Source organism: Xiphias gladius, chromosome 21, assembly GCF_016859285.1.
Source record: "Xiphias gladius isolate SHS-SW01 ecotype Sanya breed wild chromosome 21, ASM1685928v1, whole genome shotgun sequence".
NCBI classification, from domain to species: Eukaryota; Metazoa; Chordata; class Actinopteri; order Istiophoriformes; family Xiphiidae; genus Xiphias; species Xiphias gladius.
In genome coordinates, this window is record NC_053420.1 from 15,057,641 (window position 1) to 15,279,216 (window position 221,576).

The 221,576-nt window shown below is 39.0% G+C and overlaps 13 protein-coding genes across 26 annotated transcripts; 6 read left to right on the forward strand and 7 right to left on the reverse strand.

Annotated features, from left to right (window-relative positions):
* Positions 1–294: 294 nt before the first annotated feature.
* LOC120807263 (guanine nucleotide-binding protein G(i) subunit alpha-2) lies at positions 295–44,394 on the reverse strand. 3 transcript variants are annotated; one of them, XM_040159046.1, is made up of 10 exons: positions 44,242–44,312; positions 36,553–36,704; positions 15,554–15,596; positions 13,495–13,636; positions 9,187–9,347; positions 4,888–5,016; positions 3,298–3,427; positions 2,740–2,893; positions 2,344–2,536; positions 295–1,539 (listed from the first exon to the last, which is right to left on the reverse strand). In XM_040159046.1, exons 3-9 carry the CDS (start codon positions 15,556–15,558, stop codon positions 2,346–2,348), a joined length of 912 nt encoding a protein of 303 aa, XP_040014980.1. In that variant the 5' UTR covers positions 15,559–15,596; positions 36,553–36,704; positions 44,242–44,312; the 3' UTR covers positions 295–1,539; positions 2,344–2,345. The 3 variants fall into 3 exon arrangements, with proteins under 3 accessions (XP_040014980.1, XP_040014979.1, XP_040014981.1); XM_040159045.1 differs by lacking the exon at positions 36,553–36,704 and having other exon boundaries at positions 44,242–44,394; XM_040159047.1 differs by lacking the exons at positions 15,554–15,596; positions 36,553–36,704; positions 44,242–44,312 and adding an exon at positions 13,849–13,960.
* Positions 44,395–46,358: 1,964 nt separating this feature from the next.
* Positions 46,359–77,039, reverse strand: LOC120807325 (sodium-coupled neutral amino acid transporter 3-like). Of its 6 annotated transcripts, none has more exons than XM_040159136.1 (17): positions 76,934–77,039; positions 64,601–64,786; positions 64,191–64,211; positions 63,933–64,014; positions 63,703–63,818; positions 60,779–60,852; positions 60,212–60,304; positions 59,115–59,196; positions 55,595–55,677; positions 53,641–53,699; positions 53,089–53,265; positions 52,850–52,929; positions 52,661–52,761; positions 51,597–51,721; positions 51,356–51,500; positions 49,501–49,604; positions 46,359–49,352 (listed from the first exon to the last, which is right to left on the reverse strand). In XM_040159136.1, exons 2-17 carry the CDS (start codon positions 64,702–64,704, stop codon positions 49,248–49,250), a joined length of 1,551 nt encoding a protein of 516 aa, XP_040015070.1. In that variant the 5' UTR covers positions 64,705–64,786; positions 76,934–77,039; the 3' UTR covers positions 46,359–49,247. The 6 variants fall into 6 exon arrangements, with proteins under 6 accessions (XP_040015070.1, XP_040015066.1, XP_040015068.1 ...); XM_040159132.1 differs by lacking the exon at positions 76,934–77,039 and adding an exon at positions 75,483–75,676; XM_040159134.1 differs by lacking the exon at positions 76,934–77,039 and adding an exon at positions 74,980–75,440.
* Positions 77,040–80,213: 3,174 nt separating this feature from the next.
* LOC120807323 (RNA-binding protein 5-like) lies at positions 80,214–91,361 on the reverse strand. 2 transcript variants are annotated; one of them, XM_040159131.1, is made up of 25 exons: positions 91,163–91,361; positions 90,858–90,905; positions 89,535–89,715; positions 89,271–89,429; positions 89,042–89,111; positions 88,542–88,615; positions 87,692–87,775; positions 87,337–87,397; positions 86,867–86,932; positions 86,611–86,771; positions 86,294–86,391; positions 85,988–86,075; positions 85,832–85,891; positions 85,497–85,563; positions 85,036–85,136; positions 84,782–84,938; positions 82,629–82,720; positions 82,329–82,520; positions 82,042–82,182; positions 81,855–81,938; positions 81,496–81,681; positions 81,307–81,381; positions 81,103–81,203; positions 80,844–80,973; positions 80,214–80,737 (listed from the first exon to the last, which is right to left on the reverse strand). In XM_040159131.1, exons 2-25 carry the CDS (start codon positions 90,872–90,874, stop codon positions 80,612–80,614), a joined length of 2,571 nt encoding a protein of 856 aa, XP_040015065.1. In that variant the 5' UTR covers positions 90,875–90,905; positions 91,163–91,361; the 3' UTR covers positions 80,214–80,611. The 2 variants fall into 2 exon arrangements, with proteins under 2 accessions (XP_040015065.1, XP_040015063.1); XM_040159129.1 differs by having other exon boundaries at positions 81,855–81,941; positions 91,163–91,360.
* A 1,127-nt stretch (positions 91,362–92,488) lies between these two features.
* brk1 (BRICK1 subunit of SCAR/WAVE actin nucleating complex) lies at positions 92,489–94,023 on the reverse strand. Its single transcript, XM_040116008.1, has 3 exons — positions 93,689–94,023; positions 93,083–93,165; positions 92,489–92,982 (listed from the first exon to the last, which is right to left on the reverse strand). Exons 1-3 carry the CDS (start codon positions 93,804–93,806, stop codon positions 92,956–92,958), a joined length of 228 nt encoding a protein of 75 aa, XP_039971942.1. The 5' UTR covers positions 93,807–94,023; the 3' UTR covers positions 92,489–92,955.
* A 443-nt stretch (positions 94,024–94,466) lies between these two features.
* gpx1a (glutathione peroxidase 1a) lies at positions 94,467–96,244 on the reverse strand. Its single transcript, XM_040116007.1, has 2 exons — positions 95,939–96,244; positions 94,467–95,135 (listed from the first exon to the last, which is right to left on the reverse strand). The coding sequence occupies exons 1-2, from the start codon at positions 96,161–96,163 to the stop codon at positions 94,785–94,787; spliced, it is 576 nt and encodes a 191-aa protein (XP_039971941.1). The 5' UTR covers positions 96,164–96,244; the 3' UTR covers positions 94,467–94,784.
* Positions 96,245–96,746: 502 nt separating this feature from the next.
* LOC120783465 (testis-expressed protein 264 homolog) lies at positions 96,747–127,894 on the forward strand. The gene is made up of 4 exons (XM_040116512.1): positions 96,747–97,250; positions 102,487–102,708; positions 120,687–120,852; positions 126,391–127,894. Exons 1-4 carry the CDS (start codon positions 96,996–96,998, stop codon positions 126,666–126,668), a joined length of 921 nt encoding a protein of 306 aa, XP_039972446.1. The 5' UTR covers positions 96,747–96,995; the 3' UTR covers positions 126,669–127,894.
* A 10,412-nt stretch (positions 127,895–138,306) lies between these two features.
* grm2b (glutamate receptor, metabotropic 2b) lies at positions 138,307–157,989 on the forward strand. Of its 2 annotated transcripts, none has more exons than XM_040116286.1 (5): positions 138,307–138,816; positions 149,704–150,541; positions 151,131–152,194; positions 155,716–155,908; positions 157,278–157,989. In XM_040116286.1, exons 1-5 carry the CDS (start codon positions 138,307–138,309, stop codon positions 157,349–157,351), a joined length of 2,679 nt encoding a protein of 892 aa, XP_039972220.1. In that variant the 3' UTR covers positions 157,352–157,989. The 2 variants fall into 2 exon arrangements, with proteins under 2 accessions (XP_039972220.1, XP_039972221.1); XM_040116287.1 differs by lacking the exon at positions 138,307–138,816 and adding an exon at positions 147,223–147,362 and having other exon boundaries at positions 157,278–157,986.
* A 1,436-nt stretch (positions 157,990–159,425) lies between these two features.
* rrp9 (ribosomal RNA processing 9, U3 small nucleolar RNA binding protein) lies at positions 159,426–165,353 on the reverse strand. Of its 4 annotated transcripts, none has more exons than XM_040116369.1 (15): positions 165,138–165,353; positions 164,889–164,986; positions 164,691–164,803; positions 164,535–164,602; positions 164,199–164,240; positions 163,971–164,097; positions 163,730–163,854; positions 163,536–163,628; positions 163,280–163,380; positions 163,051–163,185; positions 161,621–161,683; positions 161,359–161,516; positions 161,034–161,113; positions 160,771–160,844; positions 159,426–159,577 (listed from the first exon to the last, which is right to left on the reverse strand). In XM_040116369.1, exons 1-15 carry the CDS (start codon positions 165,216–165,218, stop codon positions 159,475–159,477), a joined length of 1,461 nt encoding a protein of 486 aa, XP_039972303.1. In that variant the 5' UTR covers positions 165,219–165,353; the 3' UTR covers positions 159,426–159,474. The 4 variants fall into 4 exon arrangements, with proteins under 4 accessions (XP_039972303.1, XP_039972305.1, XP_039972304.1 ...); XM_040116371.1 differs by having other exon boundaries at positions 161,371–161,516; positions 165,138–165,352; XM_040116370.1 differs by having other exon boundaries at positions 164,889–164,977; positions 165,138–165,351.
* Positions 165,354–165,403: 50 nt separating this feature from the next.
* LOC120783398 lies at positions 165,404–168,354 on the forward strand. 2 transcript variants are annotated; one of them, XM_040116374.1, is made up of 6 exons: positions 165,404–165,782; positions 166,087–166,267; positions 166,365–166,521; positions 166,798–166,973; positions 167,114–167,342; positions 167,460–168,354. In XM_040116374.1, the coding sequence occupies exons 2-6, from the start codon at positions 166,115–166,117 to the stop codon at positions 167,660–167,662; spliced, it is 918 nt and encodes a 305-aa protein (XP_039972308.1). In that variant the 5' UTR covers positions 165,404–165,782; positions 166,087–166,114; the 3' UTR covers positions 167,663–168,354. The 2 variants fall into 2 exon arrangements, with proteins under 2 accessions (XP_039972308.1, XP_039972309.1); XM_040116375.1 differs by lacking the exon at positions 165,404–165,782 and adding an exon at positions 165,810–165,888.
* Positions 168,355–172,449: 4,095 nt separating this feature from the next.
* On the forward strand, positions 172,450–173,730 carry si:ch211-213o11.11 (probable G-protein coupled receptor). The gene has a single exon (XM_040116133.1). The coding sequence runs from the start codon at positions 172,450–172,452 to the stop codon at positions 173,728–173,730; it is 1,281 nt and encodes a 426-aa protein (XP_039972067.1).
* A 6,103-nt stretch (positions 173,731–179,833) lies between these two features.
* zgc:172270 (uncharacterized protein LOC100136849 homolog) lies at positions 179,834–182,871 on the forward strand. Its single transcript, XM_040115913.1, has 3 exons — positions 179,834–180,112; positions 180,370–180,557; positions 181,728–182,871. Exons 1-3 carry the CDS (start codon positions 179,894–179,896, stop codon positions 181,876–181,878), a joined length of 558 nt encoding a protein of 185 aa, XP_039971847.1. The 5' UTR covers positions 179,834–179,893; the 3' UTR covers positions 181,879–182,871.
* Positions 182,872–183,420: 549 nt separating this feature from the next.
* On the forward strand, positions 183,421–185,098 carry LOC120783430 (caveolin-3-like). Its single transcript, XM_040116437.1, has 2 exons — positions 183,421–183,677; positions 184,599–185,098. The coding sequence occupies exons 1-2, from the start codon at positions 183,567–183,569 to the stop codon at positions 184,938–184,940; spliced, it is 453 nt and encodes a 150-aa protein (XP_039972371.1). The 5' UTR covers positions 183,421–183,566; the 3' UTR covers positions 184,941–185,098.
* A 475-nt stretch (positions 185,099–185,573) lies between these two features.
* oxtrl (oxytocin receptor like) lies at positions 185,574–190,736 on the reverse strand. The gene is given in 4 exon segments (XM_040116436.1): positions 185,574–186,439; positions 186,441–186,685; positions 189,411–190,525; positions 190,664–190,736. Coding segments are annotated over 3 exon segments (1,221 nt in total). The 5' UTR covers positions 190,336–190,525; positions 190,664–190,736; the 3' UTR covers positions 185,574–186,388.
* Between the last annotated feature and the right edge of the window lie 30,840 nt (positions 190,737–221,576).

A 221,576-nucleotide genomic window follows, 5' to 3' on the forward strand; every position in this document is an offset into this window, starting at 1 on the left:
CTTTAAACCATATCTGTCAAATAAAAGCTCTAGAGTATAAAAGTATAAAGTAGCAGAAAATGGAAATATTCGAGTAAAGAAGTACCATGTGGGTTTTCTTTGTTAGCTGTGAGGAATTCAAAACCACTACTGGTACACTGTCATACACTTATTCAGTGCCAGTGCGTTTCTATTTCTATTCTGTAGTTCTCTTTCTGTATTCTTTTTAGTTTAATCTTTAGTACTGCTTTGGTCCAAATGTGAAGAAACAAAATAAAATGCTATGTATGCATTTTCTTTTGACACATCACACTGCAGAATAAAAGATCATGTGACCAAACCTTTATTTACATTTTACAAGTGAATGACTTCTACCTTAATATTAATGAACGACTATCATCCATTGGTTGTGGTGCATCTTAATCATGGGTTATGTGAACGGAAGTGGAGTAGAAATAGCCCTAATTCACACTATGAAGATAGCATGTCTCTAAAGAACAAGTGTAAACAGATATCAAGGCACAAACATATGGAAAAAGACTTGGAATGAAATGAATAGTACAGAACAAACCATGTTAGGAACAGACATAACCACTTAAAAATCTTGCAGATATCCTAAAAGTGACACATAACCATTTCTGTTTTGCTTCTTTAAAGAAGTTACTTAAGGAATGTTATTCAGTTTGTGGGAGTACAGGCTAATCTACGGACAGTCATGCAGAACAATGCACTTTAGTACAACTGTGAATATTGATTCTGTGTAAACATTGTACAAAAAACATTTTCCCTTCATCGATTTCCAATCTCCATGCTTGTTTGTTTTCTTCTAAAAATAAGCTCTGTGCAGTCAAAAGGTTCATAAAATGCCAAGGTTAGTAAACATAAGTTAATGTGGTTTTTATAAAAAATCTGTTTTTGTACTGTAACCTCTTATTAAACTTCAAAAGCAAAAGGGAAAATAGAATGAAAACCTAAAAAAAACCCTCAAATCAAGCAGAAATCTAAATACAAAAAATAGGCTGAAATTAGATAACTACCATTTAATGCAGTGGTTCTCAAACTGGCCCGTAAAGGCTTATTGAGGAAGAAAAATACTTTAATTTAACTGTATTTTCATGTGCCATGTGGCATGATGAGATAAGGTTATTATTATAAGTTTTACTTCCAACAGTTATTTTCCACTTAAGTCAGTCAGCTCATATAATTTATGTTGTAAATCTAATGAAAAAACAGCAATTCTCACATGAGTGCCTTGACTGTTTGTGGTTCTTTTCCAATTAGGGGGTTCTTGGTCAAATATCTACTGTATGTACTCAGTATTTACTCAGTTCTAAGTATGAATAGTATGAGAACTCCTGATCAAGAGCGGTAAGATATATATATAAAAATAATAATGAGGCATTGGACAGAGAATGTGATGGTTGCAAATCAGTGATTGTTGAAGTTCTTTCAGCCCCCCTTCCCAGGAATCGAGTCTTTTATGGTTTTCATTATGAAAAGCAGTAATCAATCAATGGCTGTTGCAGTCTCTCATGCAGTCTGTGTGCATCGGGCATCGTCCTGCGTGAAAAGAAAGATGGCAAACACAGCAGCTTTATAGAAATACAATGTGAATGTAGACAAAAGAGCTGTTGTTTCACTGTTTTAATGTACAAGAACTTTAATTTGTTTACTTATTTATCCTCAATCTGTTCCTCAGCAATTATAACAACACACACTTGAATGAGTTTACATCATTTTTTCAATTTTTGTCTGTTTACCAGTCATAAATAAACCTGCCAGAATTTGTGGCATGTAATTAAATTAACCAACCATCCAAAATAAAGCTGCTAGAACCTCTGATTTTCTCACTTTTAGGATGCCAGTCATCTAAGATTAAATAAAGGCTGCAACTGTTACATTATCGATAATCCTAAAATTATTCTCTTGATTAATTGATTATTGATTTAGTCTTTAAAATGTCAGAAAATAGTAAAAGGGTCCCTTAGCATTTCCCAGAGCTAAATTTCCCAAGCTCAAATGGCTTTTTTCCCTGATGAACAGTTTAAAGCCCAAAGAGTTTTAGTTAACCATTGTATGATACAATAAAAACCAGCAAATATTCACATTGGAAAAGGTGGAACAGAAGGATTTTTGGCATTTTTTTTAAATGACTTGAACAATAAAGCAGTTATTAAATTGGTGCCAGTCAATTTTCTGTCAGTCAACTAACTGATTAATTGTTTTGGCTCTAGACTGAATGCTGAGTATATAGACTATAATCTATCAACATTTACTAATGAACTGCTGAGTTATACCATCATTGGGTATGAGATTAGGCTTCACAGTAACATTCTCACCCACCCTGTCATCCCTCTATCCTACCTTTAGAAAAGACCACAGTCTTTCAGGTTGTTCTTAATAATGACGTCAGTGATGGCGTCAAAGACAAATTGCACGTTCTTGGTGTCAGTGGCACAGGTGAAGTGGGTGTAGATCTCCTTGGTGTCCTTTTTCTTGTTCAGGTCCTCGAACTTGGTCTGAATGTAACTGGCTGCTTCGTCAAACTTGTTGGCTCCTGTTAAGCAACAGTTTGGAGAGATGAGGAGGTAATTTGTTTTTAAAGATAACAGATTACATTTTCTTATGTTGTGATGTTTCTGCTAGTCATTACAATGCTGACTGCAACCACAGCAGCCTGTCTGTGGTTTTACTGCAGATGTTTAACTACTGATGCACTGCTCTCAGGTACAGCATGAGCCCCGATATTCCACTCCATACCTGTGTACTCTGGGAAGCAGATGTTAAGGGGGCTGTGAGTAATCTTCTCCTCAAAGAGATCCTTCTTGTTGAGGAAGAGGATGATGGAGGTCTCAGTGAACCACTTGTTGTTGCAGATAGAGTCAAACAGCTTCATGCTCTCATGCATTCGATTCTAAAGAGAAGCAAAATCAGTCATACCTTATGGCCTCCACTACAGAGTGTTGTTTGGCCACGTCTCTCCTGAGTACTCGTGTTATATTCATAAGCAGTTCAAGAAATTAGGGCCAAATGGTTCAAGTCAATTGAAAAATTAGCTATTATGACTTTTATTACATAATTGCACTCCATTGGTTTGACTGTAAATGTACCGTTAAAGTCCAATGAGCCAATTTTACCACCTGGAGCTCACTATTATTAAGCCATAATAAGGAGCGATGGGCAATGTTAAATGTCCTCTAATACCGTGAAATCTAAACTACCTCATACTGAAAATGAGCAAAGGGTAAATTTATGTAAATTGTAAAGTTCATCCGTGCAGATGAAGACGCACACATTAGAAGATGAATTTTTCCTTACCATCTCCTCATCCTCAGCCAGCACCAGGTCATAAGCACTCAGTGCAACACAAAAGATAATGGCTGTGACTCCTTCAAAACAGTGAATCCACTTCTTTCTCTCTGAGCGTTGGCCTCCCACATCAAACATTCTGCAAGGGAGATGAAGCAAAGGAGACATATTGTGTGTGTGTGTGTGTGTGTGTGTGTGTGTGTGTGGGTATGGGTGTGCGCACTGGTAGGGGAAGGAGGTCACAATGAAAGACAGTAAGGTGAATGTGAAAGAGAACAGGTCATTGAAGAGGACATTTCAGGTAGAAGGACAGTGCAGAAGGGAGGAAGGAGGAACTTAGAGTGACAATCTATCCCTGGATGTACATTAACTTTCACGAGGCTGCTTTGACAACAAAAGTGGTGAGGAGGTGGAGGGGTGTCCGTCAGATATCTGACAAAATATTGCAGGTTCAATCTAGGCTACAAGAGGCAGGCCTCTATATTCAGAGCAAAGCACTGGCTACTGTAGAAGCTGAGCACTGTCACTGAAGCTGTTAGAGGTGTGAGTAAAACCCTAAAGACAGCTCAAGTGATACGAGTCTAGCACGTCCAGGACAGCTGCCATGCTTTGATGATACAGATGACAAATATAAGGTTTCGGTGAACCCACAATCTGTTTAGGTTAGCAGATGTCCAGGAAGCACTATCTAGAGGAATCTAAATGAAACCACTGTCAAAAGATGGCATTTCTCTGTATCTATAAGTATTTTCTTTTTGTACTTATTATGGCAAGCAGGACTGAATTATAAAAATGTGACTTTCTACTTATTGATTGCCTCCATGTATTATTCAGACCAAATACTGAGGCTGCAACAGAAGGTAAATATCAGAGAGTTTATCGGGAAACAGGTCACACCAGAGCCATGTGGCTGGCGGTGCCTTTTTTATTAGCCAGATCTGTTTAGCTACTTTACAAAGGGTTGGGCATTTTATACACTGCTCGAAAAATAAAAACAAAAAGACAAACCAAACAACTGAGATGTGTTAAAATAATCTTTCTATATCGCTTCTTATAATTTCAGACGCATCCTCTTCGTATCCTAACTTTTTGCACATTTATATAAGATATTTTATATATTCACCCATACTTTCTACAGGAATTGGATCTGCTTTAATATAGGTCCTGATATCAAACGTTATAACACTTACTTCTATTAAGAGATATATCTATATATCCATTACTATCCCAAACGAGTGCTTAGGCTGGGCCAGAGCATATTTTATGTAAGCTCTACAGTGCTGTGCAATGGAGGACATACTCAAATGTTAGCACTAAATAAAGCTGCGGTTTTATTGAGCGAGAGCGCAGTTGGCAGGTGTAATTTATTTATCGAGTGTAATCGTGATACTTAGCATTTTATTCCCCCCTGTACGTTATTAAGAGAGTTCCCTGGACTCTCACACTGGATGCAAATGGCTGAAGAGCATGTTGTGATAAGAGGAGGCAGGGTGAGGTTAGAGATGGCAGTCTTTTTTTCCTTTATTTTATTTATTTATTTTTTCCAAAATACCTGAAGTCTATTAACTTTGATACCAAATCAGTGCTAGTTGACCTTACTTGAAGTGCAGTTCCTTGAAAGTGAAGTGAGTCTCCACAATGCCAGTGGTCTTGACCCTAGTTCGCAGGACATCCTGCTGGGTGGGGATATAATCTGCTTTAGCTATCCTCTCCAAGTCATTCAGGTAACTGAGAGAGAGAGAGAGAGAGAGAGAGAGAGAGAGAGAGAGAGAGAGAGAGAGAGAGAGTGCAACATGAATTGCAAACTAAAAGAGAGACAGGTAAACACAAACAGTCCAACACAACACATAAACACTGATGCCCTTGTGGTGCATTAACATCCAAATCAGTCTGCATTTTACTGAACTACTTTGAACTGTAATGAACTCTGGCAATTTTGTGAACTTCCCGTGGAAGCAGTCATATTCTGCTGCATTAAATGACAGACTGCTACACTTCCATGGTAGCATTTCATTAAACTGTTTAAGTGCCTTTTAAGGAATTGTGCTCAGTATGGTCTTCTAATAATTAAGTTATAACCAAATACATTACACAGGTTAAACTCCAATACATTGGTTGTTAGCCTCCCGGAACCGCAGCTCTGAACTGTGGTTACAAGAAATCGGGTTTCATCAACATGGACGTGCACATGAACACAGTGGCAGCAATCACAAACACAGGCCATTCGATTGTTCCTGAGCTATAAGCTGAGTTCCTCTAGACAGTTTAGGGCTGGTTAACAGGAACAAACCTGCAATAACTGATTTTTTGGCCACTTGGGTGCATTGGAAACAAGTTATGAACACAAAATTGACATATCATCACCACCATGCTTTCACGCTGTTGATTTACACAGTGGTGAAATACTCATCTTAAAGTATCATGAGTATGCACTGAATTGGTTTTGCAGAATATTTCCCCTTGGTTGTTGCTGTTGTTGTAAGGCTTTCATACTAAAGAGGCTCACTGCAGACTCAGGCCTCAAGTGGAGAGTGACATTGTATACTGGCTCTGGTAATGTAAACATGATTGTTGTCTTACATGCAGCCCATTCACATTATTGTTTGCCTGTACTAGTCTCCTCACTGAAAACTGTGGCTATTGACACGCATGCAAGCTACTGTAGGTAGTCATCCACACATATTTCTAATATTTAGTTTATACATGTATGTACTGCTGCGTATCTTCTGCCTCCCAAAGCACAACAACATTTCTTAAAAAATGAATTTTTCTGCTTGATAGAAGCCATACATTTTCAATCCATCCATCTATGCATTTTCTGTTGCTTATTCGAACTTGGGTCGTGGTGATAGCAGGTTAAGCAAGGCAGCCCTGACGTCCCTCTCCCCAACAACATTTTCCAGCTCCTCCTGGGGGATGCTGAGGTGTTCCCAGGTCAGATTAAATATATAATCACTCCATTGTGTTCTGGGTCTACCCTTGGGTCTCCTACCAGTTGGACGTGCCTGGAAGACCTCAAAAGGAAGGCACCCAGGAGGCATCCTAATTAGATGCCCGAACCATCTCAACTGGCTCCTTTCGACGCAAAGGAACAGCGGCTTTACTCCGATCTCACCACGGATGTGAGAGCTCCTTACTCCATTTCTAAACCTCAGCCCAGTCCCCCCGCGGAGGAAACTCATTTCAGACGCTTGTATCCGCGCTCATTAATGCCGCCTGTATCTGCGGTCATTATCCAAAGCTCATGACGATAGGTAAGGGTCAGAACCGCAGATTGATCGGTAACTCTCAGCTCCCTCTACACCACAACAGTCTGATACGATGCCCACTTTACTACTGATGCCACACTGATCCATCTGTCATGCTCCCTTTCCATCCTGCCCTCACTTGTGAACAGTACCCCGAGATATTTAAGCTCCCTCACTTGGGGCAGACACTCCGTCCCAACCAGTAGGGAGCAATCCACCGTCTTCTTGCAGAGAACCATGGTCTCAGACTTGGAGGTGCTGCCCCTCATCCCAGCCACTTCACACTCAACTGCAACTGCCCCAATGCATGCTGAAGGTCAAGGTCTAATGAAGCCAAAAGAACCACGTCATCTCCAAATAGCAGATACGGAATTCTGAGGCCCTCAACTTGACAGTCTCCTCCCCCTGGCTGCATCTTGAAATCCTGTCCATTGAAATCACAAACAAAATTGGTCACAAGGGACAACCCTGGCGAAGGCTAACACCCACCAAAAGTGTGTTTGTCTTCCTGGCAAGAATACAGACACAACTCTCACTCCGATTATATATGCACTGGTCCTCCTAGAATTGCCAACTCCTTTGACAATCTCCAGAGAATCGTGGTGGAGGGGTTTGTTGGTCTCAGTGATCCTGGGAGCTGTGTTGTCTGGCACTTCAGCCTCTAGTAGGGTCTCCTAAGGCAAATAATTCCTGGTGCAAGGCTCTGTATCTAATGCAATTTTTGAGGGGGGACACATTTTTCATAGTCACTCCAGTCTCAGCTTGGTGTATGTTTGTGGGAAGTGAGATGAGGTCAGAGCGTGGATGTGAAATATCATCTCTGCACTTACTCTGTATTCAGATGGTAGATCCCCATGTGAAATTGCTGACTGAAATGTCTATGCGAGACCCATAAGGGATTACCACTAGACCCACTGGTACTATGCACTATCCTTGGAGGGAGGATTTCTATGGCAACATGCATATTCTTTACTGATTTGCTCTTTAGTGAACTTGATATATGGTTTTGGTGAAAAACATTATTATTTGTTGTTTACTCTCTAATCTATTTAAATATAATATTCCGAGGTGGTCAACAGGGCTGTGAAATCAATTTGTAAAGATAATTTTCCTCTTAAATGCAAGATTCTAGGCAGCCTTTGTTACTTGTAAGAGCAGTGTTGAGAGTATGCAAAAATGCTAAAGAGAACGTAACACAGGGTCATCTCAAACAGAGATGCACGTTACAATTCACAAAAAGCAAAAAGACTGGAAAAATTCATTTCTTTCATTTTCATTTGTAGTTCTTCATTCACAACTCCCCTTTCCCACGTTTTGTCTATCCCGTTTTGTCTTTTCTCTGTTTTCTGACAGACTGTTGGTCAGTAGGGGAGCGTGGAAGCATCTTCACCATGCTTGACACAGCACTGCATCATCATCCAAGGCCAGCTGGGAGTTTCAGTGGTCCAGCCAATCTATGCTTCACAGACAGAGAGATATACAGTATACCCAGCATTTCAGTGAATGTGACATTCATGCATGTCACATCCACAGAAAAGTAATAATTAATGAGCCGACAAAACATGGCAGACTTATTGAAGTGAATAAAAACATAATCAATTATTAAACAAAGATTTTTTCATCTCATCATAGCAGCGATTACAAAACAATGTATTTCCAAATGGGATGTCAGAGTTATTATGAAAATATCCTACACAGCAACATTTCTGATTTTTGTATAGCACTGCTATAAAATTATTCAACTTCTTCAAAAAAAACAAAAAAAAAAACAAACAAAAAAACAAAGGGGTCACTCTGGGGTTTTATTATCATGGGTATCACTTCACATAGTTTACTTGGATGAAGTTTACTTGAAGTAAACACAATTTTCTGAGTCTCATTTTTTCATCCCTCAAGACAAACCGTGCTCTGCTTATCAGGTTATAATACTAAATAATCAAATCCAGAGAGGGCGAATCATCACTAAATGAAAGTTATTGGACTATCTTTCCAGTCTCTATAGCCCCCTAGAGAAGTCAAAGGCAGGTTTCTCAATGCAGCGCATATGAAAGAGGCTGACAAGAGTACACCATTAGATCCATCACAACACCAACAGCATCCCGTAATGGTAGGAGTATTAAACAGGCTTTAATATGACACCAACATAAAAGTAATTTGCACAGCCATCAAGCAAATGCAAACAAACACCCAAAAATCTCTTGACTGTCACTCTCTCATGCTGTTTTATATTATTTTAATATTCTTATTAAAAGAACATTATAGAAGAACATTATAGTGTTTCAGCTTCAGTTTATGCTAAATTATTTTCAAGTATGGATTACAAGCAGGTATGCAGGATGGGAAAAAGAGTACATTTATCGAGTGGCTATGAGGTTTCCCACTTGGCCACATTCACATTTATACTGGGTTAACACAGAGTATATGCAGGAAACGCATTTCAATTGATTGATTGAAGTAGAGGAGGATATGTAGAGTCAGCGTTGATAAAGGCAGCCTGAATATTACAAAAGTGAGCAGAATATTGAATATCATAGATTTCATCAAGCTTGCAAACAGATGGAAGGTATCACTTTGTTGAAGTGATAGTAAATGTATATTAGATTCCTAAGGGGGATCACAGAACAAAACACACAGACAAATTCACACTCACTATGCTGCAGAGTCGTTCAGTTGGTATTCTCGCGACCTTGCAAAGCAACTCTGTATGCCGCTGTCACCCCACAGTCGCCTGATCACATTGGCCAGGTCATCGGGAAGTACACCCTGCTCTTCAGCGGCTGCAGACAGGGCAAAGAGCTGCTGGGCATCGTCCTGCAGGGGGTGATAAAGACTCATGACTGGGTTTTTGCTATGAGAGCATCACTGCCAAAACATACAGTACACGCAAACTGTTAACTGTAAAAAACCTCAAACAATAGAAATATAAAACAGAATTCATAGAAAAAAATGAATAATTTTTCAAATTTACAGTAGAGCAAACATTAGCTGGCTTGTGCATCATCTGTTATACTGAGTGAAAAATAACACAGCAAATACAGCCCCCCAAGAATAATCAAGAGACAATGAAGCCTTCTCAGCCATTAGTTCAGTTTTTGGATACATAATGAAAAGTAAATAATATTTAGTCATGGTTGATGTGTCTCAGAAATACTGCCAAGGAAGCAAGGGTTTATGATAGTAGCAATAATAATGATGATGATGTCAGTGAAACCTATGATAAGCCAAAAGTCCGCCAATCTGGGCTGAGCACTTGTAAGATAGGTGAGACGTTGGTGTGACTCGTACCATTTTGCTATAACAGACTGTGGCAGAAAGTCAGCCATATTCTAGGATCTTTTTTCACAGTGATAAAAATACAAAAAGTAGTAATTAATCCCTAGTCTTCCCTTGTGCAGTGTAACAGTGTTTCTGCAGTATCTGGCTGCAGGAGGGGCTGTTTCTCTGTCTACAAGGATTCTGAACGAGTGTAGTCATCATTAAAACAAAGAAATGATTCACAATGACAAATATATTTCACAGTTTGGTCTGGAAACACTATCTTACCGTGTGTGTTTGTCAGATTTGAGATTTGACATTTTTGTCTCAACATGCTTCCCTGACATGCAGCCACTACATCTACGCTACTTTTGTGGGTAGTCATGTACGCATAATTTTAATGGATGGATGTTTATTTACCTTGTTCTTGGTGATATTGATTACCAATTAATATTCTTTAGTCTGCATTCCAATATTTGAAATAGACAAATTCTTTTATTGTTGTTTAATAATGTGTCTTATTCTAGCAGTATTTTGTTTCAGGGACTATGACTACTGAGTTCACACACCAATAATGAACCAGATGCTTTTTTTCGAGATCAGCTGTTGCATTATAAGTGATTTATACTGCAGTAAATCTCTGGAAATGTGATACATTTGCTGGAACTCAGCCTGCTCCCTCAACCAAACTAAACAGCAAGTAGCCTGGATAATGTGCAACTGTGCACGTTTTGGTTTCATGAACGTTTTTTTGTTTGTGCATGTGTGCAGGCACACATGCGTTTCTAAAGGGCTGCCGTGTGCAAGTATGGGCAGGCTAGCACACTAGTTGCCATGTGTGGGATCTGTGAGAGTATTGTCACGTACACACAGCCATTTGACAGTGAGAAAAAAAAAAAAAACCATCTATCTATCCTGCTCTAATGACCACAGCAGAGTCCTCAATCCTTCTATTATAGCTTCAGTTACAGTATAAACAGGATGGCTTGACTGTAAAATCACACTGACACACACTCCTCCACAGGAATGAGTTCACACACTGTTAGACCTCAGTGACAGCTTGTTCATAGGCTGATAAGTGTTCACTGGGGGCAGCAGACCCGATCTGTGCCTGAAGCTGTGACTTGTTCTTGTTGTTGATGGTGGTGCATGTCATCATGCGTTTGTGTGTGCACGGTGGGCCTGTTTCTGCTTCTGTGTGAGAGTTTAATGAATACTCTGATGAGCTTTGTGCGCGTGTGTTAATTTGGGCTGCTAGAGCTGCTAATGATTTATTATTTTTTAAACAAACTGTTGTAATTAACTGACTAAGAATTTAATTTGTAAAATGTCAAAATAATCTCAAAAGCTCGTCCGAAGTTCAGCCCAAAGTCAGAATCTGACAAACTGTCCAAAATCCCAGATTTATGATTATATTAAACAGAGACAGGCTGCAAATCCTCATATAGAAAAAGCTGAAAAAATGTTTTTTTACTGATGCATTGCTTTTACTGCAGTTTGTTAAGCCATCAGTAACTGTTGCTGCGCCTGTCAAGATTTCCATTCTTGTACGGCACATATGCAGTTTAACAGCGGCAGATTTACCGCCCGAAATCCTTGGTAACTTTTGAAGCAGTGGGTCCTTGAAGGCAAAAGCAGGCTTCTCTTTTCTAGCCAGGAGCTGTCAGTTTTGCCGGCTGAAATCACACCTTGTGCTGACAGATTTTATCAGATGTAGCCTAACTAATGAAGCTACCATTAGCTCCTTGAGGTGGCTGAAAATGCTGTCTCTGGCTGACTTCTTAATCTTTCCAGCTCACTCGTTGTATAAAAAAAACCCTGTAAAAGGGTCTTAAATATGTATTTAATGGCTACATACCTGATACATTCTTTGATAAGGAAAACTGTACGATCAAATTGTTGTTTCTTTCTAACATAACCCTGTTTGGGTGTTTACAGTGTATATACACTTAGTCATAAAGTTATGTGGGGTAATGCTGTCAGACAGCAGATGTGCTAGTTGTAAATGAGATTTTTGTTTTTCGTTTTTTTACATAGACTGTAACACCACAAACTAATGTAATTAGCTGATGATATGCTCCTTTGCCTTGGAAATAATGCTTGGTGGAGCAAATTAAAAAAAAAGTTTAACCATTCCTTATACTTTTAATCTTGTAATTTTGGATTTGGAAAAGGCTCAAGAAAAGACACCACCCTCCATACTCTTTTAAATGCAGAGTCGCACTGAACACAGCTATAACGTGGAGAAATCCAAAGCTTGACATGCCTGCTGTGCCAAGTTACAGTTGCTAAGCTATGATTGGACAATCATTGGTCAGGGGAGGGATTTAGTGAATAATCCCTTGAAGTTGGGGGGTTTATTAATAGTCTAGACAAAAAGAAGGAACAAACATGTGAAGTAGACATAAAATGATAAATCACAGTTGTTAAGAAACATAAACCAGACAATTCAGGGCCACCTGTAAGGTCCTCCTTTCATAGGTGGCAACCTTCAAAACAAGGAATTCATTTGTCATTCCTGATCCAGCAGAAAGCCACTGGCCAAATAAATGTGCTGTTAAAATGTATCCTGCCAGCAGTTTTGAATAAATCCGGTCCCTAAAACAGCCCTTGGTTGCCTGCCTGTTTTTGCTGCTGCTGCTGCTGCTGCTGCTGCTGCTGTTGGGATTAGGCACACTTTCAGCCTCTTCTCTGTCTATTACAACTTTGAGGGGAGAGCAGATCAAAGATGGGGGAGGTGAAGTCTATAAGACAAGGACTGTTTCCCTGCAGGTTACAAAGATGGATCAGAGAAGCGTTACAATATGTTCCCCTTTCTACTACCAACCACATTTTTAGCACTGATAAAAAGGCTTCTGTGAACAGGTGAATGTTGCAATCACATGATTCCATATTTGTTTAAAACACTAGCTCAACTCACCAGTGTTACTGACTGAACATGAATTGCTGAGAGGAAGCATGATATGAGAAACAGACCTTGTGTCCCAGAGGCATCACAACCTTGAAATAATCTTTGTTCACTGGGTTGTACTACAATGTGTATAGGTGAAGGAATAAAATGTTTGTGATAAGAAATAATGGGCAGTGCACACAACTGAGTTTTTTCTTTCCTATTATTTTGAAACAGAAGGAAAAGTGAAAGGAACACTGAGTTTTGGAGAAACAAAGGTAAACTACTCTGTGCAGTCTTACAGACTACCCCAGATACACAACAGCAAGATGCTGTTGAGAAAACAGGCTTTGTTTTGTTGTGGCCTGAGGGAGATTCTGATCTGTCCACGGTTAGTACCGCCAGCTGAATTCTGCACTTTCACACAACGATGGCGGCTTTTAGGCTGGTCAGCTTTCTGCTCTCACTCTTATAAAACCACTCATTTTCAATGATTTTCTTTTCATATTTGCAGGAGTATGACATTTGCAAGTATGTATGCCATCGTGCATGTTAAGAGTTTGTATCTTGCACATAAGCCGAGGCTCCTTTCACTACAGTTTGTCTGGTAAAGGGAGTAACTGGTTTTAAGCATGAAATAAGTCTTTCTTGCTTGTGGTCAATCCATGCTTATGCCATCTGATGGAGGGTCAGAGGATGAAAATAACACGCATTGATGTAATGATACATACAGAAATGTCATGCTATAACACATACATAGTGTTCTTATGTGTTTTGTGAGTGTGTGTGTGTGTGTGTGTGTGTGCATCTTACCACTTTGGCAGGGTTGCTGTAGTCTATCTTGAGACTGGCCATTGCTTTAACTATGGCCATAATAGACTGGATGGTATTACTGTAAACCACTGCTCGGTACTGCTTACACTCATCTTCCGAGTAGCCATCTTCATGGATGATCCTGATAATATCAACAAACATGCAAAATGTATTATTATTCATTTAAGTGTATACATTAAACTTGCATTAACAAATGTGTTGGCCACTTGAGGGCTAAATGCTTCACAATTTTCACCAGCTAGTGATATTCATCAATACATCAATCATTAAACTGAACAAAAAATAACGTTATACTGTTGTAAATTAAGTAATATACGAACAGTACTAACTTACCTGGTATGTTTATGAGTAACACATTCAGTTGTCGAAGCTGAAAGGCAACTTTTTTGTCTGTGTGCAATCCCTAAATTGTCTACTAAGAAGCATATCGTTCTGTATCCTCTGCATCACATTAATCGTGCCAGCATGCTGTGTAGGATGATGCAGTGGGGTTAACACACACTGGAACTGCCTCAGCTCTGCAGCATCCATTTGATGCAGTATCCTGAGTCTCTTGCAACATTATCACTCTGGACCTGAGAGTGAGGGAACTAAGTCTCTGTGCATGTACAAGTGTGCATCCTATCATGAGATGCAATCATCCAGACTTCATGAGGCTGTAGAGGGGAGCAAACTGAGACAATGCCACATTAATTGTTTAGTAAAACTCCTTTCTGCCTTTAACAGTCTGTTGATGCAAATGATAAAAAATAGTAGTAATTTAGCAAAAACACAGCTGCGTAATTTTTTAAGATGTTTTAAGAATACAGTTAACTTTTCCTAACATTCTCTGCTATAACGTCCTTTTTACACAGGATGCTTCGCTGTGTGTGACGTAATAATAGGCCAGTGCTGTGTTTCTGTCTTGCAGGCTGATTTATCTGTATGCCTGTATGTGTTAATAACCTGGCTTCTAAAAGCGACAGACTGTTCCTGCTCCGAGCTCATAAAAAATGGATTCAATGCCTGGCTAGCCCAGAGGAATGTGAATAATTAAGCCATTTAGGGTCCTCTGTGTGTGTGCATGTGTGAGTGTGTGTGTGTCTGTGTGTAACTGTCCTTCTATCTTTGTGAGGACCCATTTGAGTTATAGACTTTATGGAGTGAGGACATTTTGGGATAGTGAGGACATTTTGGTCGGTCCTCAAAACTTTAAAGGGCTGTTTGAGGGGTTAAGACTTGGTTTTAGGGATCAGGCTAGAATCAGGTTTAGTTTAGGGTTAGGGTTAGGCATTTAGTAGTTATGGTTGAGGTTAGGGAAGGGGCTATGGAACGCATTATGTCAATGAGCGTCCACACAACTAATGTAAGACAAGGGTGTGTGCGTGTGTGTGCGTGTTCCGATTGGTACACGGGCATTACAACATCCTCTGAAATCAGAAACTCTCTCCTCTCACAGGAGAGGCCATGACGTTCCCATAGAAACCACATGGAAGTTAGTCAAATTTACCTAATCTAACAATGTCATGGCTACAATAGCAAAAGTACTGAGCTAAAACTTCTGATCTAATCTGTCTCGTGGTCGGTGCTGAATGTCTGAGTCCAACAAAGAAGACAAGATCAGTGAAGTATGGAAAAATGAACAGGGAGTACAGAATCATCAGGTGTAGGCGTGGTAGTTTATGTTCTTGCTTTCAATTCTGCTGATTCACTGGCTTTTCAAAATACATCAGGATTTAAAAATTAGCAAATCATCTACAGCTATAGAAAAAAAAAACAGCAAAACAACAAAAAACACAACTTGACAGATGTATCATTCTGTTATCAGAATAACAGATATCACCATGATTCTATTAAAGAAACATGTTGTAATCTGTATTTTCCACTATGTAAGCCTATAGCCAGATTTATCAAGTTCAGCTAGTTTATAGTAAAGTGTATAATGGCTCACCCAACACACTAACCAAGTTTCAGTGATTCGGAGAATCCATCTTTGGGTTTAACAGAATAGACAAAGTATTAAAAATAAAGTGAGATGAAGACTGCTTTTGTAACTTACTTCATCTGCTTTACAATGGTGCTCTTCCCCGACTCCCCCGCACCTGTTGGAACATTCAAAGTTTGCACGTTAAAAAGGAACTTCTACTGTATGTTGCTGTTTGTCTTTGTGTCTGTCTGTGTGAGTGGAATAACGTTGAACAGCGTTAGCAGCAGCTGTTTCTGCTTTGAAAACATGAGTGACCCAATGATGACCTGACACTAACATCACATTTTGTCCTCTGGGTTGCCTTGTTTCAATGTTTATTTTTCAATCTGGTAGAAGAAGGGAGCAGGGAAGAGAGATTATAACATGGCTATTGATTATGTAATGCTTCATGGTAGCAAAATTTTCCCAACTCATGGTAAGTATATACGAAAAAAGATAATATAAATGTGGCTTTGAATATTTTAATCTATTAAATATAAATTGCATGCATTTTTCTAAGCATACCATAGATTTATAGATTTATTTTTCACTCCCTAAGCTGTCTCAAGGCTTGGTTTCTATTCACTTCAGTACACTCTGCAAATCACCTTGCTTCAACCAACTACTGAGTAAAGGGTCTGAATACTTATGTCAATGTGATATTACAGTTTTTCCTTTTGAATAAATTTGAAAAAAATTCTAAAATTCTGTTTCCACTGTGTCATTATGGGGTATTGAGCGCAGACTGAAGAGGGAAAAAAATGAATTTAAACAATTTCAGCAAAAGGCTGCAACATAACAAAATGTGAGAAAAGTGGTAGTCTGAATGCACCGTAACTGCTTTAAAAGTCCCGGCTCACAATTATGGTACCACAGCACAAAAAGATGATGAGAAAAACAAGACAATAAAATGTTCATTGTGATGGATTACCAAGTTTCTAGTTTCTGCAATTTAAAGGTTCTCTCTGGAGTTTTCTAATGTTTATATGAGTGGATCCCCATATTGTTTGTATAGTGTGTGTGCACCAGGATGCACAACACACATTCCTGCCACCGGTTTTTATGCTATTCTGCTGACCGACAGTCGGCGACGTTAATGCTGAAAGAAAAAGGAAAACAGATGTAAACAATACAGGATTTCAATTAGGTTTAAGAGTTAGCTTTTTAATTGTTTTATGTGGGAGAAAATGCATTCAACACATTTGTTCGACCTCAAGGGTACACACAATGTGTTTCGGTCAGTAAGCTGAATGTAAACATAACTTTGTGTAGAAGAAAACTCTTTAATCAATTGTGTCTGGATGTGAACCGCAATCAACAGAAACCTGACATGAACAGTGAATTTTGAAACATCAAGAAATGCATGATATGATCTGAAAAATGGCAGGAAACAATATCTACAGTCAATGAGCTGAAACAACCAGTATAGTTTCTTAACTGTAAACGCAAGACACACTTAAAACCCATGGGTAAGAAAAGACCTAGTTTTGTAGATTTAAAATAAAGAATTAAAGATCCATTAAGGATTAAAATCTAAGAGCATTAGTGCTGAGACAGCCAAACAAAAAAATGATGTCCCGCAGAGTAGCAAAGTCATCATACACACAATTCATGTCAGCAGAACTGTTTCATAGCAAATAAACATACTGTTCTGTTCTGAATTCGGCAAAGTATGCTTTAAGACAATTGCTATCTTATTTAAATGAATAAGCTTGAGTCTTTGGCACATCCATTTTGTTGTCAGGACCATGCCACCATGCACTGTCCCATCGGGCCACCTGACCCATCCCTGCCAAAATACATTAGCCTTGCCCGGGAGTTACGCAGCAAGTGGGACCAGCAGTTTTCCCCCCTCATCCTGTCAACATTCATCATATTCACACACATCAAGCACTTTTCTGAGAGCAAGGGAGGAACCCAGGGCAAAGGGAGGGGTGTAAAAAGCAATGTCTGGGACTACGTTTGCCGTCATACAAGCTGTCACTCGCGTCTTCCTGCTAGACTGGCACAAAGGCAGAGGGGTAGCTGGATGGATCTCCAGGTGTTTTGTGTCTCTATGAAAAAAAATATACAACAACCCGGTATTTACAAAAAATTAGATGTATTTTTCATTTAATACAATTGACATAATATTACACGCTTATTTTTTTTGTTACTAAAATTTTCAGGTTGATTCTCAGCTTTTCTTTTTCATCATTTTTTGTTCCTAACTTATACCTGAATAAATCGTGAAGTAGCAACTTTTTAATCTGACTTAAGGCTGATCAAGAAGAAATTATGTAACTTCTATTAATTTCCCACCCTATCTCTAGTAACATAATGTTACATGTCAGGGCTTGTTAAATCTCTCCTTTTAAACTACCATCCACTTCCATCTGGAACATCAAAGTTTGCTTTCAGTGAGATAAAGATGAACAAATTATATAAATACAATATCAGATTTATAGGCGCTTGTACAAATATGTCCTGGTGAAGAATAAAAGGTAGGGGGTGGAAAGTGGATTATCAGTCTCTCTGCAGACTCACACATGCATGAAGGTCACCTTCCTCTATCAAGAATAAAAGTCATCTATAAATATTTCAAGCCCGAAGGGAGGTCAACACTTGTGAACAGCAGTGAAAAAGAAGAGAGCATCCTCAAAACTTTTGAATTGGATTTTGAATTTTGATCACGACATTTTATAATCGCAGCAAACTAAACAGTGCTATATAAACATCATTGTTTTGAGTTCATCTTGGGGGTGGAACTGATCATGATCAACAGCATGAATTATCTCTCTTACTCTGTGTTATCATGAAAAAATACAGAAAATAGACTAGAGCCCACCTGACTGGATTTTTGAGGCAGAACCCAATATCAATATTAGTTCAGGAGTCCAGGTAAAGCCACATTGGCCAATATTAATCTTTTAACAGAAAAACAAAAAAATTTTGATAAGGTTTCCTTAAAAGAGTTGTTAGGTTAAGATACTGTATGTATTGAGTGGGACAATTTATAGCTGAAAAATAAACTTGACAAAAACTGGCGGCCATTTTGCGATATACATTTAGATGATAAGGTCGATACCACTCTCATATCTGTCCGTCAAATATGAAGTTGGAGCCAGCAGCTTAGCTTAACATAAAGACTGGAAATACTGGGAAACAGCTGGCTCTTCCAGTTTTTATGCTAAGGTAATCAGCTGCTAGCTGGATCTTCATATTTACTATACAGACATCAGCCATACCGATCCTCTCATCTAATCTCAGCAAGAAAGTAAATAAGCGTATTTCCCAAAATGTCTAACTATTGATTTAAATTAGTATCAATAACAACAATCAAACATCAGAATTGGGAAAAAATGTGATCTCAGTGACTTTGACCGTGGTGCGATTGTTGGTGCCGGATATGCTGGTTTTAGCATTTCTGTAACTGCTGATCTCCTGGGATTTTCATGCAAACAGTCTCTAGAATTTACCCGGGCTGGTGTGAAAAACAAAAAACAGCCAGTGAGCAGCAGGTCTGCGGATGGAAACACCTTGTTGATGTATAGCCCTACTGACGTGAAGCTTGGTGAAACTCCAAGCCACCTGCAAAGGTGTTTGTTCGCCTTGCCCCTCGACTCCTTCCACTGATGTCATAGGCACTTCATAAATTCGTATTACTGTTCTTATTACAATGTATCTGTAAAATGAAATCTGCCCATGATAACAGCTCACTTATGTATCAGTCAGGCTCTAAAGTATACAAGTTGCTTCATGACCATGTGATAGGAGCTGAACCATAAATTCAAGAGGATTTTAGGTGATTTAGAGATACTACAGACTACACACACTACTGTAAATAACTATCTGAGTGATAATAAGAAACTGATGCACCTAGTCGAGAGAACAATAGTCTTAAAGCTGGTAAACAGTGTTACTAATCAAATTATTCAAAATAACAAACAGGCAGAATGTTAATTATCCCAATGAAACACCACCAAACTACTGTCTCTTCATTAATTCAGGTACAGACATTGCTGACTGTCAAAACAATGCTTAATCATCAGGGGACAAAGAGCTTCGGCACAGGATTAATCAATTGCCACTGAGCAGGATATTCAAAATGTGTTATGTGCTGATAAAATGACTGAATGCATAATTGATTTCAACAACTGTCTCACATGGTGCCTAGATATTTACTGTACTAGTACTAGTATGTCTAATCAGCAGAGAAGATCAACATTTTAGCTAAAAACATTTAGTCCTGCTATTACAGATTAATCTGCAGTTTATTCTAACTGAGCAGATGTATCCATCGTCCAAGAAGCCCTGTGCTTCTGCAGAGTTGGAGCAGTAATGAGGACTGATCAGAATTACAAAGACCCCTGTGTGTGATGTGCTGGCAGAGTGGACAAGCTCTTTCTTTTTAGTGCCATTACAAGAGAACCACAATCACTTTCTGGCAATGAGAAGATGATGCCACCCCCTCTTTTCGCTTCTCCAACCCCAACTATTCATAACTGTTCCAGAGTTGGTTTTCAGAGAGCGCCAGAACACACAACAAAGATAATGACATGATTTGTAGCATGAGGATCACAAGTGGCCAGGCTACAGAAAACAGAACCGTTTCTCTCAACACATCCAATATACTCACAGGCCCGCTCACATTGACGACAACTTGGCTGCAGTCTCAGCCATCCACTGCTGATCCCACAACGTATCCATTCATGGACTGATGGGATATCCCAATCTTGGCAAAGACACAATCACCAACACATAATCTCACAGCAGATCAATTTAATCACCTGTCAACTAGCTCCACCCTCATCAACACCTGAGCTATAGTGAATCGGTTAGTGGTTTCTAAATTATAGCACCAAAAAAATTAGCTGATCACTTGCTAAGTATAATTTTGATAATTTATTAATTGTTTAAGGTTTTTTTTTTAAATCAGGAAAAATGTCAAATATTTATTGTTTTCAGCTTCTCAGACATGAGGATTTGCTGCGTTTTGCTGCTAAATTGAATATTTGGTTTGGTCTTTTGGTCACTCAAAACAAGTAATTTGAAGATGTAGCCTTGTGCTCTGGGAATTTGTGACGGATATGTTTTAGGTTTTATTTTTATGTAACTTTCAAATCCATAGTCTGTAAAAAACTTAGTGAGGGAAAAATACAAAATGTATAATCACTCAATCCCCGGCAGCGATGTTTCTGACTTTGTTGGTTTCCTCCTTCAATATAATTGGTATTGTCTATGAGTGGGAAGCCAGTACAGGATCATGTGTCTGTCACTGCACTACTGACTGCAACACATTATTTAGATACATGGGAAGGAGTGTCAGATCTGTGGGGTAAAGCGTGAGCCTCTGAATGCATTACGCCCACCCAGTGAAGCTACTTGTCTTCAGGTAAAAATAAGTGAATGGTGTAACACCATGTCTATCAGAGGAGACAAATGGTTTTCTACAACGTCCCCAGTCCAGCACTTGGACAAGGGCTGCGGTGATGGGTGAGCTGCTCCTCGAAAGTGGGTTTAGAAGGCAATAAATATAGAAATATTCATAGTAATAACTCATAATCCATCAGTGACACCTGAATTCCTGCAGTCTTTATGTGATTCACACGCTTTAATTATGAGCTGAAGGCCAAGATAAGTCACATTATAACCTTGCTGAGAATACTCCGTACAACAGGGAGAAGGCAAAACCTGCTGAGGTGTAGCTCACAGGGGACAGATTCCCTTTGGAAAAGCTGACACAGTACCACCTTAACCCTGTACGGTTTGGAGATACTGAATAGAGACAAATCAACATTTATCCAGAAAACTTGAAAAAGCCGAAATAACAAAAGGATTTCATCACAATTTAAAATAGAATGAGACCTAGGACTATATGGGGGAAAGCTTGAGAAGAGGAAGCACTGTAATTAAAAGGCAGTAAAAGAAGACAACAGATACGAAACTTTGGGAACAGAGGAGGACGACATGGACAAGAGTGACAAATGAGCGGCAGATGGAGGAGGACGATGACGATGGAGGGAAACTGGGATTGTGTGAGGAGAAGACCATGGAGGTCACTGGTTAAGAGAAAATGTAGTGGGATGAGGACTCAAGTGAGTACCTTATAAGTTCATGAATCTTAATAACAGGTTATCTGCCAATTTGCAGATAAGTACAGAGTTCAGCAACTACACGCAAATTGAAAAGCAAAATCTGTAACGAAAGGCATTTAAGTGGAAGCTACAGAGCATTCAGTGAACATCAGCAGGCAGCGACTTGTTTTGTTCTTGCTATCTGCGTCACTTCACTGCCAGAAGATTAGTGGTTTGCTAAACTACATGCAACTGCAAATATGAGTAAGCCACAGGACGGGAGACTGTCTTATAAAGAACTATAAAACACCCACTTTAGTACAGACCAACCTCCCCACTAAATGACCCAGTTAATATAATTACTTCCCAAGAACCTTCTCTAATTATGGCACTAAAAAAAAATTAGTGCATCACGTTTATAGGCTGTTAATTTGAATGTAAAGGCTTTCTGATATACAGTAGTTAGCATGAATTTTTTGTCTGGAAAGAAGAAAGAAGAAATTATTCTACAGAAAGGTTATTATGACAAGCTCTCGTGTACCGTTTACATAATGTACATAATTAATGTACATTTGTTAGTTCAGCACAGACGTTTACCACAGGTGCAATTTATTCATTTATGGTTACACTGAGATCCTCTGATTATTTATAAATGTTACAATTTGCTTGTCCTGATGGTGATGCCTTATCAACAATACTGAAGAGCACTGCACAGATGAGTGGTTGACAAATTTGGGAGACATGATACATCATGTAATTTACAGTTTTGCATGCCTGTGTGCACGCACACGTGCAAAGCGGTTGTTGAGGATTTTTTTATTTTCTTAGACATTTCAGTCTGGACCGAAGTGTTAGACTTACCAAGCTTTGACAGGCTGACACTGCTGTCCCTAGAGCCATGCCGCTAGCATAGCTAAAAACTATTGAATATTGCAGCAACAACTGACTGGTTAATCCATTGCTCGATTAAAAGAAAAGTAATTTATATCAAGATGAAATACCAAACATTCCCTAGTTAGAACTTTTCAAATGTGAGAATCTGCACTACAATACACTGTAATTGAATGGGTTGGTTAAATAATAAGACGTCACTTTTTTGTGCTCTAGTAACTTGTGTATCTGTCACATTATTCTTGGCACGGGAAAGTATAAATTGTTAAATGATTTGATTATTGATTAAAGAAAAATAAAATGAATTATTAGGTGCAGCAAAACACTTAACCGCTTCCGCAGTTCCCTGAACCACTTTGTTATTCATGCAAGCACAGATAAGAATGTATTTAAAGTGATTTAACTTGAAGTGTCTTTTTTTACATCTGCCTACACTTTGTGGCTTACATTACATTCTACCTATGTAACCCACAATGGATATAAATAAATTGTTCAAAACGTAAATGCAAAACATTTGATACACAATTCAAGATTGCTTTTGATTTTGAATTTTATAGATTGAATTACATCCAACACAAAACCATTTCCTGCATTGACAGCAGGGGCTGGTCTTACAAGTTCATCCCTAGTGCTACCCCACAACAATTGGGTGAGGAGACCCAGGTAAACTAGACGGTGTGGACAAAGACTCAGGCTTCTCTCAGGGCTCCAAGATGTGTGAATGTGACAGTTTTCATTTTGCATTCAGTAGAGAGAAGAACGTCCACTCATCTTCCACAAGCCTAGAGGGAACTACCCAGGAAAGGCCTATTTAAAAAAGGCAGCCGTCTCATAAAAATTAAGCCCTGTCCGGGCACAATTGACATATAGGAGGAGTGAGTGAGGTTCTGCTCTGGCTGCGGGCAAAACACACTCAGCACACACTATGGAACTAAACTCTTGCTAATTAACAGTAAACACATACTATAGCTCAGGCTGATACGAATATCCTTAGATTTGCAAACATTTAAGAATAAACCAAAATATTGGACAAACTGAAATTTTGACCTTATTATGGCACAAGACATATCATTCCAAACCCCAAATGTCTCCCTTATGGTGGTGCAAGGTGAAAGCTGAGGGGATCAGTGTCATTAGGGTTCATTCTGTGGGAATCATGAATTTCTTCAAAATTCTGTTCCCATCTATCACATAGCTACTAGAGAGACATTTCACTGGATAAAACTTTGAATTTCTGGTGGTGCTAGATGAAAAGTCAGGAGATCACAACAGATCATTAGGATTTATCCTCTTGCCACCATGGATGTCTGTACCACATCATATGGCAATTCATCTGATAGTTGAAATATTTCACAAACAACATAATTGTCAACATTGTGGTGGCGCTAGAGGAAAAGTCAGTCAATCCGATTCATCCTCTGGAGACCATGAATGTTTGTATAAAATTTTGTGGCAATCAATCCTGTAATTGTTAAGATATTTCAATCTGGACCAGTGTAGTGGACTCAGCGATGACATCGCTAGCGCCATACCGCTAGCATGGGTAAAAATCTGCAGAAACTTACTGCTGCCGAAGCGGAGAAATATCTCAGCAGAGGATTTCTGAAATGACAAACACGTTTTCTAGAAACAGGCAACGTCAAAAATCCATGCTACCATTTCAACAAAATATCACAGCATCCTTGGGAAGCCTACAATAACAAACACTGTGTTTCACGTCTCTTTGCGACACAGCCCACTGCCATGACATTTCTTCTGTAGAGACAGGTAACACATCTCAGCATATGCCAGCGTCATAGGCCATGTATTGTCTAAGCAACTGCCATGGGAAAAATGACTCACTTGTCTGGCTGTAAAAAGATTCCTCCTTCGCTCTCATCCTGGCCCCCTCTCCCCACCCGTTGGTATCACGACTGCTCACATCCAACTATCTTTTACAGCCATTTAAAGGTTAACCTCCTCTGGGTGTTAATGACACTGAGTAGAATATACAACAATGATGCTGTTGCTATTTAAAGCCATGTTGCAGTGTAATGGTGGGAGTGGACTGACACAAGCATACGTGTGGTTGGGTTTCAATCGCATTTTATCAAATCAGGTATTGAATCTGATTACTTATTAACAGAAGTGTTACATAATCTAATATTTAAAAATTAAGATTGACATTTAAGAGTTTTTCTAGATAAATCACTTATTCTCCAGTTACCTAAATGACCTTAGTATTTTTACATTGCTCTTTGCCAATGAAAAATTAGACAGGAAATGTAACTTTCGATAAGCAATGCATTAGATTAAAATCTAGGTATTTTACCAACTTGAAACCAAACCAAAATGGAACAGGCCATTGTAACCTGACTTTAAAGTGTTCACATTTCCTAAAAAATGTGATACAGTAGGTCAGAGAAATTATGTGCAGAGATTATGCCTGTTCATTGCCGTCAGGTCAATCATAGAAAAAAAAAAAGTAACAAAATAGTGTGTGTGTGTGTCTGTACATTGTTCTAGCCCTTGCTCTGCATTTTACAAAGTCCTTTGTCTGGCATAGTTGAGCAGTATGCACTGCTCCTTCCTGATCACCAATCAATATTTTTATATGAACAATGGATCAAATGACTATGTGTCATGTAAAAGGTGCTGCTCCAACTGATAAACCCACAGAGAATTATCACCCAACTCCTCAGTTTCAACAACTTGTTACTTTGCCCCCCAGGTGCCTGAAGGTGGCATGAGTGAAAAAGCCCATTGTAACCTCTATTATTTAGGGAACAATTTTAAGATATCACAAACACAGTTGTTCAGGCTCAGCCTCTGTGCATGCTGTTGTTTGTGTATTTGAATCGATACAGGTTATGAGTATTTATGTGTGTGTGAGATAGAGCAAGACTCAGTTAACACTTATTTATGAGTGGAGCTGTCTTTTTTTTTTCTCTCTATCTCTCTCTCTAACAACACACTTGGTTCTAGTACATTGCCCTCTGTGAGCAGGCTATTATTAACAACCTCCTCTTTTTTCACCCAGCATGAAATCAAGCCTTTCTCTATCTTCCTTTTATTGACCTGCAGACAGCGGCAGTCTCTGAATTATTTCATGCAGCCACTCCAGCACTTTGCTGGGGAAACAAATAACAAAGACCTACATTAGCTTACTGAATCACTACATGCAGATTCTAGTGGGTGCCCGTTTACAAACCAGCATCAGTAGCACAGGTGTTTCATCCAGTCAGGAGGCCCCCCCCCCCCAACCACTACCAACACCTAAGCCCATTTCACATGCAGAGAAAAGAGCGATGACGGAATTTTACATGGCTGGACACAGTACAGTATGTTATCGCCTGGAGTGGAAAAGTAGGTCATCAGCCTCGCAGGGAGAACTGCGGCTTCACTGCTTCACTCTGCAGAGTAGGATGCTTACTGCACTCTCACTGAACAGCCAATGTTGAATCCCTTTTTTTGTGCATTCACCAGCAGCATCAACACATTTATGTGAGCTGGATGTTTAATATATATTCCATAATTCTGAATTTGATATTGCTCTTGAATGTCATAAAACCATGACAGTATTCTTTAAAAAATAAACATGCATATCTTGTCAAGATTAATTTCAAATACAATCTGGGGAGAAAAGGATCAGGGTGAAACAACAGAAGGACAAGTGGAAGCTCATTTTGATGCGCACAAATCAACAACTGAGAGCACACTTAGAGCACCAGATAAACATAAGAGTGGCTGTGAAAGGGACATGCAGATACTGTATGTATGCAACGCAATCAATCACTGAGGCCTGAGGAAGAGCACTGAACTCATAAGAGGAAGATAGCAGAGACACACTTCATTACTGTCTTCTAATAACAGAAGCAAGCACGTCTTCACTTTTGATCCTTTTAGGCCTCAGTGCATCCTTCAGCACCATTGACCATCCTGTTTTAAATGAATGCCTATAAGCAGTGGGTAGTTGTCACCACCACTGCTCTTGATTGGTTCATACCTTTCCACTACAACCTTCTTAGTCACCACTGGCAACTCATCCTCTTCCTTAGAAAGCACAAGGCGCCTTTGTTGGTCTAACCCATTTCTTTCTGAATGCTCCCCCACGGCCGTGCAATACACAAGCGAAATGCATCATTTCATTGCCGCGCCAGAGATGCCTGACTGTGTGTCCTCCTAAAAGCCAATGATCCAAACACCCCTGACATTTTATGAAAATGTCTTCATGGTGCCAAGTGCTGGATCTTACAAAACATATTATTTCCCAGAGATATGAAGCCTGAAGTAATACGTTGCCATTTCCAGCAAAGAAGTCTATCTGCCAACATTAGATCATTTGTGGTTGGTTTTTCACAGTGATCTAACTTTTTAGGAAGAGGTTTTGAATGTAACATTGACCTGCTTCTTACATTTGGTAATATATCTAAAATTACTTTGTTTCTCAGCCAACTTTGGAACATGAATTCTTTTATATTTCACTACTACCAGTGCTGCACAAAAAGACCTAATCACTCAAATTTTTTTTTAGAACTGCCAATAAGATTGTATTATATTTTAAGCTTAAGGAAATTTGGCACCTGGCTAGATAACTAACTTATATCTACTAATATTCTCTAGCACTTGTGGCAGTTTCAGAGTGACATGGAGCGAGATTGTTGAGCTCAAAGCTCAACGCTATTTGAGCTTTAAAATTCTTACGAGTGACAAGTAATCTAATGCTCGCACATGCTACAGTGACTCCCCTTAGGGTCCTCTTTCTGCAGGTCCAGTAAGACCCTGTTTGGGCACTCAACCCAAAGAAAAATATCTGGCTAGATTTTTGGCTAGAGGTAGAGATATATACATTTTTTCCCTGAAAAATCCTTTTCCATTTAAAAACATAGGTCAAACATCTGCAATGAAAAATGTCTGAATGCAAGCAGTCATATAGAGGAAAATATGGTCTAAAATTGGCAACACTATGACTTAAATTAGAAGCAACCTGATCAAAGAATAAATTAACAAGACTGTGAATCACAGCAGGTATTTGATGAATGTTCAATACTTGACAGTTCGGTTCTCTGTGACACATTTTGCTGCTACCAAAAAATTAGATTCAGTACATTTTTTCTCATTTCTGTAGATTGACATTTGACACACTAAAATTTATTTTAACAAGTGATGGCTCATTTCATTTGCATTTTCAATTGGTGTGTGGTATTGGTCAGTTTTAAAATATCTTCATTCATTAAGTATAATTACGTTTCTTTCAAAAACCTTAAGAACAGTCACCTCTCATCCCTCATGATGAGCCACAGATATCAACCCTCTAATCCCTCAGGTATCCCTGCATATGCTGGAGAATAAAAAAAGGAGTGAGCTACGAAGATAATTTGATATGGAAATAGTTGCAGGGATATCTACTTGGATAGCTTTCTGACACTGATCTAGTCATTGTCTAAATCCTTGGCTCAGCCTCAATGGCAGGGAGCGTAAAGGTTGGGCTGATATTACTTTCAAGAGAAGCTTGTGCTTATTTACACCCTGCATCACAAGTCAGGTCAAATTGGCGCCACACAATTGATCTCACAATAAAAAACACGTTCAGCTCCAAAACAAGTTATCTATTCCGTTAAAACAAGTGTTAGAAAATTGATTGTTTTCATGTTGATATTTCTTTCAACTAGGCTCTCACTTAAAAATTATATAAGTTGCTTTTTATTGCTTTAAAGGGAAAGAATGAGGAATTTATAGGCTTAAAATTAACAAAAGAACCTTAAATTAGGGATTAATTAGTTAAATTGGCAGATGCATACATTGCCAAACTGAGAACGCACAAAGTTATATATACCTTTTGTTGTTTCCTCGATAAAGATAATTTAAAACCTTTTTCTTTCAGGAATGTAGAACAACAGTGAATCAATATAATTTCACATGGGTCTATGTAAGCATCATCTCAAAAAATCATTTTTTTTGACGCTGAAATTTTAAGACTTCTTGTCTGTTACTGAAGGTTTTACCAGTTATCTGATGGCTGCAAATCAAAACAGGGGCGATGACTGATGGCATCGCATCCAAAAAGGGAGATTTCAGGCCTAAATATCAATTTAGGATTTTGTCCACAGAATGGATGTATCTTAACTATTCAATAGCATTAATGTAATGCAAGTTGATAACTAAGCACACAAAACATATGTCAGGTCAGCTGATTGCACACTTTCTGCTGTACGTGACAGGTTGACATAAAGCAGAACATACACCAATCAGCTGGGTCATTTAGAATAAAAATCAATATGTCCTCAGCCTTGCTAGAGTCCGTATTAATTACGACGATCAAGTGAATGCATATTGATCCCCAATAACAACACCTGACATGTGGAATTGAGATGAAAATGAAATTGAAAAACTGATATTCCGACATTGTTCAACATTAAGGAGTAAACAGGCAATCGAAGAGAAAGATGTTGCTGTTGGGTTTGTAGCAAGATGGAACGTCAAGTAATTTTAGCATCAGAGCCGCTGTCCAGTGTTTCTCAGACAAAGATTCACGATATCTTTCTTCAGTGCAAAGTCTTTTTAATTGTTCTTGAGCTTTCGATCAAATCATACAATCTTCATCAGCAGGTGGAGTTTGTCGTGGCGGCTGTTCAATTTCTTTTTTTTCTGAGGCCTTTAAAGAACTTATAAAATATTTAATGTTTAATAGATATTTAGTGTTTTCTGAGAAACACTTGGAACGCGTAGCACCGAGAGGATTGATTAGACCACAGAGAAAGCAGATCAAAGTCAGTCTAGATATAACTTCCAGTCCACGTATTCAGAGGGAGACTTTTATCCATCACTCCGGGTATATATGGCCAGATACAGCATGCATCACTACCTCTATCCAATCACAGGACAATATTAAAATTTTAATGTACTTAATACTGAGTACGCAACACATGTACTACCAACAGACTATCAAGCCAAGACACCTATCAAATAAAACTACAACAAAAGATTAAATCTGTTCAATTATATAAGCATCATCAAAAAGATCTACTGTCTAAGCAATAGACACTACAGGAGCCCATCCTTATTTTTCTTTTCAAACACTACATTTCTGGCTACCAGATTGTCTCCTTCTGCTCATATTCAAAGCAAAATCCTGATGACAACCACAGCGGTATTTTTTCTTGTTCTGCCAGTATCACAAGTAAATTCTCTCTTAAAACAGTCCATCTTGTGAGATGTGTCTCCCTTTGGTGCATAAACATAATCTGCATGTGAAGATGCATACTTGTGCACACTGCACGCACTTCATCTCATCTTTCTAATATACTGTAAATCCATAAGGGCTGGTTGTCATCACTGATCAAAACTGTGCTAACCAAAAGTAATTAATCTCTTAATTCAGTCTGGCAGGTCCACTACTCTGAAAACTGAAACAGGTTATTTACTGTGTGGAAACAGGAGCAGCACACATGCTGGTCCTCCAAACCTGAACACCGCTGGGGGAAATTTGGTAAATTAAAAAAAAAAAAAAAAACTCACAAATTTAGGACACAAAATACAGTGGTAAAAAGAATGAGAAACATGACTTTACTACCTTCTCCTTTGTTCTTTGTTAATCAATCTACAGCGCCTGGGAAATGATTCCTCATGTATCAGAATCAGACAATCCCAGCTGGTGTTTGCCTGGCAGTCGCTCTGCTTACTCTCCCACCTCCCTATGTTTCTGCATACCGGCATGTCAGCTTATACTCCATGCACTGACACACGCGTCAGCAAATAGATGAGACATCAGGGGTGTTGGGCAGTTGCTTCCGCTTTTGAGGGTATCCATTAAACCATCCAGCCTTCTGCTGGCACACCAGACTGTCAGGGTGACTAAAGACCATTTAGAGGCACATGGCACAGAGTAGAGTTGGGCGTTTGTCAGACTACCTCCTTTTGGAAATTTTTATAGTCTTAGTTAGCTAGATAAATTATCTTTAAAATAATCTGTTTAAAAACCAGGAGGCCATTTCAGACTGAAAGATGCAATACAGGTGAAGATAGGAGTGCAGTAAAATAATGAAAACTTTGAGAGTATGGCCAGCATAATGTATTGACCTCACCATTGCATGTTCTATGCATTTGTGCATAGAAGTGGGGGGAAACCTGACTATACACGCGTGCCAGCTAATCTGTTAATTTAAAACAACATCGTTTCTCATCACATTCCCATGTGGCAGTGGGGTGCTTGTTGTGAATTATAGCAGCTTTTTCATCACTGCTGACCTGATGGCTGATATTCTGGGAGAGAAATGGGATATTGTGCCGCTTCCACCTGGAAGACATGTCTAAATGTTGGTATTTAAAGCTTGGAACTGGCAGAGCTGGTAGTGAAATTAGTTCTGACCCTGTGTGTGCATGCACTGGATTAGTTGCCATGGTTACAGCACCACATTGCCTCACCAAAACTAAATTACGAACATCAACACATTCACACGTTTGCGTGAGCCAACAGTAGAAAAACTATAATACTCTTAAAGCAAAGTCTCATTCAGTAACGGCTTTTATTCTGTGCTGCGTTTTCAACCTCAGTTTGTTGTGTTTTGATGGAACTTGAATTAAACAGTGAAGGGATAAAGATTTATACTCTGAAGAGCATTAATATTATTTATTTACCTGTCAGTTTTTGTCAGTTTTATCTGAAACAGTAATTTATGTCAATTGCAAGAGATAAACAAGTTTACAGAGACAGAATTTTGTCATCTGTATGTACATGTATGGCATTGAAATGACTCTTATATTCACTGTCACATTCACAAATACTGTACCTCTAATGATCTTTTCAAGCTGTACTTTACAATTTGTACTATTTGTCCACTTTCAAAGCTACCAGGCATGATTCCGAGTCAAATGTAACAGACTCTACAGGGCTGAAAAAGTGTCCAATAAAAGCAAGGAATAATGGATTATAAAAAACACTGCAAGGTCACAGGCAGTACAAAATAACATCACGATCAACAGGACCGCAATGATTATCTCCATTACTGATTCATCCTGTGATGTTTTGTCATTAATGGATTGATCTCTGGCAAATGCCACTGTTTTTTGTAAGATTATGTGGCATATTTGGCTTTTTTTTAAAAAGTGAAAGTAGCAATATTGAACCACGGCTGTCACGTTTATATGGTACGCTTGTTAACCATTAGGCCGCCAGTCGCCCTCCATTGTTTTTTAAGTTTGACTTAGAAATTAGAATATTATCATACATAGAAATTATCATACAGAACTGCAGGAAAAGGAGGAAATCTACACATTTGCGAAGATGTAACTAATAAATGTTTGGCAGTTTTTCTGGATGACATCAACGATTTTTAATTTTCATTATTTAGTTCTTAAAATAGTCATCAATTAATGATCGACTAAAGGATTATTCGACTAATGGCTTTTGCGCGACAGTCGACTGTTTTTGGGAAATATGCTTATTCACTTTCTTGCCAAGAGTTGGATGAGATGATCAATAGCGCTCCTATATCTGTTCTACCAGAGGCCAGCTAGCTAAGCTTAGCATAAAGACTAGAAACAGGGGGAAACAGCAAGTCTGTCTCTGTCCAAAGGGAAGAAAAGCACCTCTAAAGCTCATTAACTAACATGTTATTACTTGTTAGCTTAATGTGAACAAAAACCTATGTTTTTTTTTTTTTTTTTTAGCTGTTTCTCCATTTCCAGTCATTGTGCTAAGATAACCAGCAGCTGGTGGTAACTTCTTATTTATCGTACAGACACTACAGTGGTATCAACCCGCTGACCTAACTCTCTGTAAAAAAAAAAAAAGTCAATATTCCTTTAAATGTGATATAAAAGAGAAACTGGCACCATCATGCCGTCATGCTAATTGATTTTCTTCTATGCAAATCCATTTTGCATGTTTTACAAGACATCCACTATGTTTAGTTTATTGGCTCAGCATATCATGTCACCTCACTGTAAAAACATAATTTTCATATCTTTCTCATGCTGTGAAAAATGAAGAGACACATGCCATAACGTGAAAGGTTGAGGCCGTTAGCACGCTAATAAACCTAACCCGATTTTTTCAGAAACACCAACGTTAAGACATCATGTGTGCTGTACTAGCGCTTCATTATTTTGATTCAAATACCTAACTTGTCCATTAACCTGGGGAGTAGGGCCTCTGTGTGTATTAAATCTCGCCTGAATTGCATCTGGCAGTATTGGAGATCAATAAACTCTTAACTGGATTCGCAAGTTGCTTAGAGGGAAGCACTAAAGGACGTACGTCACTGATTAGTCTCAAGTCTCGCTTCAATCACAGCAAAACAACAAGAGTCAATGACAAGTCAGATCTGAAACAAACCGACATGGAAGTAAACCTGACCTATTAATTTATAATACATTTATTTATATTCATACCATCTCGAACGGCTATAATTGGCTATTATCTGAACTGTGGTATGGATACAACCATACTGCTTTATAACAAATTAATTTGAATATACTGTAATGATAAATTAACACGAAACATTAGAAACAGCTTACAGATGCAACTATAAACAATATAGCGCAGCTCTCAAGCATAATTCACGGCAGATGCCACTGTGCATACAAACATTATGATGAGAGAAACCAGCATAAAGAATGATACTAAGCTACTAAGCCAACAGAATTTATAGATGAGAAGACAGATGATAGAGAGATGATAAAATGAGAGAATGAATAAATGAGCAAACGACCTTGTTCCTAGCCAAATTACATCTGTTTCGAAACCTAAGTTCCTGTCTCAGGCTGAGTGGAGTTCTTTATCTAGAAGTAATGTTAATGACGTTCAAATCTTCAGCAGCCCGGCTCCTACACTGGACAGTTATGAGTTACTGCCAAATTAATGTAACTCAGACTGGATCCAACCACTCTTTATCTCTCACCATTACCTGTTAAACAGAACTGGGAATTAAAGTGACCTTAAATAAGATGCATTTAAAATTTTGTCTCATTTACTTCACACTGTTTTACATCTTTTTTCCAGTGTGGGTTACACAAAGTGATGGTTCACTGAGGAATGTTCATGGGGTAATGGGATGACACTGCCTTTGGGAAACAGTACCATGTCATGTCCTTTTGGTTATTTGCTCATCTATCTTAAGTAACCATCAGCATCTGTCCAAGAAGATTTTCAGCCATATTTTCAACAGTTAATACCTGCTGTTGGTGTCAAGATGATTGATACTGTAAAGAGTTACCTGCCAGTTAAGTCATGTCAGCATAGCATTAAAAAAAATAAAAAAAATAAAAAAATGTTGAATTGAAACTATGCAAAGTTGCTGAAAAGCAGCCAATGTCGTCACAAGCAGCAATTACAGGATAATGGCACATGAGATTCTTAGTTACTTTAAAGACAGGTTGCCAGTCTATCACAGGGCTGACATATAGAGAAAAAACCAACTATTAAACAACTAAGCAAACAACTTACTATTAATCACTTGGAAAACCCTGTATTTGTAAAAACAGCTGCATGTTCTTTTCAGAGTACTGCAGGAAAAGTATTTTAAGAATTTATTCATTTCTCACATTGGGGTAACCAGGAAGAATAATAAAGTCCATCTACCAAAACCCTCATTATAAGCTGTTTTGACAAAAGCCAAAACATGACTGTTCCCTGTTAACTTTTTTCATACTAAACATCTCTGTTTCAAATAGCAGTAAGTAATGACCTCTTTTACATTCAAATATGATGGTAAAACAAAATATATTAAAAAAAATAATAACTGCAAGTATTTTGGTGCCTGCTGCTTATGCAGAATGAAAAAGGATAAAAAATGTATTAAGTGTATCATTTCAGTATGAATGTAACCATGGCAACCAGGCAGAGAGGAACGGAAAAAGACTGGATGATCTTTGTGAAGTACAATCCCTGAGCTAAACTGTTTTAACTTCATTCACCAAAGACTCAATACACTCAGTACACCCATAATGACACTTTCCTGTCTGAGGTTTTTCCGATGCAAATGCACACACTTATAATTCTTTAAGAAAACAAGAGAAGGGTTCACATGGCAAAGAAATCAGGCTTCTCCTCTGCCAAAGCATAAATTTAGTCAAGTTAACAGTTTATTTGCTGTGTCTGCAAGCAGAAAAACCACCAGCACAGTGCCTCTGCAATGCAGGTGCTGCCTCTGTTTCTGCAGATGACACGAGCTCGCCAACACAGTGCTCCTCCCGGCAATGCAATGCCTGCCTTTGCGTGGGCACAAGTCTGTGCGTTGTGTTGTCATCCTGGAAACTAATGTAGAAGCTAAATCAAAGACTCTACTGAGACTTATCTTAACTTTTTTTTTTGCCTCTGTGTACAGTATGTGCTTCATGCTGTGTAACAATGTAACTGTTTTGCCTATTCACTGGCCCATATGGAAGCTATTAGCCTTAGAAGGGGGTTCCTTGAGTTCCTTCCCATGGTTTGTTCCAATTTTTAAAACAGGGTTTTTGAGAGTCTTCCTTAAACTTGAAATGTTTAGGTCTAGTTTAGTATGTAAAGTAGGCTTGTAAAGCTAAAAAACTATGATAATGACCTATACTAATTAACTTGATTTCAAAAATGGCTATAATTTCATTATATCCTGTACACCTGCTTATGACTTGCAGTATAACAAATATATGTTGTGTCCTTTGGTCAGTGCTATGATATGCAAGTTATCAAATCACTGTATATTTTATGAATTTATGAATGTGTGTGGAGAGGGGGTTGATAGCTATGCCTTGAATCAACTGGGAGCCAAATTGATGAGTGACCTTTAATGCTGGAATTAGGGCTGCCACAATTAGTCGTCGTAATCGATGACGTCGACTCTGAAAACGCTTCAACATCAATATTTTAAACCGATCCATTGTATTTTTTTTTTTTTTTTTTAAAGGGCTTCAATTCATTAGAACAAATGTTTTTTCTACAATATCACTTTGTAACTGCTGCATCATGACGTCATTTGTTTTTGACTCCAGTCAACACTATAATTTTAGAAAATGGCGGCTACAGTAGAGTCTGACTCTAGTCTGACAAATTATTTCAAAACAAAAAGTTGGTTTGTAAACTGTGCAAAGTCTCGATGGCACACCACAGCATCACTAGTGCTATGCACAAACACCTGAAGAGAAAACACACAGGCACAATTCTGGATGATGGACCGCCAGAAAAGGAAAATTAATCGTTTAGATGAATCTCCTAATCGGTAAATTAGTTGATAGATTAATCGATTGAAAAATAGTGGTTAGTGGCAGCTGTAGGTGGAATATGGAGCTTCAACTAGATGAACTCCTCTTTCCTGCCAAAAATGTTGACAGGAAAGAGGAGTGGAGCTGGGCTCTATCACCTTTGCGGCCAGAACTCTGGAAGTTTAAACTGGCCCTTGTCCGTAAGACAGTCCTTAATACTTCTCAGAACAGCAGGTGTTCTGTTATGAGGTGGTTCCCTAGTCCTCACTTCTGAACAACTGAAAAGATAGATCATAATTTGTATGATAATAGGATTATATGTAAATTCATTTATTTTTCCAATAGGTTTTGTTTATTTCTTGTAATTCATTTAAGAAAACTGATTCATAAAATAAAAAGATATTAAAAAGGTCATAGTCATTGGGATTTACATTGAAAAAGTTTTTGCAAAATTCAGCTTAGTTCAGCAGGCCAAATAATTTTCCTTAGGAAAGAAATTATTATTTATTATTATATTATTATTATTAACTGAAAGAAAATAACTGAAATTTAGATAGATTAATAGTTTAAGTCATTTATTATCAAGCAAAATTGTCAGACATTGTCTGCTTCAAACTTTTCAAATGTGAGGATTTGCTGCAGTTTTCTACCACTGCAAATTGAATATCTTTGGATTTTTTGAGTTTGTGATGGGCATTTTTCCCTATTTTCTAAGTTTATAGCCAAACAATTAACAGATTACCTAAGTAGGAAAATAATCATTATTTGCATCCTTCCTGAGTCTTATAAAAGAGAATCTTAAAATATTTCAATTTAATTCGGCCTGATGTATTTTTCAGGTGACTGCATGGACTTATGAAAATCAAAGCCTTGTCTCTCCCTTAATCTCTGCTCTCTCTCTGTTATCTCTATCTCTCATCCGTTATCTCACCATCACTCTAGGCAAGGACTGTTTTTGCAAAACCAATTAAGAGGTCAAGGTCTTACCAAATTACTCTCAGCACCTCTTACGTCAACTGGCTTTGGGGTGAAGTGTAACTAATGTGAATGGATTGATGTTGACACAGGTAACATGTTGATGAGTCTTGGTTCTATCCGGACATTGCTGCTTGCTGAGGCCCTCTTGCACTCTTGATGTACTGCATGAGAGAGGTTGAGAGGAATGTGAAAAGAAGAGGAGGGAAAGAGATTTAAAAAAAAAAAAAAAAAAAAAAAAAGCTGCCTAAATTATGAATGGGGCTGAAAATGGAAATCTCATAGGAAAATTAAAGATGGGGAAGGGTCGGGTTTGTCATCTGCACCAAACAGAAGATGAGGACTGAGAATAGAGCAGGCTTTTACTTTGCATATTTTGGGAGCTGTGATAAATATGTAATTTAATTAAACATAGCTCTCTTCTAACTTCTACTATAACTTTGAGGAATGCTGGATAACAACTGCAAGTATCACAAAGTCAACAGATACATGATCTCCTACTGCACTAACAGAAAATGCAGAACATGTTGTAAATGACTTCAAAAATCACACAAAGGCCTGAGGGCAATATCTTCATTCACCCCCTTCCATACACACAACCCAGGGCTGTGAGGATAAACTATGGAGAAGCTGCAATGCAGCCACCTCTGCAGAAACTGCACCACAAGCAACATTTCAAATGTATCACAGAGAAGACAGAGATGTGTAGAAACAAGTTTCCACTGTTGGACAATAATAAACATAAACAGTAGTATACATATTGGCATATTTTTATGTACTTTTTTTGCCAATTTTGTGACTTCGCCAGAATGCACCATACTATATGCTCAATTTCATACTCAAACCCTGCTTAGATTTAGTACATGTCATGCACTTGAAATGCACAGCATATAGTATGTAGAATGTCCAGGGTGTTTTCCTGGCTTTTACCTAATGCATGCTGGGAGTGACAGACCCGAGAGACCCAAAATAAGCAGGGGGAAAAGAATGTAACGCATAATGTAAAATATACATCAATCTGAATGGCTCTGTTGTGCAACGGTTTTCATTTATTTTTAAAATCGAACAATAAAAGTCTGTCTGTGAGCTGTAAAACTGTAAGGAGGAAGTCTTAAAGAGGAGGAGAGGATTGCACATGTATCATAAACACATAACCCTGAATAAGAGTGGCATTCTCATATCCACAATTGTAAAATTTAACGCTATTACAAGATCTCGTAAACCACCATCCCGCCTCAGGAAATATTCAGAACTCACTTCCCGCTATATCAACAAAAACAGACACATGTACCCCATGCCTCATATAGACCCGATTATCTCATTCACATATCCAGAAACAGACACACAAACAAAAGCCTGAAAGATGTACCCTCGCCCTCCTCATTAGTCCATTGTGACCCTGAGCCAAGCCGCCTTATTAAGTAAAGTCCTTAAATTGCTTCTGATATTCTCTGAGCAGAAGTAGCTCTCTTGTGCTGCAACAAACAAACAAACAAACAAACAAAAACTTTATTACAGGATCTACTGGACAGTGTTCATTTTCTTCACAGGGAAAAACTCACTAACAACTCTTCCCCATTACCATCTGTAAAGGTGCAAAATCTACATCAATGTAAACCTGGCATCAAGTGTGACTGCAGTGAGGCTCCATTTCTTGCTAGTTCAGCACATAAATACACGTGCATTTATTGAGGACTTAGTGGTATTCACCAGAGACATGACTAACAGTACATAAGTATATTCTTTTAGTTTGTGCGTAGTTGTGAAGTTGTCACCTCTGGGTGGACAGTCTCACCCTTAGCCCTTCTCTCTGTCACGAGAAGTGAGTCATGTCTGCCAAGCACTATTATTATCGTCTGCCCAGGGTGGGAATTAGAGATAAGCCGCAGTGGAGGCTGATTTAAGGAGGGGTTCAAAGGAATGGAGCTGGGGAGGAAATATATCCTCACTGAACATTTTTGGGTGAAAAAGGGGAAACTGACACTGTCTCTGAAGATGCTTAAGATACATTTAAATATAAAATTCCCCTTTCTACACGTGCTGAAATAACTACTACTACAAGTAAACAATAATAGATTTAAAATCAACCCCTTTTAACTGGAATTACATTTTATACATCATTTTAAGAGGCAGATTTGTCTGCAATCATATTTCTGATCATAAATTTGATAATATTGCTTCTGTATAGTGAGAGGCAACAATCTGGTACTCGACTGCAGCATTTTCACGTTCACTTCTTAGGGCACAAAATCATTGCACAGTTCACTGAGGGCTGAAACTTGTGTCTCCAACTAAACCAGTGACTGTACTTTGCCTCTGGCTGCAGAATGGGGTTACCAGTGCTACACAGTCAGGACCTGAAAATACACGAGCTAGACAAGCTGTCGTCCTCCTCTGAAACTCCATACTTTCTGAGTACTGCACATCAGTTGGCGTAAACTTGGCTGTTATAAGGGATGCGCCTCAGTGGGCTGTTACTGATCCCAGCCCCAATTCCAACTTCTTTAAACAATCCAATTGGCTCAAGGGTGTAATTTCCGCAGGTGATGCGGTGTCCCTATCCTTTCTGAAAATCCTGTTTTAGTCCTCTCTACCGTTTCAGTTTGATTATCTCTTTAAAATCTTTGTAAACAGGGTTTTCTTACTGTCCAGCCGCCACACTTCAGATGAGAAAAGCTTACAAAGCTTTACCAGCAGCAGCGAGGGCTTCTTGGGTTTTTCTTTTGCCCTGGTTTTCACCTCTCAGGGTACAGAGGTTCGTGCCTTACCGTCTGATAGGTGGAGGTTGTACCTGTAGTCTGAAAGAGCTCCAACTACCTCTGTTTTATTTACTGTCGTTCTCCTAAAAAACGCTGGAGTTAAATAATACTAAGGCGGTAAAGGACAGTGCTTAGTAAAGATGCAAATGCAAAATTTATCTATCATGAAGTATGAGAGGTCTATCAATTAAAAATAAATGTGATTTTACGTGGCTTTGGTATATTAGTAATACTATACTTTACAAAGCATTTCTAATATATAAACAGCAATTAATTCGGAAAGCACAGTACTCGATTTCATAGTTGAAGAACCCCTGCTTTATGCACACACCCCCCCCCGGACCATGAAGAGGTCATTTACAAGTTCGACATCACAAAATGATTCATTAATAGGTACAGATGGCAAGCACTGACAATCCTAACTTTCTGAGATGTTGCGCCATAGATTTATGCAACGTGAGTTTTTGTTCCTGGTGCCAACACTGATAAAGACGTGCCAATCTAGCCAGTCGGTTACACAGAGAGAACTTGAGTATGGCGCAACATGTTGAAATCAGTGTTTTTTCTTACAACACTGAGAGCAGTGAGAGAAGAGTTTCCTATGGACCTGTCAACTTTTATATTTGGTCTTGTGCTGAAATACGGCTTGATGTATCAGCAGAGCCAGTTAAGGGAGATGTGAAAGCTCCCTATGTCTGGACACAACTCAGCAAAAATGTTCATCAACTCTGTTATTCTCCACATAATTTGTTTCTGACTGTCCTTCATCAGTCCTCACCTAAACTTACCGTGAGCTGTAAATCACCTAAGGAGTAATCCGGTTCATTATGTATTTTGTGTCCTGAACAACACTGTTGGCAAGGGGAGAACTTACTCATTCTGCAAGGAAAAAAGGGAACAGGCTTTTCAGTTCCCCTGAGAACTCGTGGTGGAAAAAAAAAAAAAGCAAGGAAAAAAAAATTGGCCAAATGCCGCAAAGCCATTAAAAAGAATTTGATGCACCCCTTTCATGCTTCACTAGCTACCATCAAGTGACTCATCTTCTCTTTGCCAGAACAAGTCGCTATCTTGTCATACACAAATGAGACAAATACAACCATTATGTCGTCTACATTATGTCCTCAGCTCAACCTTAAGTGAAACGTCAATAACCTGCAGCCTCCTGCATGTCCTCAGTGCTGTTAGTACACGGCAGCTTGGAACTAGCTGGAGGTTGTTGTCATATTATGTTCATTCAGTGATTTTGCTAGTCTCCGTCCTAAGGTCCTAAAGACTGAAATGATATCATGATGGGGGTTAAACAGTGGCATGGCAGTGCAGGCTTGAAACACTACAGCGATCATGTGCTGTCGGTCAACTGTGGGGTCCTCAGAGAATCTTAAGACAGCAGAGAAAATGCTGCTCAAAATACTGGCGTCCTGTGTTGAAACTCCCAATATCCCCAAAGGAGCTGCAATTCAGATGCTTTCTGCCAGCTTGTTAAAGGAACTGTGCAACATTTTTGGTTATTCCCTTTCTTGTTGAGGGTTAGATTTGAAGATTGAAAAGGTCCAAAAGTAACCAAGTCCACCTAACACCATCTCTAAAGATCACCAATCGACATGTTTTATCTTATTTGTTTAATCTGTGCAATAACCAAAACGTCAAACTGAGAAATTGTAGTTTTGATTGTTTTTGACTTCCTGGAGTGACAACAAGACTCCAGGAAGTCATGGCACCTGGCCAAGAAATAGTCACATGCATAGCCACCCACACTTAGTCAAAATCTGTGTCATATAATTCTTCCGGACTCCTTGCAAAATATTTATGCTGTCTACAAAAGCATCAGACCATGTGTGCAGTCAGCTCTCTGAAACACACCAATGTGACTCTTAAATCATTGTTTGTGCTGTTGTTTGTAGGAACATTCAGAGCAGATACTTGAGTTTCACCTAAGGAGATTTGGGGCTGCTCATACAAGACAGATTTAATCCTATCAATGACCTTACTTTAGATGTCAGATCACATTAATAATTAATAGTTGTTGGATTTAAAGCGGACCGTAAAAAAAAAAAAATGCATGCAGGGGAGAAACATGCCTAGATAGTGTGCATCGTGATGAGACAGAGGGAATCCAGACTGATTCAATATCATTTCAATAATATATATTAATACCAGATGAGACCCGATAGAAATAAATACAGGCAAATACCTGAAAAAGATATCAGATATAGCAACACTACAGACTCATTTTGTGATTCTGATTGTTTTTTACACCACACTGTGGCCAAATACCTATTTTTTTTATTATTAGTTATCTCGTTGGACATAAATGAAAACAGTTAATACACTGTATTCAAAGCCACATATAATATAAAAAAGCTGATGTTCAAAGTAATGAACTATAAGATCCACCAGAATAAGTTATGCACTATATGAGACCAAAGTATTCATATGTGTAACACTAAAATTTTAGTAACAAATTTTATTAGTTTTACTTAAACCTTACTCAGATCATTAGTTTGGGCAACAGTAATCTGTAGAATGATAACATGATGAGATCATAACAACACAATATCAGAGATGCAACGATGAATCGATCGACATAGAAATAATCAACAATTTTGATTAGTGATTATTCACTCTGAGCCGTTTTTTCAAGAAAATATGTCAAAATTCTCTGGTTTCAGCCTCTCTAATGTGAATATTTTCTGATTTCCTCAGTCTTCTATGATAGTAAACGGAAGATCTTTAAGTTCTGGACCGATTATCGGGCAAAACAAGACATTTGAATACGTCATCTTGAGCTCTGGGAAAATGGAACGGACATTTGTCACAGTCGAGAGAATAATCGTCCAGATTGATCGATAGTAAAAATAATAATTGGATGCAGCTGTAGGCAATGTAAAGTTGAAGAAATGAATAATCCTGATATACTCAGAGATATTAAAACATATCTGGTGGTAGCTACCCCTAAAGTAAGTTCAAATAACCCTTCAAATACACATATGGCCCTTATTCATCTTTTTCTTTCAATAAAAAGGTCTTGTTCGTTCCTACTGGCAACAAAACATGTTATACAGTGTCTCAAAGATTGGTGATAACCTGGAAATAATCACAATAGGCAGCAGACGTTTTGACTTGTCATAGTGGGAAAAGCATAGGTGCACATAATAGCATTGAGCAGTGGCTCTGTGTTCAGTAAGCCATGAGGGTGAGGCAGTTAGCCAGCATGCACAATGCCAGGACCCTGAAACTAAGGCAGCTATGTTCGAATATTTTCAGAAATACCGTTCGCTCCAAGCCCTGCACATCTAGTTCCAGTTTTCTTTTTTTTCTCCAATTATTTTTTAAATGATGTTTTTGCTGCTGCGAACTAGTTGCTGTCACTTTTGCTCCGCGGGTGGTGTCACTCAACTGCCATCTTATCGTCCCTCTCTAAACAACAGCTATACTGTGTGGACATTACACACGAAATGTCATAGATACACGTCGTTCAAAAGTTGTGTGTCTGTGCGTGAAGAAGAGCAGAGATGGGGCAAGATCGGCCGTCAAGATGCTACGGGGTTTAACCACCGGATTATTTTTGCTGCTGTATGAAATACTCGAATGAAGACAAGTTTGTATTTAATGAGAGGACATGCGGCATAAAAGCTGAAGTTACACCAGGAGCTTTTGGTCCTCTGATGGCAAACATCTAAAAATGTCTTCATTGGAGGTTGAGATTAAGGACATAACACTGTGTTATTAATCAGAATCCTTCTGAGGCTGATAATTAATAAGTGAGTCTTTCTGACTTCAGGTCATCAAAACTTAATAGTCCTCCTGCAGCTCTTCAGCACTTAGCTGGCTCCTGTCCTCTATTAACAGCTTGTCACAGCAAGATGACACCCACCCACCTCCACCACACCACACTCGCTCCCTCAGCACGCACGCACACACGCACGCGCACACGCTCGCACGCATGCATGCACACACGCAAACACACATTATTGCATTGCCTGTGAGTTGAGCTCAACGCACATCTAAACAATGAGAGGGAGGAAATCAAATTTAAGAGCTAGATGATGGCAAACAAATGCAGTTGAACTGGACAGAAGGGGAAGTGAGAAATTGGCGCTGAGTGGGAGGATGTGTGTTTCTTGTTTGTGTGTGAGTGTGACTGTGTGTATGTGCGAGAGTGAAAGGCAGGGGAAGGACGACAGTTTGCTTTTTCTAGCCTCAGAAGCTATTTAATAAAAACCGCGTGTTTGTTTTCTTCACTGTTGTCAGCAAAAAAAAAAAAAAAAAGGAATTGTTTGGCTGTAGGAAGAGGCTGGTGTGTATTTTAGAATGGTGCTGAAGTGTAACCCTGTTAATGATTAGTCCTGCTCCACAGGTTTGATACACTGAATTAAGCTTTCTGGGCAGATCGCCAGTGCAGGGCTCCGCGAAGCCGTGCAGCTTGTTGACATGATGATATCTGACTAATCTCCAAGTATATGGACGTTTGTGTTGGCCAATGGACGATATGGAGACACGTTGTGTTTCACTATGATTATTGGACACGTAAGAATTTAAATGGTCTCCTGGCTGTTCCAGAGCTAATATGAGTTGTACAGGCCCCCGTCTTGCCTTGGTGGAGGATTAACTCTATGTGGTTTGATGCCCCCGTTGTCGCCTATGTGTTAGTTTGTGTTGTTATTTGATGTTTGGTAAAGTCCAAACTTTATTTTTTTATGCCGTACTTGCCCACAAAATATTCATTTCTGCGATAAATGTTTTTTTCTCATTTCCACAGCAGCATCGGATCGGGCTGCTTGGTTACTGATCAGATCATGATATAATGTTTAATCAGGTAGTTTTAGAAAAATTTCGCTCCAAAACTGTGGAGAGATTTTGGAAACACCACCCTTTTTAGTGTAGTTTTTTTTCTTTTTTTTTTAAAAAATAATCTGCGGAGTAATCTCCTGCTGTAACCTACCTAATAAAAGCAACTTCACTTCTCTGGCTGCCTTCTCTCCGTCTTCTCGGAGGTTTTTGTCAATCATCTTTGACCTCTCCGCGGCAGCCTTATCCTCGGCGCTCACCGTACAACCCATGGCTCAAAACGCAGGGGCGCACCGACCACTTGCACGCAAAAAAAAAAAAAAAAAAAGGCTTCGGTGCTGATGGTCCCAGGAACAACGACGGAACCGCTCTTGCTTCCAGCACTGCCTTTCTAGGGGGGGGGCAGCAGGGGACTGCAGAGTTTTTACCCGCGCGTCAAAAAGTCAACGTCCCTCCTCTCCTGCTCAACCCGAAGCTCACGGATGAAGCAGATGCATGCGGCTCATGTCTTGCTCGGCGGCGAATCTCAGGCCGTTACCGTGGGTCCATGTCGGAACACTCAGAGCCCTCTGTCCCGCATCCATCCACCGGCCGAGGTGCTCCGCCGCAGACTGCCCCGCTTGTCTTGCCCGCACGGTGAGCGGCGCGTCCCTCGGTCGCGCGACTCTGCCGCAGTCCCGCTCGCTGCTCAGTCAGGGCTCGCGCCTAAACCCCCTCACACCCCCCCCGGGGCAACCTGGTAGTAGGTCGACCAGTCGCAGCGACGTCACGCGGGCAACTTGTCGCGATAGTCCAATTAAAACAGGTGGGCTCTCCGCGGTAGAGCCGGCGTGGCACCAATTAGAGAGGACGCCCAGGGAGGCGTGATTTTCAGGAGTGCGGCGCGCGGGCTGCCAGCGGCGTCGTTCCTCTGCGTCCCCCGTGGACGCAGACTCAGAGGCGACAAGAAAAAAAAAAAACCCGACGGTACGGGGTGGACGGAGCCGCAGCAGGTTTGTCCTTGCAGCGATGCAGGACGGGCCTTTAAACCGGTGAGAACGGATCTTTGTGTCTAAGGTTTTCAGGAAGCGCCTGGGCTCATAATCAGGCTGAACTGAGAGTTGGTGGACAGCGCCGCTGAATGGACGTACCTGTTTTTACTGCTAGTTGACAGTTGCTGGGGCCCATGTATTCTGTGAAGCCTTAAACACAAAATAACAAGCAGTACAGTTTATTTAGGATATATAACACCTGTGATAAAAAGAAACGCAGAGAAAACTGCTATTAAAAAAAACATAAAAGGAGGTCATTTAAACAGTTCAAATGTGAAAAATATACTTAAAAACTGAGGGAAGTAAAATGGAAAATATAAAAAACAAATATATATTTCATGTAAGAGGAAAATTGATTTTGTTTTTTTGACTTTTAAAACTCTCAAGAAATTCCTCTCAGCATTCCACCATTGCTCAGCCAAAGAAGTGCTATTTAATTTAGGGTCATTTTTAAACCTCAGTTACATTTGGTCCCAGCGGTCCTAAAATGAGCTCATATTTTTAGTCTTTAATCCATTTGTAAAAGACAGTATTATGTTGATAAGATTTCATATCTATTAAGGCTCCAGTGCACTCATCATCACATAATAAGGCTGTTAAATGCAAAATGTATTCTATTGCTAATTCAGCCCTAATGTGCCATTTAACTGTTTCCCCCTCAGCATTGCAGCGATTTTTTTTTTTTTCTTCCGTTGAGAGACAGCTGGGTACATTCTCTACATTTGTTGTTGTATGAGTTGTTAAATATGGCAGTAAATTTCAGATTAGAGTGCCTAAGGTGTCAGAGATACACTAGCCCCGGTCTTGTCTGCAGTTTTGACCTTAAACATATCCAAACGAATTAGTTTTTCGGCAGTGTGTTGACATAAGAAGGTCGGCAGTCAGGGCTCACGATGACCTAAAGTTCAGGTTTAGTGTTTTTTTGTAGCTCAGCCATGACAGGAATGATAAGAACACTGACAGACTCCTCTTGTTCAAATGGTGTATACAAGTAAATGTGTGTGTGTCTGTGGGGCGAAGGTAGTATATCCCCACAATGATCAAATGTGTAAACATCTATTAAATGCATAAAATCCATTAAATGGCATGGAAATTAACAGCAGCACACAGAAAAACCCCAAATGGCTTATTTGTTCACTTGCACGTAAACACAATAACAAGAAATATGTGCTGCTTAAATATGAATTGATGTCAGTAAAGGGGGAAATGATAACAACAGAGACAATGTAAAAACATCTAGAATGATTTTATTGCCAAACTAAAACTGTCCCCACTATTTACACTTTACAAGCTACTGTAAATATGCATCACAAATATAAAAGGTTTACATTTATGTACATTATTTATATAAAGCCACTTCTTAGTCACCAAAAGTCATATACCTTTCTATGTACTTATTGTTGTGCTATGTCATAGATTTACATCTTGAATAACAGCTATAATAAAATATCATATAGATTTGTTTAGGTACATGAACAATGCATATTTGATATTCTGTGTATGGTATTTAAACTGTGGTACCTGTTTAAAAGTTAAAGGCATTTCAAAGCAGTAGATTAGCAGTTTTTATTTTGGCATGATCCCTTAAAGTGAATAAAAAACCTGTTCACTAAACATGACAAAACTAATCCTTCATTTACACCACAACAGCCAATGCAAATACACATGGAGAAGCAAGGGACGGAGGTCAATAAACACACTGAATATTTCTCCCGCCATTGTTAATAATTAGTCTGTAAAAACACCTTGGTCAGGATCAGGACTGCTAAACAAACACAAAATAGAGGAACACATAAATAAAATGAGAGAAAAGATGATTTACACAGGACTTTTCCGAAGCCTGAGAGTTGTGATACAATATAAAACCATCTTTGGTTACAAGCACCAGGTATTTGTCGTAACATTTCTCTGAGTGGTGTAAGTTCAAAACTGTGCATTGTTTTAAAACTTAATTTTTAGGAAGTTCATTTGTGATATATATTTCTATATAAAGAAATTCTCCTGTACTCTGTAAAAAGCGAACTCATATGTGAACTCAGTTTGTCAGTGCTAATATGGTAATAATAAGTATTTATCCATGTCCCTCAATTAACCTCAAATTTCATGTGTCATCATTGACTGAACATCACAACAGCAATGTTTGAAACATTATTTGTTGTCACATCTTCTAAGAAGGGCTTCATAATACTAATACAACACTACAATAACAGTAGCACAGAATGGGACTTCAATACGTGTCACTATAAGATGCTAAATCTACAGTATTGCAATAACATCTATGTATGACAGTGTGGGAAGGAAAATCTTTTTTTTACTGTGCAGTTCACCATACAAACTACAGGACAGACTGGACATGACAACATGCAAAACATTAACCTCAAGTCTAAATATTCAACTAATGTGAAAGCAGATCTAAGTACTACAATCCATTTCAGCAAAGACGTTGCAGCAGAACCACAAAAGATTAATACATCTTCAAATTAATAAAATTAACTTGATAAACTCTGCCAGACCCACCAGCGGGTTTGTCTTCACAAATTCACGTTGCTTGGCCGAGCTTTGTTCAAACCCACAGAGTTCAAATTAAAGGGTGGGGTCACCCAAATTATAAATATATATATAAAAAAGAACCATATTTTCATTCTTCCCCTTGTGGGTAAGTGAAATCTTGCCAAGATTGTTTTGGTTTCATTCACTTAATTTGTGTTCTTATGGAGGGTTATGTACTAGACTATTTCTCGGCTGGGCACGGTCACTTTCTGGAGTCTCTGCTGGTTGTGAGACTACGGGTTTAATAAACAAGATATAAAGTGTAAATTAGTGAACTTAAGAGGTGCTAGTTGGCTGATTTTTTTTTTTTTTTTTACCCCTGCGCCTAGTCCTTATGCTAAGATAAGCTAAGCGTATCCTGACTTTAGTTGTATATTACGCACAGATATGAGGGTGGAATCAATCTCTCATCTAACCCTCAGGAAGAAAGAAAATTAAGTGTATTTCCCAAAATATCAAATGAGCTAAGCAGATTTGCTGCTGAGCTAGACTCAAAGGTGAACTGTTGGGGTAAACTTGAACTGTAATTGGTTTATATTCAAGGTCATAGTTTGGCATCCATGTGCTAAATTTTTTACAAAGGGAGGTATCAAATCCTTAAATCAATCACTTTTTATTTTATCAAACATTTAAAGTATTGTCAGTCTGTAACACCTTCCATTAACTAAATACTACGCTAAAACAAATATTGAAATCATTCATAATATTTTTGGATCATCAACTTCATCATATACAGTAGTTAAATATAGTCCATTTGAAATTAAAAATACAGCTATAGTAGCTAAATAAATATACACTCCTGTTTTTACTATATGTTTTTGTGCTGTTCCAAATGCTGAAAGGCACCAGGGTTTGTGAAGAAATTGCTGTTTTATGCATATAGAACGAAAGCTTACACTGCATGATACTGCATTACATAACGACTCTGGCATTTAACAATCATGAAAATGAAATGTCGCCTGCGCTTTAAGGCTTTAAAGCACTCCTTGTCTTATGTTACACGATGATGAACAGTTCAGAGTGCTGCTGGTTAAGGAAGAGTCCTATTTTTATAATTGTGTAAGAATAACTTCCGAGTTATTTAGCTGTCTCTTGTGTATATCTTGATGCCTTCCCGTCTCCAGCCTAAAAGATAATCATACCAACCTTTCCTATACAGTACCAGCTGCAGCTGTTTGTGTGTAAATAAAGAGGAAGCAACAGGAAAGGACCATTTCACCCTCGTAGATGTGGACTGTGTCACACAAACAGGTGGTGATTAAAAAACAGACCCTGTTCAGTCCTGATCATTCCTATCAATCACATTACCATTGCACTATGTTAGATTGAATTTTTGAACATTGTTATGAAATGATTTTGTTCAGATATGTGTTAAGTTAAAGTCAAAGTTAATTCAACTTGATCGAGCCAAGTGTGTTTCCAACCCACGTAGGATATTGTATAATTTTTTTACTGTCACAAACCCCAGGCTATGTGCTGGGAAGCCCTGTAGTGTGTTCCCACTAACTTGTCAGTGCTCCCTTTACATTGACCAGTTCTTTTTCCCCGTTTCCTAAGCCCACACACTTTGAAGCAGCCTCTAATGGCCTCCTGCAGCATGGCTACTCCCCATTGTCCAGTCGATGAATATGAAGCTCAGACTCATTACCATGAAGGAGACACCCAAAGCAGCAAAACAGACAGCCTAAGAATGAGGGAAGAGTACACCAGTGGTACAGAAGCGTAATTATCAAGAACTCTGTGACGCAAAATATACCACAAAAAAAGCCTGTATAACCAAATTAGGATAATGAATGGTTGAAGACTACCCAACAAAGATTTTAATGGCTCACCAGTATCTTAGGAGTGGAGCTCATGGGCTCCTCATCTTTGGGGACAATGCGGATGTAGAAAACAGCAGGGAAGATGAAAATGAGGCAGGGAGCCGATGTCGCACCTGAAAGCGTAAAGAGGAAGGACTGGTCAAAACAAAGCATACGGCAATATACAGATAGTTTTATTCAATGCAGTGATATACAGATGAAACATACTGTATATAGGAGAGATCATTTTCTTTTTGTATTGATTTTCTCTTTTTCCATTTATTGACAACTCAACTAAGTTTAATAGTTTCAAATTTGTTTTTTAACATATATTCAGCTGGATTTTACATCCTCATGCATCATGTACTGTGTTTAACTGAGCTACACAAACTGTATGACAGTGGTAGACATGGTGGACAATCAGTAAAAATTGACTTTTAAAGATAAAAATATTCTTAATAATTGTAGGTTATCATAATGATGGCTCAATCATGGCGATATCAATACAGAATACATAAAATTTCATCTTGTTGCCAATTTCAAATAAATATTTATTTGACTATATCCTAGAACTGTGTACTTTACATTTGACAGGAAATCTGTGTGACAAATATCATTATATATTAGTTTGTCCTGGTTGTGATGATGAGAAAAATTGTTTAATTAAATGGAACAACATAATAAATCCAAGCACTAATAAATTTTGGAAAATGACATTAAAAAAATGTTATACAAACACTAAGAACATGAAAAAGGTAATCTTGCTGTCTTGCTAGGTTTGTCAAAATAATAATGGCTGCTTTAAGACCAGAGTGCGCCTGATGGGTCAATTGTATGTTTGTTTATTTATTCATGTACTCATCATTTTCTTCTTTATTGTATTATATTTGTCCATTAATGGGGAACAGGCGTCACTGTCCCCTTACTTTATTTCTGTTCGTCTTGTTATATATATATAATTATATTTTCACTCAGGTTTTTGTATTATTGTTTTTTTAAATCTGCTTTTCAGCTTTTTTCAGCTCAGAATGAACACAGCTAAATTCCCACATTGTGAGTTCTATACATATACATAGGTTGCTGCAGACAACTCCACATGTTGCGTCATCGGACTGTGTGAGCTGTATTTGTGTGTTTCTGTATATTCATGTGTATTCAAGTGTGCTCTGTACGTACTCCCACATGTGTACTTAAAGGCATCCACATGTTTATTAAAGCAGAAACCACTGCTCTGAATACGTCCTTGCCAGTCCTTTAATGTAAATGTTTTCAACTTTCACCTTTAACCTATGAATCGTAGCCTCCGATCTGAGGACAGAGAATGACAACAATATTTACTCAGGCCGTCAGTTTGTCCACGAGCAAACAGGCACGGACAGGCAGTCATGTTTTTTTTAGTTTTGCTTTAAATTTTTTTTGTGTGTGTGTGTGTGTATGTGCCAGGAACTAGAAAGCCTGAAACATACTGACAGTGCCTTGTCAAATAGGAGGATTCAGTCTGTAAACAGAGACAGAATAAGTAACCAATAATTAAACTATATGTAGAATAAAACCTTTGGTCAAATAAATGCAAACAAGTGGAAAAGTTGAGATTCCTAAGAAACATTATATGCTATTTTCAAGAATGTCAGGGATTTTTCTATTGTCATTTAGTTATGGTATTGGTTAGGATATTTGCTATTTCTCCACAACTTTTAAGTTTTTGGAAAGTAAAAATATTTGTTTAAACGTTAACAGGAGGCCCTAATGAATTAAATGGCCCATAGCTCAGAGGTGCTTTGCAAAGTGTAAGACATTACAGCCTATCAGTGGGACTACACCATCACTGTCATTTTGATAATATTTCACATTTCTGGCCCCTAGAATTGTTAAGTGTTATACTAACCAATGATGCCGAAAATTCCCAGAATGTTTGGAGCAAATATCACCAGCAGGTTGATGAGGGTGAGCAGAATAAGAGCAATGGCAATGTGACGCAACCAGTTGAAAGACTTGGTGGGGAATAACATCTGCTGGATGGCCCTACGCACCTATGGACAGACAGAAACAGAAGATTTAGAGAGGCAATAATACCACAATATAAGATTCATTGAGTGATGCAGGGAACAAATCAACAACAAACTTACGGGGAACAACACAATAGGGACGGTCAGCGTGACAGCAGTGAGGACAGCTACTCGCACACACAGGATCAAAGTGTCATAAGGATCAATCCGGCTGTAAGTGTGCAACAGTTCAGGCTCCACATTGTCTGCAGGAATATAAACAGAACCAATTTTATTAATACATGTGAATGTCACACAGGAATACGGTACCTTCTGGCACTGGACAGCATCAAACAGTCACCACAAGAGGGAGCTTTTACTCTGTGTAGGAAAGTAGAAAGTAGAAAAGTAAACTCTTTGCAAGGTTCGGTGATTTTCCTTCAAAACCGACAAATACTAACCATGAATACTGTTTACCAATGGACAATACTAGGCAATACTAAAAACATATAGTGAATTATTCCGTTGATTAGCAAATTCACAAAAAGATGACTTTCTCTTCGGAAAATAGTGATTAAATATTATATCAATTTACTGCTACTGTACTGTACTACGCAAGAAAGATTTGTGTGTATAGCTCTGTTTTATCATCTAAAATCACAAATTAGAGCTGAAATAGAAAAGAGCATCCCCCCAGCGCAATATCAGGCCCTATAGATTTTCCTCACAGGCCAAAGTTATTTTCATTTCTCCAATATGGTCACCAGTGGGAAATTGTCCCTGTACACAGGAAGTTAAAAAATCTTTCTGGGTGAAACACAAACTTTATTTTCAGGAGGCACACACACATGAGATTTCTTGACAAGGGTGTCTTTAAAGATACTGTCCTCACTGCCAAGTAGAACCTTTAATTTTAAAACTGCAAGATAAAGAAACAAGCCAAAGAAAGGCTTTTTTAAATATCAGCCAACTTGAACTACTCTTTTTTTTTTTTTTTTGCACCATAGTAGCCTCTCTTTTCTAAAAAGTATCCCTCAGTTCTACTGCCTCTGAGCCAAACAGCATACCCTTTGCTTTTCTGTGTATCTTTGATGATAGGAAATACCAATCAATTCACTATCTGATTTGGGCATAAACATTTGCATTCATCCACTGATACTGCAAACACAAACTCCAAAAGAAGTGCCAAGGACAGCTGTTCTCACCATAAAAGGTCAGGTAGCCAAAGAGAGCTGCTAGAAAGTACATGCTGTACATCACAAAGATGGAGATGTTGGACACCTTCTGCATCTTCTTCTTTGTTGCACTGAAATCCGAGAGTTGAAACTGATGTGAATGCCAGATTCTGCACTGACATGCTAACAAATATTGCAGGTTACAGAGGGATGACTCACTTGCGGAGCTCTGTGTAAATAGGCAGGACCTCAGGGTGGCACACAAAGGCGAAAGCCAAGATGGGGATGGTGTATGCTGTCTGTGAAGAGACACATAAACACACGACTTTCTAGGATTAGCGGTCGAACTGAGCCTCACGAAGTAAGTGCGGAAACTTAGACTTGCAAGTACACCTGCAGAACTCGACATTCAAAAACGATCCAGATGTGCAAAACGTATCTTCACCTCAGCCGCCTACCTGTGAGTTGATGGTGAACATGCGTGCGGAGCAGTGGGGGTCATCGTCGTCCGTGGGAGCAAGACCATTGGTGTACTCGTGGTCGTGGCTTGAGACGTTCATGCTGAGGTGGGCAGCAGTACTGTTGGCTGAGTACTCCTCGAACGGGCAGGGAATCTGAAACTTCTTATAGATAACCTGCAGAAAGATGCAAAAGTAGGGGAGGAAAGAAGGGATATGATCAAAGAAAAGATGTGAGGATGTGTCAGAGTCAGTAAACAAGAGCTCTCAACCATCAATGACAAGCTCAAAAAAGCCATTTCACATCAGATTAGTGTGAGTCAGCCTCTAAGTACTTAGGTTTTAATCTAAACCTTTGATGTCTGTAAGCAGCTCTTATATTCGCCTTATCAAACATAGCCACATACCACTGAAAATAGAGACGAGTGTGGGAAAGAGCAGAGGGTGGGAAAGTGAGTAACACATGTGCCAAGATGACATGCCAGAACAAATGAGGCTCCTTGTGAAGAGTCACTGTGATGATGTGCCACGATGTGAGCTGGACCAACTTACTGCGGTGAGAAAGAACACCATGCAGCTGAGAGAAAATCCACTGGTATAGCCGAGGTAACCTGAAGAGAAAGAGAATGAGACAATCAGTGTTACAGCGTCTTAAACTCAACTAATCCTTTTGGCCTTCATGCTCTGGCTGGGACTATGTAAGCTTTATTAGTTACACAACAAGTCCGGAAAGTTTACAGTTTTCCTACTGTTCTATAAAGGAGGCTTCAGCAAAACACCCCAAAAATGCCCCGTTTTCAACGACTTCACAACACAATGAGATCAGAAGGAGCATGTTTATTTCTTGTTGTAGTGAATAGATCAGAGTGGAATAGAGGGTGGGATCGTCTCAGGACAAAATATGTGTAATTGGGCACCTGCCAGTAGTGGAATAAAAAGACACTAATTGCTTGACTTTGTGGTAAATGCTCCATCCAAATGTTATTATGTAAGTTGGCTCAAGGTCAAAAGAAAATCTAATCTTAACTATAATGGCACTCAGTAGAGCGCATACCTCTGCCAAGGCCAAACAATCCTACACATGTCTGTCTAGCTCCACCAGATCCAGATCATTATCTGGATCTGCACCAAATTGTACTCATATAACTCTTATATCTCAACACCATAAAAATGTCCGATTTTTACATCTAGATCCATAAATTATTCCTTGAGAAATTGATGAAAATGTTGAAAGATGCCCTCTCTCACAATGTTGAGGAAAGTGATAAATAATTCCTGGATCCACCCCTTTAATCCGCATCAAAATTAAATGGGTTCTTCCCTGGCCCACGCCTCATCCCTCCGCCAAAGTTTGGTGAAATCGGTTCAGTGCTTTTGGCGTAATCCCCACTGACAAATTTAAAAAACAAACCAAGTGAGATAAATGTACTGCAGTAAAATGCTCTGAAATGCAGTGGACAAGAGCCAAAATGAATTAACTAAAGCTTGAGGGGCTAAAAGTTGTTTGAAGCGCCACAACAAAACTTGAGTAAAAACACAAAATGTTCCAGAGAGCCAGTGAAGTGCAAGGACATCATTAACTAGTAGTCTCTTAATGTCTGTCGTTCGTGGTCAGCATCTTAACCCCTAAGCCGTTAAAGTGTCCCAGTATGTGAACATTTTTGACTTAGCAGGCATTCAGACTGAAATTGGTCCTGCATAAAAACACTAAAAAGTGTTGTGTTAACGGGGGGGGGTTGTTTAGCGTACAGACCGCAATATTCAATCGACAATGAAATATGTTTTTTCATGCAGGGTTACTGTTGGTTTGAATGTGGCCTAAAAACCTCTTCATTTTGATTTAGTAAGTCATCATTATGCCTCCGCGCCGGCGACAGCCGTGGCCGATTATGTTTTTGGTTTGACCGTCCGTCCGTCCCATACTCATAAACGCGATATCTCAGAAACCCCTTGAGGGAATTTCTTCAAATTTGGTGCAAATGTCCACTTGGACTCAGGGATGAACTGATTCAATTTTGGTGGTTGAAGGTCAAAGGTCAACGTCACTGTGACCTCACAAAAGACGTTTTTGGCCATGACTCAAGAATTCATATGCTAATTATGATAAAATACACTTGATAACTTTTATTACATTCCTTTAAAGTCTTCACTACATACATTATATGAGTTTGGACAGACTCATGGATGTAAACTGCAACTTGACTGGTTGGCGGAGGCATACAAACACAAGATGGTAATTGTAGTTTTAACTTAGCATCCCCATTTTGACAAAGTGATTTAGTAACCCCGAGTATTTTATTTTTGTCATTGCTAGATTTTCACGTATTTTTTTCTTTTCCTGGCGGAAATGGGCTTCCACTCCAGGAGCGCCCTGCTTGCAGCTTGAGAACATGAAAAAAGTCTAAAATATAAAGGTTAAATGCCTCATTCACATCTTTTACTGTAGATGGGCAGATGGCAACAGACAGAAATGCTGGAGAACGTGTACAACTGTAGTGTTACTCACCAAGTTGCTTCATTAAAGCCAGGGGCAGGATGATACTGGCAGAGACCATGATGACCAGGTAGTTTCCATTCAAGTACCACAGACTGTTTGAAGAAAAGTCTAGTTTACTTTGGTGAGCTCAATATTTCAAACACTGGCACGGAGACACAGTACACAGAGACACAGAGAGACAGACAAAAATAGACTGGAAAATGAGATGGTGAGAAACTGGTTTACACATTTAGTGAAACTGCTGGCACTGGTTTTTATAAAATCACATAGTATGAGAGCACTTGTTTGAATGTCACCAGGTTGTTAAAAATCTACTGCTCCAAGTGGTTGAAATGTTGCATTTTGGCAGGACAATAGCAACAATCTGTGAACACGCTTGGGCTCAACATTGTGGAAAAACGTATCTGCTTATGTTGCTCTCGACAGTAGACTGTTACATAACTCTGATGACTTATGTGACAGTTCACAGAAAAGGAAGACATAGTGGAGCCTACACAACACAAAGCACTGAAGAAGACAGTAAATATGACCAGTTTCCCTCTCTGTCCTTCACTTCCTGTCCCTCACCCCATATTATAACACAGAGCCACCTGAAAAAATATCCTCCAAAAAGGTAATGCTTAAAAGGCTTTGGATCAAAACTAAAAAACATATGAGGGTGGAATGAAAAATCCAATCTTAGCCCTGCTTCCCCTTCAATCCATATATATATGTGAGCACCACACACGTCCTCCCATTAAACAAACATCCTGTGAATGCCCCTCATAAAACATAACTCCCTCATATTACCTAGGTAGCCGACACGACGTGTATATTTGCGTTCTTAACACATGCGGACATGTTGGTCCTTGGAAGCAGGTCTCTGTCATGGTGTTTCCTGTTGATGTGTCACGGTGATCTATTCTTGTGACACAGGCAGAAGTTGAAATATTTCACAAGCTTTGTGCTCAATGACAACATTGTTGTTTATAGTAAACAGATGGCACGTGGTTAACCAGCTTGTTTATTGTCCTGTGAATAGACTTGTTTCAGTCCTTGAGACGGACAACCACCCGTTTACCTAGCTGAGTAGAAAGGACAAATTTTCTCTTGCGTGTCTCACTCAGGAAAACATAGAGGAGCAAGGACCATAAATCTTAAACATCAGTAACTTTAGACCCCAGAAGAGCACCAGCAACATGCAGCTTATAGAAATGATTGTCAAACCATTAAAGGCCACTGTCTCCTAAATCCTGTGTATAGAAAGGATTTTGTGGCCTACAGCCCCTTTTTAAGCTGCTAAGCCTGTTATTCTTAACCCTCTGAGCGAGACACCACCAGTGGGATCAACTGTCTGCCATTGCCCTACAGGCTGTAGCACACAGTGATCTATGAGACTAGCAGCGTCGCCTTCTCTGTGTGCGGAGGACTCCCTTGAAAGCATGGGAAGTCCCGAGGCTCACAGGTCATGCCCTCTTTGAACTTATCGTCAGTGGGTCATTTCAGACGATCGGCTTCCACTTGTGGCTACTGTGAATCCGGAGTTGTTTAGGGAAAATCAAACCTCAAGTCGATCCAGACCAATCCAAGTCAAGTTTCAAGTTACGGAGGACAAGCACAGGTCACACTGCAAGTCTTCATAAGCAAATTGCAAGTCTTGCATATGAAAATTTTCCTATGAAAGATGTGTTAATGCATTGCTGAGGCCTAGTGTTTGCAATGCAGAGGCCTTATAAATAAATATTTAAGCTGTGTGGTTAACAAAAGCCTGTCTGGCACTAAATTTTTTTACTGTTCAAAATTTTACAAGATCAATGATATAGGCTTGTGATATTACGTTGTTACAGAAATATTAGCACTGCCGTATGTGTCGGCTGATAAATAACAAGAAATTGCACTACTAGAGAGTGCTGACGAGTGTATTTTTAACCTTTTTTATTTTACTTTTATTTTTAAACTGTAAAACGTCCCAATCGGCACAAAACTTGATCACAATCCCTTAATAACCAAATTTTGGGGATCCTAATTAGTTATGTGTTTATGTTCAAAAAAGACAAGCACCGACCGATACATCATTCTCAGATTTTTTAAATTCTCAAATATCGGTATCGGCATCAGATATCTACCATCAATCACACTCTGGTGTTTAGGAGGTCAAGTTTATCAGCAATCTCAAAGCCTCATTTTTGCGACTTCAGTCTGACTCAAGTCCAAGTCTGAAGTCTACAGCTCTGAGTGAGTCCCTGCCACTTACAAATGTCTGATCCTCCACTGCAAAACTGTATATTTTACCTGATAATCCTCATGCATACTCCAAAAGAAACCAGTGTGTCCATATCATGCATATGTACATCTTCATGGATTGCTAGAAAGAATTTTTTATCTTCCCAAAGGCAAGCTCAAGTGGAAGGTACTTGTCTGTCCGTCTGACACACGTCGTTGCTGTCTATTTAAAGAGCCGCAGCGCATAAATAAAGGCACAGCCCCACCACCCGCCCGTCATTCCACTGTGTTGCATCAAGTGGAATCCAACAGTGTGTTTCTCAGTTGTTGAGAGCTGGCCGGGAACTGACCTGTCCTTATGCTCGACCTCGGAATTTGGCACCCATGTTACACCACCTGCTGCTGTCAATTGTGTGTGTGTCTGTGTGTGTCTGTGTGTGTCTGTGTGCATGTAAGGCAGAGAGAGCGAGTGAGAGTCATAATATTTCATACGATTTTGATTGACATAAATACACACAAACACAGATAAGTATAAGTCTATCCCACTCCAAAACTGTTCAGTGATAAAGGGGAATGAGATGCCCCTCAGAGGGCTTAGGCCCACGTGCACCAGTTATCTCAAGGGCATCACAGAAAATAGGAAAAATACTCTGAACAAGAGCAGTGACACAATAGTGAGACATGTCAGGCCACAACCACAGTTGCACATCTTGTGTAGAGGTTGTTTAACAGAAAGTGTTTTGTGTATTGTATATGCATTGAATGTAAGATCCCTAAGAGGACTATCTGGATGTTTAGCTCCAATATGTAGAGCACAAGGTTGAGATGGGTTGCTGACATTTCTGAAAAGAGGTTTTTATCTTCTAGCCGGAGTCGTTTTAAAAGGGAAATGTATGGCTGCAGTCACTGCAATCCCTTTTGAGCACAAGGTTTTTTTTTAGATTTGAACAGGCAGCTGGAATCCACTTCAGTCCTCTATGGCCTTAAGCAGAGTGCCTATGGCCCGACTCTGACGTGAACAATGCTCGCCTCCACAAGCTGACACCACCGAGGAGTTTATGTTATGCGTATACATAACTGACAGATACCCAACCGTGGCCCCCCTGTTCCTCAGCCAATTACAAGCTGCCATTCTCATCACACCCCCGAACTGACTGAATCAATGAATGATGCAAACTGACATATTCACTGCCCACATAGTCTGCCAGGCCCCTTGACCCTGCGCACAGTGTCTGAGCTCTGGACCAACAGCAGGCAGGAGTCATGTGTCCTCCACAAGCAGCACAGGGATGTTGATGTTGAAAAGTGCATAAATGATAATACTCACTCGGAGTTGGGATCTGCCTTCAGGAAAGCTTGGATGACCAGCGGTAACTCAGATTTAACAATGTACAGGTAGCTGGACATAGCTGTAACAAGACAAGATAGAAGGAATGTGAAAATGTTCGGCCAAGCATCCTCGAGTGCAAGTACGCTGGCTTACTGAACATACAAAGCCATGTCACAAGAACACTTATCACACTTTGTCTGTGTAAGTGCCCGAGCAGTAGCTACTACTGAGGACACATGTCCTCCTTAGTTTTTCTGGAAATTAGGACATTTCAGTAACCTGGGTGAGGTTACTTTCTACAAATTAAAAAACAAGCCACGTATTTCTTTTTATTGTTTCTGTTTCCAGGAATTACCTAGTTCTGGCTTCTGCAATGTGAGGATTTGCTGCTTTTCTCTGTTTTATGTGACAGCAAATTGACTCTCTCTGGATTTTGGACCGCTGGTTGGAAAATAACAAGCAATTTAATGACATCCTCTTGGACTTTAGGTAGGTGAGTGACACCTTCAACCTGATCTTACATTGCATTGAGGACACTCAAGCTCAGTAATTTTAAAATACCGGCAACGGTCGTGGCAAGTACCAATGAGCCAATCATAACACCAGTCTGCGATTATCTCAACCTCAGTTCATTTGTACTTATTGGACCTACTTTTGGGCTGAAAAAGCAAAATGAAAAATGTTGCATTCAGTCTCTGAGCACTACAAATGTAACCTATATTGCTGCTGAAATAACTTAATGACAGTCTAGTGTGTCCCCACCAAGCTTCGCTCAGAGACATCCAACCGCACACGCTGTTCAGTGAGTGGGAGGAACTCTTGTTATTTCCAACACCTCCGGGAACACTGCTGTTCACCAACAGGTCTCCTGGTCTTTGCGCTTAATAAAAACCCGTATTCAATACTTAGAGAGATGTACAGCCCAGAACAAAAGCCAAAGTAATGCTAGTGGTTTAAGTGAATACGGATGTGTGATGGTTGGGTAAGGGGAGTATAAACTCAAATCCATTTAATGGTGTGTAATTTCGTGTTTTCTGCTACGGGGAGTTTGAAGACAGGTGACAACACTGACAGCAGTGTCAGTGGCTCCTCACCTCCAATATTCTGCAGGGTAATTGCTATACCAGCAGCCATTTTTCCAGGAGTGCCAAAGGCTCTGTACCCCAGCTGTTCGTAAGCTCGAATTCCTGTAAGAAGATTCCAAACAATAAATGTTTGCTGAGCAATCCCTTTGAGCAACACAATGAAATGCTTTCAAAAAAATAACTAAAAATGATGTGTGTTTGGTGGGTGAAGAACCACAAGTCATTTTCAGAGTTTTAATATTTGTCTAAACACTATAAACTTTGACACACACCAAAGTTTGTGGTGTGTTTTAATGTCCCTTCTTGTTGACAGTCTACTCCCTTAGAGAAATGAAATGGACTGGAAAAACCTAATCCTTCTCATTTTAATATGTTTGGCATGTAATCAATAATTTAATTACAATTGCCTAACTTATGCTATAGTAAGTGTGCTTAAACCAGTGAGCTATATCAACTATTAATCCAGTAGCAGAATTGTTGGAAGTTCAACTCGCCATATCATTTTGGTAACATAACTTTATAACATGTAGCCGTACTCTTTCACCACAAAAGGTTTAGACATGACACAAGGCTTACCCACAATGCCAGAGGATTTGAGCAGCAGATGAATGGAGTAAGATGACAGGGCTGCTACTGCAGTCAGAAGAAACCTGTGACACAATACAAAAGGGGAAGGTTGTATACTACTTATATGCCGCTTTAGAAATGTCAGCCTTATATTTCTCCAAATTCTAAATTCCATTGATTACAATCCTGACATTCCTTCATTTGCATTAAGTTGTTGCATGTGAGTTTGAAGCCGATACTGCTCAATGCTTGAAAATGCTAAATGTATTACTGTAGCACAATACCAACAGCTGAAGCAAATAATAAACATAAACAAAAATTCAGGGTTTTTTTAATTAAAGAATGTAAATGTACTCCGTTGATAAAGGACAATAGTCTTAATCAAGGAGTAAAATGCTATTTCACATAACCCCTTTGTCTATTGAGGCACAGAGCCCTGAGCAAGGGCTCTCATGTCAGCATTTCTGAAGAGTCAGAGGGTGATCCCAAATCCATCACCTTTCTCAGACCTTTTCCCAGCATTTCAGTACACTCTTGTATTTCTTGTAGCCACAACTGAAGTGAGAATCTTTTCTGGCCCATCCCAGCAGAGGGATGGAGATCAAGCCCTGAGATTCCACTGAACAGTAACTACTGCTGTTACAAAGGCCGTGTAAACTGTCTGAACTCCCTCAACTCACAAACAAGTATTTATTTGTGCATGTTGGAAAGAATCACATGGAGTTTGATGCCCTTTCTAAATGAAGAAATATCCCTCTCTGGATCTTGACACCCTGGTGAAATATTCAGCAAGGTGCCTGGTTTTTCGCGACTGCTCTATTTCTGTGTTGCACTGGAAATATGCTGACGAGGACTGCTTGTATCTTGTATCGTGACTGGTGGCTCAAGATGTCTCTGTAGCAACCTGTATACCAACATAGACGTATGAACATGTTGTAATTAAAAACACATGGGTATATTTTATAGAATAAAATATTTACAATATTCTTAATAGATGTGCTTTAGGGAATGTGTCATATAACTATGCAGTCCACTAGGAAGCTTGTATCCATGCTTACTTACTTATTTTACTTTTAATTAAGTGCTCATATAGAGATATGAGGCTGACAAGAGTGTTTCGCTTGAAAAACACATATATATATATATAAATAATTAAGCTCGTGCCTAGAAAGCCCTTTTGTTTTCTTTCTAGGAATTAAGCTTTTCAATTGCCTCCAGTCTGTTCCCTTTAAAAGAGTCACGTGCCTTTCATTTCGTAGAAGTCAGGGATTAAGCATATTTTAAAAAAAACAAACAAAACAGATCGCATTTTATGCATGAAAGGTACCTTTTTACTGCGATAGACTAAACACAAACAAAAGATTACATTGAGATACAGTATAAAGAAAATAGGTGTCACAGTCGTGGCAGTGACTCCGTTTTTTTCCTTGTGTTTCTAGTGTTTCCCTTTTCCTTGTGTTTTCTGTCTTTTTCTGATTTTTCTGTCTGTCTCTGTGTGTGTACTGTATGCGTGTATGTGTCTGGGGCCTGCTGCTCCTCCCTCTCAGCAACCTGGTTTAAATCAGCCAGCAAATCTGCAGTGCATCAGCTCATCAAGCTTGCAGTATATATATCCCCTGGTCATCCAGCCACGCTTCGCCAGATCGTTGTTTTCACCAGTCCGGTAGATTACGCTCAGGCCGCTTAGAAATCACATTCTAGGATCTTGCTCCAGTGTTTTTTTTCCTTGTGCTCAGGATCAGCACTCACCTGCTTTCCTGCCAGCTCGTATTTGTGCCATGCTCCAGACTACCTGCTTACCCTACTAGCCTCTGGACCTCCAAACCCCACCTGCCTGCCTCCTCATCAACTCTTTCCCAAGCTTACCAGGACTGCCATCTTCCCTGCCTCCCTCACAGCTTCCCTCAGCCCATAGCTTTTGGTGGTCTTGAACTTTTGCCAAAGCGTAACATATAAATTCCAATCTGAGTACCTTTTTTATTTTTTGGTAAAACTCTGCTATACAAGTGCTCTTTATTGTATGTCATGTTTGAAATAAGTTTTCATGATATTGATGACTTTTAACCTTAAGGTTGCTTGAAAACTCATTTAAATGTAACTGAAATGTCTCTTGCTCCTACTGCTACTTACTTAATGATTCGGTTACATCAAACCAGGAGTCACCACCTATATATAGTTCTAATGTCACTGACCTAATTCCAGACAGATATTTCATAAGAGATGGCCTGCAGCCCCCTTAGTTAGAGGAACCACTCTTTGAGAGCTCCAGCACTGATCTGACTTCCTTTTTCCACAGTTGAGGTTAAGGCTGAGGCCTCTCTCTATTCCAGTCCTGCCACTTGCTCTCTGCAGCTACACAAACACAGACTACATGACCAAGACTACCAGGGTCATGGTCTGACAACCGCAGTCTGCACAGGGAGCTAAAAGAGCAATGTAGATGCCTCACACAGGGTCTGGGGGTTCGGTTATTCTGGGCTGTGGCCTTTCTGGGGTCTCTATATGGCAACGCGGGTGGGGATGAGAGCCTGAGAAAAAGGGTATAAATAGAGGTGGGCATATCATGGGACAGGATATGTTACCAGATATCATGGCAGATACTATATCACTCCTATAGGTAACTGTCACTACCCTGGCATCCCCTAGAAAGTACATTAAGGATACTCAGAACTTCATACTGCTTTAGGCGACTAGTTTGTTTCTATTTTACCACTTTATCAAGTGCATTAGACCATTTAACAGACTCCACCGTACACTGGAGTAGCACCACTATAGCTCCACAGGTCCATAGAAAGACAATATGTTAAAAAACTGACAACCTTCAGCACTGCAACCATTAACATAAGTGACTTTGCCAGTGTGTGATAACTGGGTAGGTTCTTGCTTTGGTTTTGGAAATGGCCACTTTCTGATAAGCTTATTTATTTACTCACAAGAAGAGGAGTATGCCAGTGTTGGCCATGGCGTATGCCAAACCCAGGATTCCACTGCCCATAATAGCATTACCCAGGTTGAAGACAGACATGCCAAAAGAGGTCTTTCCTTCAAACTGATGGGAAAAAAAACAAACAAGAGCATATGATAAATCTCTATTTTCTTTTAACAAAAAACATACTGCTCTTTCTGTTGTTTTATGTCTGTAAAGTTGGGCTTTCACACTTACATCTGTGAAGCGTATAGGTTTCTTTCCACCTGCACTGGGCAAAAATTCCTCATTCTCCAGTCCTTCGTCGGGATCATCAAATCTAGGGGGCAAATTTATGCTTGTTAATTGACGGTCTCTCTATCTACCTCCAAAAACTGTACAATCATCTCTCGCAGACAGTAGTTTAAATCACATGCTTACGTTTTTTGCCTTATTATATGCATGAAAACAAATATGCAGTGGAAAAACCCCTTATACAAATCTCCACAGACATACCTGACTGTTTGAGTGCCATTTCTGTGTAAGGATCCACCCGTTGCAGCGAGCACAAAAACAAGGCAAACATGCATTTAAGAAAGCAAAGATTATGCAGGAAGTAAGTCATACTGTATGTTGCTCGCCACATCTGTTATCCTGGTCATATTAATGGGAAACTCTTATCACCGGGATAAAGGTAGATAAATTAGTCAAAAACTCTGTTTTTACCTTTTTTTAGTTAACTTATAATTCAGTTGATTTACTTAAAATAATCCAAGATGTGGTTTTCACACAAGTATAACTAATAGAGAAACAGAAGAACACAGTATAAACAGTGCTTGACACATGCTGTATTAAATGCTAATATCAGTATATAAGTGACAAAGAACAGCCGTCATCTGTGCGTGGCATAAAGGGAGAATACTCACTGATCCTCCTCCAGCAACGTCTTCATTGGCATTCCCATGTCATCTCCGAGGTCATGGCTTTTCCCGTTGGATAAGATGTTCATCTCTGACTGGGCAGGTTCCATGATCCAAGTTGTAACAGATTCTTTTTGGTTCGTATGTGTTCAGCGAAGTTGATCTTTTAAAGTCGCTCAGTGTCTTGAATCCCTATAGCGGAGGCAGAAAAGACATGAATCACAAACCTGCAGATGTGTGGGTTTGTTTGCTTGTTCAAGATGCTTTTATTCCATGAACAAACTACACACATCACTGAAAATGTGTAGCACACTTTGAATGCTAAAAGGACCTGAAAACCGTTTCTAAGTCAGCTTCTTTATATGGGAGACGTTGTCCTATTTCAGTTTTCTGTCAAAGTTAAACAGTTTTGTTTTTTCACGTGAAAGATTTCTGCATTTTTTTGTTTTGGCTGTGCTCCTTTCACTGGTTTGAAGTGGGTGTGACTGGGTTGGAAAAAGCTGATGTAAAGGATTTCCTTGAACTAATCAGGATCTAGCATAATCTGTGGAGTTGATATCTGATCAAAGCACACCCTCACAGTCCTGATGAGGCAGATTAGCTGACTGTTTGAGTGCTAAACTCTTAATAATACCTCAAACTTTTTTTTAAACCTTGAAATATCAATATTTAATGTTTTAGAAAATATTTAATGAGTAATAATAAGATGTAGCCTCAGCCTACATCGCTTTAGTGTACTGCTTTCCTACTGTACAGTTTTGTTGGCTATATTTAATTAGAATGATATATGAATTCCAATTTCCATTTCATTTCAAAGAGTTATAGTGTCACACAGTGTTGCAGTGTCTGTTAGCTCAAGCCGAAATAATTTCTGCCTTAATGTGTTGACATGTCAGGTATCTGAAATTCTGCAATACTGCAATCAATGACACTGTTAATCCTTATATTCAATATTTGTCTGTCCAGCAACTGTGCAGCGATGACTCACTTCTCCTGTTGACACAACGACTTCCATTCCCCAAGACCTGACCTAATTCACTCCCTCATTGAATTCATTCACTGAAACTTCTGCTGTACAAACACCGACATGCACAAGCCCATACCATAGCTGTAAATGATCGCAGACTGAGATAAAATGCTGGAAAGTAAAAATTTCTCTCTGCTTTCCAGAACTTCAGTACTGAGCAAGGCAAACAAGTCCAGACCACATGGTATAAGGTCAAGGACTATTTGAGTTTTTTTGACTTTTGTTTGCTCTTGTCTTTTGTGTAGTTAACGTCACAAGCCTGCAGATTCTCAGTGTTACTGTTGAGATCCCACATAATGACACAGCAGTCTTTATAATGAACAGGAGCACAATGTGATACAACAAAATACCAAATCACTCACAACAAGGGACCTTTAAATTACAGAGAAAGCAGTTTGCAAAACAGTTATTACTGTAATACCATAATTATAAATTTTAACAGTATGGCGTTGGGTTTCTTGTGGCCAAGGTTTTAAGACAAAGGAGGTAGATTTGTTAACCAGGAAACTATTGTTATTCATTAAAAACTATCAATAACTTGTCATAGCCTCCTATGACTCCAATGAATCCTCTCCACTATTTCACTGAGAGAAACAATAGTGCGTTGTTCAGTGCTTCCGCTGTGACCGGTGCACAGCAGCTCAATTGTGTTCACAGTGTCCTCTCTGCCAGAAGATCACGGTTACTGCTAGTCGTACTGTACATTTAAAGAGGGTCATTGATACCAGGCCACTGTAGCTACAAAAGAAACCTGCAAGGAATCAAACAAAGTCACACTGCATGATACTCAACACAAAAATCAGGTACAGTAGCCTATAAATGAATGAATAATTTACCCCAGTTAAAAAAAAAATTAAAAATAAGCACAAAATGTGTATCTTATTTAAACCTAGAGCGTCTAGAGAGTCTAAAGAGTCGTTTTACAAAGGTAACCTTGTTACGTTATGTTAAGGGACATAAGGTCCCTTAACATAACTACAAATGTACAAGCGTTGAATGTCAGTACTTCCTCTTGCAACACAAGACTCCGATAAGGGTAATTTTGAGAGAGAACATAATATTTAAGAATGTGCACATTGTGCCGCTGGACCCCAGGGAGAATCCAATCACTGTTTTTGTTCATGAAAAACCAGAAAACACTGGATCAAGGCGTATTATTGCCAATTGGAACACCCTGGAGATGCTGCGTTTACAGTAAATACAGTAGGAGGCTCATTATGGCGTCTCACGATGGTGGCGTTTTTCCATCCACATGATCACTGTTTTGTTGCAGCACTGGACATTTGTGACCTGACAATATGTCCTTGTTAGTAAGTGTCATATGTTATACTTCATGGCTTTATGTCAATGGCGGTGTATGTCTGCAAACACAAGTTAGACTGTGGCCCGCATGATATTGGAAAACTAGTTTCATTGGTGACATTTGTGAAGGAAAAGAGGGGAATTCGAAGAAGGTGATTCTTTCCTTTCCATGCATGGTATAAATAAGGTTTATGTTATCAGAAGGTGTCTTTCACGCTTTCAGTATCCTTTTTGTCATGGCAGGGAAAATTAAAGACAGTAGGACGAAGTAACATCTCAGTTGGGATATATCTCTATTTGGCACAGAAAAAAACAGGAAAGCCCAAATCTAAGGATGACCCTAAAAAACAGATAAAAACAAGAAAACCTTCTCCTTTTTAGCTTATAAAACCTTAATTAATGCCAGGTCTTCTTTCCCTTTCCAAATGAAGGTTTCTATTTGACTAATTTGTTCATGCTTTCATTGAGAACAAGTCGAATTTTTTTCTAATATTTCAAATAAAAATATTATGATGTAAGGAAAAAGCTTTCTCAATATACCAGGCATATGAGGATAAAAATCCAGCTCTCATGACTCCGCATAGGAATAAATGCAACCACTGAAAAGGTGTGAGGGCAAAGGTTTGAGTTTTTAATACTGTTCAACTTGTAGACTTCCAGCACTAAACATGCGGTAATGTAAAACTACTCTACGGGCAAAAATATAATTCAACATATGTGGACAATAAAGTCTCCGATAATTAATGATGAATGAATATTTACTTGTGTTCAAATGGAGCCTTTTTTCCAGGATATCCCTAGTTTCTCAAACACGTGGTGCATTAGGGGTCGTGATCTAGGACGCTTTCCAGTTCCATCCATTCTGGAGGACGCGGACAATCAGCAGCATTAAAACATCTGACCGAACTGAAAAACTGCAGAAACATCTGACACGCACAGACCAAGGATAGAACAAGTCTGATATCAGGTACGTGCGTGCAAAATTAGTTCTTTAAACAGACACAGTGCTAGTACTATTTCTGCTGAGCAATTTTATCTAGTGATGGGTGAATGACAGGCCAGACAGTTTAACAATATGTGTGTCTATAAACATGTCTGTCAAGATGATCCAAGACAGCTTGTTAGGGACCTGAAAGATGTGGTTAATGAAGTGAGTGTTGTGCTGATACTATGTCCTTATTTTATGATATTGAAACACATCTCTCCTACCAACACTGTTTGCAAATTTTCAAAGCAGTGGGTATTACCTTTAGGGCTGTGTTATCTTATTTTTATAATCTAATTATTTTTATTAATAAATCCAGACAAAAACAAAAGATGAACATGATGCAGCAGTCTCAATTCTGACATTTCAGAGTTGGTATGCTGCTCAATGTTTGACTAATAATACTAGGTTTAAATTGTTGTAGTGTAGATGTATTATGCACATATAGTATGCATGACTTTTAAACTTTTAAACCTATTTGTACAAACTGTGGTTCAAAAGAAGGGACATTCATTTATTGTCTGTAGGAGTGGCAAGAGGCTATGGATAGAAATGATACTTGATATTGCTTCCTCTGATCTACCTCTCTACGCACGTTTCTGTATACTGGGTGACTTTCCCGCTGATTTCAAGCGATCGAGATCAAATGTGAAAATGGTTAGCCTGTGTATCTTGCAGGTAAAAGCTGCCAAGCCATAAAAATGTTCTATTAAAGAATAGAAAATGATGTTCTATGCAGACATCTCAAACAGATGGACACAATTTATTCCCTACTTAGAAACTATGTTACCAAATTCACTGTATACTTTTTTTGGTAAGGAACGTGCTGTTTCTATATCATGAAATAAGTGCATATGGGCTAATAAAACAGCTTAACTATTTCCTGTTACTGATTACTGATCCCTGTCTATCTTACCCTTACACTTTTTTTACTCTACTGGAGCCCAAAGTGACTTCTGTTATGTAACAAATTGGCCATGAAGGGTCATGAGAGTGAAAAGTCCCATTCTGAGGTACTGGACTTACATGACATTTGAAATGTTTGAACAGGTGGGCAGGTGAATAATGATTAGCTGTTTGATTTTTTTTTTTTCTGGTAAAGTGAGAGAACGGCCATTTAGAAAACATTTTACTCTAAAAAGAAGTGTAGCTGCATTCTCAATAACTATTTCCTATCTCCTCTTGTGAAAACTGGAGATAAAAAAGCACTGGACAAGTGGGGGTCAGTGGGCGCGCACATGTAGATGAGGAGATGCCCATGTGGCGGTATATCAGGAACAGGCACGAGGTTCAGCCAAGAGCGCCTGGCAGCACCAGCTCATCCTCAGCCACGTGCCTGCTGGGGACATTGGAACACATGCTCATGTACTACGATATCAGCCAACACCTGAATCACATATTCTACTCTCTTGCAACGCAGGCTTTTATTATGGTGAATTTCTCAGCAATTACAACCCTTTTAAATGCTCCAAACAACTTTTAACAGTTGAAATGAACAAATGTTGAAACATTTTTTCAAATGTTCTTTTTCTGTTGCTCCTAATCGACATTAAAGGATCCTTATAGGCAGCTTATTACAAAATGTATCGTTATTGTGACAGAAAGACAAATAATCAGAACTCAGTACATAAACTACTTCATTACTAGCCCTCTCTTTACATGCTATTGAGCTAAATTAATTTGGCTGTTTTGAAATGCAAAAACTATTAAACAGTTGAAAACAGATATAGGCCATATTTTACCCTCTACCGCCATTACCAGTATTCTTAAATAGGTATAATGTTCAGCAAATAGTTTCAGCCTTTATGACTAGATAATCAACAAATTTTGAAATGGAAAACATGAAAAATGCTTTCGGGCTATGTTTCCACATATTCTCTATGATCAGCAATGCACAACTTTAAAACTATATTGTAACTGTAGTAATAGGTATATAAAAGTATAAAAATAAGTTTATAACTGATTGAACCTTTAAATTCATTAATTTATTTTCAAAAATATGGCAAATAAGATACAGCTATATGCTTGGGACAGGATGGCCGTGTTACCTTCATCCATTAATGCAAATATTCAATATACACAACAAAAGATGTGACATTCATGCTAAAACTGAAATTAGCTTTCTGCATCACCTCCCTCTTTCCAAGCAGTTTGATGCATGACGGCACACACACTAATGATTAAACTAAATCACAAGTCAGCTCTTGAGCCAGAGGAAAATCTAGCTGCATTTTCAAAGGAGGAATTGGTTTCACCACACACTCCAGTTTAATCGTTACTGTTCTTAACTGCTGCTAATGAATTTGACATGTTAAAGCTTTCTGTTGTAAACTTTGGCAAATTGAGATACACAGTACATGCAGCCGATTCCTGTGTGTTCACCATGTACAAGTGCGAAAAACCTCTGCCATCTATAAGACAAATAGAGACAATATAAGAGTAACATTTAGGAATAAGACCAAAACCTGACATATTAAAATAAATAAATCCAACCCTGTAAAGTAGGTTTCTGACTGAAAACTTACAAGTATTGAAATGACTTTTTCATAGATCGTTGTGTGGATGCTCTTCAAGGGAAAAAGTTTCCCCTGACTTTTGAACACAAACATTTATCAGAAACCAAAGTCGAATGTATCCTCCATCATACTTTACGGATCTGTCGGTTGTTTTTCAGCAGACAAGTTTGTATGTCACAAGATCTTCTGATACAGCAGGAACAAAAAATACACTGTATTACTTTCAAATTTTGACTACCGTCTTGCCGTTTCCCAAAAATATAAATATAAAATTAAAAAAATATATAAAATCTGTCAAATCACTGTGTTTGGTGTCTCATTTGCAAGAGCATTGGCTATAACTGCATATTACATAGAAGTACACAGCAGCTTTGACATGTCTGTGTGGTTGAGCCATCTTAAAATGCAATAAAAAAAAATGTGAACAGGGTTCTGCATTTAAGCGACATTCAGAGACATATGGTCGCTTCAGCCTTGACTAAATGTTATATGGGAAAGAGAAGAGGGCACATCACAAACAGGCATTATCCAATCTAATGAAAGTTAAAAGAATGTTTAATAAAACATCATCTCAGCCTAAATTCCTCACAGAATGATTGCATTGTGGATTTACAGTATATGCAGGCTGTCTCGTCTGTCTCACCTCATTGATCTGACGCCTTCTCACACACAGAGCGACTGAATCTTTAAAGGGAACGTAAAAGGAAGCAGCACTTCTAGAGCGCTGTAACAGGAGGCAAATATAATTTAAAAAGCTGTTTTACAAGGGGCCAATACAATCTGTGTTTACAAAGGGATTTATCTGAGAATATTAAGCTCAGCTGTCACTTAAATGATGATTTGCAGAGCAACATTAAACTGTCCGACAATCCTCCCCTGCTATATTAATCCAGGTAACATGCACCATGGTGGCAGGGGTGGTGCTACCTGGACCCCTATAATTTGCCTTTTCATAAAGCGAAAACTTTTTTGTTTGCTGCATAACTTGATCGAGTTAAAAGTTGGTACATGTCCACTGGGCCATTAGTTTAAGCTCAGGCAACCATAAACATTATGGGTGTACAGTATGTTAGCAGGGTGGCGACTAGCATATCCTGAATCGTGGTTGGAATACAGGGGGAGACACAAACAGAGTGCAATTACCCTGCAATAAATTCTGCCTTTGTTAACCTTGTCATGTTCATTTATTTGACACTGCACTGTCTTTCACTTTGGTTTCCACTTCCAAATAACATGTTTACTGAGTTAAATCTGACTTGTGTGAACATATCTAAGGTTAGATAACGCCACTATGTCCAGACTCAATGAAGATGAAGTGTAAAATGTTATAACAGGGGAACAATGGCCATGACAGGGAGGGGAAAAAAAACAAAAAACAAGACATTTTTCATTTACTGGCCTGCTATTGTTTTTGGTTCTCTATCACCGCCCTTGTTGCGTCATTTGGCTGGAGCAGCTGTTTTCATTGAGAAAGCTCTGATAAACACACTGTACGCTACACACCAAACAGCAGAGAGGCAAAGTTAGCAACTAAATGATTATCATGGTGGAGCATTTAGCAGCTAGAGAGCCAGATATTTCCCTCAGGAGTTGGTGGAGACCAAAAATAGAGCTAAGAGAGTGAAAAATGGACGCCAACACCAGGTGGATGCAAACACGCCTCCAGATGAATGGTAATACTGCGCTGTCATCTAACACGTTTGCTATATCAACTCAAAAAGTGATGATATGTCAATGTTGTGTTTACAACTTGTCTCTGAAGTGGCCAAAAGATCATTGCAGGTTCTAATATTAAACCTGCAATAACTGGTGAGAATGAACCCAAACAGGGAACTAAACAATGAGGTGAAAGCTCTGCAAAGCTGAGGGGAGCTGCAGATTCAGCTGATAATTCTCTGTAAGTTCAACACTACCGACGACCCCTTTCACACTGTCACATTGTATAACATTGTTATTTCATATTATTTTGTCATAAAAAATATAGATAATAGCTGCTTTCAGGTAAGTAGCTATCTGCTTGTTGCTACCTTATGTATTTTGTATTTTTCCAGGGTTTTACCAGGTCAAAACTTGAGACTTGAATGTTTTTATTTTCCAATTCAAAGTCTTTAGGAGAGCCCGACGGCTATATCAGCTTATATAACAGTTAACAGCTGACATTCAGTATATCTTAGAGTTTATAGATGGCAAGTATATGGGGATTTATTTCTTGTGAGTGTTCAAGCACAATAACATGTGGCTCTCTGTGGAATTTTTAAGGCCGCATATATTAACTTGAGGGCATATATTGCGGAACCGATTGCTCCAAAGGGAAAAAAACTCATGGGAGTCTTACTGCCATTTTTTTTAAGCTACAGACAAACACAAAGGATAAAAGATAAAAGAAATTCAGTTTGAACTTTCTTGTAAGATGATGAGCAAAACATAAATTGTTGGGGTAATTTCCCATAAACCAAAATCTTTAAGCTCAAAGGGCCTGAAGGGAGAACATTTTATTCTCCAAACTACTCTTAGTGGCTTAGATCAGTCGACTCATAGCAACAAGAAGTATATTGTATACTTAAATGAATGCATCCATTTGAATTCGCAATATCAACAAAGGACAATGACTTTCCAATGACTTTAATATAAATAGACAACAGCACATGATGGGTTCAGGTTCAACCTCACAGATTATGAGGCCCATGACAAAGATAATAATAACCTCTGGAGTGTCTGACACTTAACACTGGGGCTGACTCAAACGCAGATATTCACAGGTCTCTCTTCAGTGTGACGGGAGAGCACAGATGACTGCTTTCCAACTGGATAAATCATCGGCCTCCGCACACCACGCACCTGTTCAGCTCCTGCTCAAACTCTGAGCCACTTTGTTCACCGCACACACCGAGGTCACTGACCGCAGTCAGGCTTATCTGCTCATTCTCTACTGCGATGAACCCAGCATGAAAACCCATATAGGGTGTTAGTGTTTAGATAGGGGCCAAAGTCAAAAACATACCCCATTCACCCACAGCACCTTGCATACTCAGACAGAACTTCTCCAGACTGTCTGTCTGTATCCCAGAGTTGCTCAAAGGTTTTCAGTCTTACTGTGCTTGGTACCGTAAAATGTTTTTATACAATATTTCACGTCAGGTACTTACAGGGTTTTTCACCAGGACAGCCGCGGTTTCCCACAGCTAATGACCAGGCACAACCTTCAGGCAGGAAATTTGAGTATTCACATTTGCACACCCACCTCTTTCCAAGACAATCAAAGATCTGAAACTAGTACCCTACGACATGCTTGCAAACCTTTTTCAACCTTTAGCATATCAACAAGACCCATGACGCTGGTTCAAGAAAAGTTCAGTGTTATGAACCCTCTTCCTTGAAAATGTATGAAAGGTCACGAGAAAAAAAAAGAAATGTCTAAACTTTAAGTATTTTTATTATTATGATTATGATTATGATTATGAGTATTATTATCGTTACTGTGAAACCCTGTTGTAACTGCAGAATATTTTACAGTAAAGTAACATAGTCTTTAAAGGGCTAGTTCCCTGTAAACTAAAATTTATAATTAATGCGAGAATGTAGCCTACACTGTATTGAAACATACAAAGAAATAGGGCTGCAACTAATGATTATTTTCACTATTGATTAATCTGCAGATTATATTTTTGATCAATCAATTCATCATTTGGTCTATAAAATATCTATAAATTGATAATCACAATTTCCCTCAATACCCAGGTGAAGTCTTCAAATTGCTGATCCAAAACCCAAATAGATTTCGTTGTACAGTCATATAAGACAAAGAAAGCAGCAAGTCCTCACAATTAAGAAGCTGCAAGCAGCAAATGGTGAGATGTTTTGCTTGGAAGGCTAAACCCTTCACTGGTGGACTAACACAATAGACATTTCACAGGGGAAACTACACCAAAGACAAACAAACAGAACAGAACAAAAGAATACTCACATACTCACATGCTAAGAAAAATGTAGAAGGACAACGTAGCAGCTCTTGCAACCAAAAGCCATTATTGTCAGGCACGCAATAATAACACAATATCACATATGCAGCAGTAACTTCCCACACAGGGTATATTTAGCCTACAGTAACAAAAGCAAAGGGCTTTAAAAAGGCTGCTACTGGTGTGAGAGAATAGGTTGTCGCCGTGTGCTCGGCTGTTATCCAGAGAAAGACTGCGAGTTTTGGTGGCAGAGAGGAAAAGGGAAGCTGTCTTCGCGTGTAGCTACAGTGTCATGTGGCTCGGACACCACCGAGAGACATTGAGAGGTGGCCGGAGAAACCGACAGAAAAAAGTCCCACACGCTGCGGGATTTTTTTTTTTTTGCAAATGCCACAAGCTACCGAGCAATGAGTGCGATCCTATCGATAAGTTAAGCCCGATCAAGCGCCGACAACTGCTCGTAGAAAACCCCCCAAACGTGTCGGGCGACACTCGGAAACGACTGCGAGACGCTTTCACCGAGCAAAAAAAAAAAAAGTCGGATCTGCTCATGTGTCACGTAGACGCGGTGCCGGTCATCCAGCTGCTGGTTTTACCTGTTGCCAGCGCGACTTTGGCGTCCGGGCTCGTCCGACGCGCGTTGAGAGAGACTCAAAGACCCGACGAGGGTCGCACGGACAATAGACGAGCAGCGATCTGTCACTGACTCCTCGAAGCACATGGTCGTGACATCTGGACTTGGCGCTCACTGCGGGGGGCACCAAGCACCACGCCGGATCGATCGTGATCGATCACTCCCTAATAGGAAACAAAGCCGTGTGTCCCACTACGATGTGCCATGTGATCATATAGGCTACACATGTGTTTTCGTTCTTTCCCCCCTGTGCTGCCATATCCCTATGCGGTGGAAAAAAGAAAAAGAGCACACTATCTCCAGGGTTTTTAAATATTATTTCACAAGCCTCAAACTTTCAGTGAAACGAGTTAAATACGGACATGACGTTAAACACACCAGTGTCATATCTGCACGCAAAGCATGTGCGTTTTGTTTTGTTTTTTTTTCTGTTTGAAGAAATATGCCAGATTTGTTCAGTCTTACCAAAGGCTCTCGTCACGAAGCTTTCAGGTTAATTCCTCTGGTGAGTGGGGATAATTTTTTATGATCCCTGCCTCTTTCTCCCTCCGTGTTTCTCTCTTTTTTCTCTCTCTCTCAGTGATCGATATATGGCCTATCTACATCTGTGGGTATTTCCGCACACTCGGACCGTCGCTCTCCAAGACCGACGGCTCACAAAGCGCACTTTGAGAAATGGTCGGCATTGTGAAACCCCTCCGGAGCTCAACTGTGGGGGTCGCACTGGGTCCGCCTCCTTTGCTTACCCCCCCCCCCCACCACCCTCCCTCTCGTCCTAGGTGAAGGAAAAGCAGATACGGCGGTAGCCGCACCGGTTACTCCAGTCTTTGGCACGACGGACAGTGGCACCAGACGAGTCAGGCAATGGGTCACGCATTGGCCCGCGAATCAAAAGAGCTACCACCAAGGGGTCGGTGTGGGTCACCGGTTTTTTATTTCCTTCAATTGGTTGTGGGCATCTACATTGACGTTTAAAAATATGAAATTGGACACTGCAATTGGCCGGACATTTAATACGGAGGTGAGGAGGTCATCTTTGCCCCTGGCAGGCACACACACTGCAATAAATCAGCTTAATGGTTGATTTTAATCGCACATATGCACAGCCAGCTGAAACTAATTTCTCCTGTTTTTTTTCTTTTTTTTCTTAAGAAAAAATTGTATACATTTATTCTGATGATGGCTCTGGCATGATGCAGATGTGAGTTAGCATAGAATAGAGTAGAACTATATTGCCATTATAGCAGTGTTGAAATTTGTCTTTAGCTCATCAAATACAGTACAAAAAAAAAAAAAACACTGAGGCACAAAACACAGTACACTAGTAAAGATATTAATACAAGTAATCTAAGTATAAAACTTTAGAAGATAAAATAAAACACTGTGGAGCAAGATTTGCAGCTCAGACCAGACCCGTATGATGTTCGAACCCATAATGTCATGTGATGATTGTTAACAACAGAGAACATAGAGATTAAGTTTTACAATATTACAACTGTAGCTTAAAGTGCCCAGTACAAGTCTAACCAAAAGCCATTAGACAGAAGATTGTCTGAATTAATTAGTGTGTAAGAAGCCCTGCTGGCGGCCTCTAGAGGCCATAGTGGCTTAATGAAGTTTGTGGATGCTTGGGTTCAAGAGTCAGAATAGTTGTTTAGATCAGAAGGTGCTTATTGTTTGCAGTTATGGCAACTCACAACACAAACAGACCTGGATTTTTATAGACATTGACTCTATTCCTCTATTTAAGAACACCACTATTGGCTGACTAACACACTGTGTGTATATATATACATATATATATATATATATATATTAAAAAACAGAAAAGCCCTTGAAGGCAAGCTTAAGATTTTTGTGATTCTCTGATAGCAAAAAGAACAATTCTAAATAGAAACTAAACATTGTATACTTACGTATATTTATAAAACCAACACATGCGCTGATTCTGTGGATTAGCTGGAGCCGTGTCACCTCCATGTGACTCTGTGTCCCTCTGCTTTCATGACTGAGTTATTTAAGGAACCAACGAAGCTCTGATGGGGAGATAGCAACATGGTAAAACCAGGTTTCCCCCAGACTGTACCTGCTGTGTTATAGGACAAAGGCTATGAGTCATACGTTACACACACCTACAGCCATATTTGACCATCACTCATTCATTACACTCCGTGGGAAAAACAGAAGAGCTGAAAATGATACTGTACATCTCTGCCCAATTTATACAATTTGGAGCAAAACGTGGAAATTTATTATATTGTGTCTATGTTACTTTCTAATATTTTAAATTTTCATGCAAAATACTGGCTTTATTTTTGTATTGCGTTGTGCAAAAAGAGAACCGGCATATAATACGTTATTGTCAGCAACTTGAGAAGCATGTCTAAAATCTTTTTTTATTGTGCAGTAGACAGAATACTTTTTTATCCAACTGAGTCTTTTAGGATTGTGAAAATGCCTTCAGAAGTGTGGTAAGTCTTATTAAACAGCCTTCTGCATTTTCGGCTATTTATTTTTCAGAACAGTGGATGCTTAGCTCTGTGACTTGAGCAGAATGGCAATTCATGAGAGCCACAAATTAGATCCAACATACTATATACTGTTTATTATTCTGGCGCCCAGCTGGGATTTTAGGTGTGGTGTTAGGCAGCATGTAGACAATCTACAAGAAACTGCTACAGAGTGTTCACAGAACAAAACAAGGGCATGTAACCAAACTCTGCTCTGCTCTTGGGTTTAGGATCCTTAAGAAAAACAAACTTTCCTGGTGCTGTCTGATAGGATCCTGAGTAATATTTGAATTACATTATTTCCATAATAATATAAATTACATTTAGTGGGATCACATCCCCAAAACGATGAACATGTTGCCCTGAACTCCTGCCCACTGCAAACTCACACAATGATGCTGTACACACCTCGGCCAAAGTCTGCTTAAGCAAAGAGCAGAGCTTCACCACTGCCAAGCTCTTTATCAGTTTTGCAGTTTATTTAAAAGAATTACGTAAGTCCATTCATAGCGAGAGGGATACGGCTCGTCTTTCTGGGGCTGCAGATGGATGTTTGATTTCTGTGACGTTTCTCAGAAAGTCGGATGGGAATATAACGGCAGAAATTCCATCTAAGACCACAGGAGTCACAATGTATTGCTACAATATATTTATGTAACAGAGGTAGATGTGAGGTTCAGAACATTTTGCCCTGAGAAGTGGAAATATCAAAGGACGGGGCACCATGAGGTTCATGAAACAAACCCAAGGGATACACCGTATTACGTTTCATTGTGTAACACACTGTTTAAATAAGGACTGCCAGCACAGAGACAGGCAAACTGACCACTTCTTTGTATTGAGGAACATTATCATTTATAACATAATTTACAGTCCCAGGCAAGTGCGCCGTATATTTCTTAGTCTGACAATGGAAACATACTGTATTTAATAAATGACAGAATTTCATTCTCCATTTACAGGATGCTTTAATATTCTCCTCATCTCTCTCCGCCAACAAACAGATGGACAAAGACCTTGAACTCAGAGGGCAATGGTCTCTTCAAACAAAAGATACACAGTAGCAACACAAACAGATTTTTTTTTTAAACTTGCATATGGACTCTTAATCATATGGGTTCAAGCTAATGATTTGGCACATCTCTAAAACCAGATCATGTACACTGTTGGACAGAAAAAGCATGAAGAAAGACAGGTTGAAAATGTATTATTATAAAATAAATAAAGGGACATGCCTCCCTGTGGTATGTCACTGTTAAATAAAACGACATAAGACACTTGTGGCATTTACTGTATCTCTAAAACAGCTATCTGCGGCTCTGTCACACCCTCACTGTGTATTAAGGCATGGTACTGTGGGGTTTTCATGCTGACCACACAGAGTCCACTACACTGCTGAAAAAACTCACCTCGCCTAAAGGTGTATTATATCTCACCATGACATACTTTGCAACAGTGAAAGCTCAAACAAGATGAAAGCCCATCAGGTGGGAAAGAGCCTGGAACAGGCCAGGCCAAATACAAGATGGGCCACTAACAGCTGGATCCAGATTGTGTGTGCTAAAACCTGCATAAACTGTCAATCCATTTATCTATAATGATTTGTCTCACTGGAAAAACATATTTGAGGTGTTGCCTTCATAGGAAGATTGGAGTGCAAAGTCAACAACTGAATTGCTGGAGCTGGAGAACATTTGGTGTCTTGCTGAAGGACACCTCAGCAGGGTGGACGCCAGTCAGCGCATGGCTTTGACTCTGGGTCCTCTAGTGGAAGGTCAATCTCACTACAACACCCTAAAACTACCACTTAATAGCTGTACAGAGGACATGCATACATCAAACTTTTCCATTATCAAAAATCTTGAATCTTGAAAACTGCATGCTGAGCACAGTGAGTCAGGCTTTCCTCATATAATTTATAGTACGTTTCTAAAAGCTGCAGGCTTCAGCCACGAATATATGAGGGACGGTGCAAGTCAGATAGAGGAGACATAAAGCAAGCAAACTTTCCTGATAAAATTTTTTTTAGTACTTGAACTAAAACTTGCTCTTTCTCCATTATTGATGTAACACAAGTTGGTAGCATTCATTCAAACACTTTCATTGTTCCGGACAATGTACAATTGTTCCGTGCTAACGTGTGTGAAAAAATGGGACCACTAGTTTCTTGTCAAAAATAATCATAAATATTGAAACAGTTTGTAGAAGTAGGGAATGTGTACAAGTTGAAAAGGCCTGTAGGCTACAGGTAGAGTATGTGGTTCATACGATTATCTGTCCAGGTGGTCAGACTTGTTTTGTAAATTACTTTCAAAATGGTGGCAGTGCAGCTCCAGATTCCCAGGGACATCATTGCAACACCAATAGTTTAATTCAGAGACATTTAACAAGACACTAACAATATAAATGTTCTATTCCAGCATAACATCATTGACAGAGCGTCAAATATGATTTAGAAATACTGGTTTTAATCTACAGGAATCATTTGCAGAGTGGTAGTACCTGTCGTTTCCCCTTGTTTTCTCGTTCACCTCTACCTGGATTTTAAGCAGAGGTTCTACATTTTCAAATCGGCGTATATAGTAATGTTAATAATAATGAATAACAGCACTTTTATAATTTGTTTATATTTAAAAATAAAAAAATAAAACTCCTTTGTGATTTAATATAATAAACACCACCTGAACTCTCTTGTGTAATTTATTTAATGTACAAACAAAAGATTTTCTATAAACTGTACAATCTTTTTAACATGTTGAAACAAACAAAGGCATTACAACAGAAGAAATACAAAAGAAATCTGTAAACTAGGGAAGTAAATTTACTGTGCATATGTACAAATTATAAATTATGTCATTCACCATCTTTATATGCCTCCATTTCAGATTATGTCTATGGTCTGGTTGATGGCAAGAGGCATAATCATCATGGATCAAATATGGAGTGATTCTGGCGTACCTCTCTTTTGCTTCCATGCCAATTCTTTTATTTCTGTTAATGCAGACATGGTGGAGCGCCTCCTCAAAAAGAAGCATATCATCTGTAGGCCATGATGAGAAATCATTTGAGCTTGAGACTAACAACTCATTCCAATTCAGTGAAGCGGGCAAACATGGCTTTGCGGACTGCATCTTTGTACGTGTCTGAAGCAGAGAGGGTGTAGTTGGTGCCTTTAGTGCCAAGTCCAGCTCCTTTTGTTCTCAACTGTGCCTGAGGAGGAAAACCATAAACTTCAGTACTTTTTATAGATATATACAGTTACTGATGCTGATGGGTACAGGATACACAGACACCACAAGGTAATTGTTGTGAATACCTCAATTGGTGTAGTGATGCCCTGCTGGTTGCGACCAAGTCCTTTCCCCTCCTTCCAGCCCATGGCCTGCAGCATTTTGTTTCCAATATTGTCACTGTTAAGGCCATCCTTAGTGGGCTGCTCATAGTTACTGCACAGGAAAAAAGTGAAATATTTAAAAATTACTGAAAAAACCCTAAATTAACAATTTGAGCGCTACAAGGACTGGAAAACCGCATGTCGCAGAAATCAGTACTTTAAGTGAGACAAAGTTTCTTACACAACTGGTGCTGGTTGGCTAAATTTCTTCTTTTTGGGGGCTGGGGGTTCAGGGATGCCATATTTCTCTCTCCTCTCGGCTGCTCTGTCTCTATATTTCATCTGTTCATCGGAAGAATAAAAACCATTTTGAATTTTAAAATGCAGTTACTGATAGGGGAACAATATGAATCTAACAGCTGGGTGATTCTGTATTAAGCCGAACCTCAGTCTCTTTCCTCTCCAACTCTTCCAGCTCTGCTTCGCTCATTTGGGATCTGCGGAGAACCTCCAGGTTTTTCTAGGAAGGACAAGTGAAAAGATGAATATCTTGATAAATTAATGGTCTCATGGTTTTCCTGACTGACACTCTGAGCTTTCCCTATTTAGGTCTGAAGACAATGTGTGATGTTACCTTGTGGAGGTCAGAGAGTTGCTGATGTCGAATTAGACTCTCTTTATTGGGAAACTGCCTCCTACACAGCAAGCAGGCCAACTTTTTCCAGTCTGTCATCTTATCCTGGACTCCGTCGGCACCATCAAGCTCTCCTCCCCCCTCCTCAGGGTCACTGTCTCCACTGTAGGCTGCCACAAGGCCACACTAACCACACCATGGATCAACAAAGGCAGATGTGAATAGTTAACATAAATAACACCTGAACACAACTGAGCACATACTATATTTTCAATGAAAATAAAACGCCATTGACAATCGTTGTTATAACCCCTGCAAGACTTCAGCTTCCCAAAACCAGGTATGTAGAAAACACTCACCTTGGAAGTGCTGACTGAGCTGGTTGGTGGCTCCTCCTCAGGGCCCCTTGGCACCTCTAGCATTAGTCTTTCTAGACCTCCTGCCTGCTAAACAAAAAAAATTAGATAAACCCATCTATCTAGGACATTTAAGTACATAAACATTCAGTCTCAGAATGTATTCAGATAATAAATCCTACTGGATTACCTTCTTTTCAAATAGTGTGTAGCCAGCATCAGCAGCTGCTGCCTCCTTCCTCTCTTCTTGACTAATAGGCTGAAAGCTACTTCTAAAGTTCTCTTTCTGCTTGTTGAGACTTTTAGCCCACCGTTCCATGTCTTTAGCAATCTGAATGAATCAAACAGATTTGAACATAAAGTTAAAACCTATAAAAAAAATTCAAATATGCAAAAAAATTCAGAAAATGCTACATAAGAGTAGAATTAGAAGTGCATAGCAGGCAATATATGCTGAAGTAAGATTTATGATAATACCTGCTGAGCGGTCTTGCTTTTGGGCTTTTCCTTTTTCTCCTTGCTTTCTTTAGGTTCTTTGCTACCTGTTGCTGCAGAGCTGCTTGTTGCGTTATCATTTTGTCCAGCATTTGTGTCAGTTGAGGCAGGTACGTATGTCTGCTTCTCACTGTCCCAGTACAGATATTGCTGGGTCTGAGAGTTGTAGTAATACTGAAAGGAGATAAACAACAATGTACATAATCAAAACAAACTCCCGTATCTGCTACCAACATGACAGAAAACCAAGCGACTCCCACGTGGTGGCTGTGCACTACTTACATGTGTGTTTGGGTCATAGTAGAGGCCAGTTTGAGGATCATAATAGTAGCCAGAGGACTCATCATACTGGTAGGTGGATGTATCAGGAACAGCTGCCAATTATAGAGCATAATATCATTAACAAATGCAGCACAAAACTCTTCTGAATACTAAAACATAGTTAAAACTAAAATACCATCAGTCTACAAGCAGACACCTCTTGAAGTCATGAGTTTTAAGCAGCTAAACTTTAGTAATAATGAAAGTAATAGAGTAATCAAAAGCTATCTCAGATACAGCTGCGTGGTCCACATAATGCTTTCAGAAAGTCTTCAGACCCCTTCACTTTTTTTTTTTTTTTTTTACATTGTTATATTGCAGACTTATGCTAAAATTGTTTAATTAATTTATTCCTTCATCAGTCTACACTCAGTACCCCATAATGAAAAAGCAGAAACAAAATTTTAGAAAATTTGTGCAAATATATTGAAAAGGAAAAAACTGAAATATCACATATATTCATTCAGAGCCTTTGGTCAGTATTTAGTTGAAGCACCTTAGGCAGCAATTACAGCCTCGAGTCTTCTTGGGTTTGATGCAACAAGATTCGCACCCCTGGATATGGGGATTTTCTGCCGTTCTTCTCTACAGCTTCCCTCAAGCTCTGTCAGGTTGGATGGGGACTGATGGTGGACAGCAATTTTCAGGTCACTCCAGTGATGTTCGATTGGGTTCAGGTCAGGGCTCTGGCTGGGCCACTCAGGGACATTCAGAGTTGTCCCTAAACCACTCCTGTGTTGTCTTGGCTGTGTGCTTAAGGTCACTGTCCTGTTGGATGGTGAACCTTCAGCCCAGTCTGAGGTCCTGTGCGCTCTGGGCCAGGTTTCATTAAGCATATCTCTGTACTTTGCTCTGTTCAGCTGTCCCACAACCCAGAGCAGTCTCCCTGTCCCTGCCACTGAAAAAAAAACCCACAGCATGATGCTGCCACCACTATCCTTTACTGTTGGGATGGTAGTGGGCAGGTGATGAATGGTGCCTGGTGTCCTCTAGACACAATGCTTAGATTTGAGACCAAACAGTTTAATCTTGTGTTCATCAGACCAGAAAATCTTGTCTCTCACAGTGTGGGAGTCCTTTAGCTGCTTTTTTCCAAACTCAAATCAGGCTCTCATGTGTCCTTTACTGAGGAGAGGCTTCCATCTGGCCACTCTGCCATAAACACCATATCGGTAGAGTGCTGCAGAGATGGCTGTCCTTCTGGAAGTTTCTCCCATCTCCACACAGGATCTCTGGAGCTCAACCAGAGTGACCATCAGGTTCTTGGTCACCTCTCTTACCAAGGCCCTTCTCCCCAGATTGCTCAGTTTGATTGGCTGGCCTCTAGGAAGAGTCCTGGTTGTTCCACACTTCTTCCATCTAAGAATTATGGAGGCAACTGTGCTCTTGGGAAACCTTCAATGCAGATTTTTTTTTTTATAGCCTTCCCCAGATCTGTGCCTCGACACAATCCTGTCTCTGAGCTCTGCAGGCAGTTCCTTCAACCTCATGGCTTAGTTTTTGCTCTGATATACATTGTCAGCTGTGAGATCTTATACAGACAGGTGTGTGCCTTTCCAAATCATGTCCCATCCATTGAATTGACCACAGGTGGACTCCAATGAAGGTGTAGAAACATCTTCAAGATGATCAAGAGAAATGGGAGGCACCTGAGCTAAATTTCTAGTGTCGTTTCAAAAGGTCTGAATACTTATGTCAACGGGACATTTCATTTTTTCCTTTTCAATAAATTTGCACAAATTTCAAAAATTCTGTCTTTGTCATTATTGGGGTGTTGAGTGTAGATTGATGAGGGAAAAAATAAACTATTTTAGCTTAACCCTGCAACACAACGAAATGTGAAAAAAAGTGAAGGGGGCTCAACACTATTTTTTTCTCCAATCACATCAAATACTAGTCATGCCCATCTTATTCGTAACTTTAGTGTTTTACCAGCATATCACTCTCAACCTACAGAACAACATTCTCAAGTCTCGCTGTTATAAGTTTTACCCAGGGAAACACTATAACATAACGTATATGACAGGGACCTCGGGGGGATTTTGCACATCATTCATCGTCATTGTGCACATCACACAACAGAACAGGTTTAAAGGGATCCTGTGTGCTCATACCAGTGTTGGTGTCAGCTGTCTGTCCAGTTACTGCCAATGTACTGGCAGCGGTAACAGTGGCAGCAACTGCAGGGGCAACAGGCACAGATGCAGCTTCAATGCCTGAGAGATGCCCTGTCTGGGCTTTTGTCTCCAGTTGCTGAGCAAGTGGCAATGCCTGCAATTAAATTAATTATTATTTTGAGACTGTTACAACATGCATTTTAATGATGGTACTGTAGTGTAATTACATAGTTAAAAAATGTGTACATTACCTGAACAGCAGGCTGAGCAATTATATGGTGTTGGTAGACTTGGGCACTCTGTGAGATTACTACTCCAGCTGCAGTTGGAACAATCTTTACACCTGGGGCAGCTAAAATCAGAAATGCAAAGTTCTGTGAACAATTTTTCCAATGCTCAACATCAGTGTGCAAACAGAATCCAATTATTACGTTGTTCAGAATCTAGGAGAAATCTGTCTGTTTGTTGCGTCTAAAAGCAGGGTCTTTCTAATTTACTACTACTGTGTTTGTTGTTCCTACAGCCTTAGTGTGAACAAATGTTATAATATCCTGTAATCTCAGCTGCATTTCATCACATATAAAAAGCAATGAAAGGACTACATTTTACTAAATACTAACTGTAATATTTTATTATTTCTCCAGTACTAATATGAAACAATAAATGGTCAGTAACTGTGCCAACACGTGCAATATGTCAAAGCATCTCGTACCTCCTAGAATTCCATTTCCCTGTGAGGTGCTGGTTCCTGCTCCTTGCTGGTAGTATGTCTGGTAGTCCTATTGAAAAAAAGCCATTCATTAAAATATAAACGTTGATTTTTGAGCTTCAGGTGTGTGAAAATACCTCACACCTGAGTAATACCCAACAGAGATGCAGGTAATTGCCATTTTGGTAGTGTTTTAGAAACACTTTTGAAATACAGTTACAACCTCATGTCTTATCTCCGAAGTGCTGTCATCAGTAATTTAATTGTACATTTTAATAAATGGACCATTAAAGCAAAAAAATTACAGTTACAATATTTTATTTTTTTCTTCTACTAACCTGTGAAACTGGAGTATAGCCTTCCTGCAGGTAGGAGTACTCTGACATTCCTTCTGAGCTCTGTTGTGGCCGAAAAGGTAAAGCTTGCATTATGATTCTGTAACACAGATATTGCAAGATGATAAATAACATGTCGTTGATAACACGTGGGCCTACCTGACTTGAGGACCACTGGGCTGCAGCGATGGCTGTGCTGGCCACAGAAAAGGCACTGACACGATTCCCGTCTGGTAGTAAAAGGTCCCTAAAACAAGAAGATTGCAAACAAGTTTATTCCCACCTTTAATGGATGAATTTGTGGATGAATGTCCCCCCCTCTTTATTCTGAATCAAAATAGGCAATTTGTGGAAAGAAAACACATGAGAGCGCCAAAGAATTTAAAAGTTACAGAATACAGATGGTGCTCAATATTTTCATCTATCACAAAACCAAAGCACACAATACACTGTTGTTATACTCACTTTCTAGCACTCTTAGCATAATCCACCCCAATTGTTTTTCCATCCAGTTTAAGAGGTGGCTGTAGTCCCTGTAAGATGGTTAGCAGCTGAGAGGCCTCCTGTGAAAAGAAGTGATTTTAAATTTTAAATGGAATGCAGGCATCAGTCAGGTGGCGAGTTCATCCAGGAGAGACATTAAAGACAACTAAGGAATGATATTAGTAGAAAAGCCGAAAGAATCCACTGGTATGTATTTGGTTGTTACAGCAGTATATTATGATACTGCTTAACTGTACATTTTGACAATATTCACCTGTAGATACTAAAGAATGCTTTACCAGAGGAGAGGACAGCTGTACAAAGGCAAAGCCTCTGTTCTGGCCCGTCTGTTTGTCCTTGATGAGGCGAATGTTGTTAGATGAAAGATTAGCATATGGTGCCAGGGCTGTCATGATGGCTTCCACAGTGGTCAAGGGAGCAATATTTCTCAGGATGATTGCTGTACAGAACATAAGTCTATATTTAACAACAATGGATATGGATATTTTTCATTCCAAATTGGTACATTACATCTATAAAAACACAAGTCCTTACTGTCGCCATAGAAATCTCCACTGGGTTGCGTTTCAGTGACTCCAGTGTTACTGCTGGTTTCACTTTCTGTTGAGAGAATGACAGAAGTAAGAAGTGCATTAACACAATCTCCAGAGCAGGGAAATCAAAGAAATGGAAATGAGGTATAAAGTGATGTGTCAAAAACCTTTGCTAAAAATGCACCAGTGTTTACAATATCCGATAGACTATATCATAAACTCCGTTATGTATTGTGCTTTTTCACCATTTTGTGTTATTGTCAGGTAGGAAGGAAAAAAATGCATGCTGTTTCCCCATCTATGCACTTTGCCTACATCTGACAGAGTGAAACCATTTAAGAATCCATATGATGTGGTTTACTAGGCCTCTACAACTCCAAAAACACAAACTTTGCGTTGCATCCCAGCACTGCTGCCTCAGGCTGCCCGGATGTCTGCTGTCAGTGGCCTCTTGTTGATATAACTACTTACCAGCTTTGGCTGCTCCACACCTGAAGCACTTCAGCCTCCTCCGGAAATTGTACAGGCCACACTGCAAGTAACCGTTCACATCATTTTTATTATACACCTACTAAAGCCCTTAACAGTGCTGCCTCAGAGAACAGGCAGTCTATATTGGTGCAGCATACCATACTTACCTGAGACACAACCTAACCTTTACCGCTTATCCAAATGTAGGTGTACCAATAAAATAAGCTGACAGGACTTTAACAATTGTAATTTAAAGGCCTAACGTGTGTGTGTGTGTGTGTGTGCGCGCGCAGTGTTATGTAGTAGCATTGTTTGGATAATGTGACCATGAAACCAAGAGAGATGATTAACTTACAGTGTTGCAGAGCCAGTCTTCATACTTGTTTCTGGGGTGACTGTAGTGCATGTCCACGCATTTGCCTTGGATGGTCAGACGTTTCTGAAAGAGGAGGACAAAAATCACTCAAGTGTTCATGGAAAGCATTATTCTCATCAGTAGAGCAAACAGTGTTGGAAGGGAGAGAAGGGGAAGAGGGCCCCCCAACAGATAGCCTTTGTGTTAAAGACAGGCACATGATGTATATGTGAGCATGATGTATAGAGGGTTCTTTAAGTGTTTGGGACCCGCGTGCCCAGACTGAGCTGGAGCAGAGTGTATAATGTGACCCTGACAGACATTTTTGACTGCTTTAAACCATGTACTGACTTCCCACAAAAATGTTAGAGAAAAGAATGACTTTCTTAAAGAAAAAAAAAGAAAAAAGGAAAAAAAATTAAGACGACCCATCTACTGAGGGCTGGGCTTAGAAAAAGAATTGTCTGAGGTTGAATTCAACTCTGAAATATCATTGATCATGTCTCTATCAGCAAGGTAAACGATAATGTGTTCATTTTCTTAAATGTAGATTCCTTAAGGAGATGACCTCACAATACAAGTCAAATCTGCAGCTTTGATGCTACTGCCATTACAGTAAACTAAATACTTGTTAAAACATAAAATCATGAATATAATCATCTCTATTAATATACAAATGAAATCTTTTTGCTATCTAAAATACAATCCATGATAGTTTTCAAAAAAAAAAAAAAAAAAAAAAAAATTCAGTACAGTTTCCACACTACTTATTCAATGTACTTTGGTTGCCTTTTGGGTTATTTTTCCAGAACCCCAAGATTAAAACTAGACTTGGCGATTGTGAAGCAACCTGATTGGTCTCCATCCATCGGGTAGCATCTTGCAAGTGATAAAAGTCCACGAAGGCGAAACCACGGCTTATACCTAGAGACAGCATTCAAATATAGACGGGAGGCGTGTTAGTTAAAGAGTCCATGGGCATATTATTCAAACTCTTCCACAAACTGCTTCACGACCCAAGCCCTTTTTGGTACACAATGGGCCACTCCTTAGGAGTTTTACCATAGCAAGAAATCCTGCTGAATATCACTGTTTGATCCACACTCAACAACAAAGTGTGTGTCTGCCAACTGACTTTCTCAAATCTATTATTGCTGCTGTTACTTACCTTAAAAAGATCCAAAATGTACTGAAATGAAAAGTCTTTAGTCAACATTTCAAAGCCCTTTCAAGTAACTTGATTCAATTATCTCCTAGCTGCTAGGGAAAAATGGGTCTGAATGGAAGCAGATTGGCCCTATGGTCAAAGACTGGGGGAAGATTGGGGTCCGTCTTATAGCTGCTTCTCACCTGTTTTCTTTTTCATCAGCCTGACATCCACTGGCTGGGGTCCCTCCAGTTGGTCTATGGCAAAACGAATCTAAATAACAACATAGAGATGGCACTTTAACATTATTAGACTGAACCTGAACCAATTTTAAAAAGACATATTATCTTACAGAGTGAGTGGTGCGCAAGCATAAAACCAAACTATACACAAGCAAGGTGAAATAACTGCTGATGAAAACCAAAAACTTACATCATCCTCAGTGACATGAGGAGACAGACCCCAGAGCATGATGGTCTTGCTCTTCTTTTCCTCTCCGGACTCCCTTCTGTAATCCTGCTCGGGGTAGTCACCATCAGAATGATAACCATCTTCTGATCTATCACTGTTGCGTCGTTTCCTTTCTCTTTGCTTTAAAACAAATAGATCAATGCATCATTTAAGTATCAGTGTCATCAAACAACAAACCATTTTTACTACAGCATCATAATAACATTAAAGGTCACTGAATATTACCTCTGGACTGTCTCTCGATCCTCGGCGATCTCCTCCTTCATAACGATCACCACGTCTCTCTTCCCCCCAGCGGCGCATGTTGTGATCACGCTCTTGATCCCTCTCTCTTCTATCGCGCCATTCTGATTCATCACGGGACTGGTCAGAGCCATATCTACCGCTACGTTCTGTCCGACTAATCCTATTTAGGAGGACATTTAAAGGAAATGTAAAACATCAGCACACCATGACATTTCTTATAGTATGATTCAAGCAAAGACTATTGTGTAAGCATGCTCAGTTACACAATTTCTTGTTTAACATCATACAAAAAATAAATAAATAAATAAGCCTGAGATCTTCCCTCTGTTGCAGGGGCACTGATTCAAGTATGGTGAATCAAAGATTTACACTACAAAATTTACGTTTACATTTTACATATGTAAAAATGTTATTTACACTAAACCAATGTTTATGGTACTTCGCCACACCCAAAATCTTTCCAGAAAAAGAACATCCCCACAGATAAGATCAGGATATAAAGCCTTTCTAGTCAGCCTTGATTTGTTTATTGGATGTGGGCAGGGAGAAACTGTTCTACTGTGCAACAAAGTAGCCACTAAGTTGGTCATTGCTCACTTGCTCTTTTCAGTGGTTAGATACATTGAAGAGCCCTGACATGAAACTCTCTTTGAAAGTGGTGAGCATCATGCCTAGTTCTACTAAACAAGCTACAATACCTCGGAGTGGTCAATAAGTCACTATATTAGTTAGGCCTATATCACTTTCGACATTTATATTTTTCTTGTAAAATGCTATTTCAACGTTGCTTCTAATATTCAGTTAGATACTTTCATAAGAATTTTCCCGCCAGACACCAACATTTCTTTGAGATTAATAAATTAAAATCTTTTTTCTCTAAATGAAGCGAGGTAATTTAACTCGACGACTTTGGGAAGTATTGACATCATCAAGACCATGCAGGGTGGCAATAAAATCATTTTCCTGTAGTATCATGCATGGTGGGCATTTTAAAGAGAGTTTTCACAAATTCAAGACACTTCCTCAGATTTGTCTTCAAAGGCAAGAATGTATAAGACTAAGTAGCAAAGTTAGGTTACACCTCCTCAACTGTTGACTGAAATGAACATGGCTACGGAAATCCACAAGTTATCTGGACGTTAACTGATAACTTGAGGTTAAAGTTACAGGCGTTTTGAATACATAATTTTATCTCCCTTTGAGGACGGGATAGGTATTGGAAGTTGGACTAAAATAACACTGCCATTATAGTTAGCCACACCTACCATGGCAAACGGCGCTACCGGTAACACTGTTACTCACCTTTTATCAGCGCCCATTTTTCACTCTGCCTCCGCACTCACACGACCTCTAGAAAGCGAAATTGCAAAGAGATCCGCATTATACCAACACTCTGTCATAGTTTTAGGTATTAGCACGCTCAAACACAAGAAATTTCTCCTTCAGTCAAATAATTTATATTACAATGAGCACATCAAAATGTTTGTAAACCATAACATGGAGCTGGTTTAACGTTAGCAAACCGACATAACTTGTGCCAAAACTAGCGACGAAAACGAGAAGCCTTAAGATTTTTCAGTTTCCAATCTCAATGTACAGTAACTCACCAGTGTCGTTTGTTAACAGTATTACTGCCCTCTATTCGTTTTTCAAAATGATATTTGAAGAATTGTTGGCAGGAAAATTCATCTCACGTTCAAGGACTTTCCACAACAGTACGACGGCACCTTCTTTGTCCCGAGATGCACTGGTGTATAACCCGGTGCATTATGGGTAGTGTAAAGATTGCCCAGATTCTCACTCAAAGGTCCTGGCTATTGGCTCTTTGGTCTGACAATCGGTTGTATTTAGGTTGACATTATATAAGATAAAGCTGGGGTTAGAGATGGTCCCAGATGTCCCGAACATAAACATCTGTGTAGGGCATGTGTAGTGGTTCAAGTGAGACCTGAGAGCCAAAATCGAGGGGAAAAAATGAACACCACAGGATTCCGCCATTTTACTGGGTATATCGCCTCTCAGTTGGCCATATTTGCAGTATATCGAAGTATTTTACAATCATTTAGTGCATTGAAAATTGGCAACAATTTGTTCATTTGACATCTCTAAGTAGGTTGCTGTTTGTTAGGTTGCTACAGTTGTTTTGACTTTTCCTTCATTTTATCCTGATTTTTATGAAACACAATTATAAAATTTTAATTAGCTGTTTTGTGTATTAGACAGACATTAAAATTTATATCAATGACTGTATAGTTATTGGTTCATATGATTGGAATTCTGCAATTTAGTGAATGATCTGGAGGTTTGACTCATTAAACCCTTTTAAATAATTTGCAGTGCTATAAAATTACATACTGTATAAAGATTTCAACCTTGTCTCTTTGTAACACACTAAGCGTTCTCTTATCTGGTCGGGTGTTCAAGATGAGGAACATGTTCACATGGAGTGAAGGACTGTTAAGATTCCACAGGAGAAATATCATCCCTTCCAATCTCGTATATTATTCTTACAATGTGCTATTAATATGGTCTTCAATCAAAATACAGTATACACATAAACCCATCTCTATATATAACCTATTATTAATACAATATTTTTTTATGATTTTTTAAATTTTATTCCAGCATTCATGCCAGTTCTTTGGACTTTTGCACATGTACCACAGCTCTGTATATGCAATAATAACCTAAACTGTACAATACAGTAAACTGTTTGTTGTTCAGCTCTTGCTTGTATATAATAGATGTACATGTTAGTGTTCACTTATCATTGTTTAGCAGTATGTCAATGTTTGTATCTTCCTGTAAATTTCTCTGCTTTGTTCGAGTGTATCAGGAGCTATTACGAACTGGCATCAATTTCCTTGTATGTGTCAATATTCCTGGTCAATTAAGTTTCATCTGACTTTGATAAGCTAAAACATGAAACAAGGTCATTGTTTATCATTTATTACAGTATTTAAATCCTGAAACATCACCTAACAGTTCACTGTACAAGCAGGTCCGTAATAAAGATGACTACACAATTACTTGTTCAACATGGCACACAAGAATGTTCCCCTTTTATAAATCTCTGATGTGGACACAGATGGTCGACAAATTGTGCTGATACCAGATCCATAATTGAGCTCCACAACATTTTTGAAACCAATACTTATGGAGCTTATTTTTATGTCGTAACATCGATTATGATTGAATCACTGACGCCCAAGACATCCTCATATCTTCTATACAACTGCGTCATGAGAGAAAAAAAAAACACAGAACTCAGCCATTTAATATAAAAATGGTCCACATGGCCCCAAAAAAGGAGGGTGGAATCCATAACACTTATTCCAAGGATTCGAGATGGGGGGATGGGCAGGTAGCTCTAGGATGCTATTAATTTCCACGATGAGTTCTAGGTCAAGGTCTCTCCTTTTGTCACCTGTAATGAGATACACATTTATGTAATGTTTATATCACTTTGAAATATTCGCATTAAAAAATGCCGTTGGGTTGTTTAAATGACAATGCAATATACTTACTCTCGCCTCAATATATTCAATCCTCCTTTCCAACGCCGTCAGCTTCTCATTGAGAGTGGCCAAACGGGATCGACACGACATATCTGATGGCAATAAGTTGCATTTAGCGACAGTTATGACATATTAGTCTAGGATGCATAGCTTGTCCATGCCGCCATTAACAATGCACAACATCGCTGCTGATAACTAACATTATTCTTGAGACAACATCGGTACATATCAGTGGTTGTGCAGCTGCTGCTTTAACATTGCTGACAGCAGAGCAGACTAGCATTAGCAGGGGCAAAAACACTGGCGTTACCTGCCTCAATAATCGAATCCAGCAGTCTTTTGATTATAGATTTTGACACTCTTTTACAGCTAACATTAGTTAACGATCAAAGCAAAATATAAGGTAATTCTACACCAAGCCGTCACGGTGCTTGTATGAGGAAACAATAACTAGCCCGCAGCTAACGATAAAGCTAATTGCTAACTGGGAGTGGCCGTTGAAAACATCAACATCAGTGCTAGCAACAGCAGTATAGCTAGCTCAAGCTAGACATTTACACAAAACATCCACTTAAGTCGAGATCTTATCCGTCAAATGGGTTGTTAAAAGCTTACCAAATGAGTTAAGAAAGTCGGCGATTTTTTTGATACTGCTCGTAATTACTTCAATATACTCTCGATTCGCCCAGTCTTGGTGAATCTCTCGCTGCACTGGATCTTCCTGGCCAGCCATGTTGGACGAGTCGCAACTCGGCGTAGGGTAGGATAGAGCTCTGCTTTCATCCAGGAAGCAATGGAGTGGACGGGCCAAATGCTCCTGTGCTATAACTAATTATTAATTGGCAGCGCCGCTGGCCATGGGCAACAGCTAAGAGAAATCACAAATTAATTTTAAATAATACATTTCACGTATTACCGTTATGTAGTGTAACGTGTAAGTAACGTCACATCTATAACGTTAGTTTGCGTTAAATATCCATTCAGTTAACCTAAGCAAACTGAGAGGGTTATGGGCAGTTGTAAAGTAGCCACCGAAGTTTGTTACTCAAGTCACAGGGCTGCTGTAATTTGGGCTGGTAACGAAGTCAGCCACTCACACACGAAGGCCGATAGATTAAATGATTATTTTCTATCTATGGGACGTGAAAATTCACGTTAAACCAAGTCCAGTCGAAACTCTTTTAAAGTCAAACTGGTTAAATCGTTCCTCGTAACGACGGTTTCCTTGCAATGCTCCAAGTTACCAAAGATGTGACTGTTTTAGATTTTGTCCACATAAACACACACAAAACACTGGACATGTGACACATGTCAAGTAAAAGCTACGTTTTCCACATACCCAAGCATGTTTGTGTTTTTATGCATTGTACACAAATGACAGTAGCACTTTAAATGACATGAAATGTTTATTTCTCCTATTTATGAAGATATTTGTGATATGAGTTATACACAGTGGCCGAGTCAGTCTTTTACATCTTCATCAGAAACTCCCCTCACATAAAGGCTTCAAGGAGTGTCTTCATTAAGTAAAAAGGCTGATCAACCATAGTGTACTGCACTGGAAATATCACATAGTTGTTCTGTAACCTGACTGTGAAATGCAACACAACGAAATACCCCAAACAGATGGTTGACTAGTGATTAATCTTTGTGGCTACGCTGATCACAACTGATATTCGTTACACCCATGCAGAACGTGTCGTAACACACTTTACTTGACCCTCTTGAGTAGCTCCTTAATATCTGCCTCAATATCAATTGTGGGGAAATTTCTGCTGTAGCGCTTGTAGGGCTCTCCGTCATGGCTGACCAGGAACTTCTCAAAGTTCCAGGAGACGTCGTTCCTACACACCGGACTCCAAACGATGAACTTTGGGTCAGTCATGAGAGCCATGGTATCATCAGTGGGGAAAGGCAGCTTTTCCTTCAGATAGACAAACAAGGGGTGTGCATCCGTTCCATTCACAACCACCTTCTCAAGGAGCTGGAACTTTGGTTCAAAGCCATTCCCTGGTCGGACATACTTCAGAGATCTTAGGATTTCATCATTCTTGCAGTTCTCCTGTTATAAGAAGGACAGAAACATTAACTGCATTTTAGATGCCATCAAGTTGATTAAAAGCTACCGGATGTTGTCATTCTAACTTAGAAAATGAGTCCAGTGGTACATTTCCTCCAGTACTTTACTTAATTTGGATGTAACTGTGTTTTATTTGGAGTATTTTCATTTTATGTTACTGTATACTTTACTACATTTCATAGGGAAATTTACTTTTTTACTGCCTTTTTGACTGCAGTTGCTATTTAAACATTCAGATCTTAAATGCAAAACCTATGATCAAATTACAAAATATGAGGCACTGTTATAGAATACTACTAACAAACAATACATAAAGTTTTTAACATTAGCTCCACCTCTACCAAATACGACATATATATGAAATATATGATTAGGAGTACTTTTAGTTTTGATACTTTAAGTACATTGTAGTAGGAGTACCATAGCAGTGCAGTACAGGACCTTCACTTGTAATGGAGCATTTTAATGTGATATCGCAATTTTTTACTGAAGGATGTGAATACTCCTTTCACCACTGAATAAGGCTTATAGTGAAACCTATGGCGAAACTGTTCACATTTAAAACAGCTGTACTTCAGATAAAACATTTCTTGATGACAATGCTTACTAGAATTTATGACATTAACAAACAGTACTTATTGGCTTTTCCTCCATAGTCTGATAATGAAGCACACATGAGCCCTACATTTGAGCTGATTTGGAGTCCTAGACCAATCATATTCTAAATAAATCAATAATATCCTCACATTGGAAGACAAGCCATTTTTTGAATTCACACGACTTACCTGATATCCAAACTGATTGCAGGGAACACCCAGAACAACGAGTCCCTTGGCGGAATAACGAGACTGGAGCTCGTTCATCTGAGTGTAATCCCTGGTTGTTGTTCCTCAAAGAGACGCCACATTCTCAATGAGAACAACTTTCCCTTTCAGTGCAGCGAAACTAAAGGTTTCTCCAGACAGCAGCTTAGCTGTCAGGTCATAAAACCTTTTCACATTCCCAGCCATTCTCCAGACGTCCGGATGAACGGGACGAAGAGTGTATACTTCAGGAAGTCAGTTTACCAATATTCAGGCGGTCCAATGTCAACAAGTCCAGCCTTCACTTTATTCATGGGGCGGGACATGGATGTAACACAACCCCTCAAGGCTTAAATGTTACCTTACCATTTCAAGAGGTCAGTATTCAATATATTCTTGATCTCTACCTCACAATCACTTAAAGCCATTTAAATATCGATGAAGCATCATGCATGCACATGTACTGCGCAGTTGTGTAATGAATATTGATTATTAGCCAAAGACGCTAAATTAGTGTCTCATACTAGACTGTTTTCTCATCACTTTACAAGATGAAGTGTCTGAACTGTTGTTATTATAGTTCAAATATTTTAAGTGCCTTTCAGAATAAGCTACACACATTAATAAGTGTCTATAGTGAACATCACAGTAAGGTAGGTTATTTGACACAAAAGTTGGCAAGAACATTTATCAAATGAATATTGGCATTACACTAATGCACTACCTCCTACATCTAATATACCAGTAAACCTGAATTATAAAAAAAAGTGTTACACGTGGACATGTTTTGTTTCTACGAGTTTTATATATTCACTTGTAGTAAAACCAACCCCTTCGGTCGGCATAAATGGTACTTTCCAGGAAGTACCGTGCAATGTTTGATCTTTGGTGCTTTGTCGTTTAGGGCAACAAATCCCAATTCCGTTAAGGACAAGTACCCGCTGAAAACGACAAAACATTTTCTCAAAAATGTTACATGGCGTTGAGTGTTGGGAAGCGGCTGAATAACGGTGCCTGCTCCGCCTGTTAGTAAGCTATCATGTCAGACTGGGTCAGCATGTGTGTGGTTATCAGCCTGGTGTTGAGTATTTTCACAGCGGCGGGTTATATTCTGTACTCGGGACTCCTCTGGGACGTTACCGTGCTAACCGGCTCTCCTCCCATGAAGAAGGTTAAATTCGCCTACAAATTCAAAGAGGGACCGTACAAAAACTGCGGACAACTTTTTAAGGAGTCTCATAGTATTGGACCAGGGCTTTCGTGCATCGGAGTGTTTTACGATGACCCTAAAAAGGTAAGCATCCATTACACAGCACTCTTAATAGAATATCAGTTTATTTTAACAGAGTTTTTCGTAACTTAACTCGAAAATCAGGCAGACTCTGTAACATATAGTAGTCGCCCGCTAGATGGCGATAATACCATTCACTGAAAACGAGTCAAGTGGTCGAAGACGAATCCCCTGCTTCTCACCAGGTAGCCAACACTTGATGGTTTAAATAATCTCATGTATCCCGTCAAAAAGGTTCCTTGAATAATGAATAGTCATTTTAGGGCATTTCATTTGGTCTTGACACTGTCCTTTTTTCTGTGTTTTTTTTTGTTGTTTTTTTTTTCTCTCCAGCATTTTGCAGAGACTTTTGGCACTGAGTGATGTTTGTGTTTTCCCCTTGAGCATTATCATATCACATCTGGACGGGGTGTGGGTTGTTTTGTGGATTCAGATGTCATAAAATATTATCCAAGTTCATTCTGGGGTTGTTTATTTAAGGTCCCGAGATGTGGTCCCACCTCCGTGGCATAAATTAAGGTCTATGGGACTCCAGATTTTTCAATATTTAACAGTATATCATGATTAAATAATTATATTTCAGTAAATACAAAACCTGAAATTATCTTTAAATCAAAGCAGTAAACTCTGGTTACCCACTAATGGCATTGATCACAATAAATCAACAAATTGTAAAAAATTCTATAAAATTTATTTCATGACACCAATCTTATTTTTGCCGTACATTATTGAAATGAATTCCAATTTCTTTCAGAGGCTGATTTATCTGATTTCACAGTTTGAATGACATTTCTTGTGTTTAACTACCAAGCTAAGTTCTTACATGGTTTTGCAGTAACATCCTTGTAACATCCTGCTCATCAATAATAGCCTTATCTAGAGAGTCTCATTCAGATCCCTCAACTGCTGATGAGATTTGAATGTCTGTTGCGTTATAGTGTGTTTTTTAATCTTTGATCAATTAATCAAACTTTTCACACCAGAGTCACGTTGGATTCACCTGCTGACAGTAAGATGACTAGCTTGTCTTTTTAGCTCAGGGTTTTCACCGCAGCATCTCGGTGTGTAAATCAGAATTACCTTGGCATTGTTGTTGCTCTAGTTGGAGAGGAGCTGAGCTGTGAAAGTATAGGGGAAAGTGCCAGAATGAAATAAAATGAGGCACTTTGAAATACTAATTATGAAATGAAATTGAACTCCAGTCGTGCAAATAATAACCAAACGTGTGTTTTCATGTTATTCAATGCCTAGCATAAATTGCCAGTGCATTTGAAGTTCCATTAAGATTAATGGTCAAAATGGGTAAGCTTCCAGCACCTGTTTGAATTTGATTGAAGCTATTTTCGTCTCCTTTACTGCCACACCAGTGCTGCTAAAAACACAATTAGTAAGTTGGATCTCTCCGTGAGATGTTTTCCCACACTCCCAACTGTTCCCTGTGTGAACTCATCCATCCCTGAACCTCAGTGTCTATAAGCAGCAGGAAATAAAATCTGCTGGATCTTTTTTCCTGATACCTAATCCTGCTCACTGATTGGGGTCTCCAAAATCATGTGGTGCTGGTTCTCACATTTTCTCACAAGCGAGTCTTGCGTGAGTCGCTAGAATGGAACAAGGAGTAGCACCATGAAATGGTTAAGCAGTTTGGAGGTTCAGGTAACTAGAGTGGAGAACAGGGGCCTGACAGATATGGTCTTGAGAATCGTTCATCTGCTAGAGCATAAGCTAATACTGAATGTTGAACAATATATGTAGCTGGCTGTTAATCGTTTCAGCTCAAACATATGCATGGTAGAGCTAAAAAGAAATTGGCTGATTTTCTCAGTCAATCAAAAGAAAATCAATTTGCAAAAACTTTGATAATTGACCAACTAGCTGGCTCTGGCTTCTCAAATGTTAAGATTTTGCTGGTTTTCTCTGTTTTACTTCATTGTAGATTTAATTTTTTTCAGTTTTGGATTGTTGGTCGGGAGAAACAAGCTATTTGAAGACGTGAACACTAGCTCTGGGAAAATATGTTGGACATTTTTTACAATTAACTGTATTATTATTATTTTATAAACTAAATGAATAATCCAAAAAAGAAAAAATCAGTAGCATAATCGATAAATAAATGCAGCACATATATACCGTATATGGAACAAAGTTTTAAATCTACAGCTTTAGCAGAGTGAAATGATTAGCCAGTGTCTTGCTTGGCCATTATAAATGATTCTTTCTTCCTATGTCACATATCCTTATTTTAGAAGAAATATTATAAATGGAAGTGCCAGTAGTGAGAACCAAACTTTGTTCATCAGTATTGAGGTACTGGGTCAACTATACTGTGATATTACCTCTGTCAGCATGACTTAACTTTAATATTTGCAATAATCATCTGTCTCTGAAATATGCTGATACCATTTGAAGAACCAGCCATCAATGGTATTGACTTAAGTGGCACTGCTTAAACCTGCCATATTCTGATACACAGCAACCTGATGGTATGTAACCACAGTTGAGCGATGGATTATTCCCAGCTCTGCTTCAAAACCCTTTTGTTTTGCTCATCCTCTTTTTCCCAAGCCGGCAATTAGGCTAGCAGTGGGTCCTAGTTCCTCTGCACAGTCACAGCCAAGTCCTGATCTAAGTTAAAATAATTGTTGTAATGATCTCAGCTCATTAGCGTTCGAGCTTCAGGATGCCGATGATTCAGTCCCCACAGTGCTCTCATATAAGAGGACTGGTATTTGGTGGCTAAATAGTGAGACACTGTCCATTGATATTTGCAGCGAGAAGGATTTTAAAAAATACAGCTGACAGAGGATAAGCGTCAGCATGGCTAGACTCATCCTCTGTTCTGGGTTTTCTCACTTTTACCTCCTTTTAACCACTTCATTTGAAGAAACAAAAGACCTCAACAAGGACTTGAGTTGGTCGTGAGATGGTTGCCATGGAGACATGGCTGGAGCAGCTCTGTCTGTTCCTTCAAACGGCTGCCACAAATTTCTGAGCCCCACTCACTAACCCGCCTACCAGCCTCTTCAAGCCAGGGGGTTTTTCTGACCGGGTGTGCCCACTTCACCTCTACCCTGCGGCTTTCTTCTTGTTTCCTAGCCCTCTACGTCCAATAAACGCCAGTGGGAGGTAACGTGGGTGGATCGTGCGGTTTTCTGTCAAACTTGATATCCCAAGTAAGCATTCGGGGTCAGGGTTTTTTGGCCCTTGAGACAAGGACTGTCTAAATTAAAACCTGGATGACAAGTACAATAGTGATGAAATAACACGTGTGTTATCATCAGGGACCCATGTTTGGGTCACACTATGACGAAAGCAGAGGTCATGGTAACAGGGGTAGGAACCAGTCAGGAAACGTGTATGAGTCTAAATGTTAGTCTTTGTGTTGAATGATGAAATAGTAGAAAATCTCACTAATACTTGCCCTTTCAGAAAGTAATAACAAAACATTAAAAATGTAAGCCTTCCTGAATCTGCGTGTAGATAGAAAATACTTTGTATGCAGGTGAAGGTAGTTTGCATTTCTTTCCCTGTTGCCTTACTAAAGCCAATTCAGATAATCTGCTACAGAGGCACAAAGAAGGGAGTGAATTGAGTTGAATTTCAAAACGTTTTTCTTCAGATGAGAACTGTCAGTGTATTGAGGAAACATCAAAAGACAGCACACTTGTGTCTTGATGAGTGCATAGAGGCAAATAAAAAATTGTGGACAGAGGCTGGTGCTTTTGGCGGTGGTTCTTTTGTTCTGGACTCCCTATTTGTGATGATTAATAAATCAACTTTGCTCAGACTTGCCACTGTGAGCACCCAAAACATCCAAAGAGTCAAAAATACCCTCATGTGTAAAGTTTCCCAAATGTACTTGTGGTACTTAAAAGAAGATCTGTCAAACCATTTACTAGATTATTAAAATACATCTCTCTTGTATTGAACGTGGTGTTTGATGTGTTATCTTTTCAGTTGGCCCAGCTTCACTGACAACCTGACTTCTTTTCTTTTGACTTTTATTGTGACAAACACCATTTTTGATTTGGAGTGGTGAGTAGATGTTTATTTAGGGATTGAGGACATTTGACGATGGGAGATCATCTCTCTTTCTGTGAGACCTTATCGAATCTGCCCTTCATAAGCAATTTGATACCATGCTTACTAGAGACTAGGTGCGGTTTATCTCTCATCACTGAAATATCGTGCAATATAGCAGATTTTCACTATGTGTGTTTGTTGTTTCATGCTTGACAGCAGGATATTGAGTTTACAATGATATAAAACAGAAAAACAGCAAATCCTCGCAATAGAGAAGCTGCAGCCAGGTAATTTTTTGGCTTTTTTTTTTCTTAAAAATGGCTCAGATTAAAAACTGATAATCAGAATTTGTCACATTATGATTCAAATTCACAAAATTAATATCAGTCTACCAAATTTAAGTAGACTACTCCACTATATTCAGAATAATACTCAAAATAGGAAAGAAAGTCTTGGATGTCTCAGGAGTATTCATTTGTAAAAATTGTCTCCCTTTTCTTATTTTTTGATGGGCATTAGGGTGCTCAGAATGCCCACTGGAAAAACAATTGCTGCACTTCCAAAATTCCCCAATTAGAGCTCCTATTAATGAGCATATTTTCTCTTTAACTTTGGCCCCTGGCTGACATCACAGAAGATATCTTTTTTTTTTTTTCCTGCTAATGTCCCATTGTTTGTTTGTTTTTTAATATGTGCTACGCATTACTCATAAAATTGCCTTACATTAAAAACCCTTGTGTTTTTGACTCATCAGTCTTTAGAGACAGGTACTCTGGAAATGTTGACGGTGGGTGCTATTTCAGAGTTTTTCTCCTGTTTTTCAGGGAGATCGAGTGGCATGAGTAAAGATGATGCACAAAGTAGGGTTTTTGTACAATCAGTTCCTGCACTGAAACAAAAGCAAACGTTAAGGGATTTTTGGAAATTGCCAGATAACATTTTTTCATTGAGAGCATTAATCTGTCAATGCTGTTGTTGTCATATTGGAGGCTCTGTGTAATTATGGCATTTGAAATTACTATAATGAGGAAAAAATGGAAAAGTCAAATGCTGGTAAGATTACTGAGTGTGGGTATCTTTTCTATCTGATAAATCTATCTAAACTATCAGTCTATCTTGTGCATATGTCCTCTCTCTCTATCCTCTCTAACTTTATCTATTGTTTGTTTTATTAAAGTTATTTACTAGGTTATTTGACCCTTCCTTTTGTTCCTAGGTGCCTGGACCACAGTGCCGCTGTGCTGTTGGCAGTATTCTGAGCGAAGGAGAAAATGAGGCCGACGAGGAGCTTCTAAAGCGTTATGAGACATCTGGCTTTAATGTCTTTTCCTTTCCCGAAGTCACACACGTGGTCACTACTTCGTTCCCCCACAGGACGTTTTTCTCTATCCTCCTGAGCATGAGGAGAGTCTACCCACAGCTAGAGCTCTACATCAAGGTATTATGCTCTTTGGACTCTTTTCTGCAGAACCTTTTAATCTCAATCCCCTCACCTGACATACAGTATTTTTATATCACAGTCAATTTTGGATTCAAACTATAAGAAAATGCAAATATTCCATTCAGGAAAGTATGATGCAATAAGATTAATGATAACCCAAAAACTGGAAAATAAAGTTTACTTATGTATAACTATTTGTTCCATATGACATATACTGTATATACATTTGGGGGCGTGTATATACACACTAACTCAATAGATTTGGCAGTGGTTTAGAGACAATGTACATACATGTTCACACTACACAGAACTATTAGCCATGCATGGACAGATGTTTTCCATATATCTCTTTGTGCAAGCCCAGTGTGTATTTGAAAAGTGTCTTAATTCCGATGTGAACTAAATCTAAGGGTAAAGGAAAACTGAATTAATTACTCTGCATCACAGTGAAGCATACACTATCTTCACACAGCCAGCATCTTAAGCCTGTCACATACATGTCCCATGGGCCCTAGTGTCCCCACAAAGTGTCTTTGGTGCACATCGAGTCAGCACACACAGCACCATTGAAGCACTTTCAGTGTTTCTATTTTGACTCAGGTCCCAACCATTTACAAAATATTTAACATTATAAGACATTATTTCTGAATGATATTTCCTATTGAACATGGGAAAAGGTGGAATAAATAACCATTATGAGCCACTGCCTGAATATATTTATTTCAGCAAAAGGAAAACGGCAAAGGAAATGTGCAAGCATGTGTGTATGATAGAATGAGTCATTGCCGAGTCTGTTGTGGGGTTACATCAAACAGTTGCAAGTAAATAATCAATATCTCGACTCATGATTGTCACATGCACATCTGAGTCATACTGTGTGTTTTCAGGCCTCACAAGGTTAAAATGTAATTTGTGAAAAGCTGAGGATGTCATATCTCTTCTTTACACTTTCTTTGTGGCATCCCCTGGAGGGCTGGTAGGTGTGTGTTAGGTAGTACAGCAGGAAGAGATTAATGGCTGGAAAGGAGGTGGAGACGTGGAGTGAACTTGAAGACAAAGGAGAAGAAGAGAAGGAGAACATTTTGAGCCCCTTTTACCAATTTATGATGAATGATCTCACTGAGTGCTGTTCGAGGGATGCTGGGAAAGTGAGTCATTGTGATGAGCAGAGAGTTTTGCAGATATGGTTTAATTATGCGGCCTGCTAAAACAGGTGGCAACACCACAGGTTGTCTCAATCACTCTGCCTCTGCTGGAGGAATGTGTTTGCGTGTCCTGTCTGGCTGGCTCTACCATCTGCTTGGATGCTGTTTAAACTTGGCTCCGCTCCAGTGGCACTTACCCTGTCTGAAAGGTCAGCTTACACAGTCATCAAACTGGGCATCAGTCTCCTTCACCAATAATATTAAATCTTCCTGTGCTCTTTGTTTCCACACTTGCTATATATGATTTACTGTCCTGTTTGAAGTATCAACACTTACTGGCTATAGTTGTTGTATTTGTTGCATAGCTCCATTTAATGAAAAGCAGTATTATTATTGTTATTATCCCATAAATTATATGGGATTTTCTCATGTACTCAGTTGCCAGTTTATTAGATACAAATTGCTATGCAATCTAGTGGTCTAATAAAAATAAATGCCTCCATGAAAATCTTAATGTTTTGTTGAAAGGTTTTTAGAGCGGTGTTGATTCAACTTTCTGGTTATTCAGGAGGCTGTAGTTTCTAATAGTTAGAAATTACACCCTCATTTATATAGTTGGGGTGGACAAAATATTGGAAACACCCCTCAATACAATGTGATACAATTCAACAGCACGACTAACAGCTTAACCGATATTCGTTCTGCTTATAATGTCTCATGTGGGTGGTTTTCTGTCCTCATCCATTATTTCCCCTCCAGCTGTTATTGATATGCAACTAGTGGAAAAAAATCCCACACATAAACTCATATTGTTCATATTGACATGTTGTAGAGGGAGGCAGGCTTAAAAGGCAAAATATAAAGAATACAAGTTGTCTGTCTGTCTGTAGGATACCTCAAAAACTCAGACTGATTTCCATTAAATTAAGTGAATAAATAGATCTTGGACCAAGAAAAAAAAATTGATTTAGGAGTTTTGATCTGGGGTATCTGCCTCTAGACAACACAATAAGCTACAGCCATGAAATCCTCAGAGAGAGACTTGATTCCAAATCCTCTGGTTATGTTTAGGAGTCCAGAAAATCCATTTCATTTAAAATTTCAGTTACATGAATTACATCTTTGGATGTAACTTGCAAGTTGGACAGTTGAACAGTGCAGATGCAGTTTGCAGCTGTTTCTCTTTTGATTCTACACTACATTTGCAATGTCCAGTGGTATTGCACTTTGGTATTCTGTTAATAAAAGACAGCCATCTGGTTATTTAAATACAGCTGTGTGTTCTCAAATATCAGTTTAATAGGGATGTTGGTATCCCCCTGTGGTCTCAAACCACCCTGTACAACACTTGAGTCAATTTTGTTGGGAAACTTCACATTGAAATTCAGTTCTTGTTTCTTGCAACATCCAGTACTTTGTTACCTCCTGCAGACTGATTCTGTTGCATCACAGTATATTCACCCAGAATGCTCCTTTACCTGGTGTTCTCTCAGAAGCAACATTGCCCTATGAAGGCAGAGAATTGAATCCTAATTACTGAATACATTTACATGGTAACTTTAAAAAAGTGATGACCGAAATATATTGTCACGCAAATGTCAGCCATCAAACTGACTGACCCAGCTGAACCATTTTGAAACTGTTAGAGCATTTAAAACAGCCACATTTATTATCTAAACCACAGGCAATTGTCTTCGTTTCATGCTTCCTTATATCTTTTCCAGCTAGTGCACACTGAAAACCGATCAACACTATATCTGGAATTAAAAGAAAAATGCAATACCATTTAAAAATTACAAAAGGATAAATATTCTGAAGAAAATTTATGTTGGCCTGCGGCTAAAAATTTGTCCAAAACTTTGAACCAGTTAAAATGTTCTAACACGTTGAGTCTTTGGAACCTTAGAAACATTTTTATTGGCAAGTAACTGCTAAACTTGAGTTAACAGTTAAAAGAGTTGAAGTATTAAGTGTCAGTTAATTGTAAGCAGGAAAGGGAGTTGAAATGTTAAAGGTGAAACACTGCAAAGTAGTTCATATTTCAGTGAAGTTTTAAATGTAAGTATGAAAAGGAGATTAAGTGTCAAGTGTCTGAAGGACTTAAAGCAGTTCAGGTTTCAGTGGAATGTGAAGTGTTTCTGAGACTGCTGAAGTCGCTTCAAGTATTTGAGATGAAAGCCGTTGAAGAGTCAGTTAAAATAAAATGCTAAAAGGGGTTGAAGCAACAATTGCAGAGAATGACCTTTTTTAAAGTATTTAAACCACATTTGAAATCTATGTGAAAGGCCAGCGCCTTGTCAACATATACAAATCATGAAACACTACAGCATCTGACTTCATTATAGTTTGTTAGTATATATAGTTCGACAACGATATTTAAAACTGAAATATGGCTGGCATTTACCAGAAGCAGCCTAACAGCACGGCCAGTTCTAAATGGCTTTCGTTTTGTGAATACAGCATGCTGTTGATGGCTGACACTTACAATATCCCAAGTGGTGAGACCTTTTCAAACAAGCTCATCAGCATTTAGCATGCTTGGCTTGTCATGGCACAATGATTTCTGTCTGTCAGACACTTTGAGTCTCTGCCCCTTGGCCGGCATGATATTTGCCTAGTCAGACCATCGATCGGCTCCAGTGTTTTTCTTCTGTGCCTTGGCTTTTCAGGAGTCAGCTACATCACAGGCACCTTGGCATCTTGAGATTTGATTCAAGCACGGTGGCCAGGTCTTCAGACTGGATTGGGGACTGGGGTGTGAGGATAATATTGCTGACATTCACCAAGATCTAAAGGTTTGTGAAAGGCAGACGATTGGAACATTTGTTTGCTTGAGGGCACTGAAATTTTTTTCCAGCGTAGATGTTCTGGGCTGAATATAAAGCAAGTTTTCCTTTGTTCCTTTGAAATGGCCTTTTTTAGCAAGTGATGCACATGGTAAAGTGATCATATAGTCTTCCTCAGCAAGATGGAAAGTGGAGCCTCATTTGTGGGACAGAATGTGCTGCCTCTCGCAATACTTATTAGTCTCATCTGCATAGGCGAAAGGGATGCAAAGCAGTACACAGATGCTAGTCCGCAGGGCCTGTAAAACACGAAGAATTTCGCTAGCTATGATGCACAATCAGAAAGGTCAGAAAAGGTCATGGGGTTTATATGCTGGACAAAGTCGTGGAGGCAATGTCATATGCTGGAAGATTTAAAGGGAAACCTGGCTTAATTATAATTTTAATTCTGAGGGTTTGTCATTTTATGATTGAATTCAAGCGTATTTTATTCCCATTGGCAGGGTGAGGTTTCAAATCGGGGAGAAAATGAGATTAAATTCAGAACCCCTTAGGGTAGTTTTCATACAGAACTTTTTAAGGTGTATTCAAATATACAGAGGTTGTATTTATTTATTTTGTCTGTTTCAGTTGTAACTCATGACACTACTGAGGTTCAGGGATCAGTCCATGTGGTTAGAATGATTTACTGGCAAACGGTCAGCTTTTATAAAGCCTTACATTTCTTGTGTCTACAAAATTATTATCTTTCATGATTTACTCTGACAGGAACTCTTAAAATTGCCCAACCCGTATATGTCTTCCTTGTTGACATTAAACCATCAAAAACCTTTTTGTTGCACACTTTCTAGAGCATCGTTTGTTCTTTCACTAATCACATTATTCTTTATAGGAACCTCAACTATATTTGAAGCTTTCACACCCAAACTTCAAATACGGAATCCATATCTAAACATTGTATGTGCAACGTCACATCTGTTAAAAACCCCACTTATCCTTCCTTTTCCTTTTTTGTAATTCTTTCCTGATGTCTCCTAAGCACAAAAAACCTGCACTATTTGGAGTTAGAATTATGTGAGCTAAGTCAAGGAATTTTAAAAATGAAAATAAATGCTTAATTATTCTTTATGCGATAAAAATGTTTTAAAAACATATGTTTTTGATAGATATGCTCAGCTTAAGACCTCATAACTTCTATTAGTAAAATCAGTATGTCTTGTATGTGATTTTATTTTTAAATAAATCCTTGGGCCTGTTTTATCAAGAATGTTGCATCATGACCCTGTGAGCTAACTCTCCCCACAGGAAGCTCTGTGGAGTTTGTCAAATGTTCAAACATGACTTTCATCCTCCAGCTGGGAATCTATTGTTGGTGTTAAATGTCACATCTACATATGATTGATCTGATAAAAACTTTTCTCTGTTGCACTGTCACTCTGAATCAAGATCAGGCAGTGGGCTTGGATTACAATTTAAGAAGGGTAGTTGTTTTTAGACAAATTGTCTTGTGCCAGTGGCCATCTTATCAATCAGTTAGGATGTGAAGATCGAGTAAATGCTTAAAAGATGTGCAATGTCTACTTCAATGTTATTAGTGTGATAGTGCATTGGTAAATTTGATCCTTGGTTTGCCCTTCTTTGCAATGTTGATATAGTGAAAATATGTCAAAGAAAATGACTGGAGAAGCACCATAAATAACACAATATTGTGGAGCTACAGTACAGTGACTTAAATAATCTCCTTCAAAATGAGATACACTTATAGCAAAACTATGTGCTGTAAGTGTATCTCCTTGTATTTAGTTCTTGCAGTCATTAAAAAAAAACTGTAAATACTGCTGCTGACATATTTGTGATTGGATTATTTACCAAGCAAAGTCCAAAAGTCAGAACACACACACTCAGTCTCTTGTCCATCCATCCTGTGAGAGTCTCCCTGGAGCCAATCCCAGCTGAGGGTTAAGGGTTATCATAGGGCTGACATATAGACACATATAGAGTCTCGCTCACATTCACACACTCACATATACACCTACGGGCTATTTAGAGTCGCCACTGTCAGCAACAGTGCTAACCACTGCACAAACAGTGCTAACCACTGCACCATCATGCCGCACTCATTCTCTTGTCAGCTAAAATATTCCTACAATTTGGGTGTGTCTTTTGCTGAGATAGACATGCAAATTAAATGAATTTGCCCTTGTGTCCTCTTGAGGGATTTTTCTGAAATGCAATCCAAGAGGCAATTCCGAACCATTCAAGTATGAGTCCAACCACAGGGTGGGGGCACATAACCAAGGTGCAGAGTTTTGAGACCTCAGTGAGTGAATTTAAGGAAATAGGAAAGATAAAAAAGAGGCTTAGCACTTAGCTGCTTTATTCAGTTGAGTGACTTTCAAACAGTCCTTGTTCATTTGTCAGGGCTGAATAAGTCTGTGTAAAGAGTGTTATTGCTTGAGTGACACCTGTATTGTTCGTACTGGAAGCGACTACTGTCACTCATTATGCCCTCGGTCCCTTTGAACCACTTTTTTATCCCTCTGGGCTTTAAAAGGAAATGTAAACTATAGAAGGGCTGTAGAGATACGATGTTCCATCATCCCCTCCTCTGTGTGAAGGAGAAGGATTCTGACAAATGTTTGAAAAGACTCTTCTACTGGTGAGAAAACACGATTGTTACTACTGTTTTGACATTTAAAATGGCCATCTGACAAAGCAAAACAGAAAAGAAAAGAAATGCGGCATTAATATGAGGGGTTCATTGGATATGATTAGAGAAGTAAAGGAAGAGGAATGACGGGAAAGTAAATTGGTAGGGACAGGAGGGCAGTAGGCATCTGATGGAGTGGTATCCTCCATAATCTTACAGATTGCTGTCATTAACAGACTTGCTACAGGAAGCAGTCAAATGTCACCGTCCCCTCAATTACACATTCCGTGCTGCTGCTGAGTGCTAGTGTTGGCTTTGCAGTACCTCTTTACTCATACTTTTAAGTAGTTTAATGGAAGAACCTAGGAGAAGAGCTGACACGGTGCCAGCAAATGGCAATTTCAATCCAAAGGTCACTTTTTCAGTTTCTCTGACTTCTAAAATTATTTAAGGAGAGCTCCACCAATCTTACACATCAAACACAAAACACAAAAAACGTGTAGAATATAAAACACGATATCTCTGGTTCTGCTGCACTGATTTTGATCCTTTTCTTTTTTTTTAAATTTCAACTATCCATTGTGGGTCTAGTGCTATAACAGTACAGTTTTAATCATTTGGGGTACTCTTTTCATACCTGTTTGAAAGTTAAGTTTGGTGAAGGTTCAATCCAGTTTTTAAATTTCTGTATTCCCCTCTGCTCAGAAAAACTGCAATGTCCTTTGGTAGTAAGATAGAAGGCTTGGTCCAATGGTCATGTTATCTGTAAGACAGACAGTCTGTACCCTGCAGCCTCTGAAAGCCTGCTGTCATTCTAAACCATCAGGTGAATATTACCTTTGAAGTCATTTTAACTTACTGCAACCCAAGTTGTTAGTGTTCCTGCAGCATTTAGCACCAAAATATGTATTGGTTCTCCATTTTGAACAGCTTAAGTGAACACCAAATTATGTTCTGTTTGCTTCCTGTCCTGAAAGTATGCAAGAGAAATCTGCTTCTTGTGTCTTCTTCATATTCACCATACCCTGTGGACAGCAATCTGAACTCAAACATACCTCGGCAAATATGACCAGAATGACCCTGAAATAACAACTGGAATCTATTAGCACTTGTTCCACAGAATCACTCAATGTCCTGCATATACAGGATATACAGCATGTGTAGCTAAACAGGCATGGACAGTAAAACATGTCTGTTTATTCACTTACAGGCAGTGTCCTATTTATAGTGCAAATGAAAGCTATTTGAACTTAAGTTATATTTTTTAATGTTTTTTTCAAATGGATAGTGTTCATTTGTGATACCGCACATCTTTCGAGACCTCGCTGGAATAAGAAAAAAAAAAGCCTTGAATTTAGTTCTGATCACCTTTGAGAGATGACACGGTGCAGTTACCCTAAAGCAATTTACACGCATTTAATACTGGCAGCCTTCTAAGGCCGTCTTATATACATTCTACTTGTCTTGTATTTCTCCAGAGACCAAACCTTTTCTGCCTTTTAAGTAAAACAAAGTTTTCTCAACCTCCAGCAGCAATACAGATTAGAGTACTTTTATAAAGAAGATAAAACTTATAAAGAACTCTACCAGTCTCCAAATGCAACAGTCATATAATATATTGTATAATCTTCATTGTGACAATTAGAAGAAAAGCCTTCAAACTTATCTTTAGAAGACATAGGCTGTGGTTTTCTCCATGTGTGAAGGACTTAAAAAGCCCTGCATACTTTAGAAAATACATGGCATAATACTGGACGATGAAATTAATTTTTGATGATAAGATGATGATGGCAAATTAGACATTTGAATCAAAAACAATTTACTGTAACTGACATTATCCTGCTAACCCATAGAAATACCAGATGCTAGACTCTCTAGTCATGTAGGCACATGCATGAATACAGCCTGGATTAATAGTATCATTAACATGTGGGCAGTGTAGCCTACAACTTGCCAGACAGCTGAAGATGAGTTCTCTTGATCAGGGAAAAATTCAGATCTAAAACTAGTCATTTACCTTTGTTTTAAGACAGCAGTTCCCATATTATTATCCTTGCAGTATTATCATTCATAATTTTTATTATTAACATAACTTTTTCATGCAATTTTCTTATGTGTGTTTTTCCGCCAAATTGTGAGCTGTAATTTGCACTCTTTTTTTGGTTTAACTGGGAATTAGTTGTGTCACTGGTGTACTTTGTTTATTTGTGTGATGTTTTGTCATGCTATTGGTTGAATAGAAATGGCTTGAGTGCTGAGTTTAGTGTTATCATTTTTGTTGCTCACCGGGAAATAGTAAATTGTACTTAATATATCTAGAAAACAGCCCTGTTTGCACATTATTTGAGTCCAGTCAATGGTCAGGAGCACTTATCTGCCACTTTGTTCCATCAGCTGTCTTCTTCACTGCTGATAGTGGTGTTCAGTTCCTTTTGCCTTTTTCCTCAGGATGTCTCCTGAGGGGCCATGCTTTTTGTGTCCGTCTCAGTAATCAGAATGATAATTTGTTGGCTGTTTTCCTCTGAAAAAATCAGTTTTTTCCTTCTCCCCCTCCCTGTGGGCAGCAGATCTTTGCTTGTCTCCATCAATGTTTCACTGTCTCTGTCTCATTTAGGCTGACTTTCTTTTTAAGGTACAGTAGCTGCAGTGCCCCCTGGGATTTGGACTCACTATGAACTTTGCTTTTTTTACAAATGCAAATGCTGGAAAATGTTAATAGTTTTGATTTATTCCCTTATGTACCTCTGTAGCATATTTTTCTCACCACACGCATGAACTCTATAGGAGATAACTAAATGTTGGACTGTAGAGATGAATAATACCTTTGAACCAATCAGTACTATTGTTAATTATGAGAAATGCTAAAAATTAGGGTTTTAAGTACATTCTTGCAACATTGTTGGCACAAAAAACCTAAAAGACATTTAAATATTGATTGATAAATTTAATATTATCTCAGCTAAAATTACAATGAGCCTACTTTTACTTACTTCATTAAATTTACATTACTTAGTGATTCTACATGAGCAGTATTTCCTCCACCCACTCAGCCTGATACACGGATCTTCATTTCTCTCTGTGTTGCTGCTGCGCACAACGTCTACCCTGGTTAACATGGCAGCTGAGGTGTTATCACCGTTATCTGTAAAAGGGCAAGGTTCTGTGGAAACCAGGGCATGTTTCTGTTTGACAGACCGCTTGTCCACTGCAGTGGAGAGGTGATCTTATCTGCACACTTGCAGTTTTGCTTTTATCTGTGTCATACCATTGTAAATTGCACATCTTTGGGTCTTAGACTGTTGGTCAGACAGCACAAGCAAGCTGAAGGCATCATCTTTACCTCTGGGAGACAGAGTTGGGCATTTTTAGCCACACCAGCAGCTTGGTTCTAGGAATGGAAATGTCGGCTGCTCTCTAGCGTTTCATTTAGCATCACCATCAGGTCAAAATTGAAATTTACCCAATACTTTTGTTTATGACCAAATACCCGAAATACTATCGTCATTCCCATCAGCCTCAGCTGTACTATGTGTTAAGCTAAGTTTAGTAGAGTTTGATTTACTTTAGTAGTAATTAGCAAATTTAAGCATGATAAAACACCAAACAAAGGTGGTGAACATGACAACCATTAGAAAACATGTTAAACACAATTTTAACGTTGTCATTGTTAAAATTTGTCATGCTGATGTTAACATTTAGCTCAAAGCTCCACTGTGCCTAAGTACAGAACGGCTAGCATGGCTGTAGACTTATAGTCTTGTTTACTGTTTTCTGACATTTGATAGAGTAAACTATCAGTTGGTTAATCGTAAGAATAGCTGACAGATCAATCGATAATGAAGATAACTGTTAGTTGCAACCCTAAATGACAGGAAAATAAAAGCACCCTATTACATGTAGAGTCTGATCTGCTGATTAGTCCTATTGCTGCAAAAACCTCAGGTACCCAGGTAGCATCCTGGGGGAACTATGCTACACAGCCACCAGATGAAGGGAGGGATTCTTGAAAATTCAAAGTCGCTGTGATACATAAAGAGCCACCTGGGAAGAGCATTTCTCATTTCTGTGTGTTGTGGGATTTAATGGGTCCTCTACAAAGCCACCACTGGTAGCTTGTGCGCAGGCTTTATTTATGTCAGGTTTGACTTTGGTTATTCTCCCTCTACCAGGGCTTTTTTCCTTGTTGAAATCACTCCTCTGGAGCCCAAATGAATTCACTATATTTGTTGTGCTTTCTCAGAGTGCCTCTGGGCCTCTCCTCCACCAACACTTCCAGTTCCACACTCGTGAAAAATTTACACCTCTTTTGTCCGTCATTGAATTGCCGCTCATGAGGGGAAATTGCAGAAAAATGTCATTTTTTAGAAATGAAATTATTTTTTGTTTAAAACTGATACTAGGAAAATGGATACTTAGTAACATTACTTGACAAAAAGTCTCACAATTAATAACTTCTAAATTAAATTTCCTGAGAGGAAAAAGCTGATAAAGTAAATAAATAAAGAAAAAAATAATAATTGTAAAAAATGCATTTTTACAAGTCAAATCACTTCACATCACTGCTGGTCAGTACCCACCTTTTCTAATTTGCTGCATCATTTTTGGGATATTTGCTGCTCAATAAAACAGTGAAAGTGTTTAATCTTCAATTTTTGTCGTTTCAGAAAGAAAGTTAGTGCTAGTATTTCTTGACAAGACCCAATTATGATATTATCACGTTTTCCCTCACTGGCTGGCTAGCATGTTACCAGGGGTTGACATAGTGAAATATTCTGGTAAAATGGAGTACACTGTCATTGGCAATGACTGTCAGATGCTCAGTACAGTTGCTTAAGAGTTATTCATCTCTTCAGTGGGTGTTTGAGTCTGTAAGCTGCAGCAGGTTGGACTACAGTCAACCAAGTTGAAGAATTTGATGTGGATTTTCATGCTACGATTACTTTGTTTCATTTTTTTCATTTTTTTTAAATTCATGAAATAATAAATGACAGGGCATTAACATTTGAAGAAGGTTCATTTTTAAATGTCTGTTTGATGCAGGGGTTGTATTTACTTCTTTTCACTTCAAAAAACAACAAAATATATAATTTGCCCACGGGTGCCCAACCCTGCTGCATACAACGATGTACACTACCGGTCAAAAGTGTTAGAACACCTCCATTTTTCCAATTGTTTTCATAACATCTTTCAAGTTGTTTTTACGTAGTTATTGTCTCATTGCACTCTGAAAATTTGTCCTGACACTGTTGCATAAGTTCACACGAATGTGTTGCACTTACAGGTTGCTTTACTTTCACCTTCTCTCAGTTCTTCTCAAACCAGCTCGTCTGGAGAGTGTGCTGGCCTTTTCATCACTTGAAGCCAACATCTAGTCCTTTTCTTCTCAGGTTGTTCTGAGTCTACTTTAACAGACTGAGTAGAGGTTTGTTTTGGGTCATTATCTTGCTGTAGGATGAACCCCTGACCAACCAGTCTGTCTTCCTTTCTCATATGCCTTTTTCTCACCATTCTGACAGCAACATACAGCACTACTTCCTGCAGTACAGTGTTGTCCTAATAAAGCATCAGAGGGTGAAGTAACACAGTCTGTTCCAACACTGCCTTTGTACAGAGAGAGGTACCTGTAGGAATAGTTTGAATTATTTTTCAAGGCTTCATTAACTTCCATTGCTTCAGGAAATCTGTAAATTAACCAATTTCTTAATCCCTGAAAAAAGCATGTGTCTATGAAATTAACATGATTTTTCTGTTTTTGGTGACCTACACTTCTTTTTTTTTTTTTTTTTTTTTTGTCTCGGGCAGTTTAAAATGGGAGTGTTATAAAATGTTTGACCGGAAGTATAAGTGCAATGTTAATGTGTTTTCAGATATTTTTATTACCATATTATCATATGGATAATAGTTTATAATAATCATACAAAAAGGGTATGCACTAACCTTTTCCTCCAATGTGTTAAGTATTTACATATTGTGTTATAAGTGTCTTATCTGGTAATACCTAAATAAACTATTCTTAGATAATCTGAATTTCTCCTTCAGCTGTTGACATGCACTATAATAATTTATAATTATAATATTACATTATAATTTAATTATAACCATTATTGCACCTGTTAAAACCTTGAGTGTTATTTTAATCTAATTAAAATTCAAATCACAGTAAGCATGCCCCAATTAACAGACCTATATTACTTGTCAATTTTTCAAATTACTTTGGCCTTTAAATAATTTAGTCTGATTTTGGTCATTTGACTTGATTAATTTGATTACAAATGCAAATAGCACTCCAGAAATCTTGTTTTAGAGCTCTAGAAATACTCTGTACAGTTTCATTTATTTATCCAAGGGCTGATGTAATGTATTTGCACAGGAATCCCATGCAGATGTTGCTCTCCATATTAAGAACCTAGAAAGAGAGGACAATAGCACATCCTCATTCTTTATGTAGACCATCTATCCTTCACCCATTCCCTGAGGACTTGCTGCACAGTGGCTACAGACACAAAGCTAGAATGAGAAAGTGTGTTTAGAGGTGATTAAATGGCCATGTGTACACAACTGTGTGCTTCTAGCATGATGCTTTTGGCAATCCCCTACATTCCAACTAATTTCATTCATTTTTAATCATTTGTTGATGCAGATTTCCTTTCACAATGTATCAGTATAACAAAGCACCATAATTGCAAGGCTTATTTAACTGTGACATGTGAATTAGCTCAATATTTAAACTCACTATAACGATGAAAAGAGCTTGCTTGGTACCTTTTTGATTGGCTCCCCATGAAACAGCTTTGGCATGGCCTGACATTTGTGTACTTGTGAAGCTTGTGAAGGTTTTTTTTTTTCAAATTTCAAAAAACTTAATCAAAGTAAGGTCATGTTCTGTTGGCCCTTGTAATTTCCTATGTCTGTTCCCTTACTAATACTACAATGTAATAATGTTTTCATGCCAGGGAATCAAACAGATAACTTTCTGCCAAAAATATTGCCATATCTGTGCTATGGAGGAAGTGAAGAAAAAATGACATTACTATGACCCTGATACTCTGGACTGCCTTAGGTGCTCTCCTGGGCCCCTGAGGCCCTTACACTGCAGGAGAAGAGTATGAAGAAAATCAAACAAAAATCAATAAATACACTATCCACAATCCCCTACCCAATTACAAAGGCCTACTGACCACAGTTTGTCTCAGCTGGTCTAATTATTGGCCTGCCCTCTGTCCCAGGTCTTCTGTTTGTAAGACACAGCAAAACCTGCGTTACTGTGTAGCTTGCCTTGGTGGGTTAGGTTGTTGCTTTCTCACCTAGCAGTGTCTGTTGTAATACTATATATATATATATATATATATATATATATATATAGGCTCCATGTGTGGGTGTAGAAATAATAAAGGTGTTCTCATGTCTCACAAAACATTTTAACAAAATTATTTATAATCAAAGCTTTCAAAGGTCTTAAATAAAGTCACACAGTTAATTGTAGTTTTTGGTCACAGTTAATAAGAGGTTAAGTTATGAAAATCTTATATCTATGCATCAGGTCTAGCATTATTTCAGCTTGTATGCAATGATGCCTTGTCAAGAGACTTATGAAGAACAATGTCTACTGACCGTTGTTACATTTTTCAGCACTCTTCAGCAGTCAACGCAGATTTCCTTTCCTTTGATCGTTTGGTCAAGTAAATGTCAGGAAATATTTTATACATATACAGTTTCTTAAAGCCCAACATGACTGGATTGCTTTTGTTCTCAGACCAACAGTGCAAAAGCAGCAAATCTTTGCAACTGAGAAACTGGCGCAAGGATTTATTTTTTTGGCCTGGAAAACCACTTAAATGATCTATTATCAAAATAGTTGCCTATTAACGTTCTGGCAGTCTTCTAATTGAGTTATAGTTTCTGCTCTAAACCACTGCTTATGTTACACAAAAATGCACATTATGTACAAGTGCACACCAGGTGCTTGGCTGGTGACTCAGATTAAGGCCCAAGTTGTGATGCTTCTGGATCGTCTGGCACTCCATCCATTATTTAATCTGCCTTTCTGTATAGCTGATGTATGATATTGGGGTCATAATCTGGTCAAATTCTTAACTAAATGCATTCAAAGGCTGCAGCTTTCATGTTGGTGTTGTTGAATGCTGAAAACTACTGTATATCTTGGTTATGTCTCAATTCAAATTTTAAGCTAAATGAAAGTTTCTTATTTTAAAATAGTACCTTAGTTATTAACTTCTTGGAGACCTTCCACAACATGAAGCAATAGAAACAATCAGTAATACTGAGAGCACACGTGGAGAGAGTGGATCATCTTAACCAATCTAACCATCGCTGTTGGTCTGAAAAAGTCAGAGGTACTCCATCTCCTGCCAAAGAGCAGTTTTACTTTTTCATAAATGATTTCCATTAATCATTTGAAACTTTAATGTACTAATGGAGCTTATGCCTCCAGCTTTTGCAAGGATTTCATTTTAGTAATTGTTCAGTGCCTTGGCTAAAAAAAAAAAAAGTGGCAAGAAGACATGAAAAATCTTGACATAATTACAATTACCAAAGACGATGCAACGACGAGTCATTCAGCTTGTGGAAAAAACCTGAAGATTTTATTCATTATTATATGTATTTTAAAGTAAAATAAGGTAACAAAGAGAGAAGCCAGAGTTATAAGTGCATCAATAACAAAATCAAAAATAAGTCATTTAGTAGGGAAAGTAAGAATTTAATCTATATCTTAACTTTGACAAAACCAAATTTTTATGATGGGGCAGCCAAAACGATTTATATTCAAGTCACAGTGGCTGAGGAGTTGGGGCTGATAAGTTGTTTAATCCTACTTCCAGTTTTGTTTACATTTTGAGAAAGTATGTTTTAACCTGAAGTGTCTTTTGCCATCTTGCAGAACCCATGTTTTTCCTCTGCATCTTCACGTACCTGCTGAGAGCTGTGGGGCCATTATGCAGGACCTGATGTACCCTAATTTCCTCTGTAAACACAGGTTTCTCATGATGTCTCCATTTCCCACAACCTAAATAAAAAAATGTCTCAATGACACTAGACCTGAGCCAGGGTCCCCAAACACTGTGTAGCAAATTTAAAATTTGTTGTTATGAATGCCAATATGACACGCAACATCTTTTGCAGCCTTCTGAATCATCACACCTGAACATGATTAATTATTTTACAGGACGCTGTGAAGCAAACAGATATCCACTTTCTTCATCCCTTACTGAACTGTCGCTCTGCAAACAGCCTAGGATTTGTATGAAAGAAGTGTAACAAGAACAGAAGGTCCTCAGAGTGGCTCCTCTCTAGGTTAGGTACTTCATATCCTTTGTTAATTTAGGAATTTCTATTATTTTCTTCTAGGGGTAAATGCAGGCCTTTTAAAACCCAACCTTACTCTGCTCCATCGGCATATAATGCTTTTATGCGTGGATCTCTTTAAGTGTGCCATTAGACTGTTGAGTCTACTTATTTTGTACATCTTGTCTATAGCACTGCATTTGTGATCTCCTCTCCAATCCTTTTATTGTGTAACTTTCAACACCAACCAGCCAATTAAAATGTATTTGGCATCCATTTCACTCTGGAAATGAAAGCAAATATAAACCTGACAAATCTGAGTTTGCCAGTGAAATATTAACGCTGAACCCCTCCATGTAGCTATTGTTCTGACAGCGTGTCTGCGTTATGCTTAATTTAGCATTTGATCATTTATTGATGGGGTCTGAACTGCAAAGTTTAAACTAGTGTGTGTATGTCTACATGCAAGCTTGCACATAAATATGCAATATGTAGCATTCCATGTCTGACTCTGGCTGATGAGCCAAGCCAATGAGGATACACAGATGTTTCTGAAGGAAAAATGCACCAATAATTGATGTTGCTGAAATCACTGAAACTGACAACGCTGTTCCTGCAGACAGCAGCGCGAGGAGCGTCACTGCTGTCATAATTGGGCTAAAAGACAGATGGTGAGAGAGATGATAGGACAGAGTGTGAAAAGAAGTCAGCTGTCTCCTACAAAGAGTGTATCACGTGTGCGTGTGTTCAGTCTACAAACCTGATTATCATATCCTACATTTGCGCCATTACTGTTGTTCCATTAAACCGTAACTACCTGTCAGGTACATCCGCTTTGCTTGAAACTAGAACATCAGCAAGGGCTGCAGGGACTCTATTTTCTCAGGATCTATAAAGAAACAATAATAATCTGTATAATCAGTTTCATCTCAAGGAGAGAGGTCACAAATTTGCCATAGTTTAAGAAATGATTTATGGTCTAAAAGGCTTGGACTAATATAGTTCAAGTCACTGATGAAACGCAGGGTTCAGAGATGGAGGAACAGTGCGAGGTAGGACTACACAGGTCTTCATTACCATAATACCATGCTTTTATTCTCAATTTAATGTACCCATGCCACAAACACTTCAAATGAAAGCAAAAGCCTAATTTTAAACCACACTAAATGCTACAGTCTGTGACTGAAATCCGTAGCCCTTTCTACAGCAAGAAAATAATAGTTTGTGGTTTAGTCTAATGTAGAATATCACATCAGATAAAAATCAACATCTACTTTACTTAATGTCACATTGCATCAAGCAGCAGCAAATCTGTTGCACTTTGGCAGCAGCAAAATGGACAGGTAAAATGAAAAATTACATCAGTTTTAGCAAATTAACACAACTTTACTTGAAATAATTGATAATATGGGGTTACTGCACTGCAGTTGCACTGTGTTTCTAGTATCACTCGACATTTTACATATGCCAAAAGGATGAAAAGTAACAGACACTGGCTTTGCATGAGTGGAATAACAAAACATGGTGTATGAAAGGTTAATAAGCCTGGAGAAGTGAAGTGGCCTCTGTCTTGTTAAACTTCCCATCTCTAGACGAGTGAGGAAAGTAACAGAGAGAGAACAGCAGTTTCAACAGTGTGAAATGTGAAGGCTGCACATTCATAAAGACAGATTATACGGATCTGAAATGTGTTGCATGTAGGGTGTGAAGAGAGGGGGAAATTCTTCATTTTAGTTCAGGGGTGGAGCAGTAAGGTTCTCCTATATGATATCATATCATTTTCACTCATGATTGACTAGAAGCAGACTTGTGGTATTGGCATGTCTCTGCTTGTATCCTACTGTTTCATCTGTCCACTATAGAGTATGTACACGTATGTAAACACGTATGTGTTAATAAGTGTTGATGGGACTCATTTTAACATTGGCAGAGATGACTTCAGAGTTAAATTAGCACTAACAATTTTAAGATATACACAGTCAGCAGACATAAGTCTAAATCAAATGTTTGTGACAACAGGTAGATCTTTAAAGGTAATGCGTAAATCCGGAATGTGCTTTTTATTTTTACCAACTAACACTTCTCTTGCAGGAAAGGAGGCTGTGTGCACACCCGTTCCTTGAGATCTACAGGGAGGGTGAGATCCAGTTCATGGTCCCCTTGGCTCGACAGGGAGATTTCTATGTGCCTGAAGTCCGGCAGGTAGAAAGGAGGCTCTCAGAACAAGAGGAGTCGCACAGTGATACAGAAGTCTCAGGTACATGTACTTCATGTTGTACTGCATAATCACATAAGTTTTTGCTGTACTTACAGGTAAACCTAGAGCAAATCAAAGCCCTTTTTACTCAGGACTAGTGGCCTGCTATTGTTACTGCTAGAAAATGGATGTAACATCCCTAATAATCACATTTCAGAATCATTACATAAACTCTTACTTTATTGCCATACGTGGTCAGACTATGAAAACATGAATGTAGGTTCTGTAATGTCACTCATTGCCTTCTGTTTTGAAAGTATGATTTTGAAGCTTGGATTTTCCACTGCTTGGTACGTTCTGTATATTTTTATTAAATTCAAAGCACTATTAGTTGACCCCCCCCCCCGTTTTGATCCCTTGCTTCCACAGAACAGGCCTTTAAAATGACACTGACACACAGTATTATCACTTTATAAAGTTGATATGGTGAGCAAAAGTTGCGTCTTTACACATCCAGCAGATATGGAGCAACATTAGCATTCATCTGGAGTAGTGTTTCTGGCAACCCGATGACTTTCTGTTCAGTGTTCACTCTAGTTCTGCATTTGGTCTCCACTAACTCTTGAGGGAAATATCTGGCTCTTTCGCTGCTAAATGTTCCACTATGTTCATCAGCATTTAAAAGGGAAAAAGTTAGATTTTTTTTTTTTCTCAGTTCTCAGTTTTCTTAGCTCAATACAGTCAGCTACTTTCTGATGGCCATCAGGAAACTGGATGTCAAGGCACCTGTGTTTTGGCTTCAGCATTCAGCTGTGGTAGTTGCCACTTAGGTGGGACCCAGCGGAATTGGACCTAGTTTCTACTGCTGTTTTGTTTATGAGCAGCCCCGCAGAAGAAAACTGTGACTGACACCTACTTAGGTGTTAATGAAAAGCCCAGAAACAACAGCCTCTGGTCGAAGTGTGCTGACACTCACCAAGGGTCTGTCCACAGCTATACGGACACCATATGGAAATCTTGCTTTCACTGTAAAAGATGCACAAGCACTTGACACTGATTTATCCTCATGAGATATAAAAGCTTGTGAAGGATTGTTTGCAGGAGTCAATATTGGATAAAGTGAGATGAAGCGAGTCTAACCATGAATTCACATGGAGCGGGATAATAAGCTTATTTGGTGATAACAGCTTCATAGCACCTAATTGCTTTGGCTTTGTAGCAGAGGCCATATTGTTCAATTCACTTGAGCTAGACCTTACAATCAATCCAAATATAGCCCCGCTTAAATGTAAAGGACACAAATCAATGTGAAAAAAAAAAAAATCATGAAGAGCAAAACAGAATGCACATGGGACAGCATGGTATAGAGTAAATTTAATATTGAACATGTAGTAGATAGCATGGGTTATTCAGAAATATATAGGATATGATTGGCGCTAAAGCAATTTTTAATTTACTCAAGTGACAAAAATGAATGAGCAACACTTCTAATAATTGTTGATTTTCTTTTTTTTTTTTTTTTTCCCCCATACATCCAGCAACAATGTCCAATAACCTCTGGTTACAGTTTCTCAGAAGTGGGAATTCGCTACTTGTGTCTGCTTTGAAACATTTCAAGGCAAGCAATGTGAAGACTTCATTTTGGGCTCTGGGAACTTGTGGTGGACTTATTTTCACTATTTCCTGTCATTTTATGAACCAAATAATTAATGGATTATTCTAAAATGTCAAAGATGTTTTCAGAAAGTATAAACACCTGTCTAAGATGCCTGTTGCAGTCAATAGTAAGTGAGCCTCCACTGTGTGGTGTATTGGTGTACGCAATGAGGAGCACAGTCTACAGTGGTTGCTTTATAGGCATTTGTTTGAAATGATGTTTGAAATGATGATTTTGGAAAATCAACTTTAACAGAGTGCTTTTATTTTGTTGCTTTTCTTATACAGAGCCACTCACTGCTATAAGAACGAGTTATTTGTCACTTGTTTAGAATATATTGGTCTGATTATAATCACCCTCTCACATCTAATGTCACATCTTTCTTCCACTTCCACCCACAAGCACAAACTACACAACAGAAAACCAAACCTCAAAAGCTCTTCTGCTACAAAGCAGAGTGAAACGGAGTGACGCTGACAAACCCAGTGCTCTTTATGTGTCACGAACACAGTGCAGTGCAGAAGTGGCATTTGGGTGCATGACTGTGAATGGTAATGTGACAGGTAGCCATGCTCCTGTCACACTGGGATCAAATCAGCCAGGTCAGTGGAGCATTCGGGACACTGGAGGCTTCTCTGGTCCATTGGCCCCCAACCCACCCATCCTCTACTCCCTACTCCCCCATACCGATCCCGTCTCAGTGACAGGAATAACCCCCAGCCTTCTCACACATGGCTCCTCACTCTGTCAGTGAGCTGTCTAGAAATCGCCCCGTCATTTTCTAACATACTTCAGCATTGACTCTGATACAAAAGTGGCTCTGCTGTTTCCAGGGCTATTTTTAAGTCTTTTGGGACAAGTTCAAGTCAAGTCTTGAGGAATTTCAAGTCCCTCAGAGAAAGTCAAAGTTATGCCACAGTCTTTATAAATCCAGGGATATGTGTGAATTGAACAAGTTTGCATAGCTGGGTTTGTACTTGGTACAAGGAGTTAATGGGATTCCCATCATAGATACCCATGACACAGGTTTTCATGTACAGTTGAGTGCCATATTTCATCCTTTGATGTCGCCACCAAACTAAACGGGTGTATCATATGAGATGGGGCTGGGTCATGCTTTAACTACTATATTCCCAAGTCTTAAAAGAGTCAAATCTGAGTTGAGTCCAAGTCTCAAGTCCACAGCTCTGACTGTCACCCTTTACACAATATCTTGGTCCACACTTAGTTTGACCCGACAGGTTTTATGCCTGATTATAATAATTGTCCATCTGTAAAGTAAATTGGAGTAAGTACATTAAATCTTGACACACTCAAATTCCAATAAAGGATCAACTGTCACTCCGATGTATGTAGAGACTGATGCCTGAAGGCACCGCTAAACCCCTCCAATCAAATGCAGAGACAATTTTGGCCTAAAAAATGAAGATTTATAATGTATCTTCCAATCCAAATGGGATTTTTCTTCCTCACTGACTGATTACATTTTGTGATTTGCTTTAGACGTGCAACCACCAGAGGAAAAACCAACATGAGGCCAAACTTGTTGCTCTTTCAGAGCTGAATATCCATATTTTTGATGTTTTATTTCATTTTTGTCATACCTTCATCAGTCACATGCACTGGAGTTGGATCTAAATTAATCAGAGAGAGCTTGTGGCTACATTCAATTGTGTTTTTTTTTTTTATTTGAATTTTGAATGCATTTTTATGAAGATAAATAGGAGTTTTTCTATACTGTACATTGTGTTTAGCATGGATTTGCACACTTATTTTCTTCCACTAGGTGAAAATCATTATAGTCCATTGTCCGGAATAAATGATTTATCATTCAGTCAGCTATGCAGTTTGCATGCAGCTAGTTAAAATTCTCATTTCTCGTGGTCCACCTCATGTTCCCGCTTCAGTGTGTTCTCAATTCTAGCCCCACTCTCAAATCTCTGTCAACATGAAGTTATTTCCACTGCAACATCTCTCGCGTGCTCTCATCTATTCTACTTTCATATTTTGGGGATGTGTGACACAACATGAGCCTATAGGTCTTTTAAGTTTTGAGTAAGTGCAACACAGCAGACAAAGCAGCAGGCTAAGCCCATGTAAACATACAGCATTTCTTTGTAAACTAGCAGAGTAGCTCCTGTTACAATTTTCAATATTCTTAAATATTTTCAGTTTAGTTAATTTTCTGCACTATTTATATGTTGCTACGTAACTGCATTTCTTCTTTTTGTACTCTAATTGTATTGTTGGACATCTCTTAACTTGAGCTCAGAAGTTTAACACGTCTCTGAAGTGTATCTTTCTGTTTTTTACCTTTTGAAGTTAAATGAGGAATGGGAAAAAAATGTTTCGCTTTACTGTTTTGGTGTCTCGATAGCCTGTCACAGAGTTATTGGCAAAGTCAGCAGCTACCCCCACTATATTTGTCTTTTTCTTCATCTTCCTCAATCCTCTGTCTCTAAATGTATGTTTGATTTTGTGTAGGCTGCAGCCGGTGTTCACCTGAATTCCCAGAATGAAATGTTGTGTATTTTTAGAGAAAATACATTTTCTGATTGATAATTGGTGACTTTGAGCACCGAAAAATTGTGACATTATGATAAAGTCTTTGCTTTAAACTTCTTGCGTATACACATTCTTCCTCAGTTGCAATGAACTGTGGTGAGAAGACTTAGTTTGTCAGCTAGCCATGCTGTTAACGGCACAAACCTCAGCTACTTCTTAGAATTTGTCCCATGTCATAATGTATTTATCAACTGCAACATGACGATTAGCTTCCTTCTGGCTTCTGTCCACTGTTTCATGTGAAAAGTTAGTTCTTGCCATCTGTGTGTATCATCATCAGGTCTGCAGTTAATGACAGGTTTGCTTGGTCTTAGGAAATATGGATTTGAGAAGAGCGTTATGTGCAAACACTCGCAGCCCCAAAGACGAAAGGTCAAGAGACACACAAATATGACATTGATCCTATTAACCGGCAAAGCACAAACTCAGAAACACTGAGGAGTGGTCGGGCTGCCTATATGATCCCTTTCAATTAAAGAGCGAGGGACCTTTAGCTTCCAGGAGTTTCTAATTAACAACATTTCAGTGCACATTTTGACTCCTGATGACTTCAAGTAAGTCACAGCACAGGGTGTTGCTGCACATCTCATAGTTCATTAACAACCAGTAAAATGTGTGACAAGCAAGATACACTGCGTCTACTCTGTCATGCAAAAAAGCAAAAGAATTTAAAAAAAGGATTATAAATATTTTCTGTCTTTTCCGGAGTTGAACTTCATGCAGTTTTTCTGGTTCCTCATTCATTAATCACCCCAAACCAGACCGAATGTGCAAGATGCAACAGTACTCGTGGTTTTTCTGCACAACTTGTAGATTTATGAAAATATAACAATGAAACACATCAGAAGAAAACCAGCTAAATAAATAAAAAGGGCGTTGTAAGCAAGGGTTAGCCTAATGTATGTCATTTAAAAAAAAACAAAAAAAAACAGTCCAGTATAAGCATAATAATCCATCGACAGCTTTAAAGTCGCTACAAAGTTTTAATACCACTTAAGGATGTTGGTAGTCTTGTCTCTATCACCGGCCCTGAACTATTGTAACAATCTTTTAAAAATCACATGTGGTCACACTATATGAAACATTATGTACAGACACTATTTCAGTTCAAGATACATTTTCAGGAGGATATTTTTCTCCATGCATATGATGTACAAATGATTCATCAATTTGGTGTAAAATAAAGGAAAAAATATGGAAGACATAATAGTTGTTCTGGACCAAAATCACTGTGCAGCTCAAATACCATCATGCAGATTTTGGTTGAATCGCAGCCCTGTATTTTTGGGCAACCAGGCTTTCCTCATGTGGTGTTTGTTTATAAAAGCCCTCTCACCATCTGTCCATCCCCACCCTTTGTTTTATCGCTGCTCTAGGTGCAGACTCGAACAGTGAATACAGCTCAGGGAGTGGGGTTCTCCTGTCAGACAGCAGAGAGACGTCCCTAGCAGCCTCCTCGGTCCACTCTGTGGATCAAGGGGATAGAGACTACAGAGGGAGAAGATCTGGGGGAACCTCGTTTACAGAGCTGGTCTGGGAGCAGGCTGGTGGACAGCAGGAAGAGAGAGAAGAACGGCTTCATGTAGACTCTGGCCAGAAAAGCCCGGAGGTTCCCACTCAAGCATGGTGGGGCGTCGTTGGAGGGGAGGAGTGAGAAGTTAAGTTAGACATATTAGAAGGATGAGAGAATAAAGGGATTGGTCTTGATTTCTCGTGTTGTCTGCAAATACCATGAAAAGACCAAAACAAAAACAATGTCTTAGTCAGTTTCTCAGTATTTTGTGCATTCCCTACCCAGCCCATTCTTTCCTACAGAATATGTTCATCTTTGAAAACAGGTCAAGAATATAGAATTCTGTTTTAAAACAAGTTAAATGTATTTTCTGAAAAAAAAAAAAAACATTTGCTAAAACTGTGCTTTTTAGCACAGCTTCTATAGAGCATTTGTTGAGGACTATTTTTATTTGTGGATTAATCCACATTTTCTGTGTTATTGTGTAGTTACAGCAGCAGGACGGTGTATGTGGGATCAATCAAAAAATAAACGACAGTGTCTGCATTCATTGTGATGAAGAAACATGTCTGCCAGTGCAACGGCATATCTCATGGATGTGGGGGGTTTTTTGTAGTCTTTGGACAACAATGGAGGTCTGTGACCGAGGAATAAGCAATATTGGGCTTTGGCTACACAAACAACTCTATCAATTAATTGTTAATTTTGGTCTTTTCATGGGGTTTGTTGACAATACAAAAATATGGAATATCACCAGACTTATACTTGAATCTTTTAAATGCACAGTTTCAAGGTGAAAGTGTTGACAGAAAACAGAACATATCCAGGTAGCCTGAGTTTCTTGAAACTTTTTTACAGAAGTGAGGCTGTTTGTCAAAATGATAAGGGGTGACTGAACTGAGTATTTGTTAGCCAAAGCATTTTACTTGAATATGTTCCACTATTATTATTTTATCTCTACATCTGAAATGATCATAGCTGTTGTGAAAATGATCAAATTCTTTGACAGATGTCTTAATTTTGCTGGACTGAAGCTAACATTAGCTAACAAGATGTTTGTTTGTTAAATGAGTGTAACAATATAAATATAGGGAATTCTGTTCATTTCAAGTATATTTGGTGAGTTGTTTACAAAGGAACTTGATTATTAATCATTAATAACTGACAAAGCATTGGAATTAGTATGAACACATAGAACTCACAAAATGGTCTGTACTGTTTTTTTGTTTTTTTTGTTTTGTTTTTTTTAATTTCCTGTGTTTTGAATATTTGTGCACCTTTTTATGAATGTTACAGTGTGTATTTTTAAAAGGCTGTGTGTTGGCATAGCTCTGCTGGTGATTTCTAAAGATAAAGGTGTGAATGAATGCACGATGACCTTCTTCCTGTAGTCCTCCTGACCACCTCTGAGATTTACGACGTGATTATGGCGAGTGTGCAGCCACGACAAGTGGGCTGACCATTAATATTCATTTCGCCATGGCTGAAAGCAAATCTCTGTGACTCTACTTTGTATTTACAGTCGCTCTACATCTGGCCTCTGGGACCCTTAAACCCCCCCCCCCTACACACATTCATTCCCAGCTTCTTCATTTTCTGTTTAGACATGAAATTCTGTTATTTTACTCTCTCAGCCTTTCTCCCATCTGCTCTGTCTTTGCACAGGCTAATTCCTGTTTGTTTTTTTTCTCCTTCTGTTCTGTCTCTCTCTCTCCGTCTTTGAAATAAATATGGCATCCTCAAAGACCACCTGATGACCCACAGCCTGTAATGTATGTCCATTCATATCCCTATCCTTTATCTTCCAACAAACAAGAGATCACACTAAGCTTCTCACAGCAAGTTATGCTCGCTTGGGGGGCGCAGGCAGCACAAAAGGATGTGCATGTGTCAAATCAAGTGAGAGACGAGCCAGTTATATGCCAGCTTCAAGCAAACAGCCTTTGCATATTCTGAGCTCATGCATGGGCATTTAAGATTCTCCAGATTATCATTTCTACTTTGACAGAAATGAGTAGCACTGCCTCTCGCTTTACTGTTGTGTGTTTGATATGACTAAAAAAACCTGACATCAAGGCTTTCCTATACTATAACTGTGGCATTTACAGATAAACTGTCACTGGAAGTGTGGGTCATCCTGCAAAGGCTACACACTGACCCGTCAGACTGCGTTCAAGCCCAGTGAAAACCTGCAGCAGAGAGGGTATTTTATCCGAACTAAAGCAGTTGATGATTAACATTTTAACAAAGCCTATGCTGGAAATCTGTCAACCTATCTTTACAGCTATTATGAACACATAATCATAGTGCATAAATAAATAAAAAATGCAAAATCAAAACATTAAAGTAGGTAGATCCATTCAGCTTCACAATACCACAGCTCCTTTCACTGACCGGGGCTCTTTGGTGCTGATCCAATCAGGGAGCAGGTTCAGATAGCAGCCTTACTGAATTATCTGGGTAACTGAGTGAAACCTGGAACAAATCTTGGCCATCGGCTGATTTGGGATTTTACACAACAAAGTTATCTAGATAACCCAGTAAAACTTACTTCTTGGATCAGGCCTCAGTAGCATGGTGTTAGAGTCAGCCAGCCACCATTTGTTTTTGGTTTTTTTTTGTCTGACTTGCATTTGGGACGTTATCTGTCAGTTCGGTCTCTAAGGAAAACAATATCGCATTCATGGAGATCTTTACCCCGCTGATTATTCATTAGAGTGATTTTGTTGACATTTTCTCGTTACACTACTATATGTTCTTACTCTTCAAGAACATGGAAATTTGGAAAAACAAACAAACCAGGTCTCTTACACTTATTCATCTATTCACTCTAAATTGGAGTTGCCTTGCACTTAATTGGCAGAATGCTGAGCTTTGACCTGACAAATGCTCTACAAATAAGATGATCTATAGCGGGTGTTTACATTTTTAATCTAAATGCTGATTACTTTAAAGATTGGGTTAAATTCCCAGAGGATGAAGTTAAACAATATGGATGGGCTTTAAGAGTTGGTGTGAAGCACCGAGATGCTTTCTGTGTGTATAATTCCGAACCCTCTCTGGGAGCAGTGGGTGCACTCTACTTTTTTATTTATTTATTTATTTTTTTACATATACATACTAGGTAGTAACCTGCCGAAACAATGCTGATCTGTAAAATATATATTATTTGTAGGCTACGTTGTTGTTATCATTAGCTGGAACTGGAAGTGATATTGTGTTATATTAATGGGCATCTAAAGGATAATTCCACTACATTACAATTTGCTCCATTATTTTGTCCTTTACGACCGTAATTCTTATTAGTGATAATGCACTGTACACACCAAAGTAATTGCGGAGAAAAATCCATCACACTTTATAGACATACTTACTGGTTGACCTATCCTACCTGCTCTAGTTTTGAAAGCACACAGTTTTCCTGTGCAATGAGGGATAATTACCAACATTGCACTTGTCCTCGCTTTCAGTTTGACATTAAGTGGTTTTGATGATCTGATGAGACTGTTGGTTTGTTTGTAACCTGTCTGATCGTCTGATTGCCTGAGTTTCTTTCCCAGATGGACTTTGCCATAGCCATTTTATTGTGTTCCTGGCAATTATTTTAGTGGGTAGAATGTTATAAGCAGTGGAAATAATGGCCAAGCTGCAATAAAACTGAATTAGCCTTTAGGCAAGGATGAAGTCTTGGGATGGGAACTTGAAGCTATGACCTTCCAGTTATGGGATGGTCTCTGGCTATTTAACAGTCATGTTGCTCAAAGGGGCAGCTCGCCCAGATTAAAACAACCAAACAAAATTCATGTCAGGGAAATTTAGTTCATGCTGCTCAAACTAGAAAAAATACACTGGAAAAACTCAACAGCAAAATGTCTTTCTAACAAGCAAGTAGCTCAGGAAAATCTGCAGACCCATGAATTCAGCACTATAGTTTCAATAAAACCTGTTCACAGTGAGGTCTGTGCATACTCCAGAGAAACTGCTTTCATTTAAACTTTTTAGTACTTTGAACACCACAAACCCAATTTTGTTCACTTTCCTTTATGTTGGGGTGACGGCAGAGATGTCAAAGACGTCTCAAAACTCAAATTAAACTAAAACTATCTGCATGGCTAGTTACCCATAGTAGTGACTGAGAGAAATTAGCTTTCTGTGATTTGGTCCTCGCACTAAACCTGAAATCCCCCGCTGATATACAGTAGATATTGTGAGGGAATAGTCGTAGGTACTTGAAAGCGGTTACTCAGCTGAGGCTGAAAGCACCATGATCAGAAGATATTCGTCCTCTTCCTCTCTGTGCCGTACTGTCCTTGTTTGTAACAAGACCACACGATTCCATACTTGTGAACATCAACAAAAACAGAAACACCACAGAGAGAAACCAAATTGTGAATTTTGGGGATGATTGTTTTGTCATCATTCATAAACGTTGAATTATCAGGAAACCACGAAGAGAGCAGCAGTCGGATTGATGTACACTGACCACTGGCTATCAACACTTTGTTTCTGTCCTTTATGAATTCACTCGACATTAATTGGCATGTTCCTATCTAAACTCTGCATTCCACCCACATGCCCTCCACTATTGTAATGTAAACTACAATTCTGTTTCAGGAGAAAATTGGTCCCTTTGTGTTAGCTGAAGGAATTATGCAACAAGCGGGAACCGCTTGTCATTTTAATTGCCACTGTACACAGGAAAAGTTCTTCTTTTCCCAACCCCTAACTGCAAAGTAGCTATTGTTAGTCTGGAAATTAAACATTTGAAAATGGTGAGATGTGTTTTGCATGTGTGGGTGAGAGGAGGGTGGCAGTGGTGCTGGTGTTTAAGTATGTGAAGGTGACAGAAATGGGTGAGCAATGAAGCTGAATCCATGCAGAATGAACATGTTTGTTGCTTTCGGACTATTTCCAGATTTAAATGGGACTGGTTGTGCAGCAGGGCACAAAACCGAACTGGTGCAGCCGAACTTTTCTGCACTTCTCTCTAATTATGCAATGAGGAGAGAAAAAAATGCACAGTTTGTAGCGTAAAATGGTGTCTCCGCACAATGCTTTGCCACAGTACAGCATGTTGTAAAGTTAACCTTAATTACCAGTGAGACTTTGAAGTTTCCCGCCACTGGACCACGCAGCTGTTAAATAGTTAATAGGCCGAATCAGCACAGTAAGGCCCATTTCCTTTGGCCAGAAAATGTCAAAAATAGAAAAGAAAAAAGATGTATATGTTGTGTTGAGAGATAGTTATTCGTAACAACGTTGAGCTGAAGTAGGCCTCCATCCTACCCCTAGATATGACTTAACTCCACATTAAATTATATGCACTCTTTTGTGAGTGGTGTGTGTGTGTGTGTGTGTGTATGTGTGTGTGTCCCCTTTTCAGTGAAACATAAAGTGTGCAACGCACCTCTTGAGTTTGCGAAGTGCTATGCCACTCAACTGGAGTGTGATTTAGTTTTAATGAGATGGAAGGGAATGAGGAGCTGGCCAGCCTCCATAGAGGGAAACAAAACAAAAAAAAAAAGTTGACGCTCATTTCCCTTTTATCGTCTTTCTAAATTTAGCAGGAGAGAGGCAGCGCCTTGTTTAGTCTGTAATGATTTTTTTTTTTTCTTTCCCTTTTTTCGGCTTATCATTAAAAGTTAGATTGACACCGTACAAGCCCAGCTCCACTGGGACCGCAGTGGATGAGTCACAGAGAAAGAGCTGTGAGAAGTTGGAAACAGGATTTGGGATTTTGATTCATGCACCTTCGTCGTTGTTTTCAATCCTTACTCCCGCATAGTAAACGGCGCAGACGATTCCTTGTGCAAGTGAGGTTTGAGTCGCCCGTGCTTCGGTGCTGCGTCGCACCTCGCTGCCTTGCAAAACACGCGCCGCCCGGAGCACCGTCGGGTTCCTGGGAGGCGAGAGCGCGCCGTCGACTCGCTGCACTCGCTCGGGCTGTGGAGCAGCGGAGAGTGGCTGCGTGCGTGCGTGCGTGCGCGCGTGCGCTCGTGCGCTCCGACGCAGCCAAGGCAGGATTTCTCCACGGCTCTTGTTTTGAAGTAGACCTGGTCAACTTTCCGGGGGGACGCGACTACGAACATGAGATGTAAAGCCAAAAAAAAAAAAAGTTGACGCTCATTTCCCTTTTATCGTCTTTCTAAATTTAGCAGGAGAGAGGCAGCGCCTTGTTTAGTCTGTAATGATTTTTTTTTTTTCTTTCCCTTTTTTCGGCTTATCATTAAAAGTTAGATTGACACCGTACAAGCCCAGCTCCACTGGGACCGCAGTGGATGAGTCACAGAGAAAGAGCTGTGAGAAGTTGGAAACAGGATTTGGGATTTTGATTCATGCACCTTCGTCGTTGTTTTCAATCCTTACTCCCGCATAGTAAACGGCGCAGACGATTCCTTGTGCAAGTGAGGTTTGAGTCGCCCGTGCTTCGGTGCTGCGTCGCACCTCGCTGCCTTGCAAAACACGCGCCGCCCGGAGCACCGTCGGGTTCCTGGGAGGCGAGAGCGCGCCGTCGACTCGCTGCACTCGCTCGGGCTGTGGAGCAGCGGAGAGTGGCTGCGTGCGTGCGTGCGTGCGTGCGCGCGTGCGCTCGTGCGCTCCGACGCAGCCAAGGCAGGATTTCTCCACGGCTCTTGTTTTGAAGTAGACCTGGTCAACTTTCCGGGGGGACGCGACTACGAACATGAGATGTAAAGCCAAAAAAAAGAAAAGAAATATGTGTAATTAAATCTTAATTTGGGTCCACACGCCTCCCCCTCCTGCTGGCAGTAACATATAGAGAGCGTCCGCGGAGCATCACCGCCGCCGATGCTTGTGGACATACGAGCACTTAGGCGGTAGAGGCTGCGTATCCCTCCGGTCTGCGGGCTCGCGCACACGGTGGCTGGCAGGCACAAGTTGGAGGGCGCCGAGAGGAGTTTGCCAGACTTGCCGGTGTGAACGGCACTTCAGAACCAAGGACAGATCCAAACCGCTGCCCTGGCAAATAGGCTCAAAGTGAACAACATCTGGACTCTCCTCCTCACATGAAGCCCCCCCCCCCACGTTGTCTGTGTATTGTAGCACCGCTTGTGGAGAGGAGACCTGCAGTTATATCGCGCGAGACACACCTAGTGCTACGACCAGGTAAGAAATGATCCCTTGATAACTTTGGTTTTAACCCAGGGGTACGCTTTTATCACGGAAAAGACTTCGTCTCGGCGTTTTCCTGCCCGACGTGCCCTTGCATTTTTAATTATTTACAGCGAAATTCTTCCTCCTCATTAGATTTGATCATGTATCCCACAGCCTCAACTTAACTGACGCTAAATTCATCGATGCGATTACTGATTTTTTTTTCCACTTTATTCCACTTATTTCCATATTTGTTCCACTAGATATCACCTGGCATCTCAGACAAACAACAGCCACCGGTGAATATGTCTCAAAACAAATTGAACTGAACTTCATTAGAGGATCCAACACCTGAGTGTGACTGTATACAGCATATCTAGGGATAAATATTTAAAGTTTTTCCCCTCTTTACCAGAGAGATCATTCGGCACACTCACAGTTGTCTCTAAGAAAAATAGCATAATCAAATATCGTAGTGGCTCCTCGCAAACCAACCAGAGCTCTTGTTTTCAGGCAGCGCCCTAAACGATATAATTGCACCCTGCTGTGAAAGGTAATTGGGCTGTTGGTACTTATGCTTAGGTATTTATGCAAAATAGCCAAAAACAAGCTGATTTGGCTTGGGGAAATTTATCGAGGCATGCGTCACATTGCTGTCAATGAATTAGACAGGATGTGATGTAGCAGTGGGATTTCTCTCAATTGAAAGAGTTATGAGTTATAGGAGACACACCACCATGTCTCGGTGAATTTTATTATCATGTTATAGGTAGATGGTGCCACCATGGTGGCGAAACACTCAGTAAATAAAGACAACATGTTCTAGCCAGTCTCAGTCTCATGGCTGCACTTTGTCTCTCGAAATGTGATTAAGACAATAAGTTTTGTTATGAATAGAAATGCTGATGGGATATCAGCACAGTTACATCATGCGAAAGCTTTTCAGATGAAATCAGACTGACGACCAGATTTCCCTGCGCTATTTTGAGGAAATGATGTACCTGATCTGTGTTCACGCTCACGCTCGGCTGGCTGCTCTAGCCACCACAGAGGCATCCTAATTCCTTCATCTGACAAGTCCAGGTGGAGGGATAAACTGTGTCCCCACTGGGGTGATGAATGATGGAAGTCGTTAGTGCAGTATTGGCAGCTGCAGTTTCTTCTTGGCTTGTTTGTCATTAGTGGTGGATAAAGGTCCTCTGCTTTTGAACAGCTAGTTAACTTTGGATTGAGGATCATCAAAGGTCACAAGACAAACTGATGCTCGACCTTTAGAAAGCAAATGGTGATTTGTTTTGTGTCCTCAAACTAAGTAGCTCAATTCTCCAGCGTAATGTGAAAATCTGTTGCTGTGTGGTGTCATATTACATGACAAGATTCTAACCGGGCTTTCACTGGGGAGAAGGATGACACTTGGTCCGTGATCCATCTTGTGGATTGTGTCATGATAGTGAGAAGAAAAAAATAATTGGCCATAAATTATCGTCCCATCAGTGTTACTCACGCGGGGATTGGATGGCAATATTTTTAGTAAATCTCATAGTGCTGTGTTAAGGCTGTTATTACTCAACAAGCTTAATGATTCATGGGTAGTGGATAAGACACTAAATGAAGTGTCAAGTCATATAGGTTCAGGTATTCCACGAAAGTGCCCACGGGATAAGTGCCAAACAAAGATGCTAGTAAAGTCTAAATGCTTGAGGTGACGGCGTTGAAATGATCACCAATGTATGTCACCACATTATATAAAACGGTATGAAATAGCACACGGAATAGATTTATTTTGCATGATCATAGCAGGCCTTGTCCATCGTAATAAACAGGTGGTTAGTCTTTGGACTTTACTCCGAAAGCATCTCTTCAGTTCGTTCTCCAGACATGGTTATCACTGCGTTTCTGCATAAGTACATGTACATAATACAAATGTACGTGCCAATCATCATCATTGCTGAAAGCGACTCTGCAGTGAGTCATACATTACACAATAGCTATGTATGGATAAGACAATAAAGAAATGGGGTTCTCAAAGCATCGTTATGCTAATGTTGGAGAAATCCTTTCTGTGCTGGACGGGAGTAGTAGTGCATTAGCTGAGGGTTCAAAGCTGAGTAAAGCACACTGCCTTTTCTTTTTGAACTTGCCTTTCAGAGGGAATATTGTGCAAAGACAGCTGGGGAGCAAGTGATTCACTTGGCTGCTGTGTGTGAGCGTGAAAGCCGTTTTCTGCATCAAGATACTTTTAATGATGTGATCCAGGACTGATAGGAGCTCCTTCAGAACTAAGAAGAGATTTCACACTCATGCAAGCTGATAAGACTTCTTCCTTCTTCCTTTTTCCGATAATTGGTAGGAAATATGGTTTAGATAGCTGTACTTCATGTCCATTTCAGACTCTCCAGCATTTATTTGCACTTCTTGAAGGTTTTGAGAGGCTCTTCTGGACCTCCAACCTAGCTATAGCCCGGTTTGCATAGGCCCGCCTAAATAGCTGCTCCTTATTGCACCATCAGTTCACACCGTGACCTTGTCTTTGCAACTAGAAAGCCCCCATCTGCTCTAAAAGACAGAACACAAGAGCAATTAGACTCTTAACTCTTCAAGTTACTTTCTCACCTTGGTTCTATTAATAGGGCAAGAGTGGCAGAGCAATACCAAACACCTGCACCTACTGTCCAGGACACCCACCAGTTCGAGATAGATTTGACTTTCCGACTTCACACGCTATGACGTGTACTGGATAGAGGGTAGTGGATTCATCAACCACCCACAACCTGATTTAATATTTATCTGGGGGAAATTCAGCATTCATTGCACTTTTTCCTCCTTGTTTCCTCTGTGTTTCTCTTTGTTGCTCTAACTGCTCCTGGGATATCACAGGATATTCTTCAAATGTCCCTACAAAAACATGTTTTCTCACACAGACACACACACACACACACACACACACACACACACACACACACACACACACACACACACACACACACACACACACACACACACACACACACCAGATGAACTTATCTGGGTGTTGCTGCAGAAGCTGGTGTTTTTGTAGCCTACCCTTGCACACCCCACTGTGGGGGTTTTCTGCTTCTGTGAGCATGGTAAACAGGACGCACTCAGGTCGAATAAAATGACTGTTAAGATATCTACCAATCCTAGAGCTAATTGTACATTTGGGTTTACAAGGGTTACATTTTATTTAATATTAAAATGTCTGTAAAAACAACATTGTGTGACAGAATAGGAAAAGTCAGTAATGAGCTCCCCACTGCTTGTTAATGGAGGGGAATGGCAGCACAGCGAATAGTCCAAATAACAGCCAAACTCCATGGGTTCACCAGCGTGGATCCTCTAAAATCTCAACTTGGATTTATAAAAAAATCCCCAAAACAGACTCATAGGCAATTTCTGTTGATAGTATGTGCCATTGTTGTATCCTCCTGATTTACAAATGTGACTTAATCTGCTGATATATGCTATGAGAACGATATGTTGATAATAATCCTGAAAAGACTGAGTATGAGTCATTAAAGGTCCATCGTCACTAAGTAAATCCGCCTAAGTCAACATGCTTGCTGAACTTGTTTGTGTGTTTGATGAATGTGGTGAATGACTGTGTGACGAAAGAACCAGGATTGGTTCCCTCTCAGTGTGACTGAGCCAGCCCACCACCCTAATCGGACATCTTAACAACTTCTGGTGTGATCTAAACCTGTAAACCTCGTCATGATAGGGATCTATATTAGCATACATGTCTAACTGCCCACTTCCCTGCAGTCCAGCCCTTATTTTTTACCCACCATGTTTCCATGGCAACCCCAGCCATTGAGGAGAACCACCATCTATGTGATGTCTCAGTTGTAAGCTTGGAAATTACGCTTCACTCGAGAGGTGCTTTAAATATCTATAAATGTTTGATGTGGCCACTCGGCAGCGGTAACTCAGAGTTTGTCTTTCAGATAAAATGCAGTGATTATATTTCACACAGGAACCACAGAGAGCCTGGTTGAAATAATGTCTACTTCTGTTTCACTTCAAAAAATAACTCATAAGATTCATGGCACGATTTCAGCCTCCTTACAAAACAGTCTCAGGTTTACACTGTCCAATTATACCATTATTTGTCTGTAGCATTTCTGTGGATCGCAATAAGCTGGGAAAAAGTAATGTAGTTCAGGTAAAAATCTATAAGAAAACTGTGGATAACCTTGCTAGAGAGAGTTTATGTACAGTATAAGCTGTCAACCTTTAGACTGTTCTATACCTTGGTGTGACTGTTTCATGGTTGAGGAACCCTGTGGGCAAAAGGCTGAAAAGAGTGGTACTAATGAAAATCAGTGAAAAAGGGCAAAAATATAAGCTGTCAGTGGGCGTCAATAAGGCACATTTTGAGACATAATTTCATGTCATTAGTTAAATTATATTATTTCCCCATAGATGCTGTTCAGCATTAAAAGAAAGATAGATAGATTGACAGATAGATAGATCATAATGAATTATGCTTCATTAATCGGGTAATTAGTTTCTCCTTTTATTCATTCAGGAAATACCAAACATGCTGCACCCACTAAGAGAAGACTTGAAAGTGATTCACCTCCAGTCTCTGTGAGCCTCTGCTCCTCTCTACTTCGACTAGCTGACCCTGCTACCTGATCCTGCCATGCTGAGTGTAGTGCTCTGCCCTAGGTTGTTGGCCAATTCTGCCCATTATTGGCCTCTCCACGTGCTTCTGCTGGAGCTGCTGATACCAGGAGTCCTGCCCAGCATCTCCAGATTAGCCCCCGCTGCCAAACATGAGATTGTCATGGATGGGGACTTGGTGATTGGAGGCCTGTTCCCTGTGCACGAAAAAGGTGATGGGACGGAGGACTGTGGTAAGATCAATGAGGAGAGGGGAATCCAGAGACTCGAGGCCATGCTGCTGGCACTTGATGAGATTAACTCCAGCGATCGCATCCTTCCGGGACTCCAACTGGGGGCCCACATCCTGGACACTTGCTCGAAGGACACCTACGCTCTGGAGCAGTCTCTAGATTTCGTCAGGGCCTCCCTCACCAAGGCGCATGATCCGGGCTTCATCTGCCCAGACGGCTCCAGACCCATCCAAAACGAGGTTCCACTGGCCATCTCTGGGGTCATTGGAGGGTCTTACAGTGATGTCTCCATTCAGGTGAATGAAACTAATTTATTTCACATAACAATTTCAGTTGCATTTGTATGCATTTACAGGAAATAGCAACACATGCAGCAGAGCCATACTAAATTTTGATGTTTTGACACTTACTTCTGAACATCTATACTTTGCAGAAAACCCACACTTAATTCATTAAATCATTCCAGTCATTCATTCAATCAATGTGCACTCTGATACTTGGGAATGGATAAACCTGCATTGCTAATAAGCATACAGACTCACTCACACCTCACACTTCCCACCTCACCTCCACAAATAATGACCAAAAATGCCTTGCATCTTCAATTTTACTGAACCGGAGGGCTGAGCCTCTGGTGGAAAAGATTTTGCTTTGGCTGGAGTGAGAATTCCCCTGGGATGACTCTGTTTGAAGCATCAACATTCACAGAAATGTCCATCAGTTTTTCAGCGACCTCATTTCCACCTTGCAAAGAAAACTGACCTTTCACACACGTGTGATAGGATCCCAGAGGCAAAGCATCTGAGCATAATAAATTCATTCTGATTGTCCTCACACGCCATAATTACCATGATGCACAGGATGTAAGTGAGACAAAGTGTGTAGGAATAATTTGGTTATATTTTCCATTAACTGCAGTTCACAACACATTTATTTTATCGATATGCACACGCACACACACACACACACACACACACACACACACACGAACACACACACACACACACACACACAAGTAGGCTTTTTTTTGTGACAAAGTTTGTTACAAAACAGTTTGGGACAAAACAGTAAACTACATGCATATAAAGATAAATAAGGATCGTTTTTATTAGCAGTGAAGAGCGTGACTGTTCCTAATGCTTGGTTCAGTCACAGAGACTTGATTTGCTTTTAGAACAGTTTACAGTCCAACGTTATTGTTTGTTCTTGCCTCTACCTGTTGACGATTGACTAGTCGAGCTAATGGGCTTTCGCTATCTATAAAACATATTATCAGCTGAAAAGATGTAAGGATTATGCTGATTTACTAGCTCTTGCAAAAACACCATTGTTTTCTTAAGGTTTTTTCCAGTTTCACAAAAATGTATTTGGTTTCATTGCTCCACACCCAGATCTAATGAAACTACTATTGTGATTGGCTGGTAATGTCACTGGCCCTACCCCCTAACTTATTTTGCCCAGCTGTGACATCCAACTGAGGAGTAGGTAAGTTTGGCTCGTTCTTGTGGTACAGTTTAATCTCATTAAAAAGTTGGTGAAACATCAAGGATTACCAGGTTCAGCATTTAAACAGCAATTTTAACAAGTCCACCCCAACGCTAGACAACTCTTCTTCTGCACAACAGCCCTCTTTAAACACAAAAAGGTATTAAGTTGTAGCTGTAGCTTCTTATATTATACAGATATGAGAGTAGCGTTGACCTTTTCAGAAAACCTCTTAATCCTTTCAGGTAGTGGTTTATTTTATACATGATTTGTACAGTTTTAAAAGCTCTACAGACATCTCGCCTTGCAGTTGATAAAGAGTGAGTTGGTTGGCTCTTGATAAACAAATTCATTTGTAATTCCTATGGCTCTCCCTCTGGGAATATGCAAATTGGATTTGTATTTCATTTACTATTCCCCATTTCTCCACACAGTAGGTAATATATGGGAACCACTTATTCTTTGAGTAAACCGAGTGCTCAAACAACGCCAGAACACAATCCAACCTTAGATAAGTTCCTGCCAGTAGTCTGCAGTGATGAATGCTCCGTGTCCGCATGTTGAAGCTGAATGGCGAGTCAGTCATACTCATTTATAGTCATACTCAGGCATTTGAAGCCTCGAGTAAACATAGGGCTTCTTCACTTAGAAGGAAGCGGATACTATAGAGCATCTTCTCCTGTAAGGTTGATGATGCTTTGACAAAAGAACAGCATGTTTTTAAGAAGCATGAAAGGGACTGTCTGTGTGTCCCCGTGTGAATGAGTCTCCAGCGACCACACAGTCGCAAAGATTCAAAAGGAAACTCAGTGCTTTTGAGTGTTTTTGTATGAATGTGAATACATACCTCTACTGTCATTACGCTCAACAGTCTCTTTGTTAGCACGTTCAGTTACTGGGCAATATAATGAATCGAGCCGTGAGAGCGGTGAGAAGCCCATGGTGGGATTTTTTTGAGAGGTCACTGGTTTAAACAGCCCCCTTTTTATCCCAGAGAAGCACTTCGTGTTATAAAACTGAGGAGGACAAGTGCCAGCGATGGTGTCAGGGAACTTTGAGAGGAGCTGCTTTTCCCATCTGTGGGGTGCATCTCTATTGGCTGGCAAGGACGTGTCCACCTGCATGTGGAGAGGAGGCTGGTGGTGCCTGTGACAGAGGCCAAGGACGGGATGTGGGAAAGACGGTGGGAGATGAGCCAGTGTCTACTCTGCCTCAAAAGGATTCTTTCATAATTAACCCAGTAATATTCAAGGGATTTCATCCTTCGTCTTACTCTTCCTGGTATACATTTCATCCTTGTTCTGTCTTCTCGCTGTTTGATTTTTTCGGAAAATAGTCTGAATTGCCATCCGGGATGTTACCTGTATAGTACTGACCATGAGTGATGACTCAGTCCTAACAGCCCGCACATTTTACAGCCATGCATTTAACCTAGCACTATAGAGCAATCATTATAAAATGAACTATGAAATCGTTCTGGACACACTTTTCTGCGCAAATAACATTAAAAAAGATTTGTTTCCTCAAATCCACAAGTCACTACACTTTTACAGCCACACAGTAAAAAGCTGAAATTTGCTTAGTGGCATAATCACAACTCGGTCCTCTATATGGAATATATGCAAATAACTTTTTAGCACCAATCTACACTGAAACTGTTGCACGTTCTTCAACACACATGCACACAAAGAAGAAAAATCTGATATTTTTGTGGCAATGAAGAACTATGAAATCCTAGTTCAGCAACCTGTCTCCTACACATTAAACATAATATGGCACAATGTGAACTGCTTTCCCTTCAGACGACAGTTACAGAGAATGTAGGATCCTAAAAATTTAATATGCTACAATTTGTACTCCAAAATACCCACTAAATCCTTTAAGACCATTAGACAAACTCTGTCTTACCGCTGTTGCAGTTGCGGAGAAGGTCTTCAGTAATGAAAGGTAATAAGAGTTCATATCTGTCCTGCCGCACCGTATATTGATGTATAATATTTTTGCTTTGCGATGGTTTATTAAGTCTGTTCATGTGTTGCACAGAGGAACTGGAGAGGGCTTTGTCTTTATTGTGTTTTCATCTTCACGGAGTGTGTCGGGTGGGAAAAAAAAAAAAAAAAAAAAATCCCGCTTTGGTGCTAACTTCAAAAGGGTCTTGTTTATCATGTGATATTATAGCTGAATTAGACTCAACTCTCCCCTGTCCTCTCCTCTTCTCTCCCTGAAACTGTTATTTTTCAACTAGAAATTTTAGCACATTCGGAGAACACAGCTCAGCTCGCTAATAAGCACATCAGAGTGTCATTCCAAGTGAAGGGAAACATTGTAATGACTGGAAGGTTGGTTGGAGTCAGGACCCACGCGGTCAATACCTTTGCCGGCTTATCGATTTTCCAGACGCACTTCTCTTCATCTTGTCTGTCGTAGAGCTGCTGTTTTTTTCACACGGTATCGCAGGAATAAATGATCAGTCTTTGCTCAGAACTTGTGGCTGTTATTTAGTGCCTAAGATTGTGTGACGGGATCATTGGTCTCCAGTCTCAATAACAGTCGAACCTGCTGGACCTATCAAGTGCTAGAGGGTAGAAGTGATATTTCACTAAGCAAAGCAGATGATAAAGAGTAACATTTTCTCAGATACTCTAGAGCGACTCAAAAGGTAGCTCTTGCGGTGAGCGTTGTTTTGCTGTTCGTAATAGATAAGTTTAATGTGAATACTTACATCTTCCTGAAATAACACATGTAAGCAGGTCAACTTACATTTCTTTCTGCTATTGCTTTCCCAGCTATGCAAGCGCTAATATTAAGTGTGGATCAAACACAGCTCTGACCCTCAGTCATGTATGCGTGCGGTATATGGTCTTATATGAAACATAGCCGTCTACATGAGCATCTGCTGCTTTCAAAATCTTATCCTTTGTTTGGGCATTTGTTCTGTATGAGATTCTATACGTACAACAAAAGCACTTTGGTTGAGATTAGGGAAAGATTTTGGTTCCAGTTAAATGTCAACAAACACACTGAGTCTTAAGTCAATGTGGATTTATTCAGTATAAAACCGAGATCATAATCTTTACCAAACCCTAACTAAGTACTGTGAATCCCTAAGCATGACCATAAAGAGTTACACGGTAGTCACTACTAGCAGATACTGTATTTCAAGTTCAAATATTTTGGTGGACAAGAAATGACATACATTGTTAATGGACATTATACTGATTTGTTGAGCATCAACATTTTTTTTTTTGTTACTTAACAACATTTCCTCATTGTGCAGATAGAAAATGTAATCTAATCGTTAATATGTCTCCTTCAAAATGTATTTGCTGTTGCACATTAGTTATATAAAAAATGTAATTTCTGTGTTCATTGACAGGGATGATTGCGTATAGCCATAAAAACAACAAAAAAAACAACAACAAAGAACCAAATGGAAGAGATGGAGCTCAGATTTTTGAAGTAGAGATTTTTCTGTATGAATTTAATATTATCGTGCTAAAAATTACCTGCTAAACACGCTAATTGAGGTTAGCATGTTCAACAGAATGAACTTGATGTAGATTCGAAGAGCGTTAGTTACTCTCTTTTTTTTTTTATATGTTCTGGGAGCAGTGCAATAATTGTGTGAACTTAATGGAATCAGTTGAGGACAAATCATATATATCTTCCCTTAAAATTACACCTGTGTTAGCAGGGGAGGTAGTTACCAACAAAGCTGCTACAAATCAGACATAATCCCCATCACCTGTAGGACAGCGGGGTAGCCGATCCAACAGATATATGATAAAATGGCACAGGCTATCAAATGGTCTTCACTGCCATTGCTATGATTTTCCCACACAGGCAGAGAGTATAAACAAGAAAATGTCAAGATGAACTTGAAGAGATCATGTGGAAGAAACAAATGGAAAGGAGCAAATGCGTCAGAGATGTACGGCACTGCAAAGTTGTTGTTCCAGTTTCCAATTTGGATAAATAAGCCTTGGATGGAGAGAGGTACTGTTATCATACTTGAGAGAGTATTATCATACAAAGCTCATACTTGGTGCTTGAGTTTGCCTCAAATTATCTTAGGGAGGAAAGGCAGATCCAAGTGGATGAGCAGAGAAAGTGCATCTTTAGTGTAGGGCGTGGCGTGTTTGTTTGATGTTGCACGATCAGATAAATCACACTGGTGTTCTTCTGTTTCAGCTGCCTCTCCAAAATCCACTACAGCGTCATTTAGCCTTGATGCTGTTTCCTCCTAATGAACACTCGGATAAAAGTTTAGACTGCTGCATACATTAAAATAATGCAAAACAGTCATTCCCCTTTCAGTACAATTTTCCTATATCTTATGCCACATAACTCATTAATCCCATTTAAATGATTGGATTCAACATACTACCATGGAATTATATCATATAAACTCTTAATATGAACTGATACCACAGATTCACACAGAGAGATGCATTTTTTCTTCGTTTTTTTTTTTTTTTTAATATGAGTTGGTTTATAATTTCCCTCCTTGCTACCTTTTTGTGTGATTTGCCCCTCACTAGAATAATTCCTCATCTGCACAAATTGAACCTAGTGCAAGCTTGGTACAGATTAGGCTTCTGTTTGTACAACATCTGTGTAGCTTTTTGGCATTGGATTAGACATTTTGAAAGAACTCCAGTGAAAAGAATCATTATCTTCATATAACATAGAGATCATTTCATTTGTTAAACTCCATGCTTTGCCTCAGAATTTAACCACTGATGCAAAATTTCGTGTTTGGCAACCAGATTAATTAATATAAACACATGCTCGCAACCTGCTTGCATGTCATTACTTGTGTACAATATTGGATGTTCTTAAGAAAACCACTCTGTTCAAGCAACATATTTAGTATTTGAGACTTTACTATCAATCTCAAGTTACATTTTAATTTGCAGTTCAAACACACAATATTAAACCCAGCAGTCATGTGCACTGAATATATTTTGCATAGCATGTATTTCTGGACCTGTGGCTGGGCTGGTGCACTGTACATCCTGAAGTTTCACTCCACATGTCATTTGCTGTATCTACTGTAGGGCTCAGCTTGACAGGGACCTCGGGGACATACAAATGGACTTTCGACATGGAAAAAAATCATGACAGGCACATGAGTAAGAGACTGCCCGTCTTCCAGCTGTCTCATGTCTTTCATCAACGCTTAAGAAATGAAATGCAAGTTTGGAGTTTTTGGAGTCTCGAGTGCTGAAAGCAAATTTACAGTATGACTTGTCGACAGACAGAGCGAGACAAAAACACAACATGAACATGAACAGACGGCTACTGTCACACACTCCAGTGCCGTCCTGAAAGGTGCACTGTCAAGCTTCTCCAGGAATATATCGATGAAGACCAACTGCCTGTCTGAAAACCCCTGCAAGAGGAAACTACCTTATTACCATGCAAGTGTGACTGACTGACTCAGTGTCAGTCACATACCTGCTGCATACAAGAACAATAGATGAATCACTGGCACAATAACAGCACAAATCACATCCCTCAGTAGGTAATTTGATGAGACCTCTGCCCTATATTCTACTACAAACAGTGGAGAGAATGCAGTGTGCTTGTCTAAATCCATCATATTTACTCCATTCATCCCCTCAAGAGCTTGTAGTGTGCCTGCTTCTGTCGACTCTTGTCTTTGGGGTGTTTTAGCTAAAGGAGGTTAAGCACACTGCCGCTCTCAGATCAGGGTTAATGTCAGTAATTACTAACGCAGTACAGAGTGTGTTTGCATTGCATTTACAATACCGAGTAGTCTCTACTGTTTGTCGCAGTCCACTAATGTATGTTTACGAATGCTTTACTTTATATTAAAGTAAAACACTACAGGTGAATAAGATAAATATTTTAACTAATAGATATCATGAAACTTATCCATTTGATTACTTACATTAACACAATTGTTTTTTGTATCACACGTTTTCCAAAAACTTTCTGTTTAAATATGCAAATGAGGACTTATCTAATTAAATATGCACTAATTTGTGTAAATCTCTAGAACAGAAATCTGAAAATTGGATAAGGGCGGGTTCAAAGTTTTTGTTTCATTCTGTTGACATATTCGAGTCAAAGCTTTTTACAGAGGGACGTTTGGACATCTCTTTTTATCCCTCCATAAATCAGAAAATATTTTCAGTAGCCATAAAAAAATCCTTTTTTGCCATGTTTTTAGGAATAAAATATTATACAAATCAGGCAATGAATGATATATGAAGAAATCCCTTAGAATATCCACAGAAATTAAACTGGAAAGTCTGGTGTGTGTACGCAATATTGAGTTGAGGTTTCTGGCTCAGTGTATGAGAAAAAGAGCATTTTGAGGAAACGGCCTTTAAAGATATGTATTGTAATTGAAATCTACAGATGCAAATAGACAAAGTGTAGTAAAATAAACAACTAAATGTGTATTTTGGATGTTTTCTGCCTTTCTTTCAGACTAGTGTCTGAAAGAAATCATGTTATGGAAGCAAATAGCCCAAATCTCAAAATTGACCAGTGCTTGAAAAAAAAAAGATGTTTTTGCCTGTAGTGTCTCTGGCCATAGTAATGAAAAGGTGACTGTATCTGGAGGAGTGCGATAACAGAGAATAACACAAGAAAACTCTTGAGGGAAGTAAAAAGTAAACAAGCTTAAGAATCTACAGCCATAAAAACAGCTTTGTGAAGCTGTAGGCTACTTAGTCAGTCAGTCACATATACACGTATATGTATATGTATATGTATATATGTATGTATGTATGTATATGTATATATATGTATGTATGTATATATGTATATGTATGTATATATGTATTTATATATATATATATATGTGTGTGTATGTGTATATAAGTATGTGTATATGTATGTATATATATATATATATATATGTGTGTGTATATATGTGTGTATATATATATATGTGTGTGTGTGTATATATGTATATATACGTGTATATATGTGTGTATATATATATATATATATGTATATACGTGTATGTACGTATACGTATATGTGTATGTATATGTATGTATGTATGTATAATAAGAATATTAGCGTAAGAATATTAGGCTTACCCTAATACCCTAACCAATCATCCCCCTTCATACCTAAACCTAACCAGCCCAACCAACAAAGCCATCGAACATTAGTCAATCAGAGGCAGGTGGCCGTTTTTCACAAATCTTGTGACTTTTTGGACAAACTTTAGCTACTTTCCGTAGAAGAGTCTGCAGTATTGTCCCGTGAGCGTGAGGTCGTGCTTTCCCTCCGCACGCACGCCTCTGTCCGGGTCTCATTCAATCGACCGCATGCAGCTGACACGGACGTGAATGAGCGTCTAACTTTCTCTGTAAGCGATCGTTTTACAAGTATATATAGTTGAAATCACAGCGCAGCCGTCGCCTTTAACCCGTGTGTGGTGATCTTGTCAGGCGATGTTGCGGTTATAAAAGCAGGAATTTAGCAGAGCAGAGCAAGCGGCTTGGAAATGGCTTGGAAGTGACTGCTGGTTCACGTGTTCTTACTGGGCTGCGTTTCATTTACTTGTTCCGTTGTCTGATAACAAACAACGAAAACATGTAAATGAGAACAGCTTTGGTGAGAATTCGGCTGCATTAAATTACTGTATATGTGAGTAGGAGAGACGCAAACAGATAAAGGGCAGAAAACCAGCGGACACTGGGCAGGATGCAAATACCACGCAATGATGTCATGAATTTGCCAATTAGCATATTGCATCACCTAGAGACATTTGGCGACTTTTCGAGCAGGCTTTGGCTACTTTCCATTGAAAGTAGTTGTTTACAGCAGTTCCACAATATTTTTCAACTACATCTTCAATTTTGCACATTGACCATACACGGTCCAGCCATATACTGGGGTTTGTTGTGTGGTTTTGTTTTTGTTATCTTGCTAATATAAGTAATTTAGTAAAAAACATTGTGTTAAAATTCTGACCTCTTAGTAGCGTTAAAAGAAAAGTCAGGGAATCGCAGAAGTTGTGTGAATGTCTGTGCAAAATTCCGTGGCAATCGATCCAATAGGTTTTGAGATATTTCAGTCTGAATCTAAGTGGTGGACCAACCAGCCGACCAACACTTCTCTACCTAGAGAAGATAAAGATGGTTGAGTAACATGTTCGGCGCATGGACCACATCGAGAAAAATGTGATCCTGGTGCACATACAGTACGTGTTTAAGTAAAATTTATAATGTCACAGAAGGGATTGATGGCTCGGTTTAAGGTCACATGGGTTGGAATGAGTGAGTTTTAGGAGAAAATGGTACTTTTAATGGGGCTTAGTGTGAGAGTGCAAGGTTCCAGCTACCTCGATGGGGATGCTATTGTTCGGGATGCTCCCAGGCATCCAATGATGCCTAAGGGGAGGAGGTAGTCATATTGAAGCTCATGGGTATTCTCTAATCACCACTGCGTCTCATGAGGAATCCTACAAAATGACAAGTTTTCACCAGCTCACTCTCATAGTTCGCTCTGTAATTCTGTGTGGGAAAATAATTGCTGTGATTTTATGTTATGACTCTGACGGAGTCATTTCAGCGATGCAGGGTTTTCAATCAGAAATTAACATCCGCCCCTGTTGAACTCAGTATATTTGTCTGTATAGGTGGGCATCGTAACTGTTGGCAGAATTTGTCACGAGTCTTGAGTGAGTTAAGTGAATGGCTTTAACTTGAGAAAAAACGCAAAGCACACTGATAAAATTGCGATCTCTGTGCCATTGTTGCTATTATCTGGCACTATCTGTGAAGAGATTTGTGGCACTAGCTGCTGCTGATGTGGATTCCTGACAGGATGAGATAGAAGAACATTGAATCTTGATCTGTTTCCACTGCCAGTCTCTGCTACAGAACTCAAGCACATCAGACAGCAGCTCTGTGTTTGAGAGGCTCCACTTCACCTAAAGACCAGATGGATATCTACAGGTTATAAAGCAAAAGGACTTAAAAAAGAAAAGAAAAAAAAGAAAGACTTGAAATGCATCATTGCAGCATTTTGTTGAAAATGTCAATTTACAGACTTTTATCACAATTACAGCACATTCTAAGATAATGAATTTCATAATGAGCGAAAGTGTGATGTTACTGGACTCAAAACTGGCCACCTATCATAGATCCCATTTAAACCACAAGAATGCTTTAACATTGAGCAATATTTTTGCTTATCAGCTGCACAGGAATCTGCAACCACACCACTCTAGATCTGTTAAAGCAGCTATGATCAATATTTTACAGCAACAATGGATCAAATGACTATCTGCAATATGACTCCCAACTCTGCAGTTCCCCTCAGCTCTACGCAGATTTATAAACGTTTTCAGCTCATTTTTCGGTCAGAACAGAGCTAAGAGGCGAAGGACTCTGCCATGCTGATATATTGTATATATTTATATAATACATATCATCAAATTATGGTTTCCCAGGGCATTCTTGTGAGCGATACAGATGCTTACCATGCAATACTGTATCTTTAGTTTGATTACAGCTGGGAAACCTTTATGTTTGTCTTCCCCTACCATGATTTATGTCACTACATACTGTGAAATTAGATCAAAGAAAGGAAAAATTTATATTAGAAAAGTCATCTTTAAAAAATGTATAAATAAAGTCTTTGGAAGTATGAGATGAAGCTCCGTGACCATAATAAACTAAAGTTTCCCTCCTGTTCTCCAGGTCGCCAACCTTCTGCGGTTGTTCCAGATCCCTCAGATCAGCTATGCCTCCACCAGTGCAAAGCTCAGTGATAAAACCCGCTACGACTACTTTGCCCGCACCGTGCCCCCTGACTTCTACCAGGCCAAAGCCATGGCTGAGATCCTGCGTTACTTCAATTGGACCTACGTCTCAACAGTCGCATCAGAGGGTGACTATGGTGAGACTGGCATTGATGCCTTCCAGCAGGAGGCCCGCACTCGCCAAATCTGCATCGCCACTTCAGCCAAGGTGAGCCGCTCTATGAACCGCCAGGGCTATGAAAATGTGATCCGCTCCCTGCAGCAAAAGTCCAACGCCAAGGTGGTCATCCTGTTCACCCGCAGTGAAGACGCTCGGGAGCTGTTGGTGGCTGCTGCTCGCATGAATGTCACATTCACCTGGGTGGCCAGTGATGGATGGGGAGCGCAGGAGAGTGTGGTGAGGGGCAGCGAGACCGCGGCAGATGGTGCTTTCACCCTTGAACTAGCCTCCTACACAATCAGAGAGTTCGAAGACTACTTCACCAAGCTGAACCCGTACACCAACACGAGGAACCCATGGTTTAAAGAATTCTGGGAGCACCGGTTTGACTGCAGCCTCGAGGAGCATGGCTGCAGTGAGCACAGCCTGCGAGATGGAACTTTTGAGCAGGAGTCCAAGATAATGTTTGTGGTAAACGCAGTCTATGCCATGGCCTATGCTCTGCACAACATGAGGCAAGCTGTTTGCTCCAACACATCCAAGGTCTGTGATGCCATGAAACCAGGTAACGGCAAAAGGTTTTACAAGGAGTTCATCCTGAAAACCAAGTTTGAAGGTAGGAACAACAACTAAAGGGAAAAGAAGTAAATGCTCATGTCATGTTTACCTTTTTCCATGTGAAATTATTTTTAAATAGTTGTGAATGGGATTAAATTCATTGTGAATGTTTTATGTAAAGCAAATGTGGGCTGCAAATAAGCATGGCACTGGATTAAGACTTCAGATGATTTCCTCTGCATTCTACATCGAAAAAGGCCTTGTAATTATTCAATTAGCGAAAATAATCCATGAATTAGCATGGAGAAATCAGTGGGAGGGGAACCTATCTAGAACATACTATTCTGAGAATATGTTAATAATGAATCCTCACATTTAGATCAGCAGGATGGCAGGAAACCTGTGAGTTTTTGCAGCTTTCTACTACATCATATGCCAGGATTTTCAGTTTTATGTGTTGTCATATTAATGTTTTTTAATCATTAATAAAAACACTAGAATATACAGTACTACTAGGGTTGTGGTGGTATCTGGTCGTATATACACCAATTCACATAACTCATTTAGATAATAATATGACTTTCATACTTATTAATACTGTAATTCTTATGAATATTAGTGTTGCTGTATTTTTTGCTTCCTATCAGCCCCATTCAGACCCGCAGACACAGAGAGCATGGTGCGCTTCAACTCTGTTGGCGACAGCATCAGCCGCTACAACATCTTTCACTACCACAAAGAGGAGGGAAAGTTCATCTATAAGAAAGTCGGCTACTGGGACCAGAACCTGACCCTGAACACCACCGTAGTACCCTGGCGTGGCCTTGTACCACCCACTTCCCAGTGCAGCGACCCCTGCAGGAAGAATGAAGTGAAGAGTATGCAGCCTGGAGATGTGTGCTGCTGGATCTGTATCCCCTGTCAGCCCTACCAGTACCTGCAGGACGAGTTCACCTGTGCTGACTGCAGCTTCGGTCAGTGGCCTCTGGCCAACTTGACTGGCTGCTACGATCTGCCTGAAGAGTACATTCGGTGGGAGGATGCCTGGGCCATTGGGCCTGTCACCATCTCCTGCTTTGGTATACTGTGTACTCTGTCAGTAGTGGGCCTGTTCTTCAAGCACAATGAGACTCCAGTGGTTAAGGCAAGTGGACGTGAACTCTCCTACATCCTCCTGCTGGGAGTCCTGATGTGCTACAGCATGACTTTCATCTACATTGCCAAACCTTCTACGGCTGTTTGCACTCTACGTCGACTAGGCCTGGGCACCTCATTCGCAGTGTGTTACTCCGCCCTGCTAACCAAGACCAACCGCATCGCTCGTATCTTCAGTGGGGTGAAGGATGGAGCCCAGCGGCCACGCTTCATTAGTCCAGCCTCCCAGGTAGCAATCTGCGGCGCTCTTATCTCCTGCCAGCTTCTTGTAGCCATTATCTGGCTGTTGGTGGAGGTGCCAGGGGTTCGGAAGGAGGTTAGCCCAGAGAGGAGAGACGTGGTCACCCTCAAGTGCAACAGCAGGGACTCCAGCATGCTCATGTCACTCACCTACAACTGCATCCTCATTATCCTCTGCACTGTCTATGCCTTCAAGACGCGAAAGTGCCCTGAAAACTTCAATGAGGCCAAGTTCATTGGGTTCACCATGTATACCACCTGCATCATCTGGCTCGCTTTCCAGCCAATCTTCTACGTCACTGCCAGCGACTACAGGGTAACTATCTATGAAATTGTTCTTTACGAACTCAACTGAGTATTTTATAATTCATATTTCTTGAAAATTCTCAAGCCCGCTCTTGTGGAATAATGTAAACCCGGTCTATAAATAACTATCCCTTGTGTTTACCATTCCTAAAGAAGAAGGTGTCACTTTTACGTACCATTTGATCAGGCGTCACCAGGATCTTTCAAGATAAGAACAAAAATTCAGGAGACAAATGAGGCCTGACTATACAGATGGAAATAATAAATGACTGTCAAACTGACTCACTGAATCACAGCATTACTAAATGTTTAAAAAACTAAAATGTTTAAAAAAAACTAACTTAAACGTTTAAAGTGTGCAGTATCATGACCTGTAGTAAAAATAATTGTAAGCAATGACACCGAGCACTGTCTCGTTTAGTGGCTCTGCCTCCGTATTCGTCAGAGGAAATATGACATATCTGCAGCAGAGTTGTCAGATGGGGATAAAGTTTTACAGGCTTTAGCCACTACACAAAGGACTAAAAGGCTAATGTAACCTGCATTACACAATGCAATTCATAAATAGGATGGATATTTATAACTATTCCTGGACTTGTTTGTGACGTTGCAGCAGGAAAAAAAAAATTGAATATACATTTTATTTAGCTGCAAGGGTGAATTAATCTATTTCCCCATGCAGTGTAAAGTAAGAAAAATAAGACGGAACATTGTGCATAAAGCTGACAGACCATGTAAGTTATAAATGCTGGTGCCTTAGGCAGACTCAAGGCTACTGCCACAGCATTTGGCCAGGGTGTGCAACAAGGCCTTTGTTGTGTAAACAGATAGGGAGGAGGTCGAGGATCACACAGGCTTTGCATCATCACGAGGCACCTCAGGCTTTTCACGTCTGTTGTGATCAGCTTGCCTGGCACCCAAACCCTGAACCGAAAACCCTTACTCTTCCTGATCTCCAGGGGGATTTTAGAGAGCGGCCGAACATTTTAGAATATAGGGCCTCATGCTGGAGAGGCAGCGCACAGTAATTAAAAGAATGAGAGGTCAGGCGCTGTTAAAGAGACCTTGCTGCTTTGTTTTTTGTGTGACACCAGTGACAATGGCTGTGGGTTCAGTCTCCACATTTCAAATTAGGGTTTGAGTGCACAGAAATATTCTAAGGAGACGAGCCTTGGTGCCCAGTGAATCATCATGAACTCAGTGTTTCACAGATGGATACAAATATGTTCAGAAACCTTGGAGTGTAAATTATTTTAAATAATCAGTTTTTGTTTTATTTAAAGCCAACATTATCATTATAGAAATTGTCAGTTCCTGCAATATGTGCACTATACACTGGTTAATATATTCACCTTTACCGTCAAATAGATTTTTAAAAGATTAACTGCAGTCAAATAAAATACTGAATCATTAAAAATGTATCCAAATTAAAATGCAAATATCCGTTGAAAAACTTTATCATATCGCTTTAATTATAAAACCAATCATATTAATTTAATAAAAGATTTAAAAAGGCGCCAAATAAAGCATTAAATAAAGTAAAAAGCGTAACCTCATTCTCTTTGGTGTCAGTTTTAAAGTAAGAACACAGTAGGGTTCACACAGTGCCACAGCATGTCTTAATTATTTGTGTAAAAAGCTGTTAAATGGAAATAACTTGGAAAAGAGATAAGGAGCTGCAGACATAAGACAACCAAAGTAATATTAACTGCAGTCCTGGTGGTGTTTTCATCAGTTATTTTTGAAGTTAAAATGTGTGAGGACTTCTCATATTTCTGCAGTGTTGTTGTAGTGCGGTATGTTTAGGAGGGATTTCACTTCATGCTGTGGTTCTGCAAATAGAAGTTCCTGGACTGCGGGGGTAACCAGTGGGGTGGGAAGAGATGGTGCTCAGGAAGATGACCCCAGCAGTCAGCTCACATTAGCAGCTAAAATATGACTAACATGACCCTGAATTTCTAGGACAACCAGCTGTTCTTATCCCACATTCTTCTTCTTGTCTCATATTCATGCACATACAAATATACAATTAGAATTGCACACATACATAATTGAACACTTTACACACACATACATAATTGAAAAAGGAAATGTGCTTAATAATGTGCGTATAACTACGTCGAAACATGAAAGGAAATGTTTTTGGTATGAGTGCAGTATGCACCAGCAGTATTTCTGTGACACTGAGAATAGTATAAATACAGTTAAAGTGGAAAGAAAAAACCATATTTATATATTTACAATAGAACTAAAGACTATGTGAAACTGTGTGAACCCACAGATAATTGTCATGAAACTCTACAGTCCTCCTCTTCTCTTTGGAGCATTTTAAGGTCTTTCAGCTCATTGTTTTAGTTTGTTTGGTTCAGTCTCTCATTGCATTGTTTTCAGCCACGGCAGAAAGCTGTTTTCAGTGAAAAAACTCCTCACTGTATACTACCTGCGTAGCACCAAATGGCAGATAGACCAGGAGTGAATATTGGACTTACATTTACATGTAGCCAGAAAAGCATCTCCAAATGAATGCTAATGTTGCTCCAGATCCGATGCATGTGTAAATTAGACATTGTTTGCTAATTTTGATTTTAATAAATACAAACAAAAAAAAACTCAAAAAGTGGGTGGGACAGTGTGCTGTTTACAGTGTGTTTCTGCTGCCCTCAGCCAAAATGTTAATCACTGCAGGCTTAGACCCATCTGACGTACATTATAATGTTAATGTACATCATTAAAAAAATCTGATTCATAGCCACACGTTTCTGCAAGGTCTTTTGACCAAATTTAATTCATGTAAAAACAAGACACCAAATCAAAGTTGCCTTTTTCAAGTCTCTTGAGAGACAAACAAGATAACATATTTTTGGTCGACTTGAATATAAGCTGAGCCAGCCAAGGTGGGAGGAGGAGAAAGTGTGTTTTTCAGGGCAAATGTCAAAAAATGGTGAAAAATACCTGTCACAATTTCCTAAAGCCCAAAGTGGCATATTCAGATGTCTTATTTTGTTCAACCAGTCGTCCAGAACTCAAAAATATTCAGTTTACTATCACATTTAACAAGGAAAGGGAGCAAATCTCACTATTGAGAAGCTGCAATCAGTGCATATTTGGCATTATTGAAGGAAAAAATTATTTAAACAATTTCTCTATTATCAAAATAGTTGCTGATTAACTTTCTGCCGATTGTTTCAGCTGTAATATACAATATTTGTATGTACAGTATATATTAGACACAGAGAAAACCAAAAACGTTGCGAGATGTGGGCGTAGCCAGAGCAAGAATAAAACTGCGAGTGAACTGATTTGATCAAAAGCTACATTCAAGTAACAGGTGTGTGTGTGTGTGTGTGTGTGTGTGTGTGTGTGTGTGTGTGTGTGTGTGTGTGTGTGTGTGTGTGTGTGTGTGTGTGTGTGTGTGTGTGTGTGTGTGTGTGTGTGTGTGTGTGTGTGTGTGTGTCTTCTTTTGAAGACAAAAGGAAAAAGTCCAAGTGCAGACTGACATTTTCATCATCACCCTCTCTTCTCCCCTCACAGGTGCAGACCACCACCATGTGTATTTCCGTCAGTCTGAGTGGCTCAGTGGTTCTCGGCTGCCTCTTCGCCCCCAAGATCCACATCATCCTGTTCCAGCCCCAGAAAAATGTTGCCTCACTCAGAGTCACAGCCAACCGTTTCAGTGCCACGGTGTCTGCTTCTGCCTCCGCTCCCAGCTCCAGCTACTCTAAAGGTAGCTACAAATATCTACTATATCGTGTGCTAATACACACGACTAAACAAATAAACACCAGCATAAAATCATCTGTATGATGAATGTTATTGACTGGAAATTTAGTGTATCATAGCAAGTGACTTATGTTTTCACACTTTCAGCTGCAACCTAATACCTGGCAGGAGTTTAGGTTTCCAAAGAGGGCCATTTGTCATAACGGTGCAATGAACAGGAGAACTGCAACCAGACTTACACGTGCAATATTTGCTTCTTCGTAAAACACAGCCAGAAGTTTGTGCTGAAGAGTACTGTCACATGCTGCCTTTGTATCAGAGGTTTTTTTCTCCATATTATTTAATTAAACATGAGTATGAGCAAAGAAACCAATGGATGAAAGCTGGACAATATTGAAAGTTTCTTTCTGCTTGTATCTCTGGTTTTGCATCAGGCTGTTTTGGATTAAAATCCAGTCATTAGGTTTTTTTTTTATGATGGATAAGAGCAAGTCTTACCTAAAGTTTATTAAGTATATCATAGCGCAATCTTCATGAATAAAAACAGACACAAAGTTTATATAGTGCATTCGGTGTACCATTTCTTTTTTCAGAGCTAGGAGAGCTCGAACAGTTTGTAGTTCAAACTATAGCTATACATTTAAAGGCTTACATAAGTTTATATACCTGTTATTGCATCACCTGGACTTAAGAGATTTCTGTTGTCTGTAATGAAATTTGATGACTGAGAAATTTTCAGAGCTTTTACTTAAGTAAAAGTATCAACACAACAATGTAGAAATACTCCATGACAAGAAAAGCTCTGTATTTAAACCTACTTAAGTAAAAGTACAGAAATATTTTCAGCAAAATATACTTGAAGTATCAAAAATCAACGTATTTGTTATTCAGATGCTTTCCTGTGGTAGTTATATTGTTATTGTTATATATTATACCGGATTACTCTTACAGATGCCTTCACGTGTACATAGCATTTTAATCTTATACCTAGTCAAGCCCAAGCTAATTGTAATAGCATTATTGAGTAGTTTAATCTCTAACAGTTGTTTCTGTACGTAAATCAGCAAAGCAACTAGTGACTAGAGGTTCTAAATTAATGTAGTAGAGTGAAAAGTACGATGCTTCCTTCTTCAGTGCAGTAGAGTAGTACACTGTACTTAAGTATAGTATTTGAGTAAATGTACTAAGTTACTTTCCACATTTTTGGGACCATGAAAGAGACCCACCCTTTTCGGCACAGACTTTTAGAGCCCAGTATATATTGACCAGTACATAAATTTTTGCTCATAGGCTTTATCTCTGGTTTGCAGTTCTTCTTGCAGAACAGTGACAAAACTCTTGCCTGGCTAACGTCGCTGTTTTCATTCTCCCAGGATCAGCTTCTAACTACGTGCCAGCCGTTTGCAACGGCCGCGAGGTGGTGGACTCTACAACGTCCTCTTTGTGAAAAAGGGTTCTTTTCTGAGCACAAGAGACCGTCCCACCATCGGTCACCCCTTCATCAAACAGGGCTGTGTGTGACGGAGCCCCCGTGCCACCCAACATGCTGCGGCGAGATAACTCTGTATGGGTCGACTGATAACAGCGGCCAGGGTAACTCTAACTGTGAAAGCTAAGTGATGTTCCCACAGCGAGCAGTTTGCATCAAATGTAAAGCCTTTTTGTATAGATTTAATATGCTGTGATCTCTTTGGTTTACAGATAGATGTGATTAAATGCACTGTGCCTTGTCCTAAAGAGTCTTGTTTTCAAATGGTTGGTTGTGAAGCAATAGTGGTACATAAAACAAAAGGCTGTTATTATCTTGTCTTTTGAGTGCTGTGAATCTATCCAGATGTTTTAGACAATGAAAAAAAAAAAAAAACAAAACAAAAAAAACAAGGGAATAAATTTAGCCCTTTCTGTTGTCAACAAAATGTGTGACTAACTAGTGAATGTGAAAACTAGGTCCTTAGACAATATAAAGGACATGTGTTAATGTAGACTGGTGTAACAGTGTGTGCTTTCTTGTAATTTATGTAAATAAACTGTTTTTTAATATTAAAAGATTAAAGATTGCAGTGTTTGGGTTCACACTTTTACTTCTTGACGCTATTCAAGCTAAATGCAGCTATTCAGAGACAATAAGCTCTTTGCACACAAGAGTTTTTCCCTCTTCGAAACCAAATTAACTTACTTAAAAATGTTGTTTTAGTTGAATTAACGTATGGGATTGCTTCTTCTAATTTTAACAGTTTAAAAAAAAACAGCTGAAGATATTAAGTTTGCATTAACTATTTTTCAACAGGTGTAGCATGATTTGTGCTCTAATACCAAGACTTGTATTTGGTGCTCAAATCTCTAATCTATGTAATTACTAAATTGACTATGTGCAGTTATACCTGTACAGTGCCTATAAAAAAGTACTCACTCAAGTTGGACTTTTTCATCTTTTATACTGATTGGAATTTCCTGGTATTAAATTGTAATAACCACCTATAAACAACCTGCCCGCTGTCTGCCTGGTCTGTTTTTATAGGTTAAATGTACAGCAAGTAAACTTGCAGCCCAGTCAGACTTCAAAATGAAATGTCACTGTCAATGTGTTTGACTGTAAAAGTTACAGTATGGTATGTACACGCCATTATATAATGAATATAAGCACGAGTACTAAAACAAAAATATGTACCAGTGAAAAGGGGAGTAACTCTTCTGCCAAGAGGACACCAACAGGAAAACCGAAGAAAAAGTGCAAATGCAAAAATAAAAAGGCTTCACATTGCTGGAACAGTAATTGTCGCCTCTGACATAACACTCATCAGTAATGGCTTATACTCACCATTATGTTACACCGATGATTCACTCTTTTAAACGTAAAGGAGTTCAGCACACTTATGCTACTGTAAATTCAGTTTATTAATAGCTAAAGTCAACTCGCGTAAGCTACCCGATATGTCTAGCCTGTTTCATCCTAACTGTACAATCTCTTTTAGTGCTTTTATCTTTCATTTGACTAAAAATGTAAATATTCTTTTACAATTACATTTTCACAAGAATTAAAAGATTCTGCAGGTGTTCTCCCAACAGATATAAATGATTCTCCTGGAGAGTTAATTGCAATTTTACATTTGGCTCAGACAAGCTGACAAGAACATTTAAGAGAAGCAATTACCATGACGATGTAGGCCAAGGTGGAGCCCAAATTTAACCCATTAATCTTGTTTCTTGAGCAGCCCCTGATGATTTAAAAAAAAAAAAAAAAAAACACTCAATAGTTGGATCACAAAATGGTAAGAGACTAATCTTGGTCTGATTCCTACAATACAGTCTCGTCTCACTGCTGGTCCAGTCCGCACACAGCCCATCTTACGCAGAGCTCTCTACTTCCTTCAATGAAGCAGACTTTGTTACAGCACCGTCCCCACAACAAAACTCACAGGCGAGTTTCACCGCCAACACCTGTATGAACATCTCACTCCACAAAGGGGGCTTTTTCAAATATACGATATGACTTGGTAGATGAACAAAGACATGATACAAAGGCACTTTTTAAACCTTTAATTTACAAAAGACAAGACACTTAACAGTCCACTATTCAGTCATCTTGGCTTCCTCTGGATTAGGAGGTTTCCTTTTGAGAGGAATAACATAGATCCCATTCTTGGCGTCTTTTAGCCTCCACCATCGGCCCAACCTGGAGGAATACAAACAGAAGTTTAAGCAAAATGTAAAAACAGACACGAAAAGGGATAAAAGCTTGTTTTATGACCCACTCTCCTTCAGACTAAAGTTAAGTTTCAAACTATTCTAGTGACAAATAGTTCTGAGGATGTCCAAATACAAACGTTGGTGTTTACCCTCTTCCTCCAGAAATTATATTTAACCGTCAAGTTTGGATGCAGCCCCAAGTCTAGCCTAATGAGACTGGTTGTTGGTAATCCTATTTCAGAGGATTTCTGCAGATGTGTTTCAGTTTATTCAACTAATTGTGTTAAACTGTCCTTAATGCTCACTTAAAATAACTGATGTCACATTCAGAGTAAGGTGAGCAGCCTGGGTGAGTACCATTAAAGCTGGCTACATATAGAATAACTTCTTGTCTGGCGAGAGAGACGAGTTCTGCACCATGACTATACTACTATGGCATACTCAGTCTACCTTCATTTAGTCTGTAGCTTACTGTTGTGGTTCTGTACTGGCGCTTTCTTGGAGAATGATGTTTGTTCGCACAGAATTCAGAGAGGAGAATTATTCATATTCCAGTGAGTGAAAATCTATAACCTTACAAATTGTCAAAATACTAGTGCAAGCGCCATATTAAAAATCTTCCAAAATTTATTGCTTGCAGTTTTCACACACAATAACCATTTCAGATATTAGGCACCTAGATCACAGGCCCTCCTTTAAGATGTAACATCCAAGGCGACAACACCCTTGGCAATTTAAATTAATTTTCAGGTATGTGGCATGTTTTTAATTATCCAATTTATGTTGTAAATTATAAAACTCCATCTTTACAAGTCATGTTTCTTGTATTCAGCTAAATGAAATGAAATGAAAAAAAAAAAAACAAAATCAGACAAAAACAAGACATTTCTCAATGTAAATAATTATTCTTAAGTTTCTTTCAGTCAACTTATATCATTGCCCTGTGTCATTTCAAGATCCTATCACTTCTTTCAAGAAAACTCCGAAACCAGTGAGGCTGCACTGGAAGAACGTGAAATGTATTTATCATCCGCTGAGACGGAGGCTGATAAATGGATTAACACTGCCATCTAGTGGACATCTCATTCACTGGATGGGAACCTGCACTGACATTTATAAGTTGATGGTAACTCCACAGACGGAGAGTTTCTATGGAAACGTGACCAATGCTTCAGTTACCTGTGCTCCTGTCCAACTCCTGCCACCAAGAACTGACCGGAGCTCGAAAACTTCAGACTGTTGACAAAACCGGACTGGGAGCGAAAGCAGATGGAGAGACCAATTAAGATATTTTGAAACAGCAATCGAGGTAGCTACCAGGAATGCAATGTAAATAATGTGTATAATTAGCTGAAAAAATACGTTATGTAAACAAAACCATTAAAAAATTAAAAAATAAATAAATAAATAAATAAAACAGAGAAAAGAGGATGAGAGCTTACCACTGGGACACTGAATAGAGGCTTAAGCCCACGGTAATTCAGGCCACACTTCCAGAGCTGAACTTGTGAGTTGTGTGAACCTGTACAGAAGAACCATCATTACTTTGTTAACTATAGCCAGCATTGCATGTTAAGTACAGCTTAAGTAATATTAGTGGAACCACTGTTGTACTTATAGGTGTGCAGGACACTTTCAGGATTATAAGCCTTGATTTTGTTGATTAAATTTGATTTCATACGAGAAAACAGTAAAAATGGTTAATTTAATGTGTCCTGCACATATTAATGTGTGTGTTATTAAAAAGCTGGTAAGGAGGACTCTCACAGCCAGAGGCACCTGAGGCGACGGTATCTGAGTTTTGAAGCGCTGCTACCGACGCGACCCAATGAGGCTGCTCCAGCTCTGCGTCACCATGGCAACCGTGAGCCTGCTTCACGGTGCTGAGAGGCTTCTTCTTGTTGACACTCCAAAGAGACACTGAACTGAGGTCGTTCAGAAAATTGAGAGACGGCACGAAGGAGAAAACATGAGTGGATCTGTAAGCACGATGAGATGCCAGAAAATTAAACTGCAACTGATGTCTTACCCATCATCAGCTCCTGTTATCATGTGCTCCTCATTTATGAGCTGGATACAATCGATTGAACCCCTGTAGGAAGACAGAATAATAAAGTAACAAATTATGTCAGTCCCTCTGTATGCTTCACAGGAGCATTGTGACATATAATTGAATATTAAAAATAGAATCAAATGTTCTCTACCAAAATCAATTCTGCCATAAATTCTGGAGAATCTTTACCATACACCATACCATACTATTCTATACTGTCCTACAAAACAAAAAAGCAGTAACAACAAATTTGGTTAAAAAACAAAAAAAAAAAACAAACAAAACAAACAAACAAACAAACATGTAAATGATAATTGATAATCCAACATGTTAGTAACTGAGTTTCAGTTGAACATTGTGTTTTTATTAGCAACCACTACTGGCAGAGTTCTGTGGCAGTTACAGTGTAACTGACATTTGCTGCGTCACTCATTCACTTATTTCCTACTCTTTGAATAAAAGACACTCAGTTTATCTGTAAGCATGCTTCTACTAATACTGTTGATTTGTTAATTTTGTTTTTCAGCGACCAGTTTATTGCTAGCCAAGCTAGCCACTATACTAGCTGTCTGAGGCTAATGTAACATGCAATGGTACTGTTGATCAATGCTAGCCTCACAACTGATGTTATCGATTCCACTCTTTGCTTTGACTCTTGTGGACTTGATGTCTATGCTTACAGGTTTAATTATGGTTTTGTACTCCCTATACAGACTTATTTTGGGTCATTTGTGGTATCTCATCTTTTTATCCTTATTTATCCTTGACTTTGATGTTCAATACTGTTTTCACAGTTTCTCAACTGTTTTGAGCAAAATGTTTAAGGGCCAACCCCTTTGTGTTTGGCTCACTGCACAGCCGTTTACCTAAGCACATAGTGAGGGCAAAGACAATCAAATTAAACTCAACGAATTCGACACAGGACACTTCAATTTTTTGACTTTTTTGTACTTTCTGTTATATCAATATTTCTTCTTTCTACGTCAGTGTTTTAAGTGTAAGTTTTTCTCATATTTTTGACTGTCATATTTTTTATATATTCAGAAGTTAATTTTTAAGACTATTTAGCATTGTGCATTAATCAATCATTACATACAAAAAAAAGAAATCAATATACTGTATAGAATATATACAACAAAAACATCTATGGTTAAACACACACACACTCAGTTGGAAGTTTATTAGATGCACCTAGCTAGATCCAACCCATTTATATCAATGAGGGTAAGCTAAATAACAGAAACCCCTCTCTGTATAATGCATACAGTTCAATAGCACCACAAACGGCTACCTCAAAAATGATCAGACAGTTGAATCAGCACCGCACAAAAACAGTTTCTATAAAAACTCCCTGGTGCCAGCAAGCATGATACAGAAACATGGGCAACAGACAAAAAGAGACTCACTCATGGCCATGAAAGACAAGCTGAGACTCCTCGGCTATCTTCCACACCCTCACGGTGCGGTCCCGTCCTCCTGCAGTCACACAGCACTCACGGCTCAGACTGTCTAGTCCTGTGATAGCATCCTGATGACCAAAGCTGCAGAGATTCACAACCACCATTAAATTCACACATTCAAGACACATGAAAGTGTTTGGCAGTAAAATAAGTTATCTTCTGATTAGTTACTCACAGAGTTTCCACATATGCATTCTCGTCCACGTTCCAGACCTTGACTGAGCGGTCATGAGACGCGCTGTACAGATCATGAGTTCCCTTCCTGAAAGAAAGACCCTGAGAAGAAAAAAAACATTTTAAATGATTCACAGTAAGACCTGTAGGCGACAGTAAATTTTACATACCTGTTAAGATTGAAAAAAAAACCAAACAAACAAACAAAAAAAAAAACATGTAGAAGTATGAGACAGAGAGAGAAAGAGAGAGCATACCGACACAGGGCCTTTGTGTCCTGTGAATTTATAAAGATGGTTACATGTTTCTGCCTCCCAAATCATGATCAGTTTGTTCATGTCTCCAGTGGCCTAAAAAGATGTGGAGAAAGTTGGTGCTGTTACACTTTTGATGAGGCTCCATGCTTCCCGAAACTGACAAAAACAGAATATACTGAGAGAGCACTACTCACCAAGTATTTTCCATCTGATGATATGGCCATGCACAGGATGTGGGCTGTATGTCCTACATGCCGATCATCTGTACCTTTCCTTCCACCATGTACTGTATGCAGTTTCTTCCCACTCTCAACATTCCCTGAAGATGTAAGAAAAAAAAAAAAACTGAACAGACTGCGAAATCAAACTATTAGCTTTCGTAACTATAAGACACTTTTCATAGAGTGGCTTCACAGGATTTCACTGTATACTGACACTTAATGATGGAGCAGTCTTTGGCAGCAGAAAAGATGCACTTCTCATCAGGGGAAATGACCAGGCAAGTAATTGGAAGCTTGTGTCCTCTTAACAGCCGGATCTCTGAAGCATCTGGTGGTATGAGCTGAAAGACAGATTGAACATCAAATAGAAGTCAATTTGTTTATAAATCAGATTTTTCCCCACGTAAAAGGTAATTTAAGAGACGAAAATTCCCATACTTACATCTTTGGCAATAAGTCGCTGAAGTTTTCCTTTCTGTTCAAGCTGAGGAGAACCACATACACACCGAGATCAATAACATAGACAGTGTGTGGTAAATGACCTTACGCATTAATTCCAAAATGAATGACTGTGTTCAAGATTGTATCCTAACCTCTCTCTCTCAAAAAAGGGGACACTGTTTCAACAGATTGAGTGGGTAGATCAAATTTAAACTGTTAAAAGTTCAGGGATGGTGGTGGTGTCGGACAGCAATAGGATTATGAAGTAGGACTGAGTCCCCATTGGCGATTACACCTTCGTCAAAGATACTGGTTTATCGCAGAAGACACTTCTTACCACTTCTTCTTCAAGTCTTCCTGCAACCAGATCAGTCTCAAAGTCGTCGTCCTCTGCTTTCTTTTCCTCTGATGAGAACAGATATCACACAATAAATGCACACACGCACTAACTCTAATGTTAGTTCTCAGTGCTGCATGGATAATACGAGCTTACCTTCTTCCTTTAGCTGAGCAAGGTAAAGTTTGGCTAATCTAAGCTTCTTCTCCTGTGGCGTTTCCGCATATTCATTCTCCTCATTGGACTGCCTTTTCCTGGGCACTGTGGCACTGAGCAAACAAACATAACAAGTTCACAACGTCTAGAAAGCGTGTCAACGATGCACGACCCCATGTGAGCACATCAAGAAATCACCTCTCTGTCTCAGATTCGCTGGAAATCTCTTCGTTGTATTTAGAGCTCTTAACCCGCACTTTACTCTTGGCACCAGAATCCCCATCACCCTGCAGCAGGTGAAAACAGAGAGTTTGTAACGACTTATAAGAAGTTTACATTAGTTCCGAAAACAGTGTAAAAAGGCGTTTGAAAAGTAGGGTAGATCAGGTGAGTCGCATAAGTCAACCTGCTGGTTTAGCTTACTTGCTAACAGTCCGGCTAGCTTACCTTTCGTTTTGGTACCGCTGTATTTTTACCCTTTTTGGATAATTTTGAGTTTTCTTTTTTCTTTATAAAAAAAGACGACATGTTGAAACGCCACACGCAGCGTTTCAAAGTAAACGAATTACCTCCGCAAGTCAACACTGAACCCACATGGGTACACGCCAACCAAACTAGGATGCTCTAGCAGGCTTGAACCCTGACTGAACCCAGACGCTTATTGGCTAATATTACCGGTTTCTTCGGCTTGTCCCGCCTTTTCCCAAAACACTGAATTTTCATTGGTTAAATTAAGATTTAGATGAGCAGGAAACTGTACTTGGGAAAAATACTTCCCTCGGGGAATAAGTTTTCGCAGATTTGTTCCGCACATAATTGTAAAAATCTAAATTTCACAACACAGTAATCTTATATAGGTATGTACCATATATAGTCAAAGATAAATATAGAGGCAGTATTTCACACATATGCAATCTCAAACATCTTGCGCGGCTATTATAAATGAGCCCTAATTGCATCAGGATCTATGTAGTGTACTACTGCAGTAGTACTACTACTTCCTCTACTACGCAGTATTTCCATTTACTGCGCTGTCTTTGTCCTCCATGAGTGTGGTTACAGTTTATCCCTGAAGTGGAGCTGAACGGCCAGGTGAGTCCCCTCTGACTACTGCTAACATTTGATATCACGTGTACTGTTAATTGTTGAAAGACAATTTGTGTCACTCACTGTCTCCAGCTGGCAGACCTGGACGCTAGTAGGTGGGGTTGAAGAGGCCAGGGGTGGGGGGGATGCAATGGGAACAAACTTTTCATTTTTGTCTCGCATGGATGAGTTTGAAATAAAACGTAAATAAACGAGGCAACTGAAAAAAGTTTGACTCAAAGTTTGACTTCATCCTCTGCAGAAAAGCAATGCCCGATGAGTCAGCTGACCACATCTCTACTCTCTCCAGATTTTTTTAGAGCTTTTTTTTTATCCCCATGCCACCTAAGAGAGACGCAGGGACTTCAGCACAACCGCCAATGAAGATGATAAAGATCGGCACAGACGCACAGGAGTTTGGCTGTGATCCAGTGGAGGATAAGTACAGGCTGGGTGAAGAGTCCAGCTACTCACCTTTTCCCATCAATGAGGTGAGAGATTTTTAGTGTTTAATTGAGCTTAAAACCAACTGCTGTTTACTCTTACCACCCATGGAAAGTGTTGATCTGATTTCTTCTCATTTGGCAGAGTGAAACCATTGAATTTGACGACGAAAATGTTGCAAGTCCAGGCATCAGAACAGACACCATCAGTCTCCTCATGAAAATAGAGCAACTGCAGGCACAGCTCAAGTATGAACGCAGATGTAGAATTTTGGCCGAGAGAGAGCTGAGGGAGCTGAGAGGTAGGTGGAAAAAGATTACTTACTTATTAATATGCTAAAAAATGATTTATCATAAAATAATTTAAAAGAAGGTTCCTGGAAAGTACAATGTCATCTGATGCTAATTATAGGAAAAAAGAGAGACAGTGTTTATGCCTTACATTTCCAATTAAATAAATATAATAAATCCTGACCCTAGGCTGTAAACATACAATAAAAGGATTTTAATTATCCAAAGAAACCTGCTCCAATATCACCATTTATTTTTTTTTTAAACTCATTTGACACTTTTTGCAGAGATGAACACTCTCATGATGCAGATGAGGCACACGGCACATGAACTACGAGTCACCCTGGATCACGTTCTCCAAGGAGGCGAGGGAGCAGTTATACCGCAAAACTCTCAAGATGAAACCACCCCTTTCCTGGCAGAGCCTGAGGCAGAGATAAGAGCGGTTCATAATATCCCAGAGGTCGGGGCTCATATATTCCTTGTCTTCTCATAACAGCACAATTTTGGGACGATTAAAATAGTTTACTGTGGTGGTGTCAGATTCAGCTATAAATTAACCTTGTCATTTTTGGAACTAACATTTTCTTTTTTTGCCCTCAGGATGACCACAACATCCTGTTTCTCTCTGAGACCCTTCGAGTACCAAAAAATCTTTATGAGCGCATAGCAGAGATTGCAGACTACAAGAAGTACACTTCAGCACTGCTGATGATACTTTTTGACAGAGAGACGTTGGCCACACACTCTCTGCAGGGCAGGAGGAACACCTTTACAGGAGAGGATTGCCACAAGCCTCAACTCCCACCTGAGATCTTGAGAAGTATAATTGGTAAGATAAAGGACATTCAGTTATTGTTGAATTATAAGCGCACAGTCCTGCTCATTATTTCATGAATTTGATAAGGCAAAATGGATATTGAAACTTTTATCACGTTTCTTTTTCCAGATCACGTGGCAGTCAAGTTCGGTGTTGATAGCAGCCAAATAAAAACTGCAATACGGACAAAGTTGAATAATGAGGACAAACTATTAAAGAAGAGGCTGGGTCTGGCTAAAGCTGAAAACAAAGCGATTATTGATCAAAGCTTTTGCCAGGAGGCTTCACTCCTGCCTGAAAATGGAGCAATGACAAATGACTCTCAATTATAGCATCTCAAGTCTGCCTTCATTTAATATGTTTTGTTGGTCACCAGTTTTTCATGTCTGATTAAAAATGTGTGACAAGTAACCTTTTTAAATTCATATCTAGTTTATTCAATTTAGTGCTTGAAGTCAGTTTATTTTTTCAGTTCTTTTTAGCATTCTCCCTTTTTTACTGTTTTTTTTGTCTATTGTACAGTTATTCAGAAAGTGTAAAGTTTAACCTGGTGACCCAACCAAGCCATTCAACAGCACTATAAAGCTTCACATGTGTAATCGTCAGTGGTAAAAACAACCAAATTTTCTTATTTAGTTTGAGGTAGTAGGTGGCTGTGTCTAAGTAACAGGTTTGTGAAATTGATCTTTGTCAAACATATATACTGCATTTTAATCTGGTGCCCTTTGTGTGTTTGAAAGTATGAAATGTTTAAAATAATAGAGATTTCATTTGTACCTTGTTGTTTATGACAAATTGTGCATTACACCAAGTGATACCAGTTTTCTACTATTTTGCAATTTTAGAATAAGCCAGAAGTGATAATTAACTTTCCCACCTCCACAACGTCTGTACCACCACTTCTCTGTTTGTTGTGCTTCACTGTGTAAGGGCCAGTAAAATTTGGAACTGTTAACCTTCTGTTATCTTAACTTGGACCCTTTGTTTCATCACCACATTAAAGTGCAATATGTTCTCATGGGAATATTGGTTTGGTGTTCCCAGCAACCAACAGATGTCAGTGCTGAGCTCTATTTCATACTCTTCTGCAAGCTTTGATCCACTCTTCAACTGTTGTGAATGAAAGTTTATATCACATGAAAAAAAAAAAAAAAGGATGAACTCCATTTAAAGTAGAAAGTCTTGTGTGTGAAATGGTCAATGAACCAAGCAAATTCGAGCAATACTTCAGTGTCTTCATTCTCTCAGAAGCTCTGGAGAGGAGAATAGAGGAGCATGTGTAAAGACAGAGGCATAGTGGACACTGTGTGACAGTCACTGACACATACTGACTGATGAAAGACAGAGTCTGTGTGTGCGTGGTTAATGCCAGTGGGTGGCGGTTTGATAGAGTCATCTTGAAAGATGTGAACAATCACCAACTGCTGGCTCCTCCCCCCTCCTTTCCCTCAAGCCAGCTGTGCTGTCTCACTGAACTCACAGCACATCACCTCTCTCTCTGTTAGTATCAGCTCTCCCTGGGGTCCTTTTCCAACGCTCATCTGTCTGTTTGTTTGGGGATAATCCAGCTTTCATCAGAAGTTACAATATGGCAGCATAGTTCCCGCGAGAGCTCTGTAAGGTGGATCGGCATCTCTAAGCACCTGGAAGCAACACCTGCGCACTGAGATTGATACTTTTCAATGATTCAGAGATGAGTTATCACAAAGCTTTGGAAGTACTCGACTTTACAAGACCCAGAGGGAAAGTTTTCGATGGAACTACGGCCAATTTACAAAATGTAAGAGTTACTTGGTTTTTTCTTGGTCTGACAGAATAAAGTCAGTGATTATGGAGAGGCAAAATTCATTTCCAATAGTTATATCAAGCTTTGATGGTTGTCAGTGGAGATAATATAAAAATGAAGATAAATGTTGGTACATTTAATAATTAGAGAAAATCTGTGATAGGCTATTCAGAGCTTTTCTCTATGTGGTATTGTAACTGCAGATTCCTGAGAGGTTTACTTCTGTTAGAGAGTATATATGTCATACTGTAATAAGAGTGAACAAAAGTGATTGCCACTGTGTATTACAAACCTGTGAATAAAGTCCTCGCATATCTGGTGAAATTTTGACCACCGGGGAACTTGCAGAAATGTAGTCCATAAGGTTAACACAAGGGCCTTAAAATGTCTAAGAACACCCAGACGGAACTGATGATATTATTAACCAGCGGTATCTAAAAACAATAATCAAGATTTCCAGTTGTTACCTTTTTCAGCATTAGGGATAAGAAACCACGCAAAAAGTGCTGTATACAATAACGACTCTTCAACACAGCACATATGGAGTGAGATGTTGATATATGCAGCCAGACCTCATATTGTTACTCATGCTGTATGTGGATCCCTTTTGTTTCTTTTTCCCCTCAAAGGCACTACGAATAACTATATCCTGGATTAATGAAATTCACATTGTCATTTGCAATTTCTCATGTTTAACTTACATAGATAGATTACACCTATTGAAACAAATTACAATTATTTTTTCATCACAATAACCTATTCAGCCACTGAACTCTTTCAACTGTTTTATGCTTGACATCACTTTTTAAAAATTTGATATAAAGTTAAAGGTAATTATTTGTAAGATATCAATTTAAATGCAATAAAATTGGTTATTAGCATAATTACAAAGGTCATTACAAAGGGTTGGATTAAGGGGTTTCCTTGTATAAATTAAACTGCACGGTAACATAGATTTGTGACGGATTAAAATTAAAAGATTAAAAGCCCTGCATAATTCCCTCTTCTTCATTGTAATGTAGAAAAATGATTCGTTGATAGTGATTTCTTTCTACTTAAGAAGTAGTAACACGGAAGACCTATAGCACAGAAAAAATGCACTGCCCTTCAGAAGTAAAACGTGGATTCTAAGGACATAGCATATGCTTTGCTGCAACTGGAACATGATGAAAATGAGGACACCCTTACATAACGTGCATGAGAATGTACATGTACTAGTCCTTCGTGGGGATAAATCTCAGTACAAACACGGCATGCCAATAGCTGTCCACCAGAGAAGATTACAGCAGGGGAGAGCATCAGTGGATCACTGGCAGCAAGCAAGCACATGTATTTAGGACACAGCATCCTCCACAGTCATACATTTCAAGCCTGATTATGATTATGAGCACAAGATGGGTAGATGCATGCATGGGAAGGCACATTTAAATGCAGCACAGACAGGAAGAAAGAAAGCATTAACATAATGATGTTTTAAATTGAATTTTCTGCATGGCGTTTAAATAAAATGTACAGTAAACACATAATATGTATTCAGTCAATACTTGCTGGTCGTTTTTCATAAGAAACTGCACATTGACCGGGGCTCAGACCTGTCCTGGTAAGAGGTTTCCTCTTTGATGGTGTGGTGCAGGGTGACACTGAGCACATATTAATCAATTCAGCCAGTTCCCTGCAGCTGGGCTAAAACAGGCACACTCATTATCTTTCATTTCAAAAGGATGGGGTCGGATGGAGGAGAGACACGGTGTCCTCCATGAATTATTCCTATTGATCAAGTCGCTCCCTCAGCAAAGAGAGCGAGAGAGAGAGAGAGAGAGAGAGCATCCCTTCTAAAATATTCCCACAAATAATTGCCTTGAGTTATTGCCTTTAAGGTATGTACATGTACTGTATGTGTTCTCTTGAAGGTTTTGGTAATGCAGTGAGGATCTCAGTCATTATCGGCGGGATGAAAAATGATGAATAAAATGAAGATTAATTACTGCATGTAATCAGGTAAGATGAGTTTACTTGTCATGTTTAGTGCTACTCAGCCTGATAAAACAAAAAACAAACCAACAGTTGCATACAGTGATGTCCTCTGTGACTCTGGAGGAGCTATTTCCTGAGGATGTCACAGTGATGTCATCAGGGTCATGTCGGCCCGGGCCTGTAGACAGCAAATTCACAACAGAACGCCTGCATTAGAAATTAGAGGTATGGAGTTTAAAAGATGAAGATGTTTGCCAACCAGGGGAAGCCTCCAAAAAATAAAAAAAAAGGAAATAAATAAAAAAAATAAGAAAAGAAAGAGAGAAAAAAAAAGATGATATTTGTTGCATTGTGGGAAATGTAGGAGCCAGGATTTTTGGAGCTTGTCCCCTACTCAGTCACTTGCTTCAATTTTGACCTTATTTATTTAATCTGTCTCTAACAAGTCCCCAACTTTATTGCAGTGCAATACTAAATTGCTAGAATAAACCTTTAACACTGCTAAATGTAACTTTATACATTATATGTTTATACATGTCGTGTTTTCTGTTTTATTAGTATTACATGATGTATACTCTTTGTAGTATTCAACTGTGTCTTTAAAGCGGCTACAATGAAAATGTTTATATTAACAATGGATCACACATCTACTTGTATGTGAAGGGACTCGCTTACAGAGGATTATCAACCACCTCTGTTGCCGTTCCTCTCAGCTCCACTGAGCTTTACATTGACTTTTAGCTCGTTGTTGTGGTTTTGTGGCCTGCAGCTTAAACTGTTTTGGTTCACTCTCACCACTCTCATCAGCATTGTTTTCGTCTGCAGCAGGCAGACTGTACGGTACGTGCCCAGCACAAACAGCGGACAGAAACTAGCTGGTGAACCTAGTGGGGCATTAAGTAGCTAAAGAGTCAAATTTCCCTGGTTGGTGGAGACCAAAAAGAGAGCTGAATGAAGAGTGTTTATTGGTCCTATATACTTCAGGTGGACAGAAATACAACTCCAAATGAACAATAATGTTGCTCTGTATCTCCTCGATATATTAATAAGTAGCTGTTTGCTAACAAGTTAGCCATATCAGTCAGAGGGTGATAATATTTATGTGTTGTGTTCACAGCTTTTTTCCACTCCACCAAAGTGACCAAAAAAACCCCCCAAAAAACGTTAATGCAATTTATACAGTTTTTACTGACCATGAATTTTCATAATGTTAAATATCCTGTTTTAATGTACTTTATTTTTCTCTTCCCAGGAGTGAAGAGTGTTTAATTTGATGTCTGAAGGATCCTTTAGCCTCATCACTGAACAATGGGGGAGCCTGGATTACAAATTTGTACTTTGAAACCTTTATAATGAATCATGGACGAAAACAGTTCATTTCAGACCCCTGACTACAATGACAGCACATCCCCTTGGGCACCGATGCCCTCAGCTCCCAGCAGACACCTGGGTACCCTTCCCAACCCCCAGACACGCTTCAAAGACATGACAGGGATATTTTTCATGGTGACCCTGAATGTTCTGGCACTTCTGGCCAACACTGCCGTTCTGGTTGCTGTCATAAAGGCCCCTCATCTCAGGAAATTTGCCTTTGTTTGTCACCTGTGTGCGGTGGACCTGCTATGCGCCATCTTGCTCATGCCTCTTGGGATTGTGTCTAGCTCTCCTTACTTTGCTGGTGTGGTCTTCACTGTGCTGGAGTGTCAGGTCTACATATTCCTCAATGTAATCCTCATAGCTGCCTCTATCTTCACCATCACAGCCATCAGTGTGGAGCGTTACTACTACATTGTCCACCCTATGCGCTATGAGGTGAAGATGACGCTGAAGCTGACCGCAGCTGTCATGGTGATGGTGTGGGTGGCCTCTGCTGTGCTGGGGTTGTCCACTGTGTTTGGGTGGCCGTCCTACAGCAGCCTGAGCACCATCAGTGCTGCACACTGCTCGCTGAATTGGGGCCACAGTGATCACAGGCGGGTCTTCTCTGTGCTCTTTAGTGTCACCTGTTTCTGCCTGCCTGCTGTTGTGATTTTTGCTGTCTACTGTAATGTGTACAAGGTGGCCCGTGTGGCTGCCCGCCAGCACGGACCTCTGCCCTCATGGACAAACAGTCAACTGAAGCATCGCTCTGACTCAATAAACAGCCAGACTACCATCATCACAACCCGCAACGCCCCACGCAGGGTCATGCGTGATCGGCCTTTTGGTGGTGGTAAAGCTGCTCTCACTCTGGTGGTTATTGTTGGCCAGTTTCTGATCTGCTGGCTGCCTTACTTTGCATTCCAACTCCATCTGACACTAGATGCAACACACAAGATCCCAGATGACCTGGAGGAGGCAGTCACCTGGCTGGCATATTCCTCCTTTGCTATTAACCCATTTTTTTATGGGCTTCTTAACCGGCAGATCAGGCAGGAGCTTTGCAAGCTGAGGCGCTGCTACTCCGCCCGGCCAGTGGAGCTAGCCATCTCTAGCCATGAGGGTTCAGGCCACGAGAACTTCCTGCAGTTCCTCCACAGGACCAGCTGCACATTAGAGACACGAGCAAGCTTCGCCACATCCAGTCCTAGAAGCACTCTGGATCAGACTGGACAGACTGGCTTCAGGATACCGGGACAGATCCCAGAAGAATTTAGTTAGATATATACCTCACTGTTGTGCCACAGGATTTATAATCTAAAGAACTATTACAGAAAAAACTGAGACGTGGCAGCAAGAAACAGAGTATTTTCCTTTTATCTAAAGATTGCACTTAACATAGCTTTTTAAATTGTGGTTACTGTTTTTGTGGTCAAGCTAGCAGTTATACAGTTACTAATCTAATACGGAACACTTTATTTTTACCAGCTACTAAAGAAAACTTACTGTTTATCTGCAATCAGTAGATCTATTTTATTAAAGCTTATCACATTATACTTGAAGATTGAATCATGACAATATATCCAGTTAACAGATCTGAATATTATCTCAAAAACAAGGGATTTACAGTCTAGCGATCTTTATTCTTACAGTATCCATAAATTCAGGAAACTACTTGTTTTTATATAAAGTACAAATACAGCAGCAATATTCTTTTTACAAGTAAATATTAAACAATTCAGTGTTTGTTTCATTTTGTATTTATGTTGCAGGAGTTTCTGTAAATTTTATTTATTGTACTCAAAGAAAAGACATATTACTTTTTGTTCAGGAATTTGTTGTCTCTTATCCCTTTAAATGTACAAATAAACACTGTTTACTTTAATCATTTATGTTAATCATAGTAGGTAATCATTGAATCCTATTTTACATCACCAGCAAACAATACAATATGTACAGAGAATTCAAAAAATATATATGACTGCCCAGTCAATCATGTAAATGTTTTTTTTTTCTTTATTAATTTTGTATTTTCAGGCAGCAGAGGATAATTTACTAATCTCTGTTTAGTGATAATCATTTATTTTAAAGGGTCAGCCTCTAAAAATGAAGGGGCAACAGGGTGATCAGACTGTCCTGTAACCATGAGATCAACAGCCAGCCTCCCTATTAAAAGTCAATCACGTGTCTAGTCAAAGTTTTCTTGAGCTCATTCACTGTAAGCTGCTTTGGATCGGTGTGGAAATTCCCCGTCACTCCTCTTAACACTAAAAAAGCACTTAAATGATATGCACCAGCAACATGGTACCTGTCTGTGCATCCTTTTTTTGTATATGTTGGACATTTTGTCCCCATGAAGACAAGCTGTGATTTTCTGGGTCCTGACCTCCATGTCATCTGTGTGTCCATTTGTGAAAAGCCTGTGATTAAGACTGACCCCAGTTAACGCATGATTATATAAGGAGAAAATGCCATTTCATAACAGCTGAAGTGATTGTCTCATAATACCCTCTTAATACACTGGCAGATTAACCACAAATAATTTATATTTCCATGCATTTATCTATGAATATTAAGTTAATCATTCATATTCTACTATTCTACTACTTCTATTCTTTACCTAAAACAGTTTGATGATATACTATTGTTGTTTGTGTGATGAGTATTTTTAGGGAATGTGCAGCTCTTCCTGACAGATTAGATTTAAGGAATAACATCGGGTAGACACGCTGATTACTGGTGACAAATGAAAAGAGCATGCTGAGCTAAATTTACACAAAACCCGTAAGCACCATCCAGAGATATAAATCAGTAAACAGATAAACAGATTAGATGGAGAAATGTGTTAAAAATAACCCTTGCTTTGCTGTCTAGTAGCACTGATGCTGCTTGTCACTGGGATGTCAGTGATGACAGGAATAACAATGGGACGAGTGACAACTGTATAAGACTTTATACTGACAGGCAGGAGAAAAGGCATCCTACAAACACAAACACCTACAAACTGACATCCAAAAACATGACGGAAAGTAATTTATTGACATCCAGATACGTTAAAAGCAAGATAACACTGTGCCATTTTAATAGGGCCGCAGAGTATCAGTGTAACTTTGATAACAGTATAGCTAGTATTGTCAAAGCCAACATGATCAAAAACAGCCAAGAACAAGCAGGGATGCAAACACACAGTGTGCAAAATGATATGGCACTTGAATTGAAGTTTGTTCTGCACATTTAGATAATGTACACATTCAATTACACCCAGAGACACATACATGTCATCATCGTCATCACCACAGACTAACAGAGAGGATATTTTTATTTGGATGTTGAAAAAAGAAACATAATATTGGGGTCATTTTTTCAGTGCTGCTCCTCTCATACAGGTGAACAGTTGTAGCAATACTCTTATTGTCCGCTTCAGTCCACTCTTGCTAGCTGTCATTTGAAAATTATCAGTAATATTTTGATTGACTATTTTTTACTGATTAGTTACAAACTCATGTTGTGAACCCAAACAATTGCTCAACAACCCGTTTCAAACATTTCACATACTGGATGTAATAAAATGATAAAAGGTAAAAAAGGAGAGAGAAGGTTGATACAAATACACTTCAAAGAGCAGACTGCCTGTTTCATCAGCCTGCTTCCAGAGCGTGTGATTCAGTTTAATGAATATTTGAGCCTGAGCAGTCTTCTCAATTTGCTAATTAAAGTTGACCTCCCACCTCAGACGCCGCTTTTATTAAATCAAGACAGTCACAACAACTGTCCAACTCTTTTGCAAAGCCTATTCATTGTAGATCAAACACGAGCCCACTCTCTATAGAAAATGAGAATTCATGACTTGAGCTGTGTTGAGGGTTGGTTTGTTATTCAGCTGTACTTAATGGTAACTCTCCTAAAAAGACCTTCTCCTGCGGCCTCTACGTTGCGCTGTCTGTTTACTTTAAACTTGATGAGCTTCTCTGCTGCTGCACAGACAGTGATAATGAGAGAACCACTCCTGTTGAGTCAAAGGGAGAAGGTGTGATTGATGGCGCTGTCTGACAGAATGAACCACATTATTTCCCTCAAACAGTAACAGCATGAGTTTCCTCAGAACTGCGTGTACACATATAACGTGACAGCTTTCCAACTATCCTCACAGAGTTCACACAGCACAACCTCATGTCCAGTGCACTCAGGTCCCACAAACTAATCAAGATCATTCATGCTAATTTTATGTCCATGGGATGCTTTAATAAAGTGATATGGAAACGGAAATGCAGCTGATCCATTTTGTGATGATGGAATTTAGTGCTTTGAGGGGGATTTTTGTACAGAGAATCAGTTGATAAAAAATAAATGTATGCCCCCCATTTTGTTCTGTTGTATATGGGAGCCAGAGAGATTGGTGATTGCGTTGTTAACCAGACATGACTCTGACCTATTGTACTGAAAACAGCTGGACTGACAGGTGCCGAGCAGGAACACTGTCTGACATCCCTCATGCCCCACATAAGCTGCTACGGGTGGGAACAGAGGGGATGAACTGTGGATGGAGTTAAGTCAAACACTGGTTAAAAAAAAAAAACATGTTTCCACTGCATGATATGAAATTTAATTAACGTGGCTGTGTGCTGTGTGTCTGTGGTCGGAGGCAGCTGCTTGCACCTCTTTGAGCCTGCAAAATGAAGTGATGCCTGCATGCACCAACTTACACATACACAAAAAAAAATTGACAAAACTGTTATAATCATATACAGTATGTTGTAAAATGTGCAGTTTGAACACCAACATTGCATGTGTATTTTATAAATATGGCCCTGCAGAGTCTTTATTATTTTAAAATTATGCATTATCATGTAGAGGTCATGAGAGGTCATTTTGGTTGTTTCACATGAAAGATTCTCTGTCTGAGCTGTTTTTTCTGTGCTTTTTTTAGTTTTAAGTGGGTGGGCCTCCCTTTGAAAAAGCAGATTTGATACACCTCAGTCAGGATTAAACAATATTTGACATTCCTGACGCAGTTCAGATTAAGCAGATTAGCTGAGATTTTGATTGTTAAACTAAATTAAAAAAAAACAAACTAAATGATACCTGAGGATGTTTATATCCAAAATTTGATTGTTGCTTATTTAGGTTAGGATAAATATGAAGAAAAAAAATCCTGTTTTCTGAGGCTTTAACACCACATACAAAATATATAAAAGTTATTTTTAATCTTTATATAAGAGCCAGAATTCCACAAGACAAAATACACAAACTTTTTCATACACAAAGTGTTGATTGAACAAACATGACCCTAATACTTTGTCTTCTGTCTTTTCAAATGTCTGCAGCTGTAAAATGATTTTACAAAGCTGAGACTGTGAGGCTGCAATCTATTAAGAATTTCACAAAATAACACCACTCGTTACAGAAAATTCTGGGGGTAAAAAAAATTAAATGCCCTAGAAATGATCTTGTAGCACCCCCCTCGTGTGACTTCTTGGGGTAATCACTAAGGCGCAGTTAGCTGGGACAAGTGTCTCTCTCTTCCCCCTTTCCACACACGCTCACTCCCTCCGCTGACTCCACCTGTGCAGCCACGGACACAAACAAACCCCATCTGCCGGGGTGAGCAGTCCATTAGCATACCCTCGTCTCCTGCACCGACACAGGAAACTCTCTGTCATCAATACATTGTGTACTCTCTCTGTCTTCATCCAGCAGACAGAACTGATCATTACCATGGAGATTGACTTATTTGGATAGAAAGAATTAACATTTCATTTTGGATTGGATTCATAGCTCTTAAAATCAGTTGAATTGTATTCGCTCCACTGACCACACAAACAATTTAAGAACAAAATGTTCTATCGATTTATTGTATGGGATATTTGAGCTTTGCAGATGGCTTGTATGGAAGCATGAGGCTTGGACGTCTCTGAATAAATTACTTTCTTATATTTGCCCTATTTTATCAGATTATCACACTGCCAGCTGCTGCACTGGGTCATCTTTTGGTGAAGATTATGATGAGAGCAGTGTGAGATGGCCTTGTGATGAAGGTCTGGTGAGTAGCTGAGAAGATTTTGATAAGGTCTCACACTGTGGATTCATAACTGATCTATAAATAGCAGAGAGAATATCAGGTTAATGGGTCCAAAGGTTGACAGAGGTGAAAGGGTTTTCCTTAAAAGCATGTTGCGAAACGTGTTTTAAACCAAACAGAGCACAGAGACCTGAGAACGCACTTCACAACATCCGGGCCTAGAGGAAGATATTGTGATAACATGCAGTATATCTCCTCTTACTTTCACATTGTGATTGATGCTGTTGCTGTACCGGAAAGCCACGACCGAGGTAGTAATGCATCCTCAAACCTGAACAATTAACTGCTTTCCCTAAGGGACAGTATGAAAATCATGGAGGCAAGAGGAGGGGAGTCAGTAAACATTTTTTCTCATCCCAGGGTTAGATTTTTTTTTATTGTATTGTATTCTATTCTATTATTTACACCCAAAAGATGGATTTTGTGTGTACCACAGTTCATAAAGGTGTGTTTATATATAAATACATAGATACTTATATATCTATGTATTTATACATGTAATAACTCCTACTTTCACTTTATTCTGCACCTTAATAGAAATCTGTTAAAGTTAAATTTGTCAAAAATGTATGTAAATGTATCATATAAGAGTACATATGACTATGGCATCTTAAATTCTTTGTGTATTTTTAGTTATTAATGGCAAAGTGATTTATACAAATTCAATAGTGTCCTATTATTTTGAGATATGGGGAGGATCCAAAAGAGGAGGGTCTAAAATAAATTACAAGAAAATGGTATACAGTGTTTTAGAGTGATTAGAGTTGCATTTGAGAATCATTACATCTGATTCTTAGGGAAATAAATCTTTCTTGCATATTAACATTAATATATCATGCACATGTTATTACACTGGTGAAGATCAATGATTTTAAGAAGCGACTTGATTTCCTTTACAGGCCAGAGGGAGGCAGTATTGTCTTGCAACTCAACACCTTTTCTGACACAGACAAGTTAGGTCTCATTTAAGTCAAACAAGACTTGGAAATGAATGAAGTCTCAGAATCAGCAAGGCAAGAATAACCTGTTTCACTAAATATTCCAGTTGGAGCCTGTTTCACTCTATCTTTTCTCTCATGTTTGCAGATTTGTCTCATGTTGTCTGTCTATGTGTCTGTGGGACTGCATTCCCACTAGGTTGTATCAGTGTGTACAGAATCATCTCCATGCTCACAGTATTTATAACCACCCCCCCCCATCCTTCCTGTCCTCCCACAGCACAGGAAAATGATCTTCACTTGAAAGACCATCTGCAAATACCATCCAGGGCACCGTAACATGCCCAATATAACCACACTGCACACAGCCAGCTGACGGAAAACCACTCTGCTCTTTTTGTTTTCTTCACATGTTTGGACTGACACCATGATGAAAGGGGAAGATTCAGAGGAAGTAGAGATTGACTTGGGGGACTCCAGCGACCCTGAAGAATTGGATAATGGCGAGGAACCGCAGACGCTGTGGAGGGCCCCCCCTTCTCTGGAAGAAGAGGAAGACATTCATACTTCTATACTAGTGGAAATCAGCGATACCAAGCCTCTTATAAATGTCCGAGACCCCCGCGGTATCAATGACTGCCTCAAGGTAGTGCATTCTTGTGCAGTAGCTCAATTGAACCTTGTTTTATGGACCATTCGATTTAAAAATAAAAATAAAAACGGATTTAAAAAACCACTCTAAATCTTTGTTACGTAGAAGCAAGAAGCTGCCTGGCTTATTGCACTGCCCCTCCAGTGGGTATAATTTACTGTATATGCTGAAAGTGAATGAATCCCAACAGGAGCATGACGTCGGGGTTCCCCTCCGTAGCATCAGCGCCACTTTTCTCTTTGTGTCTCCAGGTGACGTTTGAGGATGTAATTGCTGAGCCAGTATCAGTGCGCAGTGGGGACAGAGTGTGGATCTGGAGCAACGCCCTGTTTGAGGTGTCCAGGGTTTGGATCTACAGAATAGTCACAGCTATTCTGGCCATTCCCCTGTCCATCATCTCCGGTCTCCTCTTTGCCATCCTCAGCTGCATCCACATCTGGTAGGTTTAGATCCTGCTGCCATCCTGCACATATTAACATTCTCAACTACTCTTAGTGCTAACTAACCACGCAGAGGTTTTGGGTTTAACTTGGCCTGGTTTTCGAAGTATCCATCTCTGAAACCTTAGCATCCATCCCAATAAAATGGGGGTGAATGGAATTTTATTTATGGCCTATGGAGCCTTGAAGCCTTCAATATTAAATAATGAATTAGGTAAAGATTATGAAATACAGTATCTAATAAATGACCCAATGACTAACAAATGACTATTTAAAACAAATGAATTAATTTACTGGATTATTCAAACTCAATTCATCATTATGAAAATGAAACTCATTATGAAATGTCACTCCTTTTTTTCATTATAGAAATTTTTATTACTATTTCTATTTTATTACTCAGCATTAAATTAAAAGTAAAGACCCCGTGTTATTTAATATTGAATGAATATTAATATTGAAAAAAGATGAACATTGATGCTGTCCAGTTGCATTGTAGAAAATCCAGGATCAAGTGTTTTTGGAGAGTAATCCATCCTGGGGACTAAAGGTCAGGATATCTCAGGACTCTTCTGCACAGATTTTTATGATTATTCTATCAGACTGTCTCGTACGAGTTCCCTAACTACACGAAAGCGCAATAATAAATCGCTGGATAACTACTTTAACTGGAGTTAAAGCTAATGGAGGAATTGTAGGAAACACAGAGGGACACATCAGGAGTAGTAAAAAAAAAAAGCCTTTTGATTTAAGAAGAATGATTTGAAAAGCTGGTAAAATAATACTCTCTGAAAATTCTGATTCTATTCTATTAAGAGGTATGTTGAAATGAAAGTATGTCAAATGGGTGCGTATTTTGTACCGTGGATAAAGAGTTACTGTGAAATGGCTGCAAAGGACCTAGTGGGAATAATGGACACATATGGTGAACAAACAGTGGCTCATATCCTCATTTGGACCAAAGTTAAGAAATAGTAAAGTAACAAAAGTATAAAATCCCTCAGGTTTGGGTTAAGTAAAACATGTCTCCTTGTTACCTGTTGACACTGTGTCAGAAGACAGATTTCTAAAAACTTAAATTAAACTGAAACCAGCTGCATGGCTCACACTGTGACTGTATGCAACTGGGGCGAGTTTCTTTGTAATTCTTGTGTTTCTTTCTCTTGAAGGATTTTAGGTCCCTGTATCCAGTGTATCCTTATGGGCATGCGCTGGCTACAGAGCCTATGGAGCATTGTGCTGGGCGTCATTGTGCATCCCTTCCTCACGAGTGCTGGGAGATGCTGTGGAGGCTTCAGCATTCACCTGGCCAAAGAATGAGACTCACACATGAGAAGCACATCCGGACGGGGAGCGTTCGTTGTGTGCACAAGTGCGCTGGTGTTGTGACGGACTGAGCCCGAGTGGGCATTGATATTTGATTCTTTGATACTTAATTCAAAATAAAGGGTTTATTAAAACATGTTTCCAGACGTGAAGACAGCTTTGCTCAAAGTCCAACAGTATCTGCTGGTTCTCTTTAATGATTCCACAAGGCTTTTGAAATTTTCAAATAATCATTTGGTGTGGATCTGACACAGTGACAAAACAAGATGATGTATTTCCAAATCTGATCCTTTGAGCATGAAATTGCTTTGGTGAGACGGAAAAGAGGATCAGAGTTCTTACCATCTGAGATCAGTGTGATTAAGGAACTGGGTGTCTCAAAAATTCTGTTACTGTGATTGATTTGAAGAAAACAAGAATGATGAAAGTGACCCTTTTTGTGAAGCATACCCTATATACTTCTACCAATATATTGGTGGGTTTACGATGATTTTTAGAATTTGAAGTAATTTCATTAGAATTTGTTATGCAAAGTGAATGTTGTACAATCTTTATGTCATAATGTTTGGGTTTGGTTTTTACAATTCCTGACATTTTTAAACTGCAGTTTAGAATTTAATCTCAAAAAGCAAAAATGTACAACTACTAGGATCTAATTTAATTATAGAAGTTACTGATTTCAAAGCTATGAATATTTAGTTCAGTAGAAAAGAACAAAAGGTTACATTAGATGTATTTTCCAGAGAGGAAGTGGAAATAAAAGCTAAATTAAATAAGGGGCCAGTTGGAGGCAGATGGTTTAATAATAGAGCGTCCTACATACATGTATATACTGTATATGAATTAGTATATGTGCTATAACAGGGAGGATATGAGGGGTCAGCAGGATAAGGGCATATCCTGATTTGCAGGTTTTGCAATATAATTACCCTCATATATTTATTCATGCAATAGTTTTGTAAGCTTGAAAACAGACATTCTTGCAAAGCTGTGTATTTAGTAACTTGGGTTTTATATTGGTTTAATTGGGCAACACTTGAGTATTGCTTTTTCTGTAATTAATAAAACATCCTACACAATCTTACCATGGATCATCTACTTATTAACAGCAAAACTTTCACAAAAATGAAGAATTATGTAGATTTATATGTGTGATGCCATTCTACATATGCAACAAGAAGATTTACATGTCTCAGATGGGACACTGACTAAGTTTTGGGCATTATGGGTCCTTTATTAGGGCAGTGTGAAATGAAACATGAGCCTGCTTCCCTCTTTATGAAGTGCTTAAGTTACAGTGTGGGTTGTCACATTTGCACAAAGGAATGGACAAGACTATTGTGTGTGTGTGTGTGTGTGTGTGTGTGTGTGTGTGTGTGTGTGTGTGTGTGTGTGTGTGTGTGTGTGTGTGTGTTTGTGTGTGTGTGTGTCCCTACACTTGGCGTGGTATGTCAGCAGTGCCTTCTGTATTTTTGACAGTTGGAGGCAGTCGTCACTGGCAGCTGCTTGATAGCATTCCAGGATTGGAATAACACTGAGTGGCGTTTCACTTTATACGCTGCCACTGCCGGCCCTTTGTGGCTCTGACTTCAGCCGACACACGCGGTCCCTCGTCGTTGCTTCCCTTGCTTCATTATCTCAGCTTCGGCCTCGGCCTGCTCCGTCGGTCGGAGAGCGGGATCATGGCTGACAGCAACCACATCCAGGAGCAGATGATCAGGAGGGGAAGTCACACCAGGGAGGTTGACCTGATCAACAGGGACCCCAAGCAAGTCAACGAGCATGTGGTCAAGGTGCCAAATGATCAATTTTTACATTTTTTTTAAATCACAGAAATGAATGAATGGAAACATGTTAGACATCAGGATGAGTTTGTGGTAGTTTGAGGTTGACGGTGTGTGTATGTCCATAAAGATGGTTCCTAAAATACCCTTGATAACTCTCCGTATTTGTGAAGGGACAGGGTGGAGCAGAAATTCTTTACCTTTAATGAGTATTGATTTTTGAAGTGAAATCTTCAACAATTACTTATTTTGTCAATAGCTCAAGCAGTGGTCCCAAATAATTCTGACACAACAAATGACTGTCGCTGCTGCCATGTACAACAAGTGGTGCAACTATTAAGCCTTTACTTAAATTTCAACACAAAGTTTTGCTTTAAGAAAAGATGAAGAGACAGGTGTTTTTTCTTTATTATGCTTTGGTTTACAGATCTACACAGTATTTCATGGGTGAAATATACTTTTGTAAACCAATCTTGGTAGTGATTTTAAGCTCTCTGGTAGTCAACGGGGATGCTTAAGGGTCAGTTTTCAGTCAAAGTGTAAGCTATAATTCAACCCCTTAAAGGGTCAATTCAACTAAATCACAGAACAACACATTTCCCTTATCGACACAGGTTTGGTTTTTTTATCTGCAGAGGGTTTAAATCTCTGCTGCTGACACTTTTACAGAAGACTTAGATGGGATTTGTTAAAGACACTCAAAGCACTAAAAAAATTACATTAATCAACCCCAGTATTTACGTCTGTTTCCAGAAACAATGTCTTGTATTCAGGAGTCCTCACTATGAGCAGTTTTCATCATGATGATCTGTGTATGTGCCCTGTACTGCACGGCTAGATCCTGCCAGGAGAAAGTGGGAAAAAAAACTGACACTTTAAGTCTAAATAACCCAACGCGGTAAACAAATGAACTGTCTCTGTGTGCTTCAGGTGAACTTTGAAGATGTGATCGCAGAGCCTGCTGGCACACACAGTCTGGATGGGGTGTGGAAAGCCAGCTACACCACCTTCACAGTGTCGAAATACTGTTGTTATCGCTGCCTGACGGCCGTCTTGGGCATCCCTCTGTCACTGCTCTGGGGCCTCCTGTTTGCTTGTCTGTCATTCTGCCACATCTGGGCTGTTGCGCCCTGCATTAAGAGCTGTCTAATTGAATCCCAGTGTCTGAGTCGATTCCAAGCGCTGGTCATACACACGTTCATTGGCCCGCTCTCTGAGGCAATGGGGAAGATATACAGTGGCATGAGAGTGGTTTTACGCAAGGAGCCATAAATGCTATATTCAAGCATGAAGACCAATTTCTGGACATCTGAAACAAAAGATCCAAGCTAAATAGTTGTCATTGTTTGAATCTTAAAATTGTCTCAACATGAATGTCAGTCTTTTTATAAGATGATAGTAATTTCTCCCACATGCCGTGACAGACAGGGTGTTAGTTAATGTCTGTTTCCCTCCTTCATCCTAAAACTGCTCTCTGTGGATGTTGCTGTGAACCACAATGTTTTCTTTGACATCTTGCCAGGTTTCATAAAGTTAAAGAAAATTTAAAAACACACATAATAAGCTCGGAATGCACGTTATATGATCCTTACAATGAAAATCTCCATATGTTGAGCATAAACATATTCCATATTGCCTCGAATCCTAAAGCCAAGCAGACCAAGCAGAAAAATAAGACTATTATATTATGTATACTATGTTGGAATAATAATTGTGGCCACAAGAGGGAACTATTATTCTAATTTGATTCCCAACTAGGTTCAATGTGCCTAAAATCTAAAGTCCATGTACACTAATCACCCAGAACCTAGAAAAAGAAGAGATGGAGTAGTAGATGAAGATGTGTAGATACACATAAAGAGCAGTAGAAAATATTTGCAATGTGAATTTCATGTCAATCATGGGACAAACACTGTTTGATCTGTGGTAAAAAAAAGTCTGTAGAACATACTGAAACCAGTCTCCTTGGTGTAAAATGCAGTCCTAAGGATTTTGCTTTGCGGGTGAATTTTTGATGTGTTGTTACAATGGAGATATTTGCATTAAGTCAAACCTCCAGGGTGGACATTATCTCAATAACCTTAATGTTATTCATGCATATGAACATTTTGATTGAACAACTCACATGATAGAATAATATGAATGTAAAATGCTTGTGCACAAAGTGATACTGCTTTAAAATGTAATATGAATAAGTGCTCATTTGCACAGAGCTGCAACATCCTAAAATGCTGATGCGTTTTGCTTTGCTTTCAATATGAATGTAATTATTGTGATAATTACTTGTCTTTAAGTCAAGACAACAGCTGTTGGAGCAAGACTTTAAGATTAAAGACTAAAAGACAGAAGTATACGAACAAATTTGAAAATGCTGATGGTTGTTTATATAGAAAAGCAGATGATAAATCTTGAAATTCTAAAACCTACAATATAGGAGAAATACTGTATTTTCAGGACTCCGGTGCCAAGGGAGTCCCAAAGGAAAGTTATGTTTTGGGAAAACCAAGACCAAGAAGTCTCACTTTACGTCATAAATGTTTACATGTTCTGCTCTCTTTTATCACAGGTTACAGGGTTTTTTTCTGGAAAGGAGGTTTACATTGTCTATTCAACTCTGTTTAAAACCCCTGAAAATCAACACGTTGCATTGGCCACTGCAGAGCCGCTGCAGATAATTAAATGCCTGAAACTGGGAATTGCATGATTGCCAGATTACTTGACTAAAGGAAGCTTGCACGGCTTTCAGCTGGCTTTTCAGTGTCCTGGCCCCCCTGTGCTGGACGTGTGTGTGAGGCTCCGCTGGCTGCTGGTGTTCTTGATGACGTAAGTGGAGGAGTTGCTCTTGTGCCTGCCCTGTCGATCACAGCTGCAGGAGGAGTCCGTCAGGTGCTGTCTACAGCAGCAGAAGAAGCACTGCATCAGGTCGTGGAACAGGTGACCGGCAAAGAACATGTAGATCCAGGGGTTGCAACAGCTGTTGAGACTGGCCAACAACATGGCGATGATGAAGGCCATGTCTAGGGAGAGAAATAGAGAAGAACATAGGCCTCATATCAATACCTGCATTCTAACTTTGGGGAGAAAAAAAGCATCTTAAAGGAGTCTGGCGATATTTTACAGTTTTCTTATTGTCATGAATCCCATGAAAATGCATGCTGGGATAGGCTCAAACCCCCTAGAATAGAATACGCAGTTTAGAAAAGGAGTGGAGGGCAGCATCTCTAAGAAGCCACTAAAGCAGCACCTTTTTCTCCATTCCAGTAAGATGTACACCTGGTGGGCTAAAGTCCAAACTCAATGCTTTTGTGTGTGTTGTATTTGGTCTCTCAAACTGCACTTTTAAGTGTTCTCAGCTTTTGCTAGCAGCGTGGCTCATGTCGGTCTCTCGGTTAGTCCGCCACTTTGGTTCAGACTGATATAAATCAACAAATATTGGATGGTTTACCATGAAATTTTGTTGAGACATTTGTGGTTGCCAGATGACCTATTCTATTTGCTTTGCTGATCTCCTGACATTTCCTCTAGAAACCCCATTAAGATGACACTCAACAACTGTTGGATGGATTGCCGTATAGGGACTGTATAGACATTCATGGTCCCAGAGGATTAGCTGTAATGACTTTCATACCCTAACTTTTAACACCTCCCGCAGGTCAAGACTTCAGCTTGTCCAATACTTTGGTTGTTCACGAAATACCTGCGGAAATATTCTGATCAGCCTCTGCTGTACATGGTGTTTAGTGCTAATTAGCACACGTTGGTATGCTAAAAAGCTAAGCCACTTGCATGGCTGTAGAGTTTTGTTAAGAAGGTATTCATTCTCATTATAACTGTTTTGAAAGGAATAAGAGATGCTTACAAGTGGCTACAACCCACATGGTCAGTTGTGTTAATAATCCAAATTTCTTCTCTTTAAATTCAAGATAAGATGTCAAACCCCACAGAAGTGTACATCGGGTGGCAGATTGTGTCGCACTAAAACCAGTCCTGGACAGGGTTGAACTTTTCATGTTTTTTCATTTCATTTTATATGAATCAGTCCCGGTTCAAGGCATCTGCACTTATGTTGCACATTAGATAATGAGAAATATATGAGGTGACATGCTGAAGCATTTCAGACAACCCCAGGAACATTTAGGGTTATAAAAAAAAATATGCAAGGTTGATGGATGCCACACAAATAAGATTTTAAGTTGTTTGACACAAATGTGATAAATGGCTTCAATTAGAAGAGGCTCTCCTGAGTGGAAAAATATACATTGTTTCTCATTAATTCAGTTGATTAAATTTCCAATTGTCGGAGCCTCAGGGCGCACTGAAGAAGCACACCATTTGAAAAGTGGAAATTGGAAGACTTCCAAGGTTTTTTTCAGATCCATAACGGGGTGAGAGAGATTTAGTGTGCGTTGTCTTCTTCCCTCCTCAAGTCAAAATGCTGACCTGTTCTGTGCATGGTGTTCTGACTCCCTACAGTCTTTCACTTGATTGTGGGAGGTGTGATGTGTGCAGTGTCAACCAAATGGCCTATCAAAGTGATGAGACTCGTTCAACAGATAAGTCAAACACCCTGTCCAGAGCTCTGGGGTTATTTGGAACGGTGAACAATGTGATGATATGACTGAAATTCAGGGCCAAGAGAGTGTTCAGTGTTTTCACACTTTGACTGAACTGCCCTGAGCAACAGGAAGCTCACTCACACAGAGTCTTAACCTGAGTGGCCTTACAGCGAAGAGAATGCAATAAGTCAATAAAGATGAGCAGAGAGTCAGTGAAATCACAATTATTTTTACTTTCACACTGAGGTTTGACCAATGCTTTCTTTTTGACATGTCTGAATCCATAAAAAGCTGATTTATAACCAATCTACCAATCTACCTTTCCACCTTTTGTGAAACTGCTCCAAATCCTACAAATATGTTGAGATATTTCAAAATTATTACACCTGTCCTCCTCCCCCTCTTCTTCTTATACCCATGCCTATGTGCAAGCCATATATTTGTTGCTTCTTGCTAGGTTCCCTTATTTGCTTTTATAATTCTCTTTAGTCAGATAATGCCATTTAAAATTTGATGGAGCCTATCTCCTGTGCTACTCTTGTCCCCCTTAAGGCAAACTCAAACGATATGAGGGGTATATCTGAACTAACTATGCAGTTAAATTAAATTATATAAATCACCACTGGGAACAGAGAGATAAACTCTTTGATCTTCTGGTACATTTACTCTCCCTGTGGCTCAGAGGACTTACTCTGAACTGATAACCACTGTAAATTACACTCCTATTCATCTGTGTTCACTCTGGGGAAGTCTTAAGTTAAACACCATTGCGTTGTCTGGGGAAGTAAAGTGGATTACTTGTGCATTCCCAGGCATATTGTACGGTGGAGGAATGACCTTTATAAGTAACAGACACCTTGTGCTGAAATATTGTTACAGAAAAACGGATTTTGCTTTACATCAGAGGGGTTATGGGCAATAAATTCACCACAATAAATCTTGGACAAAGATTTGCACCATTCATTATGACTCTGAGCACTTGACACACTATAAAAGAGGGGTAATACCTTCATTAATCAATAAATATTCTCATTAATCGAGAATGCTTTTAACGAGGTACATCACTGCTTTTGGGGAATGCACAAGAACTTCATATCAGGATTTTTAAAAATCAAACTGCACCTGCTGTGCACCGGTAGAGAAAAAAACAAACAAACACAAAAACAAACACTGTGGGTGCCTGTACCTTCTCTTGGTGCAGCAGGATCCCATGCAGACCACATCTGGACAAAGAAGAAGGGAGTCCAGCAAACCATGTAGGCAAGGACCACTACAAATGTCATTTTCACTGTGCGGATCTTTGCTTTTGAAATGAGCCTCACGCTGCTCACACGAGAGAGCAGATGAGCGCCGTTGGGGGCCCTTGGATTGAGAGCCGGGAGTTGCTCCCTTCTGGTTTTTAAGTTGAAATTCCTCCATATCTTAAAACATATCAAGCCGTAGCAGATGCAGAGAATTGCCACCGGGAAAATGTAAATGCTGAGACTCATCCACGTGATGTATGCCTTGGCACCCCAGGGCTGTACAAAGTCCCCCCAGCAGTCGTAGACTCCGTCGCCGACCTCCCTCAGAGAAAAGATGCATGCCTGAGGAGTGCTGAACACCAGGCTAAGCATCCACGAGGCGATCACGCAGGAGCGGTCCTTTCTCCTGTGCGCCGAGCGGAGTGGCTGGCAGATCGCTAGGCACCTGTCGACGGACATCAGGACGAGCATGTAGGTAGATGCGAACATGCCCACGACCTGGAGGTATTTGACCAGCCTGCACAGCAAATCCGGCCCGTAGAAGCGGAAGGTGATGTCCCAAATGAGTTGCGGTAAGACCTGAAAGACCGCAACGACGAGGTCGGCGATGCTCAGGTGTTTCATGAAGTAGTACATCCGAGACTGGCTGTGCTTGCTGGTGCGGATGGCCAACAGCACGCAGAGGTTACCGACCAGAGCGAGCAGCAGCACCAGGACCAGCACGGCGACTTCCACTTTGGCCACCTCTTCATTTCGTTTCAGAGGATTGAAAGTGGTGTTCCCTGAACTGATTTCATTTCCACGACTTGAGTTGCTCCGTGAAACATTCTGCGCCCAGCTCCACGGCTCGCGTGAAAGGTCTTCCATTGTGTGTGAACGCGCCACTTTGGCGCAGCCAGCGCTCACATCACAAATTTACTTTGGGGACCACTGTTCAGCGCATGGTCGTATTTGTCCTGGGCAATCTTTCTGCCAGATCACACCCGCTCAAGTTTTGTGTGCTGGTGTTGTGGAAGTATCTCAAATGTCTGCAGAATCCAAAATCCGGCGCTCTCGTCTGTAGGGAAACAAAATGTCATCACTTCTTATTTTGTTCACTGGAGACCCATCTGAAGCCTTTGAACTATTAAAACTTTATAAAGAAATTGTACGGCCACATCGCCATATCAAGGGAGTTTGTCCAAGCGTAGCTTACCTAGAAAGCGAATCTCTGCACAGTTATTTTGGGACCTCGCAGCACCGCAGTCCTCATCACTGCGTTGAGTTTGTTGTCTGCTTTGCTGGAGCTCCGCATCCTACCAATTCCAGTAACCCCCCCCCCCCCCATCTTATTTTCCTCTGAAGGAAATTGCCTGGGTTGAGGATGAGCAGATTCCACGCTGTTTTTTTTTTTTTTCTTTCTCTTTCTGACTTTAGTTTTTGACCTTGAGGAACGCTTTGCACTTTGTAAAATCAGCTGTCCCCTAAAAAACATTTGGCCGGTGTTATCTCGTTATGGCCCGCTCTGAGTCAGCGCTTTAACATCCTCATTATTTGAAAAATTCCTCGTTTGAACCGAAAGGAGGAAAATTCCACTCGGTTCTACGGGGCCAGAGAGGCCACTTGTTTTCATAAGAAAGCCACCAAATATGGAAACAGACGCTTTCTGGAGCTGGAACAGTTGATGCTGTGCTGTAAACTGGTACTCCAGGCTCAGCCAGAGATGTTTACAGGTTTGCCAGGGCAGGGAGTAATTAAATCCAGTTTTGCATCAGACGGGCAGAAAGTGGGTTGTTGTGTGTGATTGCAGTATTTGGGTACAAACAGAACCATGCCGAAGGGCTTTCAAAACAGCTAACTCCCCAGGGCCATATTCCATTCTCAAAATTGAAGTCACGATGGAAGGATTCCTACAGGAAATTTAATACGAACTCAAAATAATCTCCCCCGTCTCTTTAGGTCCATACATGAAAGCAAAAGATAATCAGAATCAGATTTACTAATTCCGAGCCTTCATCCAGAGTGTCGAAAAATGGGGGTCAAAAGGGGGGCTGTCATTTTGTTTAAATGTCAGATATCTTGTTTTTGAATTAAACATTTTATTTCTTCACTCAAATCCAATTGAAAGTAATCATGTTGTCCATGCCCTATTGCACCATACCCTGACCATAACTCAACAGAGAAAAACAATCTTTTTCTTGCCAGGACACATTTCTCAAATACACACACGTTATGTGAAGTAATCATTATAAATATCGCACGTTAAATATCAAGTGGATCATCTGTAGTAAGGACCTGTCAACCTGATATCAGTTATTTTAGCAAACCTGGATATTTTTTTCATTTTCTTCAGGCACAGAAAGAGAGGCCTGTTTTGCTTTACCCTGAGCAGAATTATTTATTCCTCTCAACCATAACACTGACATGTGAAAATCACATGTTCAGTGTGATAAAATGTGTTCCTTTCATTTATTTGACAGGTTCAGTTGAACGGTTGCAGGAGCTACATTGTCAGTCATTTGCTCAGCTGAATGCCCTTGTGTCTTGTTGAATGTGTGCTAGGCACAATTTGACCAGACATGCGGGCAGAGAAATGGGTCACTTTTTTTCCCAGAAAACTAGTAACATACATGTCTGTTTTCTCATCAGCCAACAGTTGACCTAGAGCGGTTTTGTGAAACACTCACACTCCTTCACGTCTAAAGCATAGATTGCTGTAAACTACTAGGCTACCAAACCAAAAACAACAACAACAATGTAATAGAACAGAAAGATTTTGTGCATTTAAATTGTAAATTTAGTTTGTCCTGTTTGAAAAGTCTATATTTTTTCATGCTAGATCCCAGTAAAATGCCTGAATGGCCTTGTGCTTTAAACGGGCTGCTGGCATCAGCAATCCATCTGTGGGTTAGATGATATCACTGTAGAGTGTGATATAAACAGATTGTGATTAATAACACATGATCCTAAAAGAATTTAATAATTTAATTTAGGCTATACGGTATTTTTAGTCCTGGTTCTCAAATGAAACTACTTGAACTCCTAGGGTCATTGGTAATTCGAATCAATTTGAATAGTGTAACTTTGCTCATGCAGTGCACATCCCCAGAAGAAAGAATTTTGAATACCTGATTAAGTCAATTTTGACTGGCTACACAGACACGATTATTTAAAAGTGTTTTGGATGCAAAGCTAGGGAACTGGCTTTTTTCAATTAACTGGCACATGATGATTAATTTCGTATTTTATATGTATGAATAGCATGTAAGCTGATTGTCCCTATTTATTTATTTATTTAGAAATTAGGTTTCCAAATCGACCAGCTGTTTCCGAGGTTACTCGTTTGGGGTCAAGATGCTTCAGGAGGAACGAGCTGAGATAGCTCGGGCACCCACGGTATAAGTTAAGGAAGCTTCACAGGTGATTCTCACGGGAGGAACGTGTGTGAGTAGCCCAGCATATGTGGGACAAAAGAGATCAAAATAAGTCAAACAGATCCAAAAGAGACAAAAGGGACTAATGCAGGTGTAGTGTTACCGACACAGAGATCTGTTTGAAAAGAATATCACAAGTGAAATGTACAGCGAGCAGAATGAAAGGTATGTAATGGCCTCATGACACCTCATAATTCACTGAAGCCGACACACACCCCTTTTTCAGTAAAAAAGAAGAGCACAAGCAATATTTCTGGTATGTTGGGGCATATTCTAGGACGTATGCCAGATGGTTGACATACATTATTTTCTTGAATCAATATATTGGGCGTGACCTGCCAGACCTGTCATAAACACGTTCTATTTGATAAAATAGACGTTTGTGGTCAATACATCCCTCAACATTTCATAAACATGAGTTGAAGAGGTTGTTCTTTTGGACATATGTGCCGCTAAAGCTCCTAAAAACTCGTTTTCTTAAGTGTTTTTTCAATGTCATTAAATGGCCAACACTATGGAGTCCAGGTTCATTTTGCTTCATTTTTGCTGACTTGACTTGACATGGGACCATTCAGCACAAACTCAGCTATAAGTGAAAGATTTATCATTTTGTAAATTTTACAAAAGTGTAAAGCTGCAAGGAACCCAAGTACAAGAACAATGACACAGGCGCCCTCTAAAAATATTTAGTGATAATTACTCACAATATTGATAGAGAACAGTTCAAGGTTGTAAAAAATATTTTTTCACCACTTTTACACACAAATACAACAGAAACATGTAGACATAGAACCATAATAATTAATATTTTCAAGCATAGTAATGTTATCCCAACTATGCCTTTTTCACTGAAAGTCTATGTGTACCTGTAAAAGATATCAATAAATTAATGATTTCAAAATTTCTTTCAGAAAATGTGTTATGGTGTACAGACATACAGTAGGTGGGATACTGTGTAAAAGCCCCACATCAGCACTTTCAGTGGGTTTTCTCAGGTAATCTCTACATGATACATAGATATAAATATCAAGTTACATTACAATAAATAAAACATGTTGAGAGTAATCGTCAGAATAGATGGACTCCAGAGGGTTTGAAGCAAGAATCAAAAGTTAAACTTTGGAAATAACATTTATTAGGCATTATTTATTAGGACTTCATCAAGGCCCTGTGTGTGTGTATGTGTGTGTGTGTGTGTGTGTGTGTTTGTGTGCATGGGCCATGCAGTTATTATGGCCCATAATAACTGCACTAAGTGACTAAGCAGCCACTTAGTTTGTTTATGCCTCAGGTTAGCTCTGAGCGTATCAGCTAAATTTAAAAACGTCTAAAGACATAAATCATAAATCATGGCTAATTGGCTGAACATCAAATATTGGGTGTCAGACATAATATAATGCATTTGTCGAATATTTCCCAGCACCATGGCCCCACTGATTTCTGCTTTTCTTAACCAGACATACTCTATACAACATATTGTATTACGCATTAGCAACTGGAGAAGCACTGGGGGGTTTACCCAACAGCTCATTTGTAGGATGCTTAACAGTATGGTCATAAACATGTCATAACATGTTATGTAAACTTTATTGCAAAGACGGTTTTGGTTATGAAACCGCAACATAAACTTCTGAAAAACATTTGGACTTTTATGAAACAACAATGATGAAATTCCATGGGACGTTTCAATAGGAGGAGCTGAAAACTTGGGAATACTTAAAAAATGTCTCAACAATACTATCTCTGTTTTGGCTCCTGGCTCCGCTCACATCAGGACTTAGTATTCATTATAAGTATTGTCTAAAAAAAAACCTGCCACACAATCATCTCCAGTCAGTAATTATTTGTGTATAAGAATGATTTATTTTTATATGGGAGTTGATGCATATTAGAACATTGGCAGAAACAGATAAATACTAATAATGAAGATTAATTATTTCCAATGGGCAATCAATTAAGGAAGATGTATTCCTTCATATTTTGTTGTGAAAATAATTAATGTCTAATACTAACCAGTCTACAAAAGGAAAACTTTTAGAGAATTTTGCAGTGACTGTATTTATAAATTCTACCACATTTTTCTGATGTCTACATCGTAACAATGACACTGTCCTTGAAACTGAATTATTGAGAATGAAGCTTTACAGATATTTTATAAATAAAAGCCAAACTTTCCACAGTTATACTCTACTTAATTAAGTGTCTTAAGTCTTAAAGAGACACATATATATATATATATATACACACACACATAGTATGCTGATTTTAGACATGCAGAACGTCTATCTGAAACAGTCATAATACATTATGCAGTATGTACAATGACCACCTGAAAAAAACACAAGGAGCCATTCCTCTTACATTTTTAGCGGCAATAACACTACACAAATATCAGCCAATTATCGGCACTGTAGCTTTTATCTTACCTGTTACTTGATATCAAGCTCAACCGCAACTTTTACCAAAATATTGGCAAGATGAATGATGCCAGTAAACTAATTTCCCATCTGACCATTTAAATCTGGTTAATCTGTTTTAAAACCAGTACAGAACTATGATCGCAGGTCAGACAAGGTCCTAGTGTTCCCACAATGAATTCGTTTTTAACCAGATCATCAGGGATTTTTGAGGAGATCCCCTTTTCCCCGTTAGTACTTTATTTCATCCATTACTGACTCTTCGCTTGGCGAGCTTTATTTTCTTTTCAAGAAACCTGACGGAGCTGCAACACAGACATTGTGTATAGATGACCTAATTTCTTACTTTTAGTCTATATATACCCAGTTATCTGGTTTCAATAGCATTTACAGCCACATACACTTCCTGTCGAAACGTCTCACACCATTAGTGTACAATGTATGTATCAAATATTTTTACTCATGGCTATCATACTGTAACTCCATAAGTAGCAACACAGATGAGTTACATTAGCACCCCAGTACAAATACTGTATGATATAGAACCGGCAAATATATGGTGGAAGTATCTTGTTTCACACGAATACCTTCACATGAAACAGATGAATGTCCCAAGGAAAGCTCTTCAGTATGGAGACTGGCATGTAAATAGACAGAGAAAGGATCCAGTGTTACAATCCCGACCACACATAAACTCCGTCTGACATTGATTCAAGTGCACTTAGCGTCAACATGCATCATCAGTCCATCAGTATACTTTAAAATCAAGTCAGCGTGTTGTGACAGTCGCTTGACTTGGTGATGTAAGTGTAGAGGCATCCTGCTGTGGGAATGTCTGAGCACATGAGGGTCTCTGCAGTACAACGATAACAAACCTGTATGTTGGTACAGCTGCCCTGTGGTTTCCGTGCACTCACACAGGTATAAACCATCAGTCACTCTTTAGTTCCTAACCTGAAGCATGTGTGTGGTGGTGGAAGGGTCAGAAATCACATGCAGAACTGAGTCACGTTAGCGGGACTAATGCAAGGTTTGTGTGGACACTGCCAACCAAACAAACACTGTCTCTATAAGACAATCTTTTTTCACCTGAATATGCCTGTTATTTACATGACAGGTTTAAGGATTGTTTAACATGTGCTCAATTTTATACGTGGTGCATGTTTTTTTTTTACCATTTTAGATGATACCAATGATAAAAACTACACGTTTGTTGCAACCGATAAAAGATTCTAGTCTGGTTTCCACAAGACCTGAAACAAGAAAAGTCGTAAGCACAATATAATGACAGTTTTTAAAGTTCTAATAAGGTTAATGCTCCTAGTCCTAACCACCATTTTAAACCCTAACCCTCATTTTAAACTCTAACCCTAACCCTAATTTTAAAATCTGTCATTATATTGTAATTACTACTTTCTTTGTTTCAGGTCCTGTGGACATCAGACTAGAAGCCCCAACCCCCTTCAGCATAGTCCTAAACCTAACCCTAGTCCTAACCCTATTAAACTGCATAGTTCTAAACCCTAACCCTAACCCTAATTTTATAAACTGTCATAACATTGTAATTAGTACTTTCCTTGTTTCAGGTCCTTTGGAAATCAGAGTATTCCTTCCATAGCACCAGATACAGGACTCTCCAATTTTGAAACAAAACCAACCATCCAATATAAATTTATTTTTAAAAAAATCTAAATCCCCTTAATCTTAATCTGAACCCGGGTACAGCCACCAACTGTTGCTTCTGAGAGGCTGGAGCAGCCGACCCAGACTCCAAATACTCAAACTTACTATGAATTGGTGGTGGTACATGCTTAATGTAGGTGTCTCACTGTCCATCATTGTCAAACCGGTTAGGCAACATGTTTCTGAGTCACATAACCATGCAGGTACTTGTCATGGAGTATTTTCAGATTATGTTATTAGGTATCTTTCTTAAGTAAAGGATCTAAGTACTTCCTCTAAAACTGTCTTTGAGGAGGGTATGAGTGATGAGCAGTTGGTGGAGAGAAAAGCCCATTTACTCAACTACTGTTCTCAAGTACAAGTTTAAGGTTCTGGACTGAAGCATAACTGTATATTGGGTAGTAGACACTACAGGCAAAGACAGTTTTTTCTTGCACTGGTCAATTTTGAGATTTTTGGCTTTTTTGCCTCTGTAACATGTCTTCTTTGAGACTTACATGTTTATTTTACTACACTTTGTCTATTTGAGTCTGTAGATTTCAGTTACAATACATACTGTATTTTTAAAGGCCGTTTTCTCAAAATTAGTTTTTTCTCATACACTGAGCCAGAAACCTCCACTTCAGTAGCACTTACATATACCAAACTCTCCGGTTGTATTCTGAAGGTTCTTGCAGAGGGGTTTGTTCATTTATCATTCATAGCTTGATTTATATAATAATTTATTCCTAAAAACATGGCAAAAATTTATTTTTTAAATCATTTACTCTAATATGTCAACAAAAAGAAACAAGAATTTTGAACCTGGCTTTATCCATTGTTCAGATTTCTGTCCCGTAAACGTATCCAAATTAGTGCATATTTAATTAGGATAATGCATAATTTGCATATTTAAACATACAATTTCAGAACTTGTGATAAAAAAACAATCGTCTTCATGTACGCAATCAGCAGGGGAAGTTTCATTGTGATATCTATCAGTTAAAGTTGTTATCCTATTCACCTGTGGTGTCTTGCCTAAATAGTTAAAACATGCTCCACCTCAACCAGCTACAGCAGTAAACTGCTGCCTATAAATTAATGCATTGGGATTAACAATGTAATGTCATATAATAATCTATCAGTCACAACGGACATTGCACTGCATAACGAGTACTTTTACGTTGATATTTTAAGTACATTTTGCTGAGATTTTGTACTTTTACTTCCCTAATTGGGAAAAACCTGATTTTTATGTCAGTGGTTAGGGTTAGGACTATGCTGAAGTGGGTTGGGGCTTCTAGTCTGATGTCTACAGGACCTGAAACAGAGAAAGTAGTTATTACAATGTAATGACAGTTTTTAAAGTTAGGGTTAGTAACAGTAACAATTTACAATACAAAAAGGCAATAACTGACTGCAAGTGCATTTAATGGCTATTGCTGAAAAATTCCTGTCAAAAATATGAGCAAAAAGTAGGGTTTGATATAATGAAAATCTTAATCTTAATCTTAATCTTATCTTAATTTTAAGGTATCTTAAGGTATTTTTAAGGTATCTTAATGTTCCCATAGAACACCAGCCATATACACATAGTAATTCTTTTTACTGTGGTAGTTTACATTATACACTTCAGAAACTGCTCAAATATCTTGTTGCTCTCGATCATAGTGAAGTGGGTATACATACTGACAGTCCAATAGTCCCTAGAAATTCCCCTATTTAGCATTTATAAGTAGTAGATAAACACTTAATAAGCGTTTTGTAGCACAGTATAACGTAGTGGTAAGCAGATAAAAGTGATTATTAGCTATAACTTCTCCTGTGGACAACCTTACGTGGAGGCCAGCAGGATAATGCATGAAAATATGGTAAAACAACTTCAGAAGCTATAACAGTTGACAAATAATGCACATTAATAAGAACTTTGAATATCCTTATACTTCTGTATTACTACTACAGCGTGTTATAAACCATTTATTCAATGTTTGTATACTTCTTATAAATACTAGATGAGGGTGTTACCACATGTACCAATGAGACTGATCAAGATATAAGGGTCCTAATCTAATCCACAACAACTACATCCTACGTCATCTTTGATAATTAATATGATTAATGTTAATTATTAATTAGCAATGTGCATGAGGCAGTATGCACAGTACCAAGGCCAAGGAAAGGACTTTTAAATGTAATGATTTTCCTCAAAAGTTTGAATAGTTTACAAAATACTTTGGGTTATAGTTTCCTTTGCCATCTAACCACAAATGCAGCTCCAGATCACATCTCTTTGCTTATTCCAGGTCTGTTTGACTCGACATAGGATTGTACTCCCACTCAGAAAATTCATTTCAAGGTTGTAGCTTCTCAAAATGAGATGGACGAGAGTGAGGGACACTGTTTGTGAAGCCCTTGCCTCTAGCCCATACCTATATGAAATGAATAACAAACAAAGTGAATTTCAGTTTAGATTTCTGACCCAAAATGATATTGACTATCTTCCCCTGGGTAAAAACACACTTAGCAGAAAGTCAAATGTTGAAGCAACTTTACATTTACAAATTTGCATATTACTGTTTATTTCCCTTGCCGAGGTACAGTATTTAATAGGACCAAAATAATGTGTGCTTGGTCATTTAAGAAAACACTTCAAAGGTTTGCTGATGCTGTAGCTCTTATGGGAATGCACAACGTTCTCTGTTCTATCCAAGTGTGTCAGGCTCAGTTTCTCAATAAACAGTGATCCATTTAGTCCACTGTTGACCTATGACCTCCGTAGTAATTTGGAAAGGATCACATCCTAGAGTAGTTAGCGAGGTACAGTGCAGTAGAATTTGCCAAAGAAAAGAGAGCACAAAAACAAACTGTAGGCTGAGCTGCACAAAAAAGGAAGAGAAAATGTGAATTGAAATGACATAGATCCAAACTCACTTGTTCTCAGTGCAATTTAGACCACTAATTCCACAAGTAACTACAGTTTAATCAATTGGCTTCTTTGCACGCTCCATTCTAATGCCACAGTTGAGGAAGCTGCTCTTCTGTCCAAAGTCATGTTATTCTTTAGAAGTACCTGTGGAGAAAGTCTTCCTCTGCATTTGACATTTACAACTATTTGGGCGCAGAAAATCTTATATTTAAAACAACTTAATAGTTGTAAGAAAAAATAATATGAATTATGATAGATACTGGGACATGGTTGCGAATTATATAAAACAAGATTGGTACAAGAAAGGGGGGGGGGTTATCCTGTATAAAGTCAAACAGAATATATCATACACCCATTAAATTATACCAGATGGGGCTGAGCCAGTTGGAGTTGCAGAGAGGCACAGAGTTGAATTGTGGGAATGTCCTATTATACAACCAACATGGGGAAAGGCTTTAAAGTGCATTGAGCACAGCCTTGGGCAGCTAGTACCAAAAACTGCAACAGTCAGCCTGTAATGTGATAAATCTCCAAACAAAACCGTATCAGATTGAATTGAAAATGTTATGCATTGTTTTTAAGTTTTGGAAGAATGCTGAAGAGTAGTCTTTCAAAGTATAACTACAATGTACTACTTGATCAGCCCCTGTATATAGTATGTTTCAATATGACTGTTTTATGTTTAAATGCATATTGGTATGTTATGAGTTCAAACAAAGACTGAATTTGTATGGTTTAGAGATATTTCTTCTTTATGTCGTCTTTTGTCAAAATAAATCACCATGTTAGTTGCTTTTGTCAGTGTTGTGTGTATTGCGGTATTTTCTTTTTTTGTTTCTTGAAATAATAAAAGATAAAAAACCAAATTTTGTTGACATAGGTTGATTGGATTTTATTGATTAAGTTGATTACATTTTCTTGTGTTTTTAAGAAAGCAGAATTGTACAGTCCATCAAAAGACAGTCATGTGGTTGTACAAAAAAAACCTCTGTCATCTGTCTTCACATTGAGCACGTCTAACTCTAAAATAACTCAAACCTGATTTATTGAGCTTAGCTGCAGCACACTTCGTCAAACTCGTCATGCTAAGTAGTGTACTGTATATCACTGACACATTTCTTGGCTGCTGACTTGGTTTCAGTCATATCTGTTATTGTACCGATGAGAGAAGATATTATGTTTGCAGATTGCACGAGAAGCATGTAAAATGAAATCAAGATGGGGATTACATATGAATTCGTAAAGAAATCCACATCAATACGTTTTGAAGAAGAGGAGGATTTCCTTTTGCACTGGAGCTCTGTCTGAGAGGCTGAGCTGATCACGAATGTGAAGCAGTCAGTTAGAATTCTTAGTCTGCAAAATATTATTTATCCGTAAAAGTAGCCTTAGCTTGGAAACTTTAATCTAAAAGAAAAGCTAAGAATTTAAATGCATGAAATGCATGTTATTCATTTTACACATTCTACAAAAGTGCCCTTGAGCAAGGTGCTAAATCTACAACCAGAAATCAAGAGTGGTGGTGTTGGTGGTGGTTGGTGTGAATATGTTTACGAACACTTTAACCTTAGACTACCTCCTCTTCAACAGATTGGGCTTAAAAATACCCATTAATATAAATATGCTTTAAAGCAATACTATGTGACTTTAGTTGAACAGTGGCCACAGTTGCCACAAGTGACATTGATGGAATAATGTTACATAGTCTTGTTTTACAGGGTGATCTTCTCATTCATAGGTACCCTCTGTAACATACCCTCTGTCACGCAGCTCCTTCATCAGTCAGTTGTAGCTATCTACTAAACTTGAAAGGAAAACTAAAGCTTATTACAATTTGGATTTTCCTTTTTTGGCTCGGACTGTTGAACACTTTTGTTTCTTGCCTCGTCTGACCTCTATCTCGTTCCAAGATGTCAGCTACTATTTGTCACTTTAGTCCCAGAAGCTTGTTTTTGCTTTGTTAGTTTAACAGGTGGTTGGTCAATTTTAAAATGTTCACACAAGCCTTCATGCTGCCACAATTTGGAATCTCGCATTAGAGGAGCTTCGGAAAAGAGGCATTGAAAAACAGTGGACTTGTGCTGAGGATTAACCTAACAATTGTATAAATGGGAAAAGGATAAGAAAGGACTAGCTAAAAAGAATAACGTGAAAATTGAACATTTACAGCATGTTTACATCTGTCAATTGTAATTTGTTCCTTAATTTTATGTTTCATGGTTACTTTGTTTGTTACTTAATTTTTTTTTGTCATAGTTACAATTTGAATCAAATTATTTATGAAGTCAGTTTTTCCTGAAAATCCTAAATATTTTTTACATTATTGTCCAAGATAGTACTTTCGTTTTCGGGTGTCGACTTCAAAATAAAAATAGTTAAAACAGAAAACTATGTAACATCCAACTTCACATCTCACATCATCCCAAAATGTTTCTATATCGTTATTGTACATTTTTTTAGAAATATGTTTCGACATAATGAATATGAATTTCCTTTGACATGAAGGGCATGGTTCTATATTCTAAAATGTTCATTTCCCAATTGAAATGGAGATTAGAATTTTAAACAAACTAACTGCACCAATTAAAAAGAAAGAGAACCGACATGGAGCTTTAGTTTATTTGAATTTTAGTTTATTTGAATGAATTTCATTTGAATGAATTCAGTTGAATTGCTTTACCATTAATGTAATTTAATTGAGTATAAATAATTTAAATATGTAACTCAAAGTAATTAAATTGAATAAATTTGAAGTAATGTAATTGAATAAATTGAAATTAATAAATTTAGTTTGAGTACATTTATTTAATTGATCAAATTAATTTAATTGATCTAAATCAATCAAATTTAAGTGAGTACATATATTATAATTTAATTCATTTAAATCAATTTAATTTAATTGAGAAAATATAATTAAATTTAACTCTGGGAACACTGATGAACCCATTCCAAAGTATCCAAAAAAAGGTCACCAATCACAAGTCACCAATTTTTCCCTAGATGTCACAGAAGGGATTTGTTCATGTGGGCTTGTTCTAGCCCCTTCCCACACTGTGTGTGCAAAATCTGGGGTCTCTGTGAGAACCAGGACCACCAAGTCCCATGCTGACATTCAGGAACATTTTTGGGTTGACATTTGGGAACGGCAACCCCTTCAAAAGTATGCCGAATGTCAAAATTTAAGGAACTGAACCTTATATTTGGACATTTAGAATACCTTTGAACAGGGTGGTCGGTGTTCCCAAATGTTAACTAAAATGGCAAAAATCATGCCATTTTGTATCAGCATGGGACCTAGGGATTTAGAAATGTTATTCAAATATGCAAAAATTGTCCCTATTTTTTTTCATATGTAGGAAAACAAAGGAATCCCCCCCAAAAAAGCCTTGTGATCTTTTTCTGCTCCATTTTGAATAAAGAAATTTTCTTTTGTAACTACACTGTAATTTTATCATATTAATTCAACTCTGACTTGTTGTTCATTTAAAGGTTAATCTAGTAAAAATGAATGCACTAATGTATGCATGGCAAGCGTAATTTATTGTCAATATTGGCTCCATTTATGACATGAGGCTTTGTTTACGATATTGTTGTTGTATTTCCATGAAATTAAAAAATGTGTAATGGAAAAAATTAAGTTGTATTTAGAATATTGGTTTCCAGTGGGTTCTAAAGAAAGAAAGAAAGAAAGAAAGAAAGAAAAAGAAAGAAACAGAAAGAAACAAAGATAATATAATAATCATAAATTTGCACACTAATTTGAATCAATTATTTACCTCTTAAGAAGTTAGGTTTGCATGCAAATATGAGAAGACCGATTTAATTAACTTTACAAAAAAGTGTATGCAGGTGTGTGACACCTGAGATGGACATTTGTAACAATGATACAAACACTCACGCCTATGTGAATTGTATTGGAATCAATGCACAGAACAACTTGCATCCTCACAGTATTACCATATATCAGAGCAGTTACATGGACAGACACACACACACACACACACACACACACACACACACACACACACACACACACACACACACACACACACACACACACACACACACACACACACACACACACACACACACACACACACACACAAACCGCTCTCCAATTAAAGAAGTAGGATTACAGCAACCAGAAACCCTCTTAAGTACATAAGGGCTGTGACTATAAAATCAAGATGAACTTAAAAAAAATTTAAACTTGTAGTTCTACTGATATTACTACAAATGGATCATGTTTTTGTTGCCTCAGTGTTGAGGACCTAGAATAGCAAAGTTGTCCCTATTTTTCATCAATCCACTAGTTTGATTTTTTGGTAAGTAATGAGTACAGTGACTCTTGGTCTCTAGCATGGCCAGAGAATTTTATTTTTGCCAAGCAATAAACATAGAACAGAGGAAAACCGCAAAAGTTTTGGATTTAAAAGGATTTGGTATCATTCCATTATTTCCTGTAAGAACAGCCACTGGTGTCCCGCTCATGGCTTGTGTGTTCCCATAACAAGATCAAGAAAAGATAGAAGAGGTCAGTCATGGAAACAGATGGCACAGGGGGAAAAAAAAAATCTAGTACTGTCAATGGTCTCCATTATAAAAATAAAATTTGAATCAGCAAGCAAAAACTGAAAGTCCCATATGGTTTAGAGGAAGAACTAATTGAAATTCTGCTTCTGTTCTTGAATATGTTTCACATCAGTGAAAAACAAGGTACTTAAGGCACACAAAACCCTCAAATTAAAAAGAGGAACTGTGAAAGCCAACTTTACAAATTTCAATGGGAATGTAAATGAATATGAGGATTAAATTAAGATATCTCTGGTTCCTGTCATTCACGACCCAATGCTGCATTCCCAGTTAAAACACAGTAATTACTGTAGTTGTAAGTTGGTTACGGAGATGGTCAACTTAGTATGCAACGCTTGAGTCACGGGAACACAAAATATTAATTAATAAGAACGTAACAGGGAAATTTTCTTGGTTCAGCACCTGATTCAGGAATCAGAAATGTAGATGCAGGTTCACAGGTATCAGGCATCTAATCATTAGATACGTGTTGATTGGCGTTGTATTTAGAAGTCTATTCTCAAATAACTGTTCAATAAAATGTTAGTTATTCAGGAGCTTATTAGCTGATGTTAATTGGTACTATGCTTTACATATAATTCCGTACACAGTACTAAATATTTTTACAGTATATTTTGAAAAAGAAACAAAATATTTATTCATTTTTTTTCATTGTGTTTTTCTTTTATTATAAGTAATAAAAGATTTAACCTAATTAATGGCAGTGTGCTGCATATGTGGCTACTTTATATTATTTACCATTCTTACCTGATACACTAATACTAAACTGTTAAAAATCACAGTTGAAAAATAAATAGCCTAATTAACCCTTTAATGATGTGACAATGTTAGGGTAAAGGTTTGGTTAAAATAAATCCTTTAAGGGTAGAGGATCTTGGTGGTCAATATTACCATAACAAACACTTGGTCAAGGGTATTTGAAATGGGAAATGAACAGCGGTCTCCCATGTTAGAGTCTCTCCCTACGCAGACTTAATCAATCTATTATAACATCCCCTTTCCATCTGTCCTAATTACTACGGCCAATGGAGGGCTTCGTAACTTGAATGTCCTCATCATTTTGGGGCATTTGGTGAAAAGACTCTGTCTCATACGACTGCTAGATTCCGCTTAACAATAAAATGTAACTATGGGTCGTAATAAGTTGCTTGCACCAACAACCCATGGGGTTTTTTTTAGGAGGACATTCTCTACTGCGGACAACTCAGGCTGGACGTGGCAAATATATCAAAGCAATACCTCAAAAGGGCTCACACTGTGAACTCATAACAAGCACACTATCTCCGTCACAGATGCCTGTTTAATAACTTGACATCATGAGCTTAAAAATGGGGAAAATTGTTAAATGTGAGATATAGCACAGAGATGTTTATCTGTATTTTGATGCAAGTCCTCAATTAGTGAATATGATTGTGCCATTACCATCAGTGAAATAAAATGCATTTCAGGAACAGAGGAAAACACATTATTTGGTTCCTGATAAGTTTTTAGCTGTGCAAGACTATTGTACGGATGCAATTAAAGTCTCCTCCGAGGCCTATAATCAGTATGTTTAACAGGGTTCATCAAACTAGCAGTTTGTGAATGGAATATAAGATTCTGTTATACAACAAACAATAATCATGTTCTTTTCAGATAAAAGTAGAAGCATCGGAATACCTGACCAGTGTAGCTATTACATGGTCACCAGCAAAGGTGAAAACGAACATATTCAGCATCTACATCAAGCACTGTAAGCTACACAACCAAAAAATGTGATTGCTTTTCTGGTGTTAGGATATCTCAAATTATCTACAAACAGTTTTGTACCTTTACACAGAAAAACCTGAAATTAGCTGACAGGCGTCTATTAAAACTGTACAACATGGCACATCAAGCATACTCTCAATCAATAGTTTCACCGCAATCGAAGTATTCAGCACTTTTACTTAATGTCCTGCAGTCCTGCCGCTAGTTTAATCTACAACTGTTCTGCAAGCTTATCAGATGTTCTGTATGTAAACTCTGAATTAGTAAAGTTACTTGTAACTACATCTGTCAAAATTGTAGTGGAGTAAAAAGTACCATATTTAAGTAGAAAGTGGCATAAAATGAAACCACTCAAGTACAGTACATATAGCTCGAAATTGTACTAAAGTTCAGGACTTGAGTGAATGTACAACAGCATTTCTGTTTCATGCTACTTTACCAACTACCTCTCACTGGGGAAGTGGACCTAGTAACGGGCTAAAGAGTCTACAAACAAAAGAAATTCTTTGCCTGTGCCTTTGTCATTTGTATATCTGTACTTTGCCAAAGAAAACCTCAATACAAATTCTACCAAGACAAGCTAATTTCTGTGGTAGATTTTTTGTAGGCTGTTGTATTAATACATTAGTTGATCTATATATTTCACATTTATATAATATTTAACATTTATTTATTTGTTGTTATAAATTTGCAGAAGGAGTTTTGATTTTTTTTTTTACAGCATATATACATATATGGGTTTTCTACACAGATTTGTGGATTGTAATGTTTCTTTTTATTCCCTAGTTTCCTCTAAGGAAAGCTAACTCTAAGAGCAATTGCTTCTTACTTGGATTACTCATCATCACAAGCGCTTGTGTTTTTTTTTAAGCCTTAGATATTTCACTCCAGGGCAAAAGTGGCAACTCAATTAACTCTCATTTTCACCTTAAAACATTTTGAATTATCTTTATGTCATTCTATAAAACTCTGGATTTAATACCTTTAATGTATTAGATTTCAGACTAAATATTATTGTAAATGAACTGATACAGGAGCATATTCCAGTAAATGAATGAATTGTAATATTGGCTCAGTTTTTAGCTACTTGGGAACCAGCTGATAACTCTGGCTGTTCTGAGAATAAAATCTGTTTTTTCTTCTTTTTATCAGTGCGTGGCAGTGCTTAATGGATGTCATTCCGAGGTAATTCTAATTTAGCCTTATCCTAGGATATTCGGAGATATATTCCTCAGAATCAGACCATAACCAAAACAGAAAGAGTGGGTGTTGGTCGACCAAGGCAAACAGTACGTAAAAATACTGTTTAATACATCAGTGTTATCTGTTATATGATGTGATGACAGCACATGTGGTGTGGTGGGTTGATAAGCACATATACGAGAAAGGTTATGTGTCTGTAATCAAAACACGTGTTTTCTTTTTATATGTTTCCCCTTTAAATCTTCCCATATGTAGCTTTTCACTTGGAAAAAAAAACATTTTCATGTATGACATTAAATAAGTTGTATGTTCTTGCTCCAACACTTTATTGCGTGAACTATTTAAAGCCAAGACACTGTTTTTTATGGCTTTTCCATTACTTTAAATCAAAATATTCTATATGTCTCATGCATACTGTATTATTGACACATGGATCTTTTGAAATGTTGGGATTTAAGTTCTTTGTATGATCAAGTTTGTCCACAAAACGTGAGTTTGTATTGTAGACAATTAAACAAATAAACTGCATGCATGAAACAAGTACAAGATTTATGTACAAAAATAAGATTCAGTCCATCAGTGTGTCAGCTTTAATGCAGATTCTTTTAAGAGCACAATGTGTTGAAGATAGACGGAAGTCCAACATCAACATTTTCATGAAACAGACACAGACACACTTTGGCAGTAATACAACAGAGGAATTTTTATTTAACACCAGGATCTGTTCCTCTTTGTACACATCAGTGAGAAGATTTTTATCAGAACATAAGATAAAAATAAAATCTCAGAGGGATCTATGGCACACTCTTCAGTATTCTGGACTGATTAAATTTTTACGGGAAAATTCAATTTACTGCTCACGGTTTGGGAGTACGTATCTTCAGTGAAATCTCAAAGCCTGTTACATGTGGCGCACATTACCCTGCCCGTTTTATAGCCTTTACTTCAGTGAGGTTGTTTCATATTATTTTTATAATCGGACTCAATGAGCAAACACATTTATGAAATGATGAAATATAATGTTTGATATGTGTTCTTTATTACATAATCTGTATTGCTTAATGATACATTTTTGCCTCTAAATCAACATGTGATCCACATAAAGACAATTAATATTTACTCACGGCTGACTATTACACATACCGTAAAACACAGATTGCTGGTTAGTATATGGTAGTGAGTGACTGTAAGCACGAGTATCACATTGGCTAAGCCATTGAGGCTTTTGCAATGTTGAATAAATCAGCTGACACTCATTGCAATATTGAACAGCTGTAAAACAGGACCCAGAACAGGATTTGTTATTATTGACATCAAGTTGATTCACCCTTGTGTGTAATAAGCAAAGTTGGCTTTCATATTTCAGCTTTGTACAGATTAAACAAACAAGATATGATATGTTAATTAGTGGCTTTTAGAGGTGCTGGTAGGTGGATTGTGTTACCTCTGGACAGAGCCAGGCCAGCATTTGTTGTTTTCCCCTGTTTCCAGACTTTATGTTAAGCTAAACTAACAATCTGCTGACTAGCTTCATATTAAGCTTACAGACATGAGAGTGGTATCAAACTTCTCATCTTCTATCTCTCATAAATAAACCGGTACAAACATTTCATAGCAACTCAGTTATAAAGAGTGAACAGAAGCACAATGCAGCCTGCAAACAACCTAACGCCTCAAACTCAGTTTAATTGATCACAAATCATAAGCTGTAACAGTTGAATTTAATGTCTTATCTAGGCTATTGAAGAAAAGATATTGTGATAATGATACAATAAACATAATAATGCCAGATTGAAATACAATGCAATTCAATTTAGACCCAAAAATAGCAGGCATGTTTTGGTATCATCTGCCGACGTAAAGGCAGGTATGAGCAGTGCAAAACAAACTCATCGTGTTCGAATTTAAAGTTTTTCTCATCAACTCTTGGTTTCATTTTCTGCAAGTGACTTATCACTACATCACCCGAGGCTAAAGGAAATGAGAGTTAGTCACGGGCTGTTGTTATGTTTACAGACTAAAATAAGATAACAACACACCAGTGTGCACAGAGGAAATTACAGTTCACGTATTTACTGGAAAACCACCATTTACTGAGCTGCTCTTCTAACTGTCTTCTCACGTGTGTTGATTCATTTATATGCATGTTCCCACAAACCTGTTGTATTCAGTGAGATATGTAAAGGCATGTGGATTTTCTTCCTTTTCAATTACACCCATTGTTGCAGCTTTTGCCACAAATTATCGTGGTATGATTCATAAACTCTGAAATGTAAATATATTGTAGATGAAGATAATTTCACTTTAAGGAAAAGTGCTGTTTTAGATGGATCTCAACAATACACTACATGTTTTAATTTTGCTTAATAACCCAAAAAGGAAAAAAAAAATGAAATGCCTTGGTTGTTTTTAGTTTCAGCTGGTCTTAAAATACAATAAATCACAGACAAATTATAACCAAGTCCAGGTCTTCTCATATGTCAACACATATAGTAAGATCAACAACACATCTACTTATCAGCTTGGTTGTGATGAAAGGTGGTTGACAGCTGATCTGTATTTGCATTTGTTAACAGTACATCAACATGGGATGTTTTCCCAAGATATGATATGAGGTGCCACTAATGGACATTTCCACCACTGACATCCAGACAAATTAGTTACGAAAATATTTACCAAAGTGAAGAAAACATTTTTGAGACCTAGAAAAGTCAACCAAAGCATGCCTCATAGGTCATTCAGTCCTGTCTGTCACCGCAGAGAGAACCATGCTACCAGCAGTATGTCACTTTTCTTAGCTTTCAGTCACAACAGAATAGCTTTTAAAACCACAGGAAATCCTAAATGTAGTGACCTTCAACTGAGTTAACAGATAAGAACATTTAAAGTGAGCACATGGCGTAGGATGTTTTCTTTAAAAGGGGACTTATTTTAATGATTACGTGCTGCTTCGCCTGAGTTTAACATTACTGCATTGGAGTTCACTTCTAAGCATCTGTGATTTGTGAAATTGATATTGATGGATTGAGCTACACTGACACCGAAGCCAGAGAATTTTCCTCCCTTTAATACGTGAGAGGCTGAAAGACAATCATAGAACTCATTGTGTAAAAATGAGACAAGACAGCACTATGACACAGACTGATATTAGTGCAAAAGATGTCTGTACTCTAGACAAATTCTCACCATGAGGCCAGAAACTGAAAACATTTTTCATATTTTCAGCTGAAAGCCAAACCGACCTCATAATGTGTCTTTCTAAGGTGACATCTGAGAGACATTTAAACTCACTGAAGTTTTATCTCATTGTTTCCATTTTTTTTTAAATAAATAACAATGTTCAATGTTCCTCATTGTTAGCATGTACAGAGTTTAATCAGACACCTTGGCATGATCTAACATCGTTACTAAGTTCAAAGCAAAAGTCTTCTTTGATTTATGTAACCTCCTACAGTTAGCATGCAATCCTTCCAACAAAAAGAAAATCCCAACATAGTTTTAGTTCCTGGTGTCGTGTACTGCATTTCACTGAGTCTCTTCCCAGCAGTCTCTGCAGACTGGTGGTCATTTCGATAAGTAAACAAATATTGTATAATCAGCTTTTCCAGTTCTGCGTCTTTAGATCCAAGCAAACAAATTTGGACACTAAACAGCCCCCCAAAGCTCCTAAACTAATCACAACCACACTGCAGCAAAATCGTTCAGATAAATCTGTTAAATTTGATCTGCTCTTATTTCAAAAGCACCCCACTTCTTAGTACATGTGTTTTATAATGTTTTATTTACATTCAGCATACATAAACATTTACATCATTATTAGTGGGGCATTTTCATTCGTAAAATGGAAAGAGAATTGTGACATTTTCATAAATTTAGCAATTAAACTGAACTGACAAACATTCCCTTACAAATAAATTACACCACTTGAGATGGGGAAAAAGGTTTGTTTTCTGCACTTTTATTAAGAATCAAGCTTCAGAATTAAAATCAGATTCTCATAATGATAACAGAAAGTGTACATAAAAAAATCTTCCTTGTGGCAAGACAGCCTGCGCATCTTGTCACAAATTTGTCACCTGCCAAACCAGCTCCAAACAACATAACAGGAGCTTTGTTTGTTACATAAGATTAGTCCAATTGTGTCTTCTTAACATTTCTGACTGATTTTTGGACAGTGTTTGTAGCTGGATCCTCTGTTTCTCCTAAAGAAGTTTACTTTTTTGGATGTGTATTGAAGAGAAGAGGAATAAAGGAAAACTCTGTAACATTTTTGCCTTTGATTCCTGGTCTAAATATTTATATGCTGGGTAGAGTAATCTGTTTGCAAGGATTACCATTGTATGGTCATTCAGCTGTAATTTGATGCTTCAGATCCTTATTATTTCTGATCTCCAGTCAAGTGGATGGTGGTCCTCATTCCCTACATTTCAATTTTACCTCCTGAATGGAGTCTGACATGAACTATATTCCCTATCATGAGCCAGAAACCTTAAGAAAAAAGAAAACCTTAAGAAGTATCTATCTATAAATACATACATCTATGTGAAAGCGATGTTTCATATAGATAAAGACTGTGTATGTTTCCAATACACAGACATGAAACCCTTCAATCTTGGTAAGTAAAGTGAAATGACCAATGTTGTAATTACACCTTTTTATATGAGTCGGCTACAATCAAATAGCTAAGAGTCTACATGCTAGCACCTCTGTGAGACTGCATATAGGTACAGCGGTGCTAAGAGCTAGATGTTAATGTGTTAATGAGCATGCTAACATGCTCACTTGATGCAAGCTAGGTATAATGTTTACGCTGTTCATCATCTTAGCTTAGTGTGTTAGCATGCTAATACTCGCTAATTATTACTAAACACAGCGGTAAAGCTGAGGCTTGGTCATAAATGGCAAATTGAAATTTTGACCTCCTGGTGGTGCTAGTCGTACAAAAGTTAAGGTCAATTTTTCCAGTAGTAGTTGAGATATTTCAGTCTCGACTAAAGCAGTGGACCAACTCAACAACAGACTGACGTTGCTATCCATAGAGCCACAATGCTATCAACATCTCACAAATACAAAAGAAATTGTTTCATGAAGTTTTTTCTGAGTATCCTTAGGCAAGGTTGGGAATGTCAAATACACAGTTTTAATGTTTGTATGGCTGTCTAAATAGATTTAGTCCTTCATCCCTTAGCGCTCCTTTTACCAATAAGTCTCTTGCAACCTGATGCCACTGTCTACTGTCGCTACCTATTTTTTGTGCAAAGGAAGAGCAAAGGATAAGCAAACAAACAATCCCCGGCTACAGTATATAGATGTAACACACTGCATCTCAAATGTGGGAAAAAAGACCCTGCATCTGTAACTCATATTAGACAGAGTTAGATGATATCCATGAAATTGATACTGGGGAGGCTCTCAGCAGTGTAATGTAGTAACAAGGCTTCAAGCCACTCCTGAGATTTACGAAAACTCTATCCATGTCAAATCTCAATCTGTGCTGCTCCTGGCCATTTACATAATAGATCCACTGGACCTTATACTTGAAAGACAGAAATTCCAGTTAAGATGTTCTACAGATGGAGGTAAGTGAGTTCTCATGCAGTCAGACAAACCTTGTTTCAAAATGTGTCAAAACATGTTAACAGCGAAGATATGTGCATAAATGTGAAATGGAAACTGATTTCTAATTCTGGTGACATGTTGGCTTCTGAGATAACCGTGTGTGTCTGAACAGATCAGAGAGGAAGCATCACCTTAACTCCTTTAAAAGACACTTCATCTTTACCTCACACTTTAACAGTAGTTGAAGAAGTGTCAAAGCCCTTTACTGAAGTAAAAAAAAAAAAAGGCAGGTCCACAGGAGAAGCCCCCACTGTAATATTAAACAATTACATCAGTAAACGCTGATGCTGTGAATAAGATTAGATGGTTTGTTTCAACTTCATTTGTTCAAAATGGGATAAGAAAGAATTCAATAAGAAATAAAGAAAGATAGGCAGGAGAAAACAAACCGAAGAAGAAAGTTTGCCCAAATCTAAATACTTAATCCTGCGTTAAATGATTTTTTCATGACTTGGGGGCAACACAACAAGCTGTAAAAACAATGCGGACATATAGTATTATCATGTTAAAAAAGTTGATATAATGAATACATTAGCAAACCAGTGCTTACTTACTCATCCAGCATCCATTTTGAGTGAATGAATGAGAAATTAGGTCCAATATTCAGTCTTCTTCTGGCTGTGTTTTGGTCTCCACCAAGTTCCGAGGTAATATTTGGCTCTTTAGCCACTAAAGGCTCCAATACGTTCACTTGCTGGTCACTAACTTTGTCTGTCTGCAGTTTGAAGTTGGCCAGGTAGGGGATAAATCCACTGATAACAGCCTGCTGTGGCTGAAAATGATGCTTGGAGAGTGGTAAGAGCGAACCAAAACAGAAAGGTTGCAGGGCAAAAAACCAAAACAATGTGCTGAAAGACCCTAAAATTCCATATAAGGCTGAGGGAGCGGGTGATAATTATCTCTGGGTTCATCCCTACAAGTGATCCCTTTCCCACCACACAGTTTTTTTTCCATCCGTTAATATAGGAATATTATTTAGTGCAGCTTTAAGTATAAATTCTTGAGTACTGGTAGCTACTTCTGTACTGTAAAGTATGAATGAACCATTTTTTTCACGTTCAGTGTGATGAAATCAGTTTCTCGAGAACAAGGCAGCCTTCAGTTGAAAAACGGCTCGAAAAGTAAATTTTACATTGACTTTCAGCAAAGGATTTTCTCTTTATATGCAACTCCCTCCCTCTCATCTCCATGACAGAGATAACCTGTGTTTTTCCACAAGTGCATTAGGTCCACCTAAGATGGATCCTCAGATTCACTGAATGAGATATTAATCACTGTGACCTGCTGGGAGTATTTCAGCACTTTGACATCCGCCTCCAATCATCAGTTATTATCTGACTGTTTTCTCTCTTTTCTCTCTGTTTTTCCTTTTGGGCCAAAATTCCTATCTACCGAAAGATTTAGTTGACCAGACCCCCACATCTCCTGACAGTTACCTCAGTAACTACCAGTTGTTGCCAGTAATATCCAGCAGAGCCAGGGAGCAGATGGGTGGGGGATGACTCACTCCACCATGTCCCTCTGACTGGAAACAGACACTGGGATGTTTGTGCCATTCAGAGGCCGCATGGTAGGGCTCATTCCATTCACATTACATTTTTTTAACATGTTATTTGAAGAATTTTATCAAACAAGCAAACGAAAGCAATTCAATATTTTCACCTCACAACCCTACATCTTGCCGTTGAATGTTCTGCAAAGATTTCATTAAATGCTCTCCTCAATTGCCTGTGGTTCAGTAACAGTGGTCAAGAAAATAATTCGATTTTTTTCTTGCCTTGACTCTTCTGAGCTTCTAGCTGTCCGCAAAATGTTCCTCTTCATTATATTCTATGTTTTGAAAAAAGCACATGATTTTATTAACCCTTTCATTCACCTTTGACAACTAAAAATAAAGTGCTTCCGTCCCCCCAGCTGTGTGACAAGTCTCAATATTCATAACAGTGTGTCTTCTCCTCTATTTAGTCTAAACAGCAGATTTTGCTTTCACAAAATGTGCCCTTCTGATGCAGATAATTTAAGGTCATAGCAGCACTTAAACACTTGTCCGAGGTGATGTTATGTCACCAGAAAAAAAGTACCCACAAAAGCTTTACCTTTTGTGGTAAATGGGTAAGGTTGGACATAAACTGGTAAAATGGAAACATTAACTTGAATCCTGGTGTAGTGGCTGCTGCGGTGCTGCTACATTCCATATGGTAAATGAAATGGACTGCACTTATATAGCGCTTTTCTAGTCTTATCGACCGCTACAAGCGCTTTACTCTACATGCCACATTCACCCATTCACCACACGTCCATACAGCGCTTTGGTTTTTTTTCTATACATACAGAGCTTTCTACACTACACACTCACACACCGATGAAACATCGGGGGCAATTTGGGGCTCAGTATCTTGCCCAACGACACTGTGATATGTGGACTGCAGGAGTCGGGGATCGAACCACCGAACATCTAGTAAGTGGACGACCCAATCTACCTCCTGAGCCACAGTCGCCCCATCTTATTGGATCTCATATGATCATATCTGCTTGTGCCAACTGCTCCCTGTGGGATATGGAGGTTTGGTACCTGTCTGAAAATATTTTCAGACAGGTACCAAATGTGTCTGAAATTATTTCAGGATGAGTCTATTGTTCGTCATTGTGGCAAACTGTCTCGGCTGGATCTTCTTTTACATTGCATTTTGTCTCCATTTGGCTGAAATGTCCTGCAGGGCTGTTTGTTTGATGAAATGACTACCCCTCTCAGAGTCCTCTTGATTTTTTCCAAGCAATCACTGTACTAACATTAAATTATTTTTGCTCACTTGCCTGGTTGAATTAAAGTTAAACAGACAGACAGACAACAGATGAAGACTTTCAGACTTGACAGCAGCTTTGTGTTAAGGCTGACCCAGTCAGCCAGATAAGGAGGACAGAGATGAAAGGGGACATGCAGTATTCAGGCATGTTACTGCAGGGAATGGACCTTTAGAGCATAAAAACAAGGTAACAAGACAAATGTTGGCAGCTGTTCCTGACAATGACTGAAAATCATACTGTTATCCTGACCTTCCATACAGTGTAAAATACAGCCTTGTCAAGGGAAGGTATATGAAACTAGATATACTCTATATAAAGTCTGCATTTAATCTTTTGCAACATTTTTCAACATTTCCAGAAAAACAAGAGTTGTAATACTCAGAGGGAGGTGGAAAAAAGGGGAAATTACTGCACTAGATAATATATATGTTACCTATGTTACAGGAAATGAAAGGGCTTAGTAAGGTAAATAATTCTGAGCAGTCTAAAGAATTTCTGAAGCTACAAAACACTCTATCTGAAGTATGAACTATTTTACAAAATAGTGACAAAGTTAACTGAATTCCTCAATCTGTCTAACCAGCCAGTGGGGAGAATAAACAAGAACAAGAAACAAGGGTATGTTTATAGCACTCTGCAAAAGCATTACCAAATATTTCCTGATATGGAGCAGGCACAGACGAAAGATCCACACTGCTGATGGTGCATTCTGTCATTTTAGTAGTTTAGATGCTTGACTGTTAGGAAGATGAAGTGTAACAGTGAGCATACAGGAAACGATTGATGTAAAAGTTTGGAAAAATCTGAATAAATGAGTCACATTACATAGTAGGTCTGGGGTCAACAATTAGTCCAGGTCCGTTGAAACTATATGCTGTTAGGAAACCTAATGCTGTGGAAGACGGGATGTCAGGACCTGCAGGGGGGGTGGGGCGGGGTGGGGTGGGATGATCAGAGAACAGGATTGTTACAGTAAATCTAACAATTTGTGAACACTTGTGGTCCACATTGTTGAAAGTTCAGCTTCAGTGAAACATGTCATATGGCAGCACATACTAAAAAATACAAACTGAAAGAGTCTTCAAGTTTTGCTCAGGCAATTTAGTTTGGAGACAAGCTTAATCATTTCAGTTACTTTCAACCCGTGTGCGCGAATGACAACCTTTTTTACCTGTCAGGTTGAACTTCGGTAAAAATGCCCTGATCAAACAGCAACATGGAGTTAATCACATTTATGACACTGAGATGACTCTGGGGTATTTGCACCAGTGAGTGAAACAACTTGGACTATAAGAAGGAATTCATACTGGAAAGGCTAGCGTGGAAGACTGGTTCATTTTCTAACAGATACCTTATATAGGCTCCAAGAGCATAAAATAGTAACAGTTGTGTTGAAAACCTTACTTTATGGATATGATTGCTCAGTCATGTGTTTTCAGGAACAATCAAAGCATCATAATCTATTTCAGTAACTTTCCTCTTAAGAAAAATCACTACTTTTGTTTGAGTTGTACTTCAGTGATATTTCAAACAATTGACATGAAACACCTGACTGAGATATCGATTACTATCTGTTTTCACGGTGGAACAAAAGATGAACAATTTAGCATTTTAGTTGAAACCCCTAAGTGAGGGAGAGCATATAGGCTGCAAAATATGACACTATTAATTCTCAGAGAAATTGTATTATTATTTCAACATCTAAATACTATGAATGAAGACAAATTGTGTGATGTGGGACTCTAAACCAGTTTAGTATACATCACAGTCTTACCTGTTTGTCGAATTTGGATAAGCTTCTTATCAATTAATTGCATGTTAGATGACCACAGCGGATTCTGTTGAATTAGAAAGTTCAAGTGATTAATTTAAAACAGTCCAGTAAATCATGTGATCAGTAACTGAAATCTGCAAACTGCATGCCTCGGGGGGTCAAACAAATGCCACAACAAACACAAGCCTAACTCTAACACACAAACAGACAGATACTACAAACAGATTTACTCCAAATAGAGGAAAAGAATCTGCACTAGTAATGTTTAAAAATTAAATGGCTAAATATCTCATGGCATTATTTTGCTGTAGCAAGCACTAAGGACTTCACATTACTAATCATGAAGAAAAACATTATCTAGGACAGTGAATTCCAACGATTTTAGTAAAAGGTTGTATAGTTTTACCTCTACAGGTTTACAAAATAACTGTCTGATAACGGAAAATCACTCTTCAATTAAATGGCACACAACTCGAAAACATGCCCCCCTTATGACAATGGTTCACAAGGGAACCATGCTTCATATTAAGGAGGCTACTATCACTATTTTTATATTCACGGTACGTCACATGACTACTTGTATGTGAAATGGTGCAGCTTATAGCTCTACGGAGCTTTATAGCGTCTTTCAGGTCACTGTTTTGGTTTTTCCCGCCTGCAACTTTACTATTTTGGTCCACTCCCAACACTTTATCAGCCTTTTCTTTCTGCGGCAGCAGGCAGATGATTTCAGCAACAAAGCTCAGATAAACCCACTGTATGCTACCTGGCCAGCATCAAATTACAAACAGACAGAGTTGGTGACGAGCTGTTGAATATAGTGGAGCATTTTTAGCGGCTTAAGAGCCAAATAACTTTCTCTGGAGTTGATGGAGAGCAAAACAGAGCTCAAAGGCGACTGCCCTTTCATTAATCAGATGGTCACAAATACAACTCGAAAGGAATGCTAATATGTCTCAACATGTTCGCCATATCAACTTAGAAGGTGATAAAATAACACTGTTGTGTTTACAGCCACCCAAGTGGCCAAACAATAACCACAAGCAAAAAAAAAAAAATACCAAAAGAAAACAAGACAACAACTTGGGAACCATTCATCTGGATATGTTGAACTGGATTTTTGGTTGGTTGATATATGATTATTAGGATAGAAAGCTAAGCCCGTATCACAAGGTGATTATTGTCTGTAGGTATGACACAAACATTAATATGCTTGTAAACATGATCAACATAACTCAAAAGCTAATTACTATCAAAGTACACTATATATCTAGAACCATAGCCCTCAGAGGGACCGGTGCTTTCATTCTTACCTCCTATAAAGGGATTGTGGCAGTTTTGTTATTTGTACTTGCTTCTGTATCCATTGCAAGAGGCATAAATTAAGTTGGAAATTTAAATCTTGTAATGAATAAAAAATGTGTACTGGAACATTTATATTTTATCCAGAGGGTAATTTGAATTGCTTGTCCTGCCCTGCAACATGTCAAGAGGTGCCACAACTAACAAATCCATTTTGTTTATTGACTCATATGTGTATTACAACATTTATAAGATTATACCCTGGGATCTGATTGATGTATTGTTTGGAAATACTGAGAGTAACAATTTCCAACTTTGTGTTAGCTACAACTCTGGTGGCCTTACTAATCATATCACAGCAATAATGAAAAGCTCTTTTGAAGTAGGAAGCCAAGCCATAGCCGGAACGCTGGGTGTTAGTCCATGGGTGGTCCATTCCCATTTGGCTGACATTAAAGCCTTGGGCAAGGTGATAATCTGATTATATTCCCACTTTAATCTCAATAAACAAACCAAAATGAATTAAAGATGACTTTGAGAGCTGGCCATAGAAGAAATAAAACAGTCAACCAGAACCACCTTCATCAGGATATGGAAAACAAGATATCTGAAAAGACAGTTTTTGTTTTTGAAGCCACAAAGAAGGTATATGTCTAGGTATATATACATACACACAGTATATATACATATATATACACATATATAACACACAATATATATATACACATTTATATACTGTACGTATATATATATATATACATACATATACACACACACATATACATACACAACAACATATATACACAACTTCCTCAAGCTCGGGCCTCTACCAGAGTCCTGGGAGTTTGGGGACAGAGACCTCATTCTCCCAGTTTGTGAGTCACAGCCCCCAGTGCTCCAATTACCACTGGCACCACTGTTGCCTTTACTCCCCACATCTTTTCTAGCTCCTTGGTATTTTTTGATCTTCTCGTGTTCGAAAAATGAACGCTTGGGATCGCTACGTCTATCACTATCACTACCACGTCTATCTGTTGTTCTTCTTCTTCTGTTGTTTGTCGACCAACACGATGTCCAGTTGGCCATCACCAGTTTGTCAGCCTGGATCTGTAATCCCACAGGATCACAGGTCATTCACAACCCCTACTCAGTGCAGATGTTACTGTACACTATGCCAGCCACTTGGCTATAGCTTTCCATGTGCGCTGTTCCTACCTGCATCTTACACCCTGCTACTATGTGCTGAACTGTCTCAGGAGCATCTTTGCACAGCCTGCACCTGGGGTCCTATCTGGTGTGGTAGATCCCCGTCTCCCCTCTTGTGCCTTGTGCTGCCATTACTGCTTCTGTGCTGCCTTTCAGTCCAGCGTTTTCCTGCCACTGGTAGGATTTCTTGATATCAGCCACTTTTTCTGATATCTGTCGGTGGTGCATGCCGTGTGTCACCTCCATGATGGTTCCTCCTCCTCTGCATCATCGGGTTTCTGCTGCCCTTAGGTATTCACTTAGCAGTTCACCTTTGGGGGCCATCTTCTTGATGTATTTGTCCTGGACAGTGGCTCTGATGCTCATCAGTCCCCGGCCTCCCTCGTTCCACTGTCTTGTTCCAGAACAAGACCATTTCTCATCAGGGACCTTTGTGACTCTTGAATTTGCGGTTTCACTCATACTGAGGTAGGGTCCAAACTGGATATGAGTTACCCCGCCCTAGCCGGGATTTGAACCCCCGACCTCCTGCGCCATATACATACATATATACATACACACACACACACACACACACACACACACACACACACACACACACACACACACACACACACACACACACACACACACACACACACACACACATTTACACAAAAATGTGACAAAATAATATGAAAAGAAAAATACAAGACCAAAGGGAAGACAAAAAGGAAAATGAGAAGGAGAAAAGAGGAAAAAAAATGTTGACATCAAGAGAAAACAGTTGCTGTGATGTGCAAAATAAATTATGGAGGTAGTGATTGACTGGGATATGTGTCTGTATATGTCTGCATGCGCAAAGACATGCCATGTTATATGCATGGAGCAGTGCATGACCATGACAATATGAAACTGAGCTATACTACATGGATAAATAAATAAATAAATATTTTAATCGTTATTACCATGATCATTATATCCATAATCACTGTACTCCTGTGTCTATTATTACACTGATAATGCCTTTTGGAATGAGGTGGGGTGGAGCTCCCCCCCAGTGCAGCAGCCTGGGGGGCCGCGCACACACACACACACACACACACACACACACACACACACACACACACACACACACACACACATATATACACAGGCAACTTCAGAGGAAAGCCTCTGCCTCTGGGGAGGATCAGCCCTGACTTTTATTTCGGGGGCCACCCCTAAGCCCATAGTTTTACCTGATGAACTGCTGCCAAGCCATTCAGGAGGCATTTTGTTTCCCCCCTTTCTTTCATTTCTTCCACTATTTGGGAAAACCCAAGGAGGTGACATTTTGAGCAAGCCTTTTGATCATGGGTCAAAACATTTCTCTCTTGTTCAGAGTGTTCTAGGATGACAATGCCTCCATCCACAGGGCACAAGTGGTAATTGAATTTCTTGATGACTATGTAATAAAT

Excerpts from the sequence above, each read along its gene's own strand:
- LOC120807263 (XM_040159045.1), bottom strand. The coding sequence starts at position 44,359 with ATGGGTTGTACGGTGAGCGCCGAGGATAAGGCTGCCGCGGAGAGGTCA. Across the intron at positions 9,348-13,494 it reads ACAGCAACCCTGCCAAAGTG|GACGATGCCCAGCAGCTCTT; the intron begins GTAAGATGCACA and ends CACCCCCTGCAG. Across the intron at positions 5,017-9,186 it reads CTGAACGACTCTGCAGCATA|TTACCTGAATGACTTGGAGA; the intron begins GTGAGTGTGAAT and ends TCTCTCTCTCAG.
- LOC120807325 (XM_040159136.1), bottom strand. The coding sequence starts at position 64,704 with ATGGAACCTGCCCAGTCAGAGATGAACATCTTATCCAACGGGAAAAGC. Across the intron at positions 53,266-53,640 it reads TGGTGTTCTTTCTCACCGCA|GTTATCTATAAGAAGTTTCA; the intron begins GTAAGTTGGTCC and ends ATCTTTCTGCAG. Across the intron at positions 52,930-53,088 it reads TGTTCACCATCAACTCACAG|ACAGCATACACCATCCCCAT; the intron begins GTAGGCGGCTGA and ends GTCTCTTCACAG.
- LOC120807323 (XM_040159129.1), bottom strand. Across the intron at positions 86,772-86,866 it reads TGGAGATTTCTATGGCGACA|CAATCATCCTGAGAAATATT; the intron begins GTAAGGACTTGT and ends TGTTCTGTACAG. Across the intron at positions 82,721-84,781 it reads GACAGCTGACACCAACACTG|CTGTTCCTGATACATCCACC; the intron begins GTATGAGCACAC and ends TATAATTGGCAG.
- brk1 (XM_040116008.1), bottom strand. The coding sequence starts at position 93,806 with ATGGCTGGCCAGGAAGATCCAGTGCAGCGAGAGATTCACCAAGACTGG. Across the intron at positions 93,166-93,688 it reads CGACTTTCTTAACTCATTTG|ATATGTCGTGTCGATCCCGT; the intron begins GTAAGCTTTTAA and ends TATTGCCATCAG. Across the intron at positions 92,983-93,082 it reads TTGAATATATTGAGGCGAGA|GTGACAAAAGGAGAGACCTT; the intron begins GTAAGTATATTG and ends ATCTCATTACAG.
- LOC120783465 (XM_040116512.1), top strand. The coding sequence starts at position 96,996 with ATGTCAGACTGGGTCAGCATGTGTGTGGTTATCAGCCTGGTGTTGAGT. Across the intron at positions 102,709-120,686 it reads AGCTAGAGCTCTACATCAAG|GAAAGGAGGCTGTGTGCACA; the intron begins GTATTATGCTCT and ends CTTCTCTTGCAG. Across the intron at positions 120,853-126,390 it reads CAGTGATACAGAAGTCTCAG|GTGCAGACTCGAACAGTGAA; the intron begins GTACATGTACTT and ends TCGCTGCTCTAG.
- grm2b (XM_040116286.1), top strand. The coding sequence starts at position 138,307 with ATGCTGAGTGTAGTGCTCTGCCCTAGGTTGTTGGCCAATTCTGCCCAT. Across the intron at positions 138,817-149,703 it reads ACAGTGATGTCTCCATTCAG|GTCGCCAACCTTCTGCGGTT; the intron begins GTGAATGAAACT and ends CCTGTTCTCCAG. Across the intron at positions 152,195-155,715 it reads TCACTGCCAGCGACTACAGG|GTGCAGACCACCACCATGTG; the intron begins GTAACTATCTAT and ends CTCCCCTCACAG.
- rrp9 (XM_040116369.1), bottom strand. The coding sequence starts at position 165,218 with ATGTCGTCTTTTTTTATAAAGAAAAAAGAAAACTCAAAATTATCCAAA. Across the intron at positions 164,987-165,137 it reads CAGCGGTACCAAAACGAAAG|CTGCTGCAGGGTGATGGGGA; the intron begins GTAAGCTAGCCG and ends CTCTGTTTTCAC. Across the intron at positions 159,578-160,770 it reads GGAGTTGGACAGGAGCACAG|GTTGGGCCGATGGTGGAGGC; the intron begins GTAACTGAAGCA and ends GTATTCCTCCAG.
- LOC120783398 (XM_040116374.1), top strand. The coding sequence starts at position 166,115 with ATGCCACCTAAGAGAGACGCAGGGACTTCAGCACAACCGCCAATGAAG. Across the intron at positions 166,268-166,364 it reads CACCTTTTCCCATCAATGAG|AGTGAAACCATTGAATTTGA; the intron begins GTGAGAGATTTT and ends CTCATTTGGCAG. Across the intron at positions 167,343-167,459 it reads GATCTTGAGAAGTATAATTG|ATCACGTGGCAGTCAAGTTC; the intron begins GTAAGATAAAGG and ends TTCTTTTTCCAG.
- si:ch211-213o11.11 (XM_040116133.1), top strand. The coding sequence starts at position 172,450 with ATGGACGAAAACAGTTCATTTCAGACCCCTGACTACAATGACAGCACA.
- zgc:172270 (XM_040115913.1), top strand. The coding sequence starts at position 179,894 with ATGATGAAAGGGGAAGATTCAGAGGAAGTAGAGATTGACTTGGGGGAC. Across the intron at positions 180,113-180,369 it reads GTATCAATGACTGCCTCAAG|GTGACGTTTGAGGATGTAAT; the intron begins GTAGTGCATTCT and ends TTGTGTCTCCAG. Across the intron at positions 180,558-181,727 it reads CTCAGCTGCATCCACATCTG|GATTTTAGGTCCCTGTATCC; the intron begins GTAGGTTTAGAT and ends TTTCTCTTGAAG.
- LOC120783430 (XM_040116437.1), top strand. The coding sequence starts at position 183,567 with ATGGCTGACAGCAACCACATCCAGGAGCAGATGATCAGGAGGGGAAGT. Across the intron at positions 183,678-184,598 it reads TCAACGAGCATGTGGTCAAG|GTGAACTTTGAAGATGTGAT; the intron begins GTGCCAAATGAT and ends TGTGTGCTTCAG.